This window comes from Barbus barbus (assembly GCF_936440315.1).
Source record: "Barbus barbus genome assembly, chromosome: 4".
NCBI classification, from domain to species: domain Eukaryota; kingdom Metazoa; phylum Chordata; class Actinopteri; order Cypriniformes; family Cyprinidae; genus Barbus; species Barbus barbus.
The window spans coordinates 30,883,636-31,152,761 of record NC_136732.1 but is presented as its reverse complement, the minus strand read 5'-3'; the positions used below and the strand labels follow the sequence as shown (position 1 = coordinate 31,152,761).

Below are 269,126 nucleotides of genomic sequence, written 5' to 3'. Positions count from 1 at the left end.
AACCATACTGTAGTAAAGTACTGGAATTAGTTTGTTGTGGTAATTCTATGGTAAAATAACAACTATAGTAATATAAACAAATTACTTTACCCAATACTGTACTAAGGTTTCTGCAACTATAAGGTATATTCAGTGTTGGGTAAGTTACTTTCAAAAAGTAATTAATTACAGTTACTAATTACTTCATCAATATTGTATTTAAATTACTTTACTAATTACTCTATCTGAAAAGTAACTTAGTTACTCAATAAGTAACTTAATTATTGAAATCGCTAATTAGGCTACATCTTAAAATCCCTATAAACCTTAATAGAAATTAAACTCTATATTCTTTCAATTCGAGTCAAACATAGAATAGTTTAGCCTTTTAGCTTTAAAACAACTGTAATACTTAAACATTTTTATGAAAAAAATGTAACCACCTTTGGTTAACAAATAGAAACACTCTGCAAAATATCTGAATAACAAAAAGGCTTAAAAGTTAAACAATACATTTCAGTTTGGCAAGATGTTCAGGAAAAACCCAACTAGTAAAATCTGTACAGGTTTATGTCAAAATAACACGTTAACTAATGTAGGAAAGAATAAATTACAGAAATGATCTTCTCTGCTGAATAATGTCAGATCGCGCTGTTCTTATGAGGTAAATTTCTCATAGCAGGTCTTCTTTCAAAAATGATGAATATTAGATGATTTTTTTTTTCTTAATATTTTACTTTTTTTTTGTATCTAGGTGAGGGCATATGCGCGCAGGTGACTGCATATAATGAGCTTAGACACGGGAAAGACTGTACCTTGCTTTAGTTTCATACGGATTGCATAATCAGAAACATTAGTTTTTAATTTGAATTCGTTCAAGTGTCAAGTAGACACTTCAAGATTTTTAGATTCTATTGATTTTAGCCTTATATGTATCTGAGTCAGAGCCGGCGCCAGGGCACCTCCATCAGAGGGGCATTTGAATTTCTGGGGGGGGGCACAAATCACGTTTTGTGTGTGTGTGTGGCGGGTGGTGGTGGTGGCTGGGGGGGTTCGGGGTGGGATGGGAAGCGTGCAATCTGTGATTGCGTGCAGTTTCTGACGCTCGCTAAAGCGTGCAATCGCTTTCTTATGTGCGCTGTTTTACCAGTTTCACTTTCGCTTTCGAAACGATCACGTTCAGCAAGAAGGGGAGAGGATGGAAAGTGGGGGGGCACCGTAACTCTGCCCGCGAATGCCCCCTCTTGGTGCCGGCCCTGATTTGAGTATTTAAGGTTTCTCTGTGAATCAGGAAAATCTGAAAGTGAACGCACCCGCACGCGGAGGGTTAAAGCCGCTGCATTCAATATCTTTAGACGGTAAATTTAGATTTCAAATTCAATATTGCTTTTAGAACTGTTGAAATTATTTACTGTATGTAACGCAAGTACTTTATAAGTAACTGTAATTAAATTACCTAAAAATGAACAGTAATCCCTTACTTTACTTTTTCAGTGGATAAGTAATTTAATTACAGAAACGCGTTACTTAGTAACGCGTTACACCCAACACTGGGTATATTACACTTTAATACACGACAGTTTTCTGCAGTATAGTATAAACTATAGTTTTTTTTTTCATATGCTGTATTTATTTTCTTAAACTCCCATAAGTTTAATTTATGCTTGAATTTAATATATTTCAGTAATTATTATTTGTCATTAATTATTTTGTGTAAGGCTGTTTATTTATTTTCTTTTTAATGCATGCTACATGAGTTGTGGGTTTGAGTCTCGGGCCGGGAGGGATTGTAGGTGAGGGGAGTGAATGTCCAGCACCCTCTCCACCCTCAATACCACGACTGAGGTGAGACCCTTGAGCAAGGCACCGAACCCCCAACTGCTCCCCGGGCGCCGCAGCATTGGCTGCCCACTGATCCGGGTGTGTGTTCACGGTGTGTGTGTGTTCACTGCTGTGTGTGTGCACGTTGGATGGGTTAAATGCAGAGCACGAATTCCGAGTATGGGTCACCATACTTGGCCACATCACGTCACTTTTTCACTTTAATATTAAGTTATTAAAGCATGCGCTGATTTGTGACTGCGTGTTTTGAGTTTGAGCTCCATCAAGTTGATTCTTTATCGTCTATTTTCTATCTTAAAAACAATTTTATACACTATCATTTTCGTTTCTATAACGTGTGAATATATCCCCTATAGTATTCTAAAATAAAACCAATCAGAGCGCCTTGTTATCACTATAGTTTTATTTTGATTTCTCGAGTCTGCTATTAGCTTATAGCCCGTTAGCATCGGCAGCGTGGCTGCCACTAATCCCACATACATTGCTAATACTCTATTCACACACATTACCATTGTTTCACTGTTACTTGCTTAAATGGCGGATTTGTGTCTACCTTTGAGTGCAGGTGAGGACACATTCGAGCTGCATTCGGTGCAGCTGGAGCTGGAGGCCGTGGAGAAGCAGATCCGCGACCTGATGGAGAAGCAGGCCCAGCTGAGAGAGCAGAAAGCTGCGCTGGAAACATCCCGGGCTGACGCTTATAAGTCCGGGGTAAGTATACAGCACGCTGCTAACACTCCCACCACCTCTACTCCGTGTGTTTCTCTGCACAGACCCTGTGCACCCAGGACGCGATCTTCCCAGATGTCCTTCACTCCAGCGCCGGGACACCACGGACCCTGGGTGCACCAGCAGCGGAAGACGCGAGCCAGGCCCTGGGAGACAACCTCTCTGCCTTCGGTCTTCGAGATCTCCACCCGGAACTGCTTCGCTCCCCTCTGCGAGACAGAACGCAACGCTGTGATCGTTGGAGACTCCATCATCCGGCATGTCCGTGCTACGTTAGCTGAAGGTAAAGTGCACACTCACTGTTTCCCCGGTGCTCGTGTTCTCTGTTTCTGCGCAGATATCTGTGATCCTGAAGGGCGACGAGAGCATCGGTGCTGTCGTGCTGCACGCATCACCAGTAAAGTATGGAGTACCATAAGGATCTGTCCTAGGTCTTCTGCTATTTTCAATATACATGTTGCCCCTTGGTAATATTATTAGAAAATACAGGATTAGTTTTCATTGTTATGCTGATGATACTCAACTATATATCTCAACAAGACCAGATGAAACTTCTCAACTATCTAAGCTAATAGATTGTGTAAAAAATGTAAAAGATTGGATGACCAATAATTTCCTCCTATTAAACTCAGATAAGACAAGAGATATTACTTAGTTCTTACCAGGTCAAGAAAATATGATCATATTACCCCAATTTTACAGTCTCTGCACTGACTACCTATTAAGTTCTGTATCATTTACAAAATATTATTACTTGCCTATAAGGCCCTAAATGGTTTAGCTCCTGCATACCTAACTTGTCTTCTACCACGCTACAATCCAACCCACTCCCTAAGGTCGCAAAACTCTGGACTTTTGGAAGTACCTAGGATAGCAAAGTCCACTAAAGGAGGTAGAGCTTTTTCACATTTGGCTCCCAAACTCTGGAATAGCCTTCCTGATAACGTCCGGGGTTCAGACACACTCTATCTGTTTAAATCTAGATTAAAGACACATCATCTTGTACTGCAGTTATATCTCATCAAATGTACATTATTATTATTCTTTAGCTTGGGTTGAACAAATCATTTTTGCTTAGATGGAACAGCAGCTACGCTAATTATGTCTCTATTTGTTTCTCTTTTTCTTTAACTAGGAATTACAGAAGCTTAAGTCTGGATCCAACCCTTAAATGATCTGAGATGACCGAACACCTGAGAAAAGATAATGCCAAGGTCTCAGAGGACCTCAGAGGATGCCAACGCTCAGCCAACATACAGAATTACCAAATTTTGCCATAAGTTAAATATATTAAGGTTCTGCAATATATAAATATATTGTGGAAACTTAATTTCCTGTAGAGCTGCTTTGCAACGATTTGTATCGTAAAAAGCGCTATGCGAATAAACTTGAACTTATCAAATCGGCCCGCAATAGCCTAAATGAGTCATTAGGAATTTGAATATTAATCTGTTACGGCTGTAAATCACTAAGTAACACATTTGAATCTTTCGCGCTGTACGCAGTAGACCAATCACAAAGGACTGCGCCATCTAACCAATCACAGCAGCGAGGGCTCACGGAAAGGAGGGGTCTAGAGAGACTGATTCTTTGAACTGCTTCGTACGTGTCACGAGTCGTTTAGGAATCATTTAGAAATGAGGTAAAATTAAAGCTATTTTTGAGAAAACTAAAGTGTTTTTTTTTTTTTTTTTTTTTACCTTGGATGCATGTAAACCTGTTTTAGGAGACTCATAAAACAATATTAGCAACCTTAAAAATGGCATAATAGCATTTAATTGGTTGGGGGAAATATGTGCATTAAGTTTTAAAGGCAACATTAAAGGTACCAACAATTTTAACTACATTATAAGTTTATTTTACATTTTTATTTAATTGCATTTTTATTGTTTTCAGGCTCTCTACCTTCCAACTGTGCTTTGAAACACCACAAACCAAGTTCACATGTCAGGTTCCTTTATAAATTGAATAACTTCATGAACAATCACTCAAAACAAGAAATACTGGTCAGACCTGGCAAAGATTTTGTACTCATCTACTTTATGAGATGAGCATGTTCATGTCTCAACATAGTGTTCAGAGAAGGAAACACACCAGTAACAATCAGGCACTTCACCTCTGTGTTGCTGCATATTTTCATTAAACCATTTTATTAGTTTAGAAAAATATATCCACCAACATGTGAGCACAAGCATAATTCATTTAATGGATATACACAGATCTTCAAAGATCTACAGATCTACTAATGGATGGATACTCTTCAGTAGGGATGCACGATATGAAAATTTTAACCGATAACCGATAATTAAGTCCTTCTCATGGCCGATACCAATAAGTTCATATTTTTATATTATAATTTTCATATAATCAGCAGTTTGTGCACCCAGGAGAATACTAAATCTAAGATTCACTGATTAAACTGATATTTTAGTAGCTCTGGCCTAACTATAGCAAACATCAGTCCTGACTCTTCAAATGTTTTTATTTTTTGTGTAAGGCACCACAATACTTTGTAACAGAAATGGTTTAACAGAATTATGACAGCACTATGGTTTATCTGCAATTAACAACTCATTAACAACAAATTTATATTCAATAATAAATATATATTCAATAATATTCAATTTCATGCATAAAGAAATGCATCTATTGCATTTATAACATTTTTAGTGCACGAGGATGAGAAAGTTATATAGTCTTTAAGCAGTGTTGGGAGTAAGGCGTTACAAAAGTAATGCATTACAGTAACGTATTACTTTTTGCTGTAATGCAGTAGTGTAAGGCATTACTAATCAATTTTCAGTAATATTTTACTCGTACATGTTCAGTAACGCTTGCATTACAACACACTTTTAGCCCCCAATTATTATTATTATTATTTTAAAATTTAATTTAAAGTCAGGCTCCTACTTTTTTATGTCCCTAGGGCCGGGCTTCGGGCCAATTTTAATGTCATAGTTCAGATGCGGGCTGAGCCTCGGGCCTGTTTTAGGCTTCTCCATATCTTTATATTTTAGACATCCATCAATTATTGATGAAAAAAATTGCCTTGCTGGTGGAAACAACATGAGTCCGTGCCGCGACTGTCAAGAGCGACTCAACGGTGTTTAGTGTCCCGCAGCAGCAGCGAGCCGTCAGCACAGATGAAGAGTTCTGCCTTCAAATACACGCAATAAAGAAAAAGCCCCAGCAAAAGTAATTACCATGAATGTGTCCGGGGGAAATAGTAAGGATTCACCATCTCCTGGTTAGACGCGCCTTTAGAGAGAAGTGAATCTTCACGGATAACGATTGTATTAAATATTTTTTCTTTTCGTTTTTATTTATTTTGTTAAGTAGCAATTTAAAGCTTTTTTAGATATATTTATCATGTCTGTAAGGCATGTATTTCGGTTCATTTTTGTGAACGAACGACAGTCGCGCATCTCAGATCAGATTTCATTTATCACCTGAGGAGAGAGTCGAGCTGACTGACAAGAGTGAGGTGAAAAAGACAAGACCATGGCAGAAGAGTTTCAAAACGAAATGTAAAAGCGCCTGTTTTAAAAATATTTGTGGATTTTGAAAATCCTGTTGACCTGCCATTTATTTAAGGTGATATTGGAAGGTCTATTTATTTATTTATTTTTTAAACATTCGTTTCTCATTTAGCCTATTTGGTTCCACAGTATTTGCTGATTTTTATTTTATTTAAACTGTGATATTTTTCCCATTATTTTACATCAAGGTGTATGCAGTCCGTGCCTCAAAACTTTCCATCTCACTAATAAACGTTCTACGTTTTATAATTATTTGTTCCTCAGTCTTTACTGATTTTCAGTTTTATATAGGCCTACCATGCATATTTAAAAGTTATCTGTTATTTTATATTAGGCATAGCATGGTGCATGTGTATTTGTTTTGTTAATAAAAGTTAGCTATATGTTCTATGTTGTAATTGATGCCGAATTGCCGTTAATTTAAAAGTGAAAATAAAATACGCACGGTGCTTTTACAAGCTATTTAAGCAAAGGAAAGTGAGAAAACTCAAGCGAACTAAAAACAAACAACTGCTTGACACCGAACTGCCACTAATTTGAAAGTGAAAATAAAATGCGCACAGAGCTTACAAGCTATTTAAAACCGAAGGAAAGCGAGGAAAAGAGAGAAGACTCAAACGACGTTCACCCCCATCCACCGAGGTGATACCGGTAAGGTGTTGACACACGTCGATTAACCAGTGGGAAAATTTCCTCACTGTCACAACCCTAATTGATGCCTTTTGTCCTCCTTTCCGAATCCTTGCTGCCACCTAGAAAAACTTCCAGACCAGCAAAGACATGTTTGCAAATGATGACGTAACGAGCACAACACATGCTGAGAGTCACTGCAGTTTAAAGCTGCAATTACTTGCACTCGGAAAGAAGATGAATCTCAGATAAATCAGACTGATTGATTGATTTACTAGCAAGCATACTTTATCGGATCTAGTTATCGGATTTAATTTATTTATCGGAGCAATAAAAATTACGTCGTTTTCTCTCATATCGGTCAACAATTTATCGGTCCGATAAATATCATGCATCCCTACTCTTCGGTGTCTTAAAATGCATATTTGCTGAAACACAGTTTTGGCATAGGTAATAATATACTACCCCAATAACAATACATTCTGTATTTGTTTTCAAAATTTCATAACATGTCAACAGTATTTACCCAAAGTCTCTCTCAATGATCCTTTGAAAAACTTATCACAAACTCTAACCCTAAAAATTCAAGCAGGTCACAGTAAAATATACATTAGCACAAATTTTCACATGAAAAAGTGAAAAGCCTTCGCTGAAAATGTATTAAAGTTTTTAATAAATAACTTTTAAGCAAATTAACAAACTAAGGACTTTGAATTTCACGTTTAAGTAAAATAGAAATTACAAAGATTAATTCTGCAAACATTATAAATCCTGGTGTTATAAGGAAACATAAAAACCTTTGGTGCTATATATTAAAGTCTTTCTGCCGTCACCTTCCAAAGTTCCTGCAGAGCAGAAAATACATAACATTTGTTTAAAGAACACAATATCTACTTCAAGAATCAACAGCTCCCCCTAAAGGCAGTAACAAGAGCATGCTCAAGGGGATCAGAACAAGCTAACAAAATAATTGACTACCATTGTATATGATGCATATTCAAATAAACAATTGAATGATTTACTGAGTAAATAAACACAGACAAGTGCTCCTCACCTGCTGTTCCACTGAGGAAAGGAGCTCTTCACAGGCTCTACCGTGAAATTCATCTTTCCGTCTGTCATCTGCTGTAACTGGTCTAGGCAGTGGCGGAAGTGATCATAAGCTTCACAGGTGTCCATGTGTCTCAATGTGAAGTTTAATCTGCAGAAATACAGAAACCATCATGCTGGAACAAAAGGTCAAGGTTTTTCTTGGTTAGCATGGGTCTGCTAGCCCCAAAAGCATCCTTCTTAACTTGACTATGGACAAATTGAAAATAACCACACATAATAGCAAATATGTCATTATATTAAAACGGATGTATATTAATTGTTTGATTTATTTTAGTATGTATTTGCTAATTATTTTATTTGAATGTAATTGATTTAAAAATATTTTAAATCCAAGAAAACGAATGTTTAATTAATATTTAATTATATTACATCACTGTTTTCCCACTAATAATTTTATTTATGTACTAATTTTATTCTTATTTCATTTTAAATGTTTTTTGAAAAAAAAAACAGCTAATTTTTCATTACAGGGGTCGTTTTTCCTAATGTATATTAATAATTTATTTTGTACTAATTATGTACTAATTATTTAATTTAAATTGAATTAAATATTTGGTAACACTTAAAATAGGGAACACTTATTCATTATTAACTAAGACTTTTCCCTCAATAAATTCCTAATTTGTTGCTTATTAATAGTTAATAAGGTAGTTGTTAAATTAAGGTATTGGGTAGGATTAGGGACGTAGAATAAGGTCATATAGAATAAGGCATTAATATGTGCTTAATTACTACTAATAAATGGCTAATATTCTAGTAATATGCATGCTAATTAGCAACTAGTTAAGAGACCCAAATATTTTTTTTCAGGCAAAATATATATTAGCTGGTATTTTCTTAGACATTTTTTCCTAATATATATAAAATTATTTATTTTATGATGTACTAAAATATATATATAAAAAAAATAATATAATATATATATATATACAGTAGCTAATATTTCATTATAGCGTTTTTTTATATATGTACTAATTATTTTACTTATTTAATGTAATGCATGACCTCTTTTCTATGGAAATGAGGGTATGCTGGGGTGCCGCATGTTGTTCGCAAGTCTATACAATGTTCTGAACAGAGCATCCGTAAGATATTCATCATAACACACTGAAGGGGAAGTGCAAAAACATCCTTAACAAATAACAAATTAATATAATTCAGGCTTTCATCATGCTCACTGAGAGCGCCTTCATCTATTCATTCATTATGTTAATAGTCTCTCCAGTCTGTAGCAGTTTTTAAGGCAATGAATTCATTGTATAATTATGGAAAGCGCTCTCTGCAAATTTACCATCTGCCGCAATCACAAAAGTGGTATTATCATGCAAGTTACTATTTCTGCGTCAGTCCAGCAGAACTCCAAATCAGCATCTGGGGAGAGTTGAAATATGAGGGGAAATGAGATGACAACCACACGTTGACTTTCATAAGACCTATTTCACATGGTATTATGAGTGTGAGGAAGCCCTGTGCATTATAATGTGTTAACTGCCCTCTGATAGACTCTACTTCCAACTTACAAATGGATTCAACAGGAGGTGAGCAGACTGCGCAGATCTAATAGGTATAACTGGCCATGTTACGATCTCAGGTCTGGCTCTAAAACACACTGATTAGCATTTCACACCTGATTCTCCTTGAATTCTTACCTGTGCAGAAATCATCTGCCTTCCAGTCCAGCTGCCGCACTCTTATTTCGCTCTCTTTTGGATGTATAGAAGAGAAATCAAGATGAAGGTAAGAAAAATAATATTAAATTTCCTATTTGTGTGAAATCCATTACAAAAAGCATTACGGAAGCCTGCTACCATGAGCAATGTGTTGAATAAAATGGTAGATTGATTGGATTAGATCAGTGAGCTCATGTTTTACAACCCGAATTCCAGAAATGTTGGGACGTTTTTTTTTTTTTTTTTTGAATAAAATGAAAACTAAAAGGCTTTCAACTCACATGAGCCAATATTTTATTCACAATAGAACATAGAGAACATAATTGTTTAAACGGAGAAATTTTACACTTTTATCCACTAAATGAGCTCATTTCAAATATGATGCCTGCTACAGGTCTCAAAAAAGTTGCCATGGGTGCAACAAAGGGCTGAAAAAGCAAGAAATTTGGAAAAGATTCACCTGGGAGAACATCTAGCAACTAATTAAGTTAATTGACATCAGGTCTGTAACATGATTAGCTATAAAAGGGATGTCTTAGAGAGGCAGAATCTCTTAGAAGTAAAAATGGGCAGAGGCTCTCCAATCTGTGAAAGAGTGCGTAAAAAAGATTGTGGAATACTTTAAAAACAACATTCCTCAACATCAAATTGCAAAGGCTTTGCAAATCTCATCATCTACAGGGCATAACATCATCAAAAGATTCAGAGAAACTGGAGAAATCTCTGCGCGTAAGGCCGAAGACCTTTGTTGGATGCCCGTGGTCTTCGGGCCCTCAGAAGACAATGCATCACTCATCGGCACTAATTCTGTTATTGACATTACTAAATGGGCCCAGGAATACTTCCAGAAACCACTGTCGGTGAATACAATCTGCCGTGCCATCTGATTGCCAATGCCAACTAAAGCTTTATCATGCAAAAAGGAAGCCATATGTGAACATGGTCCAGAAGCGCCGTCGTGTCCTGTGGGCCAAGGCTGATTTAAAATGGACTGTTTCAAAGTGGAAAAGTGTTCTATGGTCAGATGAGTCCAAATTTGACATTCTTGTTGGACATCACTGACGTTGTGTCCTCCAAGCTAAAGAGGAGGGAGACCTTCCAGCGTGTTATCAGCATTCAGCCAGCATCTCTGATGGTATGGGGGTGCATAAATGCATACGGTATGGGCAGCTTGCATGTTTTGGAAGGCACAGTGAATGCTGAAAGGTATATAAAGGTTTTAGAGCAACATATGCTCCCCTCCAGATGATGTCTATTGCAGGGAAGGCCTTGTGTATTTCAGCAGGACAATGCAAAACCACATACTGCAGCTATTACAGCAGCATGGTTTTGTAGTAGAAGAGTCCGTGTGCTGAATTGGCCTGCCTGCAGTCCAGATCTTTCACCTATAGAGAACATTTGGCGCATCATTAAACGAACAATACGTCAAAGATGACCACAAACTTTTCAGCAGCTGGAAACCTATATCAGGCAAGAATGGGACAAATTCCAACACCAAAACTTTAGAAACTCATAATCTCGATGCCCAGACTTCAAACTGTTTTCAAAAGAAGAGGAGATGCTACACCATGGTAAAAATGCCCTCGTCCCAACTATTTTGATACCTGTAGCAGGCATCAAATTTGAAATTAGATCATTTTGTGCATGAAATTGTAAAATTTCTCAGTTTAAACATTTGTAATGTAATCTATGTTCTATTGTTAATAAAATACTGGCCCATGTGATTTTAATTTCTTTTAGTTTTATTTTTATTCGGGTTGTACCTGACAGACTTTATTCTTTCGATACATGATAATGTTGACTTTTAGGCTTGTTTATATTTTTAAGACTGAGAACATTATGTGAATAAATAAGCTTATAGAGACTGTTCAGCATGAAATCTATTTAAATGCAGAGTACAAGTGTATGTTTCTCAGTGTCACTTTATACACACACACACACACAAAATAAAAATAAAAATAAAATAAAATAAATAACATTTTCAGTTGCTGTAAAGCTGGGTTAGTATTTCAAGATTTTCAAGATTCTTCTTTATTTTTAGCCTCTTTTGACACTGTTCCTGAATACATATTTGAATACACTAATTTTATTTCATTGTTATTAATATTGTATTTCAATGGAAATTTTATTTATTTAAATAATTAAGAAAAAGGTTAAAGCATCATTAGTAACTGAAGTTCATGGCTTTTCAACACAGCTTATGATTACAAATTTGAGGGCTGGTTATTAGACTTATAAAAGTTCAATCTAATCTAGTCACCTTGGTTTTTATAGCACTTTGTACAATCCAGATGGTCTCAAAACAGCTTCACAGTAATAAACAGGAAAATAATAATTTATGATGCAAATTTCATCAAATCCAAATTCTGCTGTGAAGCAGCTCTAACAAGACGTCTTTACAAGACTCATTTAGTTCAAGTCAGTACAGTGTGGTTTCAGTTTATTGCAATAAATGCGAGGTTCTGTCATGAAATATAATCACATAATTATAATTATAGCAGCTGATTGGTTCTTTTTGAATCAGCAGCAAATGAGCTCGCTGCTCAACATTAAACAACTTGGCTAGTGCTTGCTGTAGCAGTTGCAGCGCACTTCAGAAACCCTCCACCTTCCCCAGCTCCACCTGTATAGATCTGCTAAGGGGTGATTCATGTATGCTATATGGGGGGTTATTTCATGTATGTTATATGTGCAGCAGCAGTATTTCTTATATGCTCAGCAGTATGTTGTGGATGTATTGGAAGTAGCAAGTCTCGGTACTTGCTCTGCCGTAGCAGTTCTACTCAAAAACCAAACACATAAATATTATAATGTACAATACTATGCTAAACTCTCAGAGAGTTGTCAAGATGATAGAACTGTGTAAAACTCAATGTCACATTATGTGACAAAACATGAGATCTTACAACCTACAGCTAGTAGCCCCTAGCGGGAACTTTATGTCCCAATGGAAGTAGGACCTCACGAATTGACAGTGCAAATCTACCCAGAATATCTTCAAGCCTTGAGGTTGAGCTCTCTTGACAGGTGCCCCCACAGTAGAACCACTTAGAACGCCTCAGTAACCACATAGCAACACCTCAGTGGGGACTTTTGCAAGCTCAAGCACCACCCTCGATTTCTTCAGAAAATGTGAAAATCTAGTTTCAACTTATCACCAGATATTAGAGACCATACAGACAAACACTTCGGTTGTAGCCCAGATCAAGTACATAAATCAGTTATGAACTGAGCAAAAATATTTTCATAGGAACCATTATTTCACAAGCTTTTTTCACAGTCCTGCTATGTTAAATTCAATCTGTATTTCACTGAAGAACTGGCTTGTATACACAATTACGATAGCACAAAATGGAGGAGCACACACATAGGCACTCTGCTACTTCTTTATGACACATTATCAGCATGAAAAGGGGCTTACAAGCTGTCGTTAATGAGTGAGTGCTGCTTAAGATCCTGATATGGTGTTACTGTTTACCTTGGGGTTCTAAGTGCTGCTTGTTCAGTCACATTTCTCTGACACATGCTCAGAAGGTCGTCACCAACATCTGCAAAAGACAAAGATGTTTTCATTTAGTGAGCTAATGATGAAAAAAACCTTCATCCATCCAAAACAAGCTCTTTATCTTCTGAAGCCAATCAAAAGCTGAAATGTTTTGTGTTGTACTGTGGCTAATTCACACACCAGACCAGGTTAAAAGACTGCTAAAAAGAAAGAGATGACACTATTATACTGAATGAGACTGAAAACAAATTACTGTCTTATTATGTGAGGTTTGATCAAGTTCGATAATGTGCAGACATGGGCAACCTGACCCACCGTTTTCAAAAAAAGGGAGAGAGTCCCAAACTTTAATAAGACCCTAGTTTACAAATATTTTTTTTGTGGAAGAGAATTCTACTTATCGTCTTTTCTGAAAATGCCTTGTAAGAGTAAACGTTATGTACATCAGTATTAGATATTGAATTGTGCATGCTCATTTTCCATAATTTTACATGTAGATCTTTAGCAAATCTCTAAACGAATATCTATTTTTCATATTGTACATTTATAATGTTCTAATGCAAATTCAAAGGATTCATATACAATAATTCAGATTTCAGTGTTGTATTTTCAGTTAGACAAAATGTATTTTGATAATGGTCATTAATTGATTATTGGCCAAGACATAAAAACAATTATCAGCTAACTTCTTTGGATATAGTTTTCATATTGGTGCAATGTGTTTGTGGACTATGAAGCCTTTTAACCCAGTTCATGCTTGATTTGCATGAACATTTCTTTCTGATGTGTACTGTATAAATACTTATCAAATTAGTTTTTAATCATAATCTAGGGGTGCCCTTAAATTGTAGTTCTTTATGAACCCACAATAATCTGTTGTAATTCTCTGTACAGGGGCAGAGTGAAATAATAAGAGGACTTAGAAAAGGTCCAGAACAAATCTCACAGGAGGGAGTGTGTTAATGAATGCTGTGACACCATCTGCACAAAGCAATCAAACCACTAGCCTTTCCAGTCTATTCAACACTGAAGTTATAAATCAATGTTTCTCTCTCTCAAAAACTCACAGCTTTTGTTCATATGCTGCTAACATACACCGACACAGACAGAAACATCAATTCATGAATTAAGACAATATTACAGCACACAACAAAAGAAATCTGGGTGTAATATATACAAGGACCATTACGAAGAGGCGCTTTGAAGAGAATGCTGTCTTTTATTGCGTTTCCAAGCTCTTTTCTCTCGCTTTAAAATGACGACTATCTGCTTCCACTGGTCTGAGACCATTAATCCAGTCATGCCCAAAGACATAGCTCTAATAAAAGACCTTTCGTCCAAAGAAACCTGGCTTTATTACAGAAACTAACAGAAAAATGGTTAAAAATGGCAGCAATCATCAAGACAAAGAAAAAAAAAACCATATTAATCACCGCATCCACACCACTTCCAAAAGGCTACTAAAACATCTTTTGACACAGGTGGATTTATCAGATGTTTTGGATATGCAAGCAAAAATATTTTACAAAATATTTGTTTATACCACTACAGGTTAATGTGTCAACCATTTACATTTATGTAATTTTGGGGAAAAAATAAATAATATACAATTAAGTTTGTTATTTATATCACAATAAATACAGTACCGTTCAAAAGTCTCTTATGCCCACCAATGCTACAATTATTTGATCAAAAATACAATGAAAACAGTAATATTGCTAAATATTATTACAATTTAAAATAGCCATTTTCTATTTTAATATATTTCAAAATGTATTATAAATATTTGATGGCAAAGGATGGATTTTCAGTCTTCAGTGTCACATGATCCTTCAGAAATCATTCTAATATGCTGATTTAATGTAACAAGAAACATTAATAATATATCATTATTATTACATCACATTAGAACAGCATTTACTTAAAATAGAAATATTTTGTTAAATTATAAAAGTCTTTCACAATTGAGCAATTTAATGTATCCTTGCTGAATAAAATGAATTTAAAAAACTGATTAATGTAATCCAAACTTTTGAATGTTTATTTATTAATTCATCTATGTCTGTCTATCTATCTAGCTATCTCTACTTATCACAGATTTTATACATGAAAATACTTAGCTGCAAGGGGATCATCACCATGGACTATCTCTCATGTACAGTGGTGTGAAAAAGTGTTTGCCCCCTTATTGTTTTTGTTTTTTTCTTTTCATTTCATTGTTTGCATATTTGTAACACTTGAATGATTCAGATTATCAAACATATTTTAATATTACACAAAGATAACCTGAGTAAATACAAAATGCAGTTTTGAAATAATTATTTCATTTATTAAGGGAAAAAAGCTGTCCAAACCTGTCTGGCACTACGTGAAAAAGTAATTGCCCCCTAAATCTAATAACTGGTTGTACCACCCTTTGCAGCAACAACTGCAATCAAGCGTTAACGATAACTGGCAATGAGTCTTCCACATCGCTGTGGAGGAATTTTTGCCCACTCTTCTTTGCAGAATTATTATATTTCAGCCACATTGGAGGGTTTTTGAGTGTTTAAGGTCATGCCACAGCATCTCAATCAGATTTAAGTCCGGACTTTGACTAGGCCACTCCAAAACCTTAATTTTGTTTTTCTTGAGCCATTCAGAGGTGGATTGCTGGTGTGTTTGAGATCATTGTCCTGCTGCATAACCCAAGTGCGCTTGAGCTTGAGGTCACAAAACTGACGGCCGGACATTCTTAAAAAAACTTAAAATGTCTAGCACTTTGAAGATGGCGCCGATGTGTGTGGCTGGCCGTCGGGCTGGGGCATTGTTTGTCTGTGTTTGCATGATATTCTTGGTTTGGCGCGCTTGTTTAACTCAACAAGTTGCCGGACTCTTGAGCTATGACTGGGATCAGCTACTATTCATTAAATCAACAGCAGATGAAGCATGAATTATTGATTACTCGAGTACAGATCATTCCCCGCCTCCCATATTAGCAAACATTCCCAGCGAACTATGGCGCTTTCCTAACAATCCTCTGCGGAAAAAGCGTCGCCGGAAAAGATGATGTCGGGGAGGCGTCGCTGTTAAACTAAGGATATTCTTTGAATCACATCGGCGGGTGACTACACTGCGCCGGGTTGTTCCTGTGACCGGGTTGTTTGCCCGGCGTGTCCTGGAGGGGCCGTGTGGATGGATCCACCCGATTATACCGAACGCCTACGGAGCAGTGCGAAGGTTCGTTCCAGTGCGTTTGCAGGGGAGAGGTGTGGATCCCAGGAACCTCCGCTGTCTGCGCTACGTGGATCCCTCCATCAAGGAACAAATACCAATCAAGTTTTCTTTGGTAAATGCTCTTTCAGTGGGAAATAAATCATCTTGAATGATTTTATTGGGACAAATAAATTGGACGTTTTTTGCATATCGGAAACCAGGCTTAAGGTAGGAGATTCCTCACCGATTTCTGAACTCTTGCCAGAGGGATATTTATTTATTAACTCTCCTCGCCCTTCGGGTCGTGGGGGAGGACTAATGACTATATACAACAAAAACATTCAATGTCAGTTACTTCAAATGGGATCCTTTAAAACTTTTGAATTGCAACTTTTTCAAATCGTGGCTACAAATCCGGTGACAGTTGGTGTAATTTATCGGCCTCCGAAACCTAACATAATGTTTGTCAAGGAATTTTCTGACCTTTTGAGTGAATTGTTCACAAAGTATGATCGTTTTATGCTCTTGGGAGATTTTAATGTACATATATGTTGTGGAAAGGATAATCTTTCAAATGAACTTGCAAATTTGATTGAATCGTTTGATTTGGTGCAATGGGTTAAGAGCCCTACTCATAAATTTGGCCATTTGTTAGACTTAGTTTTAACTCATAATTTGCAAACTGAAGATGTTGAGGTCCGTGAGACAAATTTTTCAGATCATATGCCTATTAGTTTTAAGACTTTTATTGACAGTCAACCTGTTTTCTTGGACAAGTCGTTGTGCTGGTCAAGGAAAATAAGTACAAAAACAAGTGCAGTTTTTTTCTCTGTTGTTTAAAACAAATTGTAAGCCTGTGATGCTTGAATCGCTGCTGTCACACCTAGGCGTGGATGAGCATTGGACTTTTTTAAGGTCAACTTGTGTGGACACATTGAACTGTATTGCCCCACTAAGATTAAGAAAGCAAAAATTAAAAGGAAATCCCTGGTTAAATGAATCCACTCGCTCCCTCAGAAGACTATGTAGGCAGGCGGAGAGAAGATGGAAAAAGAATAAACTTCAAATCCATTATGAAGCACTTAGAGATTCTTTATTCAAGTTTCAGAAAGCTGTAAGGGAAGCAAAAAATACCTACCTTTCTAATCTTATTAGGGCTGAGGCCAGTAATCTGAAATTACTGTTCTCTATTATAAATGCGGTTATAAATCCACCAAATAATATGCACCAAAAGTCCTCATCGATTTCTTGTGATAAATTTCTAAAATTTTTTAGTCAGAAGTTCGCTGACCAGCGTCTCCAGATTCCGACAGTGGATATAGATCCACCAGATTCCCCTGCCTGCTGTGCAGAGTGGAGCGAGTTCCAGCCTATTAATATATCCATATTACAAACGATTGTTCAAAACCTGAAAACTACTTTTTGTGTTAACGATATGATGCCTAGTCGATTGCTTAAACAGGCTTTCGATTGTGTATCGCTGAGTATATTACACTTGATTAACACAAGTTTATGTATCCCATTAGACTTTAAGCATGCTGTTGTGTCACCTCGGCTTAAACACCCTAATTTGGCCCCAGATGAGATGAAGAATTACAGACCTATCTCACAGTTGCCTTTTGTATCGAAGATTTTAGAAAAAGTGGTTTTACAGCAATTACTTGCATTTGTAAATGAAAATTCTATTTTAGAAATGTTTCAATCTGGGTTTAAAGTGGCTCACAGTACAGAGTCGGCACTACTGAAAGTTTTCAACGATATTTTCTTAGCGTTAGATAAGGGAGACTGTGTTATTCTAGTATTATTGGATCTTAGTGCGGCTTTCGACATGATAGATCATGAAATTCTCATCCGGTGCCTTGGAAATCTGGTAGGCCTGAAAGGCACGGTCTTGACATGGTTTCAATCTTTTTTAAGTGATAGATATTTCTCAGTTAATTATGGGGATGCAATTTAAAAGAAAATACTATTATCATGGGGGGTCCCACAGGGATCAGTTCTCTCTCCCACATTGTTTTCTTTATATCTGCTCCCCTTAGGTATCATTTTTAGAAAGCATGGAGTATCATTCCATTGCTTTGCAGATGACACCCAATTTTACCTGCCACTTAAACACCCATCTAAATCTTTGGCTTCCCTCTTAGCGTGTTTAGACGATATAAAAAAATTGGATGGCAAAAAATTTCCTAATTTTCAACGAAGAAAAGACTGAGGTTATTGTTTTTGGCCAGCCAAAAGACTCTACCATATAATTTTTAGACGTAAGCCCATTGGCACCATATTTTAAAACATCGGTAAGAGATTTAGGTTTTCAAATTGATAACTTAAAAATGGAAAAACAAATAAATTCTGTGGTACGTGCTTGCTTTTATAATTTGCGTCTCATAGCTAAAACCAAAAATTTATTGTCAAATGGCGACTTCTAAAGAGTCATTCATACATTTGTTTTGTCACGTTTAGATTTTTGCAATTCGCTGTATGGGGGCATCTCCGCTGCATCCTTGGCTCGATTACAATCAGTCCAGAATGCGGCGACGAGGCTTCTAAAAAGGGTAAAGAAATTTGACTCTATTTCCCCGGTACTTGCAAACCTGCACTGGCTTCCTGTGTGTTTAAATACAAGATTTTAATCTTTGTATATAAATCATTAAACAACCAGGCACCGGTGTAACTCACAAACCTTTTGACACCTTATAACCCTCCTAGAGCCTTGCGCTCAGAAAATTATAAACTTCTGGTAGTGCCTAGGTCAATTCGTCATCAAAAAGGCAATAGAGCTTTCTCAGTAATGGGGCCGAGATTGTGGAATGAGTTGCCGCTACATATCAGGTCTGCTAAATCCCTGTCAACGTTTAAGAAACTTCTGAAAGCTCACTTTGGGGTGGCAGCTTATGAGAGTTCAACTATGTGATTTCAGATGGAGCAGCATTTATGACACAGAGCCGTAGTTCTCTGACAAGCTACGCAAAAAAATAGCAGACGATATAATCGTACGATTATGAAATCGAAGAAATCGTTCGCGATAATGACAGCTGTTTGCGTAGCTTCTCATATGGCTCTGTGTAGTAAATGCTTCTCTATCTGAAAGCACGTGAAAATACAACATTTAATAAGATGTTTTTACTCCAAACTCACTTCATAATGTCAGCCGAGTGTTTGAAATAAATCCTTCTGTGAGATGATGTGGCTTCTTACACAGAATAAGGCACGCAACATATTTCATAGTATTCTAAGCAGTGATAAAGGCACTGCATTATAAATATTATTATAATGAAAATTATAATAATAAGATAAACCATATATTGTGGTAGTCGTGTGTTTATTAATCACGTTGAATCAATGAAAGCATTTAAATCTTCTGTTTATTCAACAACTGCTATAGGCATTTCATGGGTTTCTTCTGCGGGTGTATTTGGAGTTTCCGCACGAGAGCGACCTCTGGTCTTCGGATGGAGATTTACTGCCTGATCACAGAACTGTGCTTCACTGAAAGATACGCATGACAATCGCAGCTTCTGTCTAATTGCGATTGCGATTTCACTTTGATATATCGTGCAGCCCTATTGACCGCTGTTACAAGTTTTCTCCATTTGTGGATAATGGCTCTGAAAATACATTTTTCACATAGGGTTCTGACAGCTTTTTTCCCTTAATAAATGAAATCGTCATTTAAAAATAGCATTTTGTATTTACTTGCATTATCTTTGTGTAATATTAAAATGATGATCTGAATCTTTTAAGTGTGAAAAAAAAACAGGAAGGGGACAAAAACCTTTTCACAGCACTGTATTATTCTCTGTTTTTGCTTGGTTTAAAAAGTTTCAAAGGTACATTTTACTTCAAATCTAATAATAATAATAAAAACTCCATCACATCACCACCTGTGCAGTACACCGTTTTGGCCACCATTGCCATGACAATACTGGTCAGTCCTGTTCCAGCTCCAAGCTCATGGACAGTGGCGCCTTTGAACATGCTTGCTTGTGCCAGGATGAAATCGGCCAATAGGAAAGCACCAAGCCAGATCTGCAAAGACAAACAACAACTTTGAACAATGTAGATGTAGTAGAGGAGTAGATGTACTGCATAATCACCCTTCGTCACTGTCCTCACCTGTTTCCCTACATCCTCCAGAGGTGTCGCCATAGTATGCTCTGTTTAAAACACAATTAAAATCATACAATGTGACAGAACAAATCCATTCATTCACATACATCTCTAATGCAGCCCTCACCAATCTTAATGATGTCATGGGCACCATCCTCTTCCTCGTCAGTCATACTGCATTCCTGTTACAGCTGGTGCATCTGGGCCTCCTGACCACATCCAGGTCCCCATCTTCATCCCGAGGAACATTCGATTCATCAGTGCTCTCACGGACAGGCGACTCACCGCTTGATACTTTTCCATCGCAATCCTGCAGAATCCTGAACTTTGAAGTGAAGACTGGACTTACAGATGCAAATGAATTTTCAGGTAATATACAAAGGTGTGAACTGACTGATCTAACTGGCTTAGAATGGTCACAGCAGCCTCAGCTGTAGCAGACACAAAGATGTTGAGTCAGCTATGATGAAGTAATGGCCGTGACAGACAGAATGAGAGTGGCTCTTTAGCACTGAGCAGATATGTGATTTCCGTCTTTTCTTTATTAGTAATGATCATGCATGAGTCTGCCTTTGACAGGAACATCGATTAAGTTTCTAAGAAAAGAGTCTTTAAATCATTTAGATAGATTTCTTTGCAGTGGTGATAAAAAAGACAAAGGGTATTGATTAAACTTTTTTTTTTTTCCTGTATGCTTTACCTAAGAGACTATCGTAAATTATACTTTTTAAACGTTTTTCCCCTGAGGTCCATTTATTATTTTAGCCAAGATTTCTTGCAACTGACATCATTTTGGAAACAATACAGTACCATTTATTTATTATATTTATTTGATCAAAAGTAAAGTAAAAACAGTAATATTGTGAAATATTAGTACAATTTAAAAGAACAATTAAAATTTTAATATTCATTTAAAAGTAATTTATTCATGTGATGGCAAAGCAGTCATTACTCCAGGATTCAATGTCATATGATCCTTCAGAAAATTTTCTAATATGCTGATCTAATATTTCTTGGTGCTCAAGAAACATTTCTTATTACTATTCATGCTGAACACAGTTGTGCTGCTTAATACTTTTGTGGAAACTGTGATACTTTTTCTCAGGATTCTTTGAAAAACAATAAAGTTAAGAAGAAGAGCATTTATTTAAAATAGAAATCTTTAATTACTAAATCATAAATAACTTTACAAACACTTTTGATCAATTTACTACGTCCTAAAATATAAAGATACTCATTTATTTAAAATAAAATCACACTGGTTTCTCCCTGCTGTTCACAGCCAGAATTGACCTGCAACTCATTTTTGGGCTTGCGACTTTGCAGTTGTACAACACTAAATCAAAGAATACTGCATTTAAAATATACTGTAATGGTATTTGAGACAACAGAGATTTGAATGGGATGTGACCACAAAAGCTTGGACAGATAAAAGTAGTGTAAAAATACTAGAAATGGGGTCTACAGGGCTTGGATCAATGAGTTCAAGATGGAGAGAGTCAAGTTTAAAAATCAGCCTGGATTATTTTAATTACTAATAGACTATGTTTAAAAGTTTGATTGATGGAGAAAGTATGGGCATAGAACATTCCATCAAAAGTTTAAAATTGTGATTTCTGGCTGATGTAGTCCGCACAGCATGCATCTTATTATTCAAGAGCAGAACCGTAAGGCTCAGTTTTACAGTGTCAGCTCCAGTCTAGCGTTGTAAAGGTCACCTCATCTAAGGCGTTCAAAATCTGGCTCTTTTTGTTTTTCTAAAAATAGTGATAGGTTGTGTACGGTATAATTTCAGCTTCATTTGAGCCTAGCTGCTCGGTGAGGATAATGAATCACAGGCTATGCAACTGCACTCATGGTCACATCAGGGGTTTAAGAGCCAGAATAGGCCACCCAGCACTGCTTTCCATTTAGACCAGGACCTTGGGTGATAAATGTTGTGAGCCTAGGCATTATCGGCCCGGAACACAGCAGAAAAAAAAAACAAAAAAAAAAACTTGGCCATAACATTGGCAGAAATTGCGGTGTTTATTGTTCTATTAGCCCACATAAAACTCTGATACTTATACAGGTGCTGGTCATAAAATTAGAATATCATGAAAAAGTTGATTTATTTCAGTAATACCATTCAAAAAGTGAAACTTGTATATTAGATTCATTCATTACACACAAACTGATATATTTCAAATGTTTATTTCCTTTCCATTATTTTGATGATTATAACTGACAACTAATGAAAGTCCCAAATTCGGTATCTCAGAAAATTAGAATATCAATTAAGACTAATGCAAAAAAAATGATTTTTAGAAATGTTGGCCAACTGAAAAGTATGAGCATGTACAGCATTCAATATTTAGTTGGGGCTCCTTTGGCCTGGATTACTGCAGCAATGCGGTGTGGCATGGAGTCGATCAGTCTGTGGCACTGCTCAGGTGTTATGAGAGCCCATGTTGCTCTGATAGTGGCCTTCAGCTCTTCTGAATTGTTGGGTCTGGCATATTGCATCTTCCTCTTCACAATACTCCATAGGTTTTCTATGGGGATAAGGTCAGGCGAGTTTGCTGGCCAATCAAGAACAGGGAGACCATGGTCCTTAAACCAGGTACTGGTAGCTTTGGCAGTGTGTGCAGGTGCCAAGTCCTGTTGGAAAATGAAATCTGCATCTCCGTAAAATGGGTCAGCAGCAGGAAGCATGACGTGCTCTAAAACTTCCTGGTAGACAGCTGCGTTGACCTTGGACCTCAGAAAACACAATGGACCAAAACCAGCAGATGACATGGCACCCCAAACCATCAATGACTGTGGAAACTTTACACTGGACCTCAAGCAACGTGGATTATGTGCCTCTCCTCTCTTCCTCCAGACTCTGGGACCTTGATTTCCAAAGGAAATGCAAAATTTACTTTCATCATAGAACATAACTTTGGACCACTCAGCAGCAGACCAGTCAAGACGCTTCTGACGCTGTCTCTTGTTAAAGAGTGGCTTGACACAAGGAATGCGACAGCTGAAACCCATGTCTTGCATACGTCTGTGCGTGGTGGTTCTTGAAGCACTGACTCCAGCTGCAGTCCACTCTTTGTGAATCTCCCCCACATTTTTGAATGGGTTTTGTTTCACAATCCTCTCCAGGGTTAGGTTATCCCTATTGCTTGTACACTTTTTTCTACCACAGCTTGTCCTTCCCTTCACCTCTCTATTAATGTGCTTGGACACAGAGCTCTGTGAACAGCCAGCCTCTTTAGCAATGACCTTTTGTGTCTTGCCCTCCTTGTGCAAGGTGTCAATGGTCGTCTTTTGTACATCTGTCAAGTCAGCAGTCTTCCCCATGATTGTGTAGCCTACATAACTAGACTGAGAGACCATTTAAAGGCTTTTGCAGGTGTTTTGAGTTAATTAGCTGATTAGAGTGTGGCACCAGGTGTCTCCAATATTGAACATTTTTACAATATTCTAATTTTCTGGAATACTGAATTTGGTACTTTCATTAGTTGTCAGTTATAATCATCAAAATTAAAGGAAATAAACATTTGAAATATATCAGTCTGTGTGTAATGAATGAATCTAATATACAAGTTTCACTTTTTGAATGGTATTACTGAAATAAATAAACTTTTTCATGATATTCTAATTTTATGACCAGCACCTGTATATAGCAGAGTATAAATAAATCTGAAATGGCTGCCTGCTGGTCATTTACAGGCTAATAACCTTCTAAAGGTCAAACCGGTGTTTACAGGGAATGGTTGACAGTAATTTTATAAGTACTTAAGGCACACATGGAAACCAAATAGCCAGGGACCAAGGCTGTTAACACAAAAAGTTACAGCTGCTAATGACAAACTCTCAAATGTGTGATACGGAGAACTGCCTTGAAATTATGTCATTTGTAAACATGCCAAAAATAACTGTCAAGTAATATATATATATATATATTGAATGCACTGAATGCATACTTGCTGAATGAAAGCCCTGCAGTAAGGAGTTAGTATTTATCTCTCCTTACCTGGCTGTCCTAGATGGCAAGCGTTTGGTAACAGCAGATGCACATCAGACAGAACAGTGTCACTTCTAAATGTGACCTGGTCCATGGCCAAGGCTGCATGGCACTCTGTCAAGGACGCAGCTCTGGGGAATAGAGCAGTTTCATTCATATTCATATTCATCTCATCATCCTTCCTAAATGCATTACGACGTCCACACGCACTTATGATAAATTTGGCATTTTACATGGATTGGGAAACTAAGACAGAACTTCTCTATAGGTTAAGTTTAAGACAACTTGAATTGAACGCTTGGCTTTTGTTTGGGCTCGACTGAAAGCTATTGTAATCTTGTCTGAGTAGAAATATATTTTAGTGGGCGTGACCATACACTTCTCTGTCTGTAAATCAAAAGCATCTTTCTTTCTGATCGTTCCCTATAAACGTTCTAGCAGCTAAACAGAGGGAGCCCTTAAACCTGGTAGTCAGCTCACTGGGAGTCACAACCTTGGCTCAGAAAGTTCAGTACTGTCTAGGTAGGCAGCTCACTAGACTCTGGCTGTGTCCAAATTCAGGGTCTGCATCCTTCGGAGTACTCATTTGAAGGATGTTACGTCACAGCGCCGCGACGAAGGCTGTCCAAATTCGTAGGATCCTTCAAATGCGGCCCACAAATACGTCCTCCTTTTCCCCGAATTGGAAGGATGGGTGTGGTGGATCCTTTCCCGTCCTACCTATCCCATAATTCTTTTCGGCAGAGCGTAATGGCGGACGAAGCGAGCGGTAGCGGAGTGGGAGAGGAGTTTCTCTGACAAAACAAGCTAAAGTTTATGCTTCGGCTCAATGAATTTGTAGGAGAAATTAGTAGAATACTTAAAAACAAATAAAAATAGGCTATAATGGCTTACCTGGATGTGACTGTCTTGTAGTCTGATATAAAAAAAACTCTCCGACAACGAGCAAAGAAAGTATTTAATTTATTTAATAGCTTTATTTCTTCCAAAAGAATTAAAATGAGGAGAATAACTCTTTGTTTGTCCATTTTCCCGCTTCTTGCTTGGCGCTGTCACGGTTGCTAGGCGACAGGATATGAGCAACGGGTAAGGGAGGGAACTGAAAGAAGGGTAGGCTGTCCAAATTCACAAACACCGACTTCCGGGTTTTGCGGACGTCGGAGGATCCCTCCTCCTTCAACCGGGTAGGAAGGATCCTAAGGAGGATGCAGACCCTGAATTTGGACACAGCCTCTGACAGTCTGCAGTATCTTCGTACCTCGTAGTCTTCTAATCAGCTCCGGGGCAACGTAACGTTAGCTGACGAGGAGGAGTTTACATATTTTTCGCAGTATAGCCAAGAGTATTAAATCGTACTAAAATATGAGAGTAACGAGATGTTAAGATAAAGAAAGGATTACGAGAGGTTAGTTGCATGAATGTTACATTAAAAGCAGACCGTGTGTGTTTAAGACTGCTCTGAAAACAGCTCCAAAATAGAACGCGCATGACACATAAGTATATATGCTATGAATGCAGTATTTATTTTTATGCTATTTACTTAATTATTATTGATTATATTGATATGTTGTAACAATAATAATTATTATTATATTAAATATACAGTAGGCTACTTAATATTAATTTAATTATGACTCCATATGTCAACTTTGTTTTTTTTAAATAAATTTTAATTTTATTATTTGGCACATTTATAAACAAAACGATTTATATTATTATCAAATGTTTTCGCAAGTGTATTATTCACACGAATAATAATAATAATAATAATAATAATAAGTATTAAATCATGAAGGTGAGCCAATGTTTGTCACACAAGCACGCGTTTGCAGGTGAACATCTTAATCTCAGTTAATTCTCTAGAGACTATATGCAGAATAATGCAGCTTTCGGCATTTGACGCCGCTTATTCTCTCAGAGACAAAGAGAATCTACTTCAGCATATGCTGATAACGATAGCCTGTAGCTCATTTTCATTTATTCCCTTAATATTTCTCTTGTGGCCCATACATAGTGGAAAAAAAGAGAGAGAAGAAACGTAGTCTTAAAAAGGTTGTTTTTGAAAGTCGGTGCTTGAAATAAAGTTGGTGCTTTTTTATCATTGATTTTTATTGATGACTGCAGTGTTAATATTTTATAGGACTATATATGTATAGGACTTCATTTTATAGCCTAATAGACCTGTTTTAAAATACCTTTTTAAAAAACATTTTAATTGAGGAGTAATAGCCTAATTTTATGCTCTCAGCGCGTCAGTTATGTGGTAATTATTGCAGGGCAAATTAATTGTAATTTTAATTTAATAATAAAAGTTACTTCATAATAGCCTAATACTAATAGACCTAATAAAAATAAGAATGTAACAGGCCTACATTAATTGGAAATGCCAAATACGCTAATAATTGATGTTTTTGACAATATCTCTGGCTATTGTCGGTACAGATCATCTCTTTCGACGGAGGTTATCACGGGGCAGACAGCACGTGTTTTTTTTTTTTTTTTTTTTTTTATATAAAAAGATAAATAAAATAAAATTAGAATAAAGAGTGCTAGAGTTAGAGGGTCAAGTAAAGGTGGGACAGATGAGTTTTTAGCCGTTCCTTGAAGATGGGTAAGGATTCGGCTACTCGAATTGAATTGGGCAGGTCATTCCACCAGATGGGAACAGTTAATAAAAAGTCCTTGAAAGTGTTTTTGTGTGTCTTTGGGATGGTGCAATAATGTGTCGTTCACTTGAAGATCGCAAGCTTCTAGAGGACATATACATTTGAATTAATGAATTTAGGTAAAGGGGTGCAGAGCCAGTCGTGGTTCTGTAGGCAAACATTAATGCCTTGAATTTAATGCGAGCAGCTATTGGTAGCCAGTGCAACTTGATGAACAGAGGCGTGACGTGCGTTCTTTTCGGCTCATTAAAGATTAATCTTGCAGCAGCATTTTGGATTAATTGTAGAGGTTTAATAGAATTGGCTGGAAGACCTGCTAAGAGAGCATTGCAATAGTCAAGTCTGGACAGAACAAGAGCCTGAACAAGGAGTTGTGTTGCATGTTCCGAGAGAAAGGGCCTGGTTTTCTTAATATTGTATAATGCAAATCTGCAGGACCGGGCAGTTTTAGCAATGTGGTCTGAGAAATTTAGCTTATCATCAATCACAACTCCAAGGTTTCTGGCTGTTTTTGAAGGAGTTATGGTAGATGAGCCTAACTGGAAGGTGAGATTGTGATGAAGCGATGGGTTAGCTGAAACTACAAGCAGTTCTGTCTTAGCTAGGTTGAGTTGAAGGTGATGGTCCATCATCCAGCAAGAAATGTCTGTTAGACACACTGAGATGCGAGCAGCTATCGTCGGATCATCAGGATGGAATGAGAGGTAGAGTTGAGTGTCATCAGCATAGCAGTGATATGAAAAGCCATGTTTCTGAATGACAGAACCTAGTGATGCCATGTAGACAGAAAAGAGAATTGGTCCAAGAACTGAGCCCTGAGGCACCCCAGTAGCTAGATGTTGCGACTTGGATACCTCACCTCTCCAAGATACTTTGAAGGACCTATCAGAGAGGTAAGAATCAAACCACTGGAGTGCGATTCCTGAGATGCCCTTTCTCAATAGGGTTGACAAGAGGATCTGATGGTTGACTGTATCAAAAGCAGCAGACAGATCCAGCAAGATAAGTAATGAAGATTTGGAAGCCGCTTTTGCAAGTCTTAGGGCTTCAACAACAGAAAGCAAGGCAGTTTCGGTCGAATGTCCACTTCTGAAGCCAGATTGGTTACTGTCCAGGAGGTTGTTCTGTGTGAGAAAGACAGAGACTTGGTTGAACACAACTCGTTCAAGTGTTTTTGCAATGAAAGGAAGAAGGGAAACCGGTCTATAGTTCCCTAAAAGAGTTGGGTTAAGAGTGGGTTTTTTAAGAAGTGGAGTTATACGAGCCTGTTTAAATGCTGAGGGAAAAATTCCAGTGTGAAGGGATGTATTAACGATGTGAGTGAGTGCAGGTACAACTGCAGGAGAAATGGCTTGAAGGAGATGAGATGGAATAGGATCAAGCGGACAGGTAGTAGGATTACTGGAAAGGATGAGTTTAGAGACCTCTGCCTCAGAGAGTGATTTATTATTATTTATTATGTATAAATTCACACACACATGCATGTATATATTTCAGAAAAATATGTTATGTTTATTTATTAAATACATTTATTTTTAATATAGTTTATATGAATATAAATAGACATGTAAATATTTTCAAAATATATACTATATGTGTGTGTATTTATATACAAATATACACAGAACACATATTAGGCAAACAAAAACTTATTTTGGATTCAGCACTAATTATTATTATTATGATTAATTCATGATAAATCATTGCTAAAACCTCTGTAAGAAAAAAAAAACTTTAAGGTATACTACTATAATTTCTAAATATGTTTTAAAATGCTGAAACTAATGTTTATAATTATTATTATTGATATTTTGTCAATAAAGAACACAGTTCATTCACTCAGTTTTCTGATTTTTGATCGTACAGAAACCTGCCTGACAACTGACTGGAGGCATGAGCTGAAAGACTTTATCAATCAAATTAATTTAGAGGTCCCTGTGGTAATCATCTGATACAAACAAACAAAGGTTTGCATACTAACGAGAGAGGGGGAATGATTGCATCTGTAGCAATTACGACTATAACTAATCATGTTTTGTGGTTTTTAATCACCAGTGGTATTTATCTGTGCCACAGTTCACAGTCAAACAGAGAGAGAGAGAGAGAGAGAGAGAGAGGGAGGGAGGACCATACTGCCCTAGCAGTTAATAGACAGCAATGCAGTGAGGGGCTTCCAGAAGGGCAGCGCTGAGGGAAAGAAGCACATTCAAAACACTAAAAGAGGAGTTTCTCTTCAAACACTGCATTCAGACAAAATGAAAATCACTTTCACAGTTTTGGCCACTTTTGTGGCCACCTTTGGTGTCCTCAGCTTTGTTGGTCTCATTCTGGCAATTGGAACCGATTTTTGGTATATCATTGACACTTCTAAGAGAGAAAACAGCTCATCCGTGTCTCTGAGCTCACATTCTGGACTGTGGAGGACTTGTAACTGTAAGTCACTTTACATGTTTGTGTTTGACGTTCTGCTTGTGATTTTTAATGCATGAGGTTTTCCTGTAGATGGATGAAGTTATTCTGTCTTTACAGTTCATAACCAATGCTGGCCATTTATGAATCCTTTTGGAGCAGGAAGAAACTTATCAGAATCGCAAAGGCATATACTAAGTAAGATCTGTGTGTCAAATCATCCTCATATCTCATGATTTTGTATTTGTTAAAACCGTCACTCAGCAGACAAATTTATCTTTAATATTTCTTGTTTTAAATATGCTACCCAAGGGATGTAAACACTTGTTGCAGAAGTATGTGATCTGTTTAGTTTAAAACTCCTTGGTGTGCTGCAGTACACCAAGGATATATATATATAAATGAGTTATATATATATAACTCATTTACGACTGGCAGAAGAGTGAAACTTGACACATCAACAGGAAACCACACAGATTATTAGCTGTTTTCACAATAGAAACAGGTGCAAAATCACAACATACAGCCTTATAAGATATTTTGACAATTTGACAACAAATACAGTAACAGAAAAAAAGACAATTTTAAAAGAGATTCCTCAATATTTTAGTATTTTTCTTTTGTTTTATTTTACACCCCTGGCATTTAAAGTTTTTTTTTTAAATAAAATTCAACATCAGAAGTTTAATAAGTTATTTTGAACAGATCTATGATAACTGCATATGGGCTACAAACTTCAGAATAGAAACTATTATATTTGCATCCTACAGTTAGAGGCACATAAATATATGAGAATATGTATATAAATTCATAAACGGTCAGAACACGGTGTTTTTATGCTATTTTCACCTGCATGCCATCATTTAAATTTCATACATGCTAAGAAACTGAACATAATGATTGAAACTGATTGACCTATTATCTGGATTGTCATGGAAACACTCTTCAATCAGAGGGCAGAAACAGATGTGGTAGAAACACAGCTGCAAAATGTGCACCATGGTGAACCATCACATGTGTTTCTCCGCTAATATTGTGAGCCCACCTGCCAGCACAACACTATTTCCTTTGTATTGCTTTTTCTTTTTTTCATAATTTCAATGTGGCTGTTGGCCATAACCTACTAATGTGCAACATCTCTCCAAATTTCCCATCTTTTTAGTGCCAAACAATCACCAGGAATAATTTATTTTATTTTAAAATGAGGCAATAAATGTAGAATTGCAATTGCAGCGTGCAAAATGTGTTAATAATTTATAGTATTGATGACTGTAGAAAAGCCATTAAGAAAAGCAAAAGGAAATTGAGATACAAAATGTCTCCAATCCCCCAAAAAAAGTCTTCTTATCCATCCCGTACATCATACACAATCAAATAATATTCCTGTCTGAGTCATTCAAGGCACTTGTGTAGGACTGAATTAGATTTTAAAATTCACATGCTCCCTGTCCACACCTGAAACATTGTCTGTACCTGCCACAAGAGACTGTAATGAGGTTGTAAAACCAAGATTATCTCAGATTCAAGACCCCTAAAGTGGCTCGATTGGATTTAGTTTCTGTTCTGCTTTGAACAATAGACTCAATAAGTCTGAGTTGCCAGGATGCTGCTTTGATTAGATAGTAGCCGCTGCACAAAGCTTAGCTAAATTCCCCCCTGAAGGTAGTTCAATATGTCTTTCCCTGCATCTGCACAGGATTGTTCGCCTAAAGATAATCCTTGGATAAACGGTAAAAGACACCTTATATGTGTTCAACATAATCGTGGACAGGTTTTACATTTTTTTTTTTATTTCTGCTAGTGCAGAATCATTTCAGAAATATAGTGAAAGAAGATTGAAATGTGCCTGTCCAATTCAATCACCTTACAGATAGACTTATTGTGACTGTTCCAGAATGAAAATAATAGCTGGCCTGATTATAATATGACTGATTATAGTGTGATCTTTGACTTGATCGTGAATGACAGCCTGTCACTGTCTGTACTGCCTGTTGTGTTTCTTTGCAGAAAATTTGAATTGAACAGTTTGAATTGGGTTTTGCATTAATGTAAAAAGTAGACTATTCAACAAGTTTTACTAAAGTGAAAAAAAGCAGTCTAAATGTCTGTGTCCTTCTGTATAAGGGCATATTCATACATCATCATACAAGAAAAACAGGTTTTGGTCTTACTTGTCTCCTTCACATCCCATCATGACTAACAGCCTTTTGTGGTCCATAATGAAGCCATAAAAGAAAATCCATCTCTTTGAACAGGCTGTACTATCTTTAATCTTAATGCTTAATAGATTTTCTTTTAAAACCCTCTAATCAATACAAACTCTGGTCTCTAATAATGTTGGCAAGCATGTTCAGCAATGTAAAATACATGGGTATGTTTATATTAATGATATAAATTGGGCCTATGTAGATATACAATGATTTTTTTTTTTATTATTATTTTTATGGCAAATAAAAAAAAATAATAATAATTGAAATAAATGTGTTTTTTAAATAAGTCTCTTATGCTCACCAAGTCTGCATCTACTTAATCAAAAATAGTAAAAACTAATATTATGAAACATTATTACAGTTTAAACAACTGTATTCTTGTCACACTGCTCTGGGAGCAAGGAGCGAGGAGCACAAGCAATATTTTTTTAATGAAGATCACAGGGGTACATGGAGCGGTGTAAAGACAAACAATACCGGACGTGGGACACAGGGAGACACAGGTCTTAAGAACACTAAGAAATTAAACGAGGAAAAACAGAAACAGGTGAGGAGTAATTAAACACAGACGGAGACTAATGAACTAATAACGAAGACAGGAACAGGAAGGAACAAATAAGGGCATGGAGAACAACATAGACAGAACATGACTGACATCACACCCCCCTCCGGAAGGCGCATCCTCGCACCAAACAACATCCAATGGGGGGGGGGGGCTCTGGAGGCGTGCACTGGGCTGGAGTCAGCAGCGGCCAGTGTCCTGACATTTTATCCTACTCGCCAGATTTTCCTACTGGGGCTTACTGCGCATGCGCACATCAATATTTCGTCCTTTTTCTCACGCTGAACAACAATATTTAATGTATCTGCATTACTGTAAGGGTAGGTTTAGGGTTGGGGTAGGTGTAGATGTTAATAAAACAATCTAATAGGTAGAAAAAATATTTATTGTTGGTTTCCGGAAGCTGTATCCCTTCTAGCCACAACCATGAATATAACACATAATTACTGTATTTGCATTACTGTAAGGGTAGGTTTAAGGTTGTAGTAGGTGTAGACATTAATAAATCATAATTTAACAGGTAACATTTTTCGTTGTCGAATTATACTACCTACTGTTTTAATGGGAGGTAGCAAAATCTGACAGGGTAGCACAAATCGACAGATAACTGACAGGCATGGGTGAGCCGCGGATAGCGGCGGGTTTTGGAGAGCCACGGACAACTGCAGGCTAGTTCTGGCTCAGGGCAGGACACTCTCCAGACACCGGAGGATCCCCTCCCTCCATTTTAGTCCTGTGGTGTCTGGGAGGTCCACAGGGCGATGGTAGTTGGCCCCGTGCCAGAACAGCGAGAGGATGGCAGCATCATCGAGAGCCATCGCCGCGGCGAGCCCCCAGAACTACCAGGCATACTCCTCAAAGGGGAGATATTGGCGGGCAAGGGCGATGATACGAGCAGCGATGTCCATAGACGCAGGAAAAACGAGGAAAACAAAAGACTGTTCAAAAACCTGAAAATAAAAGGGGAGAAGGGGCGCCGCTTACTTTATGTTGGTCTAGTATTCTGTCACACTGCTCTGGGAGCAAGGAGCGAGTCGAGGAGCAGAGATGGTCCTCACTGCAGAACACAAGATTCAGGGGGCGAGGTTGGATCCAGAAACCTACCCGTCTCTACTCCCTGATCCCTAAACCCACCCATCTCCACCCCTAAACCAACCATCTCCACCCCTTAGATGTGGATCCAACCCCGCCCCCTGGATCTTTTTTTCTGCAGTGAGGGGCTACTGGAGGAGCACGAGCAATACTTCTTTTAATGAAGATCACTGGGGAACATGGAGCAGGGTAAAGACAAACAATACCGGACGTGGGAGACACAGGGCTTAAGAACACTAGGAAATCAAACGAGGAAGAACAGAAACAGGTGAGGAGTAATTAAACACAGACGGAGACTAATGAACTAATAGCGAACAAGAGGCATGGAGAACAAGACACAAGACAGAACAAGACTGACAATTCTATTTTCCTTTTTTTAGAATGCAATTTATTCCTGTGATGGCAAAAAAAAAAAAAAAAAATCAGCAGTCATTATTCGAGTCTTCAGTATCACATGATCAATCTAATGTTCTCAAGAAACATTTCCAGTTTACGAATTCTTAGATAATAACACTCAAAAGAACAACATTTATGTGAAATGTTTTGTAACATTATAAATGTCTTTACTTTTGATCAATTCAGTGCATCTTTGCTTAATAAAAGTATGGATTTCTTTAAAAAAATACATTATATACACATACATAAATAAATGTATGCATGTACCCTACAAAACTTAATTTATTGACATATATACAACAAATTCTTTCAATGTTCAAAGATGTGGAACACCAGCTACTCAACTTGTATCTGACAAGTATACTAGGGAAATTCCTGGAAACTATCAAAGGGAATAGTACAGTACTCACAAGGTCTCAAGAGCTGAGTTTTGACTGCCCAGTCTATACAAATAAAGTCAAATTAGCTTTTCTCATTCACTCAGGCTCCCAGCTGTTTCCTTTAATAACGATAGGCTAATTATTATTACTGGGCTGCTCAAAGAACGCAGGATTAAGTCATTTTGAACCCAGTGGTTAGAAAACCTGAATGAGCGGTATGGAAGCCAATGACATCTATGAAATATTCTTATTCTACATGAATACATTCATATATGACCTCATATTTTAATAGCCTAACATCAAAAATGTGCCAGCTGCTAAATGCATCTGGGGAAACTCTGGCACAAATGGCAACTTCATACAATGTCTCTCATCACACATCACACAATGGGGAACAAACATCATTACATAAAGTCACAATTATGCAGAAAAATGCTGCTGGGGTGTAAAAAAATCCATTAATCGGTGCTCTTTGGAATGCGGGATTCTTTCGTATCATTAAAAAACTTGAGTAGTGTGAAAATATTAAAAAGCTTTTATTCACATGGCTTTAGAATTTAAAAACATTTTGTTGTTTTTAAATTCTAAAGCCATGTGAATAAATGCTTTTTAATTTTTTCACACTACTCGAGTGCCTTGGATTTATGAGTTTTTTGATCATTACATAAAGCTTTGAAATGATGCTGATTAGTCTTGCTGATTACCATTCAGAATGAATAAACAAAACCTTTTCAACGGCACAAAAGTTTTCGCAAAATTAGGCAGACAAAATGAATTGGGTCAATTCCAACTTAACGCCCAGAAACACACTGATTTTTCAGAATTGCCCCAGTGGTCAGGCTGTGATGGTTTGTTGCGGCAAACATAAAAGTAACGATTTCCAAATGAGTCCAATTTGCATGAAAAAGACTGGACCGACGAGTGAAAAAATCTGCATGAATCAACTGGGATTGTGACTGGCACTGACACATCCAGACCTATTCTCTTTCCAGACATGCAAGGAACATTCATCGTCCTGCTGCCTCTCAGTGTGATCGTGCTGTTTATTGGAGGAATGCTGGGCTTCATCAGTATGTTGGCACGAGCCTACCTGCTGCTCCTCCTGACCGGGGTGCTGCTTCTGTTCGGTGGTGAGCGTCACTCTCACTTTCACCTCTGATTGATCCTCATGTGTGGCATGAATATTCATTTTGACAACATCACGCTTGACAGAGCATCTGGAGCTCTCTAGACAGTTTTGATAGTAATGAATAAGCTTCACAACAACAAAAAAACAGATGGAAAAATGAAGCCTCAATACTGAATTCGGGTGCTGAATTATGAGAAATAAGATCAAGAAATACTCTGGTGATTCTGTGGTCCTGGATCTTTTAGATTTATCAGCAGCCTTTGATACTGTGGACCACTCTATTTTGATATCTAGATTAGAGTCAGACGTGGGCCTAAGTGGTTTCAGTCATTTTTTATCTGACAGAAAATTCTTTGTCAAACTAGGTAACTTCTCTTCCTCTGTTGCTGATCTCACCTGTGGCCTCCTTCAAGGCTCGATATTAGCGCACTCCCTTTTTCCCCTTACATGCTTCCTCTGGGTTCCATTCTAAGAAGGCATGGGGTGTCTTTTCATTTCTATGCTGACGATACCAAGATTTATCTACCCATTAAGAGAAATGATCCTTCAGCACTTAGCACTTAGACGAGGTCAAAATCTGGCTAGCTCAAATTTTTTTAACGTTAAATGAAGATTCAGCAGAGGTGATTGTTTTCAGTCCTTCTGATCATTCTCAGGCTACCAGCCTTCAGATCTTCTCATGTGCGAAATCTGGGTGTCCATTTTGATGAGTCATTAAAATAGGATAAACATATCTCTTCTGTAATTGGTTCCACCATTGGTTTTTACCTACTCCACTTGCTATCTAAAATCAAACACTTTTTAAATGTTACAACATTGGAGATGGCTGGAAACGCTTTCATTACTTCATAGATTACTGCAACTCACTATATTGCGGTATTTACATTTTTCCAAAACGCTGCAGCTGGATTTCTTCAAAATAGTCGCAAATGTGATCACATCACCCCTACATTGAGGGCCCTCCATTGGCTGCCTATTCAATTTAGAATCGATGTTAAAGTTCTCTTACTGGTATATAAATCTTTACTAACCAAGCCCCTAGTTATCTCTCAGAGCCGTTGCATTTTTATACTCCCACTAGAAGTCTAAGATCCAGTGATCAGAATCTCCTTTTAGTTCCTCAGTCTAGACTTAAACGTAGAGGGGGTCAAGCTTTTTCTGTGGTTGAGCCTCGTTTATAGAACAATCTGCCGCTTGAGATTAGAGTGGCACCTTCCCTATCCATTTTCAAATCACTTTTAAAAACACACTTGTTCGATCTGGCCAACTACATTGTACTATGGTCTTGATTTTTACTCTGTCTTCAGAATGTTTATCTGTCATTCCTTTTGGTTTTTAAATTAATATGTCTTATTATTTCTGTTTTATGTGTTCATGGTTTAATTTTAATGTTTTTAAATGTGCTTTATAAATAAATTAACTTGAACTTGAAAATAGTTATCTTAATCTTTAGCATTTTGTTTATGTCTGTTGTTTTATATTATTTATATTTAACATTACAGTATTTATTATTTAATTTTATAAGAAAATGTATATTATATTTTTATTTATATTATATTATTTAGCATAAAATATTAATAAATGCTCTTGGAAATAAATGTTTTTGCAATAGCTGTATGCATTTTAAGAGATATTTGATTCATGAACATGTCTTTTATATATATATATATATATATATATATATATATATATATATATATACATTTTATGTTGATCCTGGAACAACATTACTGCCCCAAAACATAGACCTACCCCTGTCCCTACCCCTAAATCTAACCCTACCCATAATATATCCCAAAAATCAATCAGAGGGAAATGATAGCTGAATAACAAGGGTGCAGGAGCACCTAACCCTTGGTGTAAACCTAAAACAGACATTTCTTGTAAATGTATCCCTCAATTCTGATTGGTTGATTGGGATGTTGTTCTAGGATCAACAAGGACATTGATCCAGGAACATGTTGTACTTGGTGAAATCACATTCACCGTTTGGGAAGAGCCCTTTTCTTTGCATTCTCCACAGTTCTATTTATGATATAACTTTAAAAGTTTAAAAACTTGGGGGCATTGACAATGGAATAGATTTTTATCCAGACCCATTTAACTGTTGCTACTCTTTTTCAAAGACACTGGTTCATGTTTTCAAATGAAATGCCTGCCCACATCATTTGTGAGAAAATACAGGTTCACTTGAAATCCCTCTCAGGATAAAAGCCTGTCTCTTTCAAGATTCACTCAGTACCTATGACAGAAAAAAATAAATACAATATGTTGCTTTGCAGATGCCATGGCAACAGCTAAACAGGACCTCTGAACTTAGTCAAATTGATATGAAAACATGCAATCATTGTAAAGCAGAGATGCCCCTAAATGTCACCAGATTACAGATCACAGCCAATAAAGGACTGCATTTATTGAAGATTATTCATCAGCCTCTTCTTTAACATACCAGCAGGAACTGATGGGCTCTGATGATGATGGGGGTTCTCAAACGTCACAGGCTTTTTCAAGTAAAAAGGGAACCAGCATGAATGGGTTGCTTTTAAGTCCAATGATCCTCATTTTGGAGGGCTGTGTTCGACTATCATTTCTTTGCCACTGCTGCATAGACGGCGGTTTCCACTGACAAAGATAGATTTAACTGCCAGTCAAACTTTTGGATGCAGCTTCTTCTTTATTTTTACTATTTTACACATTTTAGAAGTATAGTTAAGTCATAAATCTATGAAATAACACAAATGGACATAAGTGAGTTTAATAACCAAAAAGCATAACATAAGATAAAACAATTGTAAGAACGTAACCGTTTATCAGGTGTGATGTCCGGTATCAGTACAGTGTAAGAATTTAGAGGTTGCTGTCTTCTACAATATAAAACCAGAGGAGAATTACTTAGAAACATCTGTCTACCTTCTCTGTTCCTCATAGCTGTGCTCTCATTGGCTGGAATTTGTGTCTATATGGCTTACTCTGCGGCTGCCTTCAAAGAGGCTGTGGACATCTCTGGTCACAAAATCCTGGAGGACATCGAGATTTACTTTGGCTGGTCTCTGATTCTAGCCTCTGTTTCTTTTGTTGGAGAACTCTGTACCGCTGTGGCGTTCCTGCTTACCTCAGCCAGAGTGAGCCAGCTGACCAATCAGGAAGAACATGAATACTGACATGCTCTCATTCAGGACTGTTCTAAGGATAGGAGAGGATCACACCATATGAAGGCACTGAAAGTGACATACGAACACTGAAAATTAAATAGATGTTTACATATTTATATTTTAAAAGGATAATGGACATTTCAGTATACAACTCAGTGTTCAATTTTCAAGGTCAGGGGTCATTAGAAGTTCTTCAGCTACTTGCAGGGAGTTTGTGGAATTTGTTATAGAAATACCAGTGCTAAACTAAATTAATTAAAATGTATAATAATAATAATAATAGATAACACTTTAGTAGGGACCAATTCTCACGATTAACTTTACAGTTTATTAGTTCTTATAAAGCACACATTCTTCATGACCATATTTTACATCCCTAATCCTACCCAATACCTAAATTTTACCTTACTATTGGTTAATAAGCAGCAAATTAGGAGTTTGTTGAGGCAAAAGTCAAAGTTAATGATTTGTTAATAGTGAGAATTGGACCTTAAAATAAAGTGTGACCTAATAAGAATAATAAATACATGTGAAAAATGTAAAAGCCTGATGTACAGAAACAACTTTTGTCAACTATTGCAACTGATTATTATTTGTTTTTCTCAGTATATTTGCATATTGTCCTTTAATTATTATAATTATGTTCATTTTGTCTGTTTAATACTTTGTATCTCTCTGGGATTTTTTTTCCAAATCACAATAAAAGATCAGTTTTGCCTCTTTATGTTATTTCATATGGATCTTAATATTGAATTTTTATGGATCTATATGGATCTTCTTTTCTTAATTATTTTTTTGAGAGAGGTCTTGCCCTCTGACGTTTTTAATGCCAATTATTGATATACCAACATACCTGCTGATTTACATGTAGAGTGCTAATTTACACCTTAGATAAGACGAAACTAATCAGTTTGCCTACTTAACAATCTGACCTTGTTACTTAAACCTAGATCTTACAAAATAAATATTTGTGGTTATATAGTTTTAAGATCTTAATTTTTTCCATCTTTACTGAATTAATTTATTGCACGGATGAAAGCAGATGCTTCACCCTCTCTAGATGGCTGGCTCTGTCCCTCACAGATAGCTTGTTATAAAATCATTCTGTAAATGGACAACAGACATTGCATTATTCCGGAAATTATACCGCAATCTTACAAACAACCTTGCTGCATCTGATAGATACCCGATTTCTACAATTACTGATCTAAGAGACTCGTAGAAAAGATCCTTTAGGATATCTAATGCTTTTAAGGTACTGTCAAGGCTGGAGGTTTCTAGCTACAGAGGTTTCATCAAATATTTTGATCTCGGTGATCTAAGAGGTGGAAAGTATTTATTTTAAGCTTGTGTGAGACGACTCGGAAGTAATACAAAAAAATCAGTGTAAACAGAGATGATGAATGACTTAAATCTCAAAATCGAAATCTAAAAAAGTATGTAAATCTTCCCTCAAATTAGTTTGTCTGTTTAAATCGTAAGATAATGAGAAAATGGAAATGTAATATGATGATTTGACAGGGTGAAAAACGATCAGTGGGTTTGATATAATTTGTCAATAGAATGATCCAAAGTGCAGTCTTGAATATATGAATATGGATTTTATGTTATGATTACTATTATCATGTAGTTTCTCATAAGGCCATAATACACAGTATGAAAATATTTAGCAAAATGCCACTTAAAATAATTTTGAATGGAGAATAGCTTATAAAGTATATCACACTGAAGGAAATGACAACTACATAAGACAATGATAAACTATTAGGTTTGCTTATTAAAGGAGCAGTTCACCCAAACATTTTACTTTACTCACCTTCAGGCCATCCAATTTATTTTTTATTTTTTCATCAGAACAGTTTTGGAGAAATGTAGCATTACATCACTTGCTCACCAATGGATGCTCTGCAGTGAATGGGTGCCGTCATGAGAGTCCAAACAGCTGATAAAAACATCACAATAATTCACAAGAATCTAGTCCTAGTTAACGTCTTGTGAAGCGAAAATCTGCCTGTTTGTAAAAACAAATCCATCACTGATTCGTTTACTTTAAAACGCTGCTTCTGGCAACGTTTTAATAATGGTAATCCATAATAATGGTTCTTCCAGTGCAAAAAGTCCATTCCCAGTTGTCCTCTCACATCAAAATCTACCTACATATTCGTTTAGAACTGTTTTTGCATGTAATCAGTGCTTGATCTGGGCATATTTCTTTCCTGACTCAGACAAGACAACTTTTTCACTGGAGAAAGCAATATTAGGGACAGAGGACTTATTTTATTTTAGCAGCAATGCCCTAATGATGGATTTGTTTATTTATACTACAAGGATAAACGTCAGGAAATCATAGAGATAACAAGATTAAAAAAAAATACATCTTAACATGAGCACATGTAATAGCAAATATCATATCTCAGGCGCTGTTTTGAGGAAAATCCAATGAGCGGAAATGCCAAGCCAAGCCTGAGATGTAATGATATAATTCAGAGACCTTCTGCTCCACTTCCTTCTGAATATTTTAAGGCCTTGCTTTTTGAGGTTGACCTTGACCTCTCCTGTGGAGATGAGATCATAGTCATTCATTCATATTCTTACAACTGATGAAAAGCTCCACATCCTTTTTTTTTCTGAGGCCTTTGCTCCATTATGCGATCTCTGTCTTCCTCTGCTGGTGAATAGAAGTAGTGCCTTTCTTTTGTTTTGAATTCCTTAACTATTTTTTGTAATGTTTTACAGTAAAAATATTTTAACATCTCCAGCATAATTGACGTTAGTAACTAATTAAACTGTGTGTGTACAAAAAAGATAACTGTCATTTTAAATCTTAACCAAGCTTTGGCACTATCCTTCAAATCACCAGTATTCATACACATTTTAAATGCGTTTTTCTTTTACATTTTTACTGAACTGTACCATAAATTTGTCCTATGGTGTGATATAGCAAAAAAACAAAAACAAACAAACAAAAAACTCTTAATAATACATAAATAGCATGAGAGAGATTTATCTTAATTGTTAGACACTTATTTTCATATAGCGCTTTTTATTTAATATTAAATTATAGTTAACCATTTTTCCCCTATGACTTGTTGGACAATTTCAAGACACACTTTGCTGCAATTTGTTCAAAACTGCTGAAAATGATACCATTTTAAGTTGAGTGATATTTAATATCTCCCCTATTGCAATACTCAACTGTTTTTAAAGATATTTTGAGATAAAAACAAATCTGTGGTTCTTTTATGTGTGTCACACCATAGGACATTACGTCACACTAAAGGACAGAAATGGTAGTTATTCAATTATTTATTTTTAATTTTGAACATGTCAAAGGAGAAAGTAAGTTTAATTTTGATTCAAACAATATCACCATGTTTTTTTAAACAAAATACAAAATTATTTTCATCAACAAAATTCAGTCTCTTAGTCAATCAGTATGTTACTGAAGCTCTTCTAGCAGATGATATTATTGCATTTAAGAACACTGAAAATAATCAAAAGGAATAAAAAGGAGTTAAACCAATATTATTTAATTATTTAAAATGCTTTTTAAAGAGACCTTGTCCTCTGGTGTGACATCTTTGTCATGCAGGCGTCCCACCGGAGGACATTTTCTGTCACAACGCAGGATGTTTCAGTTTTTTTCTGTCCATTAATGACCTTGCTATTATAAGCTAACCTGTCATTAGCGGTAAGCAAGACACATTTGCATAATTGTCCATGATTATGTAGTTTAACATGCAGTTTTTAATTTAAAAAAATATAATTTAGGGGTGTCACACCAAAGGACAACTAAACGTAACACTTTTTTGTGGTTCCAAAAAAGTTAAATATTTGAACAATTCTGAGAGAACAAAGGACCATGTGCACGTCACGGGCTTCACAGGGGGCTTCAGTAACACGACCATGAATGGGGTCCTTTAACTAATTAAAGTTTTCTCTGGAATTGGTCAGTTTAAAATCAGGATATGGTGTCACACCAGAGGACACGGTTTTCAAGTTCTTACGCTTTCAGAAATATATGGATGAAAAAAAAATATTGCCATTTACTAAAATAAACATGTCATCTGCTGGTGTTGGTCCACTGTGTTTTCTGAAGTCCGCAGTCAGCGTAGCCATCTACCAGGAAATTTTAGAGCACTTCATGCTTCCTTCTGCTGACAAGCTTTATGGAGATGCTGATTTCATTTTCCAGCAGGACTTGGCATCTGCCCACACTGCCAAAGGTACCAAAAGCTGGTTCAGTGACCATGGTGTTACTGTGCTTGATTGGCCAGCAAACTCGCCTGACCTGAACCCTATACAGAATCTATGGGGTATTGTCAAGAGGAAGATGAGAGACACCAGACCCAACAATGCAGATGACCTGAAGGCCGCTTCATGCCACGCCACATTGATGCAGTAATTCATGCAAAAGGAGGCCCAACCAAGTATTGAGTACATAGAAATTAACATACTTTTCAGAAGCCTGGCATTTCTGTTTAAAATATCCTTTTTTATTGATCTTATGTAATACTCTAATTTTCTGAGACACTGAATTTTGGGTTTTCATTATCTGTAGGCCATAATCATCAAAATTTCAAGAAATAAAGGCTTGAAATATTTCACTATGTGTAATGAATCTATATAATATATGGGTTTCACTTTCTGAAATAAGTGACAAAAAATATTCACCTTTTTCATGATATTCTAATTTTTTTAGATGTACTTGTATACTTTCTTCTCTCTCACAGTATTTGTCTTAATTATCATCGCTTGGATAGTTAGAGAGAGAGAGAGAACGAGAAAGAAAAAGAGATAGATATATAGATTTATTTATTCATTCTAAATACTGCAGTATAATTAAAGGAATACTCCAGCCAGCACAAGTACATTTTTAGCTCTACTGACAGTTTTGCTTGTTGCACCTAAGAAACCCTGCACACTGCATTTCGCATTGAAGTCCACCTGGTGGCGGTTCCAGATAGTACGTATAACCAGCTCAACACTGCCTGCACCACACTGTTGTCTCTTCTTACTGCGGCAGGCCCCTCACCTCCTAATAAACCCCAGCCTAAAGACCGTCGCTTTGAGAGATACGAATATTTAGCAGGCTGCAAGCGCGCAAGCTCCAGCGGCCAAGCTGTTTTGTCGTAAAAACGTATAAAGAAAGTGAGCGGGGTCTGCGCGCGAGGGCCAGAAGCAGCCGCACTTCACACTGGCATCAATTACTGCGAGCAGTTTGCAAATAAACAAAGCTGCTGCCTCTCATAAATTCTGTGCGTAATTACGCACTGCAGATGCATGCGGGGAGGCGATGAGATGCAGGCAGACGTTATTTATCCCATGAAGTCACTGGTGCTGCAGACAAGATGGAGCTGATCAAATATTAAAGAGCAGCATATGGAGGTGCTGGGTGTGAGGAGGCCAACACCAAGATAGGAAGAGAAGAGAAGGAGAGAGAAGGAGTGGGTGTGAGACAGATAAAGACAGAGAAGGAGGGAGGGAGAATGAGGAAAGAGTGGGTGTGCGTGAGATGGGATAGATGGAGGGAAAGAGTGTGCATGAGGGAGTTAATGAGACAGAGAGGAGGAAAAAAGAGGCTAGATCGCTTGCCATGTCAAACCACAGTCGACCTAGATGTCAGTGGTATGGAGATAGGGCTTGTGATGTACACTATTTGGGCAAAGGAGTCTAGAACTGATGGGATTGAGGTTGGGGAGCGATTCTCCTCATCTACTGTCATTACGAAGCATCACTTATGTGTTTACTCTATTGCTACTGCTGGTTGTGATATAGCTAAGTTACGTCTGAAGGGCCGTTCACACTAAAAGCCTTTTGCGGATATTCTCGACACTGGCAGTTTTTTTTTCTCTCTGTATGACCAGCAGGTGGAGGTAGAACACTGAGAATAAACGTGTTGAACGTTTCAATCTCTCATCTAGTGGGGATCAAGTGAGAAGGGTCGTTGTGAAGAGCTAGTAAAACAAAAATAAATTACAATAGTGGTAATAAACTCTTTCCATCCAACCGACCCCACCGACTGGCACCACTACACTAGGCCTATACTATAGATAATAAAACCAATCAGCGTTTCATCTCACACCGGTGATATTTCACGAGAGCATTTATTGAGCCATTGAATTGTGCATAACATGTGTTCCTGTAAAAACAGATGAATGGTATTCTATTGTGCTGCTAAAAGCATTTTGAGTGATACACATGAACTAAATGCTGCGCTTTTTTTCTTTTTAAGAGTGAGAGAGAGAGACAAAAGAAAATGTAATAACATAATGCCTTGCTTCCGTAAAGAAATGTTTAAGAAAATTGTTTTGGTAAGAGGATGGGAGAGGAAAATTAAAAGGTCTTTCCTCGAATGTCTGCATATTATCAGACCATGAAAATCTGATTTTCTATGCTCATGTATTCCATGCATTTCACAATGGAATCACTGCTCACATTCTGAACTGCACAAATCAGATGTAAATCTCATGCATGAGATTTTATTAGACATGTGAAGACCATGATTTGTGACTAAATGTGCCAAAACAAATAAGCAACGACACACTGCAAGGGATTTCATGAGGCCTCGAGGGTTGTGTTCTAGCCCACTATTAAACATGCTCACAACTTTGCATGATAATCCATAATTGAAAACAATAGTTAAAATATGCTCCTACCGGTGTTTTAACCAAACCCAGTGCCCTTGGGAAAATGTGAACAGATGTTCTTGAACTCCACAAATAAAATGAGTGACAGCAAAAATAAAATAATGAGTGTGTTTTGTTATGCTGAAATGTGAGAACACCGAATTCTGTATTTAAATGCAATACCAATATTTAATGGATCATAGTCATTCCAGAATATGTATTTAATAGATTTAATTTAAAAGTAAATTACATGTCTGGATGAATGAAGTCCATAATTACAACATTTTCCATTAGGTCCTTTTCCTTCTTTTTCTTTTGACACAAAAACTGAAGAATGGCAGTAAGACATTAAGGGTTAATTTCACAGAATTAATGTTTTTTTTTTTTTATAATAACACCATCAATAATAGCCGACACTACTCCACATATTAGAAACCACATCACTTCCTTCGGCTCCTAAGGCAATGTTACATAACCTCCATGTAATGGTGATGGTTCATAGAAGGATTGGAGATGAGAATATGCATCTCTATACTCGCACCACAGGATTGTAAAGCTGCTACTTCAGAGAGAGGTTCATTCGTACAATCAGAGGCCTTGTAATATATACTGAGCCATTCTTCGTAATGCTTGTGTTTACAGTAAGAGCAGTTCCCATGTGTGCACACTTGGCCTACTATTAACCCTGCAAACTGAGCTTACAAACAGTTAGACTAAAAACATGACTCCCTAGCACTTATTTTTAATTTGTTTTGCTAATGCAATTATATCCATATGCCTTTTCATTGTGCAGCTTTATACTGCAGATGTTCAAAACGTCTAAAGGCTCTTTTTTGAGGAGACACGACTCTCTTTGGTGTTTCAGCTTATCCTTTATCACTTCAGCTTTATAAAGATAAACTTGTTTCCGCCACCACAGGCATTTGCCAATTTAATAATCGATATTATGGTTTTGAACTAATGCCATTTTCTGTTTCCCAATATGGATACTTTAAATAATTTGATGCAAAGAGAATAGATATATCTTCATCATAGCTCAAGACCCCTGCATATGTGAAATGTGATCGCTGAAACAATTATCATAACCACAGGCTACATAACAGTTAACAAAACACATTAAACTAATATCTCATTTATTTTTAAATTAAACATAACATTTAAATTATCGTAATTGTAATGTATAAGATAGATGTTACACAAATTAATGGAATGTTATATTGATTTCATTAAATTGATTTATTAAAAATGTAATAAAAAAGCCCATTATTTATTATTTACTTAAATTGCCCCTTTAATTATACTTTACACTCAATTATTTTCATCTAAAAAATAAATTATAAATATGCTGTCAAACGATTAATCGCATCCAAAATAAAAGTTTTTGTTTACATAATATATGTGTGTGTGCTGTGTATATTTATTATGTATATATAAATACAAATACAAACACATACATGTATGTATTTAAGAAAAATATGTTATGCTTATATATTAAATATATTAATATATAATTTTAAATATAAGAATATAAATGTATATGCATGTAAATATTTCCCAAATATATGCTGTATGTGAGTGTATGTACATATACATAATAAATATACAGCACACACACACACACACACATATATTATGTAAACAAAAACTTTTATTTTGGATGTGATTAATCATTTGACAGCACTAATAGATATATACATATATACAGTATATATATATATATATATATATATATATATATATATATATATATATATATATATATATATATATATAATGATATATAATAGACTTCTTTCAAAAACATTAAAAGAAATCTTACTGACCCCAAGCTTCTGAACTGTAATATTAAAGTGATAGGGATTTTCCTGCATATAACTTTTTTTATTTTATCATGGCTAGAACACTATATATAAACCAATCAGAATTCAGAACTAGGATTATCCTTTTTAGGAGTGCTTTCGAAAGCCAAAAGAAAGCTAAAAGATACAGTGTGCCTCAGCAGTTGCACTGTCTGATGTCTTCACACAGAGTGATGCACATTAATGTTTGCATACATCACACTTACATCAGCTCTTTCTGCACAGTGGTGATGTCATCTGCAGCACCTCAGGAATGCTGACAAACTCGACACGTTACCTCACGTGAACCGAGAGCCCCCAGTAAAACTGAATTTAGCAGACACGATCAAATCTGCGGCCTTTTGAAATTTAAAGTGGCGGGTCGCATCACGACGTTGGTGAATTCCACTGGGCTCCAGTCGAATGAAAACAAGACCCAGGCATCTCAACATAGCTCTCATTTGCATTACGGGTCTGATGAGTCATTTGGAGACTCCGGAAAAAGACAGGGCTGCGGGAGGAAGAAGAGGAGGGTGAAGAGCTTCCCTCAGCGGCGTGCAGTCGTAGCGCTGGCAGTGACACGAGGGCTCCCCTGGAGCAGTGTTTAGAGGCCTGGTGCCTAATCTCTGATGAAATGTCTATTATCAGAGACTCTGCGGGAGAAAGTGGAGCAGAACAGATATGATGGAGAGGCGATTAGCTTCTGCCCTGCTGCCTCCTGCTTCCCTCTAGCTCACTCAGTCATTCATTCATAATGTGCACCTCCTGTATCAACCCGTGTCACGAGCGCCGAGAAAGTTTGCATGAAATCCAGCCGACTGGTGACAATTTAAGTGCGAGGGCCTGATAAAGCTCACACAGGCAAGAGGCTGCTAGGTGCAGTGCACAAATCTTAGATATGACAGGAACTCGTGCAGGTCCCGTTCGTGACGAATGGCTGCGGAGATGCAGGGTAAACTGCAATGGGATGACAGTTTATGTAATTACGAGTGTCGTGACGTATGGCCTTTTCCTCCAGGAGCCCAGTCCTGCTGTCTCTCTAATGAACATATATAGCTACATTTAAAAGTCTGTGACTGTATAATGTTTAAAAACAGGGCTGGGGTCCACTAGGGGGCCTCAAGATGACTTAAGACCAGTTGGCATCAAGAACAATAACAACATTAGCGTCTACATCAACGGACGAGCATGTTTTGTTCTATGTAAGCATCCGGTACTTTAAATGCTTGAGTGATTTAAAGTTGTGTTCATTGTGATTGTGGATTGTCATGTTTTTGTATGTCTTGTATGATTCCAATGATATCGTTTCTTTGTGTTGTTATTGTTATATTTGTTTTTTGAACCAACTTTATAGATATATATCATCATCCATGGTGTGAATCGGCCTCTAAAATAAAATAAGACAAAGCAAGCTTTAAAATAAGTCGAATCCATAGACTTCTGGAATTGTACAATTTAATTATTTTCGTCACTTTAATTTTTAAATCTTCTAATTTCTGTAAATTTAGAAGTTAACATTTTTTAATCAAAAAGGTTGAGAATAACTGATTTAAAGCAACACTGCTGAAACAGCTTAAACCAGTCTAAGATGGTTTTCTGGTCTCAGATTCTCTTCTAGCCTGGTTTGTTGATAGAACTAGTTATAGAGAAGCTTGAATAGGCTGGAAGGCCCCTTCAGTCCACAACACAACTATTCTAAAGATATTGTTGTAATCACTTTCAAAAAGATTTTTTGAAATCCAGCCGACTGGTGACAATTTAAGTGCGAGGGCCTGATAAAGCTCACACAGGCAAGAGGCTGCTAGGTGCAGTGCACAAATCTTAGATATGACAGGAACTCGTGCAGGTCCCGTTCGTGACGAATGGCTGCGGAGATGCAGGGTAAACTGCAATGGGATGACAGTTTATGTAATTACGAGTGTCGTGACGTATGGCCTTTTCCTCCAGGAGCCCAGTCCTGCTGTCTCTCTAATGAACATATATAGCTACATTTAAAAGTCTGTGACTGTATAATGTTTAAAAACAGGGCTGGGGTCCACTAGGGGGCCTCAAGATGACTTAAGACCAGTTGGCATCAAGAACAATAACAACATTAGCGTCTACATCAACGGACGAGCATGTTTTGTTCTATGTAAGCATCCGGTACTTTAAATGCTTGAGTGATTTAAAGTTGTGTTCATTGTGATTGTGGATTGTCATGTTTTTGTATGTCTTGTATGATTCCAATGATATCGTTTCTTTGTGTTGTTATTGTTATATTTGTTTTTTGAACCAACTTTATAGATATATATCATCATCCATGGTGTGAATCGGCCTCTAAAATAAAATAAGACAAAGCAAGCTTTAAAATAAGTCGAATCCATAGACTTCTGGAATTGTACAATTTAATTATTTTCGTCACTTTAATTTTTAAATCTTCTAATTTCTGTAAATTTAGAAGTTAACATTTTTTAATCAAAAAGGTTGAGAATAACTGATTTAAAGCAACACTGCTGAAACAGCTTAAACCAGTCTAAGATGGTTTTCTGGTCTCAGATTCTCTTCTAGCCTGGTTTGTTGATAGAACTAGTTATAGAGAAGCTTGAATAGGCTGGAAGGCCCCTTCAGTCCACAACACAACTATTCTAAAGATATTGTTGTAATCACTTTCAAAAAGATTTTTTCCATCTGATGAAAGATAAATACATTGACAGCCAATCAGAATTCATCCTGCTTTAACGAGATTCAGCATTTAAAGTGCCATAAGAAATAATTGCAGCACATGCTTATAATAAACAAACAATATTGTGCCCTGGTGAAGATGCTAATATTGTTGTTGTCTTTCTTGGTGTAAACAGGCCTTAAGAATAGGGTGGATGACCAGTTTAAACCAGCTTTTATTAGTGGACAATCCATATTTGGTGAACTTTCTCCATTCAGTGCATCTGAATTTTTGAAAAATCCCACATTGAATCCTAGTGACACTGTGATTTGCAAGTCTGCAGTGTTATGAGAGAGCAACGGCTGACCGATCGTGAGAAAGCCAGCGTCCACTCCCTCCAATCTGCATGATAATCAATCCAGTCTCATTCAGCCAATCAAACTGAGCAAAGAGACCCAAATTACTTCATATAATACGTGATTTAATTCAGAAACATAAATCATCACATTATTGACAGCTCTCATAGAGCCGGTGGGAAGAGGGACTGAGCGGCGAGTGAGAGAGAGAGAGAGAGAGACTGAATTAAAACCACCAGACCTCCTTTACCTCTCCCTGTGGACTCGGCAACATAATCTGAAGAGAATGTACATTTTTCATAATAGAATTAATAACCAATTTTAAATTATGTCCCCGACTTGTAACCCAAGATACATTAATTATTGATCACCCATTTCTGTGAAGAGGTGTTGTAATTACCTAGCATAATGTGACTCCTTCATCACATTTAAACATTTATATTGCTTATCTTTCCAAGGAACCCCTGGCTAAGTTTTTCCAATTACACTGATCAAATCGAGAATGTGGGGCAATTCTTCTTTTCTTCAATTAGAACTATCTTTACTATACATCATTTATGAAATTCCGTCATACCTTAGCGAAATGAGCGAAAGATAATGAATATCTGCTACTTACAGTTATGCGGGGCAGACAGGTTCAGGTTTGATGACGAGAGGATCCCATCATTCTCCAAAGTAATGTTCTTCACAGCATGTTTGGAATATTGTCATTTGTAGGACCGGTATGCAAATGAAAAAAAATCTACAGCTATTTGTGATTGTGCTCCACTTTTTTGGTTCAAACCTCAACTGCACCCTAGAATAAGCCCATATTGCGGCTTCCTTTTTGGAAATGTCTGCAGACCGGAGATGTTTCATAACCCTGAAAGTGTGTGGGATAACCTAATCAGACCGCAGGAATCCGATTTCGCTCTCAAACACAGAGTCTTCTTAAAGGCGTAAAGATGACCACCTCAGACCTGGCAGCATCAATTCCACTTAACCTCCTCGGAGATGATCATTTCCTCTTCGCCTTGAGCTTTCAATGCAATTTTAGTCAATTAAATCAGATCAGAGGACAAACGCACTCCATCATCTGAATATAAGATCCGGCAGCCGGCATGGTGCAAAGAAATTCCGAGACAAATTCACGTTATCTTGAGAAACTTTATTGATGGTTATTGTTATGCAGATCATAGTGCATGCACATACAATGACAAGGAGAAAGCCTGTCCACAACACGTACTTAAAGCAGAAAGAGCAGAATCACAGCAGTGGGTAAGATATTTTTGCCAAGTTGTGTGATGTGACGCACACAGTACACAAGAGGATATTTGCAGCTGGATAAACTGGAGCTGCTCTTTTGTTTGTATTTTATGCAATTGAAACTTTTATAAATACAAAATAAAGAAAAATGAGATATGTGACAAACACCTCTAATTAGGTATACTTGTAAACAACATGAAGGGAAGTTTTCGCATATGCACAGCCAAGCTGCGACTCTTCAAGAACACCTCGACAGCTTGTTTGTGTAGCACTTGTAAATGACATAGTTATCATTATTCCTATTTACATATAGATATCTTTTTCACAAGTCATATATTTCTCAGTTTCTCGATAATCAAACAGTTTCAAAGTGTAAAGGCTGTGTTCTAGAAAATAATAGTACAAAGGATGTCACATTAAAAATGATATCAAAACGAAACACTCGAAAGAAGCAGAGAACCAAAAGAAAACAGACAACGGAACGTCCCACAAGTGAGAAGAAGAAGAAGTAGTGATGAAAAAATTGCAGGTTGTGTGTGTGCAAAATTGTACAGTTGACAAAAATACTATGATTATATCTACATAATGATTGCATTACTTGTAAAGTGTTGATATAAATCTGTGTATGATTCCATAAAAAATGAGACACCTTTCTCTAACAGTTGGTCTACCACACTAAATCTAAAACATTATACAGTTGTGTTTTTCGTATAAGAGAACATCTTCACTGCACAGATCAAATTTAATACACTGTTAGTTTATTTTTTCCCACTCTCGTCTTGTACAAATAATCAGAGTTTCTTAACTTCTGAGAGAAAAAAAATAAACCAAACCAAAAAAAAAAAAAAAAAAAAAGAAAAAAAATATAACCGGCACTACCGTCGCCATCTGTTTTTTTTTTTAAAGTTTCGTCTCTCCCGTATTATAAAAGTCAGCATTTATATCAATCGACGTACTGGAAGTACTGCAATATAAAAAGAACATCTCGTGGTAGGCCTAAACTAGCAAGGGTCTGACTTAAGGACTAGATAATAGTTAAACAGTAAAATACTGTCATGGTGAATTTTTGTGGCGTTTCTACGAGCTGATATGTATAGTCTGAATATACACATTGAACACCCCAGGAACATAACCTTTGGCTTTGAGTAATGACTGATAGAAGACAGCTTAAATAATCGATACCTCAGTGGTCTCTTTGACCGGCTCTGTGTCTTCGCTGCACTCGGGGGACAGCCCCCGGTCTTTCGCCCACCACGCCCGTATCTACTCCTACCCACAACCCCCTGCACACTCTTCCTCTACGGCACAGATCCCAGAAACAAAAGAAACCAAAAGAAAGACGAAAGGCGATGTCAAATGGAAGCAGAAACCACTGGACGACTCTAGTCACTTACACTCTTACAAAATATGATAACCCCGAAGTGACTATTTATCATACTCATTTACATGATAAAGCCCTAACAATTTGTATCTTATTATTTTTTTTCATATTTTTAAAATCTAGCAGCTCTCTAGATCACCACAGAAACCTCTACAGCCAACAATCTATGTAATCTTTAGAAATTAAAAACCCACAATATTAAAATACACAGCACAAAATATCTGAGGTATAAGATGAAAAATATCAGTTTTTGTCTTCTCTCTCTTAAGAGATGCTAAAATGATGCACTACTGCATGTATTGCAATACCCAGGCCTCTGAATTACTCCTCCGTTACCCCCACAGGAAGATTCTCAATAGGTTTTGAAAGGTTTTTTTTTTTTTTTTTTTAGTATGGCGCGAAACGACTGTATCCACCTCGGTATATACTAGCCTGCAAAGAAGAGAGAACGAGACCCACATCATCGGCGTGGCTTCTGGTCTTGGCATCAGTCAAGGGAGCGAAAGCATTCTGGAAGAGAAGCCACGGGTTTGGACACGTTTAATTGACACAGTTCAGAGGAGACCTCCGCTAGCATTCAGGCTATTTGCCGTACATACCCCCCGGACGAAACCAATCACGTTCCATCATGCAGCAAGCACACCAACACACCTCATGCCAGAAGAGATGCATTTAGCTACTTAAAAACGTAAACGGGATGAAAGAAATACATGAGTTAACAGAGCAAATAAAAAGAAATAAGCAACGAATGCAGTTTCATATGCTGCAAAAAGCATTTTTGTCTTATTTTCCAGAGTCTTGAAGTAAAAAAGTAAAAAGAAATTCAGGTGCATTATAAAACCTTCAATTGTCTGCTCTTAACAGCATAGCTCACACAGAACAAAGCGGCTTTGTTAGTTTGCGTGGCGAATTTGCACAACTAAATTCTCCCTCACGCCAAATTGCAGATTGTGTGGATTCTTACAGAAACAACTGTATTTCGCCAGCAAAATTACACAGAGCAATAATAAATGTGACCACACCTTTAGAGAGGTTTATTCTTAAAACAAGAAACGTATAACTTTCCAACAATTCAATTTATAATAAAAAAGTAAAATGAACTTATACAAATGTTTTAAGCATTTTTACTGGAAAACTAGACAACATTTACAGATGTTATGCATCTTTGCAGTGTGCGTTCTGTATACAACGTGGACATTTTGCGATCAAAAGCAGTCCACGTACAAACAAGTCACACATCGCAGTGTGCGCCTGGAGTCTCTTGTCGGTCTTCCTCGCACTCTTTCATCACATCGTCTCTCCTCTGCTCCCTCCCTCTTTTAGCTGTTGCTACAGCACCACTTAGGCGATGGATTTAATTATCAAAATGACTAATTATTCCATTAAGGGGAGCGCTCGGCTAGGTGATATTCACAAAATTAGAAATATAATAACTAACATGCACTACACTGCCAAGAAATTAAGACATTTATCACGTTTACTGGGAGGATTAATGTGGCATTTCAGCTGCCGTTAGCACAAGAGACAAATTCAATTAAGTTTAAGTGAGGAGATGTCAGCAGTGCTAAAATCCATGCAGGAGGGAAAGGTGGGAAGAAAAGGGAAAAGAATGAGCGTACATGACAAGCGTGCACTGAGAAAAGAGCAGCAAAGGGATAAATAAAGGGGTCATCAGGAAAGAGGAAAAAAGAAAGAGGAATCGAGGCAGGTAAAGTTGAAAATTCACGCTCACCATGGCACCAACGCTGTATGTGGCTGCTGGAGCAAGTGCGTGGTTGTAGGGGTCGGCAGCATAAACTCGTCCGTAACTGTGGAAACACGGAGAGATGGTCAGATAACGCTGCCAAGTTGAAAATCGCTTCTTTTCTATGCAAACACAAATGTCATACAGTCATATACGACACCACGGACTGAAGCAACTACGTATGGTGATGATTTCAGAGTGTTTGGAAAATGAAGTCAGAGAGGAGAAGATCACATGGCTCTTGCAGTCATGCTGCACAGGTCAAAGAGGAAGACATCACTGTTTGAAAGTTGAAGGGCCACTTGTGCAAGACCTCACTAGATGCTCTGTTCACTCTAATTGTACGTTTATGGGATGCCCGCGCTTACGGCAACATCTGTTTGTATGTACAAACTTTGCAAATCGGTACCAAGAGGAATTTGCTAGCTTTTTCTAGTTCAACACACTTGCACAAACAACCCTTCAATTTTTTGTAGTTTAATTTAGGCATATTGATCAAAAAGGCAAAAAAATACATCACAGGGAAAAAAAAAAAAAAATCGAACAGACCAGCGATCAATGTTTTACAGTACTTGCACCAAAAAAACGAAACAAAACATCTGTTTATTATTCTAATCTGGGGCCGACTTTATGAAAATTGCTGCAGGATGTTTAGTGTAAATGTGAGCTTATTTTATATAAGCATATTTTATAAAGTTTTTCATAGTGTCTTTTATTCCGAGATCTCACCCTGTTCTCCCTCAAAGTTTGAGCAGGGTTTAAGATCACTGTGTTCGAAAACAACCTGGAATAAAGCCTTGTTATGCATGCATGGTGTTTCTGGACCAGATAAAGAGCCAATCAGAGGGCAGAGAAATTAGGCAATTTACATATTCTTCCACTCCTGGCGATTAAGACGTTAATCCACTGCAAATTAGTATAGACATTGTTATTCACTACACAGTCGCTCTGTCTTCATATTTCAATGCGCGGCCAAGTATTTTGTTTGACCTGCGTTATCTATGTTTACAGGGGTTAGTTTTAATGAGTATGCAGTGCAGTGATCAAACCAGGCCTGCCTCCGCTCTTCTGGAGCTAAGATTGAAAAGGTGACCCTCAGGATATAGCACCTGGTGAATTATTCCTAAAGTATTAAGTAAGGGAAAAAACGCTGATTGGATGAGTCGCCCGAAATGCAAGAGCTGGAGTTTAAATTGCCGTTTGAAGGACACTGAAAATGTGTTTTTGTCTGTTTTTTTAGCAGTGCCTGCTGGAAACGCATGACAAATTTAAGCCTAAACTCGTCCTTGTGACTATCGGTTTGTTTCTTTCTATGATCCGTTATACTAGGCTCCTCCTGTCGCCATTGAGACAGGTTGAAGTCGAAAAAAACCCTGATTTATGAGACTGGTAAGCTCTATGTTTGTTAATGAACACCAGTGACTCTAACATACAGCTAAATTAGATCTGGGCCCTGAGATACAGGTTAATAAATCTCGGATGGCTGGGATATATCTGCATTATTGACTAGATGCTCATTATTTTGGAAAATGTGTGCTCCAGCAGCGCCATTCCTCTAAATGTATTGACTTTTCCCACCAGGAGACCGAACGGACAGCTCATTTCTATGATTTCTTTAAACAATGCCGGGCTGTGCTTTAGGGGCTCTGTATGCGGACCTTCTCCGCTTTTCTTACTTACTGATTATGTCAGTTTGCGAACAGGATGCGCACGGCCTTTGGGGTTATCAGCCATTATTGAACTGGGACAATTAGACCATAATTTGAAAGTTTTTCAGACTCCAAATTACACATTCCAATTGTGTTTTACAGAAAACAGCTGATGTCTTCAAGAAAGTGCCTTCTGCTAAATTACAGCCTTGTTAGCATATTCATTTTCCCTGGTCGAGGGAGGAAAGAAAGGAAGGAGAAAAAAAGGGCTGTCACAAAATCAATGCACGGATGGACAGGTCCATTTTGCTTTCGGTATACCACGACTCAAAACTAGTAACAATCACACTTGTGTCATTCCCAAGATCTAGCCACCTACAGCCAATGTGCAAGACACCATACACTACATGAGCAACCTTGATACGACAATGACAACAGCACCACACACCTGTAAAACAATGAAACAAACAAACCAACCAAAAAAAGGCCCTCTCACGCACACACATACACATACACAGATCTAATGGAAAGGGAGGGCAATGGTGGAGAACTCAAAGGAACCATGGAACACAAGAAAGATTGAGACAGAAGAAAAAAGGAAAATCACAGATTCCAAGCTCGTGACAAGCGTGTTCATTTCACTCTTCAAGGAACACATGCCTCTTCCAAGCAGTGCCATGGGAGAGAGAAACAGAAGATGAGAACTATGAATGCGATGCCTTCCAGCTATCCTCATGCAGTACTCCAAAACTACTCCACTCGTCCAAAAAAGAGCATTCAAGAGAAACGTAGTAAGAAAAAACGTAACATCTACTAATCAAACGTGGGGCAGAAATAAGGAGACAGCCGGGCAATAGAAGCACTCACTGTCAGGCTGCATAAAAAAGGGGGTATATGCTCGCTCCCTCGTGGGTGCATCGAGAAAGTGAGGGTGATTTGGTATTCATTTATATTTATTTATTTTACCTGAGGAGGTGTTACAAGAAATTTCATCTGCTGCAACGAAGACGAAATGATTTCTGCAAGAGAAGATAAAATTTACAATACCGCCTGCTGACTGGCTGGATGGACGAGAGGCGGGGGGGAGGGAGGGAGGGAGAGGTAGAGGAGGGGGTGTTAGGGAATGGAGAGGTGGGGGAGGGGGAGGGGGAAGGATGGTGGCATAAATGGTTTTAGTTCACAAGCAAAAAGAACCAGAGCTCTCAGTGTGCGGCCCCGCACCGGTCTCCACATGGAGGAACAGGGAAGAGCCATGCTAGGGGGATTGGAGATGCAAATGCGGGAATAAAGAAGAGGGGTAAAAAAAGACATATACAGTATATCAGAGATGAGACTAAATCATAACCTCGGACTGGGGCCGATTCAATAGAAACTGCAGCTGTGCGCGAGACGCTTTGATTTAGCCACTCTAAACGTCCTCTCCTCTGTAAACCCCCTCCCTCCATCACTATTGTTCTGTAAAAGTCAAGGAATTGCATTCACAGCATTACTGAATAGCACTGGGATGGCCTTGAACGGTCACATAAAAGCTGGCCGTTGAGCCTGTTAGAAACACCTGAGACTGCGACCATTATACAAGGATGATACTGGAAATCAAACAGATAATATTATACATCAAAGCACTTATGTCATACACCATAAACTTTTCTTTGGAGAGAGAGACGAGAAGAGAGAGAAAAGCAAAACTCCCACTGTATTATGGACAGATTTATTTGATTATATTTTAAAATGTCAAAATAACAAGGTTCACTCATTTTTTACCCTCATTAAAATTTTTTTATAGATGTAAAGAAATAGATAGCACATTTTGAAAAAATCATGGGGTCAGTAATTATTATTTTTTTTTACACTTGTTAGGCCAAAACACATTAAATTGTTCAAAGTGGACCGTGAAGAGATTTATCATGTTACAAAATGTTTCTATTTCAAATAAATGCTGTTCTTTTGAACTTTCTATTCATCAAAGAATCCTGAAGAAAGTACAATGGGTTTAAATTAAACAGCACAACTTAACATAGTGTTTTAAACATAATATAAATTAGACTAATAGCTGCTGAAAATTCAGCTTGGACATAAGAATAAAGCACATTTAAATATTAAAATACAAAATTATTATTAAATTGTAAAAACATTTCACAATATTACTGTTTTAACTTTATTTTTGATCAAATAAATGCAGCCTTGTTGAGGATAAGAAAAAAAAAAACATATTAAGGCTGGAATACACCACAGACAGCACTTTTTAAATTTGAACAGATTTTTAAAACAGTAGGCATCATACACTTACTGACTTTGTAAATAGTGACATAGGAAAACTGGCCATCATACACTAAACAACTGAGGATCATACACTACCAGACTTTGAAGTCGTTCTGATCACAACAAACTCACGCAGAAACGTGTGAGACACGTGACAAATGAAAACAATATGTGTTCTAAATCGTAGAATCAAAAATCGTGTAGTGCATTCCAGGCTTTAGTTAACATAAAATCTAAATATTTACTTATGCATTTACTTTCTAAATGCATGCTTCTGGTCATCTTGCCAATGATTAATCAGTCCATGTTGTTACAAATAAAAATAATATTAGTTTTTCATAGTTTTTAATATGAATGTAAACTCTTCTTCTAAAATGACTTTTAAACCAGTAGCCAAATACATATTTAGGCAAAGTTTTTGACCAAACTCACATTCGGACTGGTTCAATCGATTCCCAACAGAAATAAACAAACAATCACCCTACATCTTATTTTATTTTATTTTTTGTTAAATATCCTGTTTACAAACTATGGAGTAAAATGGATTGAAAATGGCAATTCATGGTGAATTTAAAGAATATATATATATATTATCAGCAAATGACATATTGACTTCACATCATTTAATTTTAAAGTAATGTTGTCATCATGGCTTACTGCGAATAGTAACAATAAACTTTTGAGTGATACTACATCTGCCACACTAGGTGTCAGTAAGTTCAATATGCAATAACAACAAACAACTACTAAAACATTACTGAGTGCACCTTGAATCTTTGTGAACTGTGAACATATATTTCATTTACATTTATTTAACAGCAGAAACATACAGCATAGAAAGGGCTACAGAATAATCCTCAGCCCTGTTGTAAATAACAAATAAAAATAAATAAATACAAATTAAACAAAAATCATTTTCCAAGGATTTTTATAATGTAAACAGGATGTGGGTAAATGGTGCATTTTGGGTAAACAAACACAACTAGAATGAGCTATATCATTGGTTGCACTGCACAGGCTTCATGAGTCACTGCACAGGTGTGACAAATGATGTGTCATGGCTTGATCTCACGTCTAATTAGAGACATTGGCCGCCATATTGCCAGGCCCCTTTTTAATTGCCGCTTGGAGCTATATTTAATAACTAAATGGATCATTCGTTCCCGCTAAGCATTCAGATTGAATCGGCCCTCTTAATCATGTTAGGGGGCTTGTTTTGAATACAATGTTCTATTCGGCATGACAGTATTGACCGTCTCAATGCGCACACACAGTTACACTCACACATACACTCTAGTGAGTAAAGCTCAATGCAGACATGCATTTGAACACATGCATTAAATGGTGCACTTTCTATAACTCTTAGTGCCTTACAAAATTAGATATGTATTGGCTTCAGATATGGCCATTCATACACATTACAGACTAAACATGCACTTCATGAAGACGCTTAAGTCACAAGCAGTATTACACTGGACTGGATCACACATATTGTTATATAATATTTCAACTGCCATTCTGTATTTATTTCTTGGTAATTTAATATTCAACACTAAGCTAATCATTCAATTTTTTTCACAGTTTCCTCTCTTAATAATAGCAATCAATGGTCACAGGCACTTACAAGCAAAATGCAGACATCTGGCCAACACATTCAGGGGTGTAAATCACTTGAGTAATGGCACTTCCATCATACAAAATAAAATCATTTTGGAAAATGTTTACTTTAGCTGAAACTAAATATTTGAACCGCTGCTTAATAACATTTCTAATTAAAACATTATACTTTTTATATCAAAGTATCAAGTACATATTTCAATAGTCATCATGACGTAAATCTATTCTTATTTTAAAACAAATATACATTACCATTCAAAAATATGGGGTCTGTGAGTATAATGTTTTGAAATAAGTCTCTTATGCTCACCAAAGCTGCATTTAATCATAAATACAGTAAAACAGAAACATTGTGAAATATTATTACAATTTAAAAGAACTGTTTTCTACTTCTAAATATTTTAATATATATTAAATATGTAATATATTTAAAATAAAAGCAGTCAATACTCCAGTTTTTAGTGTCACATGATCCTTCAGAAATGATTCTAATATGCTGATTTAGTGATTAAGAAACATTTTTCTTATTATAATCAAATTTTTTTTTTCAGTCATACATTTTTCCAGAAGAAATGGAAGCTCAAAACAACAGCATTTATTTGAAAAAGAAACATTTGATAACATTATAGATGTCTTCCCCAACATTTTTGATTACTTTAATTGTCACCTTGCTAAATAAATATATTCAATTCTTTCAAATGTCCATAAATTTTGTCAGTCTTTCTGAACTAACGTCAAATGTTTCTTTCAATGTTTTAAATAAAATATAATTTGCTCACATAACTTTATTCATCATATATTCATCCTTATAAAGAGATGAAAAAAAATCATAATCCAAATCAAAGCTTTTCAATTACATCATAACTATTGTCGACAACAAACACTTGAGGCTTTACATAACTACATTCAAGTGTCAACACTATTGAAGAAAAAAATGTCCTTTTACTTAGAAATACTTTCCCTGAAGCATGTTTTAGCTTGAAAAATAGATTTTTAATCGTGTAGAATCCCATACTGTCCATCAAGTATAATTCCTCAGTGCTTTTTACACCCGTGAGCATGCCTGGTATGTGTTAGCAGCATCATTTGCTAAGAAACTAAATAAACGGCTTTTCATACAAGAGTTTAAAGAGTTGCTTTAGCTTCCTGCACAGCTGCTTCCCCAGCCCTGAGGGTTTCAACTCGGTCCAGGGAGCGCCAGAAACACGCACGATGGGCCACTTCAACCGTTCCTGAACAAGTGTCGCAGGGACAGAGGTCAGCTGACGCTAGCATGGTGGGTTGTAGGAAGCAAGGATACCGTGTACTCCTGACCCATGTGCCCCCGGCCCGCAGCTGTTCAGATGGGACCGGCTGAGCCTTGAGCTCTAAAAGGCGACTGGAGAGAAAGAAGCAGCCCTGACCCAGACTCTGCCTCCCAGCAGCACCTCCAGATCTGAGGCTGACCCTGGCCATCTCTGACAGAGAGCGAGTGAAGCTCTGACAAAGAGCAGCAACCAGATGCGATGGCTAACGGCTAACGAGACCAGCGTCAGGATAGCAGGGTGTCAGAGTGTGCTACTCTGTTAAGATAAAGCTTTGGGGTATTGATATCCGCCACCATGGAAGGCAAGAGATCAACTGCAGTCAAAACACTCACAGGATTAGCGGAGATCAGAGATGATATCTTTCACACGAGGTGATAACATCTAACAGCACTGAGAGGTTATTTTAATGGAGGCAGACTGAACGATTAAACTCCAACTGTCTTAAAACGTTACTCATTGAGACATGAATAATTTATTTTTATGAGCGAAGAGAGATTATAAGTCATTTACATTGCAAATGAATAATTCAATCGTTTTAAATCCGAAAAATGTAAAAAATGTATGACTTCTCAATAACGATCATTTATAATCTCTATTATGAAAGACTAGTCTTATGCAAACTAATTTGGATAAACTTATAGACCTAATTTGTATGTCGGGCTGTGGTTTCAATTTCCCAAAGCTGCTATTATTCTCAAATAATAAATGTGTCTAAAGGTAAACAAAATAATTCAAATGTTATTGAGAGGCCTCTTCATTTGCATAATCAATCAAGCAGTTTTCTGCAGAGAGCTAAACAACATTAAGGAAACTTTCTGAATTTAATCAGTTCGAGCATTAGCATTAGCTCTGCCCACTGGCAAAGCAATGACTATGTCTACTAGTATAACTACATTTTTAATACAAACTGAACCACAGGCAATTTTGGGGGTTCATAGAACATAATGAAAGAGAGACTAAGATCTGTATTAAAGACAAAACAGTTACAGCAATAGCTGAAACACATCATTCACGTCTGTAGCACAAGCGGTGTGGGACGAGTTATGCGCAGATGTCTGAGGGTTGAGCAATAGAAATACTGATGCTTAGCCTAGTCAGCACCACAAACAAATCTCTGTTACTAAATGTACAGTAGTGTCACAACAGTTGGTTACACTTTATTTTAAGGTGTCTTTGTTAGAGTGTCATTATACATTTAAGTACTGAGTAATATTAATAAACTACTTATATATGATTAGGGTTAGGCTCAGGGTAACTTGCATGTAATTATAAACAATTTATTGTTATTATAATAGTAAGTACATGTAACATGTGTAACAAGGACACTTTAAAAAATAATAAAGTGTTAGCCAACAGTTCATTTATTTGTTTACTGTCCAATAAATGGAACAGAATCCATGATAAATAAAAACAGAAATGATGTAGATATGGTCAGAAACATTTTAAAGCAGTATAGCTCTTTTTAAATTATGTTTAATTATAGATGAATAAATGTAAACATGAACTCTATACAACTTTCAAATGTTTGGAGTCAGTATTTTATTTTTATTTTTAATTAACACTTTCCGTCAGCAAGGATGCATTAAATTGACAGTAAAATCTTTTTATAATTTTACAAAAAATTGTTTAAAATAAATGTGCTTTTGAACTTTCTATTCATCAAAGAATCTTAAAAAAACATGCATTACAGTTTATTATTATGAAGCACAACATTTTTCAACATTTTCAACAATGTTTCAACATTTATAATAAGAAATAAGCAGCAAATCAGCATATCAGAATGATTTCTGAAGGATCATGTGACACTGAAGATTGGAGTAATGATGCTGAAAATTCAGCTTAGCCATCACAGAAATGAATTACATTTGAAAATAGAATAAGTGCGAATATAACAGTTCTTTTAAAAATATGCCGACCCCAAACCTTTTGAATGGTACTGTCCATCTTTTCTGTTTTTATTTAACATGGATTCTGTTCTATTTATTTATTACTTAAGTAAATAAATGGATAAATAAAATATTTGACTGTTTAACTTGGACAAGCTAGTGCATAAGATCATTACATGATTGCCTAGGCTGAGAGTAATAGAAAAAACAGAAAATCAGATTACCTCTATACCATAACATATTTCTCATAACAAGAAGCCACAGAAAAGCAACAAGGGCCCTTGGAATCAATACCGTGGTTTCTTAGGACGGTCTGACTTTAATCTCTGAGGACAGTCTACTGTATTTATCCAGAGAAGTCCCTGCATGTGAGGAGGACACATGTGGTTATTGAACCGATCATGAAACCACACTGATCTTAAGCCTGGCAGCAATTACAAACACTACGACATGCAGCTCATGGCAGGCAGACATCGGAAAGTGTGCCCGGGTGCGTTTGGTCCCTATTCACAGCTAATGATCTACCTTTACCGTGGACACCGGGATCTACGCACGCATAGAAACGCTCCCGTGATGATTACATAAACATGATGTAATGATGATGATCTCGGGTGAGATTCACAGCACACAACTTATCAAGAGGCATGCAGGGACACCGTTGACAGATTATGACAGCACTGCTAAGATGACATGATAATCAAGTGTTGCTTCATCTAGTTATGGCTGCACAATATCAGTTGTTGCATGTCGGATGACAGCATTACAATCATTATTTGGCATTAACAGTCATGAGCAGATATGCTTTCGTGTCATGCGAATGTTTTACAAAAACATCAAGGCTCTGAATTTGCTTTATTCTTGATTGCGTGCCATCTGCAATAAGCTTACACTCACAATTGACGAGAGAGAGAGAGAGAGAGAGAGAGAGAGAGAGAGAGAGAGAGAAAAGAAAAGGAAATCAAAATCAGCCAAGACGACTTCCTCTGGTCGCCCTGCCAATCGGGCTTTTGTCTCATCTCTGAGGAACTGTCAGGTCTATCCCACTTCATTCTGCAGTTACAGTTGCTCCGCCATGGATGCGTTTCACCATTACATTTGCAGTGACATCTCATTTGATTTAATTTGCCAATTACTGCACTGGGCACCGTGATATTCCCCATCACCACTGGCAAGGGGAATTAGGATAATAAATCAGGCTGGCCTTTTTTTTTGCGTGCGCCTGCCTCTGCTCGTGACGAAGGGAGAGAGTTTGACCTCAGAGGAGTAAAGGTTGAGAAAGAACGAGGCCGCCTCGGCGGGGGAGGTGGGTGGGTGTTAAGGACCCCGCCGGAGGGCCTGGTAAGGAGGTGTTGTCAGTGGTGTGCAGGCAGCGGTGTGTGTCTTACCTGTCACTGTAGGCAGCGGCGGTAGCAGTAGCAGGCTGAGTGTATCGGTAGGCAGCGTAACCACCCTAGAAACACAACACACACTTGCTCACATGGGCACGTCGACAACAGCTGTTTGGACTTTTTATAAAATGTGTTTGCGAGAAATAAAAGGGCGAGGGTGGGGGTGGGGAGGACGTAGGTTCGGTTTGATGTTATGTGCTGTGACAGAGACTGTACGACTAAATCTCATGGAGATGAAGAGGCATGGAGTGCTTTTGGAGAGAGTGGCAAGCGAAAATGCCGCATTCATTCGCTCGGAGTTCACGGCATCGGCGCTCGCGATTCGTCGCATGCCCCAAAAGAGGGGAAGCACATGTCATAATCATAGCTATTAAATATGCATAATCTAATTACAAAGCAGCAGCCTTATGTTGGTGACTCAACCTACTTTCTTATTCCTCTCATGCATACATCTGAGGATTAATTATGTAGCACTGTCATACTACACTACTTCTTTTTGCCAACGATGGAGAAAGGAATAATTTCAACATGTGGAACGGTAACATCAGATGTTCAGTAAGGCAAAAAGGCCAAACAAACTCATGCAGTCGAAAGCGCATATGCCTGATGATTTGAGCAGCGTTTTCCATAGTCAATGACGGTACGAGATATAGCTGTCTTGAAATACTCACAGACGGCCATTACTGTGCTCTGGACTTTTAGTTTTAGTTTTGTATTATATAACAATTAATTCCTGTTCTGTAATTTAGTGTTTCCCAACCATTTTTGTCTTATCTACCCTCACAGCCCCATCATACCCCTTTATAAAAACAAAATCAAAAATGTGCATCTGTCTGGATCAGGGATGGGCAACTTCGGTCCTGGAGGGCCACTGTCCTGCAGAGTTTAGCTCCAACCCTAATCAAACACACCTGAAGAAGCTAATCAATGTCTTCAAGATCACTAGAAAGTTACAAACAGGTGTGTTTGATTAGGGTTGGCGCTAAACTCTGCAGGACAGTGGCCCTCCAGGACCGAAGTTGCCCATCCCTGGTCTGGATGCACAAGCTGTCATCAACACAAATGATCATACTTAACAAATGATCATAAAAATGTTTTTATCATTATAACAATATTTATCTAGATGACTTATATTTATTTCCATTTTATTAACTTCTCACCATACTTTCTGCAATTTTCTTCAATAATAATTAAATTCAAAACGGATGAAAATTAAGTTTTCAATTTTGCTAGGATGTTTTTTATTCTTTCCTCCATTAAAGTGCAACACACACACACACATATATATATATATATATATATATATATATATATATACACTCACTGGCCACTTTATTAGGTACACCTTGCTAGTACCGGGTTGGACCCCCTTTTGCCTTCAGAACTGCCTTAATTCTTCGTGGCATAGATTCAACAAGGTGTTGGAAACATTACTCAGAGATTTTGGTCCATATTGACATGATAGCATCACGCAGTTGCTGCAGATTTGTCGGCTGCACATCCATGATGCAAATCTCCCATTCCACCACATCCCAAAGGTGCTCTATTGGATTGAGATCTGGTGACTGTGGAGGCCATTTGAGTAAAGTGAACTCATTGTCATGTTCAAGAAACCAGTCTGAGATGATTTGAGCTTTGTGACATGGTGTATTATCCTGCTGGAAGTAGCCATCAGAAGATGGGTACACTATTGTCATAAAGGGATGGACATGGTCAGCAACAATACTGGCGTTTAAACTGTGCTCTGTGGCTGTGGCGTTTAAACGATGCTCAATTGGTACTAAGGGGCCCAAAGTGTGCCAACAAAATATCCCCCACACCATTACACCACCACCACAAGCCTGATCCGTTGAGACAAGACAGGATGGATCCATGCTTTTATGTTCTTTACGCCAAATTCTGACCCTACCATCTGAATGTCGCAGCAGAAATCGAGACTCATCAGACCAGGCAACATTTTTCCAATCTTCTATTGACCAATTTTGGGGAGCCTGTGCGAATTGTAGCCTCCGTTTCCTGTTCTTAGCTGACAGGAGCGGCACCCGGTGTGGTCTTCTGCTGCTGTAGCCCATCTGCTTCAGGGTTCGACGTGTTGTGCGTTCAGAGATGGTATTCTGCATACCTTGGTTGTAACGAGTGGTTATTTGAGTTACTGTTTCCTTTCTATCATCTCTAACCAGTCTGCCCATTCTCCTCTGACCTCTGACATCAGAAAGGCATATTTTCTCTTTTTCGGACCATTCTCTGTAAACCCTAGATATGGTAAAAATCCCAGTAGATCAGCAGTTTTTGAAATACTCAGACCAGTATACCCGTCTGGCACCAACAACCATTCCACGTTCAAAGTCACTTAAATACCCTTTCTTCCCCAATCAGCAAGTCATCTTCACCACATCTAGATGCCTAAATGCATTGAGTTGCTGCCATGCGATTGGCTGATTAGCAATTTGTGTTACCAAGCAATTGAACAGGTGTACCTAATAAAGTGGCCGTGAGTGTACATAGTACCCCCTAGGAGCTGCTTAAGTACTCATAGTTTCGGAAGCAAAGAAGCAAGTAATAAAAAAAGATAAAAAAAAAAAGCCTTTCCAAAGTATTCCCTGGAACCGGAGAAAACAACCCCCCCCCCCCCCCCCCCCAATTATGCTGTTTGACTAAATATTTAGCAAAAGTGCACTCTTGCTTATGTTATGAAATGTAATATTTCCTAATATTCTTTGTATTGCTGTACTGTTCATTTTTTCCTTAATCCATTTATATTTTGAGGAGGCACAGCTTCCTTTACCATTCCTATTAGCAGTCCACAGAAAAAAAAAAAAAAACTCTGATAGGTCCATCTGTACACCTCTGCTCTTTCTCGGTTCCTCCAGGGCTTACTGGTCTCCTGACCCTGCTGTTCTCCACACCAGGCCTTCAGGCTGTAGTAATTACCACCCTCCCTTCTCCCTGCACTCACACATACATAACAGCAGCTCCTTCTCACAACTTTCTTCATGTTCCTCACACTCCCACTTCCTTGCAGCTCACCTCCGTCCTCTAACTCCTTCCATAATGACTCACCGGGCAATTTGACACTCCCACTGCGTGGCCGGCCCCTTAACAAACCATTTCATTTACTCGTGCAAGACCCAGCCTGACACGCGGCCATGATGCATCTGAGCTGTTTTTAAAGCCGGTGTGATGAGCTGCAGAGCAGGACGGCTGAACGGGGCCCCTAAGTCACCAGTGCTGTCATCTCTGACAGACAGGGGCCGCGGGCATCTACATGTCACTGAAGCTCCATTAGGCTTGGTCAACTAACCTCAGGGAAACTGACAGGGTGTGCAGGTGCGGTGAGAGCAGTGGTCAGAACTTTAATGCTGAGATGCACATCTGGAGAGAGGCCACAATTTATCATTATGACTCACAAAGAGAGAGAGGAATAGATAGGGCTCCACTGACTCCTGACTGCTTGTATCTGTCTGTGGAGCGCATGTGGACATGCTGAGTTTGTCATGGTTATTGATGCGCATGGTGAGATTCTCATACTTTCACTAGAGTGTGTTTGCCTGACACAACCACTTGATGGCCTGAGCTACTTGAAAGGATTCCACAGGGGGATATAATACAGAATAATACAACTTTTCAAGTGTTTTATATGTGCATATATAACATTATGCAACAATAATTCCAGTCCCCGGTAATAGTCAAACAGTGCCAATACTTCTCAGTGTTTATATCATACTATGCATTAATAGTGGGGATTACTCATTGACTCTTATTTCAGGTTACATTGACATACCAGTAGGTGGCAACAAGTGACTGTCTTAATGAGCGATTCATTGAATCACTGAATCATTCATTGAATCAACTGGTTCAAAACACTGAACTGAAAAAGGAACTGAATGAGTCATTTAATTATTCACTCAACCGATTTGGTCAAAACACTGATTTAACAACAGTTCTGCTGCAGCTTTGTACGAAACTATTTGCATTGGTAGAGCAAAAGAAGACACATTTAAAAGCAGCAATTCAAATATGCTTTTTGATAAAGTCTCAGCTTTCAAATTACATCAGTTTTATCATTAGATTCAAATAATAAATGTCATTTTGACACTTTAATGTAGCGTGACAGATTGCTGTTGCTGCTTCCCATCAAATGGCAGTTGAAAGCTATTCAAAGGGCCATAGCTCATAAGTTGGAAAAGGTTTCATATTATATTATATTACATTATATTGTTAAATATATGCAAAATATTGTAAATACATACTAATTTTACCTGTTACTGATGCCTTAAATAATTAAACATATGTTTGAATAAATCTCCTAATTCTGTCAACTTAAAAAAAAAAGTCTACATTTTTGGAATCTTTAGAGGCAATTTATTAGTTACAATTTAGGTGTCCTTGTTACAATGCAATTATACATTTAAGTACTGACTACTGAGTAATGTTAATTAACTACATGTACTAACTATATGGTTAGGGTTTGGTTTAGGGTTACTTGCATGTAATCATGCATAATTTATTGTTATTATAATAGTAAAAACATGTAACGTGTAACAAGGACACCTTAAATAAAGTGTTACCCAATTTTTTTATTCATATACTCTGTTTCGTTAGAGGCTAACAGGCTTATGTTGGTGAAACAAAAATAACTTCATCATTAGAAAAAGAATACACTTTCTAATGATAGAACTTGTGTTCCTAGATCAAAACGATCAGGTTTCCAATCATTACTGATGTTGCAAATGGACTTGTTTGTTACAGTGTGGCTTTGGGCGTTTCTGGATCTTCTAGAAATGAAAAGTCAGCCACATGAGGGAAATGCAAAGCACTTTATATTACAGATTAAATGGAGAGATATTACACACACTGTGTGGTTTATATTTGGAAGCTCTTCCTGCCTTATTGCACCCCTGCATGTGGTATGTATCCAGTTTTTCTTTGTATAACTTGCTCATTTTAAGGCTGTCTGCTATATGCTAACATAGCTTCATTTTCCAGACCTCGGCCAACATTCAGTACATTTAGCAGAGCACTCAGCAAATTAAGATTGGTAATAAACAAATACATTTCTTGGATAGTTTCTAATGAATATTAGATGATCTTATTGCAGCAGAACAATCAATCCCAGCTACTGTGGCACTGCGCTAACGACAGGGGAACAGAGAAAGCGTTACAGCAGCCATCCCGCCATTTCCACGCACATTTGTACCCTGTACAATTTGTTTCGTCCCAGAGGAGGGTGAATTGTGGGAGATACATCAGGCTGTGTCAGGCTCAATCAGACATGGCCTTGAGCAGAACAAGCTTTCTGTCCCTGCTAGTAACCCCACATAAGCTCCAGATGCTTCTACTAATCTCAAAATGTGAAAAACTTGCAGATGAATGTGTTGAAAATATGCAGAATTTGAACATAAACCTCTCATTAAAAACCCTACCCTTGCTCATTTTCCTCATGAAAATTATACTAGAAAAAAATATTTTAAATAAATAGAGATCAAATTGGAATAATTTGATACTATAAAAATGACAGTACTTCATAACATTTGATATAATCTAACAGTCCCTCACAGTCAAGAAAAAAGGACATTCTGTGTACTGTAGGTCTACTGTAGGTACATTTGAGATTCACACTGCACAGTCCTAGCATGCACTGCTCTAGTGCTCAATTTCAGGTCACTGAGTCTCACCACAACTGACAATAAACTCAACAATGTCTATTCCTCTGTCACTGATACTCGTGTGCTGCGACTGGCTGAGGAAGAATGTTCTTCACTTGTGAGTGAAAGTCTCTTGACACAATTAATAAAAGTAGAATTCAAAAAATGCTAAAAATAGAAAGAACAATTAATCAGCTGGTTGGTTTATAGTCGGAGGGATGAATGGGGTGGGAGGAGGGAGGGGGTATGTACATGAACATTCAAGGACGGCATGCGAATACTTACATAAATATCTGCACCATAAAATCCGTCCTGGTAAACAACACTGGAAAGATGCAAACACACGCACACACAGACAAACACCAAACAAAACACATCAATATTAGTGCATGTTCCCATGCAAGCAGTACCAACTCCATCTCTAGCCAGGGTTAGTGGAACAGAATAAGAAATACATACACACTGAATAAGAGTGACAAAGGGTCTCTAGAAGCACTTTTGAAGTAATTACAAACGAGTAAAGGCTTTGTACAGGGGTCACAGAGAGCTGAAATTTCTTCACATCATATTTTAGTCATTAGCAAAATGTAAAAAAATTAAATAGAAAACAAAATCTATGTAGTAAATGTTAAAAATGAGGACAAAATGAATTTATTATTATTATTATTATTATCAATCAACCATATTGTATCACACTTCTGAAAATAATTAAAGACCAAAATTATTAACAGATTTCATCCATACGTTTGTTTTGTGGATAATTTCAGTCTTAGGTGTGCTATATTTTTCTTTGTAAACATTTTTTTTTGAAAATCACTTGATTGGTAATTGGCATTTAAATGAAACTGAGGGTGACAATGATCATTTCTGAGCCACATTCACAGCTGTAAAATGCTGATAATTCTTTAAAATCTAATTAAATACAATCTATATTTTGTGTTTAGTTTGTCAAAACCAAAGACTAAAAATCATATAAAAAACTTCATAATTCTAAAAATTCTATTGATGCTTGACAAACACTGATATTTCCTTTGGATGTATTTTTATCACACAGTTTAAGTGGCATGTTTTTATTTAGTTTTGATTATTTGTGTTACATTTATTTTTGCTGTGAATCTTCTAACCTTCACGTTTGTCAATTTACACAAGACAGCAGGCAGTGGAAACTACTGTAGTCTGTGGCACCTGACACCTCAAAACTCCACAGAACCTCCATCAATATTATCAGCTTGCAGTTACATACATGAAATCAGAACCAAAATAATCAGAAACATCATTTGACTGCTCAGAGATCACAAATCCTTCTGCATTCAGTTGTTCGAGAGGATTTACATAATGTTACATTACAAAAACGGAACGCTTAAGGCCATCGACCATGACAGAGCAGCATGACAGATGACTGTCCTCATTACTTGCAGGATGCACGGGCAGAGATGCATGCACGTTACAGTGGCCCAGCGACGAGGGGGAGTGCTTGTCAGAAGAGAGGACTAAAGGTGAACTTGTGTGTGCGTGTGTGTTTATGTGAGAAGGGAGTGTTGTTACTTACCCCCCATAGGCTGGGATGTGTGGGGGAGGTGCAGCTGCCCGGAACGTATTGTAGACGGTGCGCCCTCTTCCTCTTAAGTGTGCCCCTCTATACGCCGCCGCCGCCGCCGTGGCTGCTGGGTATGGGAAGCCTGGCACTGTGAGGAAAACATACAGTATATATGTGAGGAAGCATTACAGAAGAATGATAGTTAAACAGAACTATCGGAGCTGCGTAGCTATTGTTAACGAACATTTTAACGTTACACTTTATTTTATGGTGTCTTTGTTACAGTGTAATTGTACATTTAAGTATTGAGTAATATTAATGAACATTCTGTAGGGTTAGTTGCATGTATGCACAATTTACTGTTGTTACTATAGTAAGTACATGTATCTTGAGTTACAAGGATAATGTAAAATTGATACCAAAATCGGGTTACACTTTATTTTAAGGTGCCCTTGTTACAGTGTAATTATACATGTAGGTACTAATAATATTAATTAACTACACATACTTACTACATGGTTAGGGTTAGGATGAGGGTTAGGATAAGGGTTGCATGTAATTATGCAGAAGTTATTGTTATTATAATAGTAAGTATATGTAACATGTGTAACAACCTTAAAATAAAGTGTTACCAAAAACTGTTGTACTTGAAACAAAGCTAAAAATTAAACAAATATTAGATGAAAAACTGAAAAAAAGGAAAAGCTAAGTATTAAAAGTGAAATGAAAATAAATGAAGGCTAAATAGAATTATTTAATAAAAACAACAACAAATAAAAATGCCCAAAGCACAAAATGACTAAAACTTGAAAGATGAGAACTATAAAAATAAAATACGAATCATATTTATTCAAATAATATTTTAATAATAATAGTTAATAGTATATATAAATTAATAGTATATTGTGGCGGGATTAGCCAACGACAGACACAGTGGGCGTGGCATCAAGCCTCGGAGAGGTTTTTATTAAACAATAAAAAGGCAAATAAAGTGTCCAAAGGGGCAAAGTGTCCAAATAAATGGGGAATCTGGTGTCCTCGTTGTGCCGCGGGGCTTGTGCAGGAAGGTAGTGTTCAGAAGGGAAGGGTCCAGGGAAGGGGCGGAGCGAGTGGCGGCGGCGGCGTCTCTTGCGCGGCTTCGTCCATCTCCTGGATTCCCGGCGCTTCTGGGGGATTCGGCGGCCCGGCATCCTGGCCCGTCAGCCGCCTAACAGGTGCAGCAGTCCTGCTCGACGCACCCTTCCTGGACCCACGAGGACACCAGCGTGCATGCACGGGGAAGAGACCGGTCTCCCGAGGAGAGGCGCGCTCGGCGTTTAACAGCGGCGGTGACGAGGCTCCATTCACATCAGGTGCGCCTCATCACACGCCGCCAGCCGTGAGTATCCAGTGCCCCTCCTCTCTCACACACCCACTCCCGTCGGGAGCCTGGTGAAGGGCGGCGAATACGGGACGGGGTGGTGATGATGGACAGGGGGGAGGCAGCCGACTCGTCACATCCCCCCCCCCAAGCGACATCCCCGTCCGAGGGTCGCCGCCCACGCGGGAGTGCTACCTTCCTCAACCAGGCTCCAGCGGTCGGAGTGGGCGGGGCAGGGATTCCTCTCCGGGCAACTCTCCCTCTCGCACCGCGCCGGAACCGGGACAGAGGAACCGGGTATTAGTTCTCAGCCTCAACCAGCCACAGGGTAAATGACAAATAGAAACAACGTCACTTACCCCTTTGGTGGCTGTCCCCGTCCTTCCTCCGTCCCCGTACGGGCTCGGCGGCTTCGTGCGAGCGAGAGGGGATGACGTCATCTGATGTTGCCCAACTGCGCTGTCTAGGCTCCGCCTGCCCGCATTCTCCACCACTGTGGCGGGAGGAGCCAACGACAGACACAGTGGGCGTGGCATCAAGCCTCGGAGAGGTTTTTATTAAACAATAAAAAGGAAAATAAAGTGTCCAAAGGGGCAAAGTGTCCAAATAAACGGGGAATCTGGTGTCCTCGTTGTGCCGCGGGGCTTGTGCAGGAAGGTAGTGTTCAGAAGGGAAGGGTCCAGGGAAGGGGCGGAGTCCGGTGGCCGCACACGCTCCCCTCTCGGGGCCGGGAGCGAGTGGCGGCGGCGTCTCTTGCGCGGCTTCGTCCATCTCCTGGATTCCCGGCGCTTCTGGGGGATTCGGCGGCCCGGCATCCTGGCCCGTCAGCCGCCTAACGGGTGCGGCAGTCCTGCTCGACGCACCCTTCCTGGACCCACGAGGACACCAGCGTGCATGCACGGGGAAGAGACCGGTCTCCCGAGGAGAGGCGCTCGGCGTTTAACAGCGGCGGTGACGAGGCTCCATTCACATCAGGTGCGCCTCATCACACGCTGCCAGCCGTGAGTATCCAGCGCCCCTCCTCTCTCACACACCCACTCCCGTCGGGAGCCTGGTGAAGGGCGGCGAATACGGGACGGGGTGGTGATGATGGACAGGGGGGAGGCAGCCGACTCGTCACAATATATAAATAATAATAGCACTGGGAGAACTGTCATTATGTACATTTAAAAACAGGCCTTTCATGCTGTTTTGTAATAAAGGGTTTGATGTACTGTGACATCACCATCACAAGCACATTAACATGCGGCCCACATATATACATTAACGCCTATTCAGTATTCAGCAACTTGGCCTACCCTGATGCACGACAGTGTGAACTTTGTCAGTATGCTGAGATTAACCAATCATACAGATGTCATTTACATATAGATGCCTTAAAGCTACAGTAGCAAGAAAACATAAGAGGCAAAAATGATCAAGCGCAACTAAATTAAAAATGTTTGTTAGTACAAAAATGTAATAAATGGGGAAAAATAAAATGCAAAATTGGAGGATATGACCCCTTTAAACTCCATTATTGCAAAAGAACCTCCCCTCGGGGTGATTACACGGCTACTTTTGAAATAAGCAACTAAACGCTGAGAGGACTGATTTGAGGTGAATTTTTTTAATGTGTGAGAACAAAGACACAACAGGGTGACACAAAAAAAAATAGACCAGTGTTGCTAGGGACAGTCAAATACGCAGTTATATAATGTAATATTTGACTGTAAAATGCCACGACTGACCAATAAGAATCAGTATTCCAGAGCGCTGTGCCAAATTAACTATAATTCCACAAGTCTCAACTAATCTGAGCTGTGAGGAATGGTGCCCTACCTCCATCCACACCTGCAATTAGCCCCAAACTCTAATAATGAGTAATAACCAAACTACAGGAGGCATACAGACCTCTGAGGCTGGGTGAAAACAGAAAGCTTTGTATTGTTGTTAAATGATCATTAAGTTTAATAGGGCGTCGGTGGTGAAAATGACTTTTAAGAGGCTTAATTTGAAATGGTTGAGAGGAAGAAAGAGAGAGGGGGTTTGTGAAAGCTGCTCCATTCTTTAACATTACAGGTTTTCAAAAGGAGATAATATAAATGTCTAATAGGAGCATTGAATCTTTCATTTGGCCGATAAAAAATTAAGATTTAAGGAAGGGGTTTGCGTGATGTAGAAAGGTGAAAAGGACTGTTCCATTTGACTCTTTGTCACCTTGGATATGTCTCGCTTTCACGCAGTGCGTCAAAGCTGTCTAACTATATAAAAGAGTGAAATACAGCTAAATGAATGCTACAATTTACTTACCAATTTATTGTATTTATAAAGGAAGACAATACCTTCCCATTACTGAAATGTTTCATATTTGTAAGGTTACCTTTGTTAAAATACAAGAAGATTTATCTATAATTTACTAGTATCAGAATCATATATATGTGACCCTGGACCACAAAACCAGTCTTCAGTCGCTGGGGTATATTTGTAGCAATGGCCAAAATTACATTGTATGGGTCAGAATTATTGATTTTTCTTTTATGCCAAAAATCATTAGGACATCAAGTAAAGATCATGTTCCATGAAGATATTTAGTAAATTTCCTACTGTAAATATATCAAAATGTAATTTTTGAGTAGTAATACGCATTGCTAAGAACTTCATTTGGGCAACTTTGAAGGCGATTTTCTCAATATTTCGATTTTTTTGCACCCTCAGATTCCAGATTTTCAAATAGTTGTATCTCGGTCAAATATTGTCCGATCCTAACAAACCATACATCAATGGAACACTTATTTATTATGACCCTTATGACTGTTTTTGTGGTCCAGGATCACAAACACACACACACACACACACACACACGCACGCATACACACACACACACACACACACACACACACACACACACACACACATATATATATATATATATATATATATATACAGTGGTGTGAAAAAGTGTTGGACCCCTCCTGATTTTTTATTTTTTTGCATGTTTGTCACACTTTAATGTTTTTGAATGAAGTTTTTTTATTATGAAGGGAAAACAAAATCCAAACCCACATGGCCCTGTGTGAAAAAGTGCTTGCCCCCTAAACCTAATAACTGGTTGGGCCACCCTTAGCAGCAACAACTGCAATCAAGCGTTTGCGATAACTTGCAATGAGTCTGTTACAGCGCTGTGGAGAAATTTTGGCCCACTCATCTTGGCAGAATTGTTGTAATTCAGCCACATTGGAGGGTTTTCGAGCATGAACCGCCTTTTTAAGGTCATGCCACAGCATCTCAATAGGATTCAGGTCAGGACTTTGACTAGGCCACTCCAAAGTCTTCATTTCGTTTTTCTTCAGCCATTCAGAGTTGGATTTGCTGGTGTGTTTTGGATCATTGTCCTGCTGCAGAACCCAAGCTCGCTTCAGCTTCAGGTCACGAACAGATGGCCAGACATTGTCCTTCAGGATTTTTGGGTAGACAGCTGAATGCATGATTCCATTTATCACAGCAAGTCTTCCAGGTCCTGAAGCAGCAAAACAGCCCCAGACCATCACACTACCACCACCATACTGTTGGTATGATGTTCTTTTTCTGAAATGCTGTGTTACTTTTACACCAGATGTAATGGGACACACACCTTCCAAAAAGTTCAACTTTTGTCTCATCAGTCCACAGAGTATTTTCCCAAAAGTCTTGGGGATCATCAAGATGTTTTCTGGCAAAACTGAGATGAGCCTTTATGTTCTTTTTGCTCAGCAGTGGTTTTCATCTTGGAACTCTGCCATGCAGGCCATTTTTGCCCAGTCTCTTTCTTATGGTGGAGTCATGAACACTGACCTGAACTGAGGCAAGTGAGGCCTGCAGTTCTTTAGATGTTGTTGTGGGGTCTTTTGTGACCTCTTGGATGAGTCGTCTCTGCGCTCTTGTGGTAATTTTGGTCGGCCGGCCACTCCTGGGAAGGTTCACCACTGTTCCATGTTTTCACCATTTGTGAATAATGGCTCTCACTGTGGTTCGCTGGAGTCCCAAAGCTTTAGAAATGGCTTTATAAACTTTTCCAGACTGATAGATCTCAGTTCCTTTATTTCTCATTTGTTCCTGAATTTCTTTGGATCTCAACATGATGTGTAGCTTTTGAGGATCTTTTGGTCTACTTCACTTTGTCAGGCAGGTCCTATTTAAGTAATTTCTTGATTGCAAACAGGTGTGGCAGTAATCAGGCCTGGGTTGTGATTACTTGTGTTATCTTTGATTAATATTTAAATTGGTTTGATGATCTGAAACATTAAAGTGTGACAAACATGCAAAAAATAAAAAATCAGGAAGGGAAAACTTCAGGGAAAAAACACTTTTTCACACCACTGTAAATATATATAAAAATGCATAAAAAAAGAAAGATTAATTAGTCACATCATGTATTCTTTTCTCCTTTCATGCCAGGCAGCCCATCTGACAGTCATTTTTGAAATATGCTGCGTACATGTTTGCATATTTGCAAGAGCTTCACTTTGATGTGTAGAATGTGTCCTGAGGAAAATAAATATGAGATGTATTTAGCCTGAATATTTACAGGATAAACAACTTAGACTATGCACTTTCATTTAGAACGATGAAGGGTGGAAGGCTAGATGAAAATGGAGAGAGAGCGAGATAGAGCAACAGTAAGTGCCGCTGAATGAGAGATGGGAGCGTGCAGCACCAGCAGCAGCAGTGAGCTCCGGGGGGATGCACAGGAGAGTTAGTCCGTTTTATTGCTTTGAGAGCGATTACAGTGAAGCAGATGCTCTGGCCGACAGGAGGTAGCCTCCGCATCAAAGTCATAAAAGTGTACAACTGCTTTGTAGCGCAATATTTTCTCTCATTGGCTTTTGTGTGGGAAGTGTTTGGGGGGGTTGACGGGTGGGCAGAGCCCACATTTCATAAACACTGCAGGAGGTTTGGTTGCCCTGTGCATCGCGCTCTGCAACCTTACACAGTGCAGCAAACCGCAGAAGCTCTTTTACAGATGCATATATAAACAAGATGCGCTTCGAGATTAGACAAATCTCACAGCTTTCAGATAATGTAAAATGCACTGTGTATTGAGCACGGATAATTCTACAGCTTGTTGAAAACTAGGATCAAAAGTTATAAAAATAATTAACAGAAGTAAAAAAAAAATATATATAAAAAAAATCATACAAATTAAGAAAGAACACTCAAAAAAAAAATGCTGGGATAAATACAACCCAGTGCTGAGTGAGATATGGACAAACCCAGAAACCTGGTTGTTTTGACCCAGCGGTTCTGAGCAGTAACCCAATCACTGGGTCAAAACAACCCAATAGCTGGGTTTGTCCATACTAAATTATCAATGATTTCTACTGAAAATAAAATGAAATAAATTGAAATCTGAAACGATGAAAATTATTAATGAGTAAATAAATTTGAAATATCAGTGCTGTCAAACAATTAATCGTGATTAATTGCATCTAAAATAAAGTTTTTGTTTACATAATATATGTGTGTGTGTGTACTGTGTATATTTATAATGTATATATAAATACACACACATCCATGTATATATTTAAGCAAAATATGTTATGTTTTTATATTAAATATCTTTATCTGTAATATAAATTATATAAATATAAATATATACATGTAAATACATGTAATACATGTAAATATTTTCAAAATATATACTGTATGTGTGTTTATATATACATAATAAATATACAGTTGGGCAAAAAAGTATTTAGTCAGCCACCAATTGTGCAAGTTCTCCCACTTAAAAAGATGAGAGAGGCCTGCAATTTTCATCATAGGTACACTTCAACTATGAGAGACAGAATGGGGGGAAATAATCCAGGAAATCACATTGTAGGATTTTTAAAGAATTTATTTGCAAATAATGGTGGAAAATGTCAGACCTCTGTTGTGTGTGTCTTGTGTTTCCACGTGCTCCCTATGTTTCCATGTCCATATTTGGTTTGTTTCCTGTCCTCATCCTATGTGATTATTAGTTAATTCAAGTCTAGCCGTGTTTGTCTGATTATCCCTGATATTTAAGTCCTGCCTGTGTTGTGGTATGTCGTCTGGTCTACTCGTTACTCCCCGGTGTTCCTGTCTGTGTCTGCCTTGCCGTGATGTCTCCATTAAAGACATATTATTTGAGTTACATCCTCGTCTCCGTGTTCCTTGTTCCTCCCTGCTGTGTGCACCGTGACAGAAAATAAGTATTTGGTCAATAACAAAAGTTAATCTCAATACTTTTTCATATATACCCTTTGTTGGCAATGACAGAGGTCAAACGTTTTCTGTAAGTCTTCACAAGGTTTTCACACACTGTTGCTGGTATTTTGGCCCATTCCTCCATGCAGATCTCCTCTAGAGCAGTGATGTTTTGGGGCTGTCGCTGGGCAACACGGACTTTCAATTCCCTCCAAAGATTTTCTATGGGGTTGAGATCTGGAGACTGGCTAGGCCACTCCAGGACCTTGAAATGCTTCTTACGAAGCCACTCCTTTGTTGCCCGGGCGGTGTGTTTGGGATCATTGTCATGCTGAAAGACCCAGCCACGTTTCATCTTCAATGCCCTTGCTGATGGAAGGAGGTTTTCACTCAAAATCTCACGATACATGGCTCCATTCATTCTTTTCAAACACGACGAGTTGAGTTTTTACCAAAAAGTTCTATTTTGGTTTCATCTGACCATATGACATTCTCCCAATCCTCCTCTGGATCATCCAAATGCTCTCTAGCAAATTTCAGGCGGGCCCGGACATGTACTGGCTTAAGCAGGGGGACACGTCTGGCACTGCAGCATTTGAGTCCCTGGCGGTGTAGTGTGTTACTGATGGTAGCCTTTGTTACTTTGGTTCCAGCTCTCTGCAGGTCATTCACTAGGTCCCCCCGTGTGGTTCTGGGATTTTTGCTCACCGTTCTTGTGATCATTTTGACCCCACGGGGTGAGATCTTGCGTGGAGCCCCAGATCGAAGGAGATTATCAGTGGTCTTGTACGTCTTCCATTTTCTAATAATTGCGCCCACAGTTGATTTCTTCACACCAAGCTGCTTGCCTATTGCAGATTCAGTCTTCCCAGCCTGGTGCAGGTCTACAATTTTGTTTCTGGTATCCTTCGACAGCTCTTTGGTCTTGGCCATAGTGGAGTTTGGAGTGTGACTGTTTGAGGTTGTGGACAGGTGTCTTTTATACTGATAACGAGTTCAAACAGGTGCCATTAATACAGGTAACGAGTGGAGGACAGAGGAGCCTCTTAAAGAAGAAGTTACAGGTCTGTGAGAGCCAGAAATCTTGCTTGTTTGTAGGTGACCAAATACTTATTTTACCGAGGAATTTACCAATTAATTCATTAAAAATCCTACAATGTGATTTCCTGGATTCTTTCCCCCATTCTGTCTCTCATAGTTGAAGTGTACCTATGATGAAAATTATAGGCCTCTCTCGTCTTTTTAAGAGGGAGAACTTGCACAATTGGTGGCTGACTAAATACTTTTTTGCCCAACTGTACACAGTACACACACATAAATCATGTAACAAAAACTTTTATTTTGGATGCGATTAATCGTTTGACAGCACTAGATGATGATTGATCAATGATGATTACAATTTATCAATAAAAATAAAAATAATAAAAATAAAAGTTAAAATTTAAGGTGGGGAAAATTCTGAATGATTCTGATTATCACCACTCATTTGCAAAAAATAAATAAAAATAAAATAAATAAATAAATAAAAAATATAGATTACTAGTCAGCTAGCCAGTTGTTGGATGACTAGCTGACCCATCCCTATTAAATTTACAGTTATTTTCCTTTAAGAAAAATGTAAGTAGACAGTCACTATTTATATACTGTTCTCTACAGGCCCTCCCCAACTGGTAGCTTTATAATTCAAACGTATGTAATCTCACAGTAAGCAGTCTTTTCAAACACATTTCAAGTCTTAGTGAATATACATTTTTAATCACCTCTGTACACATGTTGGGGTCATTTCAAATAGTTTCTTCCCACAATGCAATCTCAAACGTTCAATGTACACAGAAGCGGCCACCAAAAGTGCTTTCATTCTGCTTTAAAACGCTTCGTCCTTCCGCTAAAAGCTGCTTGTTGTCTTCTACGATAGCCTATCTGCACAAATTAATTCCATTTTGCTGCTGTCTTTTTGCAAATTCTCAAATTCTTCTATTGCACTCTGTTAATTGCAAGTCACTTTTCAAACTTATCATTTAGTATTTGTGAATTCAAAAAAGCCCAGCAACGTTGAAAGCGCCAGAGGCGGCCACTGTCTCTCGTTCAGTCAGGACTCAATCAAAGAGAGAGAGAGAGCAAGGACAATGATGTCATACTAAAACACTGAAACATTAGCGCTGCGAAACTGTCAGTCAGTACAAATCACCCTCTAAATCATTACGACCCAACATACTCCATTTCAGTTCATATGGCTGAAACTCTCTCGGCCAAAACGAGTCTGTTTCTTCAGAAAATTCAATAATCTGAATGTTAGGCATAGAGAAGTCACCCTTTCTCTCCTCTCACTTAAGGAAATGAGTTTACCAATATGTGATCAATTATTTCTTTGCCAATAAACATTAAAGATGAGAAATTGAGGTCAATAAATGAATGTGTGTATGTGTGTGCAGAGAAACATATGACGTCTGGATGGTGTGAGCGTTTATGTGTGCATTTCTTCAAATAGTAGGCACTTCATGTCTCAGAGGGTTGAGTTTCATTCACACACAATATATATGTGTATATATATATATATATATATATATATATATATATATACAGTATCTCACATAAGTGAGTACACCCCTCACATTTTTCTAAATATTTTATTATATCTTTTCATGTGACAACACTGAAGAAATAGCACTTTGCTACAATGTAAAGTAGTGAGTGTACAGCTTGTATAACATTGTAAATTTGCTGTCCCCTCAAAATAACTCAACTCACAGCCATTAATGTCTAAACCGCTGGCCACAAAAGTGAGTACACCCCCTAAGTGAAAATGTCCAAATTGGGCCCAAAGTGGTAATATTTTGTGTGGCCACCATTGTTTTCCAGCACTGCCTTAACCCTCTTGGGCATGGAGTTCACCAGAGCTTCACAGGTTGCCACTGGAGTCCTCTTCCACTCCTCCGTGACGACATCACAGAGCTGGTGGATGTTAGAGACCTTGCGCTCCTCCACCTTCCATTTGAGGATGTCCCACAGACAATAAGGTTTAGGTCTTGGCCAGTCCATCACCTTTACCCTCATCTTCTTTAGCATGGAAGTGGTCGTCTTGGAGGTGTGTTTGGGGCCGTTATCGTGTTGGAATACTGCCCTGCGGCCCAGTCTCTGCTTCAGTATGTCACAGTACATGTTGGCATTCATGGTTCCCTCATAGCACTCATGAAGCCCCAGACCATGATACTCCCACCACCATGCCTGACTGTAGGCGAGACACACTTGTCTTTGTACTTCTCACCTGGTTGCCGCCACACACGCTTGACACCATCTGAACTAAATAAGTTTATCTTGGTCTCATCAGACCACAGGACATGGTTCCAGTAATTCATGTCCTTAGTCTGGTTGTCTTCAGCAAACTGTTTTTCTGCGGGCTTTCTTGTGCATCATCTTTAGAAGAGGCTTCCTTCTGGGACGACAGCCATACAGACCAATTTGATGCAGTGTGCGGCGTATGGTCTGAGCAGGCTGTGACAGGCTGACCCGCCACCCCTTCAACCTCTGCAGCAATGCTGGCAGCACTCATACGTCTATTTCCCAAACACAACCTCTGGATATGATGCTGAGCACGTGCACTCAACTTCTTTGGTTGACCATGGCGAGGCCTGTTCTGAGTGGAACCTGTCCTGTTAAACCGCTGTATGGTCTTGGCCACTGTGCTGCAGCTCAGTTTCAGGGTCTTGGCAATCTTCTAATAGCCTACGCCATCTTTATGTAGAGCAACAATTATTTTTTTCAGATCCTCAGCGAGTTTTTTGCCATGAGGTGCCATGTTGAACTTCCAGTGACCAGTATGAGATATGAGAACTGAATATGCTGGAGTTTGTTTTTGGATGAGCTAGGAGAATTTTTCTTGAAACCCTCCCAAACAACATGTGGTGATGTAGGTGCTGTTTGACAATTTTCTGGATTTCTGGTGACAAGGTTTTCTGACCCCGAGACTCAACTATTTTCTACAATTCTCCAGCTGTGGTCCTTGGAGAGTCTTTAGCCACTCAAACTCTCCTCATCACCATGCATTAGGACGATATATAGACACACGTCCTCTTCCAGGCAGTTTTGTAACATTTTATGTTGATTGGAAATTCTTAATTATTGCCCTGATGATGGAAATAACTTCACTAATTTGTGAAGCTCAATTATCTTTTGCTGCACATCAGAAATATATTCTTTGGTTTTTCTCATTGTGATGGATGATTAAGGGAATTTGGGCTTTGTTTTCCCTCCTATATATATTTCTGTGAAACAGGAAGCCATCGCTGGATAATTTCATGTTCATAATCACCCTGGATTGCTCAAAATTGTGAATATGAATGGGAATATACCTCAGAGATATTTTACTCATAAGAATTTCTAGGGGTACTGATAATTGTGTCCAACGTGTATTTGAGAAAAACATTTATTTCATAAGTTATTATTTCATTAGATTTTCCCCCATTTTTATTTGTTTTAGTTCAATGAAAGGTTAGATTTTTGTGATTGTTTTAAATAAAAGATCAAAAGGATTAATAATGCAGGTTTATTTTCAGAGCCTTCTTTGATCATATTTACCAAGGGTGCCAATAATTCTGACCACGACTGTAGATGTGTATATATATATATATATATATATATATATATATATATAGTTCATCTAAAAACATATATATATAGTTCATCTAAAGTGAAAAAATAAACTATTTATACAGTACCTGTTATTATTTTACTATTTATATTTATGTGTATGTGGTTACCAAAGAGACAACAGTGTAAGTAAAGATCACGTTTGAGCTGAAATATGAAATATGATGTGTGAAGACAACAAAGAAAAATCAAGGTATATGTCACATGGAAAATGGAATTGCATAATTTCATTTTGATTGCATAATGCGATAAAAAACACAGTTAAATAATGCACTTACAATATACAACAAACCGTTACATTTTTCTGCTCTGTGGATGATATTTTTACCAAAAGCTTGTAAATAGTATGGGCCCTAGAAAGTATTTGGACAAGTCACAATTAAAATGGTTGAATTCACTGCACTACTAGTTTTTTTTTTAAATTGAATATTTTATTGTGCACCATTTCCAATGAGGCTGTGATTATGGAACACCTTTGCCACTATGAAATATATAAAAAAAAAAGAAAAACATTTTTCTCTCAGAATTCAGACATTTTCCCCTCACAATTGCACATTTATATCTGACTTTTCAAAAGCTGCAATTACAAGTTTGCATAGTTATAGTCAAATTGTGCAAAAATATTAAAACATTACTCAAGTGTGCATTTTGAATACACACAATGCTAATCATTAAATTTACCTTAGCAAGGAAAACAAAATACACCAGTTTGATATGTGATAGAAATTACATTGTTGGTTCAGGAACAAAAATGAGACAGAATTCTCTTATGATGCTTGTGTCCGTGCACAAGTATGGCTGTCAGACGTGCATCTTCTAAAAGTGCCCATAGTTGAGGAAACACCCTTATATTTGTCTTTTGTTAGCAGGCAGCATATATGAATTTAAAAAATAATTCCTAGAGCTGCATCTTTTTAACCTTGCTCATGTGTGAACTCATTTCCTGAACAAAACACATGCATTAGAGAAAGACAGAGTGTGCATGTGTGCATCTTTAAAGAAGAGCCTCAGATTTCCTGTGGTCAGAGATGGTCTCAATTTGCATAATCTCTGGGCGTAAATTGCTGGAAGTCTAATTTTCAAACATCCCAATCTCCGTCAGGCGTAACACTTAATCAGAGATCAGCCCGGCAGACAAGCGAGGTCTGGCACGTTGGTCAGCCCTCAGCCTTGTGCTGATAGCTTTCATTCCCCTCAGCCGGAGAACTGTTAATGAACATCAAAGCTATCTTAAATCAACAGTCTGCCACAGGTGAGAGCAGCTTCGAGTGGCGACCGCTGAGGCTTGTTTAGAAACCAACCTCACGTCACACATCTGACTGTCTCATAAATCAAAGACGCTCCTTTTCCATCCCGGTCCTTCAGGATATTTGTTCATATAGGTAACTTTCTAGCTTACTAGTCACCATTCAAATTCACGCTCAATCGCACTGTGTAGTATTTCTTTCTGTAATCTCAGCAACTACGTGCCAATGCTTATTTCAGCCGTTAGACAAACGAAAGGATCTGAGGCGTTTTCCAATATTGCCACAATTCAGGCGTATAAACGACGCTTTAATTATAATTAAGACAAAGATCTAAAAAAAAAGAAACGGTGAGCGCTGGAAAGAACAAAACATTCACACCTTAATGAGATGTGTGCTGTTTGGACACTTGAAAGGTGAGACGAAAGCAAATCAATAATGAGCCATTTTGTAATTAACAGAATGTGCGCTGAATTAGGCAAACGACTGTCTAGAGAAATTGAAAATATTGATTTTAATTTCTAAAATATATTTCAGCCCTTTGATGCCCTTGTGTCGACAGACAATTAGATTTAACCATCACCTCAATAATTTTGCCTTCCCGTTTATTCCTATTATCATAAAATCTCGATATTTTCCCATATAATGGAGGAGGTAATGATGTTTAGGGAAGGTCAGAGGCTGGGATGGCCAAGGTTGAGGAGGAGATGGCCGAAGAAAACGAGAGAAAAAGAGTTCAGCGTGTGTTTCAACCAACGAAACCTGCTCGCTTTCAAAGGCCCATAAAATTAAATGAAGCCCTGGGGGTCTGGAAGCTTTCTGGATTATGTTTTCAAAGATGTGTACCGTGTTTGCAGTTGTGACAATGACGTGTTGGAGCCTCTTGCCAATAGGCCAGCGAACACAGATGCACATTGTGAAACAGGCCCTTTGGGTGATTAGAATTATCACTTCCTGCCTGTCAGCTCTTTCAAGCCTATGCCAGAGCCCATAGATTAAGGTCACCCGTTATACACACCTAAAAACACCAGGCCCAGAACTATGCCTCCATCAAATAATGCACTTAAACAACAACCGCTACAATTTTCTGCTTGTTTGTGGTTGATATTTTTAACCAAAAACTGAACAGCACTGACAAAGACCCAACAAGTATCTGGACACTTCTAAGTCACACTTAAAATGTTGGAATTTCATTCTACCACCCACTCCTTTCAAACCACCCAACTAACAAGGAACATTCTCAGAATTTTGGTTAACATTCTGGCAACATTCTCTCAAAGTTAGGAACAAACGTTCTTCTAGCAATGTTAACAGATGTTTGTTCAGAGTTACCTGTCTTTACTAATGTTCTCAAAGCAGTAGCACAAAAACATTACTTATACATTGCTCATGGAATGTTTTATTTCTGAAACATTTTTTAAATGTCACTACTTGCTTCAGAACGTTCAAAGAACATTTAAAAGTAACGTTCCCATTATAAAATGTAATGTTCCTTTGACGTTTGCATAAGCAAAATAACACTTTTTAAAAATATTTTTGAAATGTTCGGAATGTTCAGATATAATGTTTTCATAATATAATGGAAACATTAGCAAAATGTACTTATTACTACTTATTTTTGTCTGCTGTGCAAGTGGCATCTATAACAAATGATGCCATTCTCTCAGAAGTAACTTTGCATTTCTGAGGTAATTTTATTAGCAACTACTAGTGTAGTTCATTGCATTTAGTATGAAATATCTAATTATTAGCGTGAAAAGTGCACTTTCTTTCTTCAAAATGAATGGCACTTTGATTTTTCACCCAGTGACTTCTCTAATGCAATGAGATTCATAAATCTTTAAGCTGCCAATACTATTTGGAGCCACTGTAAGTCCAATATATTGTAATAAAATAATATAACAGGAAAACAGTGAGCTTTTTCAAACTTGCTTTTTTGAAAGGAATATGAAAATATCATATCTAATATCTGAGTAATTCACCATTTCATATCTTCTGCAGTGTTCATAAACAGATGATTCAGAGCATGTGGGTTGAGAACTTTTTCACACACACAAAGCACATTAGTGAAGCTGCCCATTAGCCCTAAATGCAAATGCATTTATCGCAATGATAGTGTTACTTTGATGCTTTGTGCAATTATTAATTTGCAGCATTTATAGTAATATGATTGTGTTTATTTATAAGAACACAATTTTGATTTTTGCTTCATATGTTCAGAAAATCTACAGAAAGGTGAAGATAAATGATAATGATTTGGTCCATTTTAGTTTATAGGAGTTCTACATTTACAAATAGAGCAATTAATACATTTTACAAATATATGAATTTATTATTTTTTACTTTTTAAGAAAAAAAAAACCTGCTTTTGATCATTTCCCATGGCATTCTTCCCTACATTTGTCAAAATTCTTGTTTTTGTTAGAGCTATTTTATGTCCAAAAATCCAAAATGATCATCATTACATAACATGCATACCCAATCTTTTTACTAAAGATATTACGAATTACAGAGCCAGTTTCTTTTCCACTCACCTGCATAGAATTCTGGGCTGTAGACTGCACCCACGACTGGATTCAACTTCCAGCCTAGACATAAGACAGAGAGGGAGATCTGATATTAGCCACCTCAGTCTGCACTGCTGAAAATTTACATCTGATCCTACACAAGACATAGAGATGGATTCGGGCTAACTAGACCCTCCAGGCCAGTGTGTAATGATGTCAGTAGAGGGCTGACCACACTGAAGCGCTGCTGTCATCCAGAGTAAGGAAAGGGCACGGAGCGGTCTGACAGATTTCTCTCTGATTCTAACCTCTACAAATGGCCTGTCTGTTTAAGCCCTCCATAAGTACAAAAAAGAGAGAGATTTCAGTGATATCAACTGAGATCTAAAAGGTTGTCTCGGTTGGTATTTCACTTCCATTTAAACTTTTTCGGTGAGGAAGAGAACTGCAGTGAAAAACATTTTCAGAAAACCGAAATTACGTTTGCGAACTTAGTTTGAATCTGTGAGGTCTGTTGCCACAGAAAGCTATTGATTGTGAATAAGACAGTAAAAGTTTCCTGCTTGTGAAGTTACAAACTTAGTCTAAGGTCGAAAATAGCATGCTAATAAGCATTAAATGAATATGAAATATTTAATATTCTGCACTGCTACTAGGTTGTTAATTAAATGAGTACATTTATGACACTGAACTGCACAAGATGCTCTTTGGATAATTTTCAAATTATACTGGAGAACACGATCTTCAGGTTTTATCCAAACATGAAAGGAACATCAATTCAACTTTTTACTCAAAATTTTCATGTAGCTTGTACATTAGTATAAATTATTATTATTATAACTATAATTATTATAACTATTTTATTTGGTGTTATGTATATGCTTTATTGTTTTTAAATTAACAGTTTTTTTTAAAGCATTGTTAGATGCCAGTGTTTGCAGTCATAGATATGCAAATATTTAATTTCAAAAACAGTATCATAGCTATTAAACTAGGCTATATCTTGTGATTTAAATCTTTATTTAACCTCAGAACAATCTCAAAGTAAAAAGAGGTGCTAAAGTCAGATTTTTTGGTGGTTGCGTTTTAAAATGAAATTATTATAACCTTAATTCAAGTGATGACAGATTTTGAAAGTCTGACATCAGTGCTGAGTCTTACTGTACGGTTAACCCTGCCTGCTTTAAATATTTCAAAATGATTAGCAGTTGAATACATTTGTTAGAAATTTTAAAAAGTAATCAAAAAGTAATCACATAATCAGTTACATTACTTTAAGTAATTGAAATAGTTACACTACTTATTACAACTTGCAATCTGTAACTTGTTACATTTACAAAGTATCCTTCCCAACACTGTATATCACTCCATCACAACATAACAGAAAACGGTACGAAGTTTCGCAATATTAATGAAACTTGTTCTTACCGTTTGCATATGGGTTGACGGTCTTTTTATTCGTCATTACCCGTGCTGTTGCATTGTTAACCTGAGCACAAACAGAAGCGTGTGAGCAAGAAACATACTGAAGCTAAATCTGTAATTACTGAAAATATTGTTTTAACAAATATTGCATGCATTACAGTGAAGATTTTCAAAATGATTACAGATCATAACAAACAGTTAAAGAAAAGTGGTAAGACATATAAAGCAAAGAAAATATATGCAATAGTCTCATCATAAAAAGACTCGTCAGCATGCGTCATCAAAAAAATGATCACATTGAAGGAGTACATAGAGAAAAAAATTAAAATAAAAACACACAAAATGCACTCAACAAATGAAAGGCATCGAATATGAGACAGCATGCAGTGGAGAGGGAACGATTAGGTTAAAAGAAAAGAAAGAAAACGTAGGAATGGAAAGAAAGAAAAAAAGTTTGGCACTGCGCAACATACACTAAACATTCAGAGTTGAGGTACAGTCGGAAAACAAAGCAACATTTAGCATTCAACACTCCAAGAGCCTTGTGCTTCATCACAAGAATAATAATCAGAAAGGAAAATATATAAAAAAAGTAATAACAAAAGAAAATCATTCAAGCTGAAAGGACAGCTAACAAAGAATATAAAAGAGGGTGCATTATTTAACATAATCATGGAGTTCAGAATCTGAGTAGGATGTGCACGATTCAGTTCAATCCAATCAGAGCCTCTCAGGAAGCTAAATGTTCACTCAAGTAACACGCGTACCAAGAGAAAACAGCATCAAGAAACTCAACATCAAGTCAAAAAACAGTCACGAGGTATCAGCGCGGAGTTCGTGAAATGGCAGATGGCTCTCTCCACTTACCATTCGCCGCCATCGCCCGCGTGTGTATGTATTGCTACCACGGTTAGTGAGTTTGGTGAGGGGCCTACCAGCTACCATTGGAAAAGGGGGGAAAATGAGAAGGCAAAATAGGCAACATCTTACTTAAAGACGGCACCACATCCGAATAACTCTTAAAATTTAAAAGAAAAAAAATCAAGTAAAGAAAGAAGCACAACTGTCAAATGGGAATCGGCTATAAAGATGCCCACTTTCGTTGCAGACCTGCAGATCAGTTTTGCTACAGTATTTCACCTTCAGTGACTGTTCTAGACTGTAAAGTAAGTGTAATTTGAGCTGTAGATTTTAAAAGGCTTGTGTTTGAGAGCAGCTCCGTCTAATAGCAGTGTCTTCAGGCCAATTAACAAGCGCTGCCGACTTCGGGCCGCTTTAAGAGCGGATCCCTTGTCAACTTTGCAATAAGGCCTCTGGCTATCATCACACAAATGCTGTTTGCACTCTGCCTGATGACTTACTGCACCCGTTTGCTTATTAAGCCAAAATATGCTTTAAAAAAACAAAAAAAAAACCAGAAAAGAACCGAATAAACACAAGTGAATGCCAACAAAACCAAACCAATTAGAAAACGGCGAGCACCGTATTATATCTGATTTGAGATCTTAGAATAACTGAAACGTATGTGGGGAGGGAGGGAGGGAAAGAGGGACAGAGAGAGGAGCACACACAGGAAAAGACGAGTGATGCGTCTAAAATAGTGAGATGAGAGTGAGGCACACACTGACACACAAAACAGAATCAAGAATAACAACAAGAACGACAACAACAAATGAATAAAACAAAATAAAAAGCAATTGAGAAGGGAAATATTTGTTACATGCACCTCTATTTTACGACCTTCTACCACCGTGCCGTGTAATTTCTCTCTGGCCCTGTCCGCATCAGCACTATTTTCGAAAGTTACGAAACCAAAACCCTGCATGCAGGTGGGAGAGGGGAGGGGGGGAGAACAACATGCACATTATTAATTCAGTCATACACCCAAGAAATCCACTGTGGCTCTACCTCTGCCATTCTCACACACAAAAACAGCTGCTGCTGTATTTACCCCTCTCTCTTTCTCCTCCTCTTTTCTCCTGCACCATGCAAAGCATTCGAGATTAACCATAATTTACGGGTTCTGTTAGAACCACTGAGGAGAAATTAAATGAAATAGCTCGTCTAAGAACGTAAAGTCACTTAATGAAATAAAAAAAGAGAGAGAGAGAAACCAAACAAAGGGATATACCTTTAGTAAGTCTTAGAGTAAACAAAATCTATTGGAAAAAAGTGGAATAAAATAAATGCTGTCATTTAACACTGTATAATGAAACATAAAGAAAAGTCATTACAAAGGCCAAAAAAAGAAAGAAATCAACTTATAAGACAAACGATAAAGGATTGTGAACTACAGGACTTGTTAACATGCATCATTATCTCCCCCAGCTGGAACAGAAGAACATAATTCATATTTCAATAAAGAAAATTGTTTGTGCACAGGAATGATGCTAAGTGTCATAACAGTGAATAACGCTGTCAATTACGGAGCTCAGTGGAGAATGTTCTTCATTTGACACCATAACAGAACAAAGACAAGTGCCAAACACATTTCAACACACTCCATTGAACAGGGCACTAATAACTCTAGCACAGCAGCTGATATGAGATTGCATTACATACGTTAACATGACTACAACAAGCATTTATTCTGTACAGTACAGGTACTAATGCATCACTGGATATTTTGCCTTTTTAAATAAACATTATGCCTCTAAACTCACTGGACTGTTCTAATTGGTCAAGAATGAGAGCATGCAAAGGAAGTGATTCACAAACGTACCTTTGATCCTCGTTCATTAAATATGATTTCAACATCTAAGATTTTACCAAATTGCTGGAAAGAGAACAGAACACAGATCAGACAGTGTCTAAATTTGATTTTACATGTAAACACACTTCAGTTCAAGCTCCATTAAGCTACATGTTTTAAATGTTTTAGTTCATCTAAAAATCACCAATTATTCACCCTTTTAATGGGTCATTTATAAGGCATTTCATTTTATTCTGAAAAACAAATCCAAAATAGAGGTTTAAGTAATATTCATTTAAGCTTTATTGAAAAGATAATTTTGTTTCTGCACGTAATAACTACTAAAATAATTGTAATAAATCATTTGATATGTAATCACTACCATTCAAACGCAAGAGGATGCTAAGATTTTTTTTGAAAGACAATTCTTTTGTTTAACAAAATCATTTTTGATAAAAAAAATACAGTAAAACTGTGGCATTGTGAATCATATCTGTTAAAAATAACTAAAAAAACACTGTTTTGTATTTTTATATATTTTAAAATCATTCTAATATGCTAATTTGCTGCTTAAGAAATATATAAATGTTGGAAACAGTTGTGCCACTTAATACTTATGTGCAAACAGTGATCATTTTCTTAGGATTGTTCAATGAACACAAAGAACACTCTTTTTATAGAAATGTACTGTAACACTAAAGTTTTTTTGTCACATTGGATCAATTTGTGGTATATTAGGTATTGCTTTCTTTCTTTCTTTCTTTCTTTCTTTCTTTCTTTCTTTCTTTCTTTCAAAAATTCTGATACACACACACATACACATAGGAGAAAAATAGAAAGCAAAGTCTCTCGCTGAAATACAGTCAGACAGAGAAACTCACACACACTCAGGGCTAGGCCGCTTCTATATATATATATATACAGTATATGAAATTCCCCTATTCAATATTCAAATAAATAATTGAGTTATGCCCTGTTATACCAGTGAAGCAACCCTGCTGCTTTCCTTATGGAGCTACCAAAACAAGGTGCTGAACCAGATCACAGATCTTACCCAAACTTCAAATACCATCTGACAAGCAGGAGAACAGTGTGGCGTGGGCACTATCTGCTGTATGCCATAGAAGTAATAGAGAGAAAGACAGAAATCAGGTACTTACGCCAAACATTTGCCTGAGGTCTGGATCTCTGAACCTGAAGGGGATGTTGGAGACGTGGAGCCTCTTGGGCTGCGTTTTGTTTTCTGTGTTTTCAGATGACTGTGTTTGCTGTTGGCTGTCTGTCTGTGCTGAATCGTCTGTCTGCTGTGGGGAAAAAGGAAAAGAAATCAGGGAATATCAGTTAGTAAGTCTAGTAAATTTTGATGCGCCAACTGTAAAAAAACTCAAGGCGAAGATGCGCCTTTCAGTTGCAGAAAAGCAGCTGTCTTTGCACACAGGTGTTGACCGTGCCATTGATGTGTTTTTCGTCTTGGTCCATCGTGGTGCTGCAGTCAGGAAGTATAGTCTGGCTTGCCTGCACCTCCAGGCATTCCCGGGGTGCCAGATGCAAAGCCTTGTTTTAACAATATAACTGGTGTAAACTTTTACCACCTGTTTCTGCCTCTCTTTCTCAAGCAGATACAAAAACCATATGTAGAGCACACACACACACACACACACACACACACACACACGCACGTTTGAGGCGTAGTTTTTTGTGCTGGGGTCGGGGCCGTGGGTGAAATATGGCATGGCTGCTTCACTATATCTTGCTTTCTCTTGCTCTCTCTGGCCACGCATGCCTGCTGGCTGCTCCCTTCGACTGTGTGCCTCTCAGTCTGGACTGCTGCCTGGGAGAGAAGCGGCCTAGCCCTGAGTGTGTGTGAGTTTCTCTGTCTGACTGTATTTCAGCGAGAGACTTTGTTTTCTATTTTTCTCCTATGTGTATGTTTGTGTGTCAGTGGGCGACTTCCAAATGGCATTTTTGTGCCCTTAAAGGGACAGCTCAACCAAAAATTACAATTCTGTCATCGTTTACTTGCTCTCAAGTTGTTCCAAATCATACTTTCTTTCATATGGGAAGTCATGGCCTAATGGTTAGAGAGTCGGACTTGTAATCCAAAGGTTGCGGGTTCGAGTCTCGGGCCGGGGGGGATTGTAGGTGGGGGGAGTGAATGTACAGTGCTTTTTCCACCCTCAGTACCACGACTGAGGTGCCCTTGAGTAAGGCACCGAACCCCCAACTGCTCCCTGTGTGCTGCAGCATAAATGGCTGCCCACTGCTCCGGGTGTGTGTTCACGGTGTGTGTGTGTGTGTGTGTTCACTGCTGTTTGTGTGCACTTTGGATGGGTTAAATGCAGAGCACGAATTCCAAGTATGGGTCACCATACTTGGCCGTATGTCACTTCAATTTCATATGAATAATTTTTGAATAATGAAGCTTTTAATTAAGCATTCTTACAATGAGTTTTTAAAGAAGTATATTATGCTCAACAAGACTTTTTATTACACTTTAAAATATCTGTTTAAAATGTAATTTATTCCTGTTATGCAAAGCTGAATTTTTAGCATCATTACTCCAGTCTTCAGTGTCACATGATCCTTTAGAAATAATTCTAATATGTGGATCTGGTGCTCAAGAAATATTGTTCTTATTCTCATGGCTGAAAACAGAAAATGTGACATTTTTTAAAGAATTCTTTAATTAAATTATACTAAATTTATTATTATTTTTTTGAACAAAGTCTTTATATTTAATAAATTTAATGCGCCCGCCCCTTGCCGAAAGTGTTAACTTCTTAAAATTTCCCAAAAGTTAATTTCTCAAACTTTTGAATGGCAGTGTACATTTTAAGTCTTTTAAAGTCTTATTTTATGTGTGATGAACAGATAAAAATGTAAGCTGTTATTCACTAATAATATTATTAAAATTACATTATAATTTACTGTATAATAATTAGAATATACTATAGAATTCTATAAAATATTCTAATATTCTCGTTCGGTGAAATGTTAACCAGATGTGAATCAGTGAATTGAACTCAAGAATTAATCATTCAAGAATTCATAAATGAATCCTTCAGGTCAATTTTGTGAACAATCAATTTTTTTCATTAAAAAGATCCGGTTCAAAAGAATGATTCATTCACAATGAATGATTCTGCTCTCATAAATGTGCAACACTTCAAGTGTCTGCCCTTTGGAGTGAGCCCATAGTGGTGCTCACTTGAATGTAATTCACCCATTATGTGTGCTAGCATGAGCATGTGCACACGTATGTGAATTTATGTGCATTTATTTTCCTTTGTGGTGGTTGAGAAAGGGGAGCGGAGGCTCTGCGTCGAGCCTGCAGTTATGCCCAGAGATATTTTGTTAACTTTCTGCTTGCTGCAGCTGTCCTGTAATGCTTCAAGCGCTCTGGAAATCATATTGTCTGGAACAGAAGAATGACCCAGTGTAACAACTGCCTCGCTGACATTACAGATGCTCAGGACTGTTAAAGCAAGCTTCACTGGAATTACTGGCAACGGAATGGACCGTGCGTCTGTGCGAGTGTGGCATTGTTATTTAAATCAGGCAGTGCTCAGGGCGACTCCGACAAAAGCGGCAACAGAAAGAGTCAAAAAAGCATAACTCAAATGAAGAATAAAGAACGGCTTGCTGGGACCGTAAATATGAATATCGTGTCATCATAATGTTTGTACAGGCGGCACGATATACTCACCCGACTGAAACGCAAGGGTGGGGGGAAAAACATGAGAGAGAGCTCTTGAAAAATACTAGTCTTTCAATACATGAAAGATTGCAGAAGTGGAAGAGAAAAAAAATCTGTCTTGTGTTATTACAAGTCATAAACAAAAGAACACCCACTCCTCAAGGCAGAGAACAAAGAAAAACGGAAGATAAAACGCTAAAGCAGCGTAGTAAACCATCCAATGTAAAACTGACAAGATGTGCGCCGTCTTTATTGCTTTAACAAAATTGCACTTTTCCTATTGCGAGAGGCTCGGTTTAATGGCGTCGTGAGGCAAGCGGGCCTCTGCAGAAGAGACAACTGGGGTGTTATAATTGGAAATATGCTTTTCCATTTACTGCTCTTTCAATAAAAGTATAGGAAAGAATGCAGCGGGTCTGTAGGTTGAGGCACGGCACGGTCGGTGGCCATATGTGCCATTTTAAAGATCTCATTTCATGCTCTGTGCATACGGCTGCCTTAATGGCTCAATTAATTGATTCCGAAATCAATTAATCGATTCAGCCCTGTCTAGTTGCCGTGGGAAGCCGGAGGACATGGTGACTGATCTCGGGGTGATGGGATGAGACGGGGGGAAAAGAATAAATCTATAGGACTAAAATAGAGGCCGGTGGCACAAGCGAAACGCATTTTGAATCACATTCACAGCGCGTGCTGAACTATACAGGCATGAAAATCCTGCTTTCATAATTCAAACAAACAATACGATACTTCCAATCTTGATCGATTTTAGCGGCCTAAAAAAAAAGGAGCCAGAGATTGTGTTTCTCCCTGTGGGAAGGAAAGGTGAGGGAAAGATGGAGCGATAAGGACAGGGATGTGAGGGAGGACAGCGGATCAGCCTGGGAGACCTACTCAATTACTGATTGGGAACTCACAGAGTTGTGAGTGTTTACCATTCATTGATCTCACACTGAGTGCTAAACGGCAAACAGTGACAGGGCTGCTGGTGTGTGCTCTGAGCACACACACACACACACACACACACACAAACCCACAGCCGCTGGAGTGTAAGAGCCCACACGGACACACATATGGCAGCGTGTGACAGAAAAAGATAACCTAACAAAGCACAGTGAGGACTTGGAGTGTAAAGTGCCAGTAAAATATTTTTCTTTTTGAGGAATTTTTCCAGTGCGGGGAGTGTGGAATAATTGCATCAGCCAGCATTGATCCAGGAGGGAGTTTGTATTTAACAATGTTATGAGAGAAGAGCATTAGGAAAGGTTCACACACACACACACACACAAATGTATAAATAAATAAATCCCGTATAGTTTTATGCAATGTATATTTAGTAGGCTAATGTTTTCTTCGTGTCCCTCATGCTCCTTTCAAACACATAATTAAACAAAAACTCCCCCATGAATCAATGACGGCTGATGCAATTATTCCACATTCCCTGCACTGGAAAATTTCCTCAAAAAGGATATATATATATATATATATATATATATATATATATATATATATAGTACACACACACACATACATACATATATATAGGGAAATATATACCAGTCAAAAGTATTTGAACAGTATTTTTTTTTTAATGTTTTTAAAGAATTCTCTTCTGGTCACCAAGCCTGTATTTATTGGATCCAAAATACAGCAAAAGCAGTAATACTGTGAAATATTTTTACTATTTAAAAAAACTGCTTTCTATTTAAATATATTTAAAAAATGTAATTTATTATTGTGATCAAAGCAAAATTTTCAGCATCATTACTCCAGTTTTCAGTGTCACATGATCCTCCAGAAGCCATCGTAATATGCTGATTTGCTGTTCAAGAAACATTTTTTTTATTATATCAATATTTAAAACAGTTTTTTTCAGGATTCTTTGATGAATAGAAGGATCCAAAGATCAGCATTTATCTGAAATAAAAAGCTTATACCATTCAATAGCTTGGAGTCACAGTCATTTATTTATTTTTGGCGGGGGGGGTTATAGACATTTATACTTTTATTTAAGAAGGATGTTTTAAATTGATCAAAAGTGATGATAAAGACATTTATAATGTTACAAAAGATTTCTATTTCAGATAAACGCTGTTCTTCTGAACTTTCTATTCATCAAAGAAACCTGAAAAAATTCTACTCAGCTGTTTTCAACACAATAATAATAAATGTTTTTAAACAGCAAATCAGAATATTATAATGATTTCTGAAGGATCATGTGACTGGAGTAATAATGATAAAAATTCAGCTTTGAAATCACGGGAATAATGTACATTTTAAAATATGTTCAAATAGAAAGCAGTTATTTTAAATAGTAAAGTTTTTTTTTTTTTTTTTACTGTTTTTGCTGTACTTTGGATCAAATAATTGCAGGCTTGGTGAGCAGAAGACACTTATTTATAAAACATAAAAAACCTTACTATTTAAAAACTTTTGAGGTAATGTATATACACATTTTATTTATATATATATATATATATATATATATATATATATATATATATATATATATATATATATATGTATGTATATAGGACTATGGCCAGCTACATAGCAAACCTAGCTAAAAGGAGAAGAACATTTTTCATTCCTTTCTTGGATCAATTCTGGGATGTGTGCCAGGTAAAAATACAGCCTGTGTGTGTGTGTGTGTGTGTGTGTGTGTGTGTGTGTGTATAGCATGCATATGGCTGACAGTTTACATAGCGTGCCATCTGTGCAGCATTCTTCTCACTGGCAGAGGACTCCATCATGGAGGGAAAAACAATAACAAACACAATAAAGGCTTCCAGTTAATCTTTTTTGGTATCAAAAGATTCATTAATAATCGTTTATTATAACAAATGCATATTTTGCTGCATTATTGATTTTACATGAGCAGCAAAACAAAAACCAAGCATTTGTGGAAGATAAACAAACCGAAGCCACAGCGTGCAATGCTTCAGAGTGTTGCACGCTCATTTGTGAAGATGTTCTCATGCACAAACAACTGCACAATACTGCAGAGGTACAACGCTGAGGGTTTCCTGAACCATGGAGATAACGTACATCAGTGATGAAGCTATTTTCAGCATAGCAACATTACTGGAATGAAACGCATTAGCAGTCCAAGTCAAACTCCACTATCACTTGTGAGTCAACAACCATCCATCGACCCCCAAAAGCTACACCATAAGGGGGCCGTTCTGCAAGATGTCTGCCCTCTTGCGGGTACGGCCCATTCCACACATGTCCTCCCTTAAGGTAAGGCAGCTCTCACTCCGGCTGGATGAGGATGGGGCCATTTCTCTTGGGAACACATGGGGGAAGAGGGCCAATGAAGCGTGACAGAAGTCAGAGCAGCAAGCCGACACACTGAGCTGACATCTACACAGATTAGTCAAACACCATCCTTTTCAGAAAACATATGGATGAGAAAATATTTTTGAAATATGAGATCATATAAATCTTTCATAAATCTTTCTGAAGAGACACTATATCCAGCTTTCCTGTAGCTCAAATAGTTGAGCATGGCGCTAGCAACGCCAAGGTCATGGGTTCGATTCCCAGGGAAAGCAAGAGCTGATAAAATGTAAAAACTGTAACTTGAATGCAATGTAAGTCGCTTTGGATAAAAGCGTCTGCTAAATGCATAAATGTAAATGTAAACAGAGGAAGCAGTACCTGCATCACTATGATTGCTGATTATAGTCAATGAGATAATGCCTGGCTATCATGTTCACACACTGCCTGCAAACCGGCCTGAAATGGGTCAAACTGGCGGCAATGGACGGGCTAATTACACAGTAAACAATTCACCCACTCGGACGTCACCACTTTGTGTATCGTCCGAAACTAAATGAACTTGAAATGATCTGTGAGTGGGCCGGTTTTAACAACCACTCAGGTCGCTTAAATTAAAGGTCCACCCCTGCGTCTGTGACCATAATTACACCAGTGGTGTTTACTGAGATTGTGATGACTAATGTCCTGAAAAGAAGGTGACAATTAATAATAACAGCAATAACAAAACTGCTGGCAGCAGAAAATAATGCATTTCCCCCCCTGCCGTATTACTGTATCTTAAGCAATTAAAAAATAATCACTAACTTAGATATAGATATGACTTGGCTACTGAAAAGTATGTTAAGATAAATGTACTGATATACTGGTAACATTTTGTTTCAATTTATTCATTAGCTACTTCAATACATATCATAAACAAACAAGGAAGATTTCTTTGCAGTATTAATCCATTTAGGATAATGTTTTTTAATTGATAATTCTAAACAAATGTGAATTTATGTCACTTCAAATGTTAAAAATTTGTCTGTATACACTACTGTTATAAATGCTCACCAAGGCTGCATTTCTTGATAAAAAATTTGGTAAACATTTTAATAATATGCAATATGACTATAATTTAAAAATATAGCTGCAAGCAGCGATTACCAGGGCCAAGCCCGCTAATGGCCCGTAGCGCGGCGCATAGCAGGAAGAGCAAAAACAGCTGAAACAGAACGTACATAGAAAAAACAGATAGGTTCAGAAGTACAGAAGTTCAAAACTGAATAGAAGTTCAGATGAGAACGAACAAACACACATTTCTGATTCAAGACGAACGCGCACGGAAGATCCAACGTCCGGAACAAAAACAACGTTTGAATCGCTTCTGGTCACAGTACCTCTGGCGGTCTGGGTATGTGCCAACTGGGATTCGAACCCACGACCTGAAAGGTTCGGGGCCAGTGGCTTAGCAGAGCACGCCACTCAGTTGATACATATTCAACTGGCTGCCTAGGAAAGGTTAAGGAGTGAGAATGAGCTGACTAAAAAAGTTCCTTAGCATTTTAACCAGTGTAACACGAAAATTTAAGCTAATTGTAACGCAGCTTATGGTTACCTCGATATCTGAGGGGTCCCATTAAATAGAATGGTAATTGTTTAGCCTGTAACTTAGTAGAATGTTAAGATTATTAGCATAAGACAATGAACACAGTATACGGTCATCTTTCAAGAGGCATTTCTCGGGAACGGTAATGAATATCAAAAATCTGTTCAGTCATTTCTGTGCAGGTCGGTCCAAAGATTTTGGACAAAATTGAACAAATTTAAAATGAGGAGTGGCGAAAAAACAGTTTTTAATTTACTTCAATATGGCTGACAGGCACATTCATGGAAAATGACAAATGAGACATAGTCAGAATCTGCATATCCTAGGGAATTAAATAATACAGAAATAACTAAATTTGGACAATGCTTTCAAAAGTTATAAGCAAAATAGTAAATTTTTGGTATCTCACGGACCCATAGGTGGTGCTGCTCCCAATTTTGACATATATCCTCAGTTCATGGTGTTGATGAAGCGTACCAAGTTTTGTGTCGATTGATCAAAGTTCAGCCTCTGAAACAATTTCTGGTTGGCCTTGTTAACTTCACAGCATCATAACTTTTTTTTTCACCAATAGGTCAAAAAAGTCTGTTCAGTCATTTCTATGCGTCTCAGTCCAAAAATCATGTGAGCCAAGTTTGGGAAGAATTGGACAGATTTTGAAGGAGGAGTAGCAATAAAACTGTTTTTCATTTAATTCAATATGGCTGACAGGTACATTAATGGAAAATGACAAATGAGACATCGTCAGAATCGGCATAACCCTGGGAACGAAAAGACATAAAAATTACACATTTTGGACAACATTTTCAAAAGTTCAAAAGTGCTTTTGCAAGAATCATTATATCTCTGGAACACTAAGTAGCGATGTCTTCATTTTTCCGGGGTACCTCAAGAACATCGTGTTCATTATCCCTACCGATTTTTGTGCAGATATGTCAAATGGTTCAAAAGATATTGTAATTTATGACAAATTTCCAAATTGCGGACATGTGGTTCAGCCAATCCTGGCAAAATTTACAAAATTCTCTGATTCGGCATGACCCAAGGAATCCATAGACACAAAGATTATAATTTTCTGACTGACTCTTCAAAAGTTATAAGCGAAAATGTGAATTTTTGGTATGTCACGACCCATAGGTGGCGCTGATCCCAACTTTGGCATGGACCCTCAGATCATGGTGTTGATGAAGCGTACCAAGTTTCATTTTGATTGATCAATGTTTGGCCAAGATACAGCCTCTGAACCAATTTTGGGTAAATTTTGTTAAGTTCACAACATCATAACTTTTGAACAAAGATGAATAAAAAAAAATCTGTTCAGTCATTTCTGTGCGACTCCGTCCAAAGATCATCCGATCCAATTTTGGGAAGAATTGGACAGATTTTGAAGCAGGAGTAGCGAAAACAAAGAATATTATATTTTTTAAAATGGCCGCTACTGTAATGGGTGAAGTCTTAATGTAAGCTACCGAATGTGATCAGCATGAAGAGAGTAACCAGGTGCACTAAGTTTAATTTTTCTAGAATTAGGGGTTAAGGAGTTATTACCATTTCAATGTTGAATTTTTGAACTGGTGGTGGCGCTATAGAGTTGGTCCTAGAGACCCCAAAGTTGGTCAGATCACTATTCATGGCCATCATTACAAGTGTGCCAAATTTCATCATTTTCCTATGTTCCCTTCATAGGGCTGCCAAAAATAAAAATCATACAGAAACAATAGGGGCTATAGCCCCTCGAGCTTGGCCCCTAATAACAGTTTTCAATGTGAATATATTAATTTTAATATGTAATTTATTGTGTGATGGAAATACTGAATTTTCAGCAGTCTTCAGTGTCACACGATCATTGTTCACGATCAAATGTTCCTATTATTACCAAATATTAAAAAGCTTGTGCTGCTTAATATAAAAATATTAATGTGATATGAATGTAAAAACTAAATAAAAAAATAAAACTGTTACTGACTCTAAACTGTGCATTTGAACATTAGTGTAAATAACATTTCTAATGTAAACTAATGTGAACTTATTGTAAAGTGTTACTAAAATACTTATTATAGGTTGCTTGTGGAAAGTAAATGCTGTTCCATATGCATTTCAGAAATCCACCACAAGCTCTTACACACACTGACCACTAAGAATATGGCAGGAATCCACGGCACTCTATCAAAACAGTGTTGAAACCCATCTATTGGGGACTGATTGGTTATCACCTACTCCGAAAAGATGGGAACAGGGGAAGTATCACAGTCTAAGCCTCTTTTGTTTACAGATGAAGGATCAGTTGTGAAGAATGACTTGGATCTAAAAACAGCTCTAGCCAGATGAGGTCATAGCTTTGGATGTCTGTAAAGTTTTGCTTTCTCTCCATAACACTAGGAAAGTGAAGGAAAGAGATAGAGAGAGCGGGAGACAGAGGGAGAAGGAGGGAGAAGGAGAGAGGCAGGGGGGTTGGGGAATAATGGCTTTTCCAGATGTGGTTTTGCTCCTTTCTGCTCTGGCACTATAAAAGAAATTTGAACACTAAGGTAGGATAGGCAATGAAAATCTGGCAGCTGTTCGCAAGAAAGCTCACATTTTCCTTCAAATCAGTGAAACGGTTTAAACATTCTGTCTGTTGAACAAATAGTCTAACTATGGAACACATCAGGAGTTTATCCTAAAAAATTAGTACATTTTTGCAATTTCTTAGGAATGTTTTTTTTTTTCAATGCAGCACAAAAGACAGCAGTTTTAGAGAACCATTGCAGCTTGCGCCGTATGACAAAGTGACCACTTTTGTTAAGCTCTAAAAGCACAAAAGTGTTCCATCAAACTATCATAAATGTAGTTCACATGTGAGGATGAAAGGTATGGATTTACTGTAAAATCTTATTATATTTAGAGAGAACTTAAGCATTTACAATCATGAAAATGGGCCATATTGCCCCTCTACAATGGGGCAAGAAGCCCCCCAGGCTCATCCCAGCTGTCATCTGACTGTTACAGAATATATATTTAAAAAATATTATTTTAATGTTTTTCTAATTAAATTTATTTCTTTTTTATTTTAAATGACAATCAACTAACATAATCAGTCGAAAAATACATCTGAGCACTATATATAATGGTAATTAATTGAAACTCAAATGTAAATATTCTAATATTTTGAGATTGTGATTTTTTACTTTCATGAGCGGTAAGCTCTAATCATCAAAATTCAAATAAAAAACTTTTGAAATGTTTTACTTTACATGTAATGAATCTGAAATATATGAAAGTTTCACTTTTTGAAATAAGTTACAAGAAATTTTTTTTTTTTTCACAATATTCAAATTTTTTGGGATGTACCTGTAATTCTATAAATTATACACAGGCCTATTATTTATTTATAATTTTTTTGAATCAAAAACATTGTCATAATTGCAATGAACTAACAATTCACAATTTTTCATTGGACAGTTGTGTTCTCGACATGTTGAGGTTTTAATGGAGCAATGTATATAAATGCAGAATGATTTAAAATTCAAAGAGACAAGATAATTTATACATGACGTTTACGTTTCCATGGCAATCAGTTACTCAGTTTGTGACGTCACGACATGCCCAGGCTCGCGCCCACGGTCCATCATTCATTATTCGGTCGAGATGAGTTCAAAGCGCCAAAAAACTCTTCACTCCTCTTTTACGAAGAAGTTAAGCAGCGTAAGTTGTCATGTGGGATCCGAATAGTGTTGCACAATGTTGAGTGACTCTGCCTATTGCTCTTGTTGAATAATTAGCAAGTTTTGATGTTCATTATATGGATAAATAAAAAGCTGCCTGGACAAACATGCACTTATTTATTTTCAGTGTATTTTTCCGTAACTCTTTTGTAACGTCTTTTATTTTAACACGTATGTATGTTATCAGAACCCTTCAAATAAGAATAAAGATAATGTTGAACTGAGTTTTTACAGCGTTTGCAGCATTGTGACATGTTTAATTCTACATGATGTATTTCAATCAAACATGCAGGCACTGACTGATACAGGACCGATCTTAATTTAGGGCTGCTCTGTCATTATTGCACTAATTTGACGTTCTTATGTGTTGTCAAGAATGAACAAGAAACAGTCAGCCTAGGTTTGTCAAACTTCACAGGTGAGAACAACTGATAGAGTGGCTTTTAACACCTGGCTGGTTTTACATTGTATAACGTCTATAATACACAAGCGTTTGTAGGATTATATATGGACCAATCATAGAAAACACATAATTAGTCAAATATAGAAAAATAAAAAATAGCATTAGTATGATGAACAACTTCTCAGCTATCATTTTTAACTACAGTAGGTAATTATTAGCTTGCATGTTGGTTGTTTATTAGTACTTAAGCACATATTAATTCTGTATTCTTCATGACCATATTCTGCATCCCATAATCCTAAATTTAACAATTACAACGACTACCTTACAAGCTATTAATAAGCAGTAAATGAAGAGTTTATTGAGGCAAAAGTCATAGTTAATAGTGAATATGTGTTTATCATTCTAACGTGTGTAAATAATAATTTAGGATACAAATGATTGGTTATTGTCCAGCAGTGTACTTAATGTGTTATTTTATTCTGTATGTCACTATTCCCTGTATGTACACGTTTCAAACACTGCTTTATTTGCTGTAGACAGAGGCAGAAGTGCATTCACAGCTGAGAGTGAATGAGGCAGACAGTTTCAGTGAGGCTTCAGAGGTAAAGATTATTTACAGCATTGTCTATGATATTTCTTTTAACATTGACTAATCAGACTAATGTATAATAGAACAGAACAGAATAAAGAAGTATGTGAATGTGCAAGTATCCATTACTGTGTGCCATGTACTGTACATACAACACACACAAAATACAATCTGAAATATGTAAACAATAGTACCCTTATAAGGACATCTTTGTAACTTATACTCAAAAAGGTGCATATTAGTACATTAGAGTACCAATATGTACCGTAATGTACAACTATGAAACTTTTGGGGTAAATAAGGTACAAAGATGTCCTTTTAATGGTACTGTCCCAGTGACAAGCTGTTGTATTTCTCTCTTCCTTTTTCTTTTTTCTATCTTTCTTTCCTTCTATTTTATAATCATATATAATAATATAATCATAAAGCATATTAAGCAAAAAGGTATGATTAAAAATAAAACCTGTCAATTAGACAAGGGTTAACTGATAAAAAAACAACAACAAAAAAACAGGTATAACACTAGACATTCCGTCCCCCCCACTTTTGAAATGATGGCTACGCCCCTGCACACACACACAGACACACACACACACACACACACACACACACACACACCAGTATAACTACATCCCTTTTGCGGTATCTTACCCTAAGGGTCTAACTCCCCAAAAAAAAAAAAAAAAGGCAAATCTAAATGGATAACCGAGTCCACAAATTCCCAATCTAACAAACAGACAATTTTCTGAAGCCAAATAATAACTTTGGTTTGAGGAACAGACCAAAATGTAAGTCATTATTCACTGCTAATTTGCAGCTCATGAAATGAAGGTGAGGAAATAATAACATTAGATTTTTAGGAGAACTATTTCTTTAATAAACCAAACTCTCCAACAACTTTCTGCTACCATGCATCCATTTTACCATATTGGGACAGAAAACGCTCTTACAATTATTTTAAAAACTACGAGTGAAAACCTCACCAAACTAAATTCACTGAGAGCACTTTGTACTCCGAGTTGGTGAAATAACACAAATATTGTCAATTATTCATGGAAATGCCCTGAAACATATGAAATATTAAGGCGGGCTACAGCACTGATGCCCTTGGAGGGCAGATCACGGAGGGCACCTCAATCTACAGCACAATCCAAAACACCTGAACCGTGACGAGCAATGCCATCAAGAAGAGTCAGAGAAATAGCGCGAGAGAGAGATGGGAGCTTACTGTGGCTGTGCCGGAGACCGCCTGTACGCTGTTGTCTGGTCCACTGGGCTCACTGTGCGTCTGGGCAGGGGGGTACATGTTCAGCGTGTGCTCTGCCACGGGGGTCTGGCCCGGGTAGTCTGGAGTCGGGTGAGGGTGGGACGGCGTGTACTCAGCAGGAATGCCATTCTGAGGGGGAGCGAACTGGGCCGATGGGTAAGGCTGGGCCATGGTTTCTGGGGGTGCTGGGGCGTCTTGATTACCCTGAAAAACAGAGAAACACAGCAAAATGTTAGTGCCAAATTAGAATAATTCACTAAATGACCAAAAGTATGAGGACACCTGAACAGCACATCCATCTCTGCAATTCTTTTCAAAACATTGGACATTTGGTGCTCTTTTAGCTTCTACAGTAGCTATTTTTGCCAACTTTATAAGTTATAAATATATGTAAAAGACATGATTCATGTGAATTGTGGGGACTTTGATAAATCTTAGTTTTTTAACCCACCAAAAAGATTCTTTCAGGTCCGTTCACTGACCTTTCATGCAGGTTACATAGTTTAACCAGGAGATTGTGACAATTTACAGTAACAACTGTTTCTATGTCACAAATATGCACAAGTAATTAATTTAATCATTTGATTCATATCGATTAATTAAAAAGGCAAGTCTTAAAATCTTTCATTAAAAAAGAGACTCCAAAAAGAGCATTTAGACATCCTGAAAACTACAACAAAGCAGATTTTTAAAAAAATTATCTTTCATTTATAATTTGTCCACTTAAAAGATTTGTACTAAAACACAGATTCTAAAACATCTCTGCAGAAACTACAGAAACATTTGAATCTCGCTTACAACATTTAAAATATTAACATAGATATTTACTAGTGCTGTCAAACGATTAATCGCGATTAATCACATCCAAAAATACGTTTTTGTTTACATAATACACTCTATGCCTGTGTACTGTACATATATATATATATATATATATATACAGTATATATATATTAGAGATGCACCAATACTGAATTTCTCTGCCGATACCGACAGCCGATTATTCAGAATGATATCGGCCGATATTGGTGCCGATACCGATAGTTATGAGTTAAAATTTGACGTGGTCACATTTGTGCCAGTGCATGGTCTGTGCTGCTCTAAAACGTCTGCTCTGCTCCATGCATAAAGCGCGTGCTGCAGAGCCGCTGCACAGTGCAGCAGGCAGGGTATACTTCACTTTCCGCGTTTCGTTCCATCTCGAGCACAGCCGCGTCCGCACAGCTTTGAAGTATACTCAACCGCGGATTAGTGCGGACAGATGAGCTCAACACATGCGCAGTACCACCTACTTGACTTGCGCTCTGTCAACATTCACCTCGCCTATGAGCTGTTGTACGCCAGCCCTCCTGATGATGAAAATGACGTAATGTGGACGGTGCGCGGACACGGACAGCCTAAGTATACTTTGGCCTTGAAATTTCTGATCACGTGAAGAGAGTGAGAGAGGCGCTTTCAATGCGAGTTCTTTGGGAGCAGAGCCTGGTTAATACTCGCGGCTTCAGCACAAGCTGAAAAAATTACGTGAATACTGAGGAAACGATGGCGGACGGGACAGATGATTTGGTTTTCCAATGAAAGTAAAATAAAAGACTGCTTCTTAAACCAGAGAAGGTGAACATGTTGGTTTAGTCTTTGCTGTTTATATAACGTTACTCTATGGAGGCTTTCTTTAAATGATCTTTATTTATGTGATTCCTCAGTGTTTGCTAAACGTTCTGGTGTAGCCTATGCAATATTATTCCTTCATGTTAATTACATTATATAAGTTAGTTTGTAGCCTACTGTTTTACTGTTGTTGCGGTTTTAAATTAAGAATAACAATGAATCCATATTTCAATCATTTGTTTTAGTTTTAAACAGTGAATAGATGAAAGCAAAACAGACAACTATCTTTTCTTGTAAAAAGTGACAGATCGTGAATGCAAATTCGAAAGCGAAAGCGTCCGAAGCCCGGCTTATAGCACAGCAAAAGAGGAACTCCTGTTCACAAAATTCAAATCACAAATAATTGATGAAAAAGAACAGGTTGAATGTTAACCACTTTTGTTACCATAAACTTAAACATTCCTTTTTTCTTCATAAATACCTTAATGCCATATTTATTCAAACATACATATATAATTATAAGTAAAAAAGCTCCTCTTCAGTGTTGTTTTATTGCTAACTAATGAACTGTGAACAGCAGAATAACTTTACTGAGGTAAATGTCATGTTAAGTGATATACTGTTCACAGTCTGTTTTATTGGCATCTTTCAGCGGTTGAAACACTGATTGAGCGATTACATTAGACAGACATGATACATTTTGGTAAGCCAAACTGCAACATCTTATGTACATTCATGTATATTTTGCGCTATAACTTATTAAACTGGAAGAGACTTGATCTTGATCTGAGGTACAATAGCGATCTGTCACGTCACATTTAAAAGCATCAAAACGGCATTCATTGTTTGCATTTCGTGATAGAATGTACAGGATTTGAAAGTTGAGAGTTTGTGATTATTGGATGGATTGTGCTACAAATGTTTGGTGTAGAGAAAAACTGCGGATCTGGCAATGCTGGCTTGAACTACAGGTGATTCATCTGGTCAAATAGAGCCTGCTTTAATGTTGCTTTTTTAACTGTTAATGTCTTATTGTCACATTCATTTTGACAGCCCTAAATTCAACAGAGATTTTCTTCACTCACAGTATGAGTTGCAGTCTGGCACATTTTTCCGCCGCCTTTTGATTGACAGGATATAATCGGCCCTGATTATCGGTTGATTTTGAACAATCGGCCGATAGTGAAATAAATTTATTTTATCGGCCGATACCGATTGTTGCCCGATATATCGGTGCATCTCTAATATATATATATACACATACAGTATATAAATAGAAAATATTTACATGTATATATTTATATTCATATAATTTATATTATATATAAATATTTTAATATATGAACATACAATTTTTCTTAAATGCATGTGTGTGTATTTATATATACATAATAAATATACACAGCACACACACATATATTATGTAAACAAAAACTTTTATTTTGGATGCAATTAATCATTCGACAGCACTAATATTTACATATACCAAAAACATGAATAACATAGTATCTTTTTTAAATGATATTTTTGGTAATAAAAAGACAATAAAAGGACACCACACAATTTGAACTTGAAATCACACTGTGCACAGATTAATTTAAGACATTTACAGTTTAGCCATATGGGCTTTAGACTCAATAATCCGTCATAATTTTAAATATGCTTCTGAAAATATCACTTTAAATATTCACTTTTGTGTTTGTTGGATAATAATTTTTTTCTGTTATTCAGTAGAATTCATTATCTTTTTTGAAGTTGTTTTTCGGCTTCATCCATATTTTCCACCTGACACTGCATCATGGGACTTGCTCTCATTTAGACACAAGAAGTCAGACATGCTTATATGCATGGCTTTATGCATCAACCATGCTTTATATGAGCTCCACATACACATGCTACATCTTGCATCAGTCGTGCCCTCTGTTTGTAAACCATTAGCGAAGCACACACTCGGCTTCAGACACAAGTTCACTCGTACAGCTGGGCCAATTAAATTAGAGTGTTAGCATGCACCGACAACAAATGAACAAGCACACCCACAGACAAATGCGTCCTGTACACAACACACATCAGACCTTTATCTCAGGAAGAGCTTTCTTATTTGATCAGGAATTCATCCACCTCCCAGCACCCAGATTATCGATTTACGCGTGAAGACGTCTCTCCACCCCACACACCGAATCAACGCTAAACCGCCACTTTGCATGCCGCGCCAAGAGACCAAAATCTGTCTAAATTAGCGCTCGCTAGCAATAAACAATGGCAGATTAGAAGAATGAAAACACACAACAGGTTTGGGTCATGTGATGCACGGAAACACAGATAATGAGGAATATTTCATGACAAATACATTCATCTAAACAGCTGTGTGGATTTGATGAGGATACTATTTCTTAAAATGTCAGGTGATGATAGCTTTATTCATTTAGGTTTTGTATAACCAGATGGTGTGTTTTTGTTCTGTACAGCCTACTGGAAAATTATATTGTTCAGAGGTCAGTGTTATTTTGGTATTATTTATATACTACAATAGAATTAGAATTTATTCATATTTTATTCATTTTAATTTTAGTTTGTTTTAATAATGTGGGTATGTGTATCTTTTTTATTTTTGTTAGTTTCAGTTTTATTTTATTTTATTATTTCTACTTCAGTTACCAGTTAATTTATGATTTTTAAATTTGTCACTTAATATTAATATTTTATTTCAGCTTTAATTCAATTAATGAAAAAAACTAAATTTTGTTAACAGCAACAATGCTATCAGAGGTTTCTAGCAATAACCACTATTTGAGATACGAGTATAGAAGTATAGCCATAATGATTGTGCATAATATGGCCCTTGAGAAAATTTAATGAGAAGTGTTTGCATTCATATCTTTGACTTGAAGGAATTCATCTTCACTAAAGTCTTTGCTAGTTTCAGGTGTTACACCTTTGTTTCAGGTGTGCTCACATTTTTCAAGGTACCAAAATTCTGTCCACATTTACCCTCCATTATAACCTTCCAAACCTGTATGATTTTCTTTCTTCTGCAGAACACAAAAGATATATTGAAAAATGTTTTTTCTTCATACAATGAATGTCAGTATAGTTCAAAACAACATTAGACCCTTTATTTTATAAACAAAAAATATTTATTTCCCCCCAAAATACCTTCTATTCTGCAGTAGAAAGAAAGGCTTACAGGAAGGTAAGTAAACTATGACATTATTTTCATATTTCATGGGTGAATTATTCCTTTAAGATTTGCTTTCCAATCCTACTGTAATCTAGAAGAAACAACTGAGATATTAGAGACAAATAATTTGTGAGTTTCCCTACTTACAGGAGAAAACACTTCGTGACACACTTGATACGCGCACACACATCTCTTTCTCCAAGCCAAAGCCGGAGTTATGTAGGCAGAGAGATCCCATCACCCACAGGCCTGTCGAGAACACACTCTGACACGGGACAACTGCACATGCTAAACAAAGCGAAACACACTCTCCCACCACTTTCCTCTGACCATAATGCCACACTACACAGAAACACCCCCTACGTACAAAGCGTAGGATAAAAGGAGAGAAAGTCCAGAGCTCAATCTGTGATTTAAAGGAATCTTCTAGTCTAAAATTAAAACCAGTCATCATTTACTCATCCTCATACTGTTCCAAACTCGTAAGACTTTCTACAGAATACAATAGTTTTGTGTGAGGAACAGACTGAAACAGTTCTTTTGAGTCGACTCGTTTCAATGAATCAGTTTTGATGAATCAAAGCGGGACTAAATAATTTAAAATAAATCAGACTGAATGAACTTCACACCTATTTCAATGATCTGGTTGTAATGGTTAAAAGTCCACTGCACTGGAAGACAATCAATGTAAACAGTTTTTTTTTTTTTGGTCTGTTCCCCACACAAAGTTATCATATTACTAATATAGTACATATACTGCATAGAAGGAGTACAGACTCATATGGACTACATTTATGACACTTCTAAATGACAGGTCCAGTTCTCATTCACTTCCATTTTATTGTGAATTCCTGTAGCTCAAACAGTAGACCATGGCACTAGCAATGCCAAGGTTGTGGGTTTGATTCCCCGGGAGTGTATAAACTAATAAAAATGTATACTGTGAGTGCAATGGATAAAACTGTCTGTCAGATGTTGAAAATACTAAAAAGAGCAACCATTATATTCTTCAAAAATTCACCTTTTGGGTTCCCCAGACGTCAGTCATACAGCTTTGGAACGACATGTAAATAATGCCAAGATTTTCATTCTTGGCGAGTCGAACGTGTCGAGGAGAGCCAGGAGGGAAGCCGCAACTTGCTACTCTGTAAACGGGACCTTGTAAAAAAATCCCTGCTGTTCCTTAAGCAGATGTTACACACATCACGCTGTTTCCCATTAACACCATCAGCACTTCGCATAGCACATTGATATTCAAGAGCGGGCACACCACGCCATAATTAGACTATCATTTGATCAGGAGTGCTAAACTCTTTATGCACAAGTGTCAAAGACGTTAAGGGGAGGGCGGAAGGAAAGTTAGCGAAAAGACAGAGGTGCCTCCGCGGTGTGGGAAGCCCCTGTTGGTGCAGAGCTCTACTTTTGCGGTCATTATAGTCGTGCTGTCGCTGAGGTTTTTTGGAGGCCCTCGTAAAATAGCTGCTGGCAAACTGGGAGAGAAAAAAAAGCAATGGCAGACAGTCAGGCTTAGCTAAACGCTTTGGCCTCCACCCTAATGAGAACCACATTTGGAGGACTGAAATATGTTTTACGTGGCAGCGCGCTGGATTCATCCCTTCACTGCGCTCGGCTTCCAGGCAAACACTTACAAAGCATACACAGCTATATAAAAAAGTGCCTTTGTTTTGGTAAAGGGCTTTTTACGACACTTTGTAAAAATATAATTTCACACACAACGAGGCTACTCCTCCCTTGCTCCGTAGGTGAGAAGAGCAGCAGCACTAAAGCGGTATGTGTCGGAATGTTTTGGGTGGTAGTGTTTGACTATTACACAGCCAAATAAACTGTTTGAAGAGCAGATCGTCTAACTCTCGTCTGCCTCTCTCACTCACTCTCTCAGGGTGGATGACAGAATCCGGGTCATTTAAATATTTGTGGCTGCCAAATTTATGAGTTTAGCCACCTAGACTGACCCGAAATAGAGCTTGGAGATGGACTGGAGAGAAACGAGAAAGAAAGAGACGATGAAACGTGAAAAGAGAGATAGAAAGCAAAACAGCTGCTGATAAGGCAGCCTGAAAAAGAGTTGCTGAAGGGGGCTCCCTTTCTTCAAAGTGCACACTCTCTTTTGCGCACACACACACACACGAACGCTGTCATACACAAGCCACCCGCTCTACTGTGCAGCCACAGCACAAAAGGAAGACGGGCAGGAGGAGAAAAAATGCAGTAATGCGCTTGGTAAGCAGAATAACGGTGAAAAAATACCTGTTCCACCATCTTGCTCCCTTTTTCCTCCATAAACTAAGCAGCTGCCTTAGTCCCAATCCCTGCAGCATCTGCCTAAAGCAAGCATCAATTATAGATGAGGGTGTGTGTTCACCGCTGTGTGTAGCGAGAGGGAGAGAGTGAGTGTGTGAGTATGTGAGTGGGAGGGAAGGGAGGGGTGGAGAAGGAGGAGGGAACTAATGCAAGCGAAAGCTATGCTCCAAAATTTCTCTCTCTCTTTCTCTCTGTTCATAACTAATGTGCGACTCTCTGAAACGTTAGCGATTCAGGCCATTCGGCAAGCTTGAAATTAAATTCAATTTAGAGTTGTGATATAGAATGTGAAATGATGTGAAAGCTGTGGCTGTTATCTGTCTGTGAAAGTAAAGTTGAAGGATTTTGATCGTATGCTTCTCGGTCTTGTGTCTCTGATCGTGAAAAAATAACAAAAAAAACATTATCTCTGAAAACTTTGACAAAACTATGAAGGTTTTAAACTATAGGAAGCCTGTTTTATGTAATAATAAAAAAATCCAACACGTACAAGTTAAGCTTACTTGAGAAGCAAAAATGTGAGAGATAATACTTGCATTCTAAGGACATACAATGAATTCAATTTATTATTACCACATTTTCAAAAATAAATTCTTGTTTAAAAAAAGTATTAATTAGAATTCCATACATTCTGTGAAAATAAGTCTAAAAATGGAAGAAAAATTAATAATTATTTTAAATCCAAATATTCTATTAAAACAAGTCTATAAATCAATTCAGTTAAATTATTAAAAACAATTCCACATTTTCTCTGGAAAAAAAAGTCTGCAAATCTAGGTAAAAAATACATTTGAATGAAAAAATTAATATATTCTCTAAAAAAAACAGCCTAATTTTTTATTTATATATTCTCTGAAAACAAGTATAATTACAGTATACTATACAGTTTATATAAAGCAAATGTATCTATTTTAGTTTACTGCATAAACTTTAGAAATTCGAGCCAATTTTTACATGGTTGGAAATTTGTATGCGCCACTTGGCTCCACTCATAACACTGCTACTGATGGGAAAAAAAAAAATCACACAGGCTAAAATTTTTCTGTGTATGCTTGATTTCTTGCAGTAAACAAGAACCATAATGTTTATTTAATCAAGTATCTGGTGCTTGGATGGTAAGTTCTGTTAACCATTTGGTTCATTTAAGGACACGTAAGTGAGTACTGACCCCTTGGCATCCATCAATGCTGAGGATTGTGGTCGGGCCGGGTTGAGAGGTAAACAGGATCAAGATGCACTGTCCTTGCTCTTTCAAACACACTGACTTGCACAGCGAAATCCTGGGCCAACTCTTTCGAGAAAAAAAAGAAAACAGCTGAGGCAAGGCCTTCTTGAGCCCCTGCTGGGTCCGCCCTTTCTTTGCTATAGATTGGATGTTCGATCAACCTTCACCTTTGTTTTCTCCTCTCGCTCAATGCAGGATTCTCTCCACAGGCGCTCCTTGTGTGTGAGTATGCATGCAAGTGAGACTGAGTGTTTAAGGACCAGCGTGCAGCCCCTTTACCCCAGACAGTCAGCTGGCTTCTGTCCAGGTCCGTGGAGTGCCACTTCAGCTGGACACAATCTCAGTTTAGAGGGCAAACCATTCCCCAACAGACCGGCAGTGACATATGGCTATAGAGCGGGGCAGGACCCCGGGACCCCCTCAACCGTTCATTATCCCAGCCGCTCTTCGTAGACCGTTTTCATATCAAACATTTAATCGCTCGCACCTGATGAGCATTATCCAACACTTCTGGAGGAGTTTCGCTGTTTGCTGAGTGTGTGATAACTCGGAAAGCCAGACATCAAATCGCACTCCCTGTCTCCGAGTAAACAAATTAATAATGCAAGAGGTTTTGTAGCGCATGGGTGTGAACTATTTTGAAAGTAACCCATTTCCCAGCATGAGGCTACCTTTTAAACATGCAAACTCAAAAGGAATCGGGGCCCGGCAAACACTGTGAAAATATAACCGCCTCCCACCAGCAGAAAGTTTCCGCTGAAGGTTCATAGGGTGAAAGGAAGCTGAGATTGAGAGTTAGCATTGTAGCTCTGTGTGCACGGTTTATTTGCGCGCATTTTTGACCAAAAGTTTCCTCAAATTTAGTAAATATTTATCAAGCGTAAATGTAGTAAATTTTACTAATGAAATAACACAATTTTTTCTGTCAAAAATAGAATGTTAGTTCAAAATGAAAAGTTCTGTCCCAAATGATGTAAAAGGAAACTGAAGTTACAGTATCTCACAGAAGTGAGTACAACCCCTCACATTTTTCTAAATATTTTATTATATATTTTCATGTGACAACACTGAAGAAATGACACTTTGCTACAATGTAAAGTAGTGAGTGTACAGCTTGTATAACATTGTAAATTTGCTGTCCCCTTAAAATAACTCAACTCACAGCCATTAATGTCTAAACCGCTGGCCACAAAAGTGAGTACACCCCTAAGTGAAAATGTCCAAATTGGGCCCAAAGTGGCAATATTTTGTGTGGCCACCATTATTTTCCAGCACTACCTTAACCCTCTTGGGCATGGAGTTCACCAGAGCTTCACAGGTTGCCACTGGAGTTCTCTTCCACTCCTCCGTGACGACATCACGGAGCTAGTGGATGTTAGAGACATTGCGCTCCTCCACCTTCCATTTGAGGATGTCCCACAGACGCTCAATAGGGTTTAGGTCTGGAGACATGTTTGGCCAGTCCATCACCTTTATCCTCAGCTTCTTTAGCAAGGCAGTGGTCATCTTGGAGGTGTGTTTAGGGTCATTATCATGCTGGAATACTGCCCTGCGGCCCAGTCTCTGCTTCAGTATGTCACAGTACATGTTGGCATTCATGGTTCCCTCAATGAACTGTAGCTCCCCAGTGCCGGTAGCACACATGCAGCCCCAGAGACCATGACACTCCCACCACCATGCTTGACTGTAGGCAAGACATAGTCGTCGTCGTGACGTATTGTCAAGTATGGTGACCCATACTCGAAATTGGTGCTCTGCGTTTAACCCATCCAAGTGCACACACACAGCAGTGAGTAGTGAACAAATGCACACACACACACACACACACACCGTGAACACACACCCGGAGCAGTGGGCAGCCATGCTGCAGCGCCCGGGGAGCAGTTGGGGGTTCGGTGCCTTGCTCAAGGGCACCTCAGTCGTGGTATTGAGGGTGGAGAGAGCGCTGGACATTCACTCCCCCCACCTACAATCCCTGCCGGCCGGGGACTCGAACCCGCAACCTTTCGATTACGAGTCCGACTCTCTAACCATTAGGCCACGACTTCCCCTAAATATACTTGATATAGACATACTTGTCTTTGTACTCCTCGCCTGGTTGCTGCCACACACGCTTGACACCATCTGAACCAAATAAGTTTATCTTGGTCTCATCAGACCACAGGACATGGTTCCAGTAATCCATGTCCTTAGTCTGCTTGTCTTTAGCAAACTGTTTGCGGGCTTTCTTGTGCATCATCTTTAGAAGAGGCTTCCTTCTGGGACGACAGCCATGCAGACCAATTTGATGCTGTGTGCAGCATATGGTCTGAGCACTGACAGGCTGACCCGCCACCCCTTCAACCTCTGCAGCAATGCTGGCAGCACTCATACGTCTATTTCCCAAACACAACCTCTGGTTATGACGCTGAGCACGTGGACTCAACTTCTTTGGTCGACAAATAAATACAAAAATTCTATATGTTCATAATCAGAGTTACAGAAGTGCACATTTGCTATTTTTTAATTAGCGTGAACACAGTATTAGCACTATTTATACAAAAAAATGGCATACTTCTAAAATAAGCCAATTTGGATGCACCTCAATTATTACATTACATTTTTTTAATTCAAACATTTAACAAAAGACAACTTAAACATCCTTGACGAAATAAAAAAAAATCCTTCCTTAACAGATTAAAGCTGCCTGCGGGACTCCTCGTTTTGTGACCAAAGAGGTGCACCGCAGCCCAGAGTTAATGGGCTAGACTGCAGATGAGCTGAGTGGCGGCTAACCTTGCCTTGTTTCCCATTATCATATTAGCCGGCATTAGCGCAGGAGCTCTCGTTTGCCGCCGTTCAGCCCCGTGCAGGCTTTAGCGCGCCATGCAAATGAAGTTGTAAAGAGGAATCAGTTCATCAATCACACTCGCAAGGGGATAGTGTGCACAGGAAGAGGATTAGCCGCGTAGTCCCCGGACCCCGCGCAGGTCTCCCTCCTGTCACACAGCGTCTTTAATTAAACATCTTAAAGCACTCGCCAATAGCACTTCCTGCATAGTAGGGCTGCACTTGCCATTTGTCACAAGGCAAACATCTCTGCGGTCCTCTGAACAGTGTGTCGACAAACTCTTTTAGTAATCCTCCTCCAGAAGCATCTCCATCTGTGCAACCTTAATAAGCTAAATCGTCAACTGATGGGAAATCAGACATTACCGTGATGACAATGGCGGCTCTGGGTCTTTTAAGAGGCAAACAAAGGAAGCCCTTTACATGTAATGGACAGCAAATAAAAAAGGCCACAGTTTTATTTTCAGGTCAAGTGGTTTTAGAGAGAATGGTAATCGGCATGTGCGCTGGTTGTAAGTTACCAGGCACTGGAGTGTGTCCCCAAGCAATTTAATTAGTATTAAAGGCTGATCTGGATTAAGTGTTTTCATGTGACGGACACAAATCCTGTCAAGTCGATACCAATAACAGAAGAAATCACTGTAGGATCACAAAGGAAACAGCCGAGCCTCTGAATGGATGCCGCCATCGAGGCCACCTCCGAGAGTCTCCACGTGTAAACTGCTCATCTGCAATTCCTCACGTTCATGCTACATAATGCCAGACCAAATAGGGCTTCTGGTGGATATGCACACAATTAAGCACATAATCATCACTCAGAGGTGAAGCTGATATTTTAATAGGGGAGAATTGGGATGGTTGAAATTTGACTAAATTCTTTCTCTCAAAACATTTAACGAAAACTTTCATGTACAGTAAAAAAAAAAAAGAAAAAAAAAGATTTCTTATCGGACTAATGGCACATAATGGTTATTTTGATTTCAGACCAGTTGTGTAATGTTAAACAGTTCTGCTACATCAAATCTAGGCTTGTGGAAAACTTTTAAAAGTATGATGAACTCCCTGAGAAGACTCTACTGTAAATGTTATGTTTACCTTTTTTTTTAGAGTCGACACATACAATTTCCCTGCTGGCTCTCAGTCGAGTTTGGCCTTTTGTTTTAGACTGTGAATGCTTTGGCAAGCACGTCTACACAACCACACACAGCTTAAAACCACAGGCAACCATTTTGTGAGTTGAGAATACCAATTTGAGGCATGGTTTCACTGACAGACTTAGTCTTTGCTTCAGTCTAATGGTATTGGATGATGTTTTTATAGTCAGTGAGATGCAATAATAAGATCTCAATAGCTGGCTTGCATGAGAGCCTGAAGTGGGCGTATTTTGAACACAAAGCCATGCAATCATAACCTAGTTCCTTTTCCCTGTTGAACTCGGAGAGAAAATATGAACTCTTTTGGCTTGCATATTGCCAGTCTCTCTGAGTACATAGTGTGCGCAGTATGAAGAGGCAGTAAAAATGGATCCATGCCTGCACCCTGATGCTGCTTGGAATTTTGGATGAGGAGTACTACCTAGACAACCGCAGATAATGACCAGCACGCTGGTTGGTACATTGCCTCCTGGGGCATCGCTTGATGAGAACCAAGTGATAAGACATTTGTGCACGCAATCACTTTCAAGGGTTTCTTCATACAATTGCAGTGAATGCCATTCCCCTATATTATTTGAAAATCTTAGGGATAAAAGAAGGTTTGGAATAGCTGTCGACATGCATAAAAGAGTATAAATGCAACTGACCCATTTCAGGGACACTTGCCTCAAATACTTATATGATTTTTAAAAAAAATATTACAAGTATTAAAAAAAACAACAACTTTCTATCTATCTATCTATCTATCTATCTATCTATCTATCTATCTATCTATCTATCTATCTATCTATCTATCTATCTATCTATCTATCTATCTATCTATCTATCTATCTATCTATCTATCTATCTATCTATCTATCATGTAATATAATCAATATATAGCAGAAAAACACAAGCTAGAACTCGTAACAGTTACTATTTTTATTATTTTTTAAATATTTAAAAATATAAATATAAAAACAGATGGAGAGAGAGATAGAAACAGATAAAATGAGAAATAGACATATATAGATGGACATAAATATAAGTAAACTTTAATTAAAAATAAATAAATAGTTAAATAAATTCATTAAAATACTGAGAAAATCAAATACCTGACTCACAGTAAAATGAATTAAAATAAAGAAATTAGGAATCAACTGAACGAAGTATATATAACAACAATAACATAATTAAGTGAACATTCAGGAAACACACAGCATTTGAAGCTTCAGGGTTGACCCTCCTTAATGCGAGAAAGAAGTAAAAGCAAAAAGGCTGGCAGAATCAGATGGCAGGTATGCAGTCGGAGCCATGTCCCCCCGCAGCTGTTCTCTTCCTGCCAGCTTTCCTCTGATACACATCAGTCTTGGCCAGCATGTTCCAGGCCGGCCACCGCTTCAGACGAGGAGCGCATATACATTTCCAGATCACAAATTCATCGCCTTCCCCCCTCCGCTCCACTGGAACAAATCTGCTTTCCATTCCTTGTCACAAATCTCATGTTCTAGTAGGGTTGAACTTGGAGGGGTTCAGCCGTCTTTGTCGGATGCATCTTTCTCTCTGTCTATCCCCCAGCACACTGAACGTATTTCTCTCTGCTCCCCCGGAGACTGTCGGCCCTCCCCGTCGCTCACAGCTCAGCCCAGCACGCCTACTAAACATTGGCTCTGTCGCTAATAAGCCTAGGTCGTTAGTGTGCCATGTTTTGGGCTAATTTTCTAATCAGAGAGTCAGGGTCACCACCCAAAACCCTCCTTGTGCTGAGAAGTTTTACCACTTCTTCCTACAACACACACACACACACACACACACACAGGCTTGGGCTCCCATGTGCTGTAATTATATGTGGTGGATGTCATGTGGGTGAAAACGGAATGCGTGGCAGGCAAAGGCACTCAGCAGCAGGGTCTCGGCCATATGGAGACAGCCTGGAAACTGTCAGGCTCACTTAATAGATGCTATCCTTTGGGACTCAGCAAGGCAGGTTCATATGGAATAAACACAGCTCCACAGGCTGAGCACGGATCGGGACGTGATTCACTCCTTAACTATCTTTTCAGCAGCCCCGCTTCTCTCTTACTTTCTCCATTTTGTCAATTTCTAAGGGGTCTCATTAAGGGTGAAATAGACTGCATCACCATAGAGAAATGATACAGAGGAGAATTAAGAGACTATTTTCTCAAAACAGATTCACAACAGGATGTCATTTGTGCCCATCTCAGAAGTTTCCTTTAGTATGTGGCTGCATTCAGCCTATATAGTGTCAAAACTATTCCATGTATTATGTTTTTAAGGAATGAATGATTTGCCATTTATTTAATCAAGCATGAGTGACCTCTGCTGGTGTTATTTGTGTCTTTCACCTTTAATTTTGAGACCACGCCCTTCCTCCCTCAAATAAATTTTTCTCATACTGAAGATCCGTTGATGTGCTTGTGTGGAAGCCCATTTTCCGAAGTACAGAGGGAATATTACTGTATGTATTCATTAGTTTTCTGTTTCAGGAATGGTACTGTATGTCCATAAGTTTACTCCACTTCATGTCGTGACTTATTAACAATGCAGCACAAACTCTCGCACCTTCTTGCTTACATACACATATATACATACATATATATATGTATATATGTGTGTGTGTGTCTGTCTTGCCTCCCCTGAGCCCATTGAGTTTTAAAAGACCCTAAAGCATGTGGTGGGTTTGATGGGGGGTAATTGGAAGACTGATTTAAAAAAGTAAGTAAACAACTCATAAACTCAGATATAACCAATCTGTTACATCAAAATAAGACATGAAGGCATTAAAAAATTATTTTAGTGAGTAATCAGCTTGGTGAAATTTAAAGTAAATCTCCATGTCAATAACCAATATTTACAGAGCTTTGATGACTGGTGGTCTTAAAAATGAAAAAAAAAAAAAAAAAAAGTTAAAAGTTAAATAAAAGAAAAAGAGTAGCAGAACATAAGTTCACAATATTTATATATATATATATATATATATATATATATATATATATATATATATATTGTGGCGGGAGGAGCAAACGACAGACACAGTGGGTGTAGCGTCAGGCCTTGGAGAGGCTTTTATTGAACTAAATAATAAAATAAAGTGTCCAAAAGGGGGTAAAAGTGTCCAAAATAAACAGGGGGTCTGGTGTCCTCGTCGTGCTGCGGGGTTTGCGAAGGAGGGCAGTGTTCGGAAAGGAAGGGTCCAGGTAAGGGGCGGAGTCCGGTGGCCACACGGCGGCGGCTTCTTTTCAGCAGCTTCGTCCATCTTCTGTCCGCGGCACTTCCGGGGGATTCAACGGCCTAGCAAACTCACGGGTGCGGTATTCCATCCGCTCTCGACGCTCCCTTCCTGGACCCACGAGGACACCAGCGTGCACGCACGGGGAAGAGACCGGTCTCCCGAGGAGAGGCGCGCTCGGCATTTAAACAGCGGCGGTGATGAGGCTCTATTCACATCAGGTGCGCCTCATCACACGCCGCCAACCATGGCTATTCAACGCCCCTCCTCTCTCACACACCCACTCCCGACGGGAGCCTGGTGAAGGGCGGCGAATACGGGACGGAGTGATGATGATAATAAGGGGGGAGGCAGCCGACTCATCACAATATATATATATATATATATATATAGTTTAAACAGCTACTGCCTCGAGTTATTATTTTGGAATAAATGTAAAATGTTTAAAAAATCTAACTTGATGAAATTCATACTTGGCTTTAATAAATAGAATATTGATTACATTGTTAATACATAGTTTTTTCCCTTTTTCTGATAGTGTAAGTAAAGTTTATTTAACCAAGGAGGACTTTGCCGCCACATTTCAGAAAACCACTGATATATATACACACATACATACACACACACACACACACAGCTAAAAGTAACATACAACAAAGAGAATGCCACAGCAGCAGGCCGACTCTAGGGTTATCTAAGCGAGCCGCAGAAATCTTAATTACAAGTTAGCGTCACTGCTATGCTTTAGCTGCGTGTGGGTAATTCTATTAGGAGATCTCGCACAGACGGCTCATGTCGCCTTTGAAAACATTGCATACTTGGCTTTTTCATTTCTTCATTATGTTTCATCAATTGCAGATCAGCCCTGGATCAATGACTTGTTTGTGACGCGTGACGTTTGTGGAGGGAAATTGTGTTTCTGTGGGTGTAGAAGGCAAAGTAGCTCGCGGCTAACGCACGCTAGCTTCAGTCTGGGATTGGGTCTGAGTCATCGTCCTTTGATCACAATGAGACATAAATTGGAGGGAAACAGTAGCACAACACTGCAAATGGCTAATAATGCTATTAGGAGGAGTGTAGCTTATGTTTTCCTGCATAAAAGACACAAATCTTTCTGAGGGAGGCTGAATGTTTTGTTCACAGCATAGCAGTAGGCCTACATACAAATATACATGCGCATCCATAAAGTCAACCCTTACAAAAATTAACCATGGTTTTATTGTAGTAAAAGTGTAACCATGGTTACTATGGCCTAGTGATTTCCATTTCTGTAACCACAGTCTTGCTACAAATACCATGGTATTTGGTAAACTATGGTTAGTGTATGAAAACCATGCTTAATTTGTAGTTGCTATGGTTTAACTAACCATGTTTTTTTGGTAAAAAAACGCTAAATATCTTAAATGCAAATATTATATCATTGGAATTTACAAACGTTTTGGAGACAATTTGGTGTATTTTGGCCATGGTAATTATAATACTGTGATGAATCATTTAAATCATGATTACATGGATCTAATGGAATAATCGAAAGAGAAATCAAAACTGGTAGGTAATAACTAGAGGTTTTTCTAAATAAATAGCTATATATATATATAGCATGTTGTTAGATAAGTTCATCTGATTATGATAACATTTAATATAATTCACTTCACAAGTTGTTTTGAACAACAACCAGGTCAGCCTGTGTGCACTTTGTATGCATGTGACGATCAGCAAGTAGCCACTTGCATGTGTGTGTAAACCCAGTTCGGCCCTAATCTCCCGTGCAATACATGAAGTAGAGATTTGTAGTCGCACATGCAATATGTCAGTTGTCACAGCAGTGAATGCGACAGCAGCATGAACACAACGTGCTCATCAGGCCAGCGCATCTCCTGCAGACACTCTGATGCTTGTCAGGTACAGGTGATTTTAATTAGAGCCATTATTTACACAGCTGTAACAAAGTGGCGAGGTGGCACTGAACCAGGCTGTCAGGCAGCCACACACTCACACTGGCAGGAGAAAGCTCATTTCCCTGCCTTTCACATCTTTCTCTCCTCCATCCAACCCAGCCCCGATCACGGTCTTCTGTTTCTCCCCGTCTCTTTCTCTCTCTGTCTCCCTGCCCTCCTCTCATTCTGGATGAAAGGAACATGCAGTAAGAACATTAATCACGCATCATGTTTAACCTTGGAATCATGTCATTTATTGTTAGCACAGCTGTCTACACTGTATCATATTAAGTTAGCCTAATATATATTATGACTATATTTATTTATTATACAGCTCACTGGAATTCTTAATTCTGCTCAAATTCTGCAATTACATATTTTTATAAAAGGACAGTTAAAATGTATAATTGACCTGTATAATTTTGTCCCAGCCATCTGATTTCCTATATGGGTGTGCTAGTTTCAGTTTCAGCACTCTGCTGTCTATTTCTCCTCACATAATAACATAATTTCAACTCAAATCAATATTCCATGTCCATTTATTCATTTATTTCCTAAGTAGCTGCATAATAAGAAAGGTAATATACAGTGATCCGGTTCAAATTGCAAAATAAACCACTTCATGATGATACCAGATCACCCAGGTTATTTTGCGATAAAAACAAGGCGAATGTATATATATATGATTTTATATTCCCAATTCAACTTGTCAGTATAGTATATTATATGAGTATATTATATCATATCATACACTTCATTTTAAGGTGTCCCTCTGTTACACGTTAGATGTACTTACTATTATAATAACAAGAAAGTATGCATAATTACATGCAAGTAACCCCAAGCCAAACCCTAATCCTAAACCTAACCATATAGTAAGTACATGCAGTTAATTAATATTACTCAGTACTTAAATATATAATTACACTGTAACAAGGGCACCTTAAAATAAAGTGTAAGCAAAATAATTCCCAGATTTTTTAATTTTTGGACCACACCTTATATTTTAAAGCCTCCATCTTTTCCCTTCTCATTTAAAACCACTGGATTGAAATCATTCTCAGCTGCAAAATTCTTGCTCAGATAGCAGGAGCCGTATATTATCTGTGGATCAATGGCGAGAAGGGGGTAGGACATTAATACTGTTTGATCAAAGAGCTGTCCTATTTCTGGTTTGTGTGAAGAAAAAATGCGAGAAAAGAGGGAAAAAAATGACAACAATAGTGGTAACAAGGAGAACAAGAAACAGTGTGTGTGTGTGTGTGTGTGTGTGAGGAAACAAAGGCTAAGGCTCTGGCAGATGTTGCAGGGTCTCTGATGACTGTGTCATGACAGATGTTGTGAAGCGTAGCTAGGAGAGGTATGACCAGGCCTAATGATTTCTGGAGTGAGCGCACAGGTACACTAAGAGCAGAACTAATCACACACAGATGGACACACACAGAGAGCTGCAGGAACAGGCCAGGACACACAGATGTCTCTGCCAGCACCGAACTCATAGCCCTCCGGAAAGGCCGGCAAACGAGCTCCATCTCCCATAGCTTTCTTTAATCATGACTAAAGCACATGCAGTTGGAAGCATGTCAGTGATGACCTAACCGATGTGACATCATCAAATATGACTTGAACGGCTCAAACAGAAATGTCTGAGATACACATATTTTATACTACACATTTTCTTAACAAACTAGCATGGTTTACATGATTTATGATTATATGCGCTTCTTAGGGGTAGGAAAAAGTTGAGCATGGCAGAAAGACGGCCCACCTTAAACATTTTATCCTGGGATTTTTAGATGGCGATCACCTCAGACTTCTATGTTCTTGCCATTAAAAACAGCTAGACAAAGAAGAATGCGGCAGTCTTAAGATGTGTTAGTAAAAGGTATTCAAAACTGAAAACAAAGAAAAAAAAAAACAAACTGAAAAATGCTACTTATTACATGAGACACTGAACAAAGGCCAAACATGTCTGTTTGAATGTGAACATAATTATATTTTTAGTAATTACAATGTTATTTTATATTATTCCCCTAATTTTAAACAAATAAATAAATGCTTTCCTCATTTATAAATAAATAAAAATATTAATAAATACTGAATCAGAGTCTAATAAAATAATTGATAGATATTCAACAAATACAGAAGGCTAAATATTTAACAACCTTATTTTTATATATCACTAACATACTGTATGTCTCACTGAACATACTGTATGTCTCTTATTTCATCTCCTTTAAACACCAAAAATATTCAAGCTAAAACAAAACTAAGAATAAGCTAGTCGACCAGTAGATAACCAGTCAACCATTCTAACTCATCCCTACATACACATTCTATTTCAGTAAAAATGAAAGCCTTTAAAACAGCGCAATTTAATTTCATGCCGTTTCATGTGCAAGATTTATCTGTCCTTATCTGTATTATGGGAGCTGTGGATTAATTGCATTTCATTTCCCCTATATTGGCCAATTTCATGCTTTTGCACAGTTTGAAAATATTTACACTAGTTAAAAACAATTATTTCAATGGCTTGTTAGGCAAACCAGTGATTTTCTGTGTGAGCGCAGAATGGAGGGTTGGGATCACGTGTGTGCGCTCACATGTGTCTTCATGAGTGAGCTAGGAGAACTGGCATCTGTCATAATTACGTTCACTGTGTTGACAAGCCTCACCGTCTAACAAGATACATCCCATTATTGCCAGATGTTTTAAAATTGCCATTATAAATGTTTACACTGTGTAGTAACCCGAGCTATTAGTTTCGACTAGTGACATAAAATACTCCAAAAGCCAGCATAAAAACATTAGTGTCAGCTGCTGTAAAAGTTGTGCTATTAATTTTAGCAGAGGATGCAACACCTCTGAATATGGCCCATCTGTTATGGCGTCAAATGGCCCAAATTACTTTACGAAAACAGTTCCATCAAATTATTTTCATCGCGTTTTCGCTGCAAACGCCAGCCGCTCAAAGTCAAAAGGTCGTATTTCTGCATCATCCATGCGCTGTCACGTCCGCACGGTACGCCTGCGCAACTTTGAGCGCATATGTCAACGGTTAGGCCGCACATACGCTTTAGTTCTTTCCCCTGTGCGCCACTATTGCTGTGCAACATTAGCACAGCACTGTGGGAATGTGAGGGTGAGAGGTGCAGTGAAAAGTTATCACTGTAAATTAAAGGTATATCTGGTGGAAGCCCAAGGGTTTACACAGGGTTATCGGGGGCTTCCACCCATCAGCATCTCCTATCACACATCCGACGGTTCCTGTGAAGTGTCATAAACTGCCGGGCCCATTTCCAGCCTCGCTGTGGCTCCCCGCAAAGCCCCCAGGGCCGTCTGCTTTACCAGAACACAAAAGAAGCATTGCTGCTCGATCTCTCTCTCTCTCTCTCTCTCTCTAAATGTTTTCTCATAGCTGAGCTGAGCCCATAATCATAAGCCCCCTCCCATCTCCCGCAAACAAGAGGGAAATGTGGTCCTCTTAAAAGGATAGGTCACCAAAAAATGAACATTTTGTCATTATTTACTCGCCCTCGTGTCGTTCCCAACCTGTATGACTGCTGCCTTAAATTCTATAAAGTTAAATTCTATAAAATTCTATAATGTGTTTCTGAATTCATTCATAAACTTTCGTTTTTTCGTAAATTTTACGCAGATGAAAATATGGCTGTGATGGATAGAGTTAAAGTCTTCACAATGGCATGTACTGAAAAAAGATACTAAATCATGTATTTTTCAAAATAGTTTTATGGAGGTTTTGTCCATTGTTTTTTAAATTGGCATGTTGTTAAGCCACAGTAAAATGCATTGAACACAATGTACTTCTATGCCTCATAACCTTGTTTTCATCACAGTCAAATATTAGTATTATAAAGTTTGTGGGCATCAAATGATTCATTGAGAAGATTTGACTTGAACGAATCATTCACATATTACATTCTATTTAAGACTTTTGAATTCATTCAGTAGCCTTGCATGATGAATAAACCCAAATTCAAGTCATTATTCACTGATTCACTATTCACTCCTGATGAACTCAAGGTACCAAATCAATTCTGATTCGTGAATGAATCATTCAGACCAGCTGTGCGAAATTATATCAAATGATTCATTGATAAAATTAAACTTGCCACCAAAGAGATCTTAAGTATGTGTTTTCCTCACACAAAGCTATTGTGTGTAAATATTCACACTGATCTTTTTTTATAATGCTTTTATGAAGTCTGAAATCTCCATACCCTATTAACTGTAAAAACAACAACCACTACAGTCTTCAAAACATCTCCTGCATTCCACAGAAGAATTAAAGTCATACAGGTTTGGAACAACACAAAGGTGAGTTAATGATGACCGAATTTTCATTTTTGGGTGAACTTACAGCTTTTACAGGCAGGAATGGTGCATTGTAAGAGCTCAGGTAGATCTGCGGATTTGCTCTGCGGTGGTTGAGCAGGAAAGCCGTGGCTTTAGGAGCTTTGTGTTAGCTGATCCCAGCACTGCACGGGCTCTGTAACACACACCAAGAAAAGCACAGGTCACTGGGCAAACGGGAGGGATGTGTATGCATGAATGTGTGTGAGAGACTTGGTCCTTGGCATGTTTTCCTGACGCAGAGTGGGGGTGACAGACAGAGCTGACAGGCCAACCTTTGCACTGCGTTATAGACAGACAGGGAAGTGGGAACCGCGCTCTGTCACATGGGAATACAGACATAAACATGGCCACTCTATAACCCACACTCACCTTCCTGACAAAACATATTAGCGGCAGAGTTCTCAGTGCACACCTCTGCGCTTAAACTCACTGATGATCTGCATACGCATAGACACGCACACACTTAGCACATGTGTGCCGCCGTGGGACCGCCGAGCCTGTGCTAATTGCAGTTTTAATTGTCATGGTGATTCTAGTGTGTCACTGATATATCTGATGAGTCTGACGTGACTTATTGACAGATCTCTAGAGCGTGCGCGGTGACCTGACAAAAACGCATTGATTAATTACTAGCCATCCAAGACAATTAACTGGAACGGAATGCGAAAACAAGCGGCGAACAAATTTTGCCGTGCCGCCATCCTACCCTCATTTAAACCCTCTGAGGATACATCAAACAATTTCTTTCCCAGCGTTTCCAAGGCAACGCTAATATATTAGCTCACCAGTGTTACTGGAAAGCATTTCACTTGACGGTTTTAAAAATGATTTAAAAGCCGGTTTAGAATGTGAATCTTATCCTCACTACAGTAAATCAGTCTGTGGACGAATCCCTCTCCAGTTGTCATGGAGGCTTCTTTTGCCTGTGGTCTTGCTGGAGAGGCTAGTTTGGGTGACATATCTCCAGATTCCTGCTGTTCTCATTCATTGTTCACACTCTAGAACAACCATGCGGACACTTGGGCCATTTATTTTCACAAGGCTGAATACACACAGTGAGGTCCAAAAGTCTGAAAACACTAGCATCTAATTATACAACTGATATAGTCTGCATAACAATTTTAGGGAAAAACTAATTTAAAAAAAAATAGCACGTATTTCAGAATTTCTTAGTATTTATGATGTCCTTTTTTGTTTTAATGACACTTGAGGAACATGAACTCCACAAATTTACTTCTATTTGATTTGTGGACAGAAAACAGTGCCAAATCTTTAATATTATGAACTTATGAATTATTATCAATGAATTATGTTAAAATAGCCAGATATCCAATGTGGCCACTAACGTTTTTTTAGAATTAATGTGTAAAAGTCTGGGGACAGAATGATTGATTGATTGATTGATTGATTGATTGATTGATGAAAGATTCAATGAAATGGGTTTTATTCATCAAGGACACATTATATTGACCAAAAGTCATTTTTATAATGTTACAAAATATTTATATGGGGTACCTTGAGTTCATCAGGACTCACACATACATACAGACTTGTTGAGAATAAGAGACTTTCAAAAACATAAAATATTCTTACCAACCCCAAACTTTTGAACGGTCCTGCATGTAACTTAATCATGCTACCGTCTAAGAAACCTCATTTTAGTCTAAGATAGCATCACATCCTCTGCAGAGAAGTATGCATTGTGACAAGATCAGTATTTATGAATTATAAACCTATATTTACAATACCCCAGTTGTGTACAGCTAATTTTATGCATATTCGACTATCACACATTTAGCTTAGCAACATGCTAATATCAAATGAATTATGAGTCTGTCAAGTGCATTCCAAATGAGTCAGCTATATCGTTTCATGACAGAGTATGCTGCCTCAGTAGTCAGCTAAGTAAGTTTCGGAACCGAGCTACAATCTTCCAAAAATGTGGAGGCGAACAGTATTGGAGAGGAGCTCTGCTTCCTGTTCCTATAACAGCATGTGCGTAGCTGCTAATACTCGTCTATTCTACAGCGCTCTTCCTCTCCGCCCGCTGATGCATGACACCCTCTTACAGAGAAGCGCTCACTGTTCTCTCTTTGTCTTTTTTCCCCCACTAACTCGTTTTATCTCCCCGAGTCTTTCTCGCTCTCCCCCTCCCTGCTTCTCGTGTGTTTCCCTGCCCCTCTCCGATTGAGCTCACTCTCCCCCAGACGGCGCAGGTTGGTGCTGGCACACATAACAATTGCAGAGGAGCTTCTAGCACTTACAGTAAATGAAGCTCGGGCAGCAGCCCACTGAGATGCATTAGATTAGGTAATTGATATATGAGTGATGGCACAGGCCGGCCCCTGCCGCAGAGGTCTTGGAAATAAGCATTTGCCGCATCCGGCGTATTACAGCCTCAGATTATGGAGGGCCCTGATAGAATAATGTCAGCCGAACACAGGGCTAAAATTGAACTGTCAAGAACTGTCAAATACACAATAATGTGCTCGGCAAACCCAAGTCATTTCGCCACTCTGAACTGGCTGACGGACTAGCGCCGGACCCTGTGTGTTTCAGAGTGCGCTTTGAGAAAACGTACATCCGATGCATATTCAATTTAAGAAACTTGAGATGCTAATGATTTTAAGCAGAACAGCTTCTGTCGCGTCTCCTAACAGGATTTGTGAGGGGAAAACTGTTTGTTTCAACGCTGTTGGTTTTCTTTGCTGAATCTGCTGTGCTAGCGTGCTAAAACAGTCACCTGTGTATAGATTAATGGTTTTAATTCTGATGACTGGCAGGGCGTAGCCACACGAATGTCCATATTTCCATCCGTCCCCCGCTAGCTGTGAAGTTAAATTGATTTAGGCCTTGGCATCTCTGAAACGCGATGCTGTAAACGACTTGGCTTCAGTTCAGCACCTTTGCCCATCACAGAATAAGACCTATATATATATATATATATATATATTAAAAAAAGAAAAGAAAAAAAGCCTTGCTGCTTTTATAGACTACAGTATATTGCAAATCTTGGCTGTGTGGGTGTGTATATTTTTAGAAAGTGTAAATAATATTACTGCACAGCAGGCGCTTCACATAAAGTTGGATATATATATAACTTTACACACACATACATACAGTATATATATATATATATATATATATATATATATATATATATATATACACACACACATATATATATGAAATCTCAACAACATGATTGTTTATATCATTGTGAATCATAAATTATTTTGTTGCGCAAATTATATTATCGCACAGCTCTATATAAAGTTGGATATATATCTAACTTTACCCATATACATAAAGTAAACTCATGTAAAATCATACATAAATTACAGCAAATCGTGATTGTTTATATATTCCCAAAATGTATATTTTATTACTGTACAGCTCTCTATATAGTCTATATAAGTATACGAACCGTATATAAAAGAACTGATTGCACTGTATTTTATGTATAATAATTTTCTATTCTTAATTGTTTTAATTCATTTTAAATAAATGTTTTAATCATTTTAAATGTTTTTAAATTCCTTGTTTTTAATTGTTGTGATTATATAATTTGTATGATTATTTTACTTCCTTTTATGTAAAGCACTTTGAATTACCATTGTGTATGAAATGTGCTATATAAATAAACTTGCCTTGCTTATATGCAACTACATACAGTATACTTTCAGTAAACGATATATACTATATAGCAAATCTCAACTTTGAGATGTTTATACCATCTCAAAATGTATATCATCTAACTAACATATATAAATAAATACATACATAAATAAATACTTTATACACACACACACACACACACACACACATACACATTATCATCATGATTTTCTGAAAAGTTTTCTTTGAAATCTTTACTGTGAAAATCATTATACAAATAAAATGGATATGACTTGACTATTCATGCGTATTCATGTTTTGGCTTATTTCCTTTACTTATAGAGTGTAGCCATACTTACGAACCTTACGAAAACTAAACGTATTATCACCAAATATATCATTATCTTGTAAATTATTCAAGTGTATTATAAAAAACAACTCTCCGGAGATATTGAAGACAGAGATATCATCACTTGAAATAACCCATAAATCAATACCTCACCGTTAGCATGTGCTCACCAACTTCCAGTGGCAGCACTTCATTTAGGTAATGGCCTAAAGAGCCAGTGGGAAAAGAGCAGACTGACATGGCAGCCCCACGCAGCACACACAGCAGAGTGCACTTAAAGCACGGCAGACTAAATCAGGGCCAATTAGTGTGTCTGTGGTCCACAGCAGCTGGGCTAAGTCTGGGGGCAGAGGTGCTCAGGGCTGGAGCTGAAAAATTGTGGCAGTCCTGAAGCAGGCCTTTCCTGAAAGAAATAGAGGAGGGGGGATACAGGGAGAGATATAGAGAGGACAGCGGCCCACTGTCGGTCAAAGAACACAGTGCACTCTTTTTCCGCTAACCTTGCCCGACATCAATCACGCAAGCTGGAGGTAGAGTGAGAAGTCAACTCGGCCACTGAGGAAAATATGTAATGATTGACGCAGGGGCTTGTGTGTCAACCTCGATGCTTTTATGGAGACCAGCTGAAGCAAAACATCATTCATTATAGACTTGTTTACTATTATGTGATTTGTACTGGAGTTTCTTTTGACTTTTAGTCCAAGAATATGAGCTTTGAAGCCAACTATATTCTAGTATACTCCTAAAAAATACACTTTTAACATATATACTTATTTTAATTTTATAGTCTTATGAACAGAAAACAGACCAAATAAATACTGGCTACTCATCCTGCACTTCACAGAATTTTTTCTTGGTCTCCCTATTGCTAATGCAGCCAACTAGCAAGTATAAAGTCATGGTTCATGACGTTGACCTATATAAAGACTATAGCCTCTTAAAAAAAGATTGCAGGAATATTTAATATGTGATAGCCATAGATATTTTAGTATTATTTACATACTTTAATATTTTTCATTAATATTTTGAATTAGCTTTTTATTTGATTATATTTACAGTCATTTTAATTTTAGTTTAGGTTTTAGTAATTGTATGTGCTTTTATAATTGCTATTATTTTTGTGAATAATTATATACAGCTTAAAATTCATTTTTCGTTCAGCTTTAGTTGAGTAATTTTAACAATTCAACTTCAACTTCATTATTTCAGTTAGTTGCCATGGCCATGAGTTTAAGTTTCTTTTTTCCTCATCTAATATTTGTATTTTATTTCATCTTTATTTAAATTACAGAAAAAGTTTTTTTAATGATTTTTGTTTTAGTTTTAGTTAACAATAATATGGCCAATAGACATATTCCATATATTTTTATAATAAAAAAAACAACAACATTTAACAGTGTTAATAATTTATGTGTTTTTAAAGTGACTGTGGGAGGATGGCAAAATATCATTAATGAAAAAATAGAGCATGCACAACTGAATATCCAATATTGACTTGAATACTGAATACTGACAAACTAAAAACACAATTTAGTACTAATATATCATCGGTGCGTCCCTTAAAAACGTGTTGACATCTCTTAGCAATAGGAAACATGTCAACACATGTCAGGAGACAGAAAATTGCCGTTTACAAAACAGAATGAGTTAGATTCACTGTGGCGTGTGCATCGCGATCTCAAAAGTGGTTGTCTTTCGAGGCATCTTGGCAGGGGCCATTAGATGCTCTGGCATCTCAAGCATCCTGGAAGGACGGAGCCGCTGCGACGGGGAGGTAAGAACATGATGTGGAGAGCTAAGCGAAGGTAGCTTCAGGACAAAGAGCAACCGCAGCGCTACAATGGCTGTGAACAATCCGAGCATTTTATTCATCCCTCTGTTGTCCTGAGCTGGGGCTATCATGCATAAGCACGCCACCACAAACAAACTGCAGCCTGGGCGCCTCCACCACTCCTGATCGCCTCCACTGTTTCAACCTGCAAATTCCTTTGGCTTGTTTTAAAGAGAGAAGCGTCCCATTCTGTCAATGTCACCGCGGATATCCCTATATACAATGCAATTGAAGATAAGCCTAATCTTGCTCACCCACACGGCATCTTCATTTTTTCCCCTATCAAAGCTGACAGTATGTACAAACCAGAGGATTAGCCACAGACTTCTATCCTTTGGAATAAACTCAAGCACAGTACGTGCAAAGTAAACCAAGTAAACCAAAACACAAATATTGTTCAATGTATATTTAACATAAAAATAATACAAAAAATAATAATCCAATATTGTGTGTGCAAAATCTGACAAAGTACACTTTTTAAACATCTACTTAATAACAACCAATTTAAATGCAAAAAAAGCTATTTGTGCACAAAAATAACGCATTTGTCGAATGCTTCCTTCTGTTTCATGCTTTTTCACTACAAAACCACGGCGCAGACATGCTTTCTAATTTGAATAAGATTAGATATACAAGGTATTAGAAGATTTCTGTTGGGTTCATAACATCTGCGCTGGTGCACGGTGACATTTGTGTGTTTACAAATTGAAGTAAATGGATTATGGAGGCCTTCTTTACAACACAGGGATCTACAAACAACACACAATTCCATGTAGGAGAAATTGCATGACTCTTTATGAGCTAATTTCCTCTATGTCATACATTACAAAAGCTGCCTGTGTAGATTAAAAAAACAATATTCAATATTAGGCGTGAAGCTATTGTGCTTTAAGGACGCAGATTAAAAACACAGATAGTCGTTAAAAAACTCATGCGGAAAAACACAAACAAAAGTTCTAAATAAAAAATCATATTCTTATTATAGAATAGTCTTCCAGGTCTGACTATTTTGTGCCAAAATGCAAATGTTCGATTTAAATTCATTTATTTTCATGACATCAGCTGAAGGCCTTAAATCTGCTCTCATATTTTAATACTTGGCTTTACCGCTTGTAATTGTATGATTTGCATATATGATTTTTTTTCCTCCCATTATAAATAATCCATGCAACACATGGCCTGGTTGCCAAGCTGGCATCACTTTCTATTTAATCTTGTGAAACAGTCGCTTTATCTCCTTGTTCAACCTGGGGTTTATCTTTTGTTGTGGCACCGTACTATTGATGTGGAAATGTTTACAAAGCAATATACACTTGCCCCATTTAACGAAAGCGAGAGTTCAAGGTATTAATATGATCGTTTTATCACCCCAGAGTGCTTCACTCAGTCATTGACTTAATAACAGCCACTGCTTTCTTTAATGGCTCCTTTGCCTAGGACGTGGTGTCTTGTTAACAATAAGGAGGCAGCATTTATACATATCGCCAGGAGAGCAGTTTTTGTTTTGTTTTGTTGTGCAGAACTATCGACCGTGGTATTCTCCTTCAACTCCCTGTGGGGTTGAGAGCGGAGCCCCCGTTGCATCGGCATGTGCTCCATTATCATTTCAATACAAGCATGACACACCGGCATGCGGCGGAATGCTATGTTTCTATTTCCACTCCACAAACGATAGCAAACGCCGTATGCCCGGTGTGAGGTTTCCCCGACACCCTCCTCCTCCCCCTCTCCCTTTGCCCTGCCGCGAGCAAAACAGCAACGCTAGCAACTAGCGTGATGTGTGCCGTAAGGCCTCGGCAGCACAGGACAGGCTAAGACTATAACCAGTTACATAATCGCCGCAATAAACATGTTCCGATTGTGCTCAACACACAGCACTTAACTCCCACTGACGATAACAGAGTACGCAGCGGCCCTTTGCCAGCTTCCAAGGGAAATAAAAGAGGGAGCGATCTAACTCTATATTTCATTCTCACACTTAAGGGCCATGCATTTTCCAAACGATGAAACATATAATCATTGCAGCCCAGGGATATGTTACAACCAACGTACATGGTGTTTGAACAGTCTGGATCTTTGTTAAGTCGTGGGGAATAATCAGATACACAAAATGGGTGCTTGCTTTATTTTTAGAAAGCATTTTTTTGGCCAAGAATTCATGAATTAGTGCTGAATTACATTAAACATATTTATTTGAGAATAATATTGTGATTATACGTTTCATACTGAACAATGAAACGTATAATCATTGCGCCTGGGTGTATTTTATAGTCGACGTACATGGTGTTTGAACAGTCTGGATCTTTGATAAGTCGGGGGGAATAATCAGTTTATTATGACTACTACTATTTTCAGCATCTTTTTTTATTTATTGACTTATATTAAATATAATTATTTAAAATTAATATTGAGATTTATTTTTAATGTGAATCAATTTTAAAAGAAAAAATACATGAAAAAATGGCACACGCGCACACACAACATCATCACTTTGATTATATATTCTCTTTTCTAATTTCTGTCAAGAGGAGCTGCATTTGAAATGAGAGGACTGGCAGAAATCTGCATGATGTATTCAGCATCTAATGAGCGGCGGGGTGAATTGTAGGCACAGGGCATATGCAGTGCCCTGCGAAATCCCCTCTCCTGCACACTATGATTATTCACCCTCATGTAGCTCTGCACTTCCTCTATTCGGTCAAGCCCACAGGATTTACCAATCCAAAGCTCTGACGGCTCGAGAAAAAGAGGCCTGTCCTCCTCCAGAAGGGCTCCCTGCTTTGAGACGCCCCGGCTCCCTGCACTGCCAGGGCTCAAGCGCACCACAACTGAGGCGCATCCATCTGTGTGCCTTGTAGGTGCTGTGGAGATAACCGATTTTTCAAAGCACAACCAGGACTTGCATAATGCCTCATGCACCCACGTTATGACTCACTAAATTACATAAACAGAATGTGGGGTATTCTCTCTCTCTCTCTTTCTCCTTCTTCTTCGCTCGCTCTTTTTGCTTTTTTCCTGCCATTGTTATTTTTTCCAAAATCATTTTCGACTGAACAAAGCTACTGAAAACAATGTAATGAGGGTATAAAAAGACATGTCAGCTTATGTAGAGGATCATATTTTCTTTAGGACGATGGGGGGGGGGGGGGCAATGTGCACTACAGTGTGTGAGATTAAACCACACACAAAAAGTGGGGGGAAAATCTTTTAACTTCATTTGAATCTGAACAGACTTTGTAAAAAAAAAAAAAAAAAAAAAAAAAAAAGTCTGTCCAATCTACTGTCCAAACAAAACAGTTATTGAAATTGAATATTGTTGCTTTTAATCAAATACAAAAAATGTTTGCCAACACGTATATTAAAACTATTAAATGACTGTAAATATGTTTAACAAGTGACATATCAGTAAACTCCTCCCACAAATGATGTTTCACATGAACAGCCAATTAAAACAGTTATTTAATGATATATTGGAAGCAATATTTTTACCTGTGCTGTACCTGAGTCCTCGCATTTAATAATTTTAGCAAACACTGTAACTTGCATTTCAATAAATATGTGGAATCACAAAGTAACTGTGTTGTATAAGTTTGCAATATCATTCAGTAGTTCCACATGACTTTTGATTGGAAATGAGTGTACATGTTTTAATTTACATTTTTGGGACATGTGTTTGCTTATTACAATGTACATTTTTATAAACATTTTTTATTTAATTCAAAACAAGCAAATTCACTCCAAACCCCTTCCACAAATGATATTACACACAAACAGCCAAAGAAATACAGCCATTTCAGCTTACATGCCACAAAATGTCAATAAAAACTATAAAATAATATTAATAAAAATAACATAATAATACAACTAGCAAATACACTTCAAGCCCCTTCAAACAGCCAATCCAAACACAGCCATGTTGTCAGAGCTGAATTATATTTTTGAACAGTTTTAACTGCTAAAACTTCACAACTATATGACACATTTAATCAAATACAGTTAAAAGATCTTTGTTAATAAATAAGTACAATTACGGTCCAAAAATGTAAATAAAAACTATTTTTTTAATCAAGTGGCTACATTATAAACTCCTCCCACAAATTATGTCCAGCACTAACAACCAATCAAAACACAGCCATATGGTAGACACCGAATGATGAGTCAGAAGTAAAATTTTTACCTTCTTCTGCAGTAAATCCACACACTTAATCAAACACATCCATACCGAACATCAATTCATAAGCGTCCCTTAATGTGCGAGTCAAGTCACGGCCCGAGTGTGTCACGTAAAGTGTGCTAAAGTTCAATTGTTAGTTGTTATTGCTCTCGTAAGTACTTTCCGATGCAGATGTCATTATAATCATTATCATTTTTGCAGCCCGAGAGTCATCAATATTCCAACAAAAGTTTAGAGAGGGAGAGAATATCAACAAAACAAATTCCCCGCTATTTCAATTACCCATCATTAGCTCGCATTTCCATCCCATTGCCATTCCCCCAGCAAAATCAAGGTCTCTCACACACATCCCTATTAGCTCTGATAAAAGCATGCATGGTGTTTAGCAACTCGCTGCTCTGTTAGCTGACTGATCATACTATGAGACCCAGGCGTTCTCTGACATTAACACACACACACACTCACACACACAAATACGAGCATCTGACCGCGCACCGGCACTCAACTGGAGTCCTCAGCGAGAAATTCCCTTTGCTTTGTAGGTCAGACTTAGATGCAGGCATACTCAGATTGAAAATTTCATTAGAAAACCTGCCCCCCCCCCCCACCCACACACACCGACTGCGTTAGCCCAGGGTCTCACGACACTATATTGATTTTAATAGATACCAACTCACCCCCTTGTGACGCGAGAGCTCTTGTGTGGAAGAATAGCTACCAGGCAGTGTTAACAGTGGCCGCACAGCTCCATGAAGCAACACTCATGCACTCTCACACTGAATGGAAAAGGATCATTTGAAACAGCAAGGCAAGAAACAAAAAAAAGCCACGCGCAAGGGGTAAGCACACAGAGAAAGAACGAGGGAAGGGTAAGGAGAGAGAGACAGGGAGGGGAGAGAGAGAGAGAGAGAGAGAGAGATGGGAAATTAATAATCCCAGAGACAAGTCCCCTCTGTGTTATTCATCAGGCTGCTTTCTCGCAAGCTGCGGAGGAGCGGAGATATGCAGATGGGAGGGGCCAACGGCACACTCCATTGGTTCGCATGCTTCATTCCTATACATTGCAGCCAATCCACTTTTTTTTTACTGTGCCGCCTTAGAGGTACAAATATACAGTAGCTGCCTTGCGGTTTCACAGAGGGAAGAGAGGATAAAAGACAAATGAGGAGCTAAAAAGTGGGGGGGCAGAAGGAAGAAGAGGTGGAGGAGGAAGGAGAGGGGCAGGCACTGGAAGAGGAACACTGCTTAGGGGCTCAGCAATGCTGCCTTCAGTTAATGCACTATTAACTTTATTTGAGCTGACTTCCCATTTAATCCTCAGCGGTGGGGTCACTCAATGGTGGGCAATTTCTTCCCAAATCACATCGTAATGAAATTGCTGCCTATTTCCCAAACCTATAATAATATATAAAAAAATAAAGAGGAAAAACACACACACACGCACACACACAAGTGAAATAATGCAGGTGACGTTGGCTGGCTGCCCTTGCTGTCAGACATTACAGGCAATTCCTCCATTTTCCATGTTACAATGAATACATTTCACAGCTCACTTGCTCTAAAGTGTGGGTGGTACAGCACAACAACCTACACCATGTGAGAGAATATCTAACACTTTCACCTCTCTCTTTTTCTCTGGCGTTGCAGTAAAGCAAAGCGAGTCTCCAAACCTCCGCACTCAGCCAAGCTCATCAATTATTGAGGCTGCACATCGGCCCCACAAAATCTGATGGTTTAAATGTAGTTTTGTGTTACAGTCTGCGAGAGCGAAAAAGCTGATGCAGAGGAAAGGCTTATTTCGCTCTCGCACGCAACCGTGCCGTATCCACCAGCGCTATGTTGTGTTGTACTGTCTGCGGATTAAAACCGTCTGCCACCTTTCAGATTTTGCACCGCAACAAAAGACGATGGTCATTGAGACAGTGGCTTTGCAAATGTTACACTTAAGATCCCTTTATTTTACAGATGTGATAAACAATTTTTTTTATATAATGATATTATGAAGAATGCTGGGGTACAAACAAAACACATTTGACTCATTTATACGGACAATAAAAAAGACACTGAGACACACTTCGAAATAAATTTCAAAATGTGCTCTACAGAACAAAATCATACAAGATAGGAACACAATCGGGGGTTAAAAGTTACTTCACACGTAAAAATACAAAACTTGTGGTGTAAAGCACGCGTGCACACACACACACACACAAATAAATAAAATAAATACATAAAAAAGCAGTCAAGCACAATAACCAATTTATATGTGAATTGCTGTAGTAGCAGTGTTATAACATTTAAAAAATGGGTGGGTCATTAAGCAGCCAATTGTTACTGCTAATAATAATAGTAAATAAAATATTCTTGATTTATTATTATGTATAACAGGTTTATATTATTTGCTTCTGTAGTAGTAATACTAATAATAATAATAATGCTTACTTTATTTTAAGGTCCAATTCTCGCCATTAATAAACTATTATTAACTCTTAATTACTGCTATGTAAGGTAGTTTTTAAATCATTAGGTATTGGGTAGGATTAGAGATGTAGAATATGGTCATGCAGAATGTGCTTTATAAGTACTAATAAACTGCCAATATGCTAGTAATATGCATGCTAATAAGCAACTAGTTTATAGTGAGAATTCGTCCCTATACTAAAGATTTACAATAATAATGATAATGATAGTAATAATAATAATAAGAAGAATACATTTATCATTATTATTAATATTATTATTACTATTATGCTCAACCAAATCCATTGTTTGATGCTCAGGATTTGATCTTTAACATCAGTTCATGGTTTAAAAGCTAGTCAACTAGCTGGCCAATCGGACTTATCCTTAGCATATCTGAAGAGTAATTTCGAAGTGCACTAAGTGCAATCCCACCACACTCATAGAATTGATGGGTTTATTGTCTTGTGTGCAGATTGATTTAATCCAGACTATGGCTGCTCATTTCAGTGGCTGAATGTGCCACAGTAATTTCACATTTTGGCTCAGAAAGCGGCCACCGCAGGGGGGCTATGAACAGTCAGTTGGATGCGGCAAGGGGACAGTCATGTGAAATCGCAGACCAAATGTGAGCGGTGAGAGGCCAATCCTGGCTCGTTGTAATCAGCTAATTAAGCACTTCAGTCAGGCCGGCGAAGGCTGCCACATTTCCCTTTGTTATCAAATTCATTATTCAACGTTTCCAAAAAAAGAAAGGCACCACGAACAAGATGGGCTAGAAGCTCATACAAAGTATGAGAGGGAGGTTGAGATGTGACATCTCTCTCTCGCTCTCTGTAACGTCTTGGGCCAGATCTGGAATCTGATACTCTCCGAATGCAAACACAAACTGCTTGGCTGATCTGCGGGATAATGGGAGCGTGGATGTGTATCAGTGGCATAACTGCGCCAGAGAAACAGACGGTAATTACCATTGCCCTCTCTCTCACACCTCCAGCACGCACACACAGGAAATGGGAAATAGGCTCGGGCGATAGCGAGCCACCTAGCCTCCTCACCTCATTCCCCACCAATTCAAACTAATCTACTTCTTGATTTCAGAGGGAAATCAACAAACATTCATTCCATTGAATTTTCACTGCTCCATGTGGGGAAGGAGGGGGCTCAGAGAGTAAAAGCGAGCAATGGGAGCCCATTGAAAATGATTGTCTCATTCAGCCACGGCGCACGCGGAGGCCTTTATCCAAACCTGGCTTGAAGCTCATCCAGAACTTTCTATCACATTACAAACGCTCAGCGCTGGAGTGCCTGAGATTAATCGCGGGTTAAATGTGCCTTTATGTACACTGCATAGCCTGATAACAAGCAAAGCCAGACGGGGGCTTGGGAATTAGCTAGTTTGAAAAAAAAAAAAAAAAAAAAACAATGCTGGAAAACATGTCCAGATCCCATCAATATTCATTAAATATTTCTACTTTGTAGATTAAGAAGAGGGAAAAGACCATCCATAAGTGTTGTTTCACAAGGACTGCTCTGGGCGATGGCTGATGGTTCTCTTGTCGGCTCTTTTTCATCTCACTGGGCTTACGGAGATCCCTTCACTTTTATTTTCTGTCATTAAATTCTCTGATAGAATTAAGGAAAAGAGCAGCTGGGTACTACATCAATAGAAAATCAATTATACTGTCAAAACATAGATGTATGACCTGCAATTTTTCGTCTGCTGTGAAAAATATCTGAAAAAATAAAATAAAAAATGGTTTATTTTTTTAAGTTTAATCACAATTTTCGATCTGATCCTGAAAAGCGGTTTATCCGCTTCCGTGACATTCATATTTGTGACAACCATATCAAGTAATTCAGTGACAAACAAAATAAACAACGGCCAGAGCTCGGCTCATACATTTTAAGCACTTTCCCAGAGGAAATCGACATCTAACATCATTCTTGCTGAGGCAAAATTCAACAGACCACTGGTCCGAACAGACTGTACCGACAAAATGGCAGACGCACACAAACAGGATTTCCTCAGCATTATCTCATGCCAAAGTGTAGCCGTTTTAATTGTGCTGATTATATGAGCATATTGTGAATTCCCCGCTGCCTTGTTGAGTTCAGACTCGAGAGGGCCTCGGGAGCTGCGTCCGCAGTGCTGAAGGGCTCCTCAAGTCCTCGTTGAAATAATTTGAGGGTGAAGTTGTGACCTGGAGCACCTGAAGTATGTTTCAATCTACTGCGGCGAGCACTACTCAAACAATACCTGCCTTCCAGGATTAATCTCAGCTCCCAATCACAAAGGTTTCCTGCGCGACTCCTTTCGACAGCCTTGGGTCCCCATCAACCTGACGACGTCCAAATTGCTCCCCGTCCACCTGCGTTGCTCCCAAAACCCCCTTCGATGTAGTTTGTCATAAACGTGTCTGAAACGCTCTCAAATGACAGCATTTGGGAGTGTTTTTCTCCTCTTCTATCTGTTCACTGTTGGAGCTGTAATTGACTTTATGCTCCGTTCCCGATATCTTTGACACAGCTGATGTGAGTTCTCAGCGGAGGCTAGAGATATGTCATACAATCCAATCTCTCGCTCAGATCACAGTCACCATTTAATTAAAGCCAGCAATGAACACTTTATTTAATGGCCTGGCCCCTCCCCCTCTCCATTACGCCCACCCCTGACTCCTCACACCCACACAAGTATCACACAAGCTCCTTCATCTATAGCTCTACCTCAGTACCCTCTAAAACCACCTTTTATTTATATATATATATGTATGTACAGTGCCCTCCAAAAGTATTGGAACAGTAAAGACAAAATTGCTCTGTTGACTGTGGAGTCAAGACATTTACAAATATGATTAAAAGATGAATATGAGACAAAACTACAGAATGTCACATTTTATTATTGGGTGATTCAACACAGATGTTTTACCAGCTAAGAAGTTCAGCACTTTTAGAGTTACATCCCTCTATGTGATGTGAGCATAAGTATTGGAACAGTTGCCTCACAGGTCTTTCTAAGTGATCAGCTGTGTCCTGTTGCATTAATTCTTCAGATATTAAAAGCAGGGAATGTGTCGTATCAGTTATATCCATTACTTCTGTATTCTGAATCTTGCATTCGATGATGACACACACAAACCAGGATGAAGACGAGGGAGCTTACTTTGAGAGAAAAGAAAGCAATTTGGATGCTAAAAGAAAAGAGGAAGTTAGTTAGAGCTCTAGCAAAAACAAAGGGCATGGAGAAATCAAGAGTTTGGAAACCACCTGCGACACCAGCAACCAACAACGACCTGATCGGCTGAGAAAACAACAGTAGTTGATGACAGACAAATCATAAAAGCTGTGAAAATTAACCCTAAAAGACGTGTCTGTAAAATCACCAACAACTTCCAGAAAACTGGGGTGATGCTCTGACAATTTACTGTCCTCAGGAGACTTTGACACAGAATTACAGATGCTACACAGAAAGATGCAAACCTCTGACCAGCACCAAAAATAGAAAGCAAAAAAAGTTTGCAAAAAAGCAGGCTAAAGGTGAGCCAGCAGAGGTTTGGAACTGTTTATGGGCCGATGAGACAAAGATGAACCTTTATCTAAGTGATGGGAAAGATTCATTGGGAAGTGCTTCATATTGCATCAGGACAGTGACCCAAAACACCCTGCCAGTTCAGTCAAGGAATTTATACGGGCAAAGAAATGGAAAGTCTTATATTGCCCAAGTCAGTCTCCAGATTTAAATCCGATTGAACATGAATGTCACCAGCTGGAGAGGAGAGTAAAGGCAGAAACTCCCCAAAACAAGCAACAATTGGAACTGGCTGCATTAAAGGCTGGGAAAAGCATTTCAAAGGATGAGACCAAGAGTCTGGTGATGTCTATGGGTCACAGACTCACTGCTGTGATTGTGCACAAGGGATCTGCAAATAAATAATAGCTTTTAATCTTTTATATCTGCCTTATGTTCAACTGTCCAAATACTTATGCTCACATCAATGAGTGGGATGAACTCTAAAAGTGCTGTTCTTTTTATTTGGTAAAACATGTATGTGTTGAAACGGCTAATAATAAAATGTGACATTCTGTAGTTTTGTCTCATATTTATCTTTTAATCATATTTGCAAATGTCTTGACTCCACAGCCAACAGAGCAATTTTGTCTTTACTGTTCCAATACTTATGGAGGGCACTGTATATATACGTATATATATATATATATATATATATATATACAGTGACGTTTTGATTATAACTATATCTCCTTCAAAATCATTAAGCTGAATACATCCTTCTATGTACACACAAATACACCACTGTTCAAAAGTTTTGGGGCTAGTAAGACGTTTTTAAAATAAATTAATTAATTAATGCAAGGATGCATTAACTCAAAAGCGACAGCAATATTTATAAATAATAAAAAAGATTTATATTTCAAATAAATGCTTCGTGCATCTTGGTTTTGAATAAAAAAACAAAAATCAGAACAAGTGTATTTAAATAAGAATATTGAAATGATTTCTGAAGGATCAATGAAGATGGGAGTAACGGGCGTTGAAAATTAAGCTTTCAAAACAAATGACTGAATACTGACTTACAGAATAATTTTTCAATATATTTAAAGATAAGTAAGTTATTTTAAATTGTAATAACATTTCACAATATTACCTTTTTTAATGATTTCTGAATAATGTTGCATTTTGCAGTATTTTAAATAAATGCAGCCTTAGTGATATATAGTTTGCGAGGTATTCCCTACAGCATAACACTAGACAAAAAGCACAAATACTAAACTGACCTGCACTATTTAATAACACCATAGCACATTTCGGTCAAATTATTTTGACAAAAATCAATAAAAACTCGTGTATTGTTAGGGGTCTCGCAGTTCTACCTGCTGGGCCATACTGTAATGTGCAAGCAAGGGGTAATATCTGTTTCTTTGGCAGGAAGATTATCCCTTAGTGAATCTGTCACTTCCCATTTCAGTTAACACATTGTTGAGTAGGGTTCATCACACACTGAAAAAAGGCCCAGCTGAATACAAAGCAAAAACTAAGGTCCTCCAAGCCATACAGGGGCCAACAGTGCTGAATTCTAAGTCACTCGATTCACAGCAATAAAAGACAGGGGCTGTTTCGCCTGCAGACATAATCTGAGAATGTGGGCTAATGTGTTTTATAAACAAATGGCTTTTATATAGTGGAAAGTGGACAAAAACACAATGGCACTCTAGGTCTCTTGCTTTTGTGTCAAAAAGGCGATGGGGGTTAACTGGCTTTTTGAGCAATGAGAGCACTTTGGTACATGTCATTTTGAAGGGGTTGCAGTTCACTCAAAATCTATCATCTGAGACCGTTCTTTCTGAGGATGTGGATCAGCACACAGAAGATTTGATTTGACAGGGTCAGGAGGTTGTGCCTAGAGACATTAATAAACTCGCCAAGTCGCCGAGACTCCAGATTCACTTGACCCAACTGCTCCGCCGCTGATCCCAACAAACCTAGCAACAAAATGAAAGTTCAACAAATATCAAGTATATAGAGTTACTTTGGGCTGTGTCCTCGAAATCCTTTCATATTTAACCCTTGAATAATGTCAACACAGTCTTCTTTCAGCTGTTCAATCTTGAACTCTTTCATACAGATGTGATCAACATTTAACAATATAAAACATGATTAACAGCTGTTAAAAAGAAACATTTTTGTGGTTTTGTTATTTTATTAGTGGTGCTTTCTAAGGCAAGCATCACTATAACAATTTGCACCTGTATCATCCAGTAAATTATGCCAAGAACATGAACGAAGAAAGGTATAATATAATTTTTTACAAAGTAATCATTTAATTTTTGTACATATCTTTCTATCTCCCTACCTCCCTATATCTCTGTCTCTATCTATCTATCTATCTATCTATCTATCTATCTATCTATCTATCTATCTATCTATCTATCTATCTATCTATCTATCTATCTATCTATCTATCTATCTATCTATCTATCTATCTATCTATCTGCCTACCTACCTTCCTTCTTTCTCTAAAGAAGGTAAGGCAGTAACCAGAACACCCTATAAACATTTTAACTCACTTAGAAACGTGCTAAAAACACTCCAAACACCTTAGCAACAGCATAGCTAGGGTGACTATATGTCCTCTTTTTCCTGGACATGGAAATCCCAGGCTGGGATTTCTAAATTGCCTATAATGTCCGGGTTTTGGCTTTATATTTCTTTAATTTCATACCTGCTTAAGGTAATGACTGAAAAGTAGTTTGACCAATAGTGTGCTGACACTGTAAAATCGACTAATCGTGGCATGCGAGGAGGTGGGATCTACAAAGAACAGTCAAAGCAATACAAATACACATACGTACATATAATGTATGAGGACTGTAGACAGCACATCAATAGGAAAACAAAGCCGAAACCTGGACATTTAGGCAACTTTGAAATCCCGGCCAGAACATATCAGGGGAAAAAGCAATAGCAATAGTAAATTACTGGGAACTGATAGACAAGATTCAAACATGAGAGCAGTACAGTTCCTGTAGTATATTTGCTACAGCTGCAGCACAGCTTTAACTGCGCTGTTTTTTTTTAACTCAATGAATTTCAGATGTCCTATATTCCAGTAACTCTTTGAATCATATGCTCAAAAAAAGAAAAAAATCCAGAATGCTTCATATAAATAAATTGAACCTTATCAATTTCATTGGAGTGATTGCTTGGCAAGTTCTGAGACTACAGCAGAATTACACACTCTGGAATTCCAGTAAGACATGCCTGCTGGCCATTTACACATCTCCATAACAGGCCAGACCGTCTAACAGCCAAGATCAGTAGCACTCTTTTAAAAAGGAACCACAAAGAAACGAGATCTCTGCTGTGCAGAGGGACACTTGTTACCAGCAAGTTGCTTATTCATGTATTTCTGTGATGCATTAATTAAGGAAAGGATGCAGGAGATATAAGATTGAGCGAAGAGAGAGAGTCAGGGAAAAACAGATTATGTGAGGCACTCTGGGACTTTCTTCTTCTAAGCAACTGCAATATGACAGAAAGGATCACGTTAACCCACTTCTATCAAACGACTGTGGAGTCTGCCTTCCAATAAAAGGAGTTGAGATTTGCTGCCGTAAGATGCTTCTTCCTATGTGCCAGGAAACATGTAAATGCTTCTGCCACATGTAGTAGTCTAGTGCTTAGTTTTGAACAGCACAGACGTGATGTCTGCAATTAAGACGCCTCATTCAGAAGAATCAGAGAGACGGCCCTCGGGAGCGCTACATTAGGCCGCGGGCATCCAAAGTTCTCCTGTGCAGAATGAAGATGTGCAGAATAATCGGGACACGTCGGTTTACAGTGAACACATGAACCGATTCAAGTATACAGTGAATGCACCATAACTAGCATTTCAAGCCACTTTATTAATGTTTTATATATGAATTGATCCAAAATTACATTCAGAAATGCTATTCATACAGTATATACAATGACCTGAATACACCTCTTCTATGATTAAGATGTTTTTTTCTTTATGAATTCAAATGAATTAAAATATTTTGTTGGGTGGACAAAGTAAAATTCTGATATCACAAAGAAGAAAACATATTTCAAGAAAGAAATTCTTGAAAAGAAAGCCATACATTTGATATAATTATTTATTATTATTTCTTTTAAAGAATCATATTGTAATAATAATAATATTTTAATAATAACATATTATAAATAATAATCATATACTAAGGTATAAGTACACGGACCATATGCGCTCGGTTCAAATAGCGGCGCAGCGCAGATCGAGCTGACTAGAGCAGATGTGTTTACTCGCCGATCACTCAACCACTAAACAGCGCTGTGAGATCCAGTGAGAAGCGCTTGAATTCAGCGAAGAACACAAATGACTGCTATCAGTCCATATCAGTCAACTGATATAAACTAGTTTAAATCCAGATAAAACAGCGCTGACAAACAGCAGAAAAACACTGTGTGTAACGATACAGTCAGAAGGCTTTTCAATCTACAAATCGCCATCGTTTACCATGGATTTACTGTAGTAACACTAACTGCATCGTGGTATTGTGGCAGAAATGCGGGGTATTTATATCAAACTTATTATATTAATGTAGACGTGTATTAAATGTATTACAGGAGAAAAGGAATGTAATTACAGTATATTTGTGAATAAGCTATAGGCTAGCGTTTGCGCATTTATAATAGATGTATTTAGACTACTGTTTTACATGTAAATAGGCTACCTAGAAACCATATAGTTGCATTTTTACCACAGTATTGAGGTGCTATATGTGTGGTTTTAACACTGGTTATCATGATGTAAATGTATGCTACTATGGAAGAACAATGGTTAATTTTAATAAAACTCAAAACAGTCAGAAAAAAGGAGGTTGATGCTATTTTTACAGATGTTACTGATTTTGATAATTAACATAAATTTACATCTGCATCCTAACTCAAACTACTACTGTCAACTCAATGTCAAATGTGCATTTCTAAGAGACAAAAAAATAATATTATTATTGCATTTATATATATATATATATATATGGGTGTGTATAAATATAATACGGGAGGTTTGAGGGGGGGGTGCTCAGATTACCGTATGTGTACGTAGTGGGGGCCCATAAAAAAAAGGTTGGGAACCACTGCTATATAGCACCAAAAGTGGTTCCCCTATGATTATGAGCCAAGAACCACTTTTAGTGCTATATAGCAGCATTTTTTTTAGAGTGTATGTGCTCCAACAAAATGAAAGAAAACTTTAGAAATTCGTGATTTTATGTAAAAAATTGCTAATATAAAGTGATAAAAACTGCACACTCGCATGTATTCAAGGTTCAAGGAAGTTATGTAATTAAATGTTCTTTTCTTTAAAATGTATAAAAGTTTTTTAAAACTGTTCAAAACAAACCTGAATGCAAGGACTACATATTTCTAAGAACTTGGCATGTGTCTTAAATCAGATTTTTCCTATTCTTTATCATGGACACTCATATATGTCATTGACCTACCTACAATACCGTCTGATCTCAACATCTCAAATGAATAATTTCGTTTGCTTGATCATTTTAACTGATAATCTAATCACAAGGATGAAAAACGAGTGCAGAACACCGGCATATGCTCGACTCATCCCTGGCTCTACAAACAATGCACTTTGGCAGCATCTGCTGGGGCCCGAAAAAATTACACAGGCTTTGACGCACGAAACAGGACACGGACTTGCTCGTGTTATGTCCATCCGTCCACATATATACAAACCCAAACATGTGTATCTCATCTTCAGTTCAGAGTGTGATAATTGAATAATAATCTAATTTGCATTTTCCGACAGCTCCGGCATCCAGCAAGGATTTCGACTTCACAGATAATGACGATTATCTCAATTTCCTTTAATGTTTTAATTTAGAGCAGGCACTATAATGTGGGAACAGATAGGGTGAGCAATGATTAAAATAACAACTTGTGTTGGTTTTGGAGCTTTGAAATGACTTGTCCTATCAGAGAGAATGCACATGGGAAGCGTCCCTCTCCATCGCTTTAATTCCCTGGTGTTTAGCATATTGTATGCCCATAGCTGGTAAATTAGTCACATCTGGAATAGCCTAATTAACAGATAGGAGCTTAACCTACTTATCAGAGCAAGCCACTTGGACTTTTTCCCCCTTTTTTTGGTTAGAGGGTGGGGGCACCAGGGGGTTGGCAGGCAGGGAGGACGGCTGGATGGAGAAAAGAAAGAAAAAGTGATATTGGACTGACTCATTTCCCGGCTAAAAGCGTGCGGATGATGTCAAGGTGTCAAGAAGCATGGCTGACAGCCCAGCATTACCAAACAATTGGCCGGGGTTAGCGTAAAAACAATACTGCGCTCTCAGACCCTCCATTACAGAAATGGAAAAATTCTGTCAGCCCTGGATTTAATGTTATTTACAAATGATACTGTACTTAACTACCCTCTTATGCCATCTCTCCACCTCTTTCAGCCCCTCTGCTCATTTCTCTCCTTCCTCTCAAGCACAATTAAAGGTAAATAGGCAATAAAGGAATTGCTTTAAGTATTAACGCAAGAGTTTCCCCCGTCTTTTACGGTTTAATGGTAAACATGGCTTTTGTACCACAATTTCCACTAATGTAATCTAATAGCTGTTCTAGTAGACCCCGACATCACATTATTGATATCTGCAGGATGAAAGCAATTTTTCATTTAATGCGTGAGGGGAAGAAAAAAAAAAAAACACGGTTCCTGTGCTAGCTTGGCTGTATAATGGAAACGGAGGAAATAAAATCATTCATGCCTCTTATGACAGTGTTACGTTTTTAAAACCTTCAATAAAAGCGTGGCCTTTCCAATTCCCCCTAATTAATCATCGGCAACCCTTTAAGCGCCACGGGGATGGGGCAGACGATCTCCGCCGTAAATTTGAGAAATACGGTCTTACACGATAAGACCGCTGCGCCGGTTTCAATCCCTTTTGTACGCATTCGCCCTTAAAAAACATTTCCACAGCTAACAGCCGAGCATATTAGAAAATAAAATACAATTCTGCCACCTGACACTTCAATTTAGCCCGCTCCAACTGCTGAAGCCATCAGCCCGCTGGCCTGCCTGCCTGCCATGATGGAGAATCCCCCAAATATCACTTAACTGATCTGAGCCAGGCACGTAATGCTCATGCACTCTCCCCCACTGCATTACCGACACACACTCTCTCTCTCTCTCTCTCTCTCTGCAGTGCGTTCTGCTCACACACACAATCTCATTTTAATTGACTGCATTGTCTGGGCCGAGGCTGCGGGGAGCGCCTCCACCCTCCTCTCTCCACCCTGCCGCTTTGAGGAGTATTTACAATCCGATAATCTTCAAGCTCCTCACCACATCTATTACACTGCAGAAGAACAGACGTTGAGAAACCGGTGCCTTTAAAGGGATAGTTCACCCAAAAATGAAAATACGCTTATCATTTACTCACCTTCACTTCGTTTGAAACATGTTTGACTTTCGTTCTTCTGTATAGCACAAAAGGAGATATTTTATAGAATGTGCTGGCCACTCTGTTCCATGCAATACAAATAAATAAATGGGAACTGGAGCATTTGTGCTTCGAAATGAATTCAAGTGATCCAAATGACTTGAAGATTACATGTAAGCCTTCTACAGAATTGTAATTTTGCGTTTTGTGTGATGAACAGACAGACGTTTTGATTTTGAAAAAAATATTCACTGAAAATCTTATAATACACTCCTAGCTCTTATTGGTGTGTTCATAAGATAAGCTATCACATTTGTAAATGCTAAATCACCCTTTTGAGTCAATGAACCAGTTCATCCAAGTCACAAATGAATCACTTTACCTGACTGTGTTTTTATCCATTTGAATAAAGTCATAATTTTTATTTTCTTTGCATACAAAAAGTATTCTCGTCACTTCATAACATTCAGATTGAACCACTGATGGCAGATGGACTATTTTGGTCATGTCTTTCATACTTTTCTGGGCCTTGACAGTGTTAATTGTTGGACAGTCAATGGGACAGACACAAGCTTCCCGGTTTTCATCCAAAATATCTTAAATTGTGTTCCGAAGATGAACAAAGCTTTTACGGGTTTGGAACGACAAGGGGGTAAGGGATTAATGACAAAATTTTCTTTTTGGGGTGGAGTAACCCTTTAACCCTCTACCACATGGTATAGCCATATGACAACATACACTTTGTGTTCATTTCCTTGCCACTGTCTCTTTAAGAGAACATTCTCGTTTTTTTTTTGTTGGAAAGAGAAGACCTTAGTTTAGCCAATGATGTGCTTTGGTTAAGTCACATGGCAGTTTTTTTCTGTGGTGCTATTTCTGATGGACTGCTATCTCTTGTCAGTAGTTGCTGAAAGCAAACTAAAACGTCAGTAACAAACAAGCACCAGCCCATGTCACATGAACAAATAAATCGCAAAGATCACCTCAGATAAGTTATAATGACATATTCACTACTCAAAAAAGTTTTTATGAAATTAGTTTTTGGTAAATCAATCAAATGTATGTGCAATAGTGGAATGATATTATTGCAATAGTTTAGCTAGCAAGGTCAGCTGCAATCTGTTAAGATGTAACAATAACAATATTAATGCTAGTGATGTAATGTTGATAAATTGAACTCAAGTTCATAGTCTTCCTCTCATAAGATTGCGTAATGTTGAATTTTCATGAACTGCAGTGTTTTTGGTTTTATGCCAGTGTTTTATGATACATGATATACAGTATTACATTTGTTTTAACTGTATACATTTGAAATTTAAATAATATTCATGAAAAATGTAATGAAATTCAAAGAATATAAAGCATTATTCTATTCAGCTAAAAAGTTAGATCCACTGTTGTATGTTGTACCTTAAAATCCTTCTTTTTTTTTTTTTTTACAGCACTTCAAGTTAAGCCATTCCGAGAAAAGAAAAAGAGTCAAAAAATGTTTTAATAGGTCTATCATAATGTGTGCGGTAGAGGGTTAAGGTACTTCTATGAAGCCTTTAGGGGTAAATAGGTACTTACTGCAAGCAAACATAAAAGTAAATAAATAAATACATAATTCACACTTTTGTGTGAAATTTTACCTCAACAGAGTTTGGGTTTTAGCGTGGGCCTAGACCCCAGGCGCCAACAGGAAGCCACGCACCTGGCCTTTGTCTCGACTATGCTCGTTCTCAGTGTCTCCCAGCCTTCTTACTGCTGAGGTATGGAGCCGGCATCTCTCCCTGCATCACCATCCTTCACCACATCAAATGATCATTTAGCACGGCCCCCTCTCCGTGATTGATTGACTCAGCCCACGCCTAAATCACCCTCATAAAACTGGTATTGTGACAGTGCTGGGAGTGTGACAGGTTCGTATTGCGAAAGGAATCGTATTGATTCACAACTGCAGTCCTGTGGTGTGACTGAGGCACGTCAGTAGTGAAGGTGAGCCCGAAGACCGCTGAAAGAGGCGCCGGCTTCGATAACGCTGCTGATTTTCAACACACAAAGAACAAGAGAATATTCTAAAACTGGTGCTTTCAAAGTTGATTCGAGAATCGAGCTTGAGGTGTCACTAACAGGTTTAAGAGAGGTCTCAGAAGAGCGCCGCTAAAAGAACAGTAATGCTTCTAGGACCTCCATTTTCTCTCCTCAAATGTAGCGTGCTGCCATTCAAAGCGAGCTCATTCAGGACACGCTTTTAAAACGTGTCCTCGTGGACTGTTCATGTGTCAACAGTCCTCTAGCATTAAAGGAAAGCTTCCCTGACATAAGAAGGCCTTGGGGTATGTCCCAGCCCAAAAAGTCAGTCATATTTTGCTGCGGCATGGGAAATAACACAGCGAATTAGCCAGTCGTGAAGAAACGCTCTTTGTTTCGGGTATTTTACAGAGGTGGCATGTCCCGTGTCAGTCCTCACAAATCGACAGTGGGCTCCAGACAAATCACAGCCAGCCGAGGCAATATATGAGACTTCAGCCCCTTCAACAAGACTGCTGAAATCAGCAGCTTTACAGGGTCAGTCCTCCAACCATCCTCCCTCCCTCCCTTTTTCTCTCTCGCTCCCTATTTTATTTCTTTACCTCACTGCCGAGACGCCAAAGCAATCAATCTTAACTAGAGCCATTCCTTCTCTGGAGTGAAGGGTGCCATTTGTTTTCTTCCGATGGGATGCTACCCTTTCCCTGGAATATCTCTCCGGTGCCGATCTTTTACATATTCCTTCATTATTGGTTTATGATTATAATAAGAGCTCTAATGTTCCTGATGCCCAAGACATTCCCCTCGGTTTGCAGTCTGAATACTGATAGTGATTTTACCTCAGAGGGATTTAATAATGATTTACGGCATACATTTTCTTCCATTTTTTGTTTTCTGGTGATTTTGGGCCATTGAAATGAAAAGCTTTTCAAAGTGATTATTTGGTCTGTGACAAAAATGCTGAACATATTCAAACTGGTTTCCTAAACACTCCCTCGTCTGCCATTGGTTGGCTAAACAGATAGCCCCGCCTCCACACTCAGCCCATTTGTTGAGCCACTGTTGCCGTGTCAGGCTTAAAGAATGCTTAAACAAACTGAGCATTGTTTTGAACACATCATAGAGACAAAATGTTCCCACTTTTCACGAGGAATCAGTCTGGATTTCTTATAGTTGTCTTGATATATTAAACCCGATAGGAGAAAGTGCTTTAAAAATTACACACTCCAGCCTCAAATTTCCCTAAAAGTTCATTCTTGCATTCTTGGAGTGTGTCTGAATGTGGCCTAATGATGATTTAGTAACTGAGACCACATTCATTCCTGGTCATATATTAACAGAGTTTGACACAATTTGAATGAAATACTTTTCCATTATAGCCACTGAAGAAGAAATGCAGAAATAGTCCACATTTGATCTGTGGGGGTACTTTTGCATTAGTGACTTCTGAGCTTTTAAAACATGGTCCTCGTTTTGAAGAATATTAACCCACAGCCAATTGAACATCACTTAAAGCGAAGAATCAAAATATGAAAATGAAGGAAGAAACCACAACTAGGAGAGACACGTAATTTGTCAAACACCCCGACACACACTCCACAGGCAAAAAAAAAAAAAAAGAGAGAAGGGTGCGGGAGAGTGAAAGAGTGTGTATGTGTGTGTGTGTGTGTGTATGTGTGTGTGAGAGAGATTCCTTTCATTAATCCATGAATGTAATTACTGTATAAACAGCCCCTTCCTCTGATTGATGTCCCTCAGCCATGTTTCATTTACTTCAGAATGTTCTCATATTTGAGTGAAATAAACAAGCATATTCCCACAGGTGTCATTTACATCTCACCCCTCTCATCAAAAACATTAAAAGGCAGCTGAACCCCGCTCCATTTCGCCAACATTTCCGGTCTGCCCATAAGAGTCGGGACATCAAGGCATCTGAAGACAGAGTGACGGGTGGTGAAATGGGCCATAGATTATACATAAAATTAAAAAAAAAAGATGATGGATGTTGAGAGAAGTCATTTAAATCCACCTCTTAGCTGCTTGTGCTGCAGAGACGCCTGGAGAGGTTCAATCATTCCGGCAATTCTACAAATAGCTTTTCACTCAATGAAGCACGCAAGAGTTGGACCTTGTTTCAAAAATACACCAAATGTGAACGGAAGAGAAATTACCTTCCTGAAAATTCACGAGTCAAATCAGTCAGGTTGATCACACGCTTCATAAAAATAAGCAATATGATCAGCTGTGTTCATGAATAACTGTAACAATAATAATGATAGATAATTACTGTATGATGTCATGATTACACCTTTAAACACATTATCAGCACACATTATAATGAGTTAAATCAGGGGTGGCAAACAGAGCTTGCAGGATGTTTAAAGAGGAATATTTATGTGAATTTATCGCATGCATGATATATTATAATTTTCCATATTTAGCTACAGCAAGATAGATCAGCTCTACAAGGACAATCATTAGTAGTAAATAGTGAAGTTAGCAATTGTTTCCAACTCCCCACTGAATAAGAAGCCTTTAATTAAAATTAGCCATACTGTGTTAGTAGACCTAATTCTAGAACGGCGAGTGGTTTTCTCTTTTCTCGTCAATATTGATTTAATATATATACCTAAAGGTCTCTGGTCTCTGGTGAATGAAATGAGTCAATTCCATGTGCTTCCACACAATATTGGTTATTAATTCAACAAAGTTGATTTTAGACATTATAAGCATTAGAAAATCTGAATACACCATTTTTGACAAAAAAGGCCTGCATAGAGTTTAGGTATTTAGTTACCCATATAACTGGTAATAATGAATCATTAACTGTGGTTACAATTATTTAGGAAAATATATAATCATCATGTGTTGACTATTAATACCTTAAAAGTACATGAATGAATGAATGATGCATTTATATACCGCTTTATTGTGTATTACCATACACCCAAAGCGCTTTACATCATATAAACTGACTTCAAGTAGAGTGTGATCAAAAATTAATTAGTGTTAGCTTGCACTGTTTTGTGTAATTGTCAAGTAAAACGTCTTTACAGTAAAAAAGAAAAAGATGAACAGATTCACTGCTTAAACCATTCCCACAAATCATTCCAGCTGTGACTATGACATATTGCTTCACCACCGACAGAACAATGGTCTGAAAAAATGGCGTTTGCCACTCTGTGCATCATGGGATGCATTTGCAAGTCTCCATCAGCACCATGGACAGTTTCTGTTTGGGGGACTGAATGATAAATCTGGATTTGTTTGGCCTTAAGGCCTTCCCAGGGCATTCCCCAGTTTGTCTGGAGCATAAAGGTTATTTCCACCAGACCGACAACTCCCTGTCATAAATCCCCACGCAACAAGCCGAGGCCCCAGTACATGCACACATATTCAGACATCATATTTGACTTAAATCCCTCTGCTATTTGTTTGGTTTGACACTGGTGACACTTTGATTAATCTAATTTGCTTGCTTGCGTTTACAGCTTCGGCGGCAATAAATCTTTATTTTATATGGTCAAGCGCTGGCATTTCCCTTCAGACCGGACTCGGCGAGGGAAGGGGGGGTGGGTTGTTGAGTGCCTCAGCCTTTCTGAGACTCAGCCTTCTGTCAATTCTGTCCTGCCTAAATTATGAAGCACTTTAATTAAATTAAACCCTACACAAGCACTTAGACCAACTGCCAGCCACTGAGATATTTTATTTCTGAAAAACAGCACATTCGTGAAGACTTTCCAATCATGTTTGGCACACTGAAAAAATAAAATAAAGCAACAATGTGAATATTGCAGTGTTTAAATTAATAAGCTGTTTATTTGGCCATTATGGACCAGATTTACTAAACAGAGATTTAGCGTTAGAGCGCAATTCCATAAAAGCGCCAATGGGAGTGGAAAATTCTGCATGTCATTTACTGATAATGCGCACATTAAAGAACACCACCAGATCATTTCCATAATGACCAGCGCAAACTACCAAGAGCTGTGCAAATTAGCGCCTGCTTTCAGGCATGCTTTTTTTGGGCATAAAATAATGGCTCAAATACCAGTAATTTCACAAGCGCAAACGTTTGTAAATCACATTGCATGATTCGTTTTAATACTTTCCTCCTATAAATTTCACGTCTGAAAGGGAAACTCCTGCAAATGCATATTCAATAAGGTCAGGAGCAAAAATAACTGTGTCCATGCCTTCTCAGTGCTAATTCTTCTCAGTGTGTGTCTTTAGTAAAACCTGACTACTATTTTAATGTCAAAAAAACGGTTTGCATTGGGGAAAGCTGTTAGTAAATCTGGCCCTAAGTATCCTGTGTCTCTACATTCGTGTTAGAACTTTTTTTTGCTTTTTAAATAAATAATACTTTTATTCTGCAAGGATGCATTAAATTAATTATTTAAAAAAGACAGTAAAGAAATGTATAAATATAAGGATTTCTATTAGACCTACAAGCAAATGCTGTTCTTTTAAACTTTCCAATCATCAACAAGCCTGAAAAGCAGTGTGGATAACATTGTCAAGTTATTTATTTTTATTGTAATTGGCTCTTTTAAATATAACCGCTTCATTTCAACCAAACCAATTAAATCCAAATCAGCAAATATTTTTAGATGTATTTTAATTAAACACTTCAAAATATGACAAATGTCACACTGGCACAGATTGGGAAAGAAAAAATAAAAATTTAAATATCAAGACATATCACAGCCACAAAAATGTGAAAAGTGCTTTTTTGAAATCTGAAATAAAAATCCTCTATGGTTCATTTACATGCATATGGCAACAAGTTGTCACACTTACATACGACTGTCTGGTATTTTCCATATTACTGTACATCTTGTTTATATTTTTTTCATTCTCCACTGCCGCCACTGGTCAACGGAGAGAGAAAGTTACCGTTTTCTTCAGCAGTACTTTGACAGGTGATGATGGCACGCTGTAACTTAAGAAAAGAATATGTGCCCCAGTTGATGGAGAGCAGCGCTTTATGGGATGAGTACAGGGCCTTATGGGAGACTGAGGCTAACTGCACTACTCTCGCTGGACAATGAGTGACAGCGCTGCGCCTAGCAGATCCTCGCTGAATGAGTGTCTGCTTCTCCTCAGGCCATTTTACTGACCTGGGAAGGGGAGGGAGAAAAAAAAAAACCTGTCGCAGCTCACACAGTCTCCAGAATAAATGGAGGTATTAAGCTTGATAACTAAAACCGCACATTTGATCCTGCCATCCTCAGCATTTTTCCACACATAATTCTGGGCAGTTGAAAAGCATTTTGTGAAAGCTGCCGAGGTTAGCAATTCTGACTGCAGGGTTTCAGAGCAGATAACAAGCCGGTCAATATTCAAAAAAGGGGAATTTAATTGGCTCCCCCCCCGTCCTCCCCCTTCTCGAGCCGTTACCTGCCAGAGTGCCAGGGGGGGCTCGTGGCGAAACGTATTAGCATGGCTCTCTATTAGCATGCCTGGCATTAGGAAGCAGTGCTTTTCAACAACACAGCTAATTTGCTTTGCTCTTTCTCAGCGGCTTACACAACACGTTTGCTTTTGTTTTTGTGCTTTAGAAGCCCGATCAACCCATAGCGCCAATTTTGGCCAACGAAACGCATGGCTTGGCTGGCGTTTGCGGCAAGGCCACCAGCCCCATATTAGATTACAATGGACACCGAGACTGTGGAAAAGCGTATGCCACAATAGAAACGAACACTTATTTCAGGTTTCTCGTTCCAAAATCCTGCTCAGGGAGACGATCTCTAGTGAGACGTGTGTGACTCATCGGGTTGAAAATAACTCCACTCATTCCAACACTTACTCTGCATCAATAATATTTCTGTACCTATAACAGCAATCGTCAATTCATTAAACTGAAAAATCCCTCTCAGCTGGTGCTATCGTTGGTGATTAACAAAAGGGAAACGCTGAGCAGATGATTACGCTGCTCGGTGTCACCGTTTGGAGTTTAAAAGCGAGAGGGAGAGAGGTTAAACCTCAGTCAGATGTCACTTTCTCACAGCAACCTTTGGCCCGTAGTGGCTTTTCATCTCACTGTGAGCTCTTACAATCCCTAAAGTGCCTCATCTTCAACTGCATCACAAATGCCCCAAGGTGTCTACTCTTTTTCTTCTCTCTCTTTTCTCTTCCTACCTCCCTTCCCCTCTCATCCTGCTCTTTTCTCTGTTCCTTTCCTCTCCTCTCTTGATCCTCTGAATTACTATTCTCTGTCATGTCATCGAGCCGCTGGAAAGCTACAGCACACGCGTTATAATAGATTCATGAAGAAAGCTCTCTGAATGCAGGGGATATAGGGTGAAAAAAAAATCAATTTTGACATCTAACAGTCATGTTATAACTTTTACTAATCAAAATTATTTTACTCATATCCGCACTGAATATAGCACATGACAATGACAGCAACAAACTAACAACAGACATTTAAATATTGTTAAATATAATTAATATTATTATTTTTACAATTAATTCATACAATTTAACAGGATTTGTCAGGATTTACTAAAGACATGCAGAGAAGAATTAGTGCTGAAAAGGCATGGACACAGTTATTTTTGTGCCTGACCTTAATGAATATGCATTTGTATGAGTTTCCCTTTCAGATGCAAAGTTTATGGGAGGAGAGTATTTAAAATGAATCACACAACGTGATTTACTAACATTTGCACTCATGAAATTATTATTTGCACCTTTCTTATTATTGTTGCACTGGTCGATATGTAAATGAGATGTTGCATCTGTTTTAATTTGCGTGTTGTCAGTAAATTACACGCAGAAATTTCTATGCCTATCAGCACTGTTGTGAAATTATGTTCTCGCGCTAATTTGCCCTGTTTAGTAAATCCGGCCCTACGTCTATGTTTTTTTTTTTACTGATATGTGATATATAATGTTATATATTATATATATATATATATATATATATATATATATATATATATCTTTATTGTGAATTTTGTATTTATTTGTATTACTTCAGAATAATATTTCAGATTAATTTATTTAATATTCATTATCAAATACTTTTCAAAGCAAATATTTACACCTCTAGCAGATAGACACACTTAAATATACTACATACGACAAAGCTACAGAGCGCAGCATGCGGTGCAATAGCAGATATTTCTGGTCAGCAACACAGCAGATGTCACTATGTGTACCGGCTTTGCTTGACATGGTGCAATTTCCCATAACCCTGTCAGGACAATTACACCAGGCCCCAGCAGGAGCACGGCTACTCACAGATACAAGCCTCCACTCTGAGTACATCAGAGAGAGAGAGATGAGAAAAAGGCTTGAGAAATGAAACCTCCAAGTCAAACAGAGAGGATGAGATGGGTTGATCTAAAGACCTAAAGGCTAGTACAACAGATAGAGGGGCTGTACTCCGCAGTGAGACATACGTCCACGTTCTCTCTTCCCCCTCCTCCTCCTCCTCCTCCTTTTCCTCTATCTTGCACCTGGGACCAGTGGAGCTGTGCAGTCATCTCCTCGCTCTCTGTACTCTCCTGAGCAGCAGACTCTTAACCAGGCCAGGCAAAAAGCCCACTGAGACCCGACAGCTGGAGCCTGTCTCTCCTGAATGTGCCATAACACTGGAGTCCTATCCTGAGGTGTTCAGCCCTCTAGCCTCCCCCCTCTCTTTCTCTGATATGGGTGAGAACATGAAGATTGACATGACCCAGAGGACAGATCACGTTAGATTGATGTGACAAAGTAAAGCAGGGGGAAGGGCGTATGTGTCCATGTGTGTGCGTGTTTTCAAGACAACGAGACCCCCGACTGCAAATTGAATAGTCATTGAGTGACATATTGTTCGCATGGGACTGCAGTTTAGAATGGTTGCGGCCCAAATGTAAATTACGGTGGGGTTTGGGGGCCCCTGACCTCACTGATTAAGGTTGAGTGCCCCCAAAAGAGCTTGGATGGGTCTTCAAAGTTTTTTTTTTTTTTTTTTACATATATACTATCTCAACAAGGTTTTAATTGTTTTAATTAAGGAGACACCAGCATTAATCTGGCCTCTAACAAGAAGATAACAGTTTTAATATTATGAATTATAAATAAGGAATATTAAAATCCTTTATGACATAAATCATTTAATAAATTTGCTTGTTTTAAATTTAAAGTGAATTTAGGTATAACACTATAAAGGAATAAGTATAATAAAATGTCTAAAAACGAGGATACACTTTACAAAAAGGTCGCATTTGTTATTAACCTTTGTTAATGGATAGAGAGTCGGACTTGTAACCTGAAGGTCGTGAGTTCGAGTCTCAGGTCCGGCAGGGATTGTAGGTGGGGGGAGTGCAGGGCTCGCTAAATTTCTAAATCCCTGGTAGCCCTTCGGGCAGATACTCTTCAGATTTTGGTAGCCCGAAAATTAATTTAACTAGCCCAAATAAAATAAAGACCATAAATGTCAATCAAAAACATTTTCAATATCAAATATCAACAAATATCAAGGAAAGACTTTTATTTTACTATTTACAAGGTATCTGCAGAATTCTTAAAAATCTATTTAAGGCAATTTGAAAAATTATTTCTTATACTATTTAACTCTAAAAACTCTTCAGTTTAGTTGTATCAAATTTAAGGACCCGTGGGAGCAATGTTCACTATATTTTTTTTTTCTTGCTGAGCAAAACTTTTCTCTATTGGAGAAAAGTTTCGGGCACCTGAGCAAAAACATTCTTTATACCAGACCTGTACAGCACGCACACAAAAAGTGTGTAACTTTTACCTTTAATGTGATATTTATATTTGATTTGACCCTTGATGTAACTAAATGATGTACATTTTAGGATACCTGAGAAAACATTTTTACTGTACAATACACTGCAGTTCAAAAGTTTGGATCAATAAAGTTTTTTAAAGAAGTTTCTTTTGCTCATCAAGGCTGTATCTATTTGATTAAAAAATACAGAATATTATTTCACAAAATAATATTGTGAAATATTATTGCAATTTAAAATAAACTTTCTATTTTAATATACTTTAAAATTTAATTAATTCCTGAAGCAAATCAGTATTTTCAGAGTCACATGATCCTTTAGAAATCATTCTAATACGCTGATTTTTAATCAATGTTGGAAACAGTTTTTTATTTTATTTTTTATACTGTATTTTTTGGGACCTGTGATATTTAAAAAAAAAAAAAAGTTAAAAGGAACAGTGTTTAGTCAAAATAGAGATTTTGTGTTACAATATAAACTATTCAAAAGTTTTTTCTTTCTTTTTTAAAGATACTTTTAAAAAGTTTAAAGAAAGTTAAATAAACTTTATTCAGCAAGGATGTGTTAAATGGATCAAATTGACAGTAAAGACTTCTATTGTTAGAAAATATTTCTATTTTGAATAAATGCTGTTCTTTAAAAAAAATTATTAATCAAAGAATCAAAGAAAAAAATAACAGTTTCCAAATAAATATTAAGCAGCACAACAGTTTCAACACTGATAATAAATCAGCATATTAGAATGATTCCTGAAGGATCATGGGACACTGAAGACTGGAGTAATGATGCTGAAAATTCAGCTTTGATCACAGGAATAAATGCTATTTTAAAGTATAGGTATTAAAATAGGAAACCAATATTAGAAATTGCAATAATATTTCACTATATAACAGTTTTTTCTGTATTTTTTAAATGAATACAGCCTTGATGAGCAAGAGACTCAAAGTCAAAGACTCAAAAACAAGGTCAATTATTTATCAGGTTTATAATATAGCCCTAACATAATATATTATCAAAACAAACTATTTAAACTGATAGAATAGAATAGAATAGAATAGAATACGAACTGAAGCAAAACTTAAGCTGAGATCTGTAATTTAAATATAAAAAAGCGTGAACATATGAATTCTTCTATAGCTGTCTAAACATCATGAAGTACAGTTTGTACAATACTCTTGTGTGAGACTGTACATGGTTCAGAGTTTTGTTACCGTTCTTTGCCCATCCTCCGTTATTTCCAGCACTTAATCAAGCCACTCTTCTTTAATACATGAGGACGTTTTATTTCACATGTCACTGCGTTTGCGTTGTCTCTCGTGTTGAGCGCACCGCAACCATTGAAGTATTCAGTTTCTACAGCGACTCATTTGGTGCATATCGTTCTCTTTCTATGAAACCTGTAAACCGCATTCACCGGCTCTAACTCTGTCGTGACATCAGCTCTATAGCGGTTTGCCCGAGCATTGCTATTCTTTCCCTTTTACTGCGGCATTCAATCAAATGACTTCCCAACTCATTTTTGTGTGCAGGAGGCACATTATTTCTTCTGCGCGGCCGCGGCGCTCAGCTTAGAGGGAACATTGCGTGGGAGTATTTAAGGTAGCCCTTCGTGCAGGGCAGTGATAAATTTTGGTAGCCTGACTGGAAAACACCATAGCCCCGGGACGTCGGGCTAGCGATTTTGCGAGCCCTGGAGTGAATAACCAACACTCTCTCCACCCTCAATACCACGACTGAGGTGAGACCCTTGAGCAAGGCACCGAACCCCCAACTGCTCCCCGGGCGCCGCAGCATTGGCTGCCCACTGCTCCGGGTGTAGGTTCACTACTGTGTGTACACTTGGATGGGTTAAATGCAGAGCACAAATTCCAAGTATGGGTCACCATACTTGGCCACACACCACTTCCCTTTCCCTTTAACATTAAAATACATAAAACACTAACTAATGCTACTTTTATATTTTTTTTAGACACATGCCTTTGGTGTGAGAGACCCGGGTTCGAATCCACTGTGAGACACCAATGTGTCCCTGAGCAAGACACTTAACCCCTAGTTGCTCCAGAGGCGTGCGACCTCTGACATATATAGCAATTGTAAGTCGCTTTGGATAAAAGCGTCAGCTAAATGAATAAATGTAAATGTAAATTAGTAAAAGCAGACAATTAACATTAAGATTAATAATGCAGTAGAAATACTATTAATTGTTAGTTCATATTAACTAATGTAGTTAATTTATTAATTTATAAACCTTATTGTTAAATATTACCAAAAATGGATATTCATCAAGATTTGATAAAGATTCAATTCCACAGTGTTTAAAACGCACCAAAACACCACAAAAAATAGAAAACGATTTCAAGGGTCAAAGGGTTAAATATGTTACACAACAAAATAAGTTTGATTCATTGTGGCAAATAAATATTTAATAGATTTTAAGACAAAAATCACTAATATTGGCAGATAATCCATATAGTACCAATATATTGTGCACCCCGAGATTCAGTAACCAAAAACTTGCACCTATCTGTTACTGATATTAACAAGCTATGACCAAAGTTGGATTACAAGTTGGACTGTTACGGTTTGGGTTACATAAGATGAACCTCAATGGAAAGTTCCCTAAAAATAACTTCTAACACATAAGACAGAAAGACAAGAGTTTTTTCTTCAAAAAGATGACCCCCAGAAAGTCATTGTCTGGTATGAAATACACACTGGCCGTGACTACAACAACCGGAGGACTTTTTACAGTTTTTGAGATGTACCATATTAATTGTTGCTCTTAGCGGTATTTCATCAATATGCAGTGGTATGAAGAGGCAAAGTTTTCGACATTGGTTCACGGGACCCTGCATCCAGTTAAAAATTATTAATGATACACGGTGTAACATAACTCCAAGTGTATGCTGCAAATTACAGCAACTTACAAATGCAGGACATGTTTCCCTGCTTAACTACTGACTAGTAGCCTGGTAATTTGTTTTTCGCGCAGCTCCACCGTGTTATTAAATTATCTCATATTAGCCAATATTTAAGTGCGCTCCCTCAAGCAATTTACAGAAATCAGGAAAGAGTGAGCATAGCCGTCCTAATCAAGGTTGGATAAACAAATGCTAATTTTGAGGCTGAACTATGGCAAGGGTAAGCCAAGCAAACATCTGTTAACATGCCTAATTTGTAAGCATATTAAACAGGGAGAGTATCATCAAGAACAATCCATCATTTTGGCAACAAACAAATGTTTACTCAATTAAAACCGTTCATCTGAGATTTCAATAGGCTGGGCACAAAAAAACGGAAAAGGAAATGTATATTTCTTGAGAAAACACTGCTGGAGTTGTTCAGCTCCAAGAGCTGCATTTGTTTGGAGATTACAGAATCATTACAAATCTCAGATTGTAATTATTCAGTATGTTTTATAACGAAGGATACTCAATACTACTGTATGTGTCACTTTACCCACAATAACTCATATTCACTGCCACCAGCAGTGAGGATTAACCTACCCACTCAAACTGTAATACTTCCTGTGTATGGCGCTGTATTCATCCACACCAACTCCCTCCTTCTTCCTTTCTCTCTTTCTTCTCTCATCAAACTTTCTGTAATATATAGTGCATAAGGAGATATGCGACTTGCCCCAGAAAACAGCTCCAAACAGGGCTAATCCATTGTGAGCATTCCCGATCACTCAAAACAAAAGATCCAAGAATAAACTACTTTAACTGGCAAAGCATTTATTCTGCATGGGAAGATGCTGGTCCTCTGGAGAAGCGCGAATGGGTGAAAATGACATTTCTGTGCCAAGCCTTTTATCTGTACTGTGCCCAGATCTCAATATTTGTTTTTAGCTAGCCAAATTTTATTGAGAGCTAGAAAAGGTCAATAGGCTCTCATTAGATCCATCTGTGGAGAACAGTTGCATAATGCACCAACAATACAAACGCTGTACCCCGCATTTGTTTTTAATCATCAGGTTCTGATAGGCAATAATGCCTGTCAAAGAAAAATAGATGGTGAAAACATAGATACTTTGGCTCAGGTTCAGAAATGCCTCTTTCAGTACCTCCGACTGGAGAAAGAAGAGGAACGCTGTGCTGCATATTGAACAGGACTACAGGTACGCAGTCGCATCTCGGTGCAGACTGAGAGTGTGGCATGGAGAGAGAGAGATGCCTTGTGGTTGTGGGAGAAATGGTCCCAACCGGGTCATTTTATACCTTTGCATTTGGCTGGACATGCAAAACTGAGCTCTTACTTTCATAAAACAATATTTTGTTTTCATGCACCTCTCAAGACCTCCTTGCACCCCTGTGGGTTCATAAAGCAAGACTGTGCACCATTCAGAATTGAACTAATAATGCTCTTTAAATCCCAATTCAATTCCTGAAACCAGATGATGAAGTTCAGTTGGAATAAATGTAAGGAAGTAAGTAAGACTTAAAATGAGCTGAAATCTACACGACTATCATTTTTAAACTACAAAATCAACGTTTGTCAAGAATAACTTTGAATGTTGCCTTGAAGACTTGGTCGAAAGTTAAATAAAGTTGTTGCCAACGCAGAGAATGATACATAGATAGAACGACAGAACAATAGATAAAATGGTAGGCAAAACAGAAGACAAAATGATAGAATGATAGATAGAATGATAGATAGAATGATAGATAGAACGATCGATCGATAGAACGATCGATCGATAGAACGATCGATAGATAGAACGATCGATAGATAGATAGATTTTTTTTTTTTTTTTTACTATCCACACACTCTTATTACTCCACCGACATTGCCACATAATTTCCTGTCTCTTTCTCCACTATTTGTAACACAACTTTGTAAGTTGCAAAAAGTCCAAAACAATACATACAGTATTGTTATTTTGCACTACACCCCACTACCCTAAATCTAAATCACTTGATTAATACTGTGGAGTGGAGCATGGGAAATGGCCTGAGGAAGCGGTCTGTCACAGAGACGGTGCAATTGATGACACTGGTGTGTTTTAGCGAGGGGCTTGTGGGAAGGAGTGAGAACGGTCTTTTCGCTGTTGGAGAGTTTCAGCAGGGGAGGGATATCTCTAAGACCTGCCGTGAGAAATCCCAGCAGCCGCTCTCCAGCACAGTGTGAAGTGCTGTCACTGTCTCTGACTATGGTGTGAAGTGCTCCCCAATTACTCCACAAGTGAGAAAAGTTTGGCCTTGCCTTCATTGTGCAAATGTTTGTCAGACTCTGCAGAGGCCTCTTCAGAGTACAAGGCTTCGGCTTTAAAAGCGCACAGTACATGCTAGCGACGTCTCTGGCGCTGCTCTTCTTAATTACGCTGACGAAGGCGTGTGGTATCGCTCTACAAACTGATTCGCAAAGACTAATCTGCTGCTGCTAGTAACAAAGTCACCGCCGAAAGGACACTTTACAGATCCCACGGCGTTGTGAAAAATGTATATCCACATGGATTTGGAGATGATTACAGCTAGCAAACTCTCAAACCAGCTTCTGCACTAGCTCGCATAGCAATTACGGTCAACAACAATGATGAAGACCGCATTCTCAACGGTAATCTCATTTATATTGAAAAGCCAAACTCCGCAGGGACGCCACGTCGCTGAGGACCACAAAAAAGGCTTTTGATTGTGATATTTTGCTGTATTCAATACATGTTCGAAGACCTTTCTTAAAGGCCCTCGGGCTAATAAGTCGCGTCCTCCGCAGAGTTTGCCATTTTCACTTCAAACAATTGCCATGGTCTCAATTCCACTGACTTCACACAAAAAAGTATAGGGATAATCAGCATATTAAAGCCAATGCTAGAACCATATGTTAATTATGTAAATGATTCGTTTTAATCAGCTCGAACCATGTAACGAGTTACTGGGAAAGCGAATGTAGGGACTTATCAAAAATGTCATTAATATTCATCCGGATGGCGCCATGTGAATGTACTCATCCGCACAGATGAATTAATAGTTTGATGAGGGATGAAAGTGCTGGAGGAGGTGTTTGTGAGGAACCATCTGTCTAACTTTGAATCCCCTCCAGAACTGTTCGGCCCACAGAGGGACCACTGGAAGAAGAGTCGGCTGAAGGGACGTGTGGTATGGGGGGGGTTCTCTACTGTAAAACGCAGGTAAAGAAGAAATACCCTCTCCCTGAAGACAGCGAAGGCGTGCATGTTGTCCTAGGTATCATGTCGTTCTTGTTAGCGCCAGTGAAATGTTTCTGATCACTGCTGATGTATCCAGCAAAAGTTGCTTATTCATAAACATCGGCCTTTGTACGCCGTATAATTAGCTCGGTCGTGATTATTAGCCCATTAGCAGCAATTAGCAGACGTTTTAACTAAAACCACCCTTTATCTACTGTTCACAGCGTGGCATACTTATTTCTCTGTGAACGGGCAACTCTTTATCATTCCGAGTGTGTCCTTAGCCGTGCGTCCTTCAAAGATCTGGCATAGACCATGTGCGATACGGGTGCCGAATTGAGTTCAGAGCAAAGGGCCTGGTAATGTGCAAGCTGGCGTGAACGGAAAGAGCGGCCCTGTGCTGCCTGTGGAGCAGTGGTCCCTCCTTGTGGTTCCTCCGCCCCTGGCACTGCCCAGTACCTCTCCATCTGGACCCATCATCTGTGCCGACATGCCGGGCTCATGTCCCCATCCGCCCCCACTACCCCTCCCTCCCTGACACTGCCTGACCGCCTGCTCCTACTCTCTGTGGCCAAACACGGGCCTGACCACAGGTCCTGCTTTACAAATCTGAGTCAAATATACAGAAGCAAAGAGCCTGTATAAGAACAAACAAAACTATAAATGCATGTACAAGTACAGAACCAGGTTATCATAGAATTTTCACTAGTTTTCATATCTTTTTGTATTTTGTATTTTATTGAAAAAAAAAAGCTGGTGTGAGATTTACTTTGAAACCATTTTCACTTAGAAATTGCTAGTAAATTTGCTTAAAAACAAAAAGCAAAACAGCAAGTAACATTAAATTAAATGTGAAATTTGAGGTAGTATTTTCTTGTAAAGCATCCAACAATAATCTTTATTTATAACTATTTATAAAAATATTTTTAGATTTTTTTTCACATATTTTTTAGTTCTATCATATTTTATGTTTATTACTGTATACGGTTTAATTTATATCTTGCATAGCCCTCTAAAAACCACATTTGTTTCGAGTTTAGAGGTGGTCAGCAAGGTTATTATTATGAACAAAAACTAGCAGTGAAAAAAAAAAAAAAACAAGTAAAACAATCTTTAAAATATTTACATAAATATGTATATGATTTTTTTTTTTATTCTTATGTGAAATTTGATTTGATTATTATGTTTGTTTGTTTGTTTTTTTAAATGACCATTATTAGTTCTTATTTATAATTTTTGTATGGAGTCCCGCACATGACATACAGGGGGAAAAAAAAACTGCAAATCATGTGCACAACATAATGCATTCCCTCATTTAACTAAATCATGTGCGTAATTTACTAACTCGTTCCCTCGTTTTAATTCAATTGCACGCACAATATAACTCATTCCTTCGCAACTAAAATGTGGCCACGATTTAGTGAAATGAGGGAACAAATTATTATATCGTGTGCACGATTTACTTAAAATAAGTGAACAAATTATTATATAGTGTGCACGATTTACTTAAAATAAGGGAACTAATTATTATATTGTGCACACAATTAAATTTTTTTTCCTAAAAAGCATGATTTAGTTTTTTCAATAACAATAACCTAACTGACTTTCACACAACTCCATCCATTACGCATTAGCATAGTCTTACTGAAAGGAAATACTATTTCTACAGGGCTAACCAGCACATTCATTTTAGCGTGTCAAAGCACTTGGGTCCCTCTGACTAGCAGCAATAGATGAAAGGGGTCTTGTCCACATTATGGGATGTGACATCTCAGAGCTCTGGGCCTCATCATCCATCTGGGGTTTTCAACATGAGACGGACACTCACACTCACTCAAAGGGAACTTCTTGGGTCACACTTTAGGATCGCTCCCTAGTTCCTGACTCTCCATCCTTAAGTTCATCCCAGGGTTCACTGGCAGGAGAAATATCACTGCACTGATGTCATATCAAAGCACAAACGTTGCACATTTACTTATGGTAAGAGATCATTTTCCACCGCAGCACACAGACAACTTCTGGAAAGCGAAATATAGCTTGTGGCATAGCTGGCACGGGCTGTTGCTTGAGATTAAAGCATGTTTCATTCTGTTTGAAGGGAGTTTGATAATTTTTCGTTGAGGGACATGGACTTTATTGCCTTTAGAGAATTAAAGCAATGGTGGGTTTTTTTTTTTTAACTAAAGCTCAGCAAGATATAACATGCTGCTAACATGCTGTGATTCAGCCGCTACATTTGTCCAAGTGATCAAGCTTCTAATTGACTAATTTGATAGAACAGCACGTCATCTTGTGGAGCTACGACGAAGCAATGCCTACAAGAAGAAAAAAAGACTGTAATTGCACTAAAGGCCTTAGACATATACAAATCATCTGCTTCAAATTAACATATTGGCTAGATCCACAGGACTTGCTATCGGCATTTAAAAGCCAGCAGTCTGAATCAGAACAACAAGCTTGTAAAATCTAAATGTAGTACATTACAGAGGTAACAACACAATGAACACTCACAGTACAGAGGGTTCGGAGAGTCTCATTCGAGAACGAAAAAGCGGAACACATAAAAATATATCCGACATAAAAAGTGTAGCAACGTTTCAGGATGTTCATCCATTGTTGCTTTAGGTGATTGTTCCGTCAGACTAAGCCTTTAGCTCTTGCATACGGAGGATAAGCGTTCAGGCGTTTGTTTCGCTGGCACACAAGTGCTGGGTTTTGATGTCTCCTCAATATTCTGCGAGATTCTGGGTTTAAAATGGATTAAAAGGATCATGTTTTGTTGATATTACTACCCATACGAAGTCCCAGCGGTTGAGATAATGGGTTCAAAAGGAGTGTAGATGTGCTCTTGATCTATAATCTCAATGCAGGAATTTCCTCCAGCAGGAACCATTTCATGGTCGCAGCCTTCATGGTGACTCGATAAATAAAGAACTTCTTGATGACCTCCATAAGATATGCGGCGCTGGCTACCATAAATATGTGCGTGGGGTTGGGAGCCATTGCCAATTTGACATTACCATAATTCTTATTTACCATTGGAAGCTTTTCTTTAAATTTTGCAAAGGTTAAAGGAGCTGCCCACCTCTAATCTGCAGGACTGATAAATTGAAGAGTGAGCTCAGAGAACAATCAAGTTCACGGGGGGTTAATACAATAAAGACCAAATAAAAAAGGCCCCAACATCAATATCATCAGCCTCACTGATGTGTGTGCAGTGGCGTTTGGTAATAACCGGAACATTCCAACAAATCAATGGTTATTTAATTCGCAGTGAGCTTCTGAGTCCATTAAACCTGATTACTTTCACCCATTTTCTTCTGGGTGCTGTTATTTTTTCCAATGCAGGCACTTAATCTATAAAGGGGACTTATGAGGACCTTCAAAAGCAATTTCAGCCTCTATTAACATAGCATGCTAGGTGCCATTTGGCTATAATTATTTATTGGACAGTAGCTTGTGGAGCAGCCTGAACCCTCGGTTTGACCCCGCACTCCAAACTAGCATAAAAACAAAGCCACAAAAACCCTGAGTGCCTCAAATTCTTTGTTAGCAAGACGTTACCAAAAAAAAAGGGGAGAATGAAACCTCAAGAGGGAAGCGAATAAGGTCGTATTGGTGAAATACACAGTCATGACATAAACAGAGCAGAGATTAGAAAGACTCATTAGGATCGGCCGGATCTGTAACAATCAATCATCTTTTTGGTGATCCAAGCATTTTCTCATTCAGGTCAACAACAACAGGAGTCTGATTAATGTGGTGGATGCTGTATGACCCACTTCTCAGATGAGCAGAACTCTGTGCAGCGGTGTGCCAAATGCAGATCAAACAGCCCTGCCACGGTACTACACCACCGTGGCAGGGCTTGTGAGACCGGAAAAGGCACAGGATGTTACCCGATCCCTTTGATTCAAGAAAAAGAGCGCTTCTTCAGCCTGCTCGTCACCTCTCACGTAGCAATACAATAAATGCGCACTTGTGAGAGGTAATCCGGCGTGTGATTGGGTAAACAAACACTGGGATTGATCTGGTTTGACTTGCCGTCAAAGAACGAACGGGATCTTGCGCTGATCATTGCATTGACTGAGAAGATCCATTACCCAGCCAATCACACGGGCTCCCTGCCATTTCATTTACTACTAAATAGCTCATGGCTTGATTTCCAGCTCTACATCCACCCTGCTAAGCAGGGAGGCATAATAAGGGGGGCCTCATGTTGGTAGCCATTAAAAGCTCCGGAAAGTGCATTTGCATTTAGTCCCATCAGCAGGATGGATGGTCATTAGTAATGAGACCTTACAAGAACAAAACAAAGCATGCGCTCGGGTGTCTATGCTGGATGTCACTATGCATGTCACGATTTTTACAATGTAGGGATGCACCCATATTACATTTCAGGAAGATACAGATAAGACAAATTATTTTGAGCAAATATAAAATTTCTAATTTTATTTTAGTAAATGTCAAAAAAGTTTATATATATACAATATATTATATATATATATATATATAATATGGTGCCATATATGGTGCATACATCTGCATGGCTCACTTATTGTTACTCATCATGTAAAATGAGACGTGGGAGTGAAATATCGATTTAATATGTTACATATTCACTATGCTCTAACAATGACAGAGATGAAAAAGATTTTTGGCAGGCAGGTCCACTTCAAGGCTGCCATTTTCAAAAGGATTCTACTCGTGCTAACACAATCCTTGAATTTTTCAAACACTACTAGCAGCTCTAATTGATTTATTATCCAAAGTCTACACCCGTTCAGAGAAATGCACGTGTAAAATATGGACTGTAGAGGAATTCAGACCCCTTGATGAGTTACTTGTGTATGAGATGAGGCCAAGACGAGTCAGCTCAGGATGACGTGGGGGTACTGGTAGGCCTGGAAAGGCTGGACTGGAGTGCAAATCTCCTGCCCTGTGGTCAACCTCCAGGAGCAAGGGCATGAATTTTAAGCAGGCTGGGGATCAATACAGGCGAATATAGCTCAAATGGACCATTTGTTCAGCCATGAGAGATGTCAATACACAGATTAGGGTGATCCATCTTTTTGATTTCCCACTGTCTTCCACATGGACTGCATGAGGGCTTTTGCCTGTATTAAAAGTGTTTGCTTTCTCAGCCATAAAAATTCCAATTATTGCTCTAAGTGCAGCAGTGCTAAGTCGTTTGTTGGGGAGCAGCTCTGCCGTTATGACGTGAAACAAAGAAGGGAAGGCGGTAAATGCCAAAAAAAGTGACAGGAAGCTTTCAGATGGTCTTCCTTTTGCAATGCCCCGACTTGATGCATGCGATTTAGTTGGAGCCATAAGAGGAGGGGGTAAAAACTCAAGAAACAATGGTGGTTCAATCAATTGTGTTGTGATGCCGTCAGCTACCCAAATATGGAGTCAGCAAGCATCACCTCTAGTTTCGAAATTTGGTCGCGACTCTCACATGGTGCCATTTGTGGGGCATTTAAATGTGAAACGCAAGATATTTCCCCATCAAGTGATCCTAACTTTCCTGGCAAGAGCTACTCACCATTAGCAATTTGTTTTTTTCATGTTTAGTTCAATCCCTGAACTCTTGCAATAATAAAAATGTTGCCGAAATAAAAGTAATCTTGTTTACAGTTTTGCCAGCAGATATCTTTTTTCCCAATTCACTTGGAGCTGAACTGTAGCATGCGCTTGTTTCTTGAGAGGGAGAAACAGTAATACGCAGTGATTACAGCACGGCAAATCAAGCCCCGAAACCAAAACATGCAAATAGCAACTGCAGAATAATTTACCCAAGAGGCATTTGACTCTTAACTGTAAAGCAGAGGTTAGTCATGTGGCATATTGTAAGGGTTCAAAGGATGGAAGTCTCCACTAATTAGCAGGCATACTGCCCGTCTCCCAACATGCCTTCACATTTGAGATCAGACGCCTTTGGGGAGCTGCAACCTCTGTTTGTTGCTTGTGTTGAGCAACACAGTCATATAAACTGGATTAAGAAGCTTATTAATAGAATGCTTTCAATACACTGTAAGACCAATGGACTTTTTTGTAAAAAAAAAAGGAACAACTTCCTTCTGCTCAATTCTAAGCTCAAAGCACATTAAAAGATGAAATTATGCTTTCAAACAGCTAAATTAACATATGTTTCATGGCAGACAAATCAAATGCCGCATTCCACCAGCGAGTCCCTCACAATCAGCATGTTTAATTCACAAAACAGACGAGAGGACCCGCAAGAGTCTTTGATGATGCTTTCCTCTCTGGGTGAGCCAGTTCAACACCTTTCTCTCTCTGTTACCAAACCAGCTAATGGAGAAAGTACAGATGCACAAATCAGCAGTGGCTGCTACTTGATTCCTTGCATCAGGCCTGTTTGCCTGAGAAATTCAACCTGCTGTTGCGTGTCCAAATGTGTGGGAGCAGCTCTGACAGAATGAGGCTCTAGTGAGGACACAAATATGGCAATAATTCCACTCAGTTACACTTTCGGAGCAGCAAAAGGGCTTCCACTGCGAGACCTGTAATTAGTCTAACCACAGAACAATGGCCAAAGATCCTGGCACCAACATCATTTTTGTGAGCAGTCACTGCAGAAAAGGTGTCCCATTTACCTTTCAGGTTTCATGTTTATACCCAAAAATGAGTGGAATTAAACCAACCTGGTCTCATAAAAATACGTACCTCTGCACTTTCTGTGTGACACCGTTTTACGTACCTTATTGCACGTTTCGCCACAGTTTCAAAGAGAAATGTCCAATGAGTGGCGCTAAAACACAGGGTAAATACGTGAACCCTGGCACGTTTTTATTATGTTGATATAGGTACGTATTGCTGTGTTTTTATTATGTTGCTACAGGTATGTACTGCGGTGGTTCAGAATTCAAATATCCGGGGTCTGTCCCTAAAAGTTAATGCTCTATCGTGTTGGAAAGTATGCCCTACACCAAACCCAACCCTAAACCTACCCGATAGTGTTAACAAATGCAAAACTGGTATAAAAACGTATTTGTTGATGCAACCGTGCCATTTCAACTTCCTTTTATGCAGATTTGAACTGTTTTGTCGAACCGTAGTTACACGGGATTCAAACCGGAGCTCCTCGCCTTCTAAGTACGGCTCCGTACTCCGTGAGCTACCGAACAATCTTTCCGTTTATGAAAACCCATAGATACGAGGCTGGATATGTGCGATGCTAACATTCAAAAGCATCAGTTTTCAAATCTCCCAGCATATTAATATTGTTTTGAAGTCGTAAAATGATATTCTTAAAGTAATTGTGCGAAAAATACGCTTTATTAATCAAAACTCTGTAAATTTGTGTGAAAAGGAGTAAAAGGTGTCAGTGTTTTACTGCCTCTAGTGTTTGTTTATTTAGGAAACTGAAACTGCAGTAATATGTAGTTATTGGTACGTATTTCGTGTCTCGCTAAAAAGTGCACCCAGGTACGTAAATGCCATGAGACTAGGTTGAATTAAACATGTAGAGTTGAAATGATAGCACTGAACAGTAAGGTTCTTGGCTAATGTTAATGTCTATGCATATTTAGCATTTCAAGTTAAATAAATTAATGTCAATGTATTTTGAACAAACATGAATTAACAATGAGCAATTATTTTATTTTAAATTTATATTAATCTAGGTTAATAAAATAGGCAAAAATATTTTAATTCATATTACCTAAATAATTAAAGGGATAGTTCACCCAAAAATAAAAATTCTGTCATGAATTAGTCACCCTCTTGTCGTTCCAAACCTGTAAGACCTTTGTTCATCTTCAGAACAAATTAAGATATTTTTGATGAAATCTGAGAGCTCTCTGACCCTCCATAGACAGCAAGAGAACTTCCACATTCAATGCACAAAGGTAGTAAGGACATTGTTAAAATAGTCCATGTGACATCAATGGTTCAGCCTTAATTTTATGAAGCAGGGTCAGAAGATGAACGAAGGTCTTAAGGGTTTGAAACGACATGAGTAATTAATGAGAGAATTTAAATTTTTAGGTGAACTATTCCTTTAGCTAATGTTAACGAATTCAACCTAACTGTAATGTGTTACCATTAAAATGACCAATGTAAAAGCACAGTATATCAATATTAGTTGCATTAGCATCGTAGCAACACAAAGAGGCACCAATGTATGCTTTTAATTTTTCAATTTGGTCAAAAGAATGTATTTTAGAAGGCAGAATATTCATGCCTACCTTTTGGAAAAAAAAATTGCGTTGGTGAGCATGTTTATGTTGCTAAAAAAGTTACATATGTAGGCACTCATTAGGTTTTGAGAAATATCAACATTGGCCAATATTTCTTTATCAGTGCATTCGTTAAACAGCATACTAGTTACAGAACCCACGAGCACACCCTACTCCTCTTTTAAAATTAGCAGAAAGATAACGAGAGGTATACATATGTCTTCTCACTTCTTCTGATGTTTGTTTTTCTGCTGAGGTCATTAGATTGGACTACCGCAGAACTTCCCACACACTTAAACCTTACATAAAAAGGTGTAATGCTGCATGCATTCGAGCTCACACATCTTTGTGCACTTGTAAACAAGGAGTGCAAACAATTGCGCGTGTCCTTAAGTATTTCCAATCAAAGCAAATCAGATCAGGGGAGGTTGAAAACCTCCCTTTGGCGCCTTCACATGTCTGTGTGCAGACACGGCAGCCGTCTGTGCATGTAAGTGAATTTCCATTCCATTAGGGTGACAGAGGAGCACCCCTGCCTGCCGTCAGCCCACTCCAGAGACTAACTAATGAATCAAGTGCACTGAGTACAGCCCGCTCCTCACACAACCAAACAATGACCATTAAAACGGTCCGCCACGCTGTGGGAAGATGGCTGCAGTCTGTTGTCATAAAACTTGCCTTTCTGTGGAAAAATGTAGATTATTTAGAAAACTTCTGACATATTTCAAGGGAGTTTTGAGGAAAATGCAGCAGCTAGCTGGCAGAAAATCTCAATGTGTCATTTTAGTCCTAATGCTTAAAGTATTTGTGACCCCTCTTCTTCGTAAATGACAACGTTTCTCATGAGTGGGATTTTGCAAATCTATTGTGTACTGGTGAGCGTGACTACCTTCATGGCAAGGATAGAGTCATTCAGAATTGAACTGAGAATGCCTTTTAAATTCAGTAAAATTTATTAAAATGTGGCAGCAAACAAGATATAAATTGCAATTTGATTTTGAAAGGATATCGAGAAAAAAAAGAGCTGAAGTTCAAATAAATGTAAGTAATTGAACAAAGGTTTATAGGCATATGGACAGACATAAAGAACAATAGAAAGAATTACAAAACTACCACTATAGAAATCATGCTAAAACTACAGGTGTAATGATAAAAAGAATGGAAAAAACTATAGATAAAATGACAGAAAGAATGGTAAAACTACAGACAGAATGATAAAACTACAGACAGAATCACAGAATGATCAGAAGAACAACAGAATGATAGAACAATAGATAGACAATAGACAGAATGATAAAACTACAGACAGAACAACAGAAAGAACAATAAAACAAGAACGATAGGCAGATAAAATGTGACCCTGGACTAGGGCTGGGCGATAAAACGATAACGATATGTATCGCGATAGACACGTGAACGATATCAATAAAAAATGTGTTCGATAAAACGTTCAATATTTTTTATTCTTCGTCGGAAGAAAACAAAGGCTGCGAAGCATGTTTGGTTGCATTAACAAAGGCACTGGCTCTCTGGTAACCTAGCAACGTAGAGAGTGACACGCTAACAGCCAATCGTGTAACAGTATCATGTTTGGTTGCGCCATATCGTTGTCTCGTGTCTAAGTGCGCACGCGCGGCTGAGAGTGCACGTCTGCAGCCAGACCCTATTGACTGGTCTGCTGGATTCCTCTTCATAAACAGAAAATGAGTGCCGCAGCGAGCGAGGAAATTGTAAATAAAAGAGAAAGTCAGCTCGCCAGTATGGCAGTTTTTTGGATATTATAAGTCTGACCGTAGTCAGACCAAATGTCGTCTGCAAATTATGCAAGACCGTTGTCCCCGCCAAGACTGGTAATACCACGAACTTGATGTACCACCTTAAAAAAATATCAATAATTATCGATATCGACTGATATGAAACACTGATATCGTGATACAGTTTTCAGCCATATCGCCCAACCCTACCCTGGACCACAAAACCAGGCTTAAGTGTCAATTTTTCAAAATTGAGATTTATACATTATCTGAAAGCTGAATAAATATGCTTTCCATTGATGCATGGTTTGTTAGGATCGGACAATATTTGGCCGAGATACAACTATTTGAAAATCTGGAATCTGAGGATGCAAAAAAATCTAAATATTGAGAAAATCGCCTTTAAAGTTGTCCAAATTAAGTTATTAGCAATGCATATTACTAATCAGAAATGAAGTTTTGATATATTTACAGTAGGAAATTTACAAAATATCTTCATGGAACATGATCTTTACTTAATGTCCTAATGATTTTTGGCATAAAAGAAAAATCAATAATTTTGACCCACACAATGTATTTTTTTTTTTGGCTTTTGCTACAAATATACCCCAGTGACTTAAGACTGGTTTTGTGGTCCAGGGTCACAAATGATAACTATAGACAGAACAATAAAATAATAGAACTACAGACAGAACAATAGAATGATCAATAGAACAATAGAATATAGAATGGTAGAACAATAGAAAGAATAAAACTAAAAATAGAAAAAAGATAAAACATAAACCGATAGACAGAACAAATGAATGATAAACTAGAACATTAGAATGATGAATGATAGGTAGAACGATGGAAAGAATGATAAACTACAGACAAAACTAGAAAGAACGATAAATAGAAAGATAGAAAGAATAATGAAACTACAGACAGAGCAATAGAAAGAACAATAAAACTACAGATAGAATGACAGAAAAAAAAGATAAAACTACAGATAGAACAAAAGAAAGATTGATAAAACGTTACATTTTGCACAACAAGGTTGCTCAGAGCCTTAAGAAGATATTTGTTTGTAGTATATCACCAGCTTTATGAATCCCCTTTGAAAAGGTCAAGTAAACAAATAATCTAATAACTCATAATCAAAGATTTGTAACAGCTATCCATAAGCTCATCTCACAGTCATCATTCCTCTCTTCACGACAGCTGGTCTGATACTTTAAGAGCCTGTACGCTTGTTCACATGCACCGCGTGGCCCGAGGGGCTGCAGGCGATGGAGGTGAAGGTGCAGTGTCGCGTTATGGGGATGCAAATAATTTACAGCCTTGGTATGCAGCACCGCCAGCCCTTTTAGCCCCTGCCACACGAGGTTCTCCAGGGTTACATTCTGGCATCTTTAAAAGGTCTCCCCGACTAAATCTGGCACTTCATCAAATGTGATATTAATGACCTGGGATTCATCATGCAAATTCGCGGTGGAATATCAACTTTTAAAACTCGCCTCCCGCATGCATACGAGCCGATGGTAATCGCTCCCAAGGTCGTCATGAATCTTATTCGAGAGGACGTCATAATGCATCTGCACACTTTGACGGAGGTTAAATGGATGGCTCCCTCAAGACACTTTGTTCATCGTGAAGAGGCGAGCCGAATTAAGACTCACGCCTGGATCAGATAAGTTCCCTATGACTACCCACTGAGCCAAAATCAATTTGTTTACCGTTATCAGATCCAGCATTTAAAGGTATTTGGTTTCACTCAGCCTCACGCTCTCAGCTCAAACGCCACGCTTCTCTTCTCTTCTGCCCAAGTAGGTAATTTCACGAGGGTAAATACCAGATAATTATTATTTCCAATGATAAACGCGATAGGCTTTGTTAAATGACCTAACCCGGCAAGAGAAGCTTTATTCTCCTTCTCAGTATCTCTAAATAGATAAACAAGAAAATGTAACACAGTAATGACCTCTTTCCTAACTGGGTTCTCATCAAAATTTAATTCTCTACACATACTGTATAGCAGGCGTTCATTATTTTCATAGGAAATTAGCGCATCTATGGGGACCGCAGTGCTAGCCGTTAGCCAATGAATTGTGGATTGCGTAGGACATGCCGCATTGTGATCCTTTAGACACCCACTGAGCCCCGCACCTTTTTCCCAAAACATTTCAAGAGACGGAGGCCCCCGTGTTAGCGAACAATTCTCAAATCATTGCCCCGGCCTCACCACAATGATGTCGAGAAGATGGGTTTTGACATGCTGTTGCTATCTGCCGTCGGATAGGGAGAATGTGTTAAATGTTAATACGGTTTTCTGCTTTTCCGAGTCACGGACCTGCAGGCTAGCTACCTCTGATAAGCCCACGCTGGGATCAATTTACAGTAGCAGAGTGTTTACAGGAGTGATCAGTCCAATGGCTGCAGGAGGGAGCGGGGAGAACAGTAGCGGGAACGGTCCAGGCTGCGGTCTTGGCTGGAGAGCTGCTGCGACGTCCTTGAGGAAATTACGTAACCGAGATAGAAGCAGCGAAGCTCTCCACGTACAAATAGCTTCTTTTTCCTCTAAAGCTGCTTGTTTGTGAGATCGTATTTTGGCTGAAACTAAAAACCTTAAAGTTCAGCACGACACAATAAAAAAAAGGCTCTGTGCTTCTTTGTGGGAGCACGCAGAGAAAAGCCCAGAATAATGGCCTCCCACAAAACATTTACCAAGCCGCCCACTGGTATATCCTCTAGAAAAGTCAACATGGCTACTTATCAAACGCATATGTTTGTTTCCAGGTTGCTGTTGGCCTACAGTCCAGCTGCTGCAGTGAACCATGAGGGACTCGTCCTCTCATATCTGGCTATTATTCTCTTTCCCCTCTGTAGTGCTGCGTATATAATCCTATACTGCGCTGGCTCATGTGCAAACAGGGGAGACAATGGCACAGCTGTCGTTGAGTAGCGCTACATCTTGTGGACACGGCCATGCATAATACCTTACTCACACACCCCTGCGACCTGGACACAAACGTTCACCTTATTTTTACAGCAGTGTCAACTCATATTCTCTTCCAGGGTTGTGCAAACATCAGAATTGAAGAACTGGCTCCCTTTCAATTCACGGGTGTAAATTTTAATTGAATTGGCCATACCCTATAGGAAGTTGAATGAGAATGTCAGGGAAAGTAAATCATAATAATAATAATAATAATAACACATTTAAAACATAATAAAATGTATTATATTTTTACATTAATATAAAATATTATTAGATATCAAAATAAACATCTATCTATCTATCTATCTATCTATCTATCTATCTATCTATCTATCTATCTATCTGTCTGTCTGTCTGTCTGTCTGTCAAATAAATGTACATGTAATAAATATTATTAAATATAAAGACAGCAATAAACAAATTGTTATAATGTTAATAACAATTTAAAAACATTCAAATGTATTACATTTTATTAATACAAATATTATTAAATATAAAAAATAATACATATAAAATAACATTTTTATTAAAAATACCTTTAAAAATACTAAGTTACATTAACATTAAAATGTATTATATTGTTTATTAATACAAATAAATAATTCATATAAACATAAAATTTGTATTACATTTTATAATAACATTTTATAAATATTAATACAAATTATTTATATATCTATCTGTCTGTCTGTCTGTCTATCTAAAATATAAATAAAAATAATAAACATATTATATATAGTTTAATAGTAATATATATATAACGTAATTAAAAACAAAATATAATAATAATAATAATATAAAGTATTACCTATTATTAAATATAGCCTAAATACAAAGTGACTAGGCCTATTTATCCACCCATCCAAAATTCAAAGCTTTAAAAAAATTATAATAATAATTCAAACAACGTCAAGTTGTAAAGTCAGCATTCAAAGTTTTCTTTTTTTTTCGACAAAATATGCTTTAAACTTTCAGAATTTTGCATCCTATTTGCTACCTCAATTCAAATTCAGCTCTTTAATTGGATTTTAAAAGGCATTCTCAATTCAATTCTGAATGGCACACGACCCTGTTCCCTTCACGGTCACGGGGCCCCTGGCATCATCTGGGCCACACCTGGCCCCTCCATTAAACTCGAATAGTGCGACAAGGATTCCTGCAGTGGCCGTTTCTTCAGATCTCCCCGTGTTTCTCAGCACGACAGCCGGAGACGGACTCTACTGTCCTCATTTAATCAGCCTTAAACAACTACGTGGAGCGAGGAAAAAAAGGAGGATGAAAGGAAAAAAGGAGATGATGTCCAGAGGCGCACCCAAATAACAAAAATGTGAACACCGCAGCTGCTATTTCGGGCAGAGCGAGGGAAAAAAAATACAAGGGAAGGCAAAATTATTTAAAGCCTTCCACCCCGGCTTTGTCTCAGGCAGCACCTCTGTACCTTTTCGGCCTTTGATGAGGCTCTTGAGGCGGTTTTGACCCAGATAAAATAAAGGATTTAGTGCATTTGGGAATCCGACATTAAAGTGCTCTCTCTTTCTCCAGCAAAGCACATTTTGTAAAGAAACAAAGAGGAAAGCAGAGTGCAGAGAGATGGTGTCAGAAGTGAGAAGACAACATGTAGCCCGTTGCCTCTCTTCTCACTTAATCATCAAAAGGATTTAAAATGCCAGTAGACATAATGAGGTTGAATAGAGGGAGCGTGCACACTGATTTTTTTCCTTTGTCCTTTTCTTCCCTCTCCTTTGAGTGGGTTTTCTGTTGTGCAACATAAAGATGCAAAACAAAATAATTAGGTCACCACCAGATCTCCAGAAAGATCACGAAAAAGAACCTAATTGTATTCTTCTGCCTTTTAACTGGATTGACTTAGTACTGGATTCTCTGTCCTTTTAGGCGGAATTAGTCTAACAATCGCAACCCACACCGCGCCTGGGCTGGCACTTCCTGTACTCGAGGGGGAAAAGCTTAGAGTCTTGTAATGACGCCGATTCTTCAATTATTCAGTGCGCTGTGTTTGAATATCAAAGGCCTGAAAGTTCAAAATGGAGGAGCCAATTGAGGGCCCTTGCTGGGGCCTGTGATAAGGCCTCTCTATTGTTGCGCCGCTGTCTGCAGATATTGATCTGCGGCTCTGTGGGTGGGCCCTGTGGAGGATGAACCTGTCCACTGCCTAAAGCCAGACCGCTCATCCCGTACCAGACAGGGAAATGAGTTGCCATGGACACCTGGTGAATTGTCTGCCATGAACGCCATTTGATTGACGACACAACTGTCAGCACTGTTCAAATGCTTGTGTTGGCTTTAAGCTGTCACTGGCCTTAGACTGTCACGGTGCAAGACTTATATATGAAATATGAAATGCATAAAAAATACATATATATATATATAATTTTATATATTAGAGAAAAGAAAGCTTTAAAACAAATAAAACAAACAAAAAATATACAACATCAATATCTAATGGCATATTGCTTCAGATAAAACTGTCACATAATAATGTCAAAATAATGCACCGATATCAGTGACTTTGGAGTGTTTTCCTCTCAGCACATTCATCTCACTCTTGAATAAACCAGAAGCACAGTGCATTCTGGGACGTCTTAAATAGAATACTAATGTTTGCATATGAATATGAATTGATAGTTCTAAAACAAACAACCCACAAAAGGGAAGCTGGTGAAAAGACAAGAACTCTGAGGGGCCAACAAAATATAATCTAATTGAAAAGACAGACTTTCTAATAAAACAGTGCCAAACATGACTCTTCATCAATTTGACGCATTGGAAAAGGTCTCATATTGTGTCTTGCAAGTTTGTTTACAAAATGCCAGCGATGAAGTGAATTAAAAAACACTGGCATTCTTCATTTTACGGATGCAATGAATCTATCTCTATAGCCTTAAGAAAGGTGCGGAGGACTCCAAAATGGTTTTGCCCGTGCTTGCCTTCCTGACTTCTCCCTCCCTCAAGCAGGGCATTAATTAATCCAAGCTGCCATGTTACAACCTCCCTGCTCAAATTACTAATATCCACACACTATCTTTTCCTCCCCATCTATTTCATTTACATTAACTTCTGCACTCGTTCCCGTTACCTCAAATAAACCACATCACAGGCTACGAGTGTCTCACATGACCAGGGTTTATGAAATCCAAACAAGAATTAGGCTCTCTATATTACCGCATTGCAAAAGACTTGGCATAAGGACAGATTACTCACAGGAAAATTAATGGAAGGGAAAAATCGCAATGCTAAATAACGACTCGGTAAAACCTTACAGTTCTAGAGCCAAACAAAATGCACATTAGCTGGACCAGCCTAAAAAGACAAATATAGTTCATAATTAATTTATGATTTAAAATATGTAATAGAAAAGTATGTTCATGTTTTTAATCTATTGAAATACATATGAGCTATATAGAGCATTTGCAGCAAAGTATTTTTTTGTAAGCCAATCCGGAAGTTAGCAACAATTATTGCAGCCATTTCAAACGGAAAATAGTTAAGACATGCTTTTTTTGGGCGTTAAATAATGGTGCAAATAGCAGTAATTTGACGAGTGCAAACTTTAGTAAATCTCGTTGCGTGATTCGTTTGAATACTCTCCTCCCATAAATTTAGCATCTGAAAGGGAAACTCCTAGAAATTCATATTCAATAATGTCAGACGCAAAAAGAACTGTGTCCACGCCTTTTCGATGTGTCTTTAGTAAAACCCAACAGTACTATTTTAAGACCAAAAGATGGTTTGTGCTGGCGCAAGCTGTTTGTAAAACTGGCTCGTAATGTTTTTAGCCATTTAGCCTCTTGTCAGAAACAGCCTTTTTCAAGTAAAGTTTTGAAAAAACAAATCCACAAGGGTTAAAACTGATGTATTTTATGTTGTAGAATAAAACATGAAAGTACCTTGAGCTTGTGTTAACCACAGACCTTATTTCAGGCAACCAAAAACCCATTCAGAAAACCCAATGTGGAAACCGGAAGTGTTAAAATACTAACTAATTTCTGGGTTTTTGCCAACCAAAATAAATTACCAACATAGAAAATATAGCCACTCAGGGTGCTACCAAGATGGCCGGTATGTGAACCAGCTTGACTTAAAAGGGCACGTGCACATGTGACAAATCATCAGCAAACCATGCCCAGATAACTTCTCCCATCCTTCAGTCTTTTATAACCTCCAATATATGTCAAAACGCTCGGCTTTCCGCACTGCTCAGGGTTGCTTGCGGAACAAATCAAGTCAGAAAGCACTAAAGGGACAAATAGTAGGAAATAATAAGATAAGCGGAGAAAAGGAAGAGTGAGAACGCCGGGAGAAAGATTCCACAGTAAATTCATAACAAAAACGCACCGACAATATCATCCAGCTCTCCTCGGTGCCTTGAAGCAGAGTGCGGCGATACATTTTATGATGCCTCCTCATTAGAAATAGCAGTCTGACTAACTAATACATCACCCCCTGTGTATGTTTGTGAGATCAGCAAATATAAGAAGCAGCCGAGATCAAAACAGAGATCTCGGCTCAGCTGGAGGCTGGTAGAGCAGGCTTGAGTTTGGGCAGGCACTGCAGAGGAGCGATCGCTCCCAGTCTAATTACCGTACGAGCAGAACAGGCTGTATTCACGCCCTCGGCCAGGGAGGAGCCCAACGCAGGCCTGCGGCTCTGGGGTACAGTCAATCAGACGAGAGCGAGTGAGACGAGAACCCTGAGCTGACAGCATTCCTCGGGAGACTCACAATTAACACTAACTGGATTCACTTTTTGGAACGAAATAGCGCTAAGGCTAAACGCTGATGTTCTTGATATTGTTATTTGTGCCACATTCGTGCATCTGATTAAATATTGATTAACATTAATGAGACCGCAGCCCCTCCCCCTCTCCTTCCATGCCAAAAAAAAAAACTGTCCCAGTTTTTCCTGACGATCCAAATAATTGAAAAACTGTTTTAGGAGCTATATAGACACAGCTGTAGATGTGGAGGCTGGTGATGCAGGGTTTTTTCTAGCTTTTCTTTGCCTTTTTTTCATTTTTTTTTCTACACAGCTCCCTGAGGTTCACGTGATATGTTGGGGTTTGTTTCTAATGAGCTGCCTGCTGGCTGGGATGCAGTTCCATTTCAGAGCAATTACAGTGGCCGTAATCTACAGCAAGCCCTCAACATGCCAACTCCACCTCCTCCCCGTATCGGGCTCCGGTCTCGCTGCCTCTGCTGACTGACCATAAGCAGGGAGCGCTCACATTAAGCAAGGCCTGTCATAGCTGAATGAAGGCCCTGCTGGACAGAGTTAACCAGCACGACGGGAGCTGACATTTGTTCATTTGGATGTGTTAAACACAGAAGCTCATAAAACATCGCTCGAGCCCAGCCGCTCAGCAGCTGGATAATTACTTTCAGGCAGCCAGAAGACAAACACGAACGCGAGCGCATTACAGGGCTTCGGCTCAATCTTTTCTCCGTCTGCTTCTGTCCTTGACGCTTTCCTGCCTTGCTTTAATCAGTCTATCGCATCTTTCCCTCCTGCTCTCTGTCTTCAGTCTTGCATGCAGGTGTAAATGCTATTGTTTGAGGGAATACTAAAATGCAGAAGGCACTTCTAAATGTAAAATTAGTAACAACCTTAATACCATCCACTTTTGAGCTGACCACAGATATCAGATTGGGTGGATAATGACATCAATATATGGAGAATATGGAGCTTATGAATACTGAATATTGAAAAGTAGTCTTCCTAGGGTGTCCAGTCACTTTTGTCCATTAATATTCATTAACCATAAATATTATGGATATTTGATTTAGATATTTGGTTTCAAACTAAAGTAAAAGACCACTTATTAAACCAGAGAAGGTGAACATGTAGGTGTTCTTGAAGAAAAAACATGCAAGTCCTGTCAGCGACAGCCAGTTTAGTTTTACTTTTCTTTTTGTTTTTGTTTGTTATCTTTGCTGTTTACCTCACGTTACGCTATGGAGGCTTTCCTTAATATTTTAATATTAGGCCTATTATTATTTGATTCCTCAGTGTTTGCTAAACATTCTTTATTTTATTAGTCGGTATATAATACAGCATGAGATGTGTCCTATGCCATGCCTCGTCATATTCGTTTTTATTAATAAATGTTATGTAAGCTAGTTTGTCATTGTAGCCTACTGTTTTATTGTTGTTGTGCTTTTTAATTAATAATAACAATGAATCCATCTTTTGTTTTAGTCTTAAAAAGTGAAAGGTGTAGATATAAGCAAAACAGACAATTATCTTTTCTTGTAAAGCATGACACCAAGATCGCAAATTTGAAAATGAAAGTGAAAGCAAAAAAAGGAATTCCTGTTCACAAAATTTAAATCACAAATAATATGAAAAAAACGGGTTGAATGTTGAACACTTTCGTTACCATACAACTATAAACTATGATAAAAATTTATTTGTTCAAAAGCCAAATTGAAGGTTGAAAAAGTGTGAGGTAAGATGTAATATTTAACATTTGGCAACTGTTTTTTTTTTTTAATGTAAGGAAATATCCAGTCAGTGATGCAAATTATTCAAGTTTTTTGTCAAATTTTGCTGTTTTAAATTGAAAATCTCATATTATATTATATCATTTACGTAATTCATGTAATGCAATTTATAATTCAATGTGAGAAACAAGAAACTTTAACATAGCCATTTATGAATATGATTAAGATTCAATGTGCATATAAAAAAACTAATATTTCAAATTAATTTAAATGCATTACTTTACAAAAGATTCTATCTTCCTTTTTCTTTATTTGCTTTAAATTCTTTAATTCCTTTAAATAAAAAGACATAACATTTGTGACAGCACCCCTTTCTCATACAATATGCAGTAAAAGCAAACTTTCACACTAATGCACATAATTTTTTATTTATTCATTTATTGGACAACTGATTTCCCCCAAACTGTCAATTTCTATTTTATGACCACAGCAAGTGTTATGACATCCTGACAAAAATACTGTATCACATGCAACACCCTTTCAGAAATAAAACAAAACCACCGTCACTATAAAGATGCTTCAACTGAACTGTAAAATGCTCACAGAGAACAGAGGGTGCCTTTGCAATGCAGCCACGCTAAAAAAAAAAAAAAAAAAACAAGGGGACAGGGAGAGGATTGGTAAATTGTGCAACAGCTGCAAAAGCAAACAGACATTATTATGAATGTGAGAGACTAATCACTCTTCTACACACAAACACACAAACAAGAACACATGTGCCCAGCAAGGCCCGGCAGATGGTCTCCGCCCCCATTTCCATGCACGCGTCGCCTCTCTCTCTCTTTCTCTCCCTCTCGTCCCTCAGCAATCTCCCACCTCATTCTTCCTCTGCCTTGCACTCTATCTCTCTCTCCCAGAGGGCCATGCACCGGTGCACAACACGCACACATGACCTAGGACATTCACTACCCTCTTGTTTGCATTCAAGCAATAACCAACTTCCACTAAGAGCATGCAAACAGAGCAGACAAAAGGATGTGATCATTTAGAGTCATGGCCCATGACAAGCGCAATAGCCCTGGCCTTTACCTGCCTGTCAATGCTCACTGAAGGGTTTGAAAACTCATCAGGACTTGATGACATGACCAATCTCTCATTTCAGTGACTCGCTGAGGGCTGCGAGATGGGAAGTGGATGGAATAAATGAAGCACTACACAAAGAGCCAAGGATATAGATTCCAATGCCATTCAACAATACAAATTAAACTTTCTGGTTAGCTTTTAATGCATCTTGATTGAAAAGATCAGAGATTAGCTCTGAAAACAAAACACACACAAAAAACTACTGCGTCAATGGCGGGGGTGGTTTTCAAATTGAAGGTTAAATGTTAAGTTCACTGTCTTTGTTTGAACGCGCTTATATCGTTTTCTGCATATTTGCCCTATCAGAAACCTCCCCTAGCACAATGAAAAGACAGGTTCACTCTCAGACCTGAGCTCTTAATCATCTCCAATTTAATTTTGACTTTTTTTAACTGTCACTGTCCTGTATACGGGACGCCTAACTTTACTTCACCATATTACAATGAAATCCTAATGTAATCATGACAAACTATATATCATTGGAAAGGTCTAAGTTTCCTAAATAGATATTTTACCATTTTTACCAAGTTATGTAGGAACAGTGATAGATTCATTTATGACAAGAGTGCACCAAGTGTCTGTGATAAATCTACATCATAACAGGAGTTCTGACCTTTGTCACAAAAAATCTTTATTTCTTTGCCTTTTTTCCTATCACATGTTTTAGCAATCATCATGTTACATACCATTTGAAAGATTAAAATCTCAAAATTCATCCTGTGAAAACATTTTTGAGAAACATTTTGAAATCAGACATTGTGTTACCATAGAAATGGTACTTCAAAATGTTTTAGCGGTCTCCTCCCCCTTAGCGGGGGTGTCTTATTACAAAATGTATTACGGTCTTCACCAATCAAAACCTTTTATAATCTTGACAAAATACATATCGCTGGAAAGGTCTGAGTCTTAAGATTCCATATTTGGTGTTTATTTTGTTATACATGTAATACTGAGTGAGAAATTTATATATTTGTGACAGAAATGCATAAACAAAAAAATTCAATGGAGTTTGAATGGCACCCGGTGGCTGTTTTTGGTATAACGCCTAAACAAAATTGCATATGAACCTCAATTTTTTTTATATCAACTTCAAATTTGGAACACAACTTATGTACACATATGGCTTTAATTTTATAGCAATTTTAGATTTTTAACTATTTTTTTAAATATTTATTTCATATAAAATAAAATAAAATAATATAATACATTTGTTTTACAGTAAATTTTAACTTCTATAACTTTTTAATACTTTAATTTTATTAAATGATTTCACTTCTGTAATAATCTGCTAATTGTCTTCTTAAAAAGAGACCAACCTTAGATCTGTATTGAAAAGCGTTCATGAATTATAATAATTTAAGTTTGCATAGTGCACTTTTTCGTGAATTTTAAAAAATGGGGATGACCGTTAAGGGGTTAAAATACTTTTGAAAATCAGCATCAATCACTTTACATGTCATCCTAACCTGGGAAGTAAAATAAAAAACTGCAACTGATTTCCAACGCTATTTCAAAAATGAAATAATGAAATCAACCATAATTTGATTTGGCGGAATGTCTGAATTTAAATGAAATCTGAACACTACTCTTTTGATGAGACAGGGGAGAAAAAATAACATAAACACTGAAGCCAAAAGAGCCATTAAAGAAATAAAGCAGCACTTTTTAAACTGACACAAGCCTTGCTTTTGAATGAAAGTGACATAACAAGACCTTTTTAAAATAAAAACATCATGATTTCAAGATTTTCACAAATGTTTCATGAATATACAAGTGTATCTACGGTTCTGTAACAGGTACTATTTGATTTTAAAAAGCCCTACATTTGACTTTTTTTAATCAATAATGAATTTTAAAACTACAAACATCCCATGTAGTCTTTCAAAAGAACAAAAGATTACAAAAGCCAAATACAAATATTTTCATCATAATACAATTAATTTATGATTTTAATTGTAAAAGGGTCTTTCAATTTAGTATACCATTTATAACATTTATTTATAGTATTTAGCACAGCATTTCACCTCTCTAGCAGTACTGTACATAATTACAGTTAAAAAGTGTACAGAAAATAAATTTATTAAGCTGCATAAATGTCTAGTATTTACATACACATACACACACACACACACACATACCAGCTCGATAGACTAGCCCCAAAACGACAGCCTCATACGACACAAAAATACACTGCTACAAAACGTCACCTGGTCTGAATCACGTTTTTTTTTTATTACTTTGATGCATGAGCCTTTTGAGAAAGAAACAGTGAAAAGCAGAAGTGTCCAGAAGGCGTGATGGTGTATGGGTGCGCTGGGTACTTAAATAAATGAACAGCACTAAGCAGATGTAATGGAAAGGAAAGAGAGAGGAGCAGTTACGCATAGTCAGCACAGATGGGAGCAGCGAAGAGAGAGAGCGAAAGAGGAGTGAGATGGGGGCCGTAAAAGATCTGCTGAAAGAAAGCTAGAGCCATGTGACTTTGGGCTGGATTGATTTTAGCCGTGAAGACCAGGCGACCACACCTCCCACACCGCCCACTCCAGGTCAGGCTGGGGTCCTGCGACAGGAGGGAGATAGGAGCGGGTGCAGGACGCCCCCGGCTTTAAGGGTCAGGTGAGGTCTATCTGGCAGCTGCTTAAACCTGCCCCGCTACTGACACAAGCACTGTACAAAACGCCCTAGTCCTGAGGGTGAACGTAAACAAATAGCATTAGTAAAATGTGCTGGGAAAAACACACATATACCTAGGGATAACATATGCTATATATGCACTGACTGCTGGGCCTTTCAATAGAAGCAAATAATTAAACGTCTCTGTTCAACATGAAGCTGTCGCTAAGAGATGATCCGCTTTACTTCCGTTGATGAAAATAATTCTGCCAGTGGATGCAAACAATCCACAAATACTCCAGCTTACACATCCTGCTGATACACAATAAAACTTATCTATTCCTAGACAACATTGTTCCGCATGCCATGTGCACGTGACCTACATGTAAAGAAAGCAAATCGAGGAAAAAAATAAAGTTGCGTCGTCTGTGCCTAGTCCTGAATGAGACCCCAGCTGTAGTGAGATGCATTCAAAATGTCTTGCATCTCAGCTATAAATAGTCTCAAAGACCCAGATTCCCAGTTCACTCAGCACACGTGAACGCGCACACACTCACACATGGAAAAACAGAAATGCTTGTGCAGGCACATAAATATTTGAGAAACAGAAAAGTAAAAATCAAGTAAATAAACCTCTATGTCATGATGATCTTAGAACACCAATCCCAGCTAAAAGAAAAGAAAAAGGATTTTGCCAAATACAAACTCAGACTAAAAAAAAAAAAAGAAACAAAAAATTACTGATAAAACTTCAAAACAAAGCAACTTTCATGATAACAAGAAAAATTATTAAAATGACAGTTAATCTTCACTTCATGCAACCTGGTACTGAAGCATCACACATTTAAAGTAGCATCTGTTCTCCCTTAAAAATGAATGACTGATATACTCTGGCTTGATTAGAGAAATAAAACCTGTCTCTTTGTTAGAAAAAAAAATAAATATCACTCAGATGTATTTGCAATTAAACTGACATGGAATGCAATTTCTATTGGATAAGACAAAGGTTAGAGATGTCACTGAAGGTTAATGGTGGCTCGGTGCGACAGATGAAAGTTAAATGAGATCACTGATCTCAGTCACGTCGAGTCTGGAGAGAGACAAGCACTGGCACATAGGATCTGATGACTGATCAATATCATAGATTAACTTTTGATTTGATAAATCCCCTTGAATTGTCATCACTCTAGGAGCCGACTCACTGTTTGGAAAAGGCACTGATGACAATCAAGTGTATCAGATAATCAGGGGATGAAAAGACGCCCAAGGGTGCAGTCTAGCACATTAATGACTCGAAATTAAAAATCTTTTTTTTTGGTTGTTTTTTTTAAACTGTGCAATATGATCCAAGTTAATCATAAAATAGATTTAAATATAATCTAATAAGAGTAACTATTAAAACACACACACATCATAAAATCGAGAACTAACGCAAGCGAAATGCATTAAACAGACACATGCACACACGATATGCTGAGCACATGAGGATATCATGTAGCAAAGTCATAAGAGTCAGCAGAATTGTTTATCACACAGTAAAACCACATGAAGTATTTTACCTCTACAAGAAGTGGAAAATCAGCTCACACTCTTTCAAACAACCTTAGGATGCAAAGTTATATATAGACTACTTTTAAGGCTTATTCAAAACAGATGACATGTCAGATTATTTATTTAAATTGATTATGTGCAAACTTAAATAGCGACAGATGATTCACAAATGATGCATGACCAAAACACCAACACACTAGTAGACAAAATCCCTCTCTTACCAAACTGTCCACTTTCATGTGTTCCACTTACACTGGTCACACACCCACACTCACACACAACCTTTGTGGCAAGCCGCTCGAACATTTATTACTTACTAACTAGTACATATTTCTCAAGTTATTAGCACTTGTTTATTTAAGTAACCCAACAGTGACTAGTAACTTTTTAAGTTTCACAAGTTTAAAAATTCATTAGGTTCTATACAATATTAACTTGTATGCATTCCTGGGGCCAGTTGCATAAAAACAGCCACTAAATTAAGACTGTCTAAAGAACTAGTTTGACCAATTTAGCAGTTAACCAAGAGGAAATCAGTCAAACTTTCCAGATTCAAATTAGACCAATTTACCATTTTGTAACTGACTTAAAGTTAATGACCTGTCTTGTAGAAAAAAAAAAGAAAGAATATAGCTGCGAGCAGCGATGACGGGCCCAAGCCGTCAGCATACGCCACCCCGGTGGCATCGATAAAACGGTGCCCAGCGAGCACAAGCATCACAGTAACCCTCTGGCAGTTTGGTTTTAAGGGATACGGCAATTAAAGGGTTAATCCAAACCATCAACTCTGTGAAACACACACACACACAGAACAACATATAAAACTTTAAATTCTGTGAAAATATATTTTTCATTGGTAGTTGATGTTAGTTAATGCATTTACTAATGCTAACAAATGAGAAATTATTATAGTTACCAAAGGTTTTAATGATTTATTTTTCCATTAACTAACATGAATATTTTTTTCTAACACAAATGAATAAAGTAAAAAATATATTGTTAATATTTAATGTTATTTGTGAATTAACCAATGTTAAAAAACAACATTATTTAACTGTTGTTAATTTACATCATTAATAAATATATACCATTTAATGTTGATCAAAATCAATTCCAAAATGTGTTAATATATTATTACATTTTAAAGTTTTATCTTTTGAACATGACTATTTTTCTAATATTAAAAATATTTTGTTCATTGTTAGTTCGTTGTAAGTTCATACTATCAATGAAGAATTAACATGCTGTAAAATATATATTTTTCATTGTTAGTTCATGTTAATTAATGCATTCCCTACTGTTAACAAATGAGACTTAATTATAAAGTGTTATCAAAACCTTTAATGCTTTATAAGCATTTTTTAAGGATTTTATTGAGAAGTTTAAACAGACCCTCTCTCTCTCTCTCTCTCCCCCTCCACACTCACTGAACTCACACAGTCAGTCACTCACCCAGTCACCCACCGCACACATTAGAAGCAGTGACAGGAGAACTCTGATAAGTTTTAAATTTTCTCCTCTCCATAGTGTATTGTAAATTCATGAAATTAATCACATATCCTCAGACTGTATTGTTCTGTGTATGTAATTTTTTATGAAGTGTTTGGAAGCTGCTCTTAAAAGATAAAAAAAAAAAAGTTCTCTTTTTTCTGTAACTTTAATAAATTGCCATTAAATCATCGTTCAAGATATCCTAAATCCGTCCACAATTTAGCATCTTCAGTATTTTGGCATCATGAGAAAAAATGTTTGGTGTGATTTCTGTGTTTCTGCTTGAAGGAGTATGAATTTGTTTACAGCCTGTTTAAAAAAAACCCACATTAAAATAAATATAGCCGACTTCCTGTTGGTCGTAGCTAATGACTGTAAATTAGAAAGTTGTCCGGATTAATAAGAACAATTTATGTACCGAGTTTGGTGTCTGTAGCTATCATTATATATATATATATATAAACATTAATAATTATATACCATTTAATGTTGTTCAATATTAATTCCAAAATGTGTTAATATATTATTAAATTTTAAAGTTTATCTTTTGAACATGACTATTTTTCTAACATTAAAAAGATTAATAAATGCTTTAAAAAAAAATTGTTCTTTGTTAGTTCATACTATCCTGGAAGAATTAACATGCTGTAAAAATATATTTTTCATTGTTAGTTCACGTTAATTAATGCATTTCCTAATGTTAAGAAATGAGACCTTATTATAAAGTGTTATCAAAACCTTTAATGCTTTATAAGCATTTTTTAAGGATTTTATTGAGAAGTTTAAACAGACCCTCTCTCTCTCTCTCTTTCTCTCCCCCTCCCCCTCCACACTCACTAAACTCACACAGTCAGTCACCCACCCAGTCACCCACCGCACACATTAGAAGCACAGAGACAGGAGAACTCTGATAAGTTTGAAAATTTTCTTTTCGCCATAGTGTATTGTAAATTCATGAAATAATCACATATCCTCAGACTGTATTGTTCTGTGTATGTAATTTTTTATGAAGTGTTTGGAAGCTGCTCTTAAAAGATAAAAAAAAAATGTTTTTTCTTGTTTACTGTAACTTTAATAAATTTCCATTAAATCATCGTTCAAGATATCCTAAATCCGTCCGCAATTTAGCATCATCAGTATTTTGGCATCATGAGAAAAAATGTTTGGTGTGATTTCCGTGTTTCTGTTTGGAGGAGTATGAATTTGTTTACAGCCCGTTTAAAAAAAAAACCCACATTAAAATAAATATAGCCGACTTCCTGTTGGTCGTAGCTAATGACTGTAAATTAGAAAGTTGTCCGGATTAATAAGAACAATTTATGTACCGAGTTTGGTGTCTGTAGCTATCATTATATATATATAAACATTAATAATTATATACCATTTAATGTTGATCAATATTAATTCCAAAATGTGTTAATATATTATTACATTTGAAAGTTTATCTTTTGAACATGACTATTTTTCTAACATTAAAAAGATTAATAAATGCTTTAAAAAAATTGTTCTTTGTTAGTTCATACTATCATGGAAGAATTAACATGATGTAAAAATATATTTTTCATTGTTAGTTCACGTTAATTAATGCATTTCCTAATGTTAAGAAATGAGACCTTATGATAAAGTGTTATCAAAATCTTTAATGATTTATAAGCATTTTTTTAAGATTTTAAAAAACAGACCCTCTCTCTCTCTTTCTCTCTCTCACCCAGCTCCTCAATCCACACAGTCACTCACACAGTCACTCACAGCCCACCCCACCCCACCCCTCACTCAGATGCAGTGACAGGAGCTCTCACTCAGATGCATTGAAACAGCTCTCTGATAGTTTTTAAATTTTCTCCTCTGCATAGTGTATTGCAAATTCATGAAATTAATCACATATCCTCAGACTGTATTGTTCTGTGTATGTAATTTTTTATGAAGTGGTTGGAAGCTGTTCTTAAAAGATAAAAAAAAAAAAAAAAAGTTTTCTCTTTTTTACTGTAACTTTAATAAATTGCCATTAAATCATCGTTCAAGATATCCTAAATCCGTCCGCAATTTAGCATCTTCAGTATTTTGGCATCATGAGAAAAAATGTTTGGTGTGATTTCCGTGTTTTTGCTTTGAGGAGTATGAATTTGTTTACAGCCCTTTAAAAAAAAAAAAAAAAAAAAACATTAAAAAAAAAATAGCCGATTTCCTGTTGGTCGTAGCTAATGACTGTAAATTAGAAAGTTGTCCGGCTTAATATGAACAATTTATGTACCGAGTTTGGTGTCTGTAGCTATCATTATATATATAATCATTAATAATTATATACCATTTAATGTTGATCAATATTAATTCCAAAATGTGTTAATATATTATTAAATTTTAAAGTTTATCTTTTGAACATGATTATTTTTCTAACATTAAAAAGATTAATAAATGCTTTTAAAAAAATTGTTCTTTGTTAGTTCATACTATCATGGAAGAATTAACATGCTGTAAAAATATATTTTTCATTGTTAGTTCACGTTAATTAATGCATTTCCTAATGTTAAGAATTGAGACCTTATTATAAAGTGTTATCAAAATCTTTAATGATTTATAAGCATTTTTTAAAGATTTAAAAAAACAGACCCTCTCTCTCTCTCTTTCTCTCTCTCACCCACTGGCTCAATCCACACAGTCACTCACAGCCCACCCCACCCCCACCCCTCACTCAGATGCAGTGACAGGAGCTCTCACTCAGAAGCAGTATATCAACTCTCTGATAGTTTTTTAATTTTCTCCTCTGCATAGTGTATTGTAAATTCATGAAATTAATCACATATCCTCACACTGTATTGTTCTGTGTATGTAATTTTTTATGAAGTGTTTGGAAGCTGCTCTTAAAAGATAAAAAAAAAAAAAAATCAATTTTTTACTGTAACTTTAATAAATTGCCATTAAATCATCGTTCAAGATATCCTAAATCCGTCCGCAATTTAGCATCTTCAGTATTTTGGCATCATGATAAAAAATGTTTGGTGTGATTTCCGTGTTTCTGCTTGGAGGAGTATTAATTTGTTTACAGCCCGTTTTTTTAAAAAACCCACATTAAAATAAATATAGCCGACTTCCTGTTGGTCGTAGCTAATGACTGTAAATTAGAAAGTTGTCCGGATTAATAAGAACAATTTATGTACCGAGTTTGGTGTCTGTAGCTAAAACTAACCCCCCCATTTTTGACAAAAGGTGGCGCTATAGAGTGCCTCTTCCACGCCCGTTTATGAGCTTTTTCCAGTGTCTAACTATCATTAATACTGATATGTGTGTTGAGTTTCATGACATTCTAAACATGTTATCTGCCTCAAAATCACCAGAAACGAATTTTCAACTTTGACACGTTGCCATGGTAACATAATTTTAGATATCAATATTCCTTTCACAGTTTTACATCGGCCGTGTTTTGACATTATTCTGGTGAAGTTTGAAGCAAATCGAGTAAAAATAAGATGCTGAATTCAAAGCATTTTGAAAACGACACACTTCCTGCAGCCAGTTGGTGGCGCTATAACTTTCAGTCATAATAGTCACATCTATCCGATCGGCATCATACAACGAACAAATCACTGAAGTTTGATCTGCATCATACAATGTATGTGGACGTTATTACGCATTTCCTGGGTCTCATTTTTCGCCATAACTTCATCGCCTCGCCACGGGCAAACCGTTCGACATATCAAAAATATCTTCGCAATTTAGCGTCCCCAATGTCTTGAGATCATGTTCACCGAGTTTGGTGGCAATCGTATGGAAATCCTCAGAGGAGTATATCAAATTCCAGAGCATGCGCTTTTTAAACAGCCCTGAATAGCCGACTTCCTGTTGGGCGGAGCCTAAGACATGCTGCGTGAAAGTTGTTCAGCTCAATGAGTTCTATATGTGTACCGAGTTTCATATGAATACGTGCAAGTATGTGTGAGCTATACATCAAGCTTTCTGACAATTTTGCAGGGGGCGCCGTAGAGCCCCTGTGCCACGCCCGGGTCCCAGCCTCAGCGGCGTCCTAATGGCCGCAGGTTCCAATGTGTGTGCCAATTTTCAAGAGTTTTCGGGCACGTTAAGGCCCCCAAAAGTACCCGGATAGTCGAAATAAAAAATAATAAAAAAAAAAAAAAAAAAAAAAAAAAAAAAAAAAAATAATAATAATAATCCTTAGGGGAACAATAGGGCCCTGCGCCTTACTGGCTTGGGCCCTAAATATATATATATGTGTGTGTGTGTGTGTGTGATAAGAAGTTTATGCAACTGGCCCCAGATTTACTAGTCTTTTTAGTAAGGCTACCTGCTTATGAGAAACTATCCTTATTGTTACAAAAGCTGATAAAATGTAAAAACTGTAACTTAAATGCAATGTAAGTCGCTTTGGATAAAAGCATCTGCTAAATGCATAAATGTAAAATGTTATGGCCAACATATCTTACCTCAAAAGTTACAGTTGCTTTTTCACTTGTCTTACATAATGACTAGCCCAAACAACTACTTTACAGTTCAATTAAACTTGCTAGTAACAACTGAAATGTACTGTCTATAGTACCAGTGCATGGAATATACACTACTTGAATAGTTACTATTGAGATGGTAACTAGTAGCAAAGGATGTATTAGAACCTAATTAAGTAGCTGCTAGCGACTAGTTTACCAGAATAAGTAAAGGCATCTAACGATTTTTTACAAACATTAAAGCCACTATACTTTAGTAATAACTAAAAAAGATATGCATGCTAAAACGGCTTGCCACAAACGGCGTTTCGCATATTCTGCACTGGATTGCGCGGGCTCTGAGAGGAGCTCACTCACTCACTCACCTGCTGTAGGTACATGAAAGTCAAGGCACAGGAGAGCTGAGGACACATGTCCACGTTTGGCAGGGCGACGCACGTTCCGCCCGTCAGGGGATGCTGCATCGTGTTTGCGTCCGTTCGTCCTGTCCTGGCCGCCGAGTTTCACGGGGTTTTAAAGACTGCTTTAGTAGGATTGGTTGCTGTTATGAAGCCTTGAAGCAGCCAGCGGAGTGTGCGCAAACGCGGCTGAATAACCGGCTACGAGCGAATGTGGATGTGTGAGCGCGAGCGTCCCGGTGGTGCGCGAAAACACAGCGCGCGTCTGTTCTTGTCCGTGCTGATTTGAGTAAAGCCCTTGTAAATATGCACGACACTCTATTCAGTCCGTTTTTGGCGCTTGTAAATAAACTCAATCACGGGCAAGAGGTGACTGGACGTAGTGAAGTTGAAGCGGGTGTGATTTTCCATTCGCTGTCAGAGGAGTTCGGGCGCACTGTTTCATTCAGCAGCATCTGAATCTCCGAGGCGAAGAGATGCGGGGCGGGGGCCAATCCTAAACCACACATTCATTTTTACCGGGGGTGGGGGAATCTCTTCATTTTTTTTTTCTCTTGCGTGAAACTGAATTGTCCTTATAATGTATTATTATGGCGAGACATAAAGCGCGCGCATGGAATGAAGCTCTCAGCACGTAAACAAACTGCCATCACATTTGTGTTCCATTAAAATCATTTCATATCAGCCTGTAATGCTTTGTGCTGTAAGGAAGACCTGTCCAACTTAATACCTTTACTGGATTTATATCACTTAAGTTATAACACTATTTACTATTCCACTGTTAAAACAAATGAAAATATTTTACTGTGGATAATCACTGAATGAAGCTTCTCTCATAGCACTTTGAGTAAAACATTTATTTTTATTTTTGTATAGTGTAAAATAAGTAAACCGTTTAACCCTTTAATGGATAGCTATATATGGGGGGACTAGACAATATTATTTATTTGCACTATGTAGCCTATTTCCGTTGGAATTAGTAGGCTACACAATTTTCTTTCTTTTTTATTACTTTTTTTTAAAACATAAAAGTTATCCATAAAGGTTGCATTTAAATTTATCATTGTGTACTGACACAAATCATGTAAATAAAAATCTCTGTTAATGAAAGAGATTACAAAAAGTGATGTATGTGGGAGAAACCTGTAGTGGTGCTCACCTAACAGTATATAAACAGATGTATAAAAATATATGTACAAAAGCTATCATAAAAAAAGCTAAATACATGACAATCTCTTTAAAACTTTAGATGTTTACATACTGTATGTGCTTTAAATTTACCATGGTAACCATATGTTCTGTTAAAATGTGATATGTATGTAAATGTTATAAGGACTGTTGTATGGTAATTTGCTATTAGGCCACTGTTATCAAAAACATGTTTGATATGTAAAATATATAAAAAAAATATTTAAAAAAATCACTGACATCAATGCAGAACTCTGCATTTGGTTCATGATTTCCAATTACAAAAAAAAAGATACTTGGCTATTTTACAATGAAGTTGATCCAGAAGCCATCTGAAGCTGCATGTTTGTCTTTGAGGATAAAAAATATAAAAAATCAAAATCAAAAACATAATCCCACGTTATGATTGATTTCCAATGCGTACATCCTGAAACAATGATGGTGAGAGCTGTATTTGTGTGCACTGCAGTGAAAAAAAAAAAAAAAGGTTTTATTTTATTTTGAACTAATGATTTGACAAATGTGCTGATAGTCCTTTTAAAATACAAAGAAATAAAATGGCTTTGGATGAGCCATATCAGTAACTATTTTTGAAAAAGTAAGCCTTGCACTAAAAAGAAGAAAAAAAGGTTCACTGAGCAAACTGAGACAGCGACATATAAGGGCAACACAAGAGAGTATCTGCTTATCTGAATCACAAAAGAACATTTGTGTGCACACTAGGCCAAATGTGAGGTTCTAAATAATTAAAGCACACACAAATGTTTAAATTTATTGTTCATCACGCTTCTTTTAAAAGCACTCTGGCCCTTATCTCCCTTTCAGCAGCAAGACCTTTATTGTAGATTCATTAACAGCTGTTAAATGTTAAATACAACTGATATTCAACCGATGGGCCGACCAAGGTCTAAGCAGAAAGTGCAAAGATATACAGTACGGGGAAAAATAATTTGAATTATTCATGTTCTTTCTCTTTAATCTTTTTCCCTCCCTCTTTGCGCCACGTTACAACCTAAGGTGACTCGCTTGTTAATCCATAACAAGATTTCATATCCTTGTTACTTTAAAAGAGCAGAGTCATAAAAATCAATGTTTTTCTATGTTGCACGAGGGGCTGTAATTAAAAAGGGCTTCTGAGGAGCCAGCAGACATGTATTATGGAGAGGACAGCAGACTGCTTTGCTCCATTTTACTCTTTTTCTTCTCCACCCCACTCATAGCCTGAAGGCAAGACTATTTCTTCCCCCCTCCCCATCCATAGACATCTTCTCGGCCTTTCCTCCTGCATTCCTCCATTTTTTGTTTTTTTCCTGTCTTGATGCTACAGAGTACAAAATATTAACTGGACCGTCAACCAGTGCATTTATTTATTTATTTTTAAGAAATAAAAGAGCATTCGGCCAGCATTTCATCGCAGATAGTAGTGTTTATTTCGCTGCGTGTCACTGTGCCTTTGACATGTGATGAGGCATGGCTGCCCTTTGTAGCATGTCTGTTGTCTTCGCCTTTACTGAATAAATAAGCAGGGACTGCATATTGAGAGAGAGAAACCTCGTTTATCTCTTTGTTTGTCAGTGATGGCTCTCTCTCAGATTTCTTGTGTACATTGTGTTATTGGTCTGTCTGTGATGGGCAGAAAGAGGGGGGAGAGCGGGTGGAGGGAAGCAACAACGTTTCTAAAGCTTGTGTGCTTTTTTCTTTTGCACTGTATGGTACCAGAGAACAGCCTAATGTCAAATTCATTCAAAGAATAGCACGATTCTATTAAAAATGAAATGAGCGAAAGCTCTGATCTTTGCCATGCTGAAAACTGGTGAAGTTTCTGGGTTACTTAGATAACAGTTTACTACATATATCTACATCAGATCTTTTGGCATCAAAACAAAATAAAAACAAGTAATTGGATTCATCAATAAAATGAAAACGATTGTTTATCCAAAAATAAAAATTCTGTTATTATTTACTCGTAGTTGTTCCAAACCTGTATGCCTTTTTCTTCTAAGGAACATAAAGAAGGTATTTTAAATAATGTTTCAACTGTATATTGCCTAAACAATGAAATTCAGTGAATTTGCATTAAAAAAAAAGAAACAACCAAACACTGAAACATTTTTCAAAGTACCTCGTCATACAGGTTTAGACTGATATGAGTGTGACTAAATGAAGATATAATATTTGATTTGGGTGAACTGTCCCTTTAAGACATATTTCTTAGTGAAACAGAATACAGTATTAAGTCATGTAGGGTGGGACTTCACAGTATCCATTGGGGTTTGTTGGAAGTGTGTCAAGTGAGCCATGATATTATTGGCGAATATTATTTTCCCCACCTGCACAGCCTTGGTTACATCAGCAGAGGCGGAGAAAGTTATTAAATTTTTGATGAAAGTTATACTTTTTCCACCCTTACATTAACATGCACAGACTAAAGTACAATAAGACCAGGAACAATTCGAGATAGTAAATAAATACAGCTTTAGATAGATAGTAAATTTTGGACAAGGCCAAAATAACAACAAAACATGTCCATTTTCCACTCAGATGGACCTGAACATACAGTATTACCTCTGTTAAACATTTTCCACAATCAGTGCTTTTATATAACCGCACAACAACAATAGAAACCACCCCAGAATAAGGAAGAAACCATTTAAGGTGAGAAGAAAATTTAATCATACCCTGAGGTGAAAAACAGTTGACGGTTATTTCAAGCTTTTACTGTTTAGATTGAATTTCACAGACATTTTATAGCTTCAGTAACTGACAGAAAAAGGGAGCTCGGTGTAATAACTGTTATTATGTGGTACACGTCAACACTAATGAGAAGGGCCTGCTACATATGCACCTGAAGGGGGAAAAAAAAAGTCCTTGTCAGTGGCTAATCCTTAATACTTATTTTGCTTTGCCGTTGCTCATTTGCAATACATGCTTGACGCTCTGTTGTGGCGTTATCAGTTAGATATGACAAACACGAATACAAATCCCTCCCCATGAATTGTGTTTCTAAAAGCAGCCTGCTTCCCACCACACCACAACAAATTGACTCCCCTGTTAAAAGGCAACATGGTTGGTTGTTTCCATTATGTTTTTTTAATTATTAATGACAAGCTCTCAAAGGCGCACCAACAGGAAAACAAAGTCAAAGATGGAGATGTGTTTTGCTAAACAACAATCCGGCACGTACTTGTGTCATTTTCGATCAAAACGACAACTAATATCCCCTTGTCGTCCTTTTTAGAGGGCAAAACACAAAAGAAAATCCACACACATATGACGAACAACACATCCCTCAGATGTTTGCGACAGCTTTCAGAGGTGCGACGCAACTTTTAGCGTGTTTAGATCCTTCAGAGTGTGTGAGTAAATGAGCTGTGGCAGTGCTTGCCACATTGTCATTTAGGATCAGGTTGGGTGTATTTCAGTAGCAGGGTGCGGAGCTACAGGCCCGGGCTCCATTTCAACCTGTGCACCCGATGTGAGCATCACCATCGCTGACAGACTAATAAGGAAGCACTGGCTGCCTCCATCCCGTGTCAGGAAGTTGACAGGACTGCAGCAGGTGCTGAACGTGTAGGGAAGATTGATGAAGTCACATGGATGTGGATTGCAGCGAGCTGGTTTGGTCATTGTTAGTGTTATTTTTCATTACGATCCCGGCTTGCTTAATGTAAATCCTAAATCAGGATGATGGCTAACATCCTCAGCCACAGCGTGATGGGTTTTGTGCAGAAAAATCAGCCATTATCTAGACAGGCTGAGCGGGAACCTATGAGCCAGGCGTTCAGGCTGTGATGGCTGAGACTCATTGTAAATAGTATTGTTTGTTTCTCCTGGTTGGTGGAGAATGCAGGCAACTTCTCCAATCATTTCCAATAGGAAAATAAAATAAAAAACGCTACAACCGAATAGGAGCGATAGATTTTCTCCATTCTGTGCTGGAAATAGAAGCGCGGGACCATGGCGGGCACAAAGTCTGGCTCGGTCACGGACTGCATAGGAATTCAAACCGTCCGTCTCCTGATATGTGACACTTTTCCAAACGCCACAGACGGCTGCATCAGCGACGATCAGCGCTGGGAGGCTAATCAGAGATTCCTTGCCGCTTTTTTTTCACATCGCACAATTTGGAAAAGTCAGTTTACATGACAGTAATTACGGAAACAGATGGGGCTCCGGCAAAAATACGGCAGCGCAGAGACAATGGGCCCAATGCATGGGGGACTTTCGGGGGCAATGAGGAGTGCAGGCAGATTGCATGGCAGCTGAGACTGCCTTTCATTAGCACTTGAGTGTGCGTCTGGAAGCAACAGAAATGCGAGTCGTTTGTTACCCCGCTGCTCTCTGCACTAGGGGCCTGCAAATTGATTACTGGGTGGGACGAGGCAAGCGATCCTTAGCACCTCCACACAGCTGGTTACCTAGAGCAGAAGCTGCAGAGATGCTAGCTGTCCACCCCCAGCTTTGGCTTGACAGCAGCTGCTGATCTGCGCTCATTTCAATGCATTAAGACTTTGCTGTCTTTTTAATTGGCAACAAAAACAATCCCATCTCACCGTTAATCACCTCTGTGGAAACGTGCGGGGGGGAAGAAAAAGAAGAGAGAATCGGTGCCTTTTCTTCTTTTTCTATTTTCTCCCTTTTTCTCTTTTCCAGTGTTCCCATATATAAAACCATGGAAACTGAATATCCTTTAAATAGAAAACAAAAGATGGAGGCCAGCGGTAGAGTGCTAATTAGATGTTTGTGGGTGCTAAAATCATAACAAGTAATGCTGAAGTGTTTTTCTACCAATTAGTTCTTCGGCTCATAATCGAAACCCCAAAGGTCCAGAGCAGATATATAAGGGCTATAAAGAAACCAACGCACTAAAAGGATGTTTGTACAAACAGGGACAGGGGAAGGGTTGCGGACAGGGCCGGGGCGAGGGTGTGCGCTCTTTACGCCCAGATGGCGATTCGGAGCGACATCTTAGAGAGCTGGGGCAAACGCCGTGGATGACTTCACCGTGCTTTCACCAGGCACTGCCATTAGAGTGCTTTAGCTTCCATTAACGTGTCACTTTCCTTTGCTGTAGAGCCCGTGAGGAGGGGGCGATTCGTCCTGACAGGACCAGGGGCTGTCACATGCAGTAACGGTTCAGCACCGACCAACAGGAAAAGCCTCAGAGCTGACGGATCCGTGATCCATCAGAGCTGACGTGCGGGCCTCCTCCACCACGGATCCGACTGAGGCGCGTGGACAGGAGTCCATTAATTAACCGCTTAATATGTGGAGCTCTGAAAGTCCTGCACCGCTGAGCATGGCGCTGTCTTGATTCGAGCGAGTTAAAAGAAAAAAAAAAATGAAAAGATACAGCGCGTAAAGAAAGATTCAAACCAGTAATGAAAAACCTTACCAACGGTGACATAAATGACGTAAAAGGGATTCAGTCTGCTTGTGTGTTACATTCACATGGACATTCTATAATGAGCGGATTCTATAAGAACTGATTCAAATCCAAGAAAATTAACTGACAAAAATATTAACTAACAAAAGCATGTTTTGATTTGTGTCGGAAAATGTGCACCATATTGGTAATTAATAGATTTTCAATTAAAGCATTGTTAACAAAAACATGTAGAGAAAAAAATAACATGAACAATGAACCAACACTGAACACTAGTTTTGAAGAAGAAAAATATACAAAGAATGTGATTGGTTTAAATCTTCCTGAGCTGAATGTGTTAAACTGAAGTGCTTTACTACTGGGTGAGTCTCCAAAACACATCCAGTACTTATGAGATTAATCAGATACATATATTTATATACAATATAAGCATAATATTGCAACTTGCATGAGCATAAAATGGCGCGAACACACAAATAACCTTGAAATGTTAGATTTTGTATATTGTGCTTTGTGAATTTGCACTTCTTGTAATGACACACTAAAATAAATGACAATGAATAACTACAGTATAAAGATCTGCAAGTGTGCTTGATATGCTGTGTTATTTCAATGTCTCACATTTATCAGCTAAAATTAGATATCATTTATTTTTAGTAAAATCAATAAATATAAAATGACAAAATATTACTAATAAGGTTAAATAAAATTTTCAGTGAACAAAATCTAGGACCGTTAAACTGTGAGCCACATTTGAAGTATATTGGGTTTCACTGACATCTCCATCTACGGTATAATACAACAGCGGGTCCAAGTATATCAATATTGAGAAAGTCTTGCGAAAGGATGCTGCGTTGAAGTCATTAGCATATCATTAATTAGCTTCCCACTTCCTTATGAAGATTGCAAAAGAGCAAAGGCCCTCCGGAGGGACTCGCCTTCATTTAAGTGGCAGCGTGAGGTAGGGAACAATCGGAGGAGTACTCGTCTCCCGACACCACTCCCTGTAATCATCAGCTGCTGCTCTGAGACACGCCCTGCTCATTCATACACCCTCTCACACAACCAACCCGCCACGGCACCTGTAATTCAAACTCCAGCTAACCCAGCAGCTGGCAAATTATATCAAAATGTCTGATGTTTGCGCTGAACTTCGGAGCCAGTCAGTCTTACTAAAAGGAGGACAGATGGTACCGTTTCTTCTGTTATTTTAGCGTGTACAGGCAAACAAACCGGCTTCGCCATCATGATGTTTTATGAGATTTGACAGAACGAAATCTTGATGCAAACCATTACGGACATCACACACCGACTGAAGCAATCTCCAAATAAACTTCTGCAAGATTTAGACTTACACTCAACATGTTACAGCAACGTTACTACTACTTGAGGGCGTTATTTACCCAATCAATGTACATTTTGCCATCATTTATTTTTCTTTGTCATTTCAAACCTGTATCACTTACTGTCTTCTGTGGAACACAAAATGTGATGATTTTTGGGTGAACTACCCAAAATCAATTAGTAAACTCTAAATGATCCATCCATTTCCACATCCTCTATTTCCAATCACTGTGTTCTCCTGTAAGATCATCAATTACCTCGCTACTTAAAATAACCGTCGTTCGTACTATACTTCCAAGCTTATTCGTCTGACTCTTGCTGCTCATTAAAGGCCTCTCCATTTGTTTGCTCACCGCAAAGGTCCTTAAATCTGCCACAACATACAAAAAGAGGCCAATTCCACTTTTCCCTGCGGTGTTAATTGAGGGAGCACGCTGTCTCCTGATTAAATATGTCAATGCATAAGAACCATCCTCTTTTCCAGTGCTGCATAAAAAGAAGTTTAGGTCTGAGCTTCCTCAAAGCAATGCACAATGAGCTTAACTAGTAGCCCGTAGATTACATCTGGACATCATGTCAGTGTCTTATTATGACAGGCCTTGACCGGAGATTTTAGCCCTCTGTCGCCCCGGGGCAAATGGGATCAAGCTCTTCCCGGACAGAGATAAATTCACTTCTTGAGTGCAAGCATTTCTTGAGGGATGCAATACGAGTGTTAACGTGATGTAACACAATATTGTGTTTTACAAATAACACAAGGTGTTAATAAGTGAATTGTGAAATGTAGTTTCGAAACAAGTGGAGAGACCGACTGAAATGGTAGAATTATTTGGTGAACATGTTGAGGAAAACACACACACACACACACAATGCTCTGACATGCATAGTCTTAAAGCTGGCTTGCAGTAATTACCCAGCTGCTGAACTACTAGGGTGGCAGGAATGAAAATGAGTACCAATTATTAAATGCACCACAGAGAAGATAGAACACTCCAGGAGGTCCACAATGGCACTCATGTTGCTTTGCCATAGCTCCATAAATGCTAAACGACTCAGAAAAGCATTAATATTCCAACTGTTCCATCACTGATTCCAATTTAAAAGAAAAGCGAGCACCTAGATATCATTCCAGTCAATGAGACGCCTCTAAAAACTATTGCGTTAGCCGCTTGATGCATTCCAATGAAGGTTTCACACCTGTATGGAATGCATTGCACTTCCTCTCAAGAGTGTGAGACATCAGGAAATAGCTACACACTGCATCTTACCACCAATAAATGTGAAAAAGTGGATCTTACCCACTCACCAAGGTGTGTAGATTAAAACAAAAGAACTGAGGGAAAGAGATCCAGCAACACTTGTGGTCAAATCTTAATTATCATCTTAAAAATAACCACAGGCCTATCTAACCATAAGGATAAAGATACCGTGCAAATTAAAAATTTGACACAACAAATGAAACTTTATGAACACTTTTACACATATGTTTTAGTTGTTGTTTCAAATTTCAAATACCTTATGGCCAAAATCATATGACTTTCTCATATTACAGACGTTTGTGTCCTTAAAACAAGATACTGTATATTCTTGACACATTAAAGATATTTCTTGAGAGAGTAAATTTGCAAATCTTAGTAGGATAATATAGAACAACTGGTTTGGAAAATAAATTTATAGATAGAATATTTATAGATAAAAAAACAAAAAACACTATGATTTATTGTTGTTGCTGTTGTTATTAAACAATAACTGACAGTAATAATATTTAGTGTTATTAACAGACAAAATATAAAAATATTACACTAGTTCTGAACTATGGTAATAATATTTTTAGAATTTGTCTTAGACTGAAAAAAAATGGTGTAAACTATTTTTACTTACTAGTTAATTTCATAATTAATTGCAAAGCAATGTAACACATTGAATTAAACACGAAATCTTGGCAGAAAGACTGAAAAAGTAAAATGTACTTGTAAAATGTACAATAATCTTTGTTTTTTTACAACTTTAATTCATATTATTCTTATAATTTTCCCCTTATTTTAAGGATAAACCTCAATACATATTGTTAGCTTTATGTTTAAACAAATACAAAAAGTGGTAAATATGGCCAAATAAATTGTCTAGTGAAAAAAAAAAAAAATTGACCATGACTAAGAAAAAACTATTGGCCACAGGTATTGCTCAATCTGTTTCCCCCAATAAATGTAACCCATTCATTCTGCCTTTTTTTCTCTTTCAAGCTACTCCTCTTGCAGTTCACAACAACTCCCTTAACGCTCATGCTGTATTATCCTGGGACTTATTAGGCAGCTATATCGTGCCAGCACTCATACTCAGATAACCCTTACCTGGTCTTATCACCGGCGCACAAAAGCATGGGATCAAATGTAATCCATCTTTGTCAGCGGCATTACGGAAATTACCTGTCACAACCATCATGGTCGAGATTGTGTGATTAAACGCAAACTTTAGAAATAAATGCCCAAGGGCAGCAGAACATGGGTCTCAGCAAAGTATATTTCAATTGAGACCCCCCCCTTCCCCTCCACCATCACTCATTAATTGCTCAATTCTACACAGAGGAATTACGAAAGACACAATGTTCTCTGGAAGTAAAAAAAAAAAGAGGGCCGCAGAATGTGGGAGATCATCACAGACTATTGCTTGTAGCCGCAGAATGATCTTTCATTATCTTTAATTCAGATAGGCAGTGTTTTCTGTCATTCCACTGGGCTTGTGACAGAGTTGGAATTGCTGTTTCTAAAATAGAGCTGAGAAGTTAAATGGATTTAAACCTTTGTTCACCGCAGTCTTGTGTGCAGGCTGCACTTAATAGAAATGAATGTCTGTGTCTGACAAGATCGGAGGTGCATGTGCTGACCTGTATCTTAAAAGAGAACTGCTGTAATTCATAGTACAATTAAAAGACGTTGTCACGTCAAGCTCTCGCTCCCTTTCTTTTGGTCTGCACCTACCGTCTCAGTTCAACAGAGAAGCTGAAGCTAATTACATTAATGTTAAGACAAACATCACATCCCAACACATAAACAGACGTTTTATGCTTACATACTTGTGCTCTTATCTTAATTGCGTCCGCACACCTGCACACATTTACACAAACTGGAAAAAGATGAGTAAAGTGTTTTATTTGTGCCATTTCTTTCATTATGAGCATATGCATCAAACAATGTGTAGCTAGCTAATGTGTTTGTACAATGTTTACATCCTGACAATACATATAAAAAATCATCTAAACTGTTCAAAGGTAAATGCATAAAGGTTACTGTGGCTCTATATGTGACTGTCATGGTCACCAAGTGGCTTTATCAGGCTTTACTGCTTGAAATCTGTTCACGCAAGTTTCCAAATACACTATTTACTGCTGACAGAAATCACTTTTGAGCATTCAAAACTGTGTGGCTTATATTTTGTTGAGTTATTTATTTTTCAACTTCTGTTTACAAGGTTAGCTTAAAGGTTCACTCAATTTGGATGAAAGACCTTGCAAAATTGCAAAATGACCTTGTTCTGTGGCGTTCTCAGGCAGCTACAGAGAGGAATAGGAATAGAAATATTCAAAATTTAATCCCAAGGATTCACTCTGACTCTAAAGGAATATTTTGTCCTTTGAGAAATAATTCATGCAATATGTGTGGCAATGAAAATGATATAAGGTTAGGCATTAGATATTGATATAATAACTTATTTAGTGTTATTCGTATAATGGACTCGATTATGTCAAATTTAACATTTCTTTAATAAATTATGAGATGAGTGAGAGTAAAAATGTCACCTCATCTTTATGGATCAAAGTTATATTCAATGCCTATCAACTGTTCCCATAATTCTGATTAATACCCCTGTCCATTTCTTAGGGAAAATATATTCATAGTCACACTGTCTTTTTTGCCGCATCTTTTTTCATGGTGGACAAATTTGCCTTTAAAAATTCAGAGGTCTTTAAAAAAAAAAAAAAAAAAAAACACACATGGGCTGCAAAAAGAAAAGCTTACCCAAATAATTTGCTGGGTTGCTCTTTTTCACGTTTTCTGGGTTGGTAGATGCACCGAAGACCTGAATATATCACTGAATCACAGAAAAATATGATATGTCACCTTTAAATTAATATTATAAACATGGAGTTAGTCGTCTAACGGCTTGAACAGCTAATGGTCAACTAGGAACATAGTTGTGGGCAGTCCTAGCATAGTGACACCCTGTCAGCCCCCTATAATACTCTCATGACTTTTGGATTGGCAAGCACCACTTGTATATCTTTCAGAAAATGTAGCAACCACCTGGCAACCACATAGCAATGCCATGCTAACCACCCACAACACCCTAGCAACATTAAAAGAAAAAAAAAAAAAAAAAAAAAAAAAAAAAAAATTCAGAGGTCGCAAAACACTTGCTGTACGGAAGAGTCCATTACTGTGAACTCTGCGCACTGGTTTATTCCTGAGTGATCAAAGAGTGCCTAACTGTCAAAACCCAACAGTCCCAAAGACCAAGGGACAGCACATTTGATTTTTCAAGTCATCGAATACACAAACAGGCCTGCACAATAAAGAACTTTTTATTCTTCAAATCCCTTTAATGTCTAGGTCTTCGCTGAAGCGCTGCTTTATAAGTTCTGAGGTCAGTAAATAAGAGTATTTTTAAACATGGCTGTCAGCAAACCGAACAAGCCGAAGTGGTGGACAGCTTCCTACTAAATTATTTACAGCACGACATGCAGCATGAATTTGTTATTCTGTTTCTTTAGGTCCTACTATAACAATGCAGAGCTGCGGCGTATCTCTGCGCATTCCCCACCTGTTCTTCTGCTCTGCACGTTACACCCATATGCCACTGCTAGCAGCGTGTGGACGCAACCAAAGATCATTAGCTTCAGACGTGGCAGGAAACGCTCAAAACTAGGAATACGCCAATCAATGAAACGGACTAGTGGTTTGTTTTGGATCCAAACCGTGTGTTGACTTTCATAAGACTTACTTGCTACTGTACTGTACAATTATGATTGCAAATGTCTGGGCCTACATTAGGGTTGGGCCGATAGACGATGCCATCGTCCATCGCCGATGGCTGATAGACATCACGATGTTGAGCCGGCATCGTGATTCCATATTATTATTTAAAATTGTTAAGCATGAAAAATTGCACTACTTAGCATATTTTAATGATTTCTGAAGGATCATGTGACAGGAAAGTTGGAGTAAGGTGAAGGTTGGAGTACAATTTTAAAATATATTACAATAGAAAACAGTTATGTTAAACTGTAATAATATTTTACAATATTACAGTATTTTACCACATACTTTAAATTCAGCCTTGGTGAGCATAATGGTGTGTGCACACCAAAAGCAAAGAGAACATTCGCATCGTAATTACTTGCTCTAGCTTGCTTGTGGGATGTTTTTCATGTCACTTGCGCGAATGAAAACTAAATAATGCTCTCCTCCATTTTTTGATACAACCAGACATGTCAAACCAGAAGTGTTAATAAGCTCTTTGCTGATTGGCTTGCACAACAACACACCATGCCAATTTCCCGCTTAAGTTAAAAAAATTTCAACTTGCACAATTGAAGTCACAATTGAGGCTATTTAAGGCAATTGAGGCCAATATTATACGTTTGTGGCTGTCACGTCGCCCAGTTTGCACCATTTGCGTTCACAGTGTTAATTTGCATCTATCCGTATCTTTGCATTGAATTTGTATGTAATCTACTCACGCAAATATTTAAATATGCTTTTAGTATGCACACACCATAACAGACTTCTTTCAAAAAAGATCACAAACATTGCTACGCTAGTGTATTTACACGTACATTTTTTATACACCCCACTGGCAAGTTCATATTATTTTTTATACATAAGCTTCACTAGATTTTGTTATATTTATACTTAAACCAAAAAAATACTAATAAAATATATATTTTTTTAAAAACACTGGCCAAGAGAAAAACCAAGAAATTGGAAAAATGCATGCATGGCTCCTTATGTCCACTAAATAATAAGGCTACTGACAGATGTCTGCGATGTTTGATTTAAGTTTTTGCCATGCATTGATGGTGCAATTAGCGGCGGGAAAAAAAAGTAAAAAAAATTGGATGGTGAAAATTCAATCTTGCAAATCCATAAGGCGGAGTCATTTGAATAGCGTTTTGTTAAGATAAATGGGCCGGTAATATAACGGGCTCCTAGAAGAGGCCTGCACTGAGATACAAGCTATTCTCTATTGTTCCCCAGTGCCATCCCTTTTCTCTGCACGTCAATAGACTGAGAGGTGGAGCAACACTCCCCGTGGGCATCGCCTTTTCCATTTGGACTATTTGACACAACACCCTTTCTCCTCGCCTATTCAATCTGTGCTAGGCTTTCAAGTAAGCTAATGATGTTCCCTATTGTTTCAAAGGTTTCCTAGCAAATGGCATGTGTGTTTATCTGTGTGTGTGTGTGTGTGAGGCGCTAAGCATGTGGGATGCTGGGGAGAGAGAGCTGACGCCCTCTGTGCTGAGATTGTATGTGTGCCACAGCCGGAGTGTCTGGAAACTTTAAGCCTCCCTCACAGCTTGCATCCTGTCAGCAGAATTTTGCTAATATTGAAGCAAATTTGCAGCAATGGAGCAGAGCAGAAGTCATCACTATAAGCTAGGCTTTTTTCCTCCAACTGAGGTTGTTTTGTTTGTCTTTGTTTTTTTGCTTACTGTCATCGCATTGTATTAATAACTAAACTGCACAATTAACCTGTGAGCTCTAGTGTATTTCTTAGAATACCTTTTCTTCATTAAGATTCCTACCCGTTAATTACCTCACGGCTCCGAGTGCTTCGTAGTCTCCCTTCTCTAATTACTAACTGAACTAGCAATGATTTATTAATTGTGTATGATTAGTGTATCTGCAAAGGCTAATGCAGCCACAACTTACTTTCAGTCTCACCCAGTCCCTGAGACACAAGCTTTCGTCAATCAGAATCAATCAGCATTTCTACACGGCTCAGAGGTTGTCGTGAAATGCTCTATTACGATAGAACGAAACTAGACTTTAATCCATACTATAATCCACGACGCACCTGCCTCGTTATGATCTCACTAAAAACCTCCTGACTATTACCTGATTGACTACTAACTGGGAAATAAAGGGACTGAAGTCTAAATAGATTTTCACAAAAAATCTTGACATTTGCCCTTCATGGGCTTCATGAGAGTAGCAACAGTGTCTGATTCATGGACCAAACCTCTTTCAAACCAGATCTTTTAAATGAATCAGTTGATTCAGTTCAGAAAACCTTTTTTAAAGATCCGTTCACAAATAAGACACTGCTATATTCATATTTTTGAACACACCAAGGAGAGCAAGGGCAGATGTCAAACTCTTCAGGGAATAATGACTTTAGTGTTCATCTTTAGCATTCCATGAAAGAAAGAAAGTCAGGTTTGTAATGATATTAGGTGAAATCGCACAACACAATGGGAACCCTGCTTTTGACATACAGCTACAGACTTAAAATGGAAAAATTGGTTTATTCAAATGCATAGTTAAATTCGGATGGAGTAGATCACTGAACTTCTCATAATGAAACCAAAAACGTTACCACTGCTAAGTTCAAATGCTCATTCATGCATTCCACTGACCTACAAAATCCCAGGACCAACAGTGGCAAGATATCAAATGATATAGGTATGTCACAAGTTCAATGGAGCACTTGAATTAGTCAGCAAGTTTCCTAAAATCACTGACTAAATTGTTTTATAGCTCAAAGTTACTGTAAACATTTGTTCTTAATGTATTCAACCAATTGACCCTTCGCTGGAAGTTTGACTGACAGGTGATCTGACCAATCATATCACCAAATAATTTTGTCCAACAAACAAACAAGACAGGAGAGTAGATTAATGTAGGTGGACTTGAACTTAAAAAAATGTTGTGTATTGACGTCTTTTCACAGTTAAAACAAGATACCTTCTGATGTTCATTCATGTTTATTTCATGCTATAAGTAGTAAAAAGGAAGAGATGATCGGTTCACATGCTGCTTGAACTGAGGCACTACAGCAATCCATCACAACACATTAAGGAGCCACAAAACAGTAATTTTTGTTTACTTGTAATGACTTTTTTTTGGCTCTACGCACCTGAAGCAAATTGATTTTTATCTATTTGAAGTGCATTTTTTTCTAGTTTAAATATAAATTGTTAAAATTATTTGTGCACATCCTAATCAATATTCATGAGCCAAGACATCACAACCTGAAAATACTGTTTAGATCCCTACTATCCCTGTATAGCAGGCAAAACAAACAAACAAACAAACAAACAAAAACATTATATGAAAAAAGTATTGTCCAAGTCTGAATGACCTACTATTAAACAACATGACAAATAAATTTGGATTACATGACAAAACATACTTTTTTAATAGTCATGAACTAATTACTCATTCAAAAGAAGTACCTACTCAAAGAGTTTGGGATTTCGGATGCAGCCACTGTAAAGCCTATGTTTCCAGAGGATTTCTATCAAATGGAACAGTAACTCCCATCATCGTCTAAACAGTCACCTGTAGCCGCTTAATCACTGAAGGCGCGTCTGAAACTACATCTCGCTGACAAACCGTGCAGGGATGTCCAACAGTTGCGTGAACAGCGCTAGCAGATATTGTGACTTGCAAATTATGTCTGGTTGACAGGGAGGGGGGAGGATGGGGCAGAGCAAAACAGTGTCTCTTGAACCTCGACAAAAACCCTAAGATGAGTCAATTCATATAATTAAGGCATCATTCACAGATATTGTGCTGTCAGATAGGCCATCGTGGGCCAGGATTTGGCTCTCATTATGAAGCATTTGGATGTGATGTTTCTCTGACACACAAGTGGCTCACCTGCTTTCCCCCCTCTGCTATGCATAATGTCCAGCTCATTACAGGCCTGGAGAGTGGTCAACCTGAGGAGAGAGAGGGTTCTAATGAGGACTGCGAGCTCTCTCTCCCTCGCCCCTCCCTGCCTACACTGACTCCAATTTGGACCCACATGAAAGGCGAGCCAATCTGAGCCACCTAGAAACTTCTTTTCTTGTCTCAGCCCTTTTAGGATATCCCTGGTTTCATGTTATTCTGTTACAGCTGGACAAATCCTTGCTCTGCAACATGGAATTAGATAACAGAAATAATGAGAATAAATGGTAGCTTGGATTTACAAAAAGGTGTGTTATTAGTGTCCAGTCTGAAGGAAAATATGGGTTATATTAGGTTAGGGCTAAAGCTTTACGTTTTCAAAGCAATAAATGAAGGTGTTACATTGGAATTTATATTTGTAGATTTTGAGTTAAAAAAACCAAACAAACATGAAAAGATTCAATTCGGTTTGATTCGATTAAACTGCAATACATACCGTTCCAAGTAGCTTTACAAAGTATACTATAGTATACAAAGGACACACAAGTAAGTTGAGCAAAACGTAGTGACATATTGGACAATGCTAAACAAATGCATGGTCACACTACAACTGAAAAAGGGCATAACGATCGAATTTGGAATTGATATTGGGATTGTTCATTGGATTAATTAAATATATTCTCTTTTAATTAGGGGAGGTTGACATGTACAGTATTTAACGGGTGTGCACAAATAGACGAACATTCGATATATAATATTTTTTTTTAAATACCCATCCCTAGTATTTACAACAGTTAATGGCGCTGTATAATCTCTCACCATTGCAGCACAATATAGAAAATCAACAGAACAGCCATAATAAACATTATACATGAATGGAAATCCATCGAACATTTTTCTGAGGTCAATATTTTGTTACAGTTTAAATGTTAAAAAGTTTCATAGCACCTGTTGTATTAACCACTAACGGATTTGATAATGCACTCGCTTGATAATGAAATATGATTGGCTGCAATGGTTACCTCTGACAATGATTTGTTATATTTACCATGTAGGACTGAAGCAAACAATGTTGCATATTCCATTTTGATAGTTTAATAATAAAAGACACCTTTATCCACATTTTGTCTTCAATGTGGAAGTAAGCGTATGGGCAAGACTTCTGGTTCATTAGCAAATAGTAATAAATGACTGACTATTTATTACAATTTAAGTTATTTTACTTTCAAGTAAGGGTGTAAAACTTATTTTAAAGTTATTCTTAAGTTATTGATTCTTAAAATATGGACATGTGCAGCTTTCAGTTGTAATTTGCAAAATAGATAGTTGATTATGATTGGTTGCAACATATTCAAAGCCTTTGTAAACTACATTGGAAACATTCACCTGTGACCTCATTACGTCAGTATTACTTAACCACTGCGTCAATGTGTTGCAATTCCGTATTATTCAGTATAACTGCACCAAAGAAATTGCTTCAAAACATCAGATTTCACTGTGAATGTGTCTTAATGAGAAGGCTAAGCTGGCTGCCACTGGCTTTTCAATGGCAAAACATTGAATAGCTGAATCTACACATGGTGATCAGGCTTTGCTTTAATAGTGTGTGATCTTTACCTGATAAAAGAACAACATTTACAGCAACTGCATAATTTATTTAAAATTTTCTATGCAAATACACCCATTGGTCAATGTGGCTGCAAACAACTGCTAATTCACTAAATTTGAAATTTTCACAGTATCTCAGACATACCCAGAATGCATCTGTCTGTGCAGGCATACCTGCATTCAATACCCCACTGACAGTGAACCATGAATACAGTGTCAGCTTGAAAAAGCTGCATTTCTATTATCAAGTCAATGCGATAGTAAGCACCTTGAAAGGAAGGGCTGATATGTGACTGCCCCGCTATCTGGCTAGATCCTAGCATGTGCAGGACACAGCAGAAATCTCAGAGTGTGAAATCAGTCACCTATCTCCAAAATACAAACTCTCCGTCTTCGCCTGCCTCTTCCTTCACAGGGGTCTTCTGTCAATGGGACCCACAAAAGGTTCTGCTTAACGGCTCGCACGAGTCCATCTGCAGTTTTTATTACCACAACGCTCAAGGTATTTTTTCCGCAGTATATACCTTTCTGCTGCAACAGTCTGGTCTGATTAAATCAATATCTGTTTCTTCACAGACATTAAAAACCAGACAGGGGAGAGACTGCTGATCCTGCTCTGCCTTATCAACACAAACGCCCCTGAGAAAGAAAGGAGAAACCATCATTTTTACAACACTCACGCTGATGCTTATGCACGGTTTTCTTTTTATCCTCAAATCCACAGATTTGTTGTCTTGCAAAGATGGCTGTGAAAATATACCTCCTGGCCATCGCTGATGACAGAACGTCGAAGGTGCGTTTAAAGAGATGGGTGCGTTAGGTCCATAAGCATGGCCCACTGAAATGCACCCTCCACCTTTGAGGATGTGGGCAGGCCTCTGAGTGAGCACTGCAATTACATATTGCTAATTGAAAATGTTAATCTTGTCACATTCAGGGGCAGACAGGGTTAAATTGGTAAAACTGCAATTCACTTAAGGCCATATCTCTCGTCGAAATGAACTGGATGATTAATCCTTTATATTCTTCAGGGATTCAGGGAATATCAGCAATTAAATTAACGACTACAAAGTGTACGCTCCAAGACGGGGGAAAAAATCATGAAAGACACACACTCATTTTTCCAAGTTGTTGCGTTAATTGTCTCTTTACTATCTGTGTTGCTCCCTGTTGTTACAGAAGCACCCCCATTACAAAACAAACCCACCAGATACATTAGCATTGAGCCATGTTGAAATATAAAATGATTGCTGTGGTTAAAATGTATTTATCAAATTAAAATCTTTCCATCTATCTATCACTTATTGATCATTTACGCACCTTTTATGTTATACCAAATCTATATGACTGGGAAACATTTTACAGTAACATTAGTTAACACAAACTAACAACAACAACAACAACAAAAAGCATTTATTAATCTTAGTTCATGCTAATTTGAAAAATAATCACAGATTTAAAAAAAATCACAGTTACAGTACATCTTGTAATGATACTTAATGAACCTGAGCTAAGATTAACATACATGAACAATTGTATCAGGTAACAAATAAAAAATGAATAATTACTGCAGCAGATACTGCATTAACTAACACTAACTAATGGGATGTTTTTTTAAAGAGTTGTCAACCTTCTTTTTTCTGCTGAACACAAAAAGGGGGATTTCAATCTTTCTCTTTTCAGTACAATGAAAGCAAAGGAGTACTGTGACTAGTTGTTCACTGCTAATTTTCAGGGAATAACAACTTAAATGTCAGTCTGTTTCTCACACAAAGCAATCATTTGACTTTTGCAGATTAGGAAAAAAGTTTTTTAAACTACTTGTTTATTTATTTTGGAGCTTGACAATCCCAGTCCTCCTTCACTTTAATTATACACAAAAGAGCAGCTAAAGTAAAGTAAAGTAAAAGTAAAGTCGTGACGTATTGTCAAGTATGGTGACCCATACTCGAAATTGGTGCTCTGCGTTTAACCCATCCAAGTGCACACACACAGCAGTGAGTAGTGAACAAATGCACACACACACACACACACCGTGAACACACACCCGGAGCAGTGGGCAGCCATGCTGCAGCGCCCGGGGAGCAGTTGGGGGTTCGGTGCCTTGCTCAAGGGCACCTCAGTCGTGGTATTGAGGGTGGAGAGAGCGCTGGACATTCCCTCCCCCCACCTACAATTCCTGCTGGCCGGGGGCTCGAACTCGCAACCTTTCGATTACAAGTCCGACTCTCTAACCATTAGGCCACGACTTCCCCAGCTAGGGAACAACATGAGGGTGAATAAACAATGACAGAATTCTCATTTTTGGCTGAACTAACCCTTCAACATCAAGTGGACTGCACCATGTCCCCATTTGTTCAAACACATAACATCATTAGCCCAATCATGTTTTTTCCCCCCTTCTTCCTCTCATTCTCTCTTTCCTGCTTTTTTCCGTCCTAGTCACGAGGAAACATTCAATATCAACTAGGTCAGCTGAACTAGTGTTGGCACCAGAGGCGAGAACACTGCAATTGGTCTGGCCAGAGCTGATATTTGTAGATAAATACCACATCCCCAGAGGTTCTCCTACAGTGAATTATTAGCAAAGCTTCATTGATCTCTCTCAAAATGGCAATAATCTCTAGTTTCATCCGGGCCTTTACTAGGGCTTCAAAGTGCATTAGGCTGCCTGGCTGCAATTGTTATCACAAAGGTGTTTTCCTGGCCTGACTGTTTTATCCAAGAGCGCGAAAAAGTGTAAGGCGCTAAAGTGATTTTCTTCCTCTCTGTGGTATGTGCTGGTGGTGTATTGTATTTTATAGCCACCAATAAAAATCTCCAGTATTGCAAAGCTCTAGACTCATATGTGTATGGCCTCGATGCTTTTATGGTGATGAATATACTTATGTAATAAAGGTTGTTTATGAAAGAGCTTGTAGTGCTTCAACATTTTTGTTTTCTCTGGCAGGAAATTTCATTAGAAGGGTAATGATTTCAGTATATCTATAACAAAGCAGATAATCTCTCAAAATGTCATTGATCTGGGCAAAGTCATCTTTAAATTTCCTCTTATTCTTTCTTTGCATTTATGGTTTCATCCCGGTGAGGTTTTCATATATACATATATTCCATTTTATAAATCAGATTAAAACTGTCACAGCCACATCACAACCAGGAGAAAAAAAACAGACACGGTGGAATCAGATGAAAGGTTTCGATGTCCAATAGGGAATAAAAAAGTTTTGGATTTTGAGCAGTGTAACATTAAAGTATCCGAGTCCTGGTTTGATATCTGTCATAGGCTGCTCTGTCATTACAATGATGCCACTTTGATATGTTGCCATCTGTAAAGAACAGCCACCTGTCTCCATCAATCATCATAACAGACCGATGAAAAAAGCCACAAACTGTCATTTCATGACAGCAGATAATGACCAACACAACTGTGTTTTCAGTATTCGTGAATAAACTGGTAATGACATGGCAGGTCATTTAAATCTGTCCTCGTGCGCTTGTAATCTAATACCAAACAATGGCGAGTAAACCTCAGAGTGGATTTTCAAACCTCTCCCATCCCACTCACACAAAAAAAATCCCGTCCCGTTCCAATCCCAGAAGAATGACTCCCATTCCCTCCCACTCCCGTGTTGTGCTTTCTGTGAATCTGTCAGTTACAGTAAAAATACAGTACAGATCACAGCGTGCCCACCTTAGTTGAATAAAAATCCAAAATGCAGTTTTTTGTTATTATATTGAACTGAAAGCCAGTTTAAACAATACACAGTGTGCATTGCACACACATTAAATTTCATGTAAATCATCCATGCGAACACACATGTTTTGTATTTGAAGTTTTTTCATTTGAAAGTAGACATTTCACTCTCTATAGATATATTTTTCATACACAGAGTTTCAAAGTTTCTTGCTCAAGTTTACGGAGACCTAGACGGCAGAACGCGCACCCTGTTTGCTTTAATTACTTTACAGAAACACAATGTTTCGTTGTTATTCTGAGAGCACACAAATAAACGCAGTCTTTACAGATTCGAAAAATGTATTAGGCTACTTTTATCTGTATGACGAAAAAATTATGGAGTATTTTAAGAGCAAGTGAGCGCACCAGCACCTGTCCTGCAGCGAGCGCTACTGTTCAGCTCCACACTCCACACATACACTTCAATAGTGCACGTTTCTTTAGGTTAACATTGGATTAAGCAACCATGTAAAGTTGCTACTACATACATCTTTCAGATGAAAAACCATATTTGAGGTCGATGAAGGATAGGTGAGCATTTGGATGCCCAGCCCGATGTACTATATTACCACATAGACCATCCGCAATCTGTCTGTCACGGACTGCGTCATTCACTTAACCAGCCACACCAAAGCAAACAGGAGGAGAGCATAAAGAGACAGGGTAACTAGAATTGATTAATATACAAAATTAAAATATACAGTTTATAGTTTATTTATATAAAAGGTGTATTTGTTATATAGTTGGGTATCACAGTGTTATTACTATTCCCGGTCCCGCCCACTCCCGCTGACATTTTTTCTTGTCCCATCCCAATCACATGATTCATAGTGATTTTGACATTCCCGAAAAAATGTCAGCCTCTATGGTGGAGGGTTGAGTTTGGCAAGGGACTGAGTTCGGGATTGACAACTATATTTACAAACAGTTATGACTCTCCAATTGTCCTGTTCATACAACAGCTTGCAGTAGTAGCTTCGGTATCAACGAATAACTGAAGCGAGGCTTCTTTTCTATTCTGTGTAACCATAGTGACAAGTGCGGTTCAGTTCACACTACACAAGTAATCCAAACTCCCTTTCAAAATTCAAGTGTGATTAAACTGTACTGGTCATTTTTTTAGGGACAAGGTTCTGTTATATAATGTGGTGTCACTCTTTTATTGAATCTGAATGATTTTGAATTTGAATTGAGGTAACAAACAGGATGCAGAATAGCAATTCAAATTTTAATTTAAAGGGGATGTCTAATGCTATTTCATGCATTCTTACTTATTTACACTGCTAAAGAGTTGGATTCTCATGCTAAACATGACCAAAGTCTCAAAAAACGAGTTGGACGTATGAAAGAGTATTTCTGTGCCATATACACTCCTTCAGGGTTTGTATACATTTCGGGAAGTTTTTTCAAGTATGGCCCTGTATGATGTCATAAAGGCACTTCTCCGGAAGAGCGCATACACATCAACCAGGGGTGCATTTCCTGTACAACGACGTAAGTTGCTGATTAACCACCATAGTACAATGCATTGTTGTGGAAACGAACTAGCTAGTCACGACTGTTTCCTGAACACGGTCGCATCTCCGTCGTTTCAACCACATTAGTTCAACAATATAGGGCCACTGTTTATGAAATCACATGCATGTGGTGGAGTAATAACTTCTGCTATTTAACTGATTAGAAATCTCTAAGATGTTGCTGTATTGAACATGGCACCTGATGACTAATTTACTATTTCCTACTATTATAGTTTCCTGTCATTGTGCTTGATTTGATGTTATTATTGAGGACACCCTAAAATACATAGAATAAATGCATTTATATTTAGATATAATAGAATATATAGATTGCACTGCATGTTAGCTTGCCTACTGCATGTGCTTGTGACTCTTTAGCTCCGCCTACAGCACGTCTCCAGAAGCTCAACTGCTTCCATGGAGAAGCAATACAGCTGTATCTTTCTTTTATAAATCTGATAAAACTAAAGACTCTTTGAAGATATGAAGGATGCAATACTACTCTATGGTACTCAAGATTAACATGAGATTGGCAGAAATTGTGTGCGTTATGTCCACTTTAATTAGAACTAGAGGTCGAGCGCCGATAGTTGATTGCCGGAACTATCGGTTGAATGTTTAAAAAGTGTAAAAGGTTAGATAGATGACAACACATTCTAGAACCAAACTTAGTCCCTTAAATTTATAGTACTAGACAGACAGACAGATAGACAGATAGATAGATAGATAGATAGACAGACAGACAGACAGACAGACAGACAGACAGACAGACAGTGGTGCATGCTGGGATAGCAGTCAGGAATTACCTGGCCCTCTCTCACACGACTGGGGCTAGAGAGTATAACTCAGTAGAATATAATGAAATATAACACCACTTCTTGTCACAGGTCAGCAACCAAGCCTGCTCGGGGACTGGCATTCCAAATGCCAAAGCCATTCATTATGAAAATGCTATGCATTGATTTGTCATACATTGTAAAACTATCAGAAGGGCAATTTTTAAATCTTTGCAGCAATGCCTCAACAGCTGTGGCATTAGCATTAATGCTATTCAATCGCTCTTGGTTTTCAGAGCAACTTTGCCCAAGCCCACTGAAACCAGAGACATGTTAAGCACTTCAGCACAGTCAATGAAATAAAATAAGACAGGATTGAGTATATTAGATAAGAATTATGATATATAAGCTGCGCTCTACTGCAAGACAGCTAATTAAATAAGAACATATTTGATAGCAACTGACAGTGCAGCGTTCTCACCCAGGTCCCATCATTACTGTCAGAGAGAAAGAGGGAATTAGAAGGTGTATAAATACCATATGGTGTGTGCTGAATTGTCTTCCATTAATGTCAATTATATCCACTGCAAACACATCAAATGTTCTTAATCCTCATTTTTATCTGTTACCCAGCTACATACATATTCATCTAACGACACATGTAATGCATAAACTCTTTATACGTACATACACACTGTTTTGTACAAAAATGCCCTGCAAAAGAAATAAATGAACAAGCAAACAAACACAGTGATGTTTATACAAATCTCTCCAACTGGCATACAAAACAAAGATATTATGGAAAGAAACAATTACGATATTGAAATAATTAGATTCAATATCCCTCTTTAAACATTTATCTTAATGGCCAATTTCTCACTCTCTCTTCTCTCTACACACACACACACACACACACACACAAACACATATCGTTTAATCTATATGAAGGGAAAGGGATGTACTTCTAATGACAACATTAAACAAAAGCTCAATCAAAAAGAGGAAAAACATTTAAGTCACTATTTATTCCAAAAAGAAAAACACCAAAAAAAAGTACCATAAAATAGATCAACAACTAAAGAACCAACTCAAAAAGACTGATTGGTTCAGTGATTCAGCTACTGAGTTTAACTCACTGATTCTGGTCACAGCAGTTCTGTTTCTCAGCTTTTCCCACTGTTGCCTTTGACTTGCTTAGTTGGGGTTCAAAACACCTAATATTTAGTGATATTATCAATTTGATGGCACTGACACTATCAGACGAGAACAGAACTGAACGATGACACGATCGTCTTCTGTAGATTAGCTTTGTAGTTGAATAAAATTAATTTAGAATTGATTAATTTTGTAACGTCAATTTTGTGGTGAAGTAAATACTACAGAAAAACAAATGTAATACCTACATTAAATCATTTAGTTCAGGCAAGAATGTTAAAAAAGTGTAAATTCTATATTAGTACTCAATTCAAGCTTATAGAAACAAGTATATTTTACTTGGAATTATTGTGTTATGTTTATACGGATTCTTTAAGTAAATATCAAGGTTATGAAGCTGTTGTTCCCATCATTCACTGAGGCATGAATAATTAATAAGGTTGAATGTTTCACTGTTTTTGAGTTGTATTTACACTATTATATGGTTATTTTTGTTATTAGGTTTAGTAACTTGCTGTTTTGGGAAATTTGGAGTTCATTTTCTACTCATAATGACCTATTGATACTTAAACACTATCCACTGGTTGTTACCTTCATTGTGTTACCTTCAAGTATTGAGGTCTGTGTGTTTATTTGGGTAATAACTATTTTGAGTAGATTTATTATCTTAAAAAGGATAACAAGCTGTCTACTTGCTTACTTAAATGTTTGTAAGTGAACCACATGCTTTAATAACATGTTTTTTTTAGTGCTACACTGTTTGAGTAAAGTTTACAAACCGTGACTGTGTGAAATGTATTGCGGAGTAAACTTAAAATAATTAAGTAGAAATTACTCATCAAACTTTAAATGTCCACGTTAAATTGACTTATTTCCTTTGCTTATTTTACATAACTTTTAAAAGTAGATTTTACTTAATTCCATACTTAAATTGTACTTATAAATTATGTGTGCGAAAACATGCAAAATAAAAATTAAGTACTTATTTTTTTTCAGTGCTGAACTGCCTCAAGCTGAACATCAACTCTATTGTCTTCACTTGAGCTGCTTATAGCTCAATCAAACTTGTTTTATAATTGGTGAATTTTACCCAGTAATTGAACTGAACTGACTTGAATAATGACAATACTGTCTTCTTACTGCAGAATTTGGATTGGTCTTGCACTTGATGAATTCTGCATCACTGATACTGTTACTTTCCTATTTATTATTGTACAACTGCTTTGAAACAATCTCTATTGTATAAAGCATTATATAAAAAAGGTGACTTTACTTTGGTCACTATGAACTGTTGTTTTATGGAAAAGAGCTTCAAAAATACTCCTATTGAATTCATCCTAATAAAATAAAAATATAGATTTGCAATGACATTATAAGATGAATATCCTAATGTTAAAGTGTCACACCTTAACTATTTCTTATGACTGTCTCATAAGGGGCATTTTATTCATTATCCATAATATAATGGCTATATAATGAATGGTTAAAGTGTGGCACTTCAAAAAAGAACAGCCCACAAGATGTTAAGATTCTTGCTTTGCAAGTTTTGAGCTTTCCTATATTGGTGTCACAAAGTTAAGTCGCAATATGTGCCTCCTACACATGGCATGGCCCTGCGGCTCCTCTAGTGGTTATCATGGAGGGCAGCCTTTATCAATCAATTGAATAAACTGCTTTCATAGCATCTATTGAAAGACAACTCTGACAAGGGACTAGAAGTGCCTCCACAGCAGTTTTTCCAGCAGCAGGGGGGGGGGGGGGGGGGGGGGGGGGGGTAAATAGTAAGAAAGGCAATAACATCAGCCTGGACAGCAGTGCAGCTCTGACACTGCTGTTTGCTTCAGTCTTTTCTCTACCTCAGTGATTCATTCCTCACCCTGATGGGCTCCAATTGACAGCAACGCATAAAAGTGGACCGCTGCTTCTTTAAACTTCTTTTTTATTTTTATTTCATTTATTTGTTTACAGACACAACATTGATAGAAGACATGGGGCCTATTTTGCAATTAAGACTGTATCGCCACGTCTAAATATTTGGATGTGGCACAATGCGCCGATGCTGTGTTAAATTGTGTTAAGATGAAAACCCTGTGGCTGAAAAAGTAACATGCAAAATTAATTCCAGTTTACAGCCATATGTTCTATTGAAGGGTTGCTACAGAGCCTGAACTGGATTGTCAAATGGCCACCGGAGGCCTCTTAAAAAGAACAACATGTCATATTTATAGCTTTAGCCCAGAATGTACGTTTCTGAAGTATTAGGCCTCTGGTCATCATTCTGTTTTTATTATGCAAATTAATTTAGGGTTATTCTGAAAGTAGTAATGCATGTATGTATAGATGTATGGATTTAATTATTTATTTAGTTAAAAAAATATAATTAAATGATTAATTATTAAATTTTATTTAGTGAAATACAGAATGGGTTATCACCTTCAAATGAACCAGCAAAAAAAGTCAATTTCTTGTCATAAGCCACCTTAAACTATGCAAATTAAATATTTAGCAAGAACTGTATACTTTTATACAGCACAGTAATTTTCTGCATCTCTTGGGAAATTTCATCCTTGAATCTTTTCTACGAAGCATATTCCTTCCAGACCACCCATGCTCCAATTAAACATTCAATATTCATTTTCTTAATATAGAATTTCAGTTTGCTGTAGCTGCATGACTAAGTAACTGGAGATTGTCTTGTGTGTTATTGAGTCTTTTGATTCTGAGCTCTTCTGACTACTGATAGAGTTTAAAAGCATGTTTTCACTTTAATTATTAACATTATAAGAATACTTCTGTGCTTAAAAATAAATAATAGTATTAATTCCACTTACATAACAATTTTCAATAACACAAGAAAATGCATTATTATTAGTAGCAGTAGTAGTATTATAAGAAAATGTGTTATTATTTATATAATAATAACAGAAATGCATTTTTATAATTATTAATTGCATATTGTTATAAAAAATAATAATCATCATCATAATTATAATTTAATTACATACTAATATATAATATTTATAAAATAATAAATGTATTAAATAATTTGTTTATTAAATGATTATTTATTATTTATTTCATGTATTAAATAATTTATAAATTATTATTATTATTACTATTATTATTATTATAATATTGTCTCTGTTATTTTATGGATCAAAATGCCCTTTTCATGGCTAGTGAAAATACAAAATGAAACATGGATCTTCATGGAAAAAAAAGAAAGAAAGAAAAAAAACCTCCAGCTGCCACATTTTGTAAAGGATAAACTTGTTCCTTATTTCTATTTTCGCTTGAACTGCCCATCAGATTAAGATTTGTTAAAATGAGATTAATTTCCTGATAAACCCTCACAGTGAAGAAGTCATCAGGGTGCTTTAAATTTATTCCATGGGCAATTAAGTGCAGTGGAATTTCCTCAGCTAGGACTGATTTTGAGTGATAATGGCAGGTGAAGAGACAGATAATGAGCAGGCCAAGACACACGCACTTACAGCTCTCTAAAATGACTTCCTGTGCTTTAACCCTGCAGTTATGAATCAACGTGTCACGCACCACTTCTCTGACACTCTCTACTCCAAAGAAAGAGTAGTCTCGCCAAAGACGAGATGAGAGAGGGATGAAACTTTCAAATGACTGATTGCTAACCGGTATACAAACACAACACAACAGAGTGTGTCGCATGTGGAGAGGATCAAATGTGTTTGGACTGGTTTCTGTCCTGCAACAAACAAGCTCAAGCTATCAGACGAGAAAATACATAAACGTCAATAACAACACATGCACATACACACACACAGCAGTCTGCAAACACCAACGAACGAGGCACAATCGGTTACCTACCCACAAATACATCATCATCTTGAGCGAGGAGTCAGGGGCTCTCCAGCAGTGAGGAAACGCTTCCTTACTCAGCTTCTTTTAACTTCTCGAGCTCGGCTACGGAAACCCGGCTGAATCCTTCTTGTTTCCACTCTCTCAGGCTCACAGTTCTTTTGTATAATTTATTATATCACTATAATAGAGCTTATTAAAACTGACACTTGGAGGAAGAAGAAGCTACTTCACAAGGTTTGAGATGCTTCTAGCAGTCTGTTCTTGCTCTTCTTTTTTTTTGCTCTTTCTTGCCTTTCCCCACTTGGTCCTCCTCACCCTTTCAATGACAACCCCTGCTTAGACGCCAATTCCTGATGTGTCTATTTAATGAGAAGATCCGTGCACCAAGGAAGTCCAGTACAACTGTGCACTCAAAGTGCCAGAGAAAGAGAGAGAGAGAGAGAGGAGGGTGATGGTGTAGGTTTCTCTAGTACAGGCTCCACAAGAAAGGTACGTGTACGTTAACGCACAGCTGATAGGACGATCCGAAACAGATCTCCCCCCACCCACAAAAAGGACTTTTCCCTCTAACAAAATGCTGCTCAGATCCTCAGACGCTGCCGTCCGGAAGCTGATGCGCAGGGGAAGACATCAGTGGGAAATCAAAAGACTAATCTTCTGTCCTGAGGGAAGGTAAGAAGACAACTGACCGAGAAAAAAAAAAAAAAGCTTACAACTTCCTCCAAAAAATACTGCAATCTCAGCTCTGAGAGATTCAAGTAAATAAATAAAAAAAAAAAAAAGATGTGAAAGAAAGAAAAAAAAACAAACAGGTAAACTGAGATCAAAAATGATACAACGGGATGAAAAGGAGACAGAAAGCACCACCCTCTCCTAAATGTGGAGCTTGCACCTGACTCTGCAGCCTGGACAGGGTTTTTTTCCCCTCTTCTTCTCCTCCTCCTCGTCCGGAGTGAATATGCTGGAGATAAAAGCAGCGTGTTCTGGGGCCAAGGCCTTCCCGCTCGGGTTGCTCTGGCTCAGATGCACTGGCTGCCTCCTTACAGCACTTTTCTACAGCCATCTGCTGACTCTACAACGCTACTGCTACTGAGAGACCAGACACGCAGCCAGCAGCCAGCTAAAGCGCAGCCGGAACTATCTAGAAAAGCACATATGCGGCTGAAACTCATTACTGTTGTTTAGAAGAGGGATGGGGTTTTTAATCAAACACAGGTATTAAAGAAACTCAAGAGTAACAGAAAACAAAAAAAAAGAAGCTTTTTGTAAATGGATTTCAAACCGAGAGGGGATAAAATGGAAATCTGAGCAAGGTCCATTTTTTTGTTTTATGTGTGTGAGACACAAACGCAATGAGATTTGCCAGTGTATTTATGAGGGAAATTAAATTCGGAGGGAAATTTGAATATTAAATTATCCTCAGGAAGCAATTTGACTCCCTTTAAAAGGAAAACAATAAAAAAGAAAGTACAACCGTCACAACAAGAGAGTGCGAGGACAAACGATTAAGCTAAAGACTCAGACTAAGGCCCACATACAGCAAATACACAAACACACATCATATTAAAGCAATATGGCTGCATTAAAGTGTTTTGCCACAGGTAAGGGATTTTCTAAAGCATAACGAAAGCATAGACGACACCAATGCTCAAAAAATAAATTACATGTCACAATGATAAGAAATGGAATAAGGTCATTGCTGTTATGGAGTGTCTTTTGAGCTTTGACTCATTAAAAACTTACTCAAGTGAGCAATTTCAAGTATTTTATAGATGCAACTTTTTTAATGTATTTATTTTTAGCTTATTTATTTATAAGGGTATCTGTATTCTTATCTTAAATACAAAAATACTAAAAAAAACAAAAATAATAATTAATTGCTAACACTTATTGGTTGTTTATTACTTGTTTGTTCTGTTTCAACAAAAATTATGTCGCTTCCGGGAGGATGGTGTCATTATGGAACTGGTTTATGTTAGTTAAAGGGATATTACAAAAAAAATATATTGAGGGCATGGGGGAAAAAAAACAACTTATTTTTTCATTTCTATTTAAGAAAGGGAAAATAAAGAAACCGAGTATTTGTTAATAAATTAAAAATGTTAAATCTAAGTGTTAAATATTTTATTCAATATATTAAGAGACATGGCAGGAATGACTGGCTTTGACTGTTGCTCATTTCATAAGATTTTAGCATCGGAACTATCCGACTATATAGAACAAATTTACAACAAGATGAAATGGTTTTCTTCCGAATGAAACGATTAGTACAGAGAGATCCAGTCAATACTCCGAACAACGTTCTGAAAACAATAAATGATTGTTGACATAGTAAACAAAGATAAATGGCAGGTACAATGTACAGCCCATTTTTTGTGCACTCGAGCAAAACCAACATACAATTTCGTTAAACCATTTTACTTCGGGGTAAGAAAGGTCTAATGGTCATGGAAACTGAGTGCCGCTTATACTGACATGTCCATTTACATGGAGCAGAACGATCCAGCTGCCATCTCCTTGGTCTGATTGTGCCCTTTAACCCAATTAAAAAGCTATAAGTCTATAATAGTAGCTAAACAGTCTTAAAGCAGTAGTGCATCTCATTTGTTTAGACAAAAACATAACCTAAAAAAAAAGTAAAAAGGTAATATTGCTAAGCACATTATACTTGATCCTTCTCAAATAATCTAAATTAAAGGCAAGCTACCAAAAAGCACTTCCGAAACAACTGTACTCAGACTCATGAGTGAGTCACTAACAAGAGGAAATGAGATGACAAAGAAATAAGTGCTTTTCATGTTTCCAAGAGTCAAATCAGCAATGGCCTCTGTATACAACAACAACAATAATAATAATCATCTTCATTTTAAATACATAAATATAAAAAATATATAAATATATAATATATAAGAAATATGTAATATATACATAAAATGAATAAATAATATTATAATATATATTTTAAATATATGTCCGTTTTTCAATATTTACATATTTCCAAGAGCCAATTATTATTATTATTATTATTATTATTGTTGAATTTGCAGAGGCCAATGCATATTTAACAATACATACTGTACACTCATTACTGGTTTAGTCCATATTCAATGCTCTAATTTCAAAAGAAATTAAACATATATGTATCATTAAAAAACAATTAAAGAAAGTAGTTGCTAGGAAAATGAGAGTGATGTGTGTGTATGAATAGGAAGGTCTGTGCATTAATCATATCAGCCCTATCAGACTCAAAACCCTTCATCAAACCATGATAAATTACAGCACTGAGAGGGGACTGCAGCACCTCCGTTCCTGCATGGTGTACACATCCCTCCCATGATTCTGCAGGGCTGCACATACACACTGTGTGCTCTGTGAGCTCAAGGCAGAGCCAGCAGGACACATGGTCATCCCTCCTCACAGATGTGGTGTTTTTAAAGAAGATGAAGATCTTTGGGAGGGTCTTCATCAGGAGTGAAGCTGACACCTTTGCTACCCTGTCTTTTCAGGCCAGTGAGTGAGCAGAGGGGTTTTAGAGACACTATTAAAGTTTAATGAGAAGGCAAGGTAAGCTTTGTTGTATTTTTAATATGGACACAGCAGAGTATGAGGGAATAACAGGTTTCTGTATGAGAGTAAAATTGAAGGTTTTTTTTTTGCCTATTGATTTAATATCATCATCTTCTCAGCTGGAGATGCCGAATTGAACATGAGGAATACACAAAAATTCATTCTAAAGTCATTGTGATGAAATAATTTGTCTTTACATGAATGAATCGCAGTTTTATGATCGCCATGGATTGATTCATTAAAAGGTCAATACCAACAACATCCAGAAGCACAACAGCGACACAAAAAGCACACAAAACACAGACACACACATAGCAGCACCGAAGCATCACTTACCCTGAGCTGGTCCGTATCACAACTCATTGGTTGTCCTGGAATCTGTCAACAGAGACATACAAATTAGAGTAACACATTACACACCAAATACAGCACCTCCCTTCAGTAATTACAAGTCAATCATCGAGAGCGGGCTGAGGGGAGAGAAAATGAGATCTGTCAAAACTGAGGTTTGCAACATGGAACCATGCAAAAGGTGGTGAGAACAGGGAATAAGACAGGCAAGACATCGTTCCCATGCTAGAAATGGTACACATAACAAAATGTTCCTTTTTTTTCTCAAATATTGGGAGTGGTTCTCAAATAAAGCAAGTGTTTCTCAACTGGTTTTGCTTCAGAACACAGATTTTAGGTTTGCATTCAAGGGGCATATAGTACCAGGGTTGTGCCAAACTAAACAAATGAAATAACTTGAAATCAAATTACCAGTGAATTTATATATATGATCATTTAGGCTGGTCATACACAAATACCTATTCGAATTTAAAGGGATAGTTCACCCAAAAACAAACACTCTGTCATCATCCACTCACCTTCAAGTTGTTCCAAACCTGTATGAGTTTCTTTCATCTATTGGGAACAAAATAAGATATTTTGAAGAAAAACAGTGGTAGCCATTGACTTACTATATGGACAAAATACTATGTATGTCAATGGCTAACCATCAAATGTTGGTTACCAACCTTCTTCTTGTTTTCGGTAGAAGATAGAAACTCATACAAGTTTTGGACAACTTGTAAATGATGAAAATATTCATTTTTAGGTATCCCTTTGAGTATTATGATTTAAAACAACTGTTTGTAAAGGCTAAAATTTGTAGTAAATCTACAATTTTGGTTTAAATCTGCAATAGTTGACAAAGAGTTTTTCCACTGTAACATCGATATTTAAATGATGTGTATGTATGTATTGAAATATATTAATAAACTGCACATCACCAACAATATGCAGCTGAACTGAATTTGGATGGTTTCATGCTCTCGGCAGTCAATAATTTTGCACAAACTGTGTTTATCAAGCAATTACATTAAATGTATTCCTTTAAATTAGTTTTGTTCATGGGTTTTGAGGATGAGGGGATGTCAAGCAACCTGTTCATGCCAGAATCTACTAGCTTCACAGAAAAGAAAGATGTGTTTTCATCCAAACATCATAGAGTTTGACTGGATGTGCAGCCTTTGATGTCAATAACAAAAGATTACGGAAGCATTTTCTCCTAACTTTGCAATACGAACAACTCAGGATTATACAGTTTGAACAATGCAAACTAATACAATCAGAAGGAATCTGCGACACATTTTTGGGTTACAACCCACCAGTTGAGAACCACTGCTATAAAGAATCAAGTTGAATTCAATTGAGCAGAGTATTTCTACATGCCTCAATGCACAGAGTTTCTTAAACACTAATCAATCATCCTCAACCCTCAAAGAGGAGGGGGGAAGAAAAACATTTCTAATTTTGTTAATGCTTGTTGAGTGTTTGAAAGAGAACTACACAATTAAGAGATTAGGGTCTGGTTACGATGAGAGGGTTCCTGGATATACCACTAATCTTTCCCTCATGCCTGCCGTCAATACATCCATAATGCACTGGCCAATCTTCATTTAAGAAATAGAATCTGTGTTACAGACGCTCTCTTCAAATGTAATGATATTAACAGTTCAACTTTCCTCTCAGCCTAAAACACTTAGCTGTTTTTCAAAGTGTGCTCATTTCCCATTAGCCAGGCCACTGAGTGAAGCCGAATAAGATTTTCATCATTTAGTAACTGGACATAGGTGCAGAAAGACCCTAAAGAGGATTATGACCCACAGATAGAGGGAATAAAGGCCAGGGAAATTGCTTTGATTTGATATGATATGAGGAAAAAATGGATGCATTAACCTTGTCACCTCAAAATATCTGCGTATCAAATTAGTAGTAAGACTTCCGCTGACGGTTACTCATTGCTTTTTGGCAAACCACTCTCGACAGTAAAATGTTATGCCTTTTATGGGGAAGTTTATATCATGTGCAAAGTTTTCAATTAATCGTGAAATAAATTTAAAATGCAGGAACGAGATCAGCAGTTTTTTGATTGCACAGTTTAAAAAAATGGCTATGAACGTTTTATCCAAAAAAAATTGTTTCTCTGTTAAAAAGGGAAAAGGAAAATAAATAGGCCACCACAAGGTTTTCTTGTAGAGTATGAATTGTATTATTTAGCGCTGCTGACCTTAATGATGGCTCACTTGTTTTGGTAGCCCTTTCCTTTCAGCCAACGGCCACTAGCAGGTCATTAGGAGAAGCTTCTCAATAGCTCTGGGGCACACAGCATGCTTCTGGATTCAGACCGCTGGCATACATTTTTATATATAATCCTGTGCAGAAATTCAAACAATTTTTTTCTTCTTTGTTATTTTTAACAAGGACTGACAACTGCTGACATTCATGGTTTGTGTTTTTATGTTATTATGTCATTATCTCATCATTACCACTGTCAATCAGTAAAAAAAAAAAAAAAAAAAGTAATTAATTTTGATACAGTTAATGACATGATATGCTGATTATTTTACACCAGTTATGGTTTTTTCAATTATCAGTATTTTCTCCCTTGAATGCAGATTATTTAAGGCAAACACTGTGACAGAAGAGTCAATCAGTGAACAGAAATTACAAAAAGTGGAACTAAAAATAAATATATTGTTTGTTTTTAGGGATAAACTAGTATCAAAATTCTGGACGATAACAAGAAGCTGATAACTATTGTGAATTTAGCGCTAACAACTAATCAGTGACCCATGTTATAAATACAGTCATGGCCAAAAATATTGGCGCCCTTGGTAAATATGATCAAAGAAGGCTGTGAAAATTAATCTTCATTGTTAATCCTTTTGATCTTTTATTAAAAAATTCACAAAAATCTAACCATTCATTGGATATTCAAATATTATTATGAAATAAATGTTTTTCTCAAATGCACATTGGACACAATTATTGGCACCCCTAGAAATTATTATGAGTAAAATATCTCTGAAGTATATTTCCATTCATATTAACAATTTTGAGCACTCCAGGGTGATTATGAACATGAAATTATCCAGCCATGGCTTCCTGTTTCACAGAAATATAAATATGAGGAAAAACAAAGCCCAAATTCCCTTAATCATCCATCACAATGAGAAAAACCAAAGAATATATTTCTGATGTGCAGCAAAAGATAATTGAGCTTCACAAATTAGTGAAGTGGCTTTAAGAAAATTCCCATTTCCACCATCAGGGCAATAATTAAGAATTTCCAATCAACAGAAAATGTTACGAAACTGCCTGGAAGAGGACGTGTGTCTATATCGTCCTAATGCACGGTGAGAAGGAGAGTTAGAGTGGCTAAAGACTCTCCAAGGACCACAGCTGGAGAATTGCAGAAAATAGTTGAGTCTCGGGGTCAGAAAACCTTAAAAAAAAAAATTGTCAAACAGCATCTACATCACCACATGTTGTTCGGGAGGGTTTCAAGAAAAATTCTCCTAGCACATCCAAAACAAATCCAGCATATTCAGTTATCAGACACGACAGGAACTTCAAATGGGACTGGCTTCTATGGTCAGATGAAACTTAAAAAATTACCTTTTTAGCAGCAAACACTCAAGATGGGTTTGGTGAACACAGGGATAAAAAGTACACCATGTGTACAACGAAATAAACTGCTGTATTATTTTTGATGTTGTGGGCCTATATTTCTGCTGGATGTCCTGGACATCTTGTTTAGACACATGGCATCATGGATTCTATCAAATACCAACAGATAAAAAATCAACAAGTGACTGACTCTGTTAGAAATCTTATAATGGGCCATGTTTGTATCTTCCAACCGGACAATAATCCAAACACAAACCTCAAAAGCAACACAAAAATGGGTCATTGAGCACAAAACCAAGCTTCTGCTATGGCCATTCCAGTCCTCTGACCTGAACCCTGTAGAAAATTAGTGAGGTGAACTTTAGAGAAGAAGCACCGTCATGAAGCTGTGAATCTAAAGGATCTGGAGAGATTCTGGATGAAGGAATGGTCTCTGATCTCTTGTGAGGTGTTCTCTAACCTCATCAGGCGTTATAGGAGAAAATTTAGAGCTGTTAAACTGGCAAATGGAGGTTTCAAAAAGTATTGAATAACATGGTGCCGTTAATTGTGGCCAATGTGTATTAGAGAAAAACGTTTATTTCATAATGATATTTCCCCCCATTTTAAATTCTTATTATCCAATGAAAGGTTAGATTTTTGTGATTTTTTTTAATAAAAGATCAAAAGGATTAACAATGCAGATTCATTTTCACAGCCTTCTTTGATAATATTTTTCAAGGGGTGCCGATATTTTTTGGCTATGACTGTATAAGTAGCATTATATTAATACTATAATAGGTAGGATTGTTATAAAATTATGGCTCATTATGGCTGTCAATCAAATAAAAGAATAACTTTTTTTTAAGTAATTCCTCAATCTTCAAACAATAATTTACTATTGCTATAATAGTACTGTAACACTAAAATATATATATGCAACCATTACACAAGTTTCAAACAGTCACATGCATTAAGAGCCGGGGCGTGAAAACTTTTTAATAGAATGAAGATGTGTACATTTTTCTTATTTTGCCAAAATAGTTTTTTTTTTAAATTTCATTTAGCACTGCCTTTCAGAAGCTACAGAAGATACTTACATGTTTCACAGAAGACAAAATAAGTTCCATTTACTCTGATCTTTAAATTCAAAATGTTTTCACCTCCATTTTGCATGTTTTTTCTTTTTTCTTCTGGAGCATCAGTGAGCGTTTGAACCTTCTGTAACAGTTGCATACGAGTCCCTCAGTTGTCCTCAGTGTGAAAAGATGGATCTCAAAATCATACAGTTATTGTTGGAAAGGGTTCAAATACACAAAAGATCCTGGAAAACCAAAGAATTTGTGGGACCTGAAGGATTTTTCTGTGGATCATCCAGGTAACAACACAGTATTAAGAATCAAGCGTGTGTAAACTTTTGAACGGGTTCCTTTTTATAAATTCAATTAGTCTTTTATGTGACATATCTTATTCAGGTCAGTACAAAATATATATAAAAAAATAACATGAATTTTGCATGATCCCTCTTTTTCTGTAAAATAATGAACATTTTTCAGATACTGCAAAGTGTATGTAACATTTTGACCACAACTGTATATATTAGGGATGCATGATATGAAAAAATGTAACCGATACCGATAACTGATATTTAAGTCCTTCTCATGGCCGATACCGATAAGTTCATATTTTTATATTATAATTTTCATATAATCAGCAGTTTGTGCACCCAGGAGAATACTAAATCTAAGATTCACTGATTAAACGGATATTTTAGTAGCTCTGGCCTAACTATAGCAAACATCAGTCCTGACTCTTCAAATGTTTTTAAATTTTTTGTGTGAGGCACCATAATACTTTGTAACAGAAATGGTTTAACAGAATTATGACAGAACTATGGTTTATCTGCAATTAACAACTCATTAACAACAAATTTATATTCAAATATTTAATGCATAAAGAAATGCATCTATTCAACGTTTTTAGTGCACGAGGATGAGAACGTTATATAGTCTTTAAGCAGTGTTGGGAGTAAGGCGTTGCAAAAGTAATGCATTACAGTAACGTATTACTTTTTGCTGTAACGCAGTAGTGTAAGGCATTACTAATCAATTTTCAGTAATATTTTACTCGGCACATGTTCAGTAACGCTTGCATTACAACACACTTTTAGCCCCCAATTATTATTATTATTATTATTTTAAATTTAATTTAAAGTCGGGCTCCTACTTTTTTTTGTCCCTAGGGCCGGGCTTCGGGCCAATTTTAATGTCATAGTTCAGACGCGGGCTGGGCCTCAGGCCTGTTTTAGGCTTCTCCTTATCTTTATCTTAATCCATCAATTATTGATGAAAAAAATTGCCTTGCTGGTGGAAACAACATGAGTCCGTGCCGCGACTGTCAAGAGCGACTCAACGGTGTTTAGTGTCCCGCAGCAGCAGCGAGCCGTCAGCACAGATGAAGAGTTCTGCCTTCAAATACACGCAATAAAGAAAAAGCCCCAGCAAAAGTAATTACCATGAATGTGTCCGGGGGAAATAGTAAGGATTCACCATCTCCTCGTTAGACGCGCCTTTAGAGAGAAGTGAATCTTCACGGATAACAATTGTATTAAATATTTTTTGTTTTCATTTTTATTTATTTTGTTAAGTAGCAATTTAAAGCTTTTTTAGATATATTTATCATGTCTGTAAGGCATGTATTTCGGTTCATTTTTGTGAACGAACGACAGTCGCGCATCTCAGATCAGATTTCATTTATCACCTGAGGAGAGAGTCGAGCTGACTGACAAGAGTGAGGTGAAAAAGACAAGATGATGGCAGAAGAGTTTCAAAACGAAATGTAAAAGCGCCTGTTTTAAAAATATTTGTGGATTTTGAAAATCCTGTTGACCTGCCATTTATTTAAGGTGATATTGGAAGGTCTATTTATTTATTTATTTTTTAAACATTCGTTTCTCATTTAGCCTATTTGGTTCCACAGTATTTGCTGATTTTTATTTTATTTAAACTGTGATATTTTTCCCATTATTTTACATCAAGGTGTATGCAGTCCGTGCCTCAAAACTTTCCATCTCACTAATAAACGTTCTAAGTTTTATAATTATTTGTTCCTCAGTCTTTACTGATTTTCAGTTTTGTATAGGCCTACCATGCATATTTAAAAGTTATCTGTTATTTTATATTAGGCATATAACATGGTGCATTTTTATTTGTTTTGTTAATAAAAGTTTATGTATAATAAAATAATAAAAATATAAAAATATATAATAAAAGCTATATGTTGGCCATTTTTCATTGATTGACAGCCATATCATAAAACAATACTTACAATGGCAATCCTTCTTGTGATGGCGATATTCTGAGATTGTAAAATATTTATTATTATTATAATTTATATAGAATTATTCAGTTATCAATCATAATTCACTTGGGGAAATTGCTCTAAAAACACGTGTGTGTGTGTGTGTGTGTTCCATGTGAACAATATTCTAAGTGATTTACATCTTCTGTGTGGACTGATATGTATATTCAACATCCAATGTCTGATACAGATAAATTAAGAGGTTACAAAAAATGTATACATACACATAATGATAAGGGGATGTGACTAAATCTAAATGTATTTACAAATATGCATGCATTATTCAAAGAATGTTTTATACTTCATTAACAAATTTAACCTGTTAAATTGACATTAATAATCATTATATGAACTAAATCCTATGTGTTGAATGGAGTCTGATGGCTCACAGGGTGTAAATTGTTTCAAGTTCCCTTTTCAAAGCTTCTCAGGCACACATGATTCCACAAAAGCCACGGCACACTGCGTGGAGATGGCCTCAAACCGCTCCAAAGAGGCTCTTGTTCGGTAATGATACTTTCCAGATGAAATCAAGGGGAAAACCAACAATAGTAGCACAAACAGCCCTCCTCCGTATGAAAGGACAAAAGGACTCTCGAAGGGCTTGCTTATCCTTTACCTCTAATGGTCTGCTTCCCTCCTTTTCACTCAGAATACACACTCTCTCTCTCGCCGGCTTACGTAGAGTACTTGAGAGAGACAGACAGAGATGGAGGGTAATACTGAACTGTTGTGGCACAGGATTGCAGGATGGAGAGGTAAAGAAAGAGGGAGTGAGAGAGAGCAGGCCTAACTCATTGCCTCAATGAGCTGTATAGGACTTACACATGCAGTGAAAAAAAAAAGCAGAATGAAAAAATGTCAATAAGTAGCACTCTGCTGAGTACAAGTGGCAGAACAAGGCTGAGTAGAATGACTTTATTAAGCTGACACAGAAGACTGCGCTCAGCCGGACCGATGGAAAGAAGGGGAAGAGCGCAAGACAGAGCAGAAGAAAGCCTAACAGAAAACCAGAAACTAAACAAAGGAGGTCTGTATTGTGCTACGATTGAAAATCAATTCTCTGATAAATCGGTGAAAACTTCACCCGAGCCTCAGATATGGAATTAAAACAGGTCTGTTGGCACAGGTGGTACACATTCCTACACACATAATGTAATATTTGATCTAACAATACTAGAAAATTATTAAAAATAGCACTGTATAAACATGATACATCAAAGTTTGTCTCTGAATGCATTATAATAAAAAATTCAATTTACATGATAAACTGTTTCTTGTAAATTGACATCAGGAATATGTCAGATGTGTTGTTATTTTAGAATAACTACATTGCTTCTATATTGACTTTGATTATAATTAAAAATGTCTGCAAAGTCTGTATATATATTTATAAAATACATAATTTTTTCTGAATACTTTAAAATAAACATTATCATTTAAAATAGTTTTTGTAAATGAACATATCAGAAATATTTCACTGTCAAAGCATTTTTTGAAAGATTACATTGATTTAACATCGTCCTTTGTAAATGATAACAGGAAATATATATATATATATAAATATATATATATATATATATATATATATATATATATATATCATATTTGAGATATTCCCATAAAAATTATAAGTAAAATTTGTCCAGAAAATCTATTTTTTACTATATTTTAAATTTTTTAGAAAATACATTTCATAATATAATTTGTTCCAAATACTACAAAATATTTTATACATACAGTGGTGGCTAAAATAATTAGAACACTAGTATTTTCACCAGCTAAAAAATGGTTTTAAGTCAGTTATTTCTACCTTTAGTTGTAGTGTGAGTATAGAAAATATAAGTTTACATTTCCAAACATTCATTTTGCCATTAAAGGGTTACCCCAAAATGAAAGTTTTGTCAAACTGTGAAATTTGTCAAAAAGTGGATTCGGACACACCCCAAGTGCACCTGTGCCGTTTACTTTAGACCTTGCGCTTAGATTGTTAAAATAGGGCCCAAAATGTTGATTTAATTTGATTAATAGAAGTTATACTACGGGGCCGTTGAATGCTTGAATCTGATTGGCTGACGAACGTTCTGAGGTGTGCAATTATTTTCAGGGAAACGCACGGCGAACGTAGTTCCAGGCAGCTTTCTTGACCGCATTACAGTTCCATATCACTTCGCATCGTTGTCAGCGCTGCCCTGACGATTTTATCAGTTAGCCTAGTGTAGCAACTTAAAGGCTACACATGACATTTCTCACTAGCGAGGTAATAACAGCGCTGCATCTTAAAGCAGACTTACAGTTTAGAGACGGTGCTTCAGAACACTGTTGAGGGACACACAGAGGTAGCCTAATTCATACAAGCTCTCTCTCTCTCTCTCTCTCTCTGTTTCTCTTTCTCTGTGTCTCTGTCTCTCTCGCTCTCTTTCTAATAACTTCATTATTAACTGCATTAGTCTGCTATCAACGGCTCAAGCCTCCATTGCCAGCTTTAAAATGACGTTTTGGAACTAGCAAAAGAGTCGTTGGATGAGATGCGGAAGAAATAATCCTACTCACAATAGCGATTTAAGTAGAAAAACCGGAAGAATCCCTTGAAATATATAATCTGATCGATGTCTTGAGGTGTGGCAACCGTAGTATAAGCGGAATAATTGACTCCGGACCGTTGAATTATTAGAAAAATAATGCACACCCGAGGTGTAACGGCCACTCCGCTTCGCGTCGTGGCCGCATCACCACCTCGGGTGTGCATTATTTTTCTAATAATTCAACGGCCCGTCGTCAATTATTCCTTACGTAATTGATTGATTGAATCTATTTATGTTTTTGACATTGTGTTTTTACATTGTTTTTGACAGCATCCTCATTTTACAGAATTTTTACACAAGTGCCTAAAACTTTTAACAGTACTGTAGCTTTGGGTTTCTTGAAGCATCTTGGAGATGTTGCCACAGTTCTTCTGGGTTTAGTCTGTCTCAGTTTGCTTTGTTTCTTCATGTCTTTCCAGACAGACTAGATGATGATCAGATCTCTGTGTGGAGCACTGGCTGTTACAAGACAAAAAATCTCACTGGATAATTACATTAATGGCAAAATTAATGTTTAGAAAATGGAAATGTAAGCTGATATTTTCTACTGACACACTGCACCAAAAGATAGAAATAACAGACTTAAACCAGACTTTTTAGCTGGTGAAAATACTAGTGTTCTAATAATTTTGGCCACCACTGTATATATGTTTGTACTGTGGTTAACATTATTTATGACAACATTAAATTCCATAAATTCATTATCAGATTTACTATATATATATTTTTTTCCAGTTTATTTTAGTGAATATTAAGTTAAAGTAATATAAAGTAAAAAGTTAATTTAATTCAGCCAGTGTTTATTTTATTTCAAACAATGATGTTTTTTTTTTTTTTAATAGTATGGTAATAACCCTGCATTACACATATTGGCTTCATTGAAAGTGTTACTGCATAAACTGACAGCTGATGCACTTGCTGTATCATTTAAGACTTGGCAGGAAGCACTGAGTCATGGAATCATGACATCCTCCAGGGGCTAAAACGTCCATAATAACATATAGCGATCCACTGATGTTAGAATAAGGATAAGTCCAAAATTGATGCCTGCAGTTCCCTACACAGTTAAAATACAGCACTTTATTTCAATTAAAGCTATTGATGTTAGATCAAGGGTAATGCTAATAAAATGCTAACGGCATCTGTATTAGAAAAGCCATCTAGTTCCCTCTAAGCATCGATGAATACATTTCTAAAATGTTTGGCTGAGAGAGAGCTATAGGTACTGCTAATTTATGCGCTGCTCTGAGGAATAATGAGAAAGGAGGGTGGGTGAAGGAAGTGCGAGCTGAGCCAGCAGAAATTCCCAATGCTGCAGTAGCTCTACTGAATCCTGCACTTTCACAACACTAAGCTTATCAGAGAGAGTGGAGGGGAAGAGGCAGCCAGATCTAAGCCTTTTAAGACTCTTCATCAATATTAGAATATCTGGAATGGCAGGGCCTCCATACCTAGGTGCATGGTACAGACTGCACTTTTGAGGACATCAGAGAGAAGTCTAGGGTCTGCAGCTGATGTGGCCAAAGCTGTTGAGAGAAAACACACCTATAGGTGTCTGCAGTTCCTCTGCGCTGGAGGAATGCAACTAAAGAAGTCTCATACATTCAAGGGAAAACGCCATCCAAAGATTCAGATTAGTGGGCAACAATATAGGTTTTTCAGTGACCAATTTTTGCCTACATAATTGTTTTTAGGTGAAAAACAATAAGGTATGCATGAAGCCATGCATCAACAGACATTTTGTGAGATAACCCTTTACAGCATTTAAAATTGTTCCTACACTCCCACATATAGTATATGAATATATGATCGACTAGAGACTGATTAAATAAATAAATATATCTGACATTTCAGATATTTTAACCTTTATATTATAAAATTCTGAAGACTTTAGCACATTAACCTGCTCTATATCAATAAATTATATAAAAAAACCTGATGTACTAAAATAACTAAACTAAACTAAAATACTAAAATAACACTGCGATACGAATTACGTGGAATTTCATACATCTAAAATTTATATATACATATATATATATATATATATATATACAGCGATGTGAAAAAGCTTTTGCCCCCTTCCTGTTTTTTTTATTTTTTGCATATTTATCACACTTGAATGATTCATATCATCAAACTAATTTTAATATTACACAAAAATAACCTGAGTAAATACAAAATTCAGTTTTGAAATAATGATTTAATTTATTAAGGAACAAAGCTGTCCAAACCTGCCTGGCACTACGTGAAAAAGTAATTGCCCCCTGAATCTAATAACTGGTTGTGCCATCCTTTGCAGCATGCCACAGCATCTCAATCGGATTTAAGTCCGGACATTGACTTGGCCACTAGTTTTTCTTGAGCCATTCAGAGGTGGACTTGCTGGTGTGTTTGAGGTCATTGTCCGCTTGAACTTGAGGTTACAAATTGACGGCCGGGCATTCTCCTTCAGGATTTTCTGATAGAGTGCAGAATTCATGGTTCCATCAATTATGGCAAGTCATCCAGGTCCTGAAGCTGCAAAGCAGCCCCAGACCATCACACTACCACCACCATGTTTGACTGTCGGTATGATGTTCTTTTTATTAAATGCTGTGTTGGTTTTACGCCAGATGTAACGGGACAGACATCATCCAAAATGTTCAACTTTTGTCTCATCAGTCCACAGAATATTTGCCCAAAAGTCTTGGGGATGATCAAGATATTTTTTTTGGCAAATGTGAGACGAGCCTTTGTGTTCTTTTTGGTCGGCAGTGTCTTTTGCCTTGGAACTCTCCCATGGATGGCGTTTTTGTCCAGTCTCTTTCTTATCAGAATCAGAATCGGAATGAGCTATATTGGCAGGTATATTTACACATTCGAGGAATTTTTTTTCATGACAGAAGCTTCTGCAGTGCAACAGAATGACAGTGACAGAACAAAAAACACAGATAATAAAAGAATAAAAATAGAACAAGTAAATAGGGAATAACAATATACAAATTCACCGTTGTATGTACAGGTGTAATACAATAGACAGTTTTGTATGTATATTATGTGCAAATTCGAAATGTAAACTAAGTATGTGTGTTAGATAAGTAAGTGTATAAGTGTATAATAGTGTTGTGTGTTCCACAATTATTGTCAAGCGTTCATGAGATGGATTGCCTGAGGGAAGAAACTGTTCCTGTGTCTGGCCGTTCTGGTGCTCAGAGCTCTGTAGCGTTGACCAGACGGCAACAGTTCAAAGAGGGAGTGTGCTGGATGTGAGGGGTCCAGAGTGATTTTGCCAGCCCTTTTGCTCACTCTAGATGAGTACAGTTCTTGGAGAGTGGGGAGGGTTGTACCAATGATTCGCTCAGCAGTCTGGACTACCCTCTGTAGTCTTCTGAGGTCAGATTTGGTAACTGAGCTGAACCAGACAGTTATTGAAGTGCAGAGGACGGATTCAATGATGGCAGAGTAGAACTGTTCCAGCAGCTCCTGTGGCAGATTGAACTTCCTCAGCTGGCGAAGGAAGTACAACCTCTGCTGGGCCTGTTTCAAAATGGAGTCTATGTGAATGTCCCACTTAAGGGCCTGGGAGATGGTGCTGCCCAGGAATCTGAATGACGCCACTGTCGTTACAGTACTGTCCATGATGGTGAGTGGGGGGAGTGCAGGGGGGTTTCTCCTGAAGTCCACGATCATCTCCACTGTTTTGAGCGTGTTCAGCTCCAGGTTGTTAAGACTGCACCAGACAGCCAGCTCCTTAATGAGGCAAAAGACTGTGGTATCATCTGCAAACTTTAGGAGCTTGACAGAGGGGTCTTTAGATGTGCAGTCGTTGGTGTAGAGGAAGAAGAGCAGTGGGGAGAGAACACAGCCCTGAGGAGCTCCAGTGCTGATCGTATGGGTGCTGGATGTGTATTTTCCCAGCCTCACAAGCTGCTGCCTGTCTGTCAGGAAGTGTTGATCCACTGATAGACGGAGGTAGGCACGGAAAGCTGAGTTAGTTTGGACAGGAGGAGGTCTGGAATGATTGTGTTAAAGGCAGAGCTGAAATCCACAAACAGGATCCTCACATAAGTCCCTGGTCTGTCAAGATGTTGCAGAACATAATGCAGTCCCATGTTGACTGCATCGTCCACAGACCTGTTTTCTCTGTAAGCAAACTGCAGGGGGTCCAGCAAGGGTCCAGTAGTGTCCTTCAAATGGCGTTTTTCAAATGACTTCATGACCACAGACGTTGTGGCTACAGGTCTGTAGTCATTTAGTCCAGTAATTTTGGATTTCTTTGGGATGGGGATGATGGTGGAACGTTTGAAGCATGAAGGGACTTCGCACAGCTCCAGTGATCTTTTGAAGATCTGTGTGAAGATGGGGGCCAGCTGATCAGCACAGGTTTTCAGACAGGCTGGTATGACACTGTCTGGGCCTGGTGCTTTCTTCCTCTTCTGCTTCCAGAAGACCTGGCGCACCTCGTGTTCACTGATCTGAATTGCAGTTGGGGGGGGGGGGGGTGCAAGAGGTGTGAATGGTTGTGTGGAGAGGTGCTCAAAGCTGGTGTGGGGTGTTTTTTCAAACCTGCAGTAGAAATCATTCAGATCATCTGCCAGTTGTTGATTCTCCACAGTGCTGGGGGATGGTGTCTTGTAGTTGGTGATCTCTTTCAAACCTTTCCACACTGATGCTGAGTCGCTGGAAGTGAACAGAATCCTTAGTTTTTCAGAATAATTCCTCTTTGCCACTCTGATTTCTTTTTCCAGTGTGTATTTGGCCTGTATACAGTACACAAGACTTTGTCCCCCTTCCTGTAGGCATCTTCTTTGGCCTGACGGAGCTGTCTGAGTTTTGCAGTGAACCATGGTTTGTCGTTGTAGGTAAAATGAGTCCTGGTAGGAATGCACATATCCTCACAGAAACTGATATATAAGATGTTACAGTCTCTGTGAGCTCGTCCAGATCGGTGGCAGCAGCTTCAAAAACACTCTAATCGGTAAGATCGAGACAGGCTTGTAAAACCTGCTCTGTCTCGTTGGTCAATCTCTTTACAGTCTTTACTACAGGCTTAGCTGATTTTAGTTTTTGCCTGTAGGTTGGTATAAGATGAACCAGGCAGTGATCAGATAGCCCCAAAGCTGCCCCCGAGAATGATTAAAACAGAGTCTGGGTGTTGTTGTTCAGTCTCTGTGATCTGATCAGATAGTTTCTCTAAAGCCAGGCTCACGTGCGCTTGCGGAGGAATGTAAACACTCACGAGAATGAACGAGCAAAACTCCCGCGGCGAGTAGAAAGGCCTACAGTTAATGAATAGCACTTCTAGATCTGAACAATACATCTTCTTTAACACTGTTACATCTGTATACCACCTTTCATTGATGTAAAAGCATGTCCCTCTGGCCCGCGATTTCCCCGTTGATTCTGTGTCGCGATCTGCTCTAAACAGCTGAAAGCTCTGCAGATGAAGCACACTGTCGGGAATGGCGTCATTTAGCCAGGTTTCCGTGAAACACAGAGAAGCAGAATTTGAGAAATCCTTATTTGTCCGGGAGAGCAGAAGGTGTTCGTCCATTTTGTTGGGTAGAGAACGGAGATTCGCTAGATGGATAATAGGCAACGGCATTCGAAATCCGCGCTGTCTGAGCTTCACAAGCGCACCAGCTTGCTTCCCCCATCTGCGCATCCTGCGTTTGATCAGCGCTGCCTCTCCGCCGACTACTATGTTCAGCAAAACATCCGAATAATTGAAAACTGGTGAAATGTCGGGTGGTGTGTCCTGCCGAATGTCCAGCAATTTGTCTCTGGTGAAAATAATTGCAGGGATATAACTAAAGACAGGACAAACTAACAAAAACATAAAAACAACTGCGGACAACGGCAAGGAGGCGCCATCTTGGAAAAAAAGACAAAAAAAAACTTGTTGTTATTATTGTTGAATCATGAACTCTGACCTTAATTAAGGCAAGTGAGGCCTGCAGTTCTTTAGATATTGTTCTGGATTCATTTATGACCTCCTGGATGAGTCGTTGTTGCGCTCTTGGAATAATTTTGGTAGGCTGGCCACTCCTGGGAAGGTTCACCACTATTACAAGTTTTCTCTATTTGTGGATAGTGGCTCTGACTGTGGTTCGCTGGAGTCCCATAGCATTAGAAATGGCTTTATAACCCTTTCCAGACATGTCACCTATTTTGTTTCTCATTCTGTTCAATTTTTTAGATCGCAGCATGATGTGTGGCTCTTTAAGCATGCTTCACTTTGTCAGACAGGTTCTATTTAAGTGATTTCTTGATTCAACAGCTCTGGCAGGAATCAGGCTTGGGTTTGGCTAGTGAAATTGAACTCAGCTTTCTAAAATAATGTGGTTAATCACAGTTCTTCCATGATTTAACATGATTGGGCAATTCATTTTTCACGTAGTGCCAGGCAGGTTTGGACAAGTTTGTATCCCTTAATAAATTAAATCATAAAAAAAATCATAATTAAAAAAAAAAAAAAAAGCCAGGAAGAAAACAAAAACATTTTCACGGCTATGTGTGTGTGTGTGTGTATATATATATACATATATATATATATATATATATATATATATATATATATATATATATATATATACACATATATATATATATATATATATATATACACATATATATATATATATATATATATATACATATATATATATATATATATATATACATATATATATATATATATATATATATATATTGCTAAATCTAAATAGAAATCCATATTGTTATATTAAATATATACATATTTTCTGATGTTATTTATTCCAAAAATAGTGATGGGGGAACAAGAAGTGAAAACACTACAAAACCAACATGGCCAAATTAATACACCCTCCTAATTTGTATATTCCATTATTCTGGATCATTAAAGGGAACAGAATGTAGCAATTGAGATTAAACTTCATTAGAAGATTACAGATTCAATTACAAATCATAAAAACAATTACCACACAGAGGTACATCAAACACTAAGATACAAATGGTGCGTCCTCATTGTCGATCCAAACTTACAGAGGAGCAAGGATTCTCTTTTGCAGTATTGAGTTTGGGACTTAAAAGCAAAATGATGCTGTCAATACAACAGGCAGGGTAAAAAAAATCTGCATTCAGAGCTAATTAATCTATAAACCTTCATCAGCCCGGGCTGCAGGTTCACATAGCCTTTCCTGACAGCGCCGCAAAAGAGATCACACTCGCTGATGGATCCTGCTTTGTTCTTGCTGATCCACCACAATTACCCCAACTCTTCTTCTAGGCTCAGTTTGAACAAAATGGCAAAACAGAGGCCAATTTGCTTGCTGCTACCCTTCCTCCAAAACACACACCCACATGCTAACAGAGAAACATACACTGGGACTTCTGGGACCTCAAATGATCCCTCTCGACAATTGAGCAATGTTCCTTATGTATACAGCTGTTAAACTGCCAAGCCGGTATGCTGAATTTAAATTTGCACATGCAGTTGCTGGATTCTTTGAGGGAAAATGGAATCTTTTGTTTCTGAATGACTTAATTTTTACTTTCTACATTCTTTTTTCTCTTATCACCACTTGATATAGGGGAGAGAATGGGTAAATATACACATAAAACACATTGCTCATTGATTCAAAAAATATTTATCTTAAAGGTTTGCAATTTTATCTTAACTAGATTAGAAATATTAGAACTAAATAGCTCCTGTAAACTACAGCAACAGTACAGTTTTTTTTTTTTTTTTGGAAAAGCACTATAATGTGAGTAATTACATTTAATGTGTGCATATCAAATTAACATAATGCGAATGCAGCATTGTCTCCAGCATTTCACTCTCAATTGGACCAAATTCATTCTAATATGTAGGGCAACCTTTGTCCTCTTTTTAGACAACTGGTTGTACACAGTCAGAATGAGCCATACTCTGATGTTTAATTGAGGCTCTGATCCCCCAAACACTTAAAGAGAGGCTTGGGAATTAGAGTGACCCTCCCTGTGCCGGTTCCCCTCACTCCGCACGGCTCCAGATACTTTATTTTGACAGGCTGAGCAGAGAAATACCAGTACAGAATACATCAAGTTCTCAATTATTGGATTATCTCGAAGTGATATCATTACCACAGAACATTCTCTCCAATCATTGATTGCATTTTTCAATTTATTTCATGATTAATGCAAGTAGCCTGACCGAACAATTGTCTGATGAGTTCTGGAACCCCATCAATATATTCTCCTGGCCCACATGAGCAGTCTGTGTGTTTTATAGCTTGGGCAAAACATTTCTCATCCCTCCTGTCTCATGTCTCTCAATTATTCTAAAGGACTACCAATCTCATCTAGCAGGTAGATAGACCATGTAAATGAGAATTACAATTTTGAATGCAAATACACTGAACTGAATGCTATTTTATCACACATCAGGGGAAGCTGCTTCGGGGAATGCTAATGCAGTCCGTCTTGTGGCCAGGCATCAACTTTCTTTTACAAGTGCCTTAATCAAACAGTTATTCTGGAAGTCATGTTTGTTCATTTTCTATTAGCAAAATATCACAATTAAAGAAACACGGGTGGATTTCAAATAATTTCTACTTTAGTTCGAGCGAACGTTGCCATTTTTGCCATGTGGAAATTTAATAAACTGGCAATTTATTAAGAAATATTCCATGCTTCTTTCTTCAAATTGAAATATTTGAAGATATTTCAATATTTTTCTAACAAGCTAATTTACAGTATACAGTGAAATTTCTTACAGTACATACAGTCCTACTGAATAAATTGGGGCCTGTACATTTTTTCATTTTTTTTATATTCAGAAAGGAAACTGACCAATAAAGAAATGTATAATTTTACTAAATATTTTTATTTGAAATGCTGTTCTTTTGAACTTTTTATTCCTCAAAGAATCCTAAAAAATAGGCCTAATATATTAGTTTCCACAAAAATATTTTCAACATTGATAATAAGGGTGTATTCACACCTGTCTTGTTTGGTTCTATTGAATCAAACTCAGGTTCGTTTCCCCCTTTGGTGCGGATCTTTTGGGCAGGTGTGAATACAGCAATCACATTCGGGTGCGCACCAAACAACCCTACCGAGACCCAGCTGAAGAGGTGGTCTTGGTCCACTTCCAAACGAACTCTGATAAGGTTGAATGGATGAACCAATGAATGGACCTTAAGCACACGTGTGGTTTTGTTTACAGTTTCTGGTTCACTTGCAAAAAGGGCAAAATTGTAAAAAAATCAACATTGTATTTGGTCCGGGCCAAAGCAAGTGAACTAGCAGACTTTCCTGGTGTGAATATACCCTAAGAGATGTTATTTGAGCAATCAAATCAGCATATCTGAATGATTTCTGAAGGACTCTAAAGACTAGAATAATAGCTGCAGAAAATTCTGCTTAGCCATTATGGGACTTGTGATGATATTTCACAATATTACACAGTTTTTAACTGTATTTTTGATCAAACAAATGCAGCCTTATTGAGCATAAGTGATTTCTTTCAAAAAACATCACCTACACTTACAATCTGAGACGCTAAATCTTAACTGTGCGCTACCGTTTTCTGATATTCTTGATTAGGATGGTTGTGCTTTGTCAGAATGGTATTATTTCGTAACAGTGTTTCCTCATTGATGGGTACAGGTGCTAATTACAATGGTAAATCATTTATGCAAAGGCAGACAAATGGATGGCAGGGCACTGAGGGGCTGGCGGAAAGGTCTCAGTTACAAACGATGTGAGATAAATCATTTGCTTGCCATTTTTACACACATCATGCAATTATGCACTCAACACGTGGAATCTGCTTAATCTAGTTCATTTACGTGATACATCGTAGAAACAACATCCCCAATGAACGAACGAGGAGACCCATTGCATGGTCAGTGTCAGCATAACGCAGAGTCTTTTGCAACTCTGTATTGAAAGTTATGCCTATAAGGCAGTGAGTAATTACTCTATATGGACCACTCTGGTGTTAGCAGGCAAGCGGCGAGCTCAGGCACATACCCCTCCCATAACTCAGACGAGAACAGCTTTCCGGAGGAAAGAAAAACTGCTGCTATGGCACAGCTTGGAGACTTCAGGATTTATTTGCCATTTTCTCCATCAATTATCCCATTTCTGTTGCTGTCAAATATACATGGATTGTGCCAAACTTTTAAAATGATTGGGATGGCACAGCACCATCAAAGTCACTAAGAAACCATCCAAAATGCACTAAGCCCCAGAGCCAGGAGAGGCCAGCACAAAAGACCCTGCCAGAGCATCTGAGCTATTCACCACTTAAACCAGACAAAACAATAATGATTTCAGGATGGGTGTAACTGACTTTTTTGTTACTTGTCAGTGGTACTTTTTAATTACACATTTAACTTTCCTTATAACTTTCTTCATATTCATCATGATCATAACATGTAATCATTGCTTTAATGTGTTCATTGTTTCTGCTTGAATGACACTACTACCCACTAGTTAAATGAATACATGACTAACTGCATGATCTGTGTCATCTTAGAACTGCTAATTTCTGCTATATGGACATTATGTCGATGTAACATATTACTCTAATTTTAACACAGAAGCATGCATTTAATGTTAAGCTGAAATGAACTGAAATGAATTAAATTGAACTTGACAACAATGATCTACATAATATACACAAATAAAATTGGTGTATGATTTACTTTCAAACTATTTTCACTTAAAAACTGCTAGTAAAGTTCACTAATAATTTTACTACAAAGAAACAGCAAGTAAAACATTGAATTTTGTTGTGAAAGGCTTTACAAATGAAACTAAAAAAGCTACAAATAAAAGTGACTTGAAGGACCCTCACATTCAAAGACTATGACTAACCTCCTGACTTTTGAAGACCATTTTTAATAAAGTTATGCTGGAAAACTAAATAATTGGAATGCGAGTGCACCATCTAAGCAATCCTAACCACTCTCTCACTTTCCAGCTCTCGCTGCTTCCGTTCATTTATGCATATAAGACAAAGAGGAACGTTTCTTGAGAAGAACCCCTGATTAAAAGAGGAAGTAGAAATAATGATTAGTTGGGGTTTGGTCAACGCCGAGTGATTTAGATGTTTACAAAGGTGTCCACAGCAGCCACATATGCGATCACTTACCAACACAGATAGAAAGTGCTTTTCCAGAAGGAGTAATTTCATAGCACTCATTTATTCATTACATCCATAGCAACCTCTTAAGTGCATCCAAAGCTTTTTAGGCCAAGCAATGAATTGCGCTGGCAGTCACATGGCATCAGCATCGTTCAGTAATTCTGCCGGGTTACTGTGAGCCACGGTCAAACATGAGCGAGGCTACTGAGATTGGTGCTGCAGTTTCACTCCCAGCCAATGAGCACAGGCCATGACTTATGGAGCAATTTGCATGGCATTTGGAATGGATTGGAGAAAAGGAGCATTAACATTTTGTGATGCATTTCCTGCCATGAGTTCACCAGTTTTTTGGGGGGTTTTTTACGCCGTAGCACATGCTCACTCACTCACACTCATACATCCACACCGTGATGCACAATAAGGTTGATGCAAGCCTTGGTTGTCAGGGAAGTGTTTCAATACATGGTTGAGCCTCATCCTCTCTGGAGGCACCTTTGTAGTGATGGGAAGTTCGGATCATTTTACCGACTCGGACCTTTGAGTCTCGTTCAGCAAAATGAACGAATCTTTTTTCGAGTCATTTCGTTCATTTCGTTCATTTTAGCAAAATATAATTCAAATGTTATGTGTTACTTTCCAAACACATCTACTACTTATGCAAACGTTTATCACACTACAAACAATACAAAACGATGCTATAAGAAACAGAAAATATTACTTAATTGTTTACCTGGGTCTTTAATCTATGATTAGCGCACCACCTCTTATCTGACAAGTGTTCGGGTTTGAGTCGTTCGTTCATCACGTGACAGCCCCGTACGCTTAACCAATGCAGCGTGAGCCGGAAAGAGAATTGATTAGTTCTTGTATATCGAGTCTCGGGTTTGAGTCGTTCGTTCATCACGTGACAGCCCCATACGCTTAACCAATGCAGCCTGAGCCAGAAAGAGAATTGATTAGTTCTTGTATATCGAGTCTCGGGTTTGAGTCGTTCGTTCATCACGTGACAGCCCCATACGCTTAACCAATGCAGCCTGAGCCGGAAAGAGAATTGATTAGTTCTTGTATATCGAGTCTCGGGTTTGAGTCGTTCGTTCATCACGTGACAGCCCCATACGCTTAACCAATGCAGCCTGAGCCGGAAAGAGAATTGATTAGTTCTTGTATATCGAGTCTCGGGTTTGAGTCGTTCGTTCATCACGTGACAGCCCCATACGCTTAACCAATGCAGCCTGAGCCGGAAAGAGAATTGATTAGTTCTTGTATATCGAGTCTCGGGTTTGAGTCGTTCGTTCATCACGTGACAGCCCCATACGCTTAACCAATGCAGCGTGAGCCGGAAAGAGAATTGATTAGGTCTTGTATATCGAGTCTCGGGTTTGAGTCGTTCGTTCTTTTGTCACGTGACCACTTGCCGGATCAGTACATATCAAATAGGCTACCATAAAGTAAAACTGTATTTTTTGTATGTTGGATCATATTTAAGAATTATCATAAAATTATCAAAATATGTGTAATAAGCATTTTCCTAGAAATAAAAATGGTCTGTTCATTTTTTTTAATGCAAACATGCCTTAAAGCATGTTCTAAAATATAGCCACAGTGTTATTTTAAAGCTTTTTTATTTTTTATTTATTTAAAAAAGGCCTAGCTTGTTGTGCAGTATTTTGTTTTAGTTTTTTAAGGCTCTGTGGCTTTAGTATATTTAAATTTTCTTGTATTTTTTATTTAAATAGTTTAAATTCATTTTGGAATAGTTATCTCTTTGCTATAGCTTTTTCTGGCACAAAAATAAACAATAAAAAACAATTCAGGAGTGTGTACAGAGTGTTAATGTCTAAAGTGTCATATGTTACAAAAGTATAGTAAGTAACACTATAGTCCAATCTAAACGGTTAACTCAAAAGACATAAATACAACAAGGTATTGTATTTTATGAAGATTAGACTAAAAAAATAAAAATAAAAACAAAGCATAACAAGTCAAGTCTGCTTTATTGTCAATTCTTTCACATGTACAGTACATACATACAGAGAACTGAAATTGCGTTACTCTCAGACCCTTGGTGCATACAGTTAACATTTAAGACACTGACAGTAGACGTTCAAATACAGATAAATACAGTTTAAACATATGTACATACAACTATACAAATGAGGACGTTTGTAGAAAAATAAAGAAAGAGATAAAGTGGCATAAGGCACATGGCAGAATAGATAGAGTGCAAACCAGTTAAATAAAACAAAACTAAATGTGCAGGTATATGTGTAGTGCAAGAAGAGGTTAACCAACTCGTTATTATCTTTTCTTACCACATGGTGTTATGGAAAAGAACCATGTGACAGAAATTAAAAGCAATAATTTGAGACCAGAAAAGCATCACATAACTGTAAGAGTAAATAATAATACTAATAATTCTAATAATAATAATAATGACTATGCACCCGTTTGTAAGGAAGGTTGTAAATTAACTAATTTCTCCAAAACTGTCACGTCACGTGACAAAAGAACGAACGACTCAAACCCGAGACTCGATATCGAAGACCTAATCAATTCTCTTTCCGGCTCAGGCTGCATTGGTTAAGCGTACGGGGCTGTCACGTGATGAACGAACGACTCAAACCCGAGACTCGATATACAAGAACTAATCAATTCTCTTTCCGGCTCAGGCTGCATTGGTTAAGCGTATGGGGCTGTCACGTGATGAACGAACGACTCAAACCCGAGAATGCTGTGCAATGCGCATGCGCGACTGAACGAATCACTCCCCGAGACGACTCGTTCTTCTCGAGTCACATTAAAGATTCGTTCAAAATGAACGAATCGTTCAAGAACGACCCATCACTACACCTTTGCAGAGCCACAAATTCAGCCATTGAGGCCCGCTGTCATGCTTGAGAGGGAAAATCAAGAAACATTTGGATCTCCCTGAACCCCTCTCCCCTTTTTACTCCTGGAAATCCCACTTAAGAGAAACCACCGTAAAAGACTCAATTTACTCTTAAAGGTCAAATATCCAGTCACCACTGAGGAGGCTAATTAAGTGGCCTTCAAAGCTCTCAGAGTCCACCTGAATAGATAATATAACTGATTTGGTACGGGAGCTCATTTGCACATGGAAAAAAAATGACTGCTATCTAGTTTGCATGCTGCTGACATTAAGTAATTTCAATGGAATGAATCTTATGTCAAGCAAACATAATTATCATACTGTCTGCCATTATAGATTTATATCAGAAACAAAACAAATAAATGTATTTTAAAAGGCAGAATTAGTTATTTACTGGCATGGATTTAGAGCTGCCTACACATACTGTACAACAAAGATAAAAAAGGAACAATGATGTAGGCCCTTAGACCAATTTCAGTCTGAAGAACCATTGATCCACAACAAAAATCCATGCAGGCCTGCCATCTCTCCACAGACTCCGAGCAGGGGGAAAATACTACCCATACTTTTAAGTAGTTACACTAGATTCAAACTAAAAACTTGTTCCAGGGTGGCAATATGTGTAGCTTAAATTAACTCAAATAGAACCCTTGGAATCTTCTTTGACTCATTTTTGAAGTGGCTAATTTCTGAACGAACCAAGTTCACTAAAATATATGAAATGAATGTAAACAAATATGACAGGGCAAAAGATTTTGGCCATTTTTATTTTATTTATTTTTCTACATCCAGATAGTAATTAAATAATATCTAAATAATTATATTCAGTAACATACAGTATACATATTTGTATATATTACATCAATACAAATATTTTAAATAGTTTTAGTTTTAATTTGAGAGCACAAGAGATTTTACACAAGTAGGTATTTCCATTTTGCTTGCCTATAAAGCTGTTTGCAATACAAGATTACAAAAACTAACATTTTGGCATACCAAGTAGCATGTTACTGAAAATGTTACTCTGTTTTGAACAGCTGAGCTGTTGTCAAGCTGAAAAATGCAGTTTGCTACTTTTAGTTAGCTAACTCTCCGACACTACAGTGTGCATTACGCCACCACCTTTAGATCCACGTTAGCATTTGCCGCAGCATGCTGAAATTCTCAGTGAAGACGCCTCCCTCTAGAGCAGCATTCCCTCCACCTCTCACCACCCCACACTGCTCTTTAGTGTCCGGATTGTCCACACTGCCATTTGGCCGAGCGACCAGAGCCTGTCTCCTGTGGTGAGGGTGCGGCTCTTCTCTGGGCCGTAGGGGCTCAATTAACTGCAGAACAATGGTCGCACTTCTGCCTCCCGCAGCAAAGCTGCCAGAGCAGGAATGTGGGCTCTTTAATCTCTCTACCCTGGGCAGGCATTTCAGCTGCTGCAGCCTCCAGGACCCACGCATGCACCTCCAGATACCACGCAATGCACGCTATTACACATTCAAATCCACGTGAGTTGCACTGAGGGAATTCTTGTAAAACATGCCAGCTGTCTATGCACAAACCAGAGGCTTGGATGGGTTATTTAAAGTCAGAGATGAATATTGATTCTATTAATCGTGTCGTAGAATCTTAAACATAAATACAGCAGGGATACTTCACATAACAGTGCGAGAGTGCCATGGAGACAAATCACCTATTCGGGTTTTGTATTTTTTTGTGTGTCATAAAATGCACGACAAATGGTATTGTGGTTAATGACATGAATATCTGCTGATGCCGTGTATTTTCTGAGGAGGCTCGGTTTCTGCTACATTTGTGCTGGCAGATGATGTCATAAAGAACATGTGTGGTGCTGGCAGGTGATGTCATAAAGAGCCTGTGTGGTGGGTTGAAGTGGGTGTCAGCTTTTCTGCAGGTAGGAGTCTTAGAAAGTGCTTTCTGACAAGACTGCAAGTCTGTTTCTGGACACAAACACAAACGCTTGGATCTGGAAGGTGGAAAAACTCGCTTCGTGCCTGGCATTGCTATTGAGTGCTGATTTATATTTAATAGCTCACAAAATCCTCCCCGCATCCACGGTTCTGGAAGTCACGGGTCACTTTCGGTCGCATCAGCAATGATCTCCACACCTGAGATGTACAATGCAGCCAGGGTGAGGGGTTAGTAGATCATACAGTATGCTGTCTTCATATTTTGCCCGTTTTCTCCACCATCAAATTCTCTTGCTTTGTATGCCAAGAAATAAATACCATGGAAAGGGCCAGTTGTTGTTCAGCCATTCGCTGCATTCCCAGCGTTCAATCACCTATAAAGAACATCTCCATAAAAAAAATTTAAATCAGCCTCGCCACATCCATCCTCATCTCCGTAATGACAATTTCATCTCCACACCTTGCTTTCTTTAATGTTTCCCATCATAAAACCCCTTCAGCGTGTGAGAACTCCTGAAGCGGCATAAAGCTAACATGATGGTGGGCCGCATGCGCGTGACCCTAATTAAGAATCGAAAATTACCACCCCATTCCTGCTTGTGCATGTCCAATAATCCCGAACTTAATATTCCATAAAAAGAGCTCCACACGACTTCCCATCACCCCTGCACCCTCACGATGTATGTCATCCTGCTTTTTATTGAAGAAGTCAATATACCATTGTACAACAGTATACATTTCTGACACAAATTATGTTCATCGCTGGATGAGCCTCTCTTTTTCAATTCTTTATTGATTGTACCAGCTCATAAAAAAGAACTGCCCGCAAGAGGGTTGCGGGCAGTAGGAATTAGAAAAGGGTGGACTACTGACTGGGACTATTTTCTTTGTCTGGATAATAAAAATGCTACTTCAGGACTTAGAAGGTTAAGTTCTAATGAGTATTTTGGATTGCGTGCGCCTGTTTAATGGCCTCATAAAGCAATGCTTTGCTTGGCTAATAAGGGCAAACTCACAGGCGAAAATTCCCTGCTTCTTTTTGTTGAGAGCTGCAAAAGTGCACCATGTGGGACGGATAAATAATTTGAAGAGCGGGAATATGCCAATCATAAAACTCATTTGCTTGGCAGGACCGTGCGTTATAGAGTATTATCTCGTTAATGATGATCAGCAGGTGATGTTTCAGTGGGTTCCTAAAGAAGTATATGTGCAAAATCACCTAATGGTTGGTCCTGAATCATACCGGTCAAAAACCAGATGACTTGTAAGATTCCCTTTTAAAGGATTTGGATGAGTTTTCTAAAGTTGGAAGAGCTCATTATCAGACAAGAACTGCATAGAATTGCTCCTACTCATGCTTGCGCTACAGGGTTTGTCAGTGAGGTTCAACAAGAGTGTGGTGGGCAGGACAGCTCTATAACTGTATGGAGCGTATGCAGAAACGTAGGGTTGAGCTGATACACCATTAAAGTTTAAATCAGGAGCCTGTGACATGCAATCAATCCCCCAGCCAAGCCACCCTCCACCTCCATCTGCCACAATCTTGCAATTAACTTGTCAAAATATTTAGCGCAAACATGATGCATAAGAACCTATGCGTCGTGACATTCTGCTCTGCAGACGTGGCACATTAATAACCGTGAGAAAGTTTTGGTTTGCTGCAAGGAATACTTTACAGAGTACTTCCTCTCCGGTTCAAATGACTCATCATAAAGGGGATTTTCCCTCAAGGAGCATTAGATTTGGAGAGGGACAGAGCAGATGTATTGAGGTGGAAGGTATTGTGTCTTGATAAACTAGGATTATGCCATGGCTTACCACACTGGAGGGGAAAAAAAAGACCCTTCACTTGCATTTGCCTGAAGGAATAGATGCAAAAATCAGTAAATCAATAGGTCTGGATGACGTTAATGAAAATGAAAAACAAAACAAGCTTTCTTGATATGCATTTGAAGAATTGCACTAATAAAATATCAACCCTGCCCCGCACAGGCAAACAAGCAAGATATATAGTCTATGTTTCAATTATCTGCAAGATGTACTTAAAATCAATCGGATATTTATGATGATGACTTTTAAACTAGATTTGCATTTCCTGAAGGAAATACCAGCACTTGCAAGGCCGCAAAAGATTTGTGTTGAAGTTTTATGTAGTTTATGTTTTGGGTTTTGGTTATTCGTAGTGAAATGCCACATTTCCTTTGCCATGACACAATCATGCATTGTTTTAAGGAGACTACGCACAAATGTTCCGTAATGACACCTACAAATGATTAAACATATGCAAGGAAGACTAGATCAATTACAGTTCTGTAATTACTGCTAACAATTGAGCTATCGGTAAGCCCCGCCCCCCTTAGTTACTGTTGCTCCCACGGACAAATAAACGGAGTTACTCACTGTCTAGTCTCACGTAGCCAGACCTTCAGACTGACGGCTGAAGGTCTGGAATAGATGTCCGCTTTCATTGGCCAAGGCCTGCCCATGAGGCCGTTTGACCAACATGTCAAACAACCAATCATAGTTTGTTTCGTTTAGCGTCACGTTTCCACACTGGTCACGAAATGTCACCACAATAACAAACCGGTGTGTGAAACTCTCGGACGTATTTTAAAGATTCTATGCCGCGAAATTGAAATATTTCACATACTTTTGAAATTCCAGCGTTTAGTTGACCCTGATAAGCGTTCGTCGTCACATCTGTAAACACAACGGCTTTCTTCTTTCGTGAGGGGGTTTGGCGCCACGACATCTTTGTTTCCCGGCGGACCGAAAATAAACGCGACACTTGCGTCTCCCGGAAATCCAGTTTAATTCAACCAGTCAGATGACGACTTTGAAATTCCTGAAGTGTTTCCAGAAAAGTGTGCCATACGCATCAGAAGTTTAGCCAACGTTCTGTGGCTGAGACTACTCACTGTCTTACAATGACAGCTGCAGTGTGAAAACCTTGTCCCACAATGTTTTTGCACAATTTTGGACACAGAAGGCCACCAAATGGGAATTAAATGTTGCTAAAGCACAAGCTAATATTAACGTTCTGCTTGAGCAGATGAAAATTGTAAATTAATGAGTGTAGGACAACCAGAAAATTAACGTATTTGTCTTCATTTGTATTGGAGTTGAATACTTAGGGACATTTTGCTCTGTTTTGTTTGGATTCAGGAAATGTAATAAAATAAATTATATTGCCTATCCTCTCGGGATACCTGGAATCAGTATTACAAGTACCCCAGGCACATTGTTTTTTCCATTTTTGAAGCATAAACGCCATAAAACCGACGCGAGCTTCGCATCTTCCAATGTTTCTCTAAGGCGCTGAAATTTAAAGATGTTCGAGTTCAGCTCCCTGTGCAACTGATACTAGACTGCCATTGGCTAGTCTGCGTTCGAGGGGAGAGGCTTACCGATAGGTCAATTAGATTTTGAATGATAAATATTCTATCAAATCAACTGAATATTTTCAGCTTTAAATTTCAACACCTGTGGCTGTAAATTGTCAAATAAATGCACAAATCAGTATGCAAATATTATTAAATATATTTAATGCTAAATATTCTGTTAATGTAAATCAATGTAATATTGTACAAGTATAAAGTTTTAAAATGCATTTCTAAGTGAATGGACTGTGTATGGGTAATTTATGAATTGTATCAAATTGTATCAAATATAAATATTTGGATGCCTTGCAAGCACTGTAATAAACGGTAAGGATATTGTAACAATTATTAAATGCTCAAGAAGTAAGCCATTTATAAGAAACTGACCATATTCATCTCTGAAAGTGAAAAAAAGGTAACCACTGACTCATATGAATTAAAGTCAGAATCAAAAACACGCTTCTTCAGGGTTTTTAGGCTTGTTCTAGCACTTTCCATCAGTCTTCCGACAGCCAGTTCAACCCCCAGAAGCTCCATGCCACTGAAATATGTCAATGCAGGTATGAAGAATTCAGGGTAAGATTTTTGAGAGGTGTCTGCAGAGATAGCAAATTCTCTTAGAAGGCCAGCAGATAGAAGATCAATATTCCCACACAACTTTCTTGTGATTAATTTTTAATGGCCAGAGGAACTTTTCCCTTATAAAATGTAAATGGCTTTAATGTTAAATGCAAAGGGAATGACACCTTGATCAGTCACCCTTTCCACTTGCTTTTCAGGAGAGGGTGACCAGCAGAGTTGCTTGATGACATCTCTCTCTCCCTTCTCCCTCCAGAGACCCTCAAAGTGGTTTGCACAACCTTCCTCTCCTCCTTCACCACCTCCCTGCAGCCACCCAAAATAGGCTATTCCCTCTCTCCAACCACATCACATGCAGCTGTACAGCGATGCTACAGGTAATAGTGAGTTCGGCTGAAGTGGGTGGATATGTCTGAAGAAAAGAGATGGATCTTCTCCAGCTCCAAATTTAATCTGTGGAGGCTGCTTGGAATCCAGTTTCAAACTACAGCGGGTGTTCAATGAAACAGCAACAGATAATGTTCCTTTTCTAAATTCCCATATGACTTAATCTATTCATTTCAGGTAAATTGATTTGTTGGATTTTTTTTTTTTCACTTTTTTCATAGGTGGTAAAACGGCAATCCATTCTTAGGCAATTCCCCTATAAGATTCTCAACCTAAACTGCAAGGACAAAACAAGACTTTTCTTTTGATACTGCTGTCAGGTTGACAGTTGAATATGTATGAATCATGGGGTACAACAAAAGATTTCCGAGTATAACCACATTTCTGTGCATGTACATCTGCTTTCGTAATACCAGATCCCAAATGATATATCCCTGTCAACAAAAATAACAGCTTGTGTGGGGTTGGCATTTAAGCCTTTTTACAGTACCCAAAACGGTTGTTAAATCTGACCTATAGTGAGTTACCACTAGTAAGGTGCAGAATCCAAAATGTATTGATTTTACATCCATTCCTTCGGAAAGGGGCCACATGAGAATATTCCCACTCTTACAACCAAAAAAATAAACAAAGTCCTAATGATTTCACAGTAAAATCTGAGGAAAAGGAAGTAATATATGAGAGTCCAGTTTAAGAGATTTGCTCAACAACAACAACAACAAGGTTTAATTTCAACTGAGGACTCAATAATAAATATGGTCAGTGTGAAAGATTCAACCAGTAAATAGAACTCTCACTTTTATAAAACCTTGTGTTTGTTAATCACTTGCAATTGATTAATGGCTTGTAAACATAAACATTTAGGGATGTAGCAAATTCTACAAAAACTAAACAAATCAGTCATCAGTATTTATTAGAGAATGTCATACTTTTCCAGAACAAAAAAGTAAAAAAAAAAAGACATAAAATATTATTTTTTTGTGAATTTTAAGTTTTAGGTTTAGTACAGTTATTACGGAACTTTGATCGGTCAGCAGAACATTACTTTTTGTTGAGAGCTGCATATGTAAATTAAATGCATAAAAAGCTGACAGGTTTATGCCAGTAACAAAACTGTAACATTCAAATTTAAACAATGACATACTGCAAGCATCAGCAATTGGAGAGTTGAGCATTTTTGTGATTTGAAAACCCCCTAAAAAGTTTGCTACTATTCTACATTGTGATATCTAAATAAAACACAAATATGCAGTGGATATCAGAACTCTATTAAAAAAAAATAATAATTATAACTAAAAAAATAAATGTTTTCATTGTGAAAATAACAGTAAATTACTATAATAATACCTCTTAAAACAACAACATTCTTTAAAATGTTCCCTGTTTATGACTATTGAAGAAACCAGTGCAATATGTTTTACTGAAGTAAATATTTATCAGGTTAGTTTTGGTTTTGTAAGCAATGTTGTGCAAACCTACCTTAATATCTTGTCTACAACAAGCTGAAATAGCTAGAGCTGAAATTAAATAGCTTTTACAGCCAGTAAACACATATAGCAGGTCATGCTGTCACGGGATAGTTCATCACAAAAGAACCCACCAATAAACAGCCTATTATAGGCTTTTCAGCAGAGTGTAAACAGTGTAATAATCATAAAAATAAATACTTCATAAAACAGCTTAAAATGTAAAAGGTTACATGAGAAACTGGCCAACAAATACTGCAATAAATAAACTGCAAAACATTTCAAATACTTGCCCACTGACATTTACAAAAAGATAACATATAAATAAATAAAATCGCACGTTTGTGAAACTGAACTAAATGTGACAATTAGTCCAATTAGTCCCAGTCTCCTCTATGAAGTACCGTGCCACCAGCCAGTACAAACCACAAACATTTACACCAAATTCCAGCATTCATCACCCCTCACAGGTGACTCACCAAACCGTTCGGTACCCGTTCCCCCAGCATCCGGGGAACATGATGTATCTACTGTCTCCGTTCAGTTAATGAAAAAGAGCGGCCTGTCCCTTAGAACGCATGCTGGTGGGCATAATTGGATTGCAACTCGCCTGCAGTTTAGCCTCCTGCTTAAAGCCCCATTCCATGACAGAATGCAGAAATAAGTGTGCGCTATACGCTCTCTATTAGTTCGATTTATTCTGAGAGTTTTGTCTTATTGGGAAAGAGACACTTCAAAGGCACAGGCCTATAGAGGAGTTGCGCTACATAGGAAAAGCAGGTTATTCCACAAACCTGACAGAGAGTGTGTTAATTAATATAAACCTAAATAAAGGTAGAGAGGAGGATAATCTAATGGGTTTCAGAGGGATATTATGTTTATTCTAAGCGCAGAGGATGCAAAACCCCAGAGACGAACAGGTGCGCGTGGTTATAGACAGAGACAGATGGATCACAGAGGCGCTCAGAAATTAGAACGGGGCCGGAGACAGAGGCCCGCTGCAGTTCTGGAGCTCTAAACGTGGAGATGGCACGAGAAAGACCGTAAGCTTACGTGCTGCCAGCGCTGCCTTTAAAGAACACGTGAGGGATTACTGTACGCTGCATCCTGTTCTGTACATTCATCAATTCACGCAGGGGAAAGCAAAGAAATGACAGACAAATATATTATGATGTCAAACATCAAAGATTCTCCGCATAATTCCACCGGAATTCTGCTTAAGTACGGGATGAATTATTACAGCCTGAATTATATGATTACTCAGCATGTTACCCACAAGAGGTGAACATACATATATTTCTGTCCTGAATCTGTTAAGTATTGAAAGGAAAAGGGGTTGCTTAATTCTCAGAAAATAGTGACTGTTTGTAATATTGTAACTTATGAAGTAAACACTAACGTTAATTTATCAAAATAAAATAATAAAATATAATAAGTAACAGGATTACAGCTATTAGCTAGTTATTCAGTATATCTTACACACACACACACACACACATATGTATATGTATGAACATATATTACATATATTATACAATATTATACTACATATCTACTAGTTCTCATAACATAAAAACAAGTGATTTGTACCGTGTACACAACAAAAGGTTATATATAGAAAGTATTTTTTGTGACATGGATAATAAGTCCTCTTTTTTCAATATCATCAGCTTTTGCGCATATTTTTATTTTTTTTCATGGTGATCGAGAGGCAGTTAAAGCAAAACCGCTGTGCTATGTGTTGGTTGTTTCATCAACACAGTCATAAAGACAAGATTGCAGTTCTTTAATGTCATAGCAAGACACCAGTTCACTCTGTGCAATAAGCTATAATCAAATTACCAGATTTCAATATCTGTCTCTAAATGATTAAAAACATGTAAAAGAAGATTAACCGCAAGAAACCGTGAAAATTAACATTCCAAGAAAGATGCAAATTCCATTTGGATACATCATTCATCATTTGGGCAAACTCAGAAATATGTGCGTGGTGTGCACTTTTTGCTACAACAATCTGATTATGCCCAATAAATTCTGAAAACACTGAGGCAATATTAATCTCGTGGAACAATACTGTTTCAAATGCAGATTCTTGTAGATATTTCCTTTCTGCTAGTGGGTATCATGCAGTATTAATGAGACTATATGTAAGCATCACTGTATAACTGCACACTATTCAGAAATTACAAGAATACATTTGTATAAGTAGAACAACTGCTTTTAATCTAATCTGTGGCTGCAGAACTACATCACTAAAGAAAAGTTTGTCTTTTAAAGTATAAAGAAACAGTCATCTCTAACTCATGCATCCCTGCCATACGTATACATATTGTAGCTCCGAGGACATGCTGTGCAGGCATGCATTTAAAACACTGTGACTGAGATATTCACTTTTATGATACACAAGCATGTGTGACTCATACGTACACTATGTCCACACTCTGAATCTGAGCAATTACCTAAACCCTGTACTGCCTGGAAATATAGTGATATCATGATTCACGTGATACTTTTCACATCTTTTTTTTAATGTAGCCAGTCATATCATTACAGTGTTTTTTTTTTTTTTTTTTGTACTAGGCTTTTCAAACTACACTTCGTCCTAGGGTTAAGACACTGGGAAAAGACCAGTTAAAGGTTCACACAAAAAATTCTGTTTTTATCTTGGCACTCTTTTCAATATAACCAAAATTAATGCACACTGTTCATATAAGCAGCTCAGAGTATTATAAATATGATTCATTTGAGTCTTCAAATGATTATTTCTGTAAAACAGTAACACCTAGAATAAGTCGCTGTATACCTAAAACCGCCAGCGGGTAAATTGTACCCGCGCACATTAAAACTGTTTTTATATGGCTAAAGAACATATTATTTCACTGAATTATGCCACTGTGTTCACAAAGAAGTGTCTAGAGTCATGAAATGATTATGTCTAGTCATCAACTATATTTTCGTCCTGTTATGTTCAAGGCTTGTTTTATGCAAGCCACTAATCACTTTTCATAACGGTCAATATAAGCTAAACAAGCACTGACAACGAGAATTGGAAGGAAATAAATACATATTTGGGTGGTGTAATATTATACTACTGTACAATGTCATTAATTAATATATTAATAATAATAATAATAATACAGACTAATCATATTAGATAATATATTAACCTATATTATTTAAATTACTAAAATAGCTATAGCCTATAGACAATAATGAGCAATAATAATTCACCACACTGCATGATGCGATGACAAATTCAAGCACACGTCTTCACCTAATTAATTATTAATTTGTTTAGTTATATAATTTATAATTTGAATAATTTGAAAATTTACCCCGTGGCGGTTCTAGTGTTAAAAAACATTTTTACCATAGTGCATGATTTGCAGACTAATATACTTTGATGTTTTCATAACATAACTAGCTCTATATGTATGGCGTTTCTTACTTAGTAAACTTGCTCAGTAGCCCACCTGATACAGCTTTGCACTTGCAATGTGGTATGAGTCCTTAGTTTATGTGGCTATTTTGTATGCAATAGAGCATTTTAACACCACTGCCACAATATGTACAACAAGCAATGTAACAAAGTGTTGTCTGATTCACGTTCATCTGTTTCGTATAAAATTGAATGGGCTTTTTAGCACCACTCACTGGACATTTCACTTAGAAAGTGTCAAGAAACTGGCAAGAAGCAATAGACTCTTATATAATTTGGCTGAAATTTTCCAAAGAGTCTGAGTTGGGGAAGTATTTCTGGAGGAATGTACTCTATATTTACGTAATAAGTGAAAAAGAGGCTACATTTTCATTTAATTTCAAACTGAGAGAAACCCTAAAAATCCTTCCTTTCAACCTCCTTTGAATGTTTTTTGTTCTTCCTTTCCATCATCTTCTTCCTCTACATTAGTGCTTCCCCTAGCATTTTAATGGCGGTGTTATTTCAAAAACTCAACCTATAAAAGGAAACATAATTAGACTAGGATTTCTAATTAGCTTGCCCTTCTTAGAATTGGATTCGGCTGCCTCTCCACACCTATTACGATGTGTAAGCTGAAAAAATGTCATCTCAGTTTAAGAGGTAAAGTCAGCAACTTGCACTTCATAGAGGCAGAGGAGCATTTTGCAAACCTCTCTTTGTTCTCTGACAGGTTTATTGGCAGGACTTTGACATGTTTAATCCTATCAGGAGTTGGGCACGTTGAGGATTGAGTCTGTTTTATCTGCGAGGAGAGGAATCTCCACCCCGTTAAGAGTCGGAGCCTGATCATCGCGGGGCCTCGGAGCTGTCATACTCGCAAGTTGCATCCTCATGCACAGGAAATAAATAAATAAATATTTCATGATCCATCTTGGTCAGGATCAAGGTAATCTCATATCTTTCTTTCTCTCCCTGGATGTAAACTGAGAGAACAATGGGAAATCAAAGTGAGCTGAAGTTGATTCACCTTGTGTCTTTCAAAGAAGTGAAAACTAGGTCTATATTTGTTATCCTTGTTTAACCTTTATACTTAAAACGTTGTTTTTTAAGACCCCATAAAATTGCTTTGCGAATGACACTTTTTTTTCTGCATTTCCTATTGAAGCAGGCAGGTTTGTCAACATTTGGAGATTTGACCTTAAAACTTAACTCTAATCTTGCAGTCTTTAAAGCATTGGTTGCCTGCTGTATAACATTAGTGGTTGAAGTGGTCAAACTCTTGCCAGCCATGTGTCAAAAACAGCATCCTGAACAGCTGGATCACTCTCCGGTGTGGGAGCTGCTCGAACTCTGCAACGGGTGGTGAAAGCAGCAATGCAATCAAGTAAGACTGACGATATCAGGTAAAAATCCCACTCACTCGCCCCATAGTGTACTCAAACAGCCATACCATCTGGAGGAAGGTTAAGGACTATTAAAGCCAAAACAACCAGACTAAAAAGCTGTTTCAATCCACAAGCTGTCAGACTGCTCAATAACTCCATCTGACATCCCTCAAATGGACTGTCCATCCTCAATTCAAGCACTAACGCTACATAAACCCTAGACTTTTTATTTCTTTACTTCACTGCAATATATAAGGCACTAACTTTTTCTGTCTTTCACTGCATTCATTGTGAATACTGCTCGTTATGCCATTTTATATAATGACATATGGGTAGATGGCATGAAATAGTTTTAAGTGTCCTGTGGAGTGACATGCTATACTTCATCTAAAGCCATTTAGATGAACTGCATTTTGCTAATTCTTTTATAATTATTATGCATGCAGCTTTTATGGCCTCA

At 37.8% G+C, this 269,126-nt stretch overlaps 3 protein-coding genes and 1 pseudogene across 11 annotated transcripts; 2 read left to right on the top strand and 2 right to left on the bottom strand.

The window, feature by feature from the left end:
- Positions 1–1,790: 1,790 nt before the first annotated feature.
- On the top strand, positions 1,791–3,781 carry LOC306860418 (uncharacterized protein). The gene is made up of 3 exons (XM_079402132.1): positions 1,791–1,899; positions 2,387–2,833; positions 3,686–3,781. The coding sequence occupies exons 2-3, from the start codon at positions 2,458–2,460 to the stop codon at positions 3,700–3,702; spliced, it is 393 nt and encodes a 130-aa protein (XP_079258258.1). The 5' UTR covers positions 1,791–1,899; positions 2,387–2,457; the 3' UTR covers positions 3,703–3,781.
- Positions 3,782–7,548: 3,767 nt separating this feature from the next.
- On the bottom strand, positions 7,549–24,433 carry LOC306868451 (methyltransferase-like protein 22; annotated as a pseudogene). The gene is made up of 10 exons: positions 24,316–24,433; positions 20,437–20,648; positions 20,316–20,356; positions 20,084–20,228; positions 12,981–13,050; positions 9,482–9,535; positions 9,124–9,203; positions 8,838–8,939; positions 7,774–7,920; positions 7,549–7,564 (listed from the first exon to the last, which is right to left on the bottom strand). The product of its transcript is annotated as a methyltransferase-like protein 22 (transcript).
- Positions 24,434–29,134: 4,701 nt separating this feature from the next.
- On the top strand, positions 29,135–39,025 carry LOC306865913 (transmembrane protein 114-like). 2 transcript variants are annotated; one of them, XM_079410763.1, is made up of 4 exons: positions 29,135–29,405; positions 29,502–29,579; positions 35,014–35,151; positions 38,079–39,025. In XM_079410763.1, exons 1-4 carry the CDS (start codon positions 29,228–29,230, stop codon positions 38,309–38,311), a joined length of 627 nt encoding a protein of 208 aa, XP_079266889.1. In that variant the 5' UTR covers positions 29,135–29,227; the 3' UTR covers positions 38,312–39,025. The 2 variants fall into 2 exon arrangements, with proteins under 2 accessions (XP_079266889.1, XP_079266890.1); XM_079410764.1 differs by lacking the exon at positions 29,502–29,579 and having other exon boundaries at positions 29,147–29,405.
- An 11,875-nt stretch (positions 39,026–50,900) lies between these two features.
- On the bottom strand, positions 50,901–199,713 carry LOC306865490 (RNA binding protein fox-1 homolog 1). 7 transcript variants are annotated; one of them, XM_079410112.1, is made up of 13 exons: positions 199,211–199,713; positions 105,986–106,228; positions 92,649–92,792; positions 91,519–91,572; positions 90,523–90,615; positions 88,800–88,860; positions 87,399–87,452; positions 71,437–71,572; positions 70,173–70,212; positions 64,240–64,304; positions 56,752–56,804; positions 54,125–54,200; positions 50,901–52,902 (listed from the first exon to the last, which is right to left on the bottom strand). In XM_079410112.1, coding segments are annotated over exons 1-13 (1,119 nt in total). In that variant the 5' UTR covers positions 199,310–199,713; the 3' UTR covers positions 50,901–52,901. The 7 variants fall into 7 exon arrangements, with proteins under 7 accessions (XP_079266238.1, XP_079266241.1, XP_079266240.1 ...); XM_079410115.1 differs by lacking the exon at positions 199,211–199,713 and adding an exon at positions 138,536–138,821; XM_079410114.1 differs by lacking the exon at positions 199,211–199,713 and adding an exon at positions 113,082–113,223.
- Positions 199,714–269,126: the final 69,413 nt, after the last annotated feature.

Bases quoted from the DNA above. Each gene is read 5' to 3' on its own strand.
- LOC306860418 (XM_079402132.1), top strand. From the start codon at position 2,458: ATGGAGAAGCAGGCCCAGCTGAGAGAGCAGAAAGCTGCGCTGGAAACA.
- LOC306865913 (XM_079410763.1), top strand. From the start codon at position 29,228: ATGAAAATCACTTTCACAGTTTTGGCCACTTTTGTGGCCACCTTTGGT. The intron at 29,406-29,501 runs GTAAGTCACTTT...CTGTCTTTACAG, and splicing joins ACTGTGGAGGACTTGTAACT to TTCATAACCAATGCTGGCCA. The intron at 29,580-35,013 runs GTAAGATCTGTG...TTCTCTTTCCAG, and splicing joins ATCGCAAAGGCATATACTAA to ACATGCAAGGAACATTCATC.
- LOC306865490 (XM_079410110.1), bottom strand. From the start codon at position 199,309: ATGCAGCATCCCCTGACGGGCGGAACGTGCGTCGCCCTGCCAAACGTG. The intron at 87,453-88,799 runs GTAAGAACAAGT...TCTTATGTCTAG, and splicing joins CGTCAACCCATATGCAAACG to GCTGGAAGTTGAATCCAGTC. The intron at 52,903-54,124 runs GTGAGCGTGAAT...CTTCTCTTCCAG, and splicing joins CATACAGCGTTGGTGCCATG to AATGCTTTCGCTCCCTTGAC.